At 33.5% G+C, this 287901-nt stretch overlaps 1 protein-coding gene and 1 pseudogene across 1 annotated transcript; both read left to right on the top strand.

Moving 5' to 3' along the window:
- The first annotated feature begins 67220 nt into the window (after positions 1-67220).
- On the top strand, positions 67221-240678 carry LOC148956902 (uncharacterized). The gene is made up of 5 exons (XM_089092619.1): positions 67221-67359; positions 74108-74308; positions 74357-75226; positions 237523-237540; positions 239486-240678. The coding sequence occupies exons 1-5, from the start codon at positions 67221-67223 to the stop codon at positions 240676-240678; spliced, it is 2421 nt and encodes an 806-aa protein (XP_088948745.1).
- LOC148956903 (uncharacterized) lies at positions 141183-141990 on the top strand (annotated as a pseudogene).
- Positions 240679-287901: the final 47223 nt, after the last annotated feature.

The following is a 287901-nucleotide window of genomic DNA, read 5'->3' as shown; positions in this document are numbered from 1 at the left end:
TAGAAAATCAGGAGATTGTTACCTACGCTACCCAGACCGGTTCGGTATGCGAAAAAGTTTTTAAGTAATTAAAGAGAGGTGTGAAGTGAAGGCCATGGATAAAATTGCTGAACATCTAAAAGATACTGCCAGACGGCATAATAGCAAAAAATATTGTATTACCATGTTACAAAATTGAAAGGGAATAGTCTACCTATAGAGGGCTATATGTGTGGTTATCAGCAACTAACACGTAATTATACTACAATTATCAGTAACCTGTTTTAACTACAGTCATCAATTAGCAATTATTAATTAAAAAAACTTTTTCCACAAAATAAGATCTTCAAAGAAAAGTAAAGAACTCCATTAAATAAAAAATAAGCATAAATAAATCAAATAATCTACCACGCATGAAACTACCACAAATCCGCATCGATAAATAAATAAAACTCAAAACGAACAGAAATTAAAATAAATAACCGAGTCAAACTCAAAACGAGAAGAAATTAACATGAGTAGGGCGCAAAATCCCTATGCCTTCCCATGGCCAGAACATAATTTGCACTTTACTGAAAAAAAAATTTAGATTTTTTTACTTTTATAACTTTAATAAATCAAATAATATTAACATTTTGATGGTTGTAAATTGCAAATTTTGTTCTGGGTTGTAAGTTATGTAGGGCACTACATTAAAAAGGGCACTAGCCCTTTGAATTTCCAATCGTATGATCCCTTTTTCAAGTTTCTACGACAAATATTTCAATAAAAACCTTATGTGCTCCTTGGGCATAACCCACGCCCTGAAGACTGTGGGGGGAGGGAGTTTCCTGCTCAAAGATTTGATTTCCTGAACTTTAAGCTGCGTGGAACAAAATGGCTATTTCAAAATTTTCAGGATGTGTTTGGGGAAATGGTGGGCGGGGAAGGGGTGTTAGTTGCCTTCCAATCACTTTTGACTATTAAAAATGGCACTAGCCATTTAAATTCCCAATCGAATGAGCCCTTTTTGAAGTTTCTACGACACCGCGTTCTTTAAAAACCTTATATGCTCCCAGGGCATAACTTAAAACCCTTGTACTGAGGGCTTTTTTTTGGGGGGGGTTTTCATCCTCAAAGACCCTATTTCCAGAACTTAAAACTACGTTGAATAAAATGGCTATCTCAAAATTTTGATTGGATGTGTTTGGGGAAAAAGTGGGCGTGAGAGGGGGGTTAGTTGCCCTCCAATCACTTTCGACTATTAAAAAAGGCCCTAGCCCTTTTAATTTCCAATCGAATGACCCCTTTTTGAAGTTTCTATGACAACGCCTTCTATAAAAACCTTATATGCCCCCAGGGCATAACTTACAACCTTTTGCCCTGGGGGTTCTGGGGGAGTGTCCTCTTCAAAAACATATTTTCTATCTGGAAATCAACTACGCTGAACAAAATGCCTATATCAAAATTTTGATTGGATGTGTTTGGGGGAATGATGGGCGTGGGGGGGAGCTAGTTGCCCTCCGATCACTTTTGACTATTAAAAAGGGCACTAGCCACTTCAATTTCCAATCGAATGATCCCTTTTCGAAGTTTCTGCGGCAACTCCTTCGATACGAAGTGCCCTGGTATGGAAAAAACAAAAAAATAAATAATACATTGTGCCAACATCGTTCTTTACTTAGGCAGCGCGATTGCGCTGCCTATGATACTGAGAACTATAATATATTCTAATTATACATATGAATCACACTAACTATAATTATACTAACTATAGAGTATGTCTAATTGGTTTTTAAACAATTTTTCGCCAAAATAGCTAGAGTTACTTTGGTTATTTAAGTTTATCAAGCCTTATTTATATAAAATTTTCTAGAATTTACATAAGATTTAGAAGGTGCCCTTTAGAAGCCCAGTAGGATCGATTTCTACTCGGAAGGGACCCTGAGTTGTTAGACAAAACTACTGTCGTCGACAATTCTGACGAAACAGTCGAATTTTGTCCAAACTTGCGATTACCTGGTCTGTTGTCTACTACAAATTGATACTCTCGAGAGTAAAGACTTACAGACTACGTAGGTAATTTACTCCATAACCTAAATTAAGATTATAATCTGTGGGACTCGGCTGAAGCAATCTACTCCAGGACCGGGAATTAGATTCCGATGATCAAATTCTGCTAAAGAATCATTATAATAATTTAAATAAGAAGAACAAGAATAATATTCGGAAGGTACTATACTGAAATAGGACAGTTCATTGAAGTAAAAAAGTAAAATAAAAGTAAAAACTCGCTTTCAGTGCTAATCTTGCCTTTTTGGCAGCTAACCTCGAAGGTCTTTTTGTAACTGCTTCTGTGCAAGTGTCTACTGTTTTTTTATTATATATTTTGTTGAATTCCTAAACTCTGGTAAAGATAAAATCCCAGTTACTCGCCAAAAAGAGGTTTATCAAATACCATGCGACTGTGGCAAATGCTATGTAGGTAGAACCCATGATAATTTAGAAAAACGCGTACATCACTATAAAGATGATATTACAAAAGCTTTGAATTTTAATAGTGTAATTAAAATACTTCTTTTGATTCTGCTTTAAGCAGCCATGTTTTTGATAACATAACTACCTCCCGGGAAGTTATGATGTTGGTAGTCTCCAGGATGAGAATTTGAGAGAAAATTTCCAGGAACAGTTGGATACTAAACATGGAGTTTAAAAGTTGATAATGTGGAAGATGGTTGGAATAATTTTAGAAAAATAATTTGTGAAGTGGCTGAAGGTGTATTAGGGAAGAAAGCTAGAACTGCAGCTAAGATTATTAGTGAAAAAGTTTTATGTTTAATAAAAAGGAGAAAGGACTTGTACAAGAATTATCTGAGTGATGGATCGTATGAAAACAAAAAAATGTAAAGAAAGTGGAGAAAGCATTAAAATATGAACTAAGGAGGTGTGAAGTGGAGCCATGGATAAAATTGCCGAGGATCTGGAAGATGCAGCTAGACGGCATAATAGTTAAATATTGTACTGGCACGTTAACAAATTGAGAGGGAGTAGTCAATCCGGACTTGTCCCAGTTAAAGATAGGAATGGGGTCGCGATTAGCGATAAGGAAAAAACTAAAGCGAGATGGGCTGAACATTTTGAGAACTTGCTTAACCAAGATAGAGTCGCAGGAAAAAATATAGAGGAAAATGAAAAAGTTTGTGATACCTTGGATGTGAAGGAAGATTTGTTTTGTGAGGAGGAATTAGCAACAGTACTAAAAGGATTAAAGAATAATAAGGCTCCGGGTGCTGATATGGTGGTAAATGAATTTCTTAAATATGGTGGCTCTGGGGTTAAAAATAAGTTATTGAAGATTATGAATATGATTTTTGAAAAAGAAGAAGTACCTAACGATTTTAGGAAAACCTTAACTAAGCCACTTTATAAGAAAGGTGATAAGAATGAGCGTGGCAATTATCGAGGCATTAGTCTGGTCTCTGTAGGTAGCAAATTACTTAGTAATATGATAGTTTTCAGACTAAGAGATGCCGTAGACAAAGTTTTAAGAGGAGAACAGTGTGGTTTTAGAGAGGGCAGAGGATGTGTCGACCAAATTTTCACTCTTAGGTTAATAATTGAAAAGTGCCTGAGTTGTCAAACACCTTTTGTCCTCAGTTTTATTGATTATGTGCAAGCGTTCCATTCTGTTGATAGAAGAGCTTTAGTAAAGGTTTTATCCTTGTATGGTATACCAGACAAATACATCAAACTGATTAGTGCTATGTACGCGAATAACACTGCTGCGGTTAAGGTAAAAAATGAGGTTAGCAGCTGGTTTTGTATTAAATCAGGAGTTAAGCAGGGTTGTGTTCTATCCCCCTTTATATGGATTATTTTGATGGACTTTGTTTTAAGGAGCACAGGAAAGGCAATGGGAGACCACGGAATCAAATGGGGGAGGAAAAAGTCTCCTGGACTTGAATTATGCTGATGATTTAAGCATCCTAGATGAAAGTGTGAGCAAAATGAATGAAGTTTTAGAGGTTTTGCGAGTTCGGGGTGAACTTGATTGATTGAACTTGAACAGGGTGCTAGAATTGGTTTTAAAATTCATGTTAGGACGACTAAGTCACTAAGGCTAGGAATAAGTAAAGATGAAAAGGTGACGTTGGGTAATGAAAAGACGGATCAGGTGGGCAGCTTAACTTACCTTTGTAGTATTATTAGTAAAGATGGTGGGAGCAGTGAAGATGTTAAAAATAGTATAGCCAAGGCTCAGGGTGTTTTTTCACAGATAAAAAAAGTCTGGAAGAATAGGAAGGTAAGTCTGCAAACCAAGATTGGAATATTAAAAGCTAGAGTGAAGGCAGTGGTCAAATATGGATCTGAAACATAGGAGCTCCAAAAAGTGGATGAAGATTTTCTAGATGTTTTCCAGAGAAATTCCTTACGGATTGTTCTGGGTACCCGGCTGAATGACCATATTTCAAACAATAAGCTATACGAAAAAAGTGGTTCAATACCACTCTCTATAGCTATAATGAAAGAAAGGTTGAGATGGTTAGGGCACCTTGTGCGGATGAAGGATGACAGATTGCCGAGGATTGTTCTTTTCGGCCAACAATCTAGGGCTAAATGGAAAGCAGGTCGTCCCCGTCTGGGGTGGGAGGACGTCATAAAGAAAGATTTAAAGGAAATGGGAACTTCGTGGCGGGTGTAAAAAGGGAGGCTTTGAATAGAGTGGGATAGAGGTGGGGCGTTCGTAGCTCTGTTGGCCTCGGGCGGCTTAGTGCTGTGGTGAGTTGTTAGTTGTTAGTTGCAGTAGTAGTAGTAGTAGTAGTTTTTCATAACCCTAGAACCCCCAATACTTTGTGAAGAAGCCCCCTTATTAGCAATGACCTAGGCATAAAACAGGTTGTTCGAGAAGCAAATGAAATCAGTCTCAAAATAAAAATAATATTTCCTTAAATAGGGATTTGGGGGAATACTCACTAAATGCTTTATACACAAATGTAATTAAAAACGATTTAAACTGAAAGCGTGTGTTTAACCTATTTTTCTTTTACTTCAATGAATTGCATTATTTCACCTCACTTTATTTATCAGTCCTGGTTGAAGTTCGCCGAAGGATGCTGTGACTGTTTAAAAAAAAATTCAGTTTAGTTCTAAGGGTCATATTTTAATATAAGTTTCTTTTCTTTTATATATTGATGTTTTGCTGAGGAAGGCCCATGGGCTTAGGGTGGAAATATTAATTCAAATATAGAATTCCATTGTCTTGTGAAAATATTTCCCTGTGATTCTTCTTGTTGTTGATGTTTATGATGGAAAGCCAGTGTGGTCTTCGTCTATACTTTTGACATCGTCAAATTCCAAGATCTTTACTGGGTTACCGGTTTTTGATGATTCTCGGTGTCAATATAAAACCCGCAAAACAGACGTGAAGTGTCCTTGAAGCTAATCTGAGCTCCTTGTGATCTTAAAGACGATTTCCGTTTCTCCATATCGTTCCCGAAGCCAGTGAAGGCCAGTGAAATTCAAGCCAGTGAAAACACGTTCTTGCTCATCAACGATTTGAAAAAAAATCTAACTGGACGAAGCTCAGGTATAACTGTGTAAAAACGAGGTTGTAAACTTCTTTAAGTGCCGAGGACAGTGAAAATCATTCCATATCGTTTGAATTGTTTAAGTGGAACGTACAAAACTGTGTGTGTCTTAAAAAAATGACAAAAAATCGGGAATTCACTTTTTGAAAAAACAAAGAGCTCCAAACGGAGTTATACAGCTTTGGTAGTAGATAGGCCCCAGTCCTACCGGCCCCAAATTGAGATTTAGAGGACAATATGCTTATTTCTATCATGCCAGATCGATCACCGACTTTATTTAAAAAGTGCCAGCACACAGTTCCGACAATAGAACAACACTTTTGGTATTCTTATCAAAACTACCCTTTTTCGGTATCTTTACTCAGGAACTCGAAAAAAATTGCCCTCCCTTCCTAGATTAAAAAAAATATATTCTCCCCCCCCCCCTCTAAATTTTTGTGAATTGGCAATAGTACCAGTAGCGATTGGTCTCTACATGTGGCAGTTTTAAGAGATTTCATGTAAAATTTTCTTTTTTTTTCACAGCTTGTTGTTTTAGCTTTAGTTTTGTTTTACTTTCCTCCTGTTTTACCTATTGCTCAGTTTTTTCACTTATATGATAATTATCACATTTTCAACCCCTCCATCATTAAAATATACACACGATATACATCTTGGCAACAGGAAAGAAAAGTAGTATTGTTTAACTTGTGAAACTGATACTTCACAGTCTAGAATTATTAATTAAAATAATCTGGCAACAAAACTTTATTAAATATAGAACATGGGAGGGGGTATTCACTTTTTACCTAAATGCTTTATCAAAATCAGTTAAATCCAACAAACCTCTTGGTCATGACATTCGGTGTAACTGAACTAGCTGAACCAGACATCTTCATAATGGCAGCTGTAAGGTTTTCAGAATGACCAGCAGCAAATTGGGCAAGGATGGCTGACCCTAGCAATACCGATTCACTTTCTTCAGGCAATAGAACAGGAACCTAAAAAGGGAAATGAAGTCATGCTAAAAGTGCCCAGGACATGGTAATAAACCCCTGATTCAAACCCCTGAACCCCTGAAACCCTGACTTATTTTAGTAAGGAAAATTGCCATTTCAAACGGATTCAGGAATGGTAACTATACATCTCGATTAGTCTTAATAGTAAAATGTTATTTTGAAGAGTGATTCATGGGAATTTTGAAAAATAGGTTAAAAACCCTAAGAAATAGTGGCTTGTACATCGTGCAAAGGACATAAAAATACCCCCACCCTAGACTCGTCTTAGGTCTATTCATACCCGAAAACAGTAGATATTTTTCTTTTGGTAGTTTCAAAATTACGAAGTAATTAGGGGCCCATTTTCACGAGGATGAGAGTTGAACCCTTGTTTCCCATCCTCGTGAAAACAACAATTTGTTCAATAAAAAGGTGGATTTCTCCATCCTCTTCTACTCTGGTCGAAAGCACAGCATAGGTACTCTACAATAGAGAATTTTTTTTTAGAAATGGGACACTTCACAGCCCGCAAAGGTACAAAACTATTGATTAATTCGTCATTGCGCACACGCGAAGGCTGAGTAATGAAGAAATTAGTGAGATTGAAGTGTCCAAAAACCTTTAATGGAGAAGGTTGAAATTTTCGTAGACCAGGGTTGCCATCCCTAGCGATTTATCCTTATTTCTAGTGATTTTTTATGTTGCATTAACAAAAAATAACTAAATTAGCACACAAATCGCTAGATTCTTGCTTAATGTTTCGTAAAATCTAGTGATTTTTTCACCAGGCGGCAACCCTGCTGTAGAGTTTCTATGAATATGTTGTGGTCAAAAGCCAAAGTTGAACTAAAGCTCTTTATCAAGTTCAACAAGAGATGAGATAGAGGAGGATGAAAGCAAAAAAAAAAAAAAAACATTACGAAAACACAAATTCACGTTGATACAGGATTTTCATCTAGCTCGTATCCTCGTGAAAATGGCCTTTAGGGCAGAATAATATTTTCGTTAGTGTTGCCAAGTTGAATTGTGAGAATTAGACAAGCAAAACTAATTAGATAAATTTGATGAAGCTTTACGCCCGTAGAAATTCTAAAAATCTATTGGTTCCCAAAGACAGCAACATCTTAAAGGAAAAGCCACACTACTGTAGCAAAAAGCTACACTTTTTGTCACATATAATTTTAGCTTGTGGTTTGCTTATTTTTCATCCAAGTCTTTTTCTTCTTTAGCACTCAGCTACCAAAGACTGCGTAAGCATAATCTAATCCATACATCTACTCTAGTCTCTTCAATAGAGCAATGATTGTATATTTTTTTTCTCGAAAAAGGCAGGATATTTTTTTCTGGAAAAGGCAAACTAAAATTTTTGCACCCCCCCCCCCAAAAAAAAATCTGATAGGTCATGGGGCGTCACAGGGGCGACCATATCTAACATATGGTCCTATAAGATAATAGAGGGCTCATTCAGGACACCATGCGAAATTCCCATTAAAAATAAATTGCAAAAATTAGTAATACTTTGGAAAAACTGCAAAAGAATTTGTTCAGTCCATCCTTCTGAATAAACGTATATGGCGTTAATCGATCAAAACGAAAAGAAAGAAAAATTGTCTTCTTTGCAATCAGTTTTGAATTAATAGGTTGAATTCGTGAAGGAAAAAGCGCTAACAGAAAAGAAGGACATAACAAGAAAACAAATTTGCATAAATTCATAAAGAGCCATAATTTTGGAAAAGCATTTGCACATTCATATGTATTTCATCATTCTGTGTGCTTTAATAGTAAATTAATTTTAAAACACTTTTTCCACAAAATAAGCTTTTCAAAAAATAGTAAAGTCCCTCTTGAAACTTCCCTCCCCATGGAAAATTCTTCCCATGAAATATACCCCAGAATAAAATTCAGCCTCCCTTCCTTCCCAAAAATTGCATGTGTATTTCCCAAAAACAAATATTATACATAAACAATAAGCAAACTTCATAACTTACAAACCTTTCCACTGGGGCTGCGATGCGTCATGTTATCCCAGAATGTATAGTTAATTGACCTTTTGACTATGCTGAACAAAATGGCAATCTCAAAATTTTGATTGGACGATCTTGGGAGGCAATGGGACGTGGAAGAGGTGCGATCAGCCCTCCAATCTTTTTGTTCGAAAAAACGGCACTCGAACTTATAAGCTTTGTTCGAATGACCATCTCCGGATATTCTAGAGCCATTTGTATAATAAAATCACCCCTGGGATATAAACAACAACAAACAAATAAACACACATCCCTGAGCATTCCTTAAAAAAAAAAATTTGTGGATAGGAGCTTGAAAGCTCTAAACTATAGGGTTCTTTGATATGCTGAATCTGACGATGCGATTTTCATTGGAATTTCTTGACTTTTTGGGAGTGTTTCCCCTTTTTCAAAGATCTGGGCAAATTTTCTTAGGCTCGTAGCTTTTTTTGGGTGACACTAAACGTAATTAATCTTAAATATTTGGAATCAACATAATAAGCCGATTATTTCAATATACATATACTGCTAACTACTACTAACAACTCACCTCAGCACCAAGACACCTGAGGCCAACACAGCTAGGGAGGCTCCTGCTCTATCCTAATCTATTCCAAGCCTCTCTCTTTGAACTCTCACAGGAAGTTCCCATTTCCCTTTAATCTTTTTCTACCAAATCCTGCCACCCCTACCGCGGACGTACTTCTTTCCGTCTAGCCCTAGACGGTTGGCCGAAAAGGACAGTCTTTGGTAATCTGTCATCCTTCATCCGTAGAACATGCCATAGACATTTCAATTTTTCTCTTATTATAACCCAAGAAAGCGAGATTGAACCGCACTTTTCGTACAGCCTACTGTTTGAAATATGGTCAGTCAGCTGAGTACCCAAAACAATCCGTAATAGGGGTCGGCACTGTTTCTGTTTCTGTTTTTTTTTCACCGTTTTCTGTTCTGTTTTTTTTTTTTTTTAGAAAACGGAAAAAATATAAAACAGGTAGCCGTTTTTTCATTACCGTTTTTGTTTCTGTTCCATTTTTTTTCTAATCGTTTTTGCCGTTTCTGTTTTTCTTACACCCGTTTTTCTTCATTTTCAACAGGGGCGTAATTTCATCAAAATCCTGGGAGGGAGGAGGAGGAGAAGTTGGATCCAATTTTCCCAAATCAAGGGAAAATGACAGTAAAAACTAAAAAATAAGATGTTTGGTACAATAAAGGTACTATTTAGTACTGTAAAAGTACTATAAAGGTATTTTATAGCACTATAAAGATAAATATTAACTAAAAAAATTGATGTTTCTGTTGATGCTTGAATTATGCAGATTTATCTTAGTTTTGACAAGATTTTGGAAGAAACTCAATTTGAGCTGGGGGGGGGGGGAGGGCAAACTGGGGTCTGTTTGGTGTTTTTTTGGGAAATGTTTGGTCTTTTTTATATTTGATCTTTTTTTTAGAATCAATGTTTGTTAATGTGCATTTTACTCTAAAAAAAATGGAACTATCTGTTAAAACGACCGTTAAAAAAACAAAAAAAAAAACAAAACAAAAAAAAACCGGCCGTTTCTGTTTTTTTGTAAAGAAAAAAAAACGGTAAAAAGAAACGGAATTCCATTTTTCTTTCTCCGTTTCTTCTAGAATCTGTTTCTGTTCCGTTTTTAATTGCCTATTTTTAAAGTTTCAGTTTTAGCCAAAAGACTATTCTACTTTTAATATCTTCAATGCTCCCACCGTCTTTATTAATAATACTACCAAGGTACGTCAAGCTGTCCACTTGATCGATCTTTTCGTTACCCAACGTCACCCATTAATCTTCACTTATTCCTGGGATTTAATACGAAAACAGGTATTAACATCATTTCCCACCTGAACCGCAGCAATGTTATTCTCGTACAAAGCACTCGTACTATAAGCACCTGTTGCCTTGTTATTTTTTAATCTTCTCAGTAGGGTTGCTAATTCTTCTTCACAAAATAAATCTTCCTTCGCATCCAAGATGTCATAAACTTTTTCTTTTTCCTCTATAATTTTTTTTAACTCTATCGCGGGTTAAAAAATTCTCAAATTGCTCTGCCAATCTCTCGTTAACTCTTTCATTATTACTAATTGTCGTCCTATTCCTATATTTACCTAAGACAAGTCCAGATTGACTCTTCCCTCTCAATTTATTAACATGTTTTACTTATACAATATTTTACTATTATGCTGTCTAGCTGCTTCTTCCAGATCCTCGGCAATTTCATCCATGGCTTCCACCTCACACCTTTTTAGTTCATATTTTAGTGCTTTGTCGACTTTCTTTACATTCCTCTTATTTTCATATGATCTATCACTCAGATAATTCTTGTACAATCCTCTTCTCCTCTGTATTAAACATAAAGCCTTTTCCCTAATATCCCCTGCAGCTTTCATAAATTTCTTTGTCAAGGCCACATCTACGACTTCACAGATTGCTTTCCTAAAACTGTTCCACTCATCTTCTACATCTCCCAGATTTTTTCCACAAAGTTTAATACTTAACTGTTCCTGGAAAGTTTCTCTTAAATTTTCATCCTGGAGTCTACCAACGTCATAGCTTGCCGGAAGGTAGTCACCCTTCCGAAATTTCAGCTTTGAATTATCCCTAGACACTGCTAGACTATACTAGACATACTAGATATTCAATTTCAACATCAATATCAGCACTCTTACATACCCTAGTATCTTGTATTGATCGTGCCCGTCATCCGTTTACAATAACAAAATCAATAAGGTTAGCTGTCTTAACATCATTTGATTACCATGCTAACTTATGGAACATTTTATGACCAAATGCTAGTAGAAAAGGGGGTACCAGCCCGGAACGACACCCCTGCTGCCATCTACAATTTAGTCTAACTCTGTACGAACACCATATATGGGCATGGAATCCCCAAGGAGAACACGTTTCTGAGAAATATCTCCGGGCGAAGTTTATTAATAACTTTGGTGTTCGTCCAGGAGAATTGTTTCCGGGTGAAGTTTATTAATATCTTTGGTGTTCGTCCAGGAGAATTGTTTCCGGGCGAATGATTTGATCTTAGAGATGAAGAGATTAACGCGGGAAAGGGTTTCCTGGGAATTTCAAATGTGACAGCGCAGGGATGTCAAAACAAAGGGAACACGCTGAAATTACGTTTAGAGATTATTTGGGTGAAACAGTTTTAGACGTTTTAGGGATTATTTGGTTGAAACCGTTTTAGGCATTTTAGGGAATTATTTGGGCGAAACAGTTTGAGGTATTTTAGAAGATGATTTGAGACACAAAAGGATCCTATCCCCCCAGATTTTGGCTCCCCTTCGAATATATTTTTATGTAATTTCCTTCCTAAACCCACTTTACAAGTTGAAGTACCCATCCTTTTCAACCACAACTTTACTTTACAGTTTTTGGGCCCCAAGTCCTACCCCTATCCCTCAACCCTATCCCTCCATCCTCCCTCCAACCCCTCCACCTCCTCCCTCCCACCAAACCCCCCCCTCCAAACTTTTTTGAGTTTTTTTTCTTTTTTGAGTTTTTTTTAGTTTTTTTTTAGATTTTTTAACTTTTTTTACATCTCATAGAATGTCTTAAACACACTTAAAACACAAAAAATTCATATTTAATATTTTCCAACTTCACAATGGGAATGATATAAATATGTGTGTCGCATCTTTTACTATTGGAAAAATAATGTTTGTAGTGACCAATTTTTTTTAACTTTCTTTTTACCTCTACTCATACACACACAAATACTTACACACACACACACAAAACATAACACAGCAAAACACATGTACGAACACAAAAAACCAAAAACACACACAAAAAAGTACCCACCCAAAAAAACTTACACACACACACAAACTTACACATACACACAAAAAACTTAAACACAAAAAAAACTACATACACACACACACACACACACAATCTAAAACGCACACAAAAACTTACACACACATGAAAACTTACACACACAAAAAACTTACACACACACACACAGACAAAAACTCACACACACAAAAAAAAATTAAACACACAAAAAACTTACACACACACACAAACAAAAACTTACACACACACAAACATACAAACAAAAAAAAATACTTACACACACAAAAAAAACTTACAAACGTAAACAAAAATAAACAAACAAAAAAAAACTAGTGGTAGTAGTAGTAGTAGTAATAACACTTAATCACAGGATACAGTACTAGTATAAATTTAGTAGCAGTAGTAGTAGTAATAAAACCAGTAGTAGTAGTAATAGTAGCACTAATAGTAAAAGTAGTAGTAGTATTTATAGCAGTAGTGTTAGTACTAGTATTACTGCAGCTATTAGAAGTAGCAGTATTAGTATTAGCTGTATTAGTAGGAGCAGAGTAAGTAATAGAAGTTTTAATACTAGTGGTAGAAGTAGTAGTAGTAATAACACCTAATCACAGGATATAGTAGTAGCAGTAGCCGTTACCATACCCAGGCTTGAAATCATATCCTTTATGATTTAGGGATCGTCTCGTTACCATTTCGCTACGGCAACTCTTAGTAAACAAGATATTATCAGGCATAACATGATTTTGCAAACAAATGATGGGCGGCGTCATAATCAAAAGTTACAACCATCACGGTTGAAGAGGTAGCTGCAACCTAATCAAAGACGAACCAGAGCCACTAGTAACAATAAAAATTGCTAGTTACATTATTTCTCATGATGATAACATTGGACGTGATCGTCTCTTACTAGGTTGCTAGCTACCGCTGCAACCCTGATTAACATGGATGCTGTCCCAACTGACATTATCTCATTTATGTCACACTGGTTTCTTGCCTTTGACGTTTCAGCGTTTATTTTTCCTTCATGCAAGTCTTCTACTAATTGAGCTCAGCATCGTATTTTTGAATATCTAAAATTGACAAGATAAATTGGTTCATTTTAGTGTTGCATTTTGTGGGTCTGATTAAAGCAAGGGAAAGATTAAAAACCTTACACCTAGAAAATATGCAAAAATGTGGTTCAAAATTTGTTTTTGCAAAGAAAATTTGTTGTTGTTCAATACAAAATGACAATATGCAAAATCCTTTTTAAAATTTTGGTGGTACCCAGAAAACAATATAAATATAGAAATATAAGTTTCCAAATTTTTTGAGTATCTAAAGACAGTTAAAGTAAGCAAACTTGTGGTTCAAAATGTATTGTTGCTAAAAATACGATTAAAATATACAAATATTTGGCGTGTAAATATTTGTGTGTGTAAGTATTTGTGTGTGTGTAAGTTTTTTTGTGTGTGTGTGTGTTTGTTTGTGTGTAATTTTGTGTGCGTGTGTGTGTGTGTGTGTGTGTGTGTGTGTATGTTTTTTTTTGTGTGTGAGTTTTTGTGTGTGTGTGTGTGTGTAAGTATTTTTTTGTGTGTGTAAGTTTTTGTGTGAGTGTAAGATTTTGTGTGTGTGTGTGTGTGTAAGTTTTTTTTGTGTGTGTAAGTTTTTGTTTTTGTGTTTTTAATTTTTTGTTTTTTTGTTAGTTTTTGTGTGTGTTTAAGTTTTTGTTTGTGTGTAAGTTGTTTTGTGTGTGTTAGTATTTTTGTGTGTGTGTAAGTTTTTGTGTGTGTGTGTGTGTAAGTAATTGTGTGTGTGTGTAAGATTTTGTGTGTGTGTGTTTGTTTTTTAGATTTTTTGTTTTTTTTAGTTTTTTGGTTTTTATGTTTTTGTGTTTTTGTGTGTGTTATTTTTTGTGTGTTTGTTAGTTTTTGTTTGTGTGTAAGTTTTTGTGTGTGTGTAAGTTTTTTTTTTTTTTTTATTTTTTTTTTTGTTGTAAGTTTTTTTTTGTTTGTGTTAGTTTTTGTGTGTGTTTAAGTTTTTGTGTGCGTGTAATATTTTGTGTGTGTGTTTGTATGTTTTTGTTTGGGTTTGTGTTTTTTAGTTTTTTTAAGTTTTTGTGTGTGTGTGTAAGTTTTTTTTTGTTCTTGTTATTATTATTTTGTTCGTGTAAGTTTTTGTGTGTTTGTGTGTGTGTGTAAGTTTTTTTGTTCGTTTAAGTGAATTTTTTTTTGTGTAAGTTTTTGTGTATTAGTGATATAGGGTGTGCGCTTAAGTTTTTGTTTGTGTGTGTTTAAGTTTTTTTTGTGTTTGTAAGTTTTTGTGTGTGTGTGTGATATTGTAAGTTTTTGTGTTTGTTTAAGTATTTTTGTGTGTGTGTAAGTTTGTTTGTGTGTGTGTTTGTGTGTGTGTGTGTAATTTTTTGTGTGTGTGTATGATTTTGTGTGTGTGTGTGTGTGTGTGTGTGAAAGTTTTTGTGTGAGTGTAAGATTTTGTGTGTGTGTGTGTGTGTGTGTAAGTTTTTTTGTGTGTGTTAGTTTTTTTGTGTGTGTTTAAGTTTGTGTGTGTGTGTGTGTTTAAGTTTTTTTTGTGTAAGTTTTTGTGTGTGTGTGTGTGTGTAAGTTTTTTGTGTGTGTAAGTTTTTTGTGTGTATGTGTAAGTTTTTGTGTGTGTGAGTTTTTGTGTGCGTGTTTGTTTTTGTGTGTGTGTGTAAGTTTTTTTTTTGTGTGTAAGTATTTTTGTGTGTGTATAAGTTTTTGTGTGTGTGTGTGTGTGTGTGTGTGCGTGCGTAAGTTTTTGTGTGTGTGAGTGTTTGATTTTGTGTATGTGTTTGTATTTGTGTGTGTGTGTAAGTTTTTGTGTGCGTGTAAGATCTTGTGTGTGTGTGTGTGTGTGTAAGTTTTTTTGTGTGTGTAAGTTTTTGTATGTGTGTAAGTTTATTTGTGTGTTTAAGTTGTTTTTTTTGTGTGTGTTTTTGTTTGTGTTTGTAAGTTTGTGTGTGTGTGTGTGTGTAGTTGTTTTTTTTTGAGTTTAATATTTTGTGTGTGTGTGTGTGTGTGTAAGTTTTTTTTGTGTGTGTGATTTTTTTTGTTTTTTTAAGTTTTTTTGTGTTTGTGAGTTTTTTTGTGTGTGTGTAAGTATTTTTTTGTGTGTGTTTGTATTTATGTGTGTGTGTAAGTTTTTGTGTGTGTGTGTGTGTGTAATTTTTTTTGTGTGTGTGAGTTTTTGTGTGTGTGTGTAAGTTTTTTTGTGTGTGTAAGTTTTTGTGTGTGTGTGTAAGTTTTTTTAGTGTGTGTAATTATTTTTGTGTGTGTGTGTGTGTGTAAGTTTGTTTGTGTGTATGTGTAAGTTTTTGTGTGTGTGTAAGTTTTTATGTGTGTGTAAGTATTTTTGTGTGTGTGTCAGTTTTTGTGTGTGTAAGATTTTTTGTCTGTGTGTGTGTGTAAGTTTTTTTGTGTTTGTGTGTTTTTGTGTGTATGTTAGTTTTTTTGTGTGTGTAAGTTTTTTTTGTGTGTGTAAGTATTTGTGTGTGTGTGTAAGTTTTCTTGTGTGTGTGTGTAAGTTTTTTTGTGTGTGTAAGTTTTTATGTGTATGTGTAATTTTTTATGTATGTGTAAGTTTTTTTGTTTGTGTGTGTAAGTTTTTGTGTGTGTCTAAGTTTTTTTTTGTGTGTGTGTGTAAGTTTTTTTGTGTGTGTGTGTGTTGGTTTGGTTAAAAATATGATCTTGGTTCAAATAAGATGAAGTTATGCAAATCTATGGTTCAAAATATGTTGTTATTTGAAATATCATTGCTTTAGCATTAATAGTATTAACGGCGGAATTAAGTAAAGTAGTAATAAAGTACTAGAATAAATTTAGTACCAGTAGTAGGTTACACTCTTCAGTTGTTGGCATTACCAATATAAGTATGATTCCAAGTCTTGTTGTTCTTTATAGCAGTAGTGTTATAAATATCATAACTTAATCTCCGATACTCAGTCTTATGCTTCGCAGCAGTATTAGTAGCTGACGAGGGCTTGGATTCAATTTTACTAGTAGTGGTAGTAGTAATAGGAGTAATAACACCTAATCACAGGATATAGTAGTAGTAGTAGCCGTTACCATACCCAGGCTTGAAATCATATCCTTTATGATTTAGGGATCGTCTCGTTACCATTTCGCTACGGCAACTTTTAGAGAACAAGATATTATCAGGCATAACATGGTTTTGCAAACAAATGAAGGGCGGTGTCATAATCAAAGGTTACAACTATCATGGTTGAAGAGGTAGCTGCAACCTAATAAAAGACAAACCAATGCCACTACTAACAATAAAAATTGCTAGTTACATTATCTCTCATGATGATTAACACGGATGCTGTCCCAAATGACATTTTCTCATGTATGCCACACTGTTTTCGTGCCTGTGATGTTTTAGCGTTTATTTTTCCTTCATGCAATTATTCTGCTGATTTAGCTCAGCATTGTATTTTTGAATATCTAAAATTGACAAGATAAATTGGTTTATTTTAGTGTTTCATTTTGTTGGTTTGATTAAAGCAAGGGACAGATTAAAAACCATACACCTAGAAAATATGCAAAAATGTTGTTCAAAATTTCTTCTTGCTATGAAAATTTATCGCTGTTCAAAAAAAAATGACAAAATTCATCTTCATTGTTCAAATTGGCGTGTTAACAAGAGTATAACAAAAATAAAAATATTTTAGGCTAAATATTTTTTGTGTCTCAAAATAAAGTTATAGTAATCAAACGTTAGTTTCAATATTTTCTATTGCTAAAAATACGATTAAAATATGCAATTATTTGGCGTGTAAATATGTGTGTTTGTAAGTATCTTTGTGTGTGTTAGATTTTTTGTGTGTGTGAGTTTTTGTGTGCGTGTAAGTTTTTGTGTGTGTGTGTAATTTTTTTTTGTGTGTGTAAGTATTTTTTTTTGTGTATTAGTTTTTGTGTGTGTGTGTGTGTGTAAGTTTTTTTGTGTGTGTGTATACGTTTGTGTGTGTGTATTTTTATTTGTGTGTGTAAGTTTTTCTGTGTGTGTATGTTTGTGCTTGTGTGCGTGTTATTTTGTGTTTGGTATAAGTTTTTGTGTGTGTGTGTAAGGATTTTTATTTTTTAAATTTTTTTTTTTTGCGTTAGTTTTTGTGTGTGTGTGTGTGTAAGTTTTTTGTGTTTGCAAGTTTTTTGTGTGTGTGTGTAAGTTTTTGTGTGTGTTTTAGTTTTTGTGTGTGTTTGTATTTTTTTGTGTGCGTGTATGTTTTTGTGTGTTTGTGTGTGTGTGTAAGTTTTTTGTGTGTGTAAGTTTTTTTGTGTGTATGTGTCAGTTTTTTGTGTGTGTTAGTTTTTTTGTGTGTGTGTGTGTAAGTTTTTTTGTGTGTGTAAGTGTTTGGGTGTGTGTGTAAGTTTTTGTGTCTGTGTAATTTTTTGTTTGAGAGTAATATTTTGTGTGTGTGTGTGTGTAAGTTTTTGTGTGCGTGTAAGTTTTTTTGTGTGTGTGTTTAAGTTTTTGTGTGTGTGTGTAAGTTTGTGTGTGTGTGTAAGTTTTTGTGTGACTGTAAGATTTTGTGTGCCTGTAAGATTTGTGTGTGTGTGTGTGTGTGTAAGTTTTTTTTGTGTGTAAGTTTTTGTGTGTGTGTGTAAGTTTTTGTGTGTGTGTAAGATTTTGTGTGCGTGTAATATTTTGTGTGTGTGTGTGTGTGTGTAAGTTTTTTTGTGTGTGTTCGTGTGTTTGTGTGTATTTTTTAGTTTTTTGGTTTTTTTTAATTTTTTTTGTGTGTTTTTGTAAGTTTTTGTGTGTGTGCATGTTTTTGTGTGTGTTTGTATTTGTTTGTTTGTGTTTATTTTTTTGTTTGCGCTTTAGTTTTTTTGTGTTTGTGTAAGTTTTTGTGTGTGTGTGTGTAAGTTTTTTTGTGTGTGTAAGTTTTTTTGTGCATATTAGTTTTTTTGTTTGTGTGTGTGTGTAAATTTTTTTGTGTGTGTAAGTTTTTTTTGTGTGTGTGTGTAATTTTTTGTGTGTGTGTAAGTTTTTATGTGTGTGTGTAAGTTTTTTTGTGTGTATATGTAAGTTTTTGTGTGTGTAAGTTTTTGTGTGTGTGTGTGTGTGTAAGTTTTTTTTTGTGTGTAAGTTTGTGTTTGTGTGTGTAATTTTTTGTGTGTGTGTTAGTTTTTGTGTGTGTGTGTGTGTAAGTTTTTTTGTGTGTGTTAGTGTTTGTGTGTGTGTAAGTTTTTGTGTGTGTGTGTGTAAGTTTTTTGTGTGTGTTAGTTTTTGTATGTATGTGTGTAAGTTTTTGTGTGTGTGTGTGTAAGTGTTAGTATGTGTGTTAGTTTTTTTATGCGTGTTAGATTTTGTGTGTGTGTGTGTGTGTGCGTGTGTTAGTTTTTTTGTGTGTGAAAGTTTTTGTGTGTATGTGTAAGTTTGTGTGTGTGTGTGTAAGATTTTGTTAGTGTTTGTGTTTGTTCGTGTAAGTTTTTGTTTGTGTTTATGTATTTGTTTTTTCATTTAAGTTTTTGTGTGTGTGTGTGTGTGTTAAAGTTTTTTTTTTTTTTTATTTGTTTGTGTGTGTATGTGTGTGTAAGTTTTTTTGTGTGCGTTTTAGTTTTTGTGTGTGTGTGTAAGTTTTTGTGTTCGTTTGAGATTTTTAGTGCGTGTAAGATTTGTGTGTTTGTTTGTTTTTTTAAGTTTTTTTGTGTTTTTTAGTTTTTTTGTGTGTATGTTTAAGTTTTTGTGTTTGTGTCAGTTTTTGTGTTTGTGTGTTAGTTTTTTTGTGTGTGCATGTTTTTGTGTGTGTGTGTAAGTTTTTGTGTGTGTGTTAGTTTTTGTGTGCGTGTAAGATTTTGTGTGTGTGTGTAAGTTTTTTTGTTTGTTTAAGTTTTTGTGTGTATGTGTAAGTTTTTGTGTGTGTGTGTGTGTAAGTTTTCGTGTGTGTGTAAGTTTTTGTGTGTGTGTTAGTTTTTTTGTGTGTGTGTGTGTGTGTGTGTGTAAGTTTTTGTTTGTGTTTTTTTGTTTTTGTTTTTGTAAGTTTTTGTTTTTGTGTTTTATTTTGTTTGTGTGTGTGTGTGTTTGTGTAAGTTTTTGTATGTGTTTAAATTTCTGTGTGTGTGTAATTTTGTGTGTGTGTGTGTGTTTAAGTTTTTTTGTGTGTGTAAGTTTTTGTGTGTGTGTGTGTGTGTTAATTTGTTTATGTGTGCAATTGTGTTATGGTGTGTTTAATTGTGTATTTTTGTTAATGTTTTTGTTTGCGTTGTTTTTATTATGTGTTTTTTTTTGTTTTTTAGTGTGTGTGTTTTTTAAATTGTTTGTTTGGTTTTGTGAAAGTTTTTGTGTGTGTGTAAGTTTTTTTGTGTGTTTGTGTAATTTTTTTTGTGTGTGTAAGTTTTTTTTTGTGTGTGTATGTTTTTTTGTGCGTGCGTAATTTTTTGTGTGAGCTTAAGATTTTGTGTGTGTGTGTGTGTGTAAGTTTGTTTTTGTGTCTTAGTTTTTTTTTGTGTTTTTTTCTTTTTGTGTGTGTGTGTAAGTTTTTTTGTGTGTGTAATTATTTTTGTGTGTGTTTAAGTTTGTGTGTGTGTGTGTGTGTGTGTGTGTAAGTTTTTTTGTGTGTGTAAGTTTTTATGTGTGAGTAAGTTTTTATGTGTGTGTAAGTTTTTGTGTGTGTTTGTGTAAGTTTTTGTGTGTGTCTAAGTTCTTTTGTGTGTGTGTGTTGTAAGTTTTTGTGTGTGTGTGTGTTGGTGTGTTTAAAAATATAATTATGGTTAAAATAATATGAAGTTTTTCAAACATATGTTTCATTATTTGTATTTATTTGAACTATCATTTCTTTAGCATGAATTTTATTAACGGTGTAATTAATAAAAGTAGTAGTACAGAACTAGTATATATTTAGGAGATGTACTAGTAGTAATAAAATAATTAGTAGTAGTAATAATAGAACTAATAGTAAAAGTAGTGGTAGTACTTTTAGAAGTAGTGTTAGTACTAGTATTACTGCTGTTATTAGAAGTAGTAGTATTAGTAGCAGCAGTTTTAGTAGGAGCACAGTAAGTAGAAGCAGTTTTACTGCTAGTGGTAGTAGTACTAGTAGTAATAACACCTAATCACAGGATAGAGTAGTAGCAGTAGCCGTTACCAGACCCAGGCTTGAAATCATATCCTTTATGAGTTAGGGATCGTCTCGTTACCATTTCGCTACGGCAACTTTTAATGAACAAGATATTATCAGGCATAACATGATTTTGCAAACAAATGATGGGCGGCATCATAATCAAAGGTTACAACCATCATGGTTGAAGAGGTAGCTGCAACTTGATAAAAGACAAACCAAAGCCACTAGTAACAACATAAATTGCTAGTTACATTATCTCTGAAGATTATTAACACGTATTCTGCCCCAAATGACATTATCTCATTTATGTCACACTGGTTCCTTGCCTTTGAGGTTTTAGCGTTTATTTTTCCTTCATGCAAGTCTTCTGCTGATTGAGCTCAGCAGTGTATATTTTCATATTTAACATTAAAAAGCTAAATTGGTTCACTTTAGTGTTGCATTTTGTGGGTTTGATTAAAGCAAGGGAAAGATTAAAAACCTTACATCTAGAAAATATGCAAAAATGTGGTTCAAAACTTGTTGTTGCTATGAAAATGTGTTGCTGTTCAAAACAAAATGACAATATGCAACTTCCTTGTTCAAATTGCGGTGTTACCTAGAATACAATAAAAATATACAAATTTAAGGTTCAAAATTTGTTGTGTCTCAAAAGACAATGAAAGTAAGCAAACTTGTGGTTCAAAATGTACTGTTGATAAAAATAAGATTAAAAATTGCAAATATTTGGCGTGTAAATATTTGTCTGTGTCAGTATTTGTGTGTGTGTAAGTTTTTGTGTGTGTTTGTGTTTTTGTGTGTGTAATTTTTTGTGTGTGTGTGTAAGTTTTTTTTGTGTGTGTGAGGATTTTTGTGTGTGTGTAAGTTTTTATGTGTGTGCGTGCGTGTGTAAGTTTTTTTGTGTGTGTAATCTTTTATGTGTTATTGATTTCTCATGTGTCTTTAAGTTTTTGTGTGTGTGTGTGTATTTGATTTTTTTTTTGCGTGTAATTGTGTTCTTGCGTGTATAATTTTTTGTGTGCGTGTAAGTTTTTGTGTGCGTGTAAGATTTTGTGTGTGTGTGTGTGTTAGTTTTTTTGTGTGTTTTAGTTTTTGTGTGTGTGTGTGTGTGTTTGTAATTTTTTTTGTGTGTGTTAGTTTTTTTGTGTGTATGTGTTAGTTTTTTTTGTGCGTTTAAGTTTTTGTGTGTGTGTATGTTTGTTTGTGTGTGTAAGATTTTGTGTGTGTTTGTGTTAGTGTTTAAGTTTTTTTGTGCGTGTAAGTTTTTTGTTTTTATGTGTAAGTTGGTTTGTACGTGTAAGTTTTTGTGTGTGTGTGTGTGTGTAATATTGTTTTTGTTTGTAATATTTTATGTGCGTTTATTATTTTGTGTTTTTGTATTATTTTTTGTGTGCGTAAGATATTGTGTGTGTGTGTGTGTGTGTAAGTTTTTTTTTTTGTTTAAGTTTTTTTGTGTGTATGTGTAAGTTTTTGAGTGTTTGTGTAATTTTTTGTGTGTGTTTAATTTTTTGTGTGCGTGTTATTTTGTGTGTATGTGTGTGTGTGTAAGTTTTTTTTGTGTGTAAGTTTTTGTTTGTGTATGTGTAAGTTTTTGTGTGTGTGTGTAAGTTTTTGTGTGCGTGTAAGATTTTGTGTGTGTGTGTGTGGGGTAACTTTTGATTATGACGCCGCCCATCATTTGTTTTTTTGTGTGTGTTTGATTTTGTGTGCGTGTGTGTGTGTAATTTTTTGTGTGTGTGTAAGTTTTTTTGTGTGTGTGTGTGAAGTTTTTGTGTGTGTGTGTGTGTGTAAGTTTTTGTGTGTGTGTGTGTGTGTGTGTGTGTGTGTAAGTATTTTTGTGTGTGTGTAAGTTTTTTCATTTTTGTGTGTGTGTAAGTTTTTTGTGTGTGTGTAAGTTTTTGTAAGTTTTTGAGTGTGTGTAAGTTTTTCTGTTTGTGTGAGTTTTTTTGTGTGTGTAAGTTTTTGTGTGTGTGTGTAAGTTTTTTTGTGTGTATATGTAAGTTTTTGTGTGTGTGTGTAAGTTTTTGTGTGTGTGTGTGTTTTTGTGTGAGTGTAAGATTTTGTGTGTGTGTGTGTCTGTTTTATTTTTTTTGTGTGTGTGTGTTTTTTTGTGTGTGTAAGTTTTTGTGTTCGTTTGTGTTTGTGTAAGTTTTTTTGTGTGTGTAAGTTTTTTTGTGTGTGTGTGTAAGATTTTCTGTGCGTGTTAGATTTTGTGTGTGTGTATTTTAGTTTGTGTTTCTATGTTTTTGTGTTTGTTTATGTTTGTTTGTTTTCTTTTAAGTTTTTTTGTGTGCATGTGATTATTTGTTTTCGCTTTAAAGTTTTTTTTGGTTTGTGTGTGTGTAAGTTTTTTTGTGTTTGTAAGTTTTTGTGTGTGTGTGTAAGTTTTTTTTTCTTCTGGTGAGTTTTTTTGAGCTAATTATTTTGTGTGTGTGTGTGTGTGTATTTTATTTTGTGTTTGAGATATTTTGTGAGTGTGTGAGTTTTTGTGTGTGTGTGTAAGTTTTTTTGTGTGTATGTGTAAGTTTTTTTGTGTGTGTAAGTATTTGTTTGCTTTTAAGTTTTTGTGTGCGTGTAAGTTTTTTTGTGTTTGTGAGTTTTTGTGTTTTTGTTTTTTTTTGTGTGCGTTTGTTAGTTTTTTTTGTGTGTGTAAGTTTTTTTTTCTGTGTGTATTTTTTTTTGTGTGTGTGTGTGTGTCAGTTTTTGTGTGTGTGTAATTTTTTGTTTGTGTGTAAGTGTTTTTGTGTGTGTGTATGTTTTTGTGTGTGTGTGTATTTTTTTGTGTGTTTGTAATTTTTTGTGTGTGTGTTTTAGTTTTTGTGTTGTTGTTAGTTTGTTTGTGCTTTTATTTTTGTTTGTTTGTGTGTGTGTGTATTTTTTTGTTTTTGAGATATATTTTTTGTGTTTTTAAGTGTGTGTGTACCTGTTTAAGTTTTTTTTTGTGTGTGTAAGTATTTTTGTGTGTGTATAAGTTTTTTTTTGTGTGTGTGTGTGTGTTAAGATTTTGTGTGTGTGTGTGTAAGTTTTTTTTGTGTGTTTTAGTTTTTGTTTGTGTTTTTTATTTTTTGTGTGTGTGTGTGTCTGTAAGTATTTTTTTTTGTTTTAGTTTTTCTGTGTGTGTTATATTTTGTGTGCGTTTTAGATTTTGTGTGTGTGTGTGTATTTTTTTATGTGTGTGTGTGTAAGTTTTTGTGTGTGTGTAGTTTTTGTGTGTGTGTAAGTTTTTGTGTGCGTGTTAGATTTTGTGTGTGTGTGTTAGTTTTTGTGTGTGTGTAAGTTTTTGTGTGTGTGTTTGATTTTGAGTATGTGTAAGTTTTTCTGTGAGAATACTTAATATATCTGTGAAAATAGCACACACAAAAACTTACACACACAAAAAAACTTACACATACGCACACAAAAACTCATACAAACAAAAAATATTACACACACACAAAAACTCACACACACAAAAAAACTTACACACACACACACACACACACAAAATCAAAAAAGAAAACAAAAACATATAGACACACAAAAACATACACACACACAAAAACATACACACACAAAAAAACATACACACACACACACACAACATAATGCAATTACACACAAAAAACTCACACACACAAAAAAACTTACACACACACACACACACAATCAAATAAATGACAACACAAAATTACACACACATAATAACATACACACACACACAAACACAAAAAACCACACACAAAAAAACTTTAACGCACAAACAAAAATACACACACACACACAAAAACTTACACACACACAAAAATTAACACACACACACACACACACACACACACACAAAACTGACACACACACAAAAACTTACACACACACACAAAAACTTACAAACACACACACAAAAACTAAGACCCACAGAAAAAAAATAATACACACACACACACAAAAACTTACACGCACATAAAAACTTACACACAAATAAATAATTACACACACAAAAAAAAACATACACACACACACACACACACACACAAAATAATATAAGAACAAACAAATACTTACACACAAAAAAAAAAAAACACAAACAAAAAAAAACTTAAAAACACAAACTAATTTACACAACCATAAAATAATACACACACACAAAAAATTACGCATACACACAAAAAAAAATACACACACAAAAAAACTAAAACACACAAGTAAGTTTTTGTGTGCGTGTGTGTGTGTGTGTGTGTGTGTTAAGATTTTGTGTGTGTGTGTGTGTGTAAGTTTTTGTGTGTGTGAGTTTTTGTGTGCGTTTGTTTTGTGTGTGTGTGTGTAAGTTTTTGTGTGTGTAAGTTTTTTTGAGTGTTTAAGTTTTTGTGTGCGTGTAAGATTTTGTGTGTGTGTGTAAGTATTTTTGTGTGTGTGTGTGTTTGTGTGTGTGTAGTTTTTGTGTGTGTGTAAGTTTGTGTGCGTGTAAGATTTTGTGTGTGTGTGTTGTTTGTGTGTGTGTAGTTTTGTGTGTGTGTATGTTTTTGAGTATGTGTAAGTTTTTCTGTGAGAATACTTAATATATCTGTGAAAATAGCACACACAAAAACATAAACCAACAAACAAAAATACACAAACACACAAAAAAACTTACACACACACAAAAACTTACACACATACAACCAAACACACACACAAAAAAACTTACACAGACACACACAAACAAATTCAAGTTACATACAAATAAAACATACACACACAAAAACTTACACACACACACACAAAAACATACAAATACAAAAAAACATAAACACAAACACATGTTATGTCTGATAATATCTTGTTCACTAAAAGTTGCCGTAGCGCAATGGTAACGAGAGGATCCCTAAATCATAAAGGATTTCATTTCAAGCCTGGGTAGGGTAACGGCTAGTACTACTACTATATCCTGTGATTAGGTGTTATTACTACTATTCCCACTAACACTAGCAGTAAAACTGCATCCAATTACTCTGCTTCTACTAATACAGCTGCTGCTAATACTACTACTTCTAATAGCAGCAGTAATACTAGTACTAACACTACTGCTATTAATACCTCTACTACTTTTACTAATAGTGATACTGTTACTACCTATAATTATTTTGTTACTACTACTACTGCTTCTAAATTTCTACTAGTACTGTACTACTAATTCAATTACTTACGCCGTAAATACGATTAATGCTAAGGCTATAATATTTCGAATAACAACATATTTTAAACCATAGATTTGCATAACTTCATATTATTTGGACAAAGAACATATTTTTAACCAAACCAACACACATACACACAAAAACACACACACACAAAAAAAACTTAGACACACACAAAAACTTACACACACACACACAAAAACTCACACACACATAAAAACTTACACACACATAAAAACTTACACACACAAAAAAACTTACAAACACACACAAACACAAAAACTTACACACACACAAAAATACTTACATACACAAAACAAACTTAAACACACACACAAAAACTTGAACACACACAAAAACTCACACACAAAAAAAAACTTACACACACATAAAAACTTACAAACACAAAAATTTACACGAAAAATATTTTAATATTTTAATCTTATTTTTAGAAACAATACATATTGAACCACAAAAACTTACACACACAAAAAATTACACACGCACACAAAACTTACACACACAAAAAAACTTACACACACACACACAAAAAATTACACACACACAAAAACATACAAATACACACAAAAAAACTTACACACACAAAAAAACATAAACACACACACACACACACAAATCAATCAATCACACAAAAACATACACACACACAAAAACATAAACACCAACACACATACTTAAACATACAAAAAACCTACACACACACACACACAAAATATTAAACACACAAAAAAACAAACACATACAAAAAAACATACACACACACACACACAAAAACTTACACACACATAAAAAATTAAACACACATAAAAAATTACACACACATAAAAACTTACACACACAAAAAAACCTACACACACACAAAAAACTCACACACACACAAAAACTTACACAAACAAAGAAACATACACAGAAAAATAATAACAATAAAAAAATATTCAATTTTTAATAGAATTTAAATAATCAGTCCATTTTGAACCACAAGTTTGCTTACTTTCATTTTCTTTTGAGACACAACAAATTTTGAACCTTACATTTGTTTATTTTTATTGTATTCTAGGTAACACCACAATTTGAACAAGGAATTTGCATATTGTCATTTTGTTTTGAACAGCAACACATTTTCATAGCAACAACAAATTTTGAGCATTTTGTTTTGAACAGCAACACATTTTCATAGCAACAACAAGTTTTGAACCACATTTTTGCATATTTTCTAGGTGTAAGGGTTTTAATCTGCCCCTTGCTTTAATCAAACCCACAAAATGCAACACTAAAGTGAACCAATTTAGCTTTTTAATGTTAAATATGAAAATTTACACTGCTGAGCTCAATCAGCAGAAGACTTGCATGAAGGAAAAATAAACGCTAAAACCTCAAAGGCAAGAAACCAGTGTGACATAAATGAGATAATGTCATTTGGGACAGAATCCGTGTTAATCATCATGAGAGATCATGTAACTAGCAACTTTTATTGTTAGTAGTGGCCTTGGTTCGTCTTTTATTAGGCTGCAGCTACCACTTCAACCATGATTATTTTAACCTTTGATTATGACGCAAGTCTTCGTTTGTTTACAAAATCATGTTGTGCCTAGTAATAACTTGTTCTCTAAGTGTTACAGGAGTGCAATGATAATTAAAAGATCGCTAAATCTAAAAGGAGTTGATTTAAAGCCTGGGTAGGGTAACAGCTAGTGATATTACTTTAGAAAGTGAGGATGTATTATTACTACTACTACTACTACCACTACTAATAAAACTGCATCCACTTACTGTGCTCCTACTAATACAGATGCTTCTAATCCTAAAGCTTCTAAGAGTAGCAGTAATATTAGCAATAATACTACTGATATATATAATACTACTACTTTTACTACTATTTCTATTATTACAACTACTACTGGTTTTATTACTACTACTACTGCTACTAAATTTATACTAGTACTGTACTACTACTTTTATTACTACCGCTGTAAATGAAAAATAATGCTAAAAATATGGTATTTCAAATAAAAAAAATTTTTTAAAATGATGTTTTAAAAAATTAATATTATTTTAAACAAGATCATATTTTTAACCAAACCAACACACAAACACACAAAAACTTACACACACACACAAAAAAACTTCGACACACAAAATCAATTACACACACAAAAAAACTAAAACACTAAGGCATATATAAGAATACATCCAACCTTACACACACAAAAAAACATACACACACACACACACACACACAAAATTACCCACACACAAAATAATTAAACAAACCAAAAAAAATTACACACACACACAAAAACATACACACATACAATAAATCACACACACAAGAAAACATACACGCCAAAACAAGAAAACTAACACGCAAAAACAAAATAACAAACACACAAAAAATAACACACACTATACAAAACTTACACAAAAAAAAAAACTTACACACACACACACACACAAACAAAAAATCTTACACGCACACACAAAAAGACAAATACACAAAAAAAAACAACCACACACACAAAAAAAAAAACACACACACACACAAAAACTAACACGCACACAAAAACTTACACACACACAAAAACTTACACACACACACAAAAACTTACACAAACAAAAACTTACACACACACACAAACACACAAAAACTGACACACAAAAAAAAACTTACACACACACACACACACACAAAAACTTACACACACATTAAAACTTACACACATACAAAAACTTACACACACACAAACACACAAAAACTTGCATAAAGATTTGCATAACTTCATCTTATTTGGACCAAGAACATATTTTTAACCAAACCAACACACACACACACAAAAACTTACACACACACACACAAAACTCACACACACACACACAAAAAAAAACTTAAACACACATAAAAACTTACACATACACACATAAAAACTACACACACAAAAAAACTTACACACACACACACACACACACAAACTAACCCACACACAAAATACTTACACACACAAAAAAAACTTACACACACACACAAAAAATTAAACACACACAAAAACTCACACACACAAAAAAACTTACACACACACACACAAAATCTTACACGCACACAAAAACTTATACACTCACAAAAACTTACACACACACACAAATAATTACACACAAAAAAAAATTACACACACACACACACACACAAAAACTTACACACACACACAAAAACTTACACATACACACAAAAAATCCTACACTAAAAAAATTACTTACACACACACACACACAAAATCTTTAGTGCACAAAAAAACATACACACACACAAACCCTTACACACACACACAAAAACTTACACACACAAAAAAACATACACACACACACACACACACAAAAACTTACCAATACACACAAATTTACATATACACACACAAACACAAAAACTTACACACATATAAAAACTTACACATACAAAAAAAATTACACACACACACACACAAAATCTTACACGCAAACAAAAACTAACACTAAACAAAAAAAATACAAACACACAAAAACATAAAAACACACACACACACAAAAACTGACACACACAAAATAACTTACAGACACACAAAGACTTACACACACACACACACACACACACAAAAACTAAACCACAAACAAAAAAAAACACACACACAAACAAAATAACACACAGTAAAAAAATAACACACACACACACAAACGTACTAAAACAAACAAAAAAAAACATAAAAAAACAAAAAAAAAAACACACACACACACAAAAAAAAAACTAACACACACAAAAAAACTAACAAACACACATAAAAACTCACAAACACACAAAAACTTACACACACACACAGACACAAAAACCTACACACAAACAAACTTACATAAAAAAAAACAAAAACATACACACACACACACACACACACAAAACTTACACACACACAAAAACATAAAATTACACACAAAAAAACTTACACACACAAAAAAACATACACACACACACACACACAAAAACATAAACGCACACAAAAACATACTCACACACAAAAACTTACACACACACACAAAAACAAATAAGCACAAAAACAAATACACACACACAAAAACTTACACACACACACAAAACTTACACACACAAAAAAACTTACACACACACACACACACACAAAAACTTACACACACACAAAAACTTACACATACACACAAAAAAAATTAAACACACAAAAAAACTTACACGAACACAAAAAAACAAAATATAAAACTCAAACAAAAACTTACAAACGCACAAAAAAACTTACACACACACACAAAAACTAACACAAACACAAAAACTTACACACACACACACACACACACAAAATCTTACACGTAAACAAAAACTTAGAAACACAAAAACTTACACACACACACAAAAACTTACATATGCACACAAAAAAACTGACACAAACAAAAAAACTTACGAACACACACACACAAAATCTTACACGCACACAAAAAATAAAAATCACAAACACAAAAAATAACACAAACAAAACTTAAAAAAAAACAAAAAATTGCACACACACACAAACACAGGATAACACGCACAAACACACAAACTTACATATACACACAAAAAAAATTACACACACAAAAAAACTTACACACACACACACACACAAAATCTTACACGCACACAAAAACTCACACACACACAAAAACTTATACACACATAAAAACTTAAACACACACACACACAAAAACTGACACACACACAAAAACTCACACACACATAAAAACTTACACACACACGCACACAAAAACATACACACACACACAAAAACTTACACACACACACACAAACACACACACACAAAAAAACTTACACACACACACACACAAAATCTTACACTAACACAAAAACTTACACACACACAAAAAATTTAAAACAAAAAAAAAAACTTACAAACACACAAAAAATTACACACACACAAAAACTTACACACACAAAACAACATACACACAAACAAAAACTCACACACACACAAAAACTTACACACACAAATATTTACACGACAAACATCTTCATTAATTTATCGTATTTTTTATTCTTTGTACAATGCGAACCACACGTATGATTTAGTACACATTAGAGAGATTAGGCTATACTTTTAAGAATTCTGTTTGTTCATGTAGGGTGGTTTCTTTTTCCATACGATCTATTAAAAAGTTTGCTTCTGAGATTAATAACGTAATGTAAAAAGCCACAAAATATTTTCATGAGGAAAATTATCAAACCTGTTCAGCATATTTTCTAGGTGTATGGTTTTTAATCGGTGCCTTGCTTTAATCAAACCCACAAAATGCAACACTAAAGTGAACCACACAAAAATACTTACACACACAAATATTTACACGCCAAATATTTGCATATTTTAATCGTAAATTTAGCAACAATACATTTTGAACCACAAAAACTTACACACAAAAAAAAAATGAAACATACACAAACAAAAAATTACACACACAAAAAACAAACACACACAAACACACACACAAAAACTTACACACACACAAAAACTTACAAATACACACACAAAACCTTACAAACACACAAAATCTAAAACACACAGACAAAAAAAAAAAATAAAAAGCACACAAAAAATTAATCAAAAACAAAAAATAAAACACACACACAAAAACTCACACACACAAAAAACTTAAACACACACACAAACAAAAAATAACACACACAAAAAAACTAACACACAAAAAAAAACATACACACACACACACACAAAAACTTACACACACAAAAAAACTTACACACACAAAAAAACTTACACACACATAAAAACTTGCACACACAAAAAAACTTACACACACACACACACAAACAAAAACTTACACACACACAAAAATACTTACACAAACAAAAAAAAAACTTACACACACACACAAAAAATAAAACACACACAAAAACTAACACACACACACAAAAAAATTACACAAACAAAAATACTTACACACACAAATATTTACACGCCAAATATTTGCATATTTACACACAAAATCTTACACGCACACAAAAACTTACACACAGACAAAAATTTACACACACATACAAAAACTTACACACAAAAAAAAACTTACACACACACACACACAAAACTTAAACACACTCAAAAACTTACACATACACACAAAAAAACTATCACACAAAAAAAAAATTACAAACACACACAAACAAAATCTTACACGCACAAAAAAACTTACACACACACGAAAAATTACAAAAACATAAAAAAAATTACACACAAACAAAAACTTAAACAAACACACAAAAACACAAAAAAACAAACACACAAAAAAACAACATCTCACACAAACACAAACAAAAAAACAAATAAAAAAATTAAACAAACAAACACAAAAAAACTTACACACACACAAAAACTTACACACACACACACACACAAACTTACACACACACACAAAAACAAAAAAAAATAAACAAAAAAAAACAAAAAAACAAAAAAACTAACACAAAAAAAAAAAAAAAAAAAAAAAAAAAAAAAGATAACAAAAAAAAAAAAATGAAAAACACACACACAAAAATACACACACACAAAAAATAACACACATACTAAAACTTACACACACAAACACACACACAAAAACTTAGAAACACACACAAAAAATAACACACACAAAAAAAATTACACACACACACACACACACACAAACTTACACACACAAAAAAACCAACACACACACAAAAACTTACACACACACACACACACACACAAAAACTTAGACAGACACAAAAACTTACACACACACACAAAAAATTACACACAAAAAAAAAATAACAAACGCACACACAAAAAAAAACAAAAAACCAAAAAAAAACTTACAAAAACAAACAAAAAAATACACACACACACACACACACAAAAACTAACACACAAACAAAAACATAAACATACAAACAAAAAAACAAACACACACAAAAATAATAACACACACGCACACACACAAAAAATCTAACATTCACACAAAAACTTACACACACACAATAACTTACACACACACACAAAAACTTAAACAGACACAAAAAAAAAATAACACACACAAAAAACTTACACACACACTCACACAAAAAATCTTACACTCACACACAAAAAATTAAACACACATAAATAATTACACACACACAAAATCTTAAACACACACACAAACTTACACACACACACAAAAACTTACACACACACAAACTAACACATACACACACAAAAACTTACAAACACAAAAAACTTACACACACAAAAAAAAAATCTTACACGCAAAAAAAAACTTACACACACACAAAAACATACACACACACACACACAAAACTAGAAAATACACACAAAAAAACTCTAACACAAACAAATTCATTAACACAAACACACACACAATCTAACGCGCAAACACAATAATACAAACACACAAAAACATACATACACACACAAAATCTTACACACACAAAAAAACATACACACACACACACACAAAAACTTAAAAAAACACAAAAACTTACAAATACACACACAAAAACCCGCACACACAAAAAAACTCAAACAAACACACACAAAAAATCATACACGAACAAAAAAAATTACACACACACGAAAACTTACACACAAACACAAAAAATTACACACAAAAAAAAACTTACACACACACACACACAAAAAAAAAACATACAAAAACACAAAAAATAACAAACAAAAAAAAACTTAAACACACAAAAACACACAAAAAAATACACTCACACAAAAAATTACTCATACAAAAAAAATAACACACACACACACACAAAAACTTACACACAAAAAAACATACACACACACACAAACACAAAATCTTACACTCACACAAAAACAAACACACACACAAAAACTTACACACACAAACAAAAACTTACACATACACACAAAAAAACTAACACACACAAAAAATTAAACACACACACACACAAAATCTTACACGCACACAAAAACTTACACACACACAAAAACTTACACACACACACAAAAAATTCCCCACACAAAAAAAATTACACACAAACAAAACAAATTAAAAAAAAACAAACTAAAAAACATAAAAAAAAAAAAAAAATCAAAAACAATAAAAAATACACACACACACACACACAAAATCTTACACGCACACAAAAACTAACACAAAAACAAAAACTTACACACACAAAAAAAATTACACTCACAAACAAAACAGTTTTTGGTTGTGTGTGTGTGTAATTTTTTTTGTGTGTTTAAGTTTTTGTGTGTGTTTAAGTTTTTTTGTGTGTGTAAGTGTTTTTGTGTGTGTGAGTTTTTGTGTGTGTGTTATTTTTTTTTTTTCAAAATTTATTTTTTATAAAAATAATATTAAAATATTAAAATATTTGGCGTGTAAATATTTTTTTGTGTAAGTATTTTTTTGTGTGTAATTTTTTTTGTTTGTTTAAGTGTTTGTGTGTTCGTTTAAGTTTTTTTTGTGTGTGTGTAAGTTTTTTTTGTTTGTGTAAGTTTTGTGTGTGTGTGTTTAAGTTTTTGTGTGTGTGTTTGTGTGTAAGTTTTTTTGTGTGTTTAAGTTTTTGTGTGTTTGTCTGTTTTTGTGTGTGTGTAAGTTTTTTTGTGTGTGTTAGTTTTTGTGTGTGTTTTATTTTTTGTTTTTTTGTTTTTTTTTGTTTGTGTGTGTGTGTAAGTTTTGTGTGTTTGTGTAAGTTTTTGTGTGTGTAACTTTTTTTTTTTGTGTGTGTGTGTGTAAGTTTTTTTGTGTTTTTAAGTTTTTTTTTGTGTGTGTGCCAGTTTTTGTGTGTGTGAGTAACTTTTTGTGTATAAAAGTTTTTTTGTGCTAAAAGTTCTATTATAAATTGAATATATTTTTATTTTTAATATTTTTGTTTGTAAGTTTTTTCGTGTGTGTAAGTTTTTTTTTGTTTATGTGTAAGTTTTGTGTGTATGTGTAATTTTTTTTGTTCGTGTCAGTTTTTGTGTATGTTTGCGTGTAAGTATTTTTGTGTGTGTAAGTTTTTGTGTGTGTTTATGTTTTTGAGTATGTGTAAGTTTTTGTTTGTGTTCTATTTTTTTTTTGTTTTTTAGTTTTTTTGTGTTTCTAAGTTTTTTTGTGTGTGTGTGTGTAAGTTTTGTGTGTATGTTTAAGTTTTTGTGTGTGTGTAAGTTTTTGTGTGTGTGTGTGTGTGTAAGTTTTTTTGTGTGTGTGATTTTTTGTGTGCGTATAAGTTTTTGTGTATGTGTAAGTTTTTTTGTGTGTTTAAGTTTTTTTGTGTGTATGTGTAAGTTTTTGTGTATGTGTAAGTTTTTGTGTGTGTGTAAGTTTTTGTTTGTGTTTAAGTTTTTGTGTGTGTTTAAGTTTTTTTGTGTGTGTAAGTTTTTTTGTGTGTGTAAGTTTTTTTGTGTGTGTGTAAGTGTTTTTGTTTGTTTTTGTGTTTTTGTGTGTGTGTAAGTTTTTGTGTGTGTGTAAGTTTTTTTGTGCTTTTAATTTTTTGTGTATGTTTTATTTTTTGTTTGTGTTTAAGTTTTTTGTGTGTGTAAGTTTTTGTGTGTGTTTGTAAGTTTTGTGTGTTTGTGTAAGTGTTTGTGTGTGTTTAAGTTTTTGTGTGTGTGTGTGTGTGTAAGTTTTTATATGTGTGTAAGTTTGATTGTGTGTGTGGTTTTTGTGTGTGTGTGTGTGTTTTTTGTGTGTGTAAGTTTTTTTGTGTGTATGTGTAAGTTTTTGTTTGTGTGTGTATGTGCGTAAGTTTTTATGTGTGTGTAAGTTTTTTGTGTGTGTTAGTTTTTTTGTGTGTATAAGTTTTTGTGTGTGTGTAAGTTTTTGTAGTTCGAAATGTATTGTTGCTAAAAATACGATTAAATATTAAAATATTTGGTGTGACACAAACAAACAATTAAAAAAAATAACTCTAATACACACACACAAAAAATCATCACCAAAATCACAATAAAAAACAAAATCTATAAAATACACACACAAAAAATAATACACACAAACACAATCTTACACACACACAAACAAAAATACATAAACAAACAAAATAACATACACACAAAAAAACAAAAACAAACACAAAATTATACACACACAAAAAATCTTACACACAAAAAAAAACTTACACACAAACAAAAACTTACACACACACACACACAAAAAAAAAGTTACACACACAAAAACTTACAAATACACACAAAACTTACACACACACACACAAAAAAACTTACACACACAAAAAAACTTACACACACAAAAAAACTTACACACAAAAAAAAAATTACACACACACATAAAAACTTAAACACACAAAAAAATATACACACACACACACACAAAAACTTACACACACACAAAAACTTACACATACACACAAAAATTACACACAAACACAAAAAAAACTTAGACACACAAAAAAACTTACACACACAAAAAAACTTACACACACACACACACACTTACACACACACAAAAACTTACACACACAAAAATACTTACACAAAAAAATATTTACAAGAAATATATTTTAATATTTTAATCTTATTTTTAGAAACAATAAATTTTGAAATAAAAAAACTTACACACACAAAAAAACTTACACACACATAAAAACTTACACACACAAAAAAACTTACACACACACAAAAACAAAAACTTTTGTGTTTGTGCGTGTAAGTTTTGTGTGGGTGTAAGTTTTTGTGTGTGTATAAGTTTTTGTTTATGTGTAAGATATTGTGTTTATGTGTGTGTGTTTGTTATTTTGTTTGTGTTTGTAAGTATTTTTGTTTGTGTTTTCAATTTTGTTTTTTTGTATTAGTTTTTGTGTGTGTGTGTCAGTTTTTTTGTTTGTGTAAGTTTTTGTGTGTGTGTGTGTAAGTTTTTGTGTGTGTGTAATAATGATCTTTAGTGTATGATTTTGTGTGTGTGTGTGTGTAATTTTTTGTGTTTTTGTATTGTTTTGTTTTTGTATTTTTTATATTGTTTTTGTTAGTTAGTGTGTTTTTTTGTGTGTGTGTGTAAGTTTTTTTGTTTTTTTATTTTTTTTTTTGTTTGTAAGTTTTTTTTTTTGTGTCATATTGTGTTTTAGTTTATGTTTTTGTTTGTGTGGGTGTTAGTAATTTTTTTTGTGTGTTTTATTTTTTTTTTGTGTTTTTTTAATTTTTTGAGTTTTTGTATTTTTTGTGTGTGTGTGTGTAATTTTTTTTTTGTGTTTATGTTTTTTTGTTTGTTTTTTAATTTTTTTCTTTGTTTAATTTTTTTTATGCGTTTTAGTTTTTGTGTGTTTGTGTGTAAGTTTTATTGTGTGTTTTATTTTTTGTTTGTGTATGTGTAAGTTTTTTTGTGTGTGTGTAAGTTTTTGTGTGTGTGTAATTTTTTTTGTGAGTTTAAGTTTTTTTTTGTATGTTTGTGTAAGTTTTTTTTGTGTGTTTATGTTTTTTTTTGTGTATTTGTAAGTTTTTGTGTGTGTTAGTTTTTGTGTGTGTGTGTGTGTAAGTTTTTGTGTGTGTGTAAGTTTTTTTGTGTGTGTGTAAGGTTTTGTGTGTGTGTAAGTTTTTGTGTGCGTGTAAGATTTTGTGTGTGCACACACACACACAAACCCAAAATCTCACAAGACATTTTACACACACACAAAACTTACACACACACACAAAAACTAAAAAGAACACAAACACATACACACACACACACACAAAAAAATACACACACACAAAAACTTTCAAATACACAAAACATCTTACACACACAAAAACTTACACACACACACACACACAAAATCGGACGCGCACACAAAAACATACACACACACAAAAACATACACATACACAAAAACATACCCACATAAACAAACCAGTTTTTGTGTTTTTGTGTGTTTAAGTTTTTTTGTTTTTGCATGTGTTTAGGTGGTTTTAAGTGGGTTTTTGTTTGTAAGTTTTTTTGTACGTATGTGGAAGTTTTTGTGTGTGTGTAACTTGATTTTTTTATATGTTGTTATGTGATAAATGATCGTATAATTATTTACTATGTATTTATATTTAATATTTTAGTGTTGCATTTTTTGTGTGTGTGTGAGTAAGTTTTTGAGTGTTTGTGTAAGTTTTTTTGTGTGTTTTAGTTTTTGTGTGCGTGTAAGATTTTGTGTGTGTGTGTAAGTTTTTTGTGTATGTGTATTTTTGTGTGTGTGTGTTTTGTGTGTGTGTGTGTGTGTGTAAGTTTTTGTGTGTGTTAGTTTTTGTGTGTGTGTAGGTTTTTGTGTGTGTGTAAGTTTTTGTGTGTGTGTAAGTTTTTTTGTGTGTTTAAGTTTTTTTGTGTGTGTAAGTTTGTGTGTGTGTGTGTGTAAGTTTTGTGTGTATGTAAGTTTTGTGTGTGTAACTTTTTTTTGTGTGTGTGTAAGTTTTTTTGTGTGTAAGTTTTTGTGTGCGTGTAAGATTTTGTGTTTGTGTAAGTTTTTGTGTGTGTGTAGTTTTTGTGTGTATGTGTAAGTTTTTTTGTGTGTGTAAGTTTTTGTGGGTGTGTGTAAGTTTTTTTTTGTGTGTGTAATTTTTTGTGTGTGTGTAAGTGTGTAAACTTACACACACACACAAAAAAACTTAGACACACACAAAAACTTACTCACACACACACAAAAACATAAACACAAAAAAAAACTTACACACACAAAAAAACTTACACACACACAAAAACTTACACACACAAACACGCACACAAAAACTACAAAAACAAAAATAAAATTACACACACAAAAAAAACTAAAACAAAAAAAAAAAAAATAACACACACAAAAACAATAAAACACACAAAAAAACTTACACACACACACACACAAAATCTTAATCGCACAAGAAAAATTACTCACAAACAAACACTGACAAATACACACAAAAACTAACACACATAAAAAAACTTACACATACACACAGAAAAACTTACACACACAAAAAAACTAACACATACACACAACAAAAACATACACACACATATACACAAAAACTAACACGCACAAAAAAACTTACACACACACACAAAAAAAAACTTACACACACACAAAAAAATACAAAAAAAAAATACATACACTCACACACACACAAAAAATTACACTCAAAAAAAAACTTACACACATACACACAAAAAAACATACACACACACAAAAACTTACACACATACAAAAACATATACACACACACAAAAAAACTTACACACACACAAAACACTACACACACACAAAAACTTACACACACAAAAAACTTACACACACACAAAACTTACACACACACAACACTTACACACATACAAAACTTACACAGACACACACACAAAACTTACACACACACAAAAACTTACACACACAAAAAACACACACACATACACACACACACAAAAACTTACACACACAAAAACTATACACACACACAAACAAACACACACACACGGACACACAAGGCTTACACATGCACAGAAACTTGCACACACAAAAGAACTTGCACACACACAGACTACAAATACTTACACATGCACACACACAAAACTTACACACACACAAAAACTTACACACACACAAAAACTTACACATACACACAAAAAGCTCACACACACAAAAAAACTTACACACACACACACACAAAATCTTAAACGCACACAAAAACTTACACACAAACACACACACAAAAAATCTTACACACAAAAAACAACTTACACACACACAAAAACTTACACACACACAAGATCTTGCAAATACACACAAAAAAACTCAGACGCAAACAATAACTTGCACACACACACACACAAAAACTTACACGCACACAAAAACTTACACACACAAAAACTTAGACACACACACAAAAACTTACACACACAAAAACTTACACACACACACACACGAAAACTTACACACACACAAAAACTTACACATACACACAAAAAAACTTGCACACACAAAAAACTTACACACACACACAAACAAAATCTTACACGCACACAAAAACTTACACACACACAAAAACTTAAACACAAATACAAAAACTTACAAAAAAAAAAAACTTACACACACACACACAAAAACTTACACACACACAAAAACATAAACATACACACACAAAAACTCAAACAAACAAAAAAACTGACACACACACACACACACAAAATATTAAACGTACACAAAAACTTACACACAAACAAAAAAATACACACACACACACAAAAACTCACAATAAAACTAAATCATAAAGAATAAACAACACACAAAAAAATTAACGCACACAAAAACATACACACACACAAAAACTTACACACACACACAAAAACTTAAACACACAAAAAAACTTAAAAAAAAAAAAAATTAAACACACACACACACAAAATCTTACACTCACAAAAAAAAATACACACACACAAAAACTTACACACAAAAAGAGAAACATACAAACAAACAAAAAATTACACACACACACAAAAACTTAAACACGCACACAAAAAAAAACACATACACAAAAAAAAAATTACACAAACAAAAAAAATAAAACACACACACACACACACAAAATCTTACACGCACACAAAAACATACACTCACACAAAAACTTACACACACACAAAACTTACACACACAAACACAAAAGTTTTGTGTGTGTGTGTTTGTGTTAGTTTTTTTGTGTGTTTAAGTTTGTTGGTGTGCGTAAGCTTTTATGTGTTTGGAAGTTTGTATTCACGTATGTGTAAGTTTTTTTGTGTGTGTAACACATGTAGTGTAAATGAGATTATTTGATTTATAATAGAAAAAAAATTGATATATTAATTCTATTAAATGTTTGTGTGTTTAATAATTTTTGTGTGTGTGTGTAAGTTTTTTTGTGTGTTTGAGTTTTTGAGTGTGTGTGTAAGTTTTTTGTGTTTGTTAGTTTTTTTGTACGTCTAAGTTTTTGTGTGTGTGTGTGTAAGTTTTGTTGTGTATTTATTTTTTTTTTTGTTTAAGTTTTTGTGTGTGTGTGTGTGTGTATGTTTTTTTATGTGTATGTGTAAGTGTGTGAGTGCGGTCAAGTTTGTCTTTTCTTTTGAATGTTTTTTGTGTTTGGAAGTTTTTTTGTGTGTCTAAGTTTTTTTTTGTGTGTGTGTAATTTTTGTTTTTAGGTTGTAGTTTTTGTGTGTGTGTAAGTTTTTGTGTGTGGTGGTTATTAAGTTTTTTTGTGTTTGTATTTTAGTTTTTGTTTATGTGTAAGTTTTTGTGTGTGTGTAACTTTTTGTGTTTAAAAGTGTTTTGTTGATAAAAGTACGATTTATAATTGATAATATATTTATTGTTTTTATTTGTGTGTGTAAGTATTTTTGTGTGTGTATGTTTGTGTTTGTGTGTGTGTAATTTTTGTGTGTATGTGTATGTTTTTGTGTGTGTGTAAGTTTTTGTGTGTGTGTGTGTGTGTGTAAGTTTTTTTGTGTGTGTAAGTTTTTGTGTGTAAGTTTTTGTGTGTGTGTAAGTTTTTTTGTGTGTGTAAGGTTTTGTTTGTGTGTAAGTTTTTTTTTGTGTCTAAGTTTTTTTGTGTGTGTGTGTGTGAGTTTTGTGTGTATTAGTTATTTTTTTTTTGTGTGTAACTTTTTTTTTGTGTGTGTGTGTGTGTAAGTTTTTGTGTATGTGTGATTTTTATTTTGTGTGTAAGATTGTGTGTGTTTGTTAGTTTTTTTGTATGTGTAAGTTTTTGTTTGTGTGTATGTAAGTTTTTGTGTATGTGTTAGTTTTTGTGTGTGTGTAATTTTTTGTTTGTGTTTATGATGTTTTGTGCGTTTAAGATTTTGTGTGTTTGTAAGTTTTTTTGTGTGTGTTAGATTTTTTTTTTGTGTGTATGTTTTTTTTTTTTTTTTTTTTTGTTTTTGCTTGTTTAATTTTGAGTGGGTGTAATTTTTGTGTATGTGTAAGAGGGCGTTCTTTTTCAAGTTTTTTTGGAGTTCTTAGTTTTTTGTGTGTCTAAGTTTTTTTTTGTGTGTGTGTATTTTTTGTGTGTGTTCGGACTGGTTTGTTTTGTTTGAAGTTTTTGTGTGTGTGTGTGTGTGTATGTTTCTTGTGTGTTTGTTAGTTTGATTGTGTGTGTGGTTTGTGTGTGTGTGTGTGTGTGTGTGTAAGTTTTTTGTGTGTGTAAGTTTTTTTGTGTGTATGTGTAAGTTTTTGTGTGTGTGTGTATGTGTGTAAGTTTTTATGTGTGTGTAAGTTTTTATGTGTGTGTAAGTTTTTATGTGTGTGTAAGTTTTTGTGTGTGTGTAAGTTTTTGTAGTTCGAAATGTATTGTTGCTAAAAATACGATTAAATATGAAAATATTTGGTGTGACTCACAAAAAAAATAAAACAAACAAAAAAACTAAAAAACACACACAAAAACTAACACACACAAAAAAAATTAAAAAAACACAAAAAATTACACAAACACTAAAAATTACAAACACACAAAAACATACAAACACACAAAAAAATACACACACACAAAAAATAACATATACACACAAATAACTTAAAAGTACACAAAAACTTACAAACAAACAAAAACTTACACACACACAAAAAAATGATCGCACAAAAATACTTACACACACACACACACACACACAAAATCATTAACGAACACAAAAAAATAAACACACACACAAAAATAACACACACACAAACAAACACAAACAAACACAAAAAAACTAAAACCCACACAAAAACTTACACACATAAAAACTTACACACACATAAAAACTTACACACACAAAAAAACTTACACACACACACACACAAAAAACTCACACACACACAAAAAACTTAAACATAAACAAAAAACATAAAAACACACAAACAAAAAACTTAAACACAAAAAAAAAAATAAACACACAAAAAAAATTACACACACACACACAAAAACTTACACACACACAAAAACTTACACACACAAAAAAACTTACAAAAACAAATAGATAAAATAAAATTTTTTTCATTATTTAATATTTTTATTATCTACAAACATTATTTAAACAAAAAGACTTACACACACACAAAAACTTACACATACACACAAAAAAAAATACAAACACAAAAAAACTAACACACACACAAACACACAATCTTTTGTGTTTGTGCGTGTAAGTTTTGTGTGTGTGTAAGTTTGTGTGTGTGTAAGTTTTTGTGTGCGTGTAAGATTTGTGTGTGTGTGTGTGTGTTTGTGTAAGTTTTTTTTTTTTTTTTATTTTTTGTGTTTGTGTGTGTATGTTATTTAGTGTGTGCGTAAGTATGTGTTTTTGTGTGTAAGTTTTTTTTTGAGTGTGTAAGTTTTTGTGTGTGTCTAAGTTTTTGTGTGTGTGTAAGTTTTTGTGTTTGTGTTTGTTTTTGTTTGTGTTTTTATGTGTGTAAGTGTTAGTTTGTTTTTAAGTTTTTTGTGTGTATATGTTAGTTTTTGTGTGTGTTTAAGTTTTTGTGTGTGTGTGTGTTGTAAGTTTTTTTTGTTTGTATTTGTTTGTTTGTTTGTAAGTGTTTGTGTGTGTGTCATATTTTGTGTGCGTTTCAGAGTTTTTTTGTATGTGTGTGAGTAAGTTTTTTTGTGCGTGTAAGTTTTTTTGTGTGTATGTGTAATTTTTTGAGTGTGTGTAAGTTTTGTGTGTGTGTGTGTAAGTTTTTTTGTGTGTGTAAGTTTTTGTATGTGTGTGTAAATTTTTGTCTGTGTGTAAGTTTTTGTATGTGTTCGTGTAAGATTTTGTGTGTGTGTGTGTAAGTTTTTTTGTGTTTGTAAGTTTTTTTGTTTGTATGTGTAAGTTTTTGTGTGGGTGTTTTAGTTTTTGTGTGTGTGTGTAAGTTTTTTTGTGGGTGTAATATTTTGTGTGTGTGTGTGTAAGTTTTTTTTTGTTTGTAAGTTTTTTTGTGTGTATGTGTAAGTTTTTGTGTGTGTAAGTTTTGTGTGTGTGTGTGTGTTTTGTGTGTGTTTTGTGTGTGTGGTGTTTTGTGTGTGTGTGGTTTTGTGTGTGCGTGTAAGATTTTGTGTGTGCACACACACACACAAAATCTTACACTCACAAAAAAATATACACACACAAAATAAATTACACACACACACAAAAACTTAAACACACACAAAAAATTACACACACACACACACAAAAACTTACACACACACAAAAACTAACACATACACACAAAAAAACATACACACAAAAAAAAAACTTACACACACACACACACACACACAAAAAATTACACGCACACAAAAACTGACACACACACAAAAACTTACACACACACAAAAACATACACGCACACACAAAAAAGTTTTTGTTTGTGTGTGTGTGTAAGTTTTTGTGTGTGTTTAAGTTTTTATGTGTGTGTGTAACTTTTTATGTGTGTGTAAGTTTTTATGTGTGTGTGATTGTTTGATGTATTACCTTTGTTTTTTTAAACTTGATGTTTTTATAAATATTAGTTGTAAAAATGATATTATTTTTATATTAAATTTTTATGTTTGGTTAATGATTTTTGTGTGTGTGTGTAAGTTTTTGTGTGTGTGTAAGTTTTTGTGTGTGTGTAAGTGTTTTTGTGTGTAAGTTTTTGTTGTATATGTATTTGTGTGGGTGTGTGTGTTTTGTGTGTATGTGTATCTTTGTGTGTGTAAGTTTTTGTGTGTGTGTGTGTTTTTGTGTGTGTGTAAGTTTTTGTGTGTGTAGTTTTTGTGTGTGTGTAAGTTTTTGTGTGTGTGTAAGTTTTTTTGTGTGTGTAAGTTTGTGTGTGTGTTGTGTGTGTGTGTGTTTTGTGTGTATGTGTAAGTTTTTGTGTGTGTAACTTTTTTTTGTGTGTGTGTGTGTTTTTGTGTGTAAGTTTTTGTGTGCGTGTAAGATTTGTGTATGTGTAAGTTTTTTGTGTGTGTAAGTTTTGTGTGTGTATGTGTGTTTTTTTGTGTGTGTGTTTGTGTGTGTGTGTGTTTTTTGTGTGTGTAATTTTTTGTATGTGTGTAAGTGTGTAAACTTACACACACACACAAAAAAACTTAGACACACACAAAAACTTACTCAAACACACACAAAATCTTAAACAAACATAAAAAATTACACACACAAAAAAACTAACACACACAATAAAACTTACACACACACACACACACACACACAAACACACACAAACACAAATAATTACACACACAAAAAAAAACTTACACACACACACAAAAAAATAAAAAAAAACAAAATATAAAAAAAAAGAAAACTATCACACACACACAAACACACAAAAACAAACAAGAACACAAAAACAAACACAAACACAAAAACTTACACAAACACACAAAAACTTACACACACAAAAAAACTAACACACACACACAGAAAAACTTACACACTCAAAAAAAATGACACATACACACAACAAAAACTTACACACACACATACACACAAAATCTTACACGCACACAAAAACATACACACACACACAAAAAAAAACTAACACACACACAAAAAAATACACACAAAAAAAAATAACAAACACACACAAACAAAAAAATAAACAAAAAAAAAAACTAACACACACACAAAAACACAAAAATACACAAACACAAAAACTAACACACACACAAAAACACACACACACACAAAAAAAAACTTACACACACACAAAACTTAAAAACACACACACACAAAAACTTACACACACACAAAAACTTACACACACACACACAAACTTACACACACACAAAAACTTACACACATACGAAAACTTACACACAAACACACACACACAAAAACTTACAAACACATACAAAAACTTACACACACAAAAAAACTTACACACACACACACACACACACAAACTTACACACACAAAAAAACTTACACACATAAAAAAACTTACACACACACACACACACAAAAACTTACACAGACACAAAAACTAACACACACACACAAAAACTAACACACACAAAAAAACTTACACACACACACACAAAAAAAAACTTACACACACACACACACAAAAACACACACACATACACGAAAAAACAAAATTACGCACACAAAAAAACTTACACATACACACAAAAAATATTACACACACACAAAAATACATTATCTAACGCACACACACACAAAATCATAATTTCACACAAAAACATAATCACACGAAAAAACTTACACACACAATAAAAAACTGAATAGCACACACAAAATTTAATACACACACAAAAAAACATACACACACACACACACAAAATCTTTAGCGCACACAAAAACTTAGGAGCAAAAGCATACATACACACACACAAACAATTACACACACAAAAAAACTTACACACACACACACACAAAAACATACACACACAAAAACACAACCATAAAAACAGACAAACTAATCACAATAACAAATATACACACACACACACACAAACAAATAATAACACACAAAAACATACACACACACAAAAACATACAAACACACACACAAAATAAGGAAAATACACACAAAATAAAATACACGAAAAAAAAAAACTTACCAACATACACAAAAAAAATCTTACACGCACACAAAAACAAATACTAACAAACCACCTAAAACAAAAACACAAATAAATACACACACAAAAAAAAATACACACACACACACACAAAACAAACACGCACACAAAAACATACACATACACACACAAAAACTTACACAAAAAAAAAAAAATACAACACACACACACACAAAATCTTAAACGAACACAAAAACTTACACAAACACAAAAACTTACACACATAAAAAAACTTACACACAAAAAAAACTTACACACACAAAAACACACAAAAAAAAAAACTTACACACACACAAAAACTTACACATACACACAAAAAAACTTACACACATACAAAACTTACACACACACACACACAAAAACTTAAACACACAAAAAAACTTACACACACACACACACACAAACTTACACACACACAAAAAACAAACACACATACAAAAACAAACACACACACACACAAAAACTTACACACAAAAAAAAATTACACACACACACACAAAAGATTACAAAAAAAAAAAACTTACACACACAAAAAAAAACAAACACAAACACAAAAAATTAAACACATACTAAAACTTACACACACAAACACGCACACAAAAAATTAGACATACACAAAAATAATTACACACACAAAAAAACTTACACACACACACACACACACACAAACTTACAAACAAACAAATAATTACACACATACAAAAACTAACACACACACACACACACAAAATCTTACACACACACAAAAACTTACACACACACAAAAAAACTTACACACACACAAAAAAACTTACAAACGCACACACAAAAAAAAACATACACACACACAAAAACTTACACACACACAAAAAAACTTACACACACACACACACACACAAACTAATACACACACACAAAAACATGGCCATACACACAAAAAAACTTACACACACAAAAAAACTTAAAAGAACACACACACACACAAAAAAATAAATGCACAAACATACTTACACACACACAAAAACTTACACACACACACAAAAACTAACAAATACACAAAAAAAACCTTACACACACAAAAAAACTTAAACACACACACACACAAAATCTTACACGCACACACAAAAACTAACACACAGAAAAAAAATTAAACACACACACAAAAACTTACACACAAACACAAAATTACACACACACACAAAAACTTACACAAAAAAAAACTAACACAAAAAAAAAAAAAATCTTACACACACACAAAAACTTACACACACACACACACACAAAAAATAACACACACACAAAAACAAACACACACACACAAAAACTTACACACACACAAAAAAACTTACACATACACACACAAAAACTAACACACACAAAAAAACTTACACACACACACACAAAATATAACACTCACACAAAAAAATACACACACAAAAAATCTACAAAAACACAAAAACTTACAAACACAAAAAAACTTACACACACACACACACACAAAAACTAAAAAACACACAAAAACAAACACAAAAACACAAAACAACTTTCACAAACAAAAAAAATAACACAAACACACACACAAAATCTTACACGCACACAAAAACTTACACACACACAAAAACTTACACACACATACAAAAACTTACACACAAAAAAAACTTACACACACACACACACAAAAAAAAACTACACACACACAAAAACATACACATACACACAAAAAAACTTACACACACAAAAAAACTTACACACACACACACACAAAATATTACAAGCACAAAAAAAATTAAAAAAACAAAAAAAATTACACACACACACACACAAAATATTACACACACAAAAAAACTTACACAAACACACAAAAACAAAAAAAATAACGAACACAAACTAATACACACACACAAAATCATACACACACACACAAAAACTTAAAAATACACACAAAAAAACTCACACACACAAAAAAACTTAAACACACACAGACACAAAAACATAAACGCACAAACAAAATTACACACACACAAAACTACAAAACCAAACAAAATCAAAAACACAAAGAAACACTTATACACACACACAAAAACTCACACACACAAAAATACTTACACATACAAAAACAAAAAATTACACACACAAAAAAACTTACACACACACACACACACACAAAATCTTACACGCACACAAAAACTTACACACACACAAAAACTCAAACACACAAACAAAATTATACACACACACACAAAAGTTTTTTTTTGTGTGTGTGTGTAAGTTTTTTTGTGTGTTTAAGTTTTTATGTGTGTGGAAGTTTTTTTGTGTGTGTAAGTTTTTTTGTGTGTATGTGTAAGTTTTTGTGTGTGTGAGTAAGTTTTGTGGTTCAAAATGTATTGTTGCTAAAAATACGATTAAAATATGCAAATATTTGGCGTGTAAATATTTGTGTGTGTAAGTATTTTTGTGTGTGTAAGTTTTTGTGTGTGTAAGTTTTTGAGTGTGTGTGTTATTTTTTGTGTGTTTTTTATTTTTTTCTTGTGTGTAAGTTTTTGTTTTTTTGTTTTTTATTTTTTTTTTTATTTGTAATTTTTGTTGTTTTTTTAGTTTTTGTGTGTGTGTGTGTGTGTGTGTAATCTTCTTTGTGTTTTTTAGTTTTTGTGTGTGTGTAATTGCGTGTTTGTTATTATTTTCGTTTGTTTTTTTTAGTTTTTTTGTTTTTTTTATTTTGTGTTGTTTGTTTAGTTTTTTTGTGTGTGTGTGTGTATTATTTTTGTTTAGTTGTATTTTTTTTTTTGTGTTTAACTTTTTTTTTGTGTTTTTGTTTTTTTAATTTTTTTTTTTTTTGTTATTTTTTTTTTTCGTATAATTTTGTTTTTTTGTGTAATTTTTTGTGTGTGTGTAAGTTTTTGTAGTTCAAAATGTATTGTTGCTAAAAATACGATTAAAATATGCAAATTTTTGGCGTGTAAATATTTGTGTGTGTAAGTTTTTTTGTGTGTGTAAGTTTTTTTGCGTGTGTGTGTAAGTTTTGTGTGTATTTGTTTGTTTTTTTGTGTGTGTAAGTTTGTGTGTATATTTGTGTGTGTTAGTTTTTTTGTGTTTGTAATTTTTTAAGTGTGTATAATTTCTTGTGTGTGTGTAATTTTTTTTGTGTGTTTTAGTTTTTTTGTGTGTGTCAGTTTTTTTGTGTGTGTAAGTTTTTTTGTGTGTGTGTGTTTCAGTTTTGTGTGTATGTGTAAGTTTTTTTGTGTGTGTAAGTTTTTTTGTGTGTGTGTGTGTGTAATTACTTGTGTGTGTATGTGTAATTTTTTGTTTGCGTATAAGATTTTTTTTGTGTGTAAGTTTTTTTGTGTGTGTAATTATTTTTTTTTGTATTTTTAATTTTTTGTGTATGTGTAAGTTTTTGTGTGTGTGTAAGTTTTTGTTTGTGTGTATGTTTTTGTGTGTGTGTAAGTTTTTGTGTGTGTGTAAGTTTTTTCGTGTTTGTAAGTTTTTGTGTGTGTGTGTAAGTTTTTGTGTTTGTGTTATTTTTTGTGTGTGTGTTTTATTTTTTTTTTGTGTGTGATTTTTTTTTTTTGTGTAATTTTTTGTGTGTGTGTAAGTTTTTTTGTGTGTGTAAGTTTTTTGTGTGTGTAAGTTTTTTTGTGTGTGTGTAAGTTTTTTGTGTATGTGTAAGTTTTTTTTTTTGTTTAAGTTTTTTTGTGTGTTTGTGTGTGTAAGTTTTTGTATGTGTGTTTGTTTGATTGTGTGTGTGGTTTTTGTGTGTGTGTGTGTGTGTGTGTGTAAGTTTTTTGTGTGTGTAAGTTTTTTTGTGTGTATGTTTAATTTTTTGTGTGTGTGTGTTTGTGTGTAAGTTTTTTTGTGTGAGTAAGTTTTTATGTGTGTGTAAGTTTTTATTTGTGTGTAAGTTTTTGTGTGTGTGTAAGTTTTTGTAGGTCGAAATGTATTGTTGCTAAAAATACGATTAAATATGCAAATATTTTGCGTGTAAATATTTGTGTGTGTAAGTATTTTTGTGTGTGTATGTTTTTTTGTGTGTGTGAGTTTTTGTGTGTGTGTAAGTTTTTGTGTGTGTGTGTGTGTAAGTTTTTTTGTGTGTGTAAGTATTTTTGTATGTGTGTTAGTTTTTGTGTGTGTGTGTGTGTGTGTAAGTTTTTTGTGTGTGTGTGTTTTTTTTTTTTTGTTTGTGTAAATTTTTTTTTGTGCTTGATTTTTTTTGTGTGTGCGTGTAAGATTTTTTGTGTGTGTGCGTGTGTGTAAGTATTTTTGTGTGTGTGTAAGTATTTTTGTGTGAAGTGTAAGTTTTTGTGTGTGTGTGTGTGTTTAAGTTTTTTTGTGTGTGTAAGTTTTTGTGTGTGTGTGTAAGTTTTTTTTGTGTTTTTATTTTTTTTTGTGTGTGTGTAAGTTTTTGTGTGTGTTTGTGTGTGTGTAAGTATTTGTGTGTGTGTAAGTTTTTGTGTGTGTGTGAGTTTTTGTGTGTGTGTGTAAGTTTTTGTGTGTGTTTGTAAGTTTTTTTGTTTTTTCTCAAAAACTTACACACACACAAAAATTAACACACAAAAACTTACACACACAAAAAAACATACACACATACACACACAAAAACTTATACACACAAAAAAACTTACACACATACAAAAACTCACACACACAAAAACTTACACATACACACAAAAAAACTAACAAACACACAAAAACTTACACACACACAAAAAAACTTACACACACAAAAAAACTTACACAAACACACAAAAAAAAAATCTTAAACACACACACAAAAACTTACACACACAAAAAAACATAACTTCTTATTATTTGGACCAAAAACATTTAGAGAACAATATATTACTAGGCACAACATGATTTTGTAAACAAAAGATGGGTGGCTTCATAATCAAAGTTTAAAATCATCATGGTTGAAGAGGTAGCTGCAGCTTAATAAAACACGAACCAAAGCCACTACTAACAATAAAAGTTGCTAGTTACATGATCTCTCATGATGATTAACACGGATGCTGTCCCAAATCACATTATCTCATTTATGTCACACTGGTTTCTTGCCTTTGCACACATACAAACACACACACACACAAAAAATTACACACACACAAAAACATAAACACATACCAAAAACTCACACACACAAAAAAACATACACACACACACACACACACAAAAACTAACACACAAACAAAACCTTACACACACACACAAAAACTTACACACACAAAAAAACTTACACACACAAAAACTCACACACACAAAAAAACTTACCCACACACACACACACACAAAATCTTACACACACACAAAAACTTACACACACACAAAAATTTACACACAAAAACTTACACACACATAAAAACTTACACACACACAAACTCTTACACACACACAAAAACTTACACACACAAAAAAAACATAACTTCATCTTATTTGGACCAAAAACTTTTAGTGAACAAGATATTATCAGACATAACATGATTTTGCAAACAAATGATGGGCGGCGTCATAATCAAAGTTTATAACCATCACGGTTGAAGAGGTAGCTGCAACCTAATAAAAGATGAACCAAAGCCACTAGTAACAACAAAAATTGCTAGTTACATTATTTCTCATGATGATTAACACGGATGCTGTCCCAAATCACATTATCTCATTTATGTCACACTGGTTTCTTGCCTTTGCACACATACAAACACATACACACACAAAAAATTACACACACACAAAAACTTACACACACACAAAAACTCAGACAAAAAATAAAAAATACACACACACACACACAAAATCTTAAACTCACAAAAACACTTACACACACACAAAAACATACACACACAAAAAAACATACACACACACACACACACACACACAAAAACTTAAACAAACAAACAAAAAATAAAACACAAACAAAAAAATACACACACACACACAAAAACTTACACACACACAAAAACTCACACACACAAACAAAAATACACACAAAAACTGACACACACATAAAAACTTACACACACACACACACGCACACAAAAACTTACACACACACAAAAAAATACTTACACACATACAAAAACTCACACACACAAAAAATCTTACACACACACAAAAACTCACACACACATAAAAACTTACACACACATAAAAACTTACACACACAAAAAAACTTACACACACACACACACACAAAAAAAACTTACACACACACACAAATACTTACACACACAAAAAACTTACTCACACAAAAAAACTTACAAACACACACACACAAAAACTTACACACACACAAAATAAATTACACACACACACAAACACAAAAACTTACACACACACAAAAAAACTCAAAATCTTACAAGCACACAAAAATTTACACACACACACACACAAAACCTTACACTCACACAAAAACTTACACACACACAAAAACTTACACACACACACAAAAACATACACACACACAAAAACTTACACACACACACACACAAAAACTTACACAAACACAAAAACATAAACATACAAAAAAAAAATAAAACACAAACAAAAACTTACAAACACACACATACACAAAAACTTAAACAAACACAAAAAAAATTGCACACACAAAAAAACTTACACACACACAAAAATTTACACACAAAAACTTACACACACATAAAAACTTACACACACACACACACACAAAAAATCTTACACACACACAAAAACTTACACACAAAAAAAACATAACTTCTTCTTATTTGGACCAAAAACTTTTAGTGAACAAGATATTATCAGACATAACATGATTTTGCAAACAAATGATGGGTGGCGTCATAATCAAAAGTTACAACCATCACGAATGAAGAGGTAGCTGCAACCTAATAAAAGACGAACCAAAGCCACTAGTAACAATAAAAATTGCTAGTTACATTATCTCTCATGATGATTAACACGAATGCTGTCCCAAATCATATTATCTCATTTATGTCACACTGGTTTCTTGCCTTTGAGGTTTTAGCTTTTATTTTTCCTTTATGCAAGTCTTCTGCTGATTGAGCTCAGCAGTGTAAATTTTCATATTTAACATTAAAAAGCTAAATTGGTTCACTTTAGTGTTGCCTTTTGTGGGTTTGATTAAAGCAAGGGACCGATTAAAAACCATACACCTAGAAAATATGCAAAAATGTGGTGCAAAATTTCTTTTTGCTATGAAAATTTATAGCTGTTCAAAACAAAATGAAAACATGCAACTTCATTGTTTAAATTTTGGTTTTAACTATAGTACAACAAAAATAAAAAAATGTAATGTTCAAAATTTGTTTTGTCTCAAAAGACAATGAAAGTAAGCTAACGTGTGGTTCAAAATGTATTGTTGCTAAAAATACGATTAAAATATGCAAATATATGGCGTGTAAATTTTTGTGTGTATGTGTATGTTTTTTTTGATGGTGGAGTTTTTGTTTGTGAGTAAGTTGTTGTGTGTGTGTAAGGGGGTTTGTGTTTTTAAGTTTTTGTGGTCGTTAAAGTTTGTGTGTGTGTGTGTGTGTAAGTTTTTTTTTTTGTGTAAGTTTTGATTTCTTTATTTATTTTGTGTGTGTGTGTGTGTAAGTTTTTTTGTTTTTGGAAGTTTTTGTGTGTGTGTAAGTTTTTGTGGGTTGGTAAGTTTTTATGTGTGTGTAATTTTGTTTGTGTGTGTGTAAGTTTTTATGTGTGTGTAAGTTTTTTTGTGTGTGTGAGTTTTTGTTTGTTTGTGTTAGTTTTTTTGTGTGTGTGTAAGTTTTTGTGTGTGTGTGTGTGTGTAAGTTTTTATGTGTGTGTAAGTTTTTTTGTGTGTATGTAAGTTTTTGTGTGTGTGTGTGTGTGTGTAAGTTTTTTTGTGTGTGTAAGCTTTTGTGTGTGTGTGTGTTAGTTTTTTTGTGTGTGTGTTTTTGTGTGTGTGTAAGTTTTTGTGTGTGTGAAAGTTTTTGTGTGCGTGTTAGATTTTGTGTGTGTGTGTGTGTAAGTTTTTTTGTGTGTGTAGTTTTTGTGTGTGTGTGTAAGTTTTTGTGTGTGTGTGTGTAAGTTTTTTTGTGTTTTTAAGTTTTTGTGTGTGTGTGTATGTTTTTTTGTGTGTGTAGGTTTTTTGTGAGTGTAAGATTTTGTGTGTGTGTGTGTGTGTGTAAGTTTTTTGTTCGTGTGAGTTTTTTGTGTGTTTGTGTAAGTTTTTATGTGTGTGTAAGTTTTTGTGTTCGTGTAGTTTTTGTGTGCGTGTAAGATTTGTGTGTGTGTGTTTGTAAGTTTTTTTTGTGTGTAAGTTTTTGTGTGTGTGTGTAAGATTTTTTGTTTGTGTGAGTTTTTTTGTGAGTGTTATTTATTTTGTTTTATTTTTGGTAATATTTAGATTTTGTTTTAGTTTTTTTGTGTGTGTTTGTGATTTTTTTTGTGTGTGTGTTTTTTTGTGTGTGTGTGTAAGTTTTTTTGTGTGTGTAAGTTTTTGTGTGTGTTTGTAAGTTTTGTGTGTGTGTAAGTTTTTGTGTGCGTGTAAGATCTGTGTGTGTGTGTGTGTGTCTTTATGTGTGTGTAGTTTTGTGTGTGTGTGTAAGTCTTTGTGTGTGTGCGCGTAAGTTTTTGTGTGTGTGTAAGTTTTTGTGTGTGTGTGTGTGTAAGTTTTTGTATGTGTGTAAGTTCTGTGTGTTTGTGTGTAAGCTTTTGTGTGTGTGTGTGTGTGCAAGTTCTTTTGTGTGTGTAAGCTTTTTTGTGTGTATGTGTAAGTTTTTGTGTGTGTGTAAGTTTTTGTGTGTGTGAAAGTTTTTGTGTGCGTGTTAGATTTGTATGTGTGTGTGCGTGTAAGTTTTTTTTTGTGTGTAAGTTTTTTTGTGTGTGTGTGTAAGTTTTTGTGTGTGTGTGTGTGTAAGTTTTTTTGTGTGTGTAAGTTTTTGTGTGTGTGTATGTTTGCGTTTGTGTGTAAGTTTTTTGTTCGTGTAATTGATTTTATTTTTTTTTGTGTAAGTTTTTGTGTGCGTGTGAGATATTGTTTTTGTATGTGTATGTTTTTTATATTTTTTTTATTTTTGTGTGTGTTGGTAAGTTTTTGTTTTATTGTAAGATTTTTTGTTTGTTTGTTTGTAAGTTTTTTTTTTGTGTAAGTTTTGTTTGTGTGTTTAAGTTTTTGGGTTTGTGTTAGTTTTTGTGTGAGTGTAAGATTTTTTGTTTTTTTGTTTGTAGGTTTTTGTTTGTTTTTATTTTTTTTTGTGTGTATTTTTAAGTTTTTGTTTCTTTTTGAGTTTTTGTGTGTGTGTGTGTGTATTTTTTTGTTTGTGTTTAAGTTTTTGTGTGTGTGTGTTATTGTTTATGTGTGTGTAAGTTTTTGTGTGCGTGTAAGATCTTGTGTGTGTGTGTGTGTGTGTAAGTTTTTGTGTGTGTGTAATTTTTTGTGTGCGTTTAAGATTTTGTGTGTGTGTGTGTGTGTAAGTTTTTTTGTGTGTGTGAGTTTTTGTGTGTGTGTGTTAGTTTTTTTGTGTGTGTATGTTTTTTTGTGTGTGTGTGTAAGTTTTTTTGTGTGTGTGTTTGTTTTTGTGTGTGTGTTTTTTTGTGTGTGTTTGTGTGTGTGTTAGTTTTTGTGTGTGTGTAAGTCTTTGTGTGTGTGTGTTAGTTTTTGTGTGTGTGTAAGTTTCTGTGTGTTTGCGTGTGTGTGTAAGCTTTTGCAAGTGTGTAAGTGTTTGTGTGTGTGTCAGTTTTTGTGTGTGTGTGTGTGTGTAAGTTTTTTTGTGTGTGTTAGTTTTTGTGTGTGTGTTTTAGTTTTTTTGTGTGTGTGTGTGTGTTTTTGTATGTGTTTATGTTTTTTTTTGTGATTAAGTTTTTGTGTGTGTGTGTGTGTGTGTGTGTAAGTTTTTTTGTTCGTGTAAGTTTTTGTGTGTGTGTAATTTTTTGTCTGTGTGTGTCAAGTCTTTTGTGTGTGTGTGTGTGTGTGTAAGTTTTTGTGTGTGTGTGAGTTTTTGTGTATGTTTAAGTATTTGTTTTTTCGTTTATGATTGTGTGTGTTTGTGTGTCCATAAGTTTTTTTGTGTGTGTAAGTTTTTGTGTGTGTGTGTAAGTTTTTGTGTGTGTAAGTTTTTGTTTTCATTTAATATTTTGTGTGTGTGTGTGTGTAAGTTTTTTTGTGCTTTCGATAGTTTGTGTGTGTGTAAGTTTTGGTTTGTCTGTAAGTTTTTGTATGCGTGTAAGTTTTTTTGTGTGTGTAAGTTTTTGTGTGTGTGTTTAAGTTTTTGTGTGTGTGTTAGTTTTTGTGTGCGCGTTAGATTTTGTGTGTGTATTTTTTTTTTTTTGTGTTAGTTTTTATGTGTGTGTGAGTTTTTGTGTGTGTGTGTGTAAGTTTTCGTATGTGTGTAAGTTTTTGTGTGTGTGTAAGTTTGTGTGAGTGTGTGTGTGTGTTTGTGTGTTAGTTTTTGTGTGTGTGTTTTTTTTTGTGTGTGTGTGTATTTTTTTTTGTGTGTGTGTGTGTAAGTTTTTGTGTGTGTGTGTGTGTGTGTGTGTAAGTTTTTGTTTGTGTGTAAGTTTTTGTGTGCGTTTAAGATTTTGTGTGTGTGTGTGTAAGTTTTTTTATGTGTGTAAGTTTTTGTATGTGTATGTTTGTGAGTGTGCGTTTAATTGTGTGCGTGCGTGTGTTTTTTTGTTCGTTCATGTATGATTTTGTGTGTGTGTGTGTGTGTATAATTTTGTGTTTTTTTAAGTTTTTTTGTGTGTATGATTATGGGAGATTTTTTTTTAAAGTTTTTGTGTGTGTGTGTGTAAGTTTTTTTGTGTGTGTAAGTTTTTGTGTGTGTGTGTAAGTTTTTATGTGTGTGTATTTTTTTTATTGAGTGAATTATTTTGTGTGTGTGTGTGTAAGTTTTTGTGTTTTTGTGTGTTTTTTTTTTTTTTTTTTTTTTTTGGTTTGTTTTAATGTTTTTTTTGGTTTTATTTATTTTTTTGTTTGTTTAAGTTTGTGTGTGTGTGTGTGTGTGTGTGTGTGTGTCAGTTTTTTTGTGTGTGTAAGTTTTTATGTGTTTGTAAGTTTTTATGTGTAAGTTTTTGTTTATGTTTTTTTGTGTGTATGTGTAAGTTTGTGTGTGTGTGTAAGTTTTTGTGTGTGTGTGTGTGTAATTTTTTTTGTGTGTGTGTTGGTTTGGTTAAAAATATATTCTTGGTCCAAATAAGATGAAGTTATTAAAATACTTTTCTTGATACTCGTTGTTACTTGATAGACCGTATCTAGAGATCTAATCTTTTTAGCCGCTTAATCAATTATGTCATCCTGTCGTAAATGGTAATATATGGTTGAGCAGTAGTAGTAGTAACAAATCAATAATTGTCATTAACGTACTATCTCGGACTAAAAGTGTGACCGTCAGTTTTAGCAGTAGTATTATTGATCGCATTAATACAACTAGTAGAAGCTGTAGTATTAGTAGTAGCAGTATTAGTAGGAGCAGAGTAAGTAGAATCAGTTTTACTAATGGTAGTGGAAGTATTATCACACGATAAAATAGTAGCACGAGCCTTTAACCTACCCTCGCTGGAAATCAAAACCTTTTAAATTTAGCAATCTTTTCGTTACCAATGCGGTACAACTACATTTAGTAGATAATATATTGCTAGGTACAAAATGATTTTGCAAACAAACGATAGGTGGCGTCATAATCAAAGGTTAAAGCCATCATGGTTGAATAGGTGTCAGCGAATGGAGACCCCACGCACAAAATCCAATAGGATATCCAACCATAGCGATTTACTGGATCTTGCTTTAGTATCAACATTTATTCTGCAACAAATGCCCGTACATACGTTATGCTCCACTATTTCATTGACTGTGCGATCTCTTAGTTTATTTTTCCTTTATGCAAGTCTTCTGCTGATTGAGCTCAGCAGTGTATATTTTCATATCCGGGTTGCAGCGGTAGCTAGCAACCTAGTAAGAGACGATCACATCCAATGTTAAGAAATATAAAAACCCATAGTTCCTAACAGAGGAGTCAGATCAAATTAAAAAGTACACCATTAGAACCGCCTTGTCCGAAACCCCTGTATAAGAGACTTTCTGTCCCTTGGCTTGAACAGCAAGGGAAATATATTGGCATGAAAATCAAGAAAATTGACTTTAACCACGTTATTCTCCCCAAACGGGATATTTTTTTCTTTTTTCTTTTTTCTTTTTCTTTTCCAAAGATAGCTTGGCACTGGAACATCGTAGAGGGTTGTTCAATAGCTCATTTTAAAGGAAATTAATTCGGTTAAAAATCTATAGTAACTAAAATAAATTATTTCTAAAAGAGAATAAGTTTTTCCACCAAAAACTGTATTTTCGATGTCTTTTCACCCTGCAGTCTTTCAAACATAATCGTATACCAGCGGTAAGATCTGATCCCACTTCTCCGAAGAGACTGGTGGCTAACACCAGTGTCTTGGACCGCTCGGCCAGGCTGCCTCTCATAAATAAATATATATGTGAATTTGGGTTGCAGCAGTAGCTAGCAACCTAGTAAGAGACGATCAGTCCCATGCTAAGAAATATAACAAAACTCCTAAAAATAGAGTAAGATCAAAACAAAAGTACATCATTAGAACTACCTTGTCTGAAACCCTACTAGATAAATAATGAATGTCGTAGCTTTATATTAGAGCTATGAAGTGAATAGAAAAACACGAAATTATATTGTTGTTTCTGATGACGTCATGAAATAATATCATTGCGCCTTGACGTCAATAAAATCATTACGCCTTGACGTCATAATTACTACTTAAGAATGGCACAGATGTAAATTCTCTCATTCTTGATTAGAATAATGGTTAGATCGAAGCAAGCTATACGCAATTTGAAAAAACAGTACTACACAAACAACAGAGATAGTATCTTGAAAAGAGAAAAGCAAAGGTATTCAACCAATCAGGCGCATCGAGAAGTAAAAATTGAGAGAGCAAAACAAAGGTATTCAACCGACCAGGCGTATCTAGAAGTAATAATTGAGAGAGCAAAACAAAGGTATTCAACCGACCAGGCGCATCGAGAATTAAAAATTGAGAGAGCAAAACAAAGGTATTCAACCGACCAGGCGTATCGAGAAGTAATAATTGAGAGAGAAAAACAAAACAGCAAGATTTGTTATCACAATGATGAAGATTATAGACATGCAAAAATTGAGACAGCCAAACAAAAGATCAAGGAGAGTTATCACAATGATGAAGATTACCGCATCAAATATAAGAAAAACCAAAAGCAAAGGTATTCAACCGTCCAGGTGTATCGAGAAGTAAAAATTGAGACAGCAAAACAAAAGATCAAGGAGCGTTACTGGGGTGACAAAATCTATAATGAAAAAATTAAATTCTCTGCGAGGTTGTACCGAAGAACGCATAAGGACAAAGGGAAAAATTACATTCAGAAATACAAGAAGATGGCAAAAATGCAGGCTGATCTTCGTAAATTGAGAAACATTTTACGCATGTTTTACCAGGATCACGAAAAGTATTCAAAATTACAGATTAAAATTCTCTTTGAAAGAGCGGATGCTGTTGAAAAGTCGGCTAGAAATGCTTTGGCAAAGCTTCATAGTAATATACAAAAGAAATGTTGTCAGTTTAATGAAAAGCTTCCAAGGTATGGATTGGCAACTGCGGAACAGTTTACAGATGCAATGGAAAATTTTCGACAACACAGTGAATATACGGAGGCGTACTTCTTTGAAAATTCGTATATTAATTTTGGAAGGAGCAATTGCAGTTTATGTAGCAGCAATAAAAAAATACATACAAGCATACCTATCAACAGCGAAGGAAGAGCAATGTTTTTCAATTATGGCGAAAACGAGCCTTTTAGGGTTATTAGTAAATGTGTTTGTAAGACTAATGATTTAGAACAAATTCCTGGAACACCGACTCAAGAAAAAAGCATTTATAACTGTGTTTTAAACAGTTCTTTTAGTTCTACTGAATATTTGGCAAAAAATTATCTGTGTAGTAGAACAAACTGTCCTGAAAAGTACGAGACAACTTTTGAAAAATGCTCTAAAACTAGATCTGACAAGGAAATTATGATGGCTGAAGTCACCTATAACAATCTGAGTAATCATTCAAAACCAAAAATTGGGCAGCAGGTTACTTGGTAATGTCACCCTGATATCTGCAAGCTCTATCCGACGGATATCGAATTATGTCAAATTCTTTTTGATATCCTTGAAAATAATATAGCATTAAAATTTTCAACTGACAAAGTGGTTAATTTCTACCTTGGCGGCTTGGATTATTGTGAAATCAATTACAGGGACACAAGAAAGCATGGGCATTCGTTATACTGTAGCCCAAATGAGGGATGTCAGAGCTATTTGCGTTCTCTAAGGGCACTAGCTCCACATTTTCCTGTCTTGAACTGTTTCATTAATAGCGTATATAAGGCAGTATCAAAATCTAAGATTATACAACATATTAATCTACTAAAAGTCGAGGGCTCATACAAGGAACTAAGTCATCACATAGAAGAAGTGTCAAGTAGACTCTGTCGTAATAATAGTCAAGACTTCATTTACGGTGATAGCAATATTAGAGTTTCTGTGGATGAAAATACAATAATAAAATTATTTGGTGAGAGCCTTGATAAGGTAGCTAACATTAGGGATGTATACCCCACAATGCATTGTGACAGTTGTGAGCAGATAAAGACAAAACACCAATTGAAGAGTCTAAGATCCCTTTCAAATAAGAAAGGTTTTGATGTAATGATGGCCACGATTTTAGAACACCTACAACAGGACATACCCAAAGATGACAGAGAACAACTAATTCAATGTACAGGTTGGAAAGAGGATGTCATAGATTCATTCTCTGTCTGTGATTACTGTGCTGGGAAAATGTTGAAAAGTCAGGAGAATGTCCGATCAGTATTAAATAACCTTCATATAGACTGTACACCGGAATGTATAAAGTGTTTAAATAATTTTTTACAATAAGGAACGAACTGTAACCCATAGTAACTTAAGTATGAAATCAAACGGTTCGTGGTCATAATAAAGAGCTGTGTAATGGCTCATTTTAAAGGAAACTGCTGTATATTGAAACCTTTTGTAATTAACAAAATTAATTATTATTATAAAACAAATTCTTACGATATGGTAAAGAACTAACTCTAGGCGATAGTAACTACTTTAATTTTCAAAAGGAAGAATTACGGCAGAACCCTAAATGGTAGTATAAGTAAGCTACATTGCATAAGAACCATCCACCGGGATTTGAACTTGGATTGCAGGATTCAAAGGCATAACTCCTAACCACTACACTAAGAAACGTTATCTAAGAACGAATTTTAACAGTATATGATAACTTAAAGACTGAACTCTAACCATCAGTATTGTCTATCAGTTCGTGTTAACGACCTTTATAGCAATTTTAAACAGTTCTTGGGATTACAGTAAAGAACCAACTTCCAGCCCATAGTAACTAAAATAACACTATAATTAATATTAAAGATTGATCAATTATGTCATAATCGTAGGATGTAGCCATGTCACCTCTTACTATTCCAATTAAGAAAAAGCCATAGGCTTTTACCTGTTTGTAATGCAGTAAGGTGCAATAAAGAACGAACAGCAGAATTAGATGCTTTACTAACTGAGCCACCGATGCTTGTATATTATTTGGGTTGCATTTACATTAAAAAACGAACTGTACCCCATAGTAATTACATTAAGGAACAAACTGTAACCCATAGTAACTGAAATATTAAACCAAACAGTTTGTGGTCATAATAAAGAGCTGCGTAAAGGCTCATTTTAAACGAAATTACTGTATATAGAAACCTTTTGCAAATAACAAAACTAATTATCAATATAAAATAAATTTTTACGATATATGGTAAAGAACTAATTCTAGGCCATAGTAACTAATATGATTTTGAAACGAAGGAATTATGGCAGAAACCTAAATGGTTGTATAAGTAAATTACAAGATATAAAAAAGTTCCACCAAGATTCGAACTCAAATTGCAGGATTCAAATTACAGTAAAGAACTATCTCTATCCCATAGTAACTGATATGTTACATTAAAAGACGATAATTGGAATAAAAAGTTATTGCATGCAATGGACTTAGTTAGCTACTTGTCCGGGTTGCAGCGGTAGCTAGCAACCCAGTAAGAGACGATCACGTCCAATGTTAAGAAATATAAAAACCCATAGTTCCTAAAAAAAGGAGTCAGATCAAAACAAAAAGTACAACATTAGAACCGCCTTGTCCGAAACCCCTGTATAGGAAACTTTCTGTCCCTTGGCTTGAACAGAAAGGGAAAAATATTGGCTTGAAAATCAAGAAAAGTGGCAGCTATTACAACATTCCGCCTAAACGGGATATTTTTTTCTCTTTTCTTTTGTATCCAGAGATAGCTTGGCACTGGAACATCGTAGAGGGTTGTTCAATAGCTCATTTTAAAGGAAATTAATTGGGTTAAAAATCTATAGTAACTAAAATAAATTATTTCTAAAAGAGAATAAATTTTTCCACCAAAAACTGCATTTTCGATGTCTTTTCACACTGCAGTCTTTCAAACATAATCGTATACCAGCGGTAAGATTTGAACCCACGCCTCCAAAGAGACTGGTGGCTAACACTAGTGCCTTGGACCACTCGGCCAGGCTGCCTCTCATAAATAAATATATATGTGAATTTGGGTTGCAGCAGTAGCTAGCAACCTAGTAAGAGACGATCAGTCCAATGCTAATAAATATAAAAACCCAAAACTCCTAAAAATAGAGTCAGATCAAAACAAAAGTATATCATTAGAACTACCTTGTCTGAAACCTTACTAGATAAATAATGAATGTCATCATAGTTTTATATTAGAGCTATGACGTGAATAAAAAAACACGAAAATATATTGTTGTTTCTGAAGACGTCATGAAATAATATCATTGCGCCATGACGTCAATAAAATCATTACGCTGTGACGTCATAATTACTACTTAAGAATTACATTAAAGGACGAACTATTGTTATTTCTGGGTTGCAGCGGTAGCTAGCAACCTAGTAAGATCACGTTATAGTAAAGAACGACCTCTTGTCTGTGCTAAATTTTATAGGCCACTTAACTATAGTATAGGCTAGTACAGTTATATTTAAAGTCAATATTTTAAAAATTATAATAAAGATTACATAAAGTATCGATGTATAATAAAGAACGACTTCTTGCCTATACTAAATTTTATACACCACTTAATTATAGTATAAGTTCAACAGTTAGCTTTGCATTGGAACATCGTAGAGAGTTGTTTAATGGCTCATTTTAAAGAAAATTAATGGGGTTAAAAACCTTTTGTAATTAAAAAAAATTATTTTTATTACATGAAGAAATTCTAATTATATTCCTTAAGAATTTACAGTAAAGAACGATGTCTCTCCCATACTAACTGATATATGGTGGTTCCAGGTGTAATTACATAAAGGACGAATATAGCAAATCATAAATGGTGCTTGTCAATTATCCGGGTTGCAGCGGTAGCTAGCAATCCGGGTTGCCGTGGTATCCGGGTTGCAGCGGTAGCTAGCAACCTAGTAAGAGACGATCACGTCCAATGTTAAGAAATATAAAAACCCATAGTTCCTAACAAAGGAGTCAGATCAAATTCAAAAGTACACCATTAGAACCGCCTTGTCCGAAACCCCTGTATAGGAAACTTTCTGTTCCTTGGCTTGAAACAGCAAAGAAAATATATTGGCTTGAAAATCAAGAAGAGTGGCAGGTATTACAACATTCTGCCTAAACGGGATATTTTTTTTTTCTTTTTTTCTCTTTTCTTTTTTTTCCACAGATAGCTTGGCGCTGGAACATTATAGAGCGTTTTTCAATGGCTCATTTTAAAAAAAACTCATTGGGTTAAAAATCTATAGTAACTAAAATAAATTATTTCTAAAAGAGAATAAATTTTTCCACCAAAAACTGCATTTTCGATGTCTTTTCACACTTTAGTATTTCAAACATCCGGGTTGCAGCGGTAGCTAGCAACCTAGTAAGAGACGATCACGTCCAATGTTAAGAAATATAAAAACCCATAGTTCCTAAAAAAGGAGTCAGATCAAAACAAAAGTACACCATTAGAACCGCCTTGTACGAAACCCCTGTATAGGAAACTTTCTTTCCCTTGGCTTGAACAGCAAGGGAAATATATTGGCTTGAAAATCAAGAAAAGTGGCAGCTATTACAACATTCTGCCTAAACGGGGTATTTTTTTCTCTTTTCTTTTGTATTCAGAGATAGCTTGACACTGGTACATCGTAGAGGGTTGTTCAATAGCTCATTTTAAAGGAAATTAATTGGGTTAAAAATCAATAGTAACTAAAATAAATTATTTCTAAAAGAGAATAAATTTTTCCACCAAAAACTGCATTTTCGATGTCTTTTCACACTGCAGTCTTTCAAACATCATCGCATACCAGCGGTAAGATTTGAACCCACGCCTCCGAAGAGACTGGTGGCTATTATCCGGGTTGCAGCGGTAGCTAGCAACCTAGTAAGAGACGATCACCTCCAATGTTAAGAAATATAAAAACCCGTAGCTCCTAAAAAAAGTCAGATCAAAACAAAAAGTACACCATTAGAACCGCCTTGTCCAAATCCTCCATAAAGGAAACTTACCGCCCTTTGGCTTGAATAACAAAGAAAATATATTGGCTTGAAAATCAAGAAAATAGACTTTTACCACGTTATTCTCCCCAAACGGAATATTTTTTTCTTTTTTCTTTTCCACAGATAGCTTGGCACTGGAACATCGTACAGGGTTGTTCAATAACTCATTTTAAAAGGAAATTAATTGGGTTAAAAATCTATAGTAGCTAAAATAAATTATTTCTAAAAGAGAATAAATTTTTCCAATAAAAACTGTATTTTTGATGCAGTGACGTCATAATTACTATATAAGAAACGTCAAAACTGCAAATGGTCTCATTCATGAATACATAATACTAGTTGATTATTTGAGGTTCGTCTCTTACTATTTCAAAGAAAAAAAGCCGTAGGTTTTTTCCTGTTTGTAACCAGGTGTATTTATAGTAAATCCTATAAAGGGTTTTTGGACTAGGGTTTTCTAATAGTGGTTATAATAAAGAACGACCCCTTGCCTATACCAAATTTTATACGCCACTTAATTATAGTATAGGATAGTAATTCAACAGATAACTTGGCACTGGAACATCGTAGAGAGTTGTTCAATGGCTCATTTTAAAGTAAATTAATGGGGTTAAAATTTACAATAAAGAACGACACATTGCCCATGTTAACTGAAACATAAATAAGGATTATGTAATTTCTATCAGTATCATGGCTGTAGAGATGGCTGAAACCTAGTCCGGGATGCAGTGGTAGCTAGCAACCTAGTAAGAGACGATCACGTCCAATGTTAAGAAACATAAAAACCCTTAGCTCCTAAATAGTTATTACCACATTAATAGTTATCACAGCACAAAGACGAAGGGACTCTCATTTGGTGTGAAGGATCCGAGTTCAACGCTCTCTCTGGTAACGATCTTTATTCGGAATCGGCTCACAGAAAGTCTTAAGGCCCCACTACTTATGGGGAGAATACTCTTTAATTTCCATAATTCGTTGGAAGAAAAAGAAGTTTTTTCCCCCCACGAACTGAACAACTAAAAAACCCAAAACCTGAGCCGTCATTTAAAACTAGACAAATACGGGCAGCTAAACCCAAGGGCTTTGGCAAATTGTCTTAAGTAATAAAAAACAAAATAAAGAATATAGAAAATTGGGGCTATAAGATACGTGATAGTAGAGTCAAAACTTACCCAAATTGAATTGTTAAAATATATACAAATATTTTTGCAATTAACTATTTCCTGCTCTTTCCGCTATTCAATGTTTTCTCATAGGGAATCCATTCAAAGATATTTTATTATTACAGCAAGTCCGATTTCTTACACCGATTTCTTCTAAGCTTCAATCTTTTGGTTTTATTTTTTTGGGGTTTAGGAATTGCTGAAATACTCTTGTTAAAATATAAATAAATATTTTTGCAATTACCAGTTTTTTGTTCTTTAGGCAATTTAGTGTCTTTTCATACAGAATCTATTCAAAAATATTTGATTAATACAGCAAGTCCGATTACTAACAAAGGTTTTTGCTGAATTTCAAAATTTTGTTTTCTATTTTAAGGTTTTACATTAAAGGACAAAGTATAGCCCATAGTATCTGGTAAGCGAGTTGCAGCAGTAGCTTTCAACATATCCGGGTGGCGGCGGTATCATGTTAAATATTGATCAATGATTTCATAATCTTAGGTTATAGCCAGGTCGTCTCTTACAATTCCAATTAAGAAAAAGCCATAGGCTTTTTCCTGTTTCCGGGTTGCAGCGGTAGCTAGCAACCTAGTAAGAGACGATCACGTCCAATATTAAGAAATATAAAAACCCATAGCTTCTAAAAAGGAGTCAGATCAAAACAAAAAGTACACCATTGGAACCGTCTTATCCGAAACCCCTGTATAGTAAACTTTCTGTCCCTTGGCTTGAACAGCAAGGGAAATATATTGGCTTGAAAATCAAGAAAAGTGGCAATTACAACAACATTCTGCCTAAACGGGATATTTTTTTTCTTTTTTCTTTTATTTCCAGAGATAGCTTGGCACTGGAACATCGTAGAGAGTTGTTCAATAGCTGATTTTAAAGGAAATTAATTGGGTTACAAATCTATAGTAACTAAAATATTATATAAAGGATCGATACTGTAAATGGGAATTCTCTAAGTAACATCGATATCATAATTTTATTGATAACTTAATTACAAACTAAAATTGAAATCAGGGCCAGTAGTAGTGAAGCTAAACTCGGTCGAAATCAGAGACTACATCTTAAGAAATAGTTCCTTATTGAGAAAGGCAGATCTATCAGTGGCCCCAGATTACACAGCTAAGCAAAGAGAAGCCCGTAAACACTTAAAGGAAATTATGAATCTTGCACATAACGACGGCCGTGATGCAATGCTACGAGGTGACAAGCTGTTTATCCAAGGCCGACTATTCAGGTACGATGGAAAGGCTGTGATTGAGGTTAAATGTAACTTGGTGTCAGTTAAAAATATTGGTTCACCTCCTAGTGCTAGACTCCCAAATTACCCTGCTGTTATCCCGATGGGGCTAGATAGTGATGCCAGTAATATCGATGCCGAGACAGTGATACCATCAACAGCCTATTCTCAGGCAGTATCGGCAACTAAAACACCTGCTAGTGCTGTTATTAGCCATAATGACCTACATCAACTAGGCACTCGTAACGTGGCACCCAGAGGAAACCATTCTCCAAGAAAAGGACTTAACAGAAGACCTCGCAGTGGTTTTTATCGTAATTTTGTTGATAATAGTCAGCGAGTGCTAACAGATATTAATAGTCGCAGTCGTGAATATTACCATTTTGCCTTTTCTTCGACAGAGACCAGGAACGAGAAACTCCAAGAAATGGCTAGTGATATTAATGCACTGATAGAAAGTATTGACGCATAGGAAATAAGGATCAATATTCTGAGTTTAGTGTCATGGAACATACAAGGACTACGTGATAAGCTGCCTTATTTATATGATGAATTACTTTCGTTTGATGTGATTTCGTTTATTAAAACATGGAACGATCATTCTCCTATATCACCTCTCCAAGGGTATTCGGTTGAACAGGTTGTGCGTAAACCAGCAAAAAATAATAGACATTATGGTGGTATTTTGGTTTTAATTAAATCATCAGCTATTGATTGTTAAGAAAGAGTTAATAGTAGATCTGAAAATTTACTTTGGCTGCGTATTTGTTTTAAATGTGGGAAAAGATTATCCGGGTTGCAGCGGTAGCTAGCAACCTAGTAAGACACGATCACGTCTATTGTTAAGAAATATAAAAACCCATAGCTCCTAACAGAAGAGTCAGATCAAAACAAAAAGTACACCCTTAGAACCGCCTTGTCCGAAACCCCTGTATGGGAAACTTTCTGTCCCTTGGATTGAACAGCAAGGGAAATATATTGGCTTGAAAATCAAGAAAAGTGGCTGCTACTACAACCTTCTGCCTAAACGGGATATTTTTTTCTTTTTTTTTTCTTTTTTCTTTCTTTTCCACAGATAGCTTGGCACTGGAACATTGTAGAGAGTTGTTCAATAGCTCATTTTAAAGAAAATTAATTGGGTTAAAAATATATAGTAATTAAAATAAATTATTTCTGAAAGAGAATAAATTTTTCCACCAAAAACTGCATTTTTGATGTCTTTTCACACTGCAGTATTTCAAACATAATCGTATACCAGCGGTAAGATTTGAACCCCCGCCTCCGAAGAGACTGGTGGCTAACACCAGTGTCTTGGACCAATCGGCCAGGCTGCCTCTTATAATTTGGGTTGCAGCAGTAGCTCGCAACCTAGTAAGAGACGATCAGTCCCATGCTAAAAAATATAAAAACCCAAAACTCCTAAAAATAGAGTGAGATCAAAACAAAAGTACATCATTAGAATTACCTTGTCTGAAACCCTACTAGATAAATAATGAATGTCGTCATAGCTTTATATTAGAGCTATGACGTGAATAGAAAAACACGAAATTATGTTGTGGTTTCTGAAGACGTCATGAAATAATATCATTGCGCCATGACGTCATCATGAATTTACAGTAAAGAACGATCTCTCATCCATAGTAACTGATAAATGGTGGTTCCAGGGGTAATTACTTGAGGTTCGTCTCTTACTATTTCAAAGAAGAAAAAGCCGTAGGCCTTTTCCTGTTTGTAATTGCAGTAAAGATCCGGGTTGCAGCGGTAGCTAGCAACCTAGTAAGAAACGATCACGTCCAATGTTAAGAAATATAAAAACCCCTAACTCCTAAAAAAAGAGTCAGGTAATAACAAAAAGTACACCATTAGAACCGCCTTGTCCGAAACCCCTGTATAGTTAACTTTCTGTCCCTTGGCTTGAAAAGCAAGGGAAATATATTGGCTTGAAAATCAAGAAAAGTGGCAGCTACTACATCATTCTGCCCAAACGGGATATTTTTTTTCTTCTCTTTTCTTTCTTATCCACAGATAGCTTGGCACTGGAACATCGTAGAGAGTTTTTCAATAGCTCATTTTAAAGGAAATTAATTCGGTTAAAAATCTTTAGTAACGAAAATAAATTAATTCTAAAAGAGAATAAATTTTTCCACCAAAAACTACATTTTTGATGTCTTTTCATGCTGCAGTCTTTTCAAAGATATTTGATTTTTGTACATAAATCATAATCGTATACCAGCGGTAAGATTTGAACCCACGCCTCCGAAGAGACTGGTGTTCCTAAACATAGTTACATAAAGAACCGATATAGTTCATCATAATTTATACAGAGGTTATTTTAAAAAAAAGTTCATAGGTATGATTATTATTAACAAATGTTCCTTCCTAATAACGGCTACACTATAGCGTCCTAGAATAAATCTAAGGAAAAGTATAAAACAAAATGGAGAATTTTCGTGTAAAGAGTTATATAATTTCAAAGAGTACACATTGAATTCAAAGACCAAGAACTACTTCCTTTATTGATACCACAATGAATATGGAATTAAAAGAGAGTTTAACCTTACCCAGTAGTATATAAGAATTATTAGCCTCTTCGAAAACCAACTCTCATCAAGAAGGTTACTGACAACTTTCCAGCTCTCATCAAACTACCCTCGTCTCGTCTACTATCATGAAAGAATACTGAGCCGTATGACCCCTAGGCTTTTCGGGAGCCTGAAGTCATCACCATCCTCATCAATTTCATTGCTGTTTATAATAAAGAACGAACTCTTCCCAATACTAACTGGTAAAGTAGTTAAGATTACAGTATTTATATTATGACAATGCAAAAGGTATGAGAAAAAAGTGCAAAACTCTGTAAACTGCAAAAATATTCAGAATGTTTGAGTAATAATTTCACTTTATGAAAAGAAACTATATACATTCCTAAAAATCTTTAAATGAGTCTTATTTTATCTTAATGTTTAAACAACTTGATACAATATTATCATTATTAAATATTCATAATAAGGAACGACCTCTTGCCTATACTAAATTTTATAGCCCACTTAACTATAGTATAGGTTAGTAAAGTTTTCATAAAGGACAGATATAGTTGATTATGGTAATTACAATAAGGAATGAAGTGTAACCCATATTAATTGAATTTTTAAATCAAACATTTCTTGGTCATAATAAAGAGCTGTCTAATGGCTCATTTTAATGGAAATTGCTGTATATACAAACCTTTTGTAATTAACAAAACTAATTATTATCATAAAATAAATTGTTACGATATTGTAAACAACTAACTCTAGGCAATAGTAAGCAATTTAATTTTGATCCGGGTTGCAGCGGTAGCTAGCAATCCGGGTTGCAGCAGTAGCTAGCAATCCGGGTTGCAGCGGTAGCTAGCAACCTAGTAAGAGACGATCACCTCCAATGTCAAGAAATATAAAACCCCCAACTCCTAAAAAAAGAGTCAGATCAAAACAAAAAGTACACCATTAGAACCGCCTTGTCCGAATCTTCTATAAAAGAAACTTACCGCCCTTTGGCTTGAATAAAAAAGAAAATATATTGGCTTGAAAATCAAGAAAATTGACTTTTACCACGTTATTCTCCACAAACGAGATATTTTTTTCTTTCCGCTTTTTTTTCTGCTCAGCTAGCTGGGCACTGGAAAATCATAGAGAGCTGTATAATAGCTCATTTTAAAGGAAATTGCAACATCTAGTCACTTTTGTATTTAAAAATAAAATACTTTTTAAAGTAGAATCAATTTTGTCAAAAAAATTGCATTTTTGATGTATTTTCATACTGCAGTCTTTTCAAAGATATTTGAATTTTGAAGCAATAAAACAGTCCATGTAATGAACTCTATAGTAATAATAGCTACTTGTCTCAATAGTAACCGAAACTCCTGGAACCAAAATTTTCTTTTTTGGCTTAATCGCTAAAATTATTATGTAAACTGCAAAAATATTTATGATACCTAATCAGTAATAGTAATTTTTTAATTTAAACAACAAAAATACATGAAAATTCTAAAATTAGTTTTGCTTTTTGTCTCCTGGAAGAAATTTTTTTTTCATCTCAGTTCAAATTTATTATTGTATCCTGGAACCAAGCTTTTTTTGGTTTGTAACCCGTAAAGTACATATCTCCATATTATTGTCTCATAATTGCAATTATTTTAGTTTTCAGTCCAGAATCACTAAACTTATTATGTAAACTGCAAAAATATTTATGGTGTCTAACCAATAATACTAATTTTGTAATTCAAACAAGATAAATACCTGAAAATTTTAAAATTAGTTTTGTTTTATGCTAGGTTTTAGATACTCGACACGGGATTTTGTGTGCTTAATAATTTTAAACCTTGAAAAAATATGATCTCACGCGAGTGGAAAAAAGAAAGAATAACCAAAAACAATATCAAAATAGAACAATCCAAATTTCTACTAATAGAAAACTTTACTACACAAAAAATAAAGCTAACATCCTGAAATATCAGAAAAGTTTATTTAAAAGAGATAAAAATGCCACCAAACGCAATAAAGCTCGAGCACGCGTAAGGATTGCTACTAAGATGTCTTGTGATCCAGGATTTAAGAAAATGAAATATGACAGAGCAAAACAGAGGTATCTTACGGATCAGGGGTATCGAGAAGGGAAAATTGAGACAGCGAAACAAAAGAGCAAGGAAAGGTATGATAACGATATAGATTACCGAAACAAACATAAGAAAAAAGTTGCTACCAGAATAATGGGTAGATACTGGGGTGACAAAAGCTATAATGAAAAAATTAAATTCTCTGCGAGGTTGTACCGAAGAACGCATAAGGACAAAGGGAAAAATTACATTCAGAAATACAAGAAGATGGCAAAAATGCAGGCTGATCTTTGTAAATTGAGAAACATTTTACGCATGTTTTATCGGGATCACGAAAAGTATTCGAAATTACAGATTAAAATTCTCTTTGAAAGAGCGGATGCTGTTGAAAAGTCGGCTAGAAATGCTTTGGCAAAGCTTCATAGCAATATCCAAAAGAAATGTTGTCAGTTTAACGAAAAGCTTCCAAGGTATGGATTGGCAACTGCGGAACAGTTTATAGATGCAATGGAAAATGTTCGACAACACAGTGAATATACGGAGGCGTACTTCTTAGAAAATTCGTATATTAATTTTGGAAGGAGCAATTGCAGTTTATGTAGCAGCAATAAAAATATATATACAAGCATACCTATCAACAGCGAAGGAAAAGCAATGTTTTTCAATTATGGCGAAAACGAGCCTGTTAGGGTTATTAGTAAATGTGTTTGTAAGACTAATGATTCAGAACAAATTCCTGGAACACCGACTCAAGAAAAAAGCATTTCTAACTGTGTTTTAAACAGTTCGTTTAGTTCTACTGAATATTTGGCAAAAAATTCTCTGTGTAGTAGAACAAACTGTCCTGAAAAGTACGAGACAACTATTGAAAAATGCTCTAAAACTAGATCTGACAAGGAAATTATGATGGCTGAAGTCACCTATAACAATCTGAGTAAACATTCAAAACCAAAAATTGGGCAGCAGGTTACTTGGCAATGTCACCCTGATATCCGCAAGCTCTATCCGACGGATATTGAATTATGTCAAATTCTTTTTGATATCCTTGAAAACAATATAGCATTAAAATTTTCAACTGACAAAGTGGTTAATTTCTACCTTGGCAGCATGGATTATTGTGAAATCAATTACAGGGACACAAGAAAGCATGGGCATTCGTTATACTGTAGCCCAAATGAGGGATGTCAGAGCTATTTGCGTTCTCTAAGGGCACTAGCTCCACATTTTCCTGTCTTGAACTGTTTCAATAATAGCGTATATAAGGCAGTATCAAAATGTAAGATTATACAACATATTAATCCGGGTTGCAGCGGTAGCTAGCAACCTAGTAAGAGACGATCACCTCCAATGTTAAGAAATATAAAACCCCCCAACTCCTAAAAAAAGAGTCAGATCAAAACGAAAAGTACACCATTAGAACCGCCTTGTCCGAAACCTCTATAAAGGAAACTTACCGCCCTTTGGCTTGAATAACAAAGAAAATATATTGGCTTGAAAATCAAGAAAATAGACTTTTACCAAGTTATTCTCCACAAACGGGATATTTTTTTCTTTCCGCTTTTTTTTCTGCTCAGCTAGCTGGGCACTGGAAAATCATAGACAACTGTATAATAGCTCATTTTAAAGGAAATTGCAACATCTAGTCACTTTTGTAATTAAAAATAAAATAGTTTTTAAAATAGAATCAATTTTGTCAAAAAAATTGCATTTCTGATGTATTTTCATACTGCAGTCTTTTCAAAGATATTTGAATTTTGAAGCAATCAAACAGTTCATGGTAATGAACTCCAAAATTTTCTGTTTTGGCCTAATCGCTAAAACTATTATGTAAACTGCAAAAATATTTATGATGTCTAATCAGTAATAGTAAGTTCTTAATTTAAACAACAAAAATACATGAAAATTTTATAATTAGTTTTACTTTTTGTCTCCTGGAAGAAAAATTTTTTTCATCTCAGTTCAAAGTTATTATTTTATCCTGGAACCAAACTTTTTTTGGTTTGTAACCCGTAAGCCATATTATTGTCTTATAATTGCAATTATTTTAGTTTTCAGTCCAGAATCGCTAAACTTATTATGTAAACTGCAAAAATATTTATGGTGTCTAACCAATAATATTAATTTTGTAATTCAAACAAGATAAATACCTGAAAATTTAAAAATTAGTTTTTTTTTATGCTAGGTTTTAGATACTCGACACGGGGTATTGTGTACTTAATAATTTTAAACCTTGAAAAAAATGGTCTCCCGCGAGTGGAAAAAAAGAAAGAATAACCAAAAACAATATCAAAATAGAGCAATCCAAATTTCTACTAATAAAAAACTTTACTACACAAAAAATAAAGCTAACATCCTGAAATATCAGAAAAGTTTATTTAAAAGTTTTGTAATAAAAGGCAAACTGTCCAGTTGTCAACTGCTGCTGAGCTTTGGAGCCGACCCAAATGTGACAGATTGGCTTCACAAAACACCTTTACATTATTCTGCAAAAGAAGGAAAACTGGCTATTTATCAACTTCTGCTCAGCTATGGAGCCGACCCAAATCTGAAGAGTAAATTACAAGAAACACCTTTGCGTTGTGCTGCACAAAAAGTAAGTGAATTCTGGTCCAAACCGGCGGAACTTATCTCCATTGCAGAAAAAGACAAACTGGCTATTTGTCAACTACTGCTGAGCTACGGAGCCGACCCAAATGCATCGGCTTTCAGAAAAATAACACCTCTGCATTTTTCTGTTGAAAATGGTTATTTCAATATATGTAAACTGCTGCTAACTAAAGGAGCCAGACCAAATGTGAAAGGTGGCCCGTACAACGAAACACCTTTGGCTTATGCTATTGAAAACGGCAAATTCGATATTTGTCAACTGCTGCTAACTAAAGGAGCCAGACCAAATGTGAAAGGTGGATGGTACAACGAAACACCTTTGGCTTATGCTATTGAAAATGGCAAATTCGATATTTGTCAACTGCTGCTAACTAAAGGAGCCAGACCAAATGTGAAATGTGGCCCGGACAACAAAACACCTTTGGCTTATGCTATTGAAAAAGGCAAATTCGATATTTGTCAACTGCTGCTTAGCAATGGAGCCAACCCAAACGTGAAAGGCGGTAGGTACAACAAAACAGCTCTACATTTTGCTGCTGAAGAAGGTACAGTCGATATTTTTCAAATGCTTTTGAAGAATGGAGCTAACCCAAATGTGAAAAGCTCCTTATTCAACAGAACACCTTTGCATGATGCTACTCTTAGAGGCGCACTGGATATTTGTCAACTGCTTCTGAGCTATGGAGCCAACCCAAATGCAAAATGTGGCCCATACAACAAAACATCTCTACATTTTGCTGCTGATTTAGGCGCAGAGAACATTTGTCAACTGCTTTTGAGGAAAGGAGCTGACCCAAATGTGAAAAGCACCTTGTTCAACGAAACGGCTTTGCATTTTGCTGCTGAAAAAGGTAATCTGGATATTTGCCAACTGCTGCTGAACAATGGAGCCGACCTAAATGCAATAAGTGACATTGAATATACACAAAATCAAAAGAAAATTTTCAAAAGAAGAACAGCCTTAATCATTGCGTTAAAAAATCGTTCATTCAAAGAATATTTTGCCATAGCCCAATGTTTTTTTGAAAATGAGACAGTTTATCATTCAAAGTTGCCTATAGATGTTAAAGAGGAATACCAGAAAATAATCAAGCATTTAGTAGGAAATAGTAATACTCCAGGACTACCACCAAAGAAGAAATGGTTTTGGAAACTATGGAAACTTGCCTTCAATGACGCTGACTGGTCACTTCAGTCAATGTGCCGGTATTTAGTCATGGAGCATTTATATTGTACTGATACAGTGGACGAAGTTAAAAGAATGAACATACCAGAGACCTTAAAACAATATTTAATTTACCTCTATTTACCTTAACCACCTGCGCATCAGGGTTGCCGTGGCAGCTAGCAGCCTATTAAGAGATGATCATCCGGGTTGCAGCGGTAGCTAGCAACCTAGTAAGAGACGATCACGTCCAATGTTAAGAAATATAAAAACCCCTAACTCCTAAGAACAGAGTCAGATCAAAACAAAAAGTACACCATTAGAACCGCCTTGTCCGAAACCCCTATAAAGGAAACTTACCGCCCTGCGACTTGAATAACAAAGAAAATATATTGGCTTGATAATCAAGAAAATTGACTTTAACCACGTTATTCTCCACAAACGGGATATTTTTTTCTTTATTTTCCACAGATAGCTTGGCACTGGAACATCGTAGAGAGTTGTTCAATGGCTCATTTTAAAGGAAATCTCTAGATCTAGCGCTATTTGTACTTAATTTTTTTTTAATTAATTTTTTTTACGAAAAACTTAATTTTTTATATACAATATTAAACAATGACGTCATCGTCTTTGGATGTAGTTAGTACATAAAGTCTGGATCATCGAATTAAAGCTGAAACTAAGTAAAGAACAATTATGCCTCCATATATTCACAGTGATCTATAAAATTTCCCATTACATCTATAAACTGTTCCACAGTTGCCGGTTCATACCTTGGAAGCTTTTCACTAAACATGCAACATTTCTTTTGGATATTACTATGAAGTTTTGCGAAAGCATCTCTAGCTGACTTTTCAACAAAATCCATTCTTTCAGAGATAATTTTAATCTTTAATTTTGAATATTTTTCGTAATCCCGGTAAAAAATTCGTATCTAATAAAGAACAAACTCTTGCCTATACTAAATTTTATACGCCACTTAATTATAGTTTAGGTAAGTAATTAAACAGATAGCATGGCATTGGAACATCGTAGAGAGTTGTTCAATGGCTCATTTAAAGGAAATTAATGGGGTTAATTAACTTTAAAATGGAACATGTATTGCAAATCATTCTAGGTAATAACAATGTTTCTATTTTGTGAAACTGATAAAAATATGAATACAAAAAAGTTGATATTTTAAATGCAAGTAAAAGGAAATGTAATACAACAAATCTTTTAAGCTGATAACAATTTTTCTAGCTTTCTATAGCAAAATTCTTTAAATAGCAAAAATATTTGTGTGGAATTGTAAAAGGGATTATATGTAACACATAGTTCTAACTATGTTAATAATTTTTTTTTTAATAAATTCTATCTCAGGTGAGATTGGGAGCACTGGCTTGTTTAATTATTCAGATTAATTTAAACAGATGAAATTAAAACAAATAAAAGGCATCCTAAAGAAAGATCCTAAAAAAGCAACAGCAGTTGCTGCCACAATTATCGGAGGAGCTGGTGCAGTAGCTGGCACGGTGTCATCAACAGCAGCGTTCGTTTCTTCTGGCTTTACCAGCACCATAGACTTTTTCTCAAATATTTCAGAAGTTAAACCTAAATTTACTTGGGCAAAAATTGTGATAAAAACACTGTCAATCTTAGTGTTGTTGGCAGTAATATGCATCTTGATTATCTTTCGGTGGAACAAATTGCGACACCTTATTCCAATTCAAAGAGAAGTTGAACCATCTATAGAATTTAAAAAACACTTTCAAGGAGCGTTTGATGCACTGATTGTATTATGTGCAGTTTGTCTCATTTTGGGAGCGATCTTTGAAGTTGTAACATTCTTATATTTCTTCATGACACTATTAGGCTGTATTTATCTTATAGTTATTGGTTCTGGAATCATCATATGGATCCTAAGCGTACAATATGTTCCAACAATGACAGCAAAGCTAATTGTGTCCCTTCTGATGAATCAGTATAATCCATACCCTGAACAAAAACAATATTTTAGCATGTACTTAGATCTCCTGCAATACAACACTGAATGCTGTGGAGTTAGTGAGCCAAAAGGAGCTATTGAAAGCTACCAGATTCACTCTCTTTTTTATAGAGATCAGCTGAAAAATTCAAATAGTTTGGACTTAAAGGTACCAATATCCTGTTGCAGAAAAGGAGATAATGACGTAATTATGGCTTGCATAAGGACTGGAGATAACAATAGTACATACACTACTCCATGTGATTCTAAGTTGGTTGACATAACTAAAACCCTTCCTACAGTCTATGTTGTTTTGATAATTCCAGTATTATTTATTTTTTTAGCTCAGGGAGCACAGCCCGAGTACTGGATGTACCTATTCCGCCTTTTAGTAAAGCATATAGTTTCGTTGATTAGATTTATAATAAGTGTGCTTTTTTGCTGTTTCTGCTGTAGTAAGGTTGACAATAAAAATTTGTGGCAGAACATTAAATTTGAAAATCCAATTAAAAACCCTTTCATATTTATAAAAGACAAGTATGATAAACCTGTTTTGCCAATTTCACTGCAGGACTACAAAGAACTTACGAAAAAAGAAGAATGGGATTAGCTATTTGAAGGCGATTGGAGACCCCAAATGAAAGGTTTTGAAAACTCTATGACTGACTTTATGTCCACAAGACTTTGAAGACAATTAGACAACTAGGATTCTTCTCACTATACCAGTGTAGGATAGACCCAACAATTGGGTCTCACAATAGACCCAAAATAAAACAGACCAAATTTACACTTCATGTTGAGATACAAGTATACCTGCCAGATAGACCTCACTGAAACAAAAAATTATTTTGCATTCTTGCTTTGTCAGGTTACTCACTTGAAAGTGGGTTAACGAATTTTTTTTGTCTCAGATTAGAAGGGTGTGTTAGCAGAAAATAGGGAACCGATAACTGCAAACAAAAACCACATCGAACCGCAACGATAACCGTAAACTCTAAATCCACAACGAATCCATACACAAAGATATAGCTTCAGTAAATAGCACGGAAGGATATAGGAAAAGGTATAACTTCACCAAAGTTCATAGAAAGCTATACGAAGAAGCACATTCTCAAAACAAACCAGAAAGCTTTACAAGCGATTTGATTACTGGCCACTACAATAGCGACGTAATTTTTCCAAGAAAAATCCCTTGTCTCTGCTTATCTATCAACAAACGTATATATAAGAAATCTTTATTAAACCATAAGTTAATGGCTCTCGATTAGACAATAAGTTGACATTTTTACAGAGGCAACAGTTTTGGCACGTTGACAAGATATGATTTATAATGTTGGTGCAGCAATAGGCCATTCTTTTCCTTACTGATTTCATTCGAATGCTAACACCGGAAATATGACAATAAGATCTATCAACGGCTAACATGTTACCAGAGCCATTAGCTAGAAGTTGCCCATCTTCATCAACTATTATTTTTAAGTTGGCATTCTCTTTGAGCACTAACTTTTCTGGAAATGATACTTTCACATATCCACCTTTTGAACGATGAAAATTCTTGACTACTCCAAAGGAAGTTAACTCCTCACTGTCATGACAACATAGGCACACATTCCCAATTATATCTCCACTACTAATTGTCCCATAGTTCCAATATAACTCTTTGACAGCATTCAAGACAACAATGACTTTATCATGTGAGTAAAATTTCGGCGAATAATTAATTTTTATCTATTCTTTATAAAATATATTGTACATTTTTATCCTTCCAATGGTAAAAAATTACTGATTTAATACACACAATAATCTAGATAGTCTCGATAACCTACCATGGAGTACCACTGGGAAAGCCGCTTCCAATGTAAGAGCAACCATTGAGTACGTTTGCTACACCCGCAAGCATACATAGTGAGAGAGAAATACAAAGTCGACCTGGGGGGATTTTCCGGCAAGTATGGTTAGGTTAGGTTAGACTAGATTAAGTTAGGTTAGATTAGGCTAGGTTAGGTTAGGTTAGGTAAGTTAGGTTAGCTAAGTTAGGTTAGGTTAGCTAGTAAACATCTCTCCATGTTTAAGTTATGTTAGGTTAGGCTAGATTAAGTTATGTTTGGTTAGGTTAAGTTAGGTTAGCCCAAATACGCGCACGTACGTAGGCTAACCTAACCTAACTTAACTTAACCTAACATAACTTAATCTAACCTAACCTAACCTAACTTAAACATGGAGAGATGTTTAGTAGCTAACCTATCCTAACTTAGCTAGCCTAACATACCTAACCTGACTTAACCTAACCTAATCTAACCTAACTTAATCTAGTCTAACCTAACCTAACCATACTCGCCGGAAAATCCCCCCTGGTCGACTTTGTATTTCTCTATCACTATGAACTATTACTAAACATCTGAACTGAAGTGGAACCTTTTTATACTTCTATGGAAAAATTTAGAATAGAACTTTAAATTTCTTGGTGTCTTTGTAAAAATAAATAATTGAAGTGGAAGATTTTTATTTTCTCTGGAGAAATTAGAATTGAAGTGTGCAACCTAGTAATTGATGCAACCTAGTAAGAGACGATCACGTCCAATGTTAAGACATATAAAAACCCATAGTTCCTAAAAAAGGAGTCAGATCAAAACAAAAAGTACACCATTAGAACCGCCATGTCCGAAACCCCTTCATAGGAAACTTTCTGTCCAATGGCTTGAACAGCAAGGGAAATATATTGGCTTGAAAATCAAGAAAATTGACTTTAACCACGTTATTCTCCCCAAACGGGATATTTTTTTTCTTTTTTTTCTCTTTTCTTTGTATCCAGAGATAGCTTGGCACTGGAACATCGTAGAGGGTTGTTCAATAGCTCATTTTAAAGGAAATTAATTGGGTTAAAAATCTATAGTAACTAAAATAAATTATTTCTAAAAGAAAATAAATTTTTCCACCAAAAACTGTATTTTTGATGCAGTGACGTCATAATTACTATATAAGAAACGTCAAAACGGTAAATGGTCTCATTCATGAATACATAATGGTTAGATCAAAGCAAGCTACACGCAAGTTAAAAAATCAGTACTAAAAAATCAAGAAAAGTGGCAACTACTACAACATTCTGCCTAAACGGGATATTTTTTTCTCTTTTCTTTGTTTCCAGAGATAGCTTGGCACTGGAACATCGTAGATAGTTGTTCAATAGCTCATTTTAAAGGAAATTACAGTAAATCCGGGTTGCAGTGGTAGCTAGCAACCTAGTAAGAGACGATCACGTCCAATGTTAAGAAATATAAAAACCCATAGTTCCTAAAAAAGGAGTCAGATAAAAACAAAAATTACACCATTAGAACCGCCTTGTCCGAAACCCCTGTATAGGAAACTTTCTGTCTACTAAAAGTCGAGGGCTCGTACAAGGAACTAAGTCATTACATAGTTTATAATAAAGAACGACCTCTTGCCTATACTAAATTATATAGGCCACTTAACTATAGTATAGGTTAGTAAATCACTGAAATAACAAACCATTCCATACATTGGACTTAGTTAGCTACTTGATTGTTTGAGTTTCGTCTCTTACTTCTTAAAAGAAGAAAAAGCCGTAGGCTTTTTCCTGTTTTTACAATAAAAGACGATCATTGGAATAACAAACAATTGTATACATTGGAATTAGCTAGCTACTTGATTGCTTGAGACGCGTCTCTTACTATTTCAAAGAAGAAAAAGCCGTAGGCTTTTTCCTGTGTGTAATCAGTTTATTATCATAGACAGCGCTCTAGCACTGCCTGAGTAAAGAAAGTTCATCCGGGTTGCAGCGGTAGCTAGCAACCTAGTAAGAGACGATCACCTCCAATGTTAAGAAATATAAAACCCCCCAACTCCTTAAAAAAGAGTCAGATTAAAACAAAAAGTACACCATTAGAACCGCCTTCTCCGAATCCTCTATAAAGGAAACTTACCGCCCTTTGGCTTGAATAACAAAGAAAATATATTGGCTTGAAAATCAAGAAAATTGACTTTTACCACGTTATTCTCCACAAACGGGATATTTTTTTCTTTCCGCTTTTTATATCCGGGTTGCAGCGGTAGCTAGCAACCTAGTAAGAGACGATCACGTCCAATGTTAAGAAATATAAAAACCCATAGTTCTTAAAAAATTACATTAAAAGACGATCACTGAAGTAACAAACCATTCCATACATTGGACTTAGTTAGCTACTTGATTGTTTGAGTTTCGTCTCTTACTATTTAAAAGAAGAAAAAGCCATAGGCTTTTTCCTGTTTGTATTTATAGTTAAAAAACGAACTCAAGTCCAAAGAAACTGAACACTGTGGTTCATTAATATTATCTTCATTATTTTAGCTAGAATGTAAATAAACAAGTTTCTTTTTTAAATTTTTCCGGGTTGCAGCGGTAGCTAGCAACCTAGTAAGAGACGATCACGTCCAATGTTAAGAAATATAAAAACCCATAGCTCCTAAAGCAGGAGTCAGATCAAAACAAAAAGTACACCATTAGAACCGCCTTGTCCGAAACCCCTGTATAGGAAACTTTCTGTCCCTTGGCTTGAACAGCAAGGGAAATATATTGGCTTGAAAATCGAGAAAATTGACTTTAACCACGTTATTCTCCCCAAACGAGATATTTTTTTCTTTTTTTTTTCTTTTTTGTATCCAGAGATAGCTTGGCACTGGAACATCGTAGAGGGTTGTTCAATAGCTCATTTTAAAGGAAATTAATTGGGTTAAAAATCTATAGTAACTAAAATAAATTATTTCTAAAAGAGAATAAATTTTTCCAATAAAAACTGTATTTTTAATGCAGTGACGTCATAATTACTATATAAGAAACGTCAAAACTGTAAATGGTCTCATTCATGAATACATAATGGTTAGATCAAAGCAAGCTACACACAAGTTAAAAAATCAGTACTAAAAAATCAAGAAAAGTGGCAGCTACTACAACATTCTGCCTAAACGGGGTATTTTTTTCTCTTTTCTTTGTTTCCAGTATAATAAAGATCAAACTCTTCCCTATACTAACTTGCATACGCAACTTTACTATAGTTAAGATTACAGTATTTATATTTTTTTTATTACATTAAAAGACGATCACTGAAGTAACAAACCATTCCATACATTGGACTTAGTTAGCTACTTGATTGTTTGAGTTTCGTCTCTTACTATTTCAAAGAAAAAAAAGCCGTAGGTTTTTTCCTGTTTGTATTTCCGGGTTGCAGCGGTAGCTAGCAACCTAGTAAGAGACGATCACGTCCAATGTTAAGAAATATAAAAACCAAAGCTCCTAAAAAAGCAGTCAGATCAAAACAAAAAGTACACCATTAGAACCGTCTTGTCCGAGACCCCTTTTTAGGAAACTTTCTGTCCCTTGGCTTGAACAGCAAGGGAAATATATTGGCTTGAAAATCAAGAAAATTGACTTTAACCGCGTTATTCTCCCCAAACGGGATATTTTTTTCTTTTTTTTTCTTTTCCACAGATAGCTTGGCACTGGAACATCGTAGAGGGTTGTTCAATAGCTCATTTTAAAGGAAATTAGTTGGTTTAAAAATCTATAGTAACTAAAATAAATTATTTCTATAAGAGAATAGATTTTTCTACCAAAAACTGCATTTTTGATGTCTTTTCACACTGCAGTCTCTCAAACATAATCGTATACCAGTTATCCGGGTTGCAGCGGTAGCTAGCAACCTAGTAAGAGATCACGTCCAATGTTAAGAAATATAAAAACCCATAGTTCTTAAAAAAAAGAGTCAGATCAAAACAAAAAGTACACCATTAGAACCGCCTTGTCCGAAACCCCTGCATAGTAAAATTTCTGTCCCTTGGCTTGAACAGCAAGGGAAATATATTGGCTTGAAAATCAAGAAAAGTGGCAGCTACTACAACATTCTGCCTAAACGGGATATTTTTTTCTTTTTTTTTTTTTTTTTCTTTTTTTCTTTTTTTGTATCCAGAGATAGCTTGGCACTGGAACATCGTAGAGGGTTGTTCAATAGCTCATTTTAAAGGAAATTAATTGGGTTAAAAATCTATAGTAACTAAAATAAATTATTTCTAAAAGAGAATAAAATTTTCCACCAAAAACTGCATTTTGATGTCTTTTCACACTGCAGTCTTTCAAATATAATCGTATACCAGCGGTAAGAATTGAACCCACGCCTCTGAAGAGACTGGTGGCTAACACCAGTGCCTTGGACCACTCGGCCAGGCTGCCTCTCATAAATAAATATATATGTGAATTTGGGTTGCAGCAGTAGCTAGCAACCTAGTAAGAGACGATCAGTCCAATGCTAAGAAATATAAAAACCCAAAACTCCTAAAAATAGAGTCAGATCAAAACAAAAGTACATCATTAGAAATACCTTGTCTGAAACCCTACTAGATAAATAATGAACGTCATCATAGTTTTATATTAGAGCTATGACGTGAATAGAGTGACGTCATAATTAGTATATAAGGAAAGTCAAAACTGAAAATTCTCTCATTCTTGATTAGAATAATGGTTAGATCAAAGCAGGCTATACGCAAGTTGAAGAAAGAGTACTACACAAACAAAAGAGATAGTAACTTGAAAAGAAAAAAGCAAAGGTATTCAACCGACCAGGTGTATCGTGAAGTAATAATTGAGAGAGCAAAACAAAGGTATTCAACCGACCAGGCGTATCGAGAAGTAATAATTGAGAGAGCAAAAGAAAACAGCAAGATGTGTTATCACAATGATGAAGATTATAGACATGCAAAAATTGAGACAGCCAAACAAAAGATCAAGGAACGGTATGGTAATGATGAACATTACAGAGAAGCAAGAATTGAGCAGGCTAAACAAAAGATCAAGGAGCGTTATCACAATGATAAACTTTATAGAGAAGCAACAATTGAGCAGGCTAGACAAAAGAGCAGGGAACGTTATCACAATGATGAAGATTATAGACACGCACAAATTGAGACAGCCAAACAAAAGATCAAGGAACGGTATGGTAATGATGAACATTACAGAGAAGCAAGAATTGAGCAGGCTAGACAAAAGAGCAGGGAACGGTATGATAATGATGAAGATTACCGAAACAAACATAAGAAAAAAGTTGCTACCAGAATAATGGGTAGATACTGGGGTGACAAAAGCTATAATGAAAAAATTAAATTCTCTGCGAGGTTGCACCGAAGAACGCATAAGGACAAAGGGAAAAATTACATTCAGAAATACAAGAAAATGGCAAAAATGCAGGCTGATCTTCATAAATTGAGAAACATTTTACGCATGTTTTACCAGGATCACGAAAAGTATTCAAAATTACAGATTAAAATTCTCTTTGAAAGAGCGGATGCTGTTGAAAAGTCGGCTAGAAATTCCTTGGCAAAGCTTCATAGTAATATCCAAAAGAAATGTTGTCAGTTTAATGAAAAGCTTCCAAGGTATGGATTGGCAACTGCGGAACAGTTTACAGATGCAATGGAAAATGTTCGACAACACAGTGAATATACGGAGGCGTACTTCTTTGAAAATTCGTATATTAATTTTGGAAGGAGCAATTGCAGTTTATGTAGCAGCAATAAAAACATATATACAAGCATACCTATCAACAGCGAAGGAAAAGCAATGTTTTTTAATTATGGCGAAAACGAGCCTGTTAGGGTTATTAGTAAATGTGCTTGTAAGACTAATGATTTAGAACAAATTCCAGGAACACCGACTCAAGAAAAAAACATTTCTAACTGTGTTTTAAACAGTTCTTTTAGTTCTACTGAATATAGTTAAAAAACGAACTCAAGTCCAAAGAAACTGAATACTGTGGTTCATTAATATTATCTTCATTATTTTAGCTAGAATGTAAATAAACAAGTTTCTTTTTTAAATTTTTTACAGTAAAGAACGATCTCTCTCCCATAGTAACTGATATGTTACATTAAAATTACAATAATCCGGGTTGCAGCGGTAGCTAGCAACCTAGTAAGAGACGATCACGTCCAATGTTAAGAAATATATTATAATAAAGAACGAATATTTTACCGATTGTCTACTAATAACCATATATGACGTAATAAGTGAAATGACGTAATATCTAAAACCTATTGTCTACTAATAACCATATATGACTTAATTAGCGACGTGACGTAAAAATTGAATTTACATTAAAAGACGATCACTGAAATAACAAACCATTCCATACATTGGACTTAGTTAGCTACTTGATTGTTTGAGTTTCGTCTCTTACTATTTAAAAGAAGAAAAAGCCGTAGGCTTTTTCCTGTTTGTATTTATAGTTAAAAAACGAGCTCAAGTCCAAAGAAACTGAACACTGTGGTTCAGTCATATTATCTTCATTATTTTAGCTAGAATATAAATAAACAAGTTTCTTTTTTAAATTTTAAATTGAAAAGATAGTGCTTTTAATTCAACATATTAAAAGTTCTCCCCGACGGGGAATCAAACCCCCTTCTCCCAGGTAACAAGTGGGCATACTTACCAAAAGACTTCAAAAAGACTTCATAGAAGATTTTAAGCAGATGAAAGATCTTGGTACTGACCAATTTCAAATCAAGAAACTAAAAGGTGAGACCGAAGACTTATTTCTGGAAGAACTTGATCTAAAAGTGTTTCCAAATCTTTTCCCGAAAGGCAAATATGGCTTGCGTGACAAGGCAAGACCTTTTCGGATTAGGAATGCAGAATATTTTAAATCAAGGCTTCTTAGCAGACATACTAAGTTTCGTCTTGACAAACAGTTTCTTTTTCAAAGCTTCCAATTGCAAGAATTCTCTTACATGTGTAATAGCGTCGGTCATATGTTGCGGACTGTGAAACCAAATGAAAATGCTCGTCAATTTATAGACAGGCTTCCCGTGATGGAGAGATGGAAGTGACTTTGTTTTCCGTTCAATCAAAAAGCAGAGGATCTCAGCAGTATTTTCAATCTCTTTCCTATAATTTACAGTAAAGAACGATCTCTTTCCCATACTAACTGATATATGGTGGTTCCAGGTGTAGTTACATTACATAAAGGATCGATGTGGTTCATTATAAATTATAAAAGGTTTAGAGCTTCTAATGTTCGAAGATTATAGAGTTAAAAATTTTCCAATACCGGGAATCGAACCCGGGCCTTCTAGACGAAATCCAGCTATCCTATCCACTACACCATATGGGACTATAAAACAGCATGATTTAAGAACCATATGCATATTATTATTTCATCGTATTTTCCGGGTTGCAGCGGTAGCTAGCAATCCAGGTTGCAGCGGTAGCTAGTAACCTAGTAAGAGACGATCAAGTCCAATGTTAAGAAATATAAAAACCCCTAACTCCTGAGAAAAGAGTCAGATCAAAACAAAAATTACACTATTACAACCACCTTGTCCAAAACCCCTATTAAGGCAACTTATCACTCTTTGGCTTGAATAACAAAGAAAATATATTGGCTTGAAAATCAAGAAAATTGACTTTAACCAAGTTATTCTCCACAAACGGGATATTTTTTTCATTCCGCTTGATTTTCCTCCTCAACTAGCTGGGCACTGGAAATTCATACAGATCTGTATAATAGCTCATTTTAAATGAAATTTCAACATCTAGTCACTTTTTTAATTAAAAATTTTTAAAGTAGACTCAATTTTGTCAAAAAAATTGCATTTTTGATGTATTTTCATCCTGCAGTCTATTCAAAGATATTTGAGTTTTATAATAAAGATCGAACTCTTCCCTATACTAACTTGCATACGCAACTTCACTATAGTTAAGATTACAGAATTTATATTTTTACATTAAAAGACGATCACTGAAATAACAAACCATTCCATACATTGGACTTAGTTAGCTACTTGTTTGTTTGAGTTTCGTCTCTTACTATTTAAAAGAAGAAAAAGCCGTAGGCTTTTTCCTGTTTGTATTTATAGTTAAAAAACGAACTCAAGTCCAAATAAACTGAACACTGTGGTTCATTTATATTATCTTCATTATTTTAGCTAGAATGTAAATAAACAAGTTTCTTTTTTAAATTTTAAATTGAAAAGATATTGCTTTTAATTCAACATATTAAAAGTTCTCCCCGACGGGGAATCGAATCCCCTTCTCCCAGGTAACAAGTGGGCATACTTACCATTAGACTATCAAAGACTTATAAAATAAAAGTTACATATAAGATATGATAATAATTTTTACATAAAGGACCGATATAGCTCATCATAATCCGATACTGGGGTGACAAAAGCTAAAAAATTAAATTCTCTGCGAGGTTGTACCGAAGAATCCGGGTTGCAGATGTAGCTAGCAACCTAGTAAGAGACGATCACGTCCAATGTTAAGAAATATAAAAACCCATAGCTCCTAAAAAAGGAGTCAGATCAAAAGAAAAAGTACACCATTAGAACCGCCTTGTCCCAAACCCGTTCATAGGAAACTTTCTGTGCCTTGGCTTGAACAGCAAGGGAAATATAGTGGCTTGAAAATCAAGAAACTTGACTTTAACTACACTATTCTTCCCACACGTGATATTTTGTTCTCTTTTTTTTGTATCCATAGATAGCTTGGCACAGGAACATCGTAGAAGGTTCTTCAATAGCTCATCCCAAAGGAAATTAGTTAGGTTAAAAACCTATAGTAATTAAAAAGAATTATTTATAAAAGAGAATAAATTTTTCCAATAAAAACTGTATTTTTGATGCAGTGACTTCATAATTACTATATAAGAAACGTCAAAACTGTATCCGAGTTGCAGCGGTAGCTAGCAACCTAGTAAGAGACGATCACGTCCAATGTTAAGAAATATAAAAACCCATAGTTCCTAACAAAGGAGTCAGATCAAAACAAAAAGTACACCATTAGAACCGCATTGTCCAAAACCCCTGTATAGGAAACTTTCTGTCCCTTGGCTTGAACAGCAAGGGAAATATAATGGCTTGAAAATCAAGAAAATTGACTTTAACCACGTTATTCTCCCCAAACGGGATATTTTTTTCTTTTTTTTTCTTTTCCACAGATAGCTTGGCACTGGAACATCGTAGAGGGTTGTTCAATAGCTCATTTTAAAGGAAATTATTTGGGTTAAAAATCTATAGTAACTAAAATAAATTATTTGTAAAAGAGAATAAATTTTTCCACCAAAAACTGCATTTTTGATGTCTTTTCACACTGCAGTCTTTCAAACACAATCGTATACCAGCGGTAAGATTTGAACCCACGCCTCCGAATCTAGTAAGAGACGATCAGTCCAATGCTAAGAAATATAACAAAACTCCTAAAAATAGAGTCAAATCAAAACAAAAGTACATCATTAGAATTACCTTGTCTGAAACCCTACTAGATAAATATTGAATGTCGTCATTGTTTTATATTAGAGCTATGACGTGAATAGAAAAACACGAAAATATATTGTTGTTTCTGAAGACGTCATGAAATAATATCAAATTGCGCTATGACGTCAATAAAATCCTTACGCCGTGACGTCATAATTACTATATAAGAAGCGTCAGAACTGTAAATGTTCTCATTCATAATTACATAATGGTTTCAATCAAGCAAGCTATACGCAAGTTGAAAAAACAGTACTACACAAACAACAGAGATGAAAAAAGCAAAGGCACAAACAACAGATTGAAAAGAAAAAAGCAAAGGTATTCAACCGACCAGGCGTATCGAGAAGTAATAATTGAGAGAGCAAAACAAAACAGCAAGATGTGCTATCTCAATGATGAAGATTATAGACATGCAAAAATTGAGACAGCCAAACAAAAGTTCAAGGATAGTTATCACAATGATGAAGATTACCGCATTAAATATAAGAAAAACCAAAAGCAAAGGTATTCAACCGTCCAGGTGTATCGAGAATTATAATAAAGAACGAATATTTTACCGATTATCTACTAATAACCATATATGACGTAATAAGTGACATGACGTAATATCTAAAACCTATTGTGTACTAATAACCATATATGACTTAATGAGCGACGTGACGTAAAACTTGAAAAAATTAATTTTTATTTTATTTTCGTTTTTAGTTCAGAATTGCTAAAGTTATAAACTGCAAAAATATTTATGGTGTCTGAACAATAGTTTTAATCTTTTAATTTAGTCTAGAAAAATACCTGAAAATTTAAAAATTAGTTTAATTTTTTGTTAGGTTGTTGATACTTGATACGGGACATAAAAATTCAACTAATGGTTGCGTAATGGTTTCAATCAAACAAGCTACACGCAAGTTAAAAAAAGAGTACTACCAAAAAAACAGAGATAGCATCTTGAAAAGAGAAAAGCAAAGGTATTCAACCGACCAGGCGTATCGAAATGCGAAAATTGATAGTGACAAACAACGTTATTGTAATGATGTAGTTTATATACATGCGAAAATTGAGACAGCCAAACAAAAGAGCAAGGAACGGTATGATAACGATATAGATTACCGAAACAAACATAAGAAAAAAGTTGCTACCAGAATAATGTTTAGATACTGGGGTGACAAAAGCTATAATGTAAAAATTAAATTCTCTGCGAGGTTGTACCGAAGAACGCATAAGGACAAAGGTAAAAATTTACAATAAGGAACGAACTGAACCCATAGTAACTTAAGTGTTATTATAATAAAGAAGGAACGCTTGCTCATAGTATCTGAAATATTAATTAAAAGTAGTAGCTCTAGCTTTAGTGGCAGTATTATCATCGGTAAACTTTTCTAGAGTATGGTGCAATAATTGACTTACATGCTTTATTCTCTGAAATTCGTCTCTTACTACTCAAACTAAGAAAAAACCGTAGGCTTTTTCCTGTTTGTAATCCGGGTTGCTGCGGTAGCTAGCAACCTAGTAAGAGACGATACAATAAAGAACGAACTGTTGCGTATACCAACTTGTATAGGCAACCGGGTTGCAGTGGTAACTAGCAACCTAATAAGAGACGATCACGTCTGATGTTAAGAAATATAAAATTACATTAAAGAATATAGTAAAGATCGACCTCTAGCTTATTTGAATTTTAAATTAAACGATTTTAATTCATTGTTAAATAAAGGATCGATATATGTTGTATAATTACATAAAGGATCGATACTATAAATGGGAATTCTGTAATTATCATCGGTATCACAGTTTTATAGATAGCTGAATTACAAACTAAAAGAAATTGACCTGCAAAAATATTTATGATGCCTAATCAGTAATAGTAATTTTTTAATTTAAACAAACAAAATACATGAAAATTCTAAAATTAGTTTTGCTTTTTGTCTCCTGGAAGAAATTTTTTTTTCATCTCAGTTCAAATTTATTATTGTATCCTGTAACCCGTAAAGTACATATCTCCATATTATTGTCTCACAATTGCAATTATTTTAGTTTTCAGTCCAGAATCACTAAACTTATTATTTAAACTGCAAAAATATTTATGGTGTCTAACCAATAATACTAATTTTGTAATTCAAACAAGATAAATACCTGAAAATTTTAAAATTAGTTTTGTTTTATGCTAGGTTTTAGATACTCGACACGGGATTTTGTGTGCTTAATAATTTTAAATCTTGAAAAAATATGGTCTCACGCGAGTGGAAAAAAAGAAAGAATAACCAAAAACAATATCAAAATAGAACAATCCAAATTTCTACTAATAGAAAACTTTACTACACAAAAAATAAAGCTAACATCCTGAAATATAAGAAAAGTTTATTTAAAAGAGATAAAAATGCCACCAAACGCAATAAAGCTCGAGCACGCGTAAGGATTGCTACTAAGATGTCTTGTGATCCAGGATTTAAGAAAATGAAATATGACAGAGCAAAACAGAGGTATCTTACGGATCAGGGGTATCGAGAAGGAAAATTGAGACAGCGAAACAAAAGAGCAAGGAACGGTATGATAACGATATAGATTACCGAAACAAACATAAGAAAAAAGTTGCTACCAGAATAATGGGTAGATACTGGGGTGACAAAAGCTATAATGAAAAAATTAAATTCTCTGCGAGGTTGTACCGAAGAACGCATAAGGACAAAGGGAAAAATTACATTCAGAAATACAAGAAGATGGCAAAAATGCAGGCTGATCTTTGTAAATTGAGAAACATTTTACGCATGTTTTATCGGGATCACGAAAAGTATTCGAAATTACAGATTAAAATTCTCTTTGAAAGGGCGGATGCTGTTGAAAAGTCGGCTAGAAATGCTTTGGCAAAGCTTCATGGCAATATCCAAAAGAAATGTTGTCAGTTTAACGAAAAGCTTCCAAGGTATGGATTGGCAACTGCGGAACAGTTTATAGATGCAATGGAAAATGTTCGACAACACAGTGAATATACGGAGGCGTACTTCTTAGAAAATTCGTATATTAATTTTGGAAGGAGCAATTGCAGTTTATGTAGCAGCAATAAAAATATATATACAAGCATACCTATCAACAGCGAAGGAAAAGCAATGTTTTTCAATTATGGCGAAAACGAGCCTGTTAGGGTTATTAGTAAATGTGTTTGTAAGACTAATGATTTAGAACAAATTCCTGGAACACCGACTCAAGAAAAAAGCATTTCTAACTGTGTTTTAAACAGTTCGTTTAGTTCTACTGAATATTTGGCAAAAAATTCTCTGTGTAGTAGAACACACTGTCCTGAAAAGTACGAGACAACTATTGAAAAATGCTCTAAAACTAGATCTGACAAGGAAATTATGATGGCTGAAGTCACCTATAACAATCTGAGTAAAAATTCAAAACCAAAAATTGGGCAGCAGGTTACTTGGCAATGTCACCCTGATATCTGCAAGCTCTATCCGACGGATATTGAATTATGTCAAATTCTTTTTGATATCCTTGAAAACAATATAGCATTAAAATTGATTGTTTGAGTTTCGTCTCTTACTATTTAAAAGACCATATATCAGTTGTATTTGTAGTTAAATAATCCGGGTTGCAGCGGTAGCTAGCAACCTAGTAAGAGACGATCACCTCCAATGTTAAGAAATATAAAACCCCCCAACTCCTAAGAAAAGAGTCAGATCAAAACAAAAAGTACACCATTAGAACTGCCTTGTCCGAATCCTCTATATAGGAAACTTACCGCCCTTTGGCTTGAATAACAAAGAAAATATATTGGCTTGAAAATCAAGATAATAGACTTTTACCACGTTATTCTCCACAAACGGGATATTTTTTTCTTTCCGCTTGTTACATAAAGGATCGATACTATAAATGGGAATTCTGTAATTATCATCGGTATCACAGTTTTATAGATAGCTGAATTACAAACTAAAAGAAATTGACCCAGGGTGGGCTTGAACCACCAACCTTTCGACTATTAGCCGAACCTGCTAGCCTGTTGCGCCACGGCGTCATTTATCAGAGATGTAAAATTAACAATATGATGTGTTCAAATAGAATATAAAAGAGGATAAAACCGAAACTAAAATGACCAAGCAAAATAAACAAAATACTTTGCTTTGTCAAACAGTTCGTGGTAACGAACTGTAAGTAAGGAGCGACCCGGCTCAATGGTAACCGAAACTCTAAAAAACGGGATTTCGATACCAATAGATACATCAAAAGAATCAGATTTTAAGTGGTTGCTGTTACCTAGTGTCAGACTAGGTTGCTGCTACCGTTGCAACCACGATTTGTAATGTTCTTCGATATTTTTTTTTTATTTACTATGGGCGACAGTTGGTTCTTTCATATACTATTGAATAATTGACACTATTGAATACCTGACACTATTGAACTAAATTATCGAAAATATTACATATTTTCTTTCTTTTTTTTCTTTTTTTCTTTTTTTTTCTTTTTTTGTATCCAGAGATAGCTTGGCACTGGAACATCATAGAGGGTTGTTCGATAGCTCATTTTAAAGGAAATTAATTGGGTTAAAAATCTATAGTAACTAAAATAAATTATTTCTAAAAGAGAATAAATTTTTCCACCAAAAACTGCATTTTGATGTCTTTTCACACTGCAGTCTTTCAAATATAATAGTATACCAGCGGTAAGAATCGAACCCACGCCTCTGAAGAGACTGGTGGCTAACACCAGTGCCTTGGACCACTCGGCCAGGCTGCCTCTCATAAATAAATATATATGTGAATTTGGGTTGCAGCAGTAGCTAGCAACCTAGTAAGAGACGATCAGTCCAATGCTAAGAAATATAAAAACCCAAAACTCCTAAAAATAGAGTCAGATCAAAACAAAAGTACATCATTAGAAATACCTTGTCTGAAACCCTACTAGATAAATAATGAACGTCATCATAGTTTTATATTAGAGCTATGACGTGAATAGAGTGACGTCATAATTAGTATATAAGGAAAGTCAAAACTGAAAATTCTCTCATTCTTGATTAGAATAATGGTTAGATCAAAGCAGGCTATACGCAAGTTGAAGAAAGAGTACTACACAAACAACAGAGATAGTAACTTGAAAAGAAAAAAGCAAAGGTATTCAACCGACCAGGTGTATCGAGAAGTAATAATTGAGAGAGCAAAACAAAGGTATTCAACCGACCAGGCGTATCGAGAAGTAATAATTGAGAGAGCAAAAGAAAACAGCAAGATGTGTTATCACAATGATGAAGATTATAGACATGCAAAAATTGAGACAGCCAAACAAAAGATCAAGGAACGGTATGGTAATGATGAACATTACAGAGAAGCAAGAATTGAGCAGGCTAAACAAAAGATCAAGGAGCGTTATCACAATGATAAACTTTATAGAGAAGCAACAATTGAGCAGGCTAGACAAAAGAGCAGGGAACGTTATCACAATGATGAAGATTATAGACACTCAAAAATTGAGACAGCCAAACAAAAGATCAAGGAACGGTATGGTAATGATGAACATTACAGAGAAGCAAGAATTGAGCAGGCTAGACAAAAGAGCAGGGAACGGTATGATAATGATGAAGATTACCGAAACAAACATAAGAAAAAAGTTGCTACCAGAATAATGGGTAGATACTGGGGTGACAAAAGCTATAATGAAAAAATTAAATTCTCTGCGAGGTTGTACCGAAGAAGGCATGAGGACAAAGGGAAAAATTACATTTAGAAATACAAGAAAATGGCAAAAATGCAGGCTGATCTTCGTAAATTCAGAAACATTTTACGCATGTTTTACCAGGATCACGAAAAGTATTCAAAATTACAGATTAAAATTCTCTTTGAAAGAGCGGATGCTGTTGAAAAGTCGGCTAGAAATTCCTTGGCAAAGCTTCATAGTAATATCCAAAAGAAATGTTGTCAGTTTAATGAAAAGCTTCCAAGGTATGGATTGGCAACTGCGGAACAGTTTACAGATGCAATGGAAAATGTTCGACAACACAGTGAATATACGGAGGCGTACTTCTTTGAAAATTCGTATATTAATTTTGGAAGGAGCAATTGCAGTTTATGTAGCAGCAATAAAAACATATATACAAGCATACCTATCAACAGCGAAGGAAAAGCAATGTTTTTTAATTATGGCGAAAACGAGCCTGTTAGGGTTATTAGTAAATGTGTTTGTAAGACTAATGATTTAGAACAAATTCCAGGAACACCGACTCAAGAAAAAAGCATTTCTAACTGTGTTTTAAACAGTTCTTTTAGTTCTACTGAATATAGTTAAAAAACGAGCTCAAGTCCAAAGAAACTGAATACTGTGGTTCATTAATATTATCTTCATTATTTTAGCTAGAATGTAAATAAACAAGTTTCTTTTTTAAATTTTTTACAGTAAAGAACGAGCTCTCTCCCATAGTAACTGATATGTTACATTAAAATTACAATAATCCGGGTTGCAGCGGTAGCTAGCAACCTAGTAAGAGACGATCACGTCCAATGTTAAGAAATATATTATAATAAAGAACGAATATTTTACCGATTGTCTACTAATAACCATATATGATGTAATAAGTGAAATGACGTAATATCTAAAACCTATTGTCTACTAATAACCATATATGACTTAATTAGCGACGTGACGTAAAAATTGAATTTACATTAAAAGACGATCACTGAAATAACAAACCATTCCATACATTGGACTTAGTTAGCTACTTGATTGTTTGAGTTTCGTCTCTTACTATTTAAAAGAAGAAAAAGCCGTAGGCTTTTTCCTGTTTGTATTTATAGTTAAAAAACGAGCTCAAGTCCAAAGAAACTGAACACTGTGGTTCATTCATATTATCTTCATTATTTTAGCTAGAATATAAATAAACAAGTTTCTTTTTTAAATTTTAAATTGAAAACATAGTGCTTTTAATTCAACATATTAAAAGTTCTCCCCGACGGGGACTCAAACCCCCTTCTCCCAGGTAACAAGTGGGCATACTTACCAAAAGACTTCAAAAAGACTTCATAGAAGATTTTAAGCAGATGAAAGATCTTGGTACTGACCAATTTCAAATCAAGAAACTAAAAGGTGAGAGCGAAGACTTATTTCAGGAAGAACTTGATCTAAAAGTGTTTCCAAATCTTTTCCCGAAAGGCAAATATGGCTTGCGTGACAAGGCAAGACCTTTTCGGATTAGGAATGCAGAATATTTTAAATCAAGGCTTCTTAGCAGACATACTAAGTTTCGTCTTGACAAACAGTTTCTTTTTCAAAGCTTCCAATTGCAAGAATTCTCTTACATGTGTAATAGCGTCGGTCATATGTTGCGGACTGTGAAACCAAATCAAAATGCTCGTCAATTTATAGACAGGCTTCCCGTGATGGAGAGATGGAAGTGACTTTGTTTTCCGTTCAATCAAAAAGCAGAGGATCTCAGCAGTATTTTCAATCTCTTTCCTATAATCCGGGTTGCAGCGGTAGCTAGCAATCCGGGTTGCAGCGGTAGCTAGCAACCTAGTAAGAGACGATCACCTCCAATGTCAAGAAATATAAAAACCCCCAACTCCTAAAAAAAGAGTCAGATCAAAACAAAAAGTACACCATTAGAACCGCCTTGTCCGAATTCTCTATAAAGGAAACTTACCGCCCTTTGGCTTGAATAAAAAAGAAAATATATTGGCTTGAAAATCAAGAAAATTGACTTTTACCACGTTATTCTCCACAAACGGGATATTTTTTTCTTTCCGCTTTTTTTTCTGCTCAGCTAGCTGGGCACTGGAAAATCATAGAGAGCTGTATAATAGCTCATTTTAAAGGAAATTGCAACATCTAGTCACTTTTGTATTTAAAAATAAAATACTTTTTAAAGTAGAATCAATTTTGTCAAAAAAATTGCATTTTTGATGTATTTTCATACTGCAGTCTTTTCAAAGATATTTGAATTTTGAAGCAATAAAACAGTCCATGTAATGAACTCTATAGTAATAATAGCTACTTGTCTCAATAGTAACCGAAACTCCTGGAACCAAAATTTTCTTTTTTGGCTTAATCGCTAAAATTATTATGTAAACTGCAAAAATATTTATGATACCTAATCAGTAATAGTAATTTTTTAATTTAAACAACAAAAATACATGAAAATTCTAAAATTAGTTTTGCTTTTTGTCTCCTGGAAGAAATTTTTTTTTCATCTCAGTTCAAATTTATTATTGTATCCTGGAACCAAGCTTTTTTTGGTTTGTAACCCGTAAAGTACATATCTCCATATTATTGTCTCATAATTGCAATTATTTTAGTTTTCAGTCCAGAATCACTAAACTTATTATTTAAACTGAAAAAATATTTATTGTGTATAACCAATAATAATAATTTTGTAATTCAAAAAAGATAATTACCTGAAAATTTTAAAATTAGTTTTGTTTTATGCTAGGTTTTAGATACTCGACACGGTATTTTGTGTGCTTAATAATTTTAAACCTTGAAAAAATATGGTCTCACGCGAGTGGAAAAAAAGAAAGAATAACCAAAAACAATATCAAAATAGAACAATCCAAATTTCTACTAATAGAAAACTTTACTACACAAAAAATAAAGCTAACATCCTGAAATATCAGAAAAGTTTATTTAAAAGAGATAAAAATGCCACCAAACGCAATAAAGCTCGAGCACGCGTAAGGATTGCTACTAAGATGTCTTGTGATCCAGGTTTTAAGAAAATGAAATATGACAGAGCAAAACAGAGGTATCTTACGGATCAGGGGTATCGAGAAGGGAAAATTGAGACAGCGAAACAAAAGAGCAAGGAAAGGTATGATAACGATATAGATTACCGAAACAAACATAAGAAAAAAGTTGCTACCAGAATAATGGGTAGATACTGGGGTGACAAAAGCTATAATGAAAAAATTAAATTCTCTGCGAGGTTGTACCGAAGAACGCATAAGGACAAAGGGAAAAATTACATTCAGAAATACAAGAAGATGGCAAAAATGCAGGCTGATCTTTGTAAATTGAGAAACATTTTACTCATGTTTTATCGTTATCACGAAAAGTATTCGAATTTACAGATTAAAATTCTCTTTGAAAGAGCGGATGATGTTGAAAAGTCGGCTAGAAATGCTTTGGCAAAGATTCATAGCAATATCCAAAAGAAATGTTGTCAGTTTAACGAAAAGCTTCCAAGGTATGGATTGGCAACCGCGGAACAGTTTATAGATGCAATTGAAAATGTTCGACAACACAGTGAATATACGGAGGCGTACTTCTTAGAAAATTCGTATATTAATTTTGGAAGGAGCAATTGCAGTTTATGTAGCAGCAATAAAAATATATATACAAGCATACCTATCAACAGCGAAGGAAAAACAATGTTTTTCAATTATGGCGAAAACGAGCCTGTTAGGGTTATTAGTAAATGTGTTTGTAAGACTAATGATTTAGAACAAATTCCTGGAACACCGACTCAAGAAAAAAGCATTTCTAACTGTGTTTTAAACAGTTCGTTTAGTTCTACTGAATATTTGGCAAAAAATTCTCTGTGTAGTAGAACAAACTGTCCTGAAAAGTACGAGACAACTATTGAAAAATGCTCTAAAACTAGATCTGACAAGGAAATTATGATGGCTGAAGTCACCTATAACAATCTGAGTAAACATTCAAAACCAAAAATTGGGCAGCAGAATACTTGGCAATGTCACCCTGATATCCGCAAGCTCTATCCGACAGATATTGAATTATGTCAAATTCTTTTTGATATCCTTGAAAACAATATAGCATTAAAATTTTCAACTGACAAAGTGGTTAATTTCTACCTTGGCGGCTTGGATTATTGTGAAATCAATTACAGGGACACAAGAAAGCATGGGCATTCGTTATACTGTAGCCCAAATGAGGGATGTCAGAGCTATTTGCGTTCTCTAAGGGCACTAGCTCCACATTTTCCTGTCTTGAACTGTTTCATTAATAGCGTATATAAGGCAGTATCAAAATGTAAGATTATACAACATATTAATCTACTAAAAGTCGAGGGCTCGTACAAGGAACTAAGTCATTACATAGAAGAAGTGTCAAGTAGACTCTGTCGTAATAATAGTCAAGACTTCATTTACGGTGATAGCAATATTAGAGTTTCTGTGGATGAAAATACAATAATAAAATTATTTGGTGAGAGCCTTGATAAGGTAGCTAACATTAGGGATGTATACCCCACAATGCATTGTGACAGTTGTGAGCAGATAAAGACAAAATACCAATTGAAGAGTCTAAGATCCCTTTCAAATAAGAAAGGTTTTGATGTAATGATGGCCACGATTTTAGAACACCTACAACAGGACATACCCAAAGATGACAGAGAAGAACTAATTCAATGTACAGGTTGGAAAGAGGATGTCATAGATTCATTCTTTGTCTGTGATTACTGTGCTGGGAAAATGTTGAAAAGTCAGGAGAATGTCCGATCAGTATTAAATAACCTTCATATAGACTGTACACCGGAATGTATAAAGTGTTTAAATAATTTTGAAATGGCAATGATTACATTAAAGAACGAACTTTAATCCATAGTAACTGAAGTTATATTAAAAGACAATCATTAGGAGATCACACATAAGGGATTAAATAAATGACCGATATAGCTCATCATAAATGGTGTTTGTCAATTAGGTTTATCTTATCCTGGTTGCAGCGGTAACTAGCTACCTGGCAAGAGACAATCACGTCCAATGTTAAGAAATGTAAAAACCCATAACTCCTAATCACTCCAAATCATAGAGAGCTTTATAACGGCTAATTTTAAAGGGAAATGCTACATCTAGTGCCTTTTTTACATTAAAAGACGATCACTGGAATAACAAACCATTCCATACATTGGACTTAGTTAGCTACTTGATTGTTTGAGTTTCATCTCTTACTATTTAAAAGAAGAAAAAACCGTAGGCTTTTTTCTGTTTGTATTTATAGTTAAAAAACGAACTCAAGTCCAAAGAAACTGAACACTGTGGTTCATTCATATCATCTTCATTATTTTAGCTAGAATGTAAATAAACAAGTTTCTTTTTAAATTTTAAATTGAAAAGATAGTGCTTTTAATTCAACATATTAAAAGTTCTCCCCGACGGGGAATCGAACCCCCTTCTCCCAGGTAACAAGTGGGCATACCTACCATTAGACTATCGAAGACTTATGAAATAAAAGTTACATATAAGATATGATAATAATTTTTTAATCCGGGTTACATAAAGGCTCGATCATCGAATTTTTACATTAAAGAACGAACTTTAGTCCATGGTTTATATTAAGGGACGATCATTAGAAAAGCTCACCATTGCATATATTGGACTGAGTTAGTTTTTTACAGTAAAGAACGAACCTTAGCCCATATTAGCAGAAATAAGAATATCTAGGTTGCAGCGGTAGCTTGCAACCTATTAATTACATAATCCGGGTTGCAGTGGTAGCTAGCAACCTAGTAAGAAACGCCAAATTAAAAGATGATCATTAGAAGAACAAACCATTGCTTCTATTGAACTTAGTTAGCTGCCTGATTCTTTGAGGTTCGTCTCTTACTATTCCAAAGAAGAAAAAGCCGTAGGCTTTTTCCTGTTTGTAATAATATCCGGGTTGCAGCGGTAGCTAGCTACCGCTGTTCAATAGTTCATTTTAAAGGAAATTAATTGGGTTAAAAATCTATAGTAACTAATCCGGGTTGCAGCGGTAGCTAGCAACCTAGTAAGAGACGATCACGTCCAATGTTAAGAAATATAAAAACCCATAATTCCTAACAGAGGAGTCAGATCAAAACAAAAAGTACACCATTAGAACCGCCTTGTCCGAAACCCCTGTATAGGAAACTTTCTGTCCCTTGGCTTGAACAGCAAGGGAAATATATTGGCTTGAAAATCAAGAAAAGTGGCAGCTACTACAACATTCTGCCTAAACGGGATATTTTTCTTTTTTTCTCTTTTCTTTCTTTTCTACAGATAGCTTGGCACTGGAACATCGTAGAGGGTTGTTCAATAGCTCATTTTAAAGGATTAGAATAAGGACCGAAGTCTATCTCATAGTAACTGTTGCAGCAGGGAAAAGAAAAAGAGGTCTGTGGTGTATGTGACGTCATACGAGGTTAAATTTGATTTGAAATAAACCCGAACAGCTAAAGCAAAAAGCCTGAAAAATTTCTGAGGAAATGAAATTTTCCAAAAAATCCGTTTTACAGTACAAATTATTTTACAGTAAAGAACAAACTCTAGCAAATAGTAATTAAAATATATAGGAATAGCTAAGCCAATAGCTCTAGGTACAATACAGCAAACAGTTGTAGACAATTGAGCCAACAGCTGGAAACAACTAAGCCAACATCTGAAGGTACAATATAGCAAATTTATATAAGGGATCGATATTGTTCAATATAATCCGGGTTGCAGCGGTAGCTAGCAACCTAGTAAGAGACGATCAAGTCCAATATTAAGAAATATAAAAACCCATAGTTCCTAACAAAGCAGTCAGATCAAAACAAAAATTACACCATTAGAACCGCCTTGTCCGAAACCCCTGTATAGTAAACTTTCTGTCCCTTGCCTTGAACAGCAAGGAGAATATATTGGCTTGAAAATCAAGAGAAGGGGCAGCTACTACAACATTCTACCTAAACGGGATATTTTTTTTTCTTTGTTTCCAGAGATAGCTTGGCACTGGAACATCGTAGATAGTTGTTCAATAGCTCATTTTAAAGTAAATTAATTGGGTTAAAAGCCTTTTGTAACTATAATAAATTATATAATAAAGATCGAACTCTTCCCTATACTAACTTGCATAGGCAACTTCACTATAGTGAAGATTACAGTATTTATATTATACATCATTATAAATTATAAAAGGTTCAAATGTTCGAAGATTATAGAGATAAAAATTTTCCCACACCGGGAATCGAGCCCGGGCCTGTTAAGTGAAAGTTAACTATCCTAGGCACTAAACCATATGGGACAATAAAGAAGTATGATTTAAGAGCCATATGCATATTATTATTTCACCATACCAATTATAATAAGGCCAAAACAAAATCGTCGACTTGCAACCTTACTTTTGACACATTAGTTAAATCTTCATCAGACTTAAAAAATGTTTTGCTAGTTTTACATGAAAGAACGAACCTTAGCCCATAGTAGCAGAAATAAGAATATCTAGGTTGCAGCGGTAGTTAGCAACCTATTACACAATCCGGGTTTAAGTGGTAGCTAGCAACCTAATAAGAAACTTCAAATTAAAAGCTGATCATTAGAAGAACAAACAATTGCTTATATTGGACTTAGTTAGCTGCCTGATTCTTTGAGTTTTTATAATAAACAACGACCTCTTGCCTCTACTAAATTTTATAGACCACTTAACTATAGTGTAGGCTAGTACAGTTATTTTTAAGGCCAATATATTAAAATTTTCCATTAAAAGACGACCATTGGAATAAAAACCCATTACATATATTTGATTTAGTTATTATAATAAAGAACGACCTCTTTCGTATATTAAATTTTATAGGCCACTTAACTAGAGTATAGGCTAGTACAGTTACAATATTTAAGGTCAATATATTAAAATTTTCCACTAAAAACGTTCATTGGAATAAAAATTATAATAAAGATCGAACTCTTCCCTATACTAACTTGCATACGCAACTTCACTATAGTTAAGATTACAGTATTTATATTTCCGGGTTGCAGCGGTAGCTAGCAACCTAGTAAGAGACGATCACGTCCAATGTTAAGAAATATAAAAACCCATAGTTCCTAAAAAAGGAGTCAGATCAAAACAAAAATTACACCGTTAGAACCGTCTTGTCCGAAACCCCTGTATAGGAAACTTTCTGTCCCTTGGCTTCAACAGCAAGGGAAATATATTGGCTTGAAACTCAAGAAAATTGACTTTAACCACGTTATTCTCCCCAAACGGGATATTTTTTTCTCTTTACAATAAAAAACGATCATTGGAATAACAAACAATTGCATACATTGGAATTAGCTAGCTACTTGATTGCTTGAAACTCGTCTCTTACTATTTCAAAGAAGAAAAAGCCGTAGGCTTTTTCCTGTGTGTAATGATCACGTCCAATGTTAAGAAATATAAAAACCCCTAACTCCTAAAAACAGAGTCAGATCAAAACAAAAAGTACACCATTAGAACCGCCTTGTCCGAAACCCCTATAAAGGAAACTTACCGCCCTGCGGCTTGAATAACAAAGAAAATATATTGGCTTGATAATCAAGAAAATTGACTTTAACCACGTTATTCTCCACAAACGGGATATTTTTTTCTTTCTTTCTTTTCCACAGATAGCTTGGCACTGGAACATCGTAGAGAGTTGTTCAATGACTCATTTTAAAGGAAATCTCTAGATCTAGAGCTATTTGTACTTAATTTTTTTTTTTTTATTTTATAATAAAGAACGACCTCTTGCCTATACTAAATTTTATACGCCACTTAATTATAGTATAGGTTAAAAATTCCACAGATAGCTTGGCACTGGAACATCGTAGAGAGTTTTTTAATGACTCATTTTAAAGCAAATTAATGGGGTTAAAAACTTTTTGTAGTTATAAAACAAATTATTTTTAAATAGAATCATTTTTCTTACGAAATTACATTAAAAGAAGATCATTACAATAACAAACCATTGCATACATTGGACTTAGTTAGCTACTTGATTGTTTTCCTGTTTGTAATTCGGGTTGCAGTGGTAGCTAGCAACCTAGTCCAGGTTGCAGCGTTACATTAAAGAACGATCTCTCACCAATAGTATTCGAGTTGCAGAGGATCATTACAAACCATTGCATACATTGGACTTAGTTAGCTACTTAGGTGACTTAGGTGAGAGAACGATCTCTCACCAATAGTATTACAAATTATTTTTAAATAGAATCATTTTTCTTACGAAATTACATTAAAAGAAGATCATTAAAATAACAAACCATTGAATACATTGGACTTAGTTAGCTACTTGATTGTTTGAGGTTCGTCTCTTATTTACAGTAAAGAACGATCTCTTTCCCATACTAACTGATATATGGTGGTTCCAGGTGTAGTTACATTACATAAAGGATCGACGTGGGTCATTATAAATTATAAAAGGTTTAGAGCTTCTAATGTTCGAAGATTATAGAGTTAAAAATTTTCCAATACCGGGAATCGAACCCGGGCCTTCTAGATGAAAGCCAGCTATCCTATCCACTACACCATATGGGACTATAAAACAGCATGATTTAAGAACCATATGCATATTATTATTTCATCGTATATTCCGGGTTCTAGCGGTAGCTAGCAATCCGGGTTGCAGCGGTAGCTAGCAACCTAGTAAGAGACGATCCCGCCCAATGTTAAGAAATATAAAAACTCCTAACTCCTGAGAAAAGAGTCAGATCTAAACAATAATTACACTATTAGAACCACCTTGTCCAAAACCCCTATATGGTAACTTATCACTCTTTGGGTTGAATAACAAAGAAAATATATTGGCTTGAAAATCAAGAAAATTGACTTTAACCAAGTTATTCTTCACAAACGTTATATTTTTTTCATTCCGCTTGATTTTCCTCCTCAACTAGCTGAGCACTGGAAAATCATAGAGAGCTGTATAATAGCTCATTTTAAAGGAAATTGCAACATCTAGTCACTTTTGTAATTAAAAATAAAATACTTTTTAAAGTAGAATCAATTTTGTCAAAAAAATTGCATTTTTGATGTATTTTCATACTGCAGTCTTTTCAAAGACATTTGAATTTTATAATAAAGATCGAACTCTTCTCTATACTAACTTGCATACGCAACTTCACTATAGTTAAGATTACAGAATTTATATTTTTACATTAAAAGACGATCACTGAAATAACAAACCATTCCATACATTGGACTTAGTTAGCTACTTGATTGTTTGAGTTTCGTCTCTTACTATTTAAAAGAAGAAAAAGCCGTAGGCTTTTTCCTGTTTGTATTTATAGTTAAAAAACGAACTCAAGTCCAAATAAACTGAACACTGTGGTTCATTCATATTATCTTCATTATTTTAGCTAGAATGTAAATAAACAAGTTTCTTTTTTAAATTTTAAATTGAAAAGATAGTGCTTTTAATTCAACATATTAAAAGTTCTCCCCGACGGGGAATTGAATCCCCTTCTCCCAGGTAACAAGTGGGCATACTTACCATTAGACTATCAAAGACTTATAAAATAAAAGTTACATATAAGATATGATAATAATTTTTACATAAAGGACCGATATAGCTCATCATAATCCGATACTGGTGTGACAAAAGCTAAAAAATTAAATTCTCTGCGAGGTTGTACCGAAGAATCCGGGTTGCAGCGGTAGCTAGCAACCTAGTAAGAGACGATCACGTTCAATGTTAAGAAATATAAAAACCCATAGTTCCTAAAAAAGGAGTCAGATCAAAACAAAAAGTACACCATTAGAACCGCCTTGTCCCAAACCCGTTCATAGGAAACTTTCTGTGCCTTGGCTTGAACAGCAAGGGAAATATAATGGCTTGAAAATCAAGAAAATTGACTTTAACCACGTTATTCTCCCCAAACGGGATATTTTTTTCTCTTTTCTTTGTATCCATAGATAGCTTGGCACTGGAACATCGTAGAGGGTTGTTCAATAGCTCATCCTAAAGGAAATTAATTGGGTTAAAAATCTATAGTAACTAAAATAAATTATTTCTAAAAGAGAATAAATTTGTCCAATAAAAACTGTATTTTTGATGCAGTGACGTCATAATTACTATATAAGAAACGTCAAAACTGTATCCGGGTTGCAGCGGTAGCTAGCAACCTAGTAAGAGACCATCACGTCCAATGTTAAGAAATATGAAAAACCCATAGTTCCTAACAAAGGAGTCAGATCAAAACAAAAAGTACACCATTAGAACCGCATTGTCCAAAACCCCTGTATAGGAAACTTTCTGTCCCTTGGCTTGAACAGCAAGGGAAATATAATGGCTTGAAAATCAAGAAAATTGACTTTAACCACGTTATTCTCCCCAAACGGGATATTTTTTTCTTTTTTTTTCTTTTCCACAGATAGCTTGGCACTGGAACATCGTAGAGGGTTGTTCAATAGCTCATTTTAAAGGAAATTAATTGGGTTAGAAATCTATAGTAACTAAAATAAATTATTTGTAAAAGAGAATAAATTTTTCCACCAACAACTGCATTTTGATGTCTTTTCACACTGCAGTCTTTCAAACACAATCGTATACCAGCGGTAAGATTTGAACCCACGCCTCCGAATCTAGTAAGAGACGATCAGTCCAATGCTAAGAAATATAACAAAACTCCTAAAAATAGAGTCAAATCAAAACAAAAGTACATCATTAGAATTACCTTGTCTGAAACCCTACTAGATAAATATTGAATGTCGTCATTGTTTTATATTAGAGCTATGACGTGAATAGAGAAACACGAAAATATATTGTTGTTTCTGAAGACGTCATGAAATAATATCATTGCGCTATGACGTCAATAAAATCATTACGCCGTGACGTCATAATTACTATATAAGAAGCGTCAGAAGTGTAAATGTTCTCATTCATAATTACATAATGGTTTCAATCAAGCAAGCTATACGCAAGTTGAAAAAACAGTACTACACAAACAACAGAGATAGTATCTTGAAAAGAAAAAAGCAAAGGTATTCAACCGACCAGGCGTATCGAGAAGTAATAATTGAGAGAGCAAAACAAAACAGCAAGATGTGCTATCTCAATGATGAAGATTATAGACATGCAAAAATTGAGACAGCCAAACAAAAGTTCAAGGATAGTTATCACAATGATGAAGATTACCGCATTAAATATAAGAAAAACCAAAAGCAAAGGTATTCAACCGTCCAGGTGTATCGAGAATTATAATAAAGAACGAATATTTTACCGATTATCTACTAATAACCATATATGACGTAATAAGTGACATGACGTAATATCTAAAACCTATTGTGTACTAATAACCATATATGACTTAATGAGCGACGTGACGTAAAACTTGAAAAAATTAATTTTTATTTTATTTTCGTTTTTAGTTCAGAATCGCTAAAGTTATAAACTGCAAAAATATTTATGGTGTCTGAACAATAGTTTTAATCTTTTAATTTAGTCTAGAAAAATACCTGAAAATTTAAAAATTAGTTTAATTTTTTGTAAGGTTCTTGATACTTGATACGGGACATAAAAATTCAACTAATGGTTGCGTAATGGCTTCAATCAAACAAGCTACACGCAAGTTAAAAAAAGAGTACTACCAAAAAAACAGAGATAGCATCTTGAAAAGAGAAAAGCAAAGGTATTAAACCGACCAGGCGTATCGAAATGCGAAAATTGATAGTGACAAACAACGTTATTGTAATGATGTAGTTTATATACATGCGAAAATTGAGACAGCCAAACAAAAGAGCAAGGAACGGTATGATAACGATATAGATTACCGAAACAAACATAAGAAAAAAGTTGCTACCAGAATAATGTTTAGATACTGGGGTGACAAAAGCTATAATGTAAAAATTAAATTCTCTGCGAGGTTGTACCGAAGAACGCATAAGGACAAAGGTAAAAATTTACAATAAGGAACGCTTGCTCATAGTATCTGAAAGGTAAACTTACTACTCAAACTAATAAAAAGCCGTAGGCTTTTTCCTGTTTGTAATCCGGGTTGCTGCGGTAGCTAGCAACCTAGTAAGAGACGATACAATAAAGAACGAACTGTTGCGTATACCAACTTGTATAGGCAACCGGGTTGCAGTGGTAACTAGCAACCTAATAAGAGACGATCACGTCTGATGTTAAGAAATATAAAATTACATTAAAGAATATAGTAAAGATCGACCTCTAGCTTATTTGAATTTTAAATTAAACGATTTTAATTCATTGTTAAATAAAGGATCGATATATGTTGTATAATTACATAAAGGATCGATACTATAAATGGGAATTCTGTAATTATCATCGGTATCACAGTTTTATAGATAGCTGAATTACAAACTAAAAGAAATTGACCCAGGGTGGGCTTGAACCACCAACCTTTCGACTATTAGCCGAACCTGCTAGCCTGTTGCGCCACGGCGTCATTTATCAGAGATGTAAAATTAACAATATGATGTGTTCAAATAGAATATAAAAGAGGGATAAAACCGAAACTAAAATGACCAAGCAAAATAAACAAAATACTTTGCTTTGTCAAACAGTTCGTGGTAACGAACTGTAAGTAAGGAGCGACCCGGCTCAATGGTAACCGAAACTCTAAAAAACGGGATTTCGATACCAATAGATACATCAAAAGAATCAGATTTTAATTCTGATTTCAAATATATTACAATAAAGAACGACACCTTGCCCATGTTAACTAAAACATAAATAGGGATTATGTAATTTCCAATAGTATCATGGCTGTAGAGATGGCTGAAACCTAGTTACAATAAAAAAAGATCATTGGAATAACAAAAATTGAATACCTTTGGAATTAGCTAGCTACTTGATTATTTGAGACTCGTCTTTTACTATTTAAAAGAAGAAAAAGCCGTAGGCTTTTTCCTGTGTGTAATCAGTTTATTATCATAGGCAGCGCGCTAGCACTGCCTAAGTAAAGATCGATGTGGGCACAATGTGTTTTTTTCCGGGTTGCAGCGATAGCTAGCAACCTAGTAAGAGACGATCACGTCCAATGTTAAGAAATATAAAAATCCATAGCTCCTAACAAAGGAGTCAGATCAAAACAAAAAGTACACCATTAGAACCGCCTTGTCCGAAACCCCTGTATAGGAAACTTTCTGTCCCTTGGCTTGAACAGCAAGGGAAATATATTGGCTTGAAAATCAAGAAAATTGACTTTAACCACGTTATTCTCCCCAAACGGGATATTTTTTTCTCTTTTCTTTTTTTTTCTTTTCCACAGATAGCTTGGGACTGGAACATCGTTACATAAAGGCTCGATCATCGAATTTAAGCTGAAACTAAGTAAAGGACAATTATGCCTTCATATATTCACAGTGATGTATAAGATTTCCCATTACATATGTAAACTGTTCCACAGTTGCCGGTCCATACCTTGGAAGCTTTTCACTAAACATGCAACATTCTTTTGGATATTACTATGAAGTTTTGCGAAAGCATCTCTAGCTGACTTTTCAACAAAATCTATTCTTTCAGAGATAATTTCAATCTTTAATTTTGAATATTTTTCGTAATCCCGGTGAATCCGGGTTGCAGCGGTAGCTAGTAAATTAGTAAGAGACGATCACGTCCATTGTTAAGAAATATAAAAGCCCATAGCTCCTAACAAAGGAGTCAGATCAAAACAAAAAGTACACCATTGGAACCGCCTTGTCCGAAACCCCTATATAGTAAACTTTCTGTCCCTTGGCTTGAACAGCGAGGGAAATATATTGGCTTGAAAATCAAGAAAAGTAGCAGCTACTACAACATTCTTGCCTAAACAAGATATTTTTTTTTCTTTGTTTCCAGAGATAGCTTGGCACTGGAACATCGTAGATAGTTGTTCAATGGCTCATTTTAAAGGAAATTAATTGGGTTACAAATTTATAGTAACTAAAATAAATTATTTCTAAAAGAGAATAACTTTTTCCACCAAAACCGCATTTTTGATGTCTTTTCACACTGCAGTCTTTCAAACATAATCGTATACCAGCGGTAAGATTTGAACCCACGCCTCCAAAGAGACTGGTGGCTAACACCAGTGCCTTGGACCACTCGGCCAGGCTGCCTCTCATAAATAAATATATATGTGAATTACTACTTAAGAACGAAAAAGATGTAAATTCTCTCAGTCTTGATTAGAATAATGGTTAGATCGAAGCAAGCTATACGCAATTTGAAAAAACAGTACCACACAAACAACAGAGATAGTATCTTGAAAAGAGAAAAGCAAAGGTATTCAACCGACCAGGCGCATCGAGAAGTAAAAATTGAGAGAGCAAAACAAAGGTATTCAACCGACCAGGCGTATCGAGAAGTAATAATTGAGAGAGCAAAACAAAGGTATTCAACCGACCAGGCGTATCGAGAAGTAATAATTGAGAGAGCAAAACAAAACAGCAAGATGTGTTATCACAATGTTAGTATATAAGAAGCGTCAGAACTGTAAATTCTCATTCATAATTACATAATGGTTTCAATCAAGCAAGCTGCACGCAAGTTGAAAAAACAGTACTACACAAACAACAGAGATAGTAACTTGAAAAGAAAAAAGCAAAGGCATTCAACCGACCAGGCGTATCGAGAAGTAATAATTGAGAGAGCAAAACAAAACAGCAAGATGTGTTATCATAATGATGAAGATTATAGACATGCAAAAATTGAGACAGCCAAACAAAAGATCAAGGAACGGTATGGTAATGATGAAGATTACAGAGAAGCAACAATTGAGCAGGCTAGACAAAAGAGCAAGGAACGGTATGATAATGATGAAGATTACAGAGAAGCAAGAATTGAGCAGGCTAGACAATCCGGGTTGCAGCGGTAGCTAGCAACCTAGTAAGAGACGATCACGTCCAATGTTAAGAAATATAAAAACCCATAGTTCCTAACAGAGGAGTCAGATCAAAACAAAAAGTACACCATTAGAACCGCCTTGTCCGAAACCCCTGTATAGGAAACTTTCTGTCCCTTGGCTTGAACAGCAAGGGAAATATATTGGCTTGAAAATCAAGAAAATTGACTTTAACCACGTTATTCTCCCCAAACGGGATATTTTTTTCTTTTTTTTTTCTTTTCCACAGATAGCTTGGCACTGGAACATCGTAGAGGGTTGTTCAATAGCTCATTTTAAAGGAAATTAATTGGGTTAAAAATCTATAGTAACTAAAATAAATTATTTCTAATATAATAAAGATCGACCTTTTGCCTATAATAAGTTATATTAAAGTTTTTATATTTAGATAGGAGGGAGCTAAACTGAGTTTCTTTTAAACTTTAATAGATGTAAGAGACGAGAAAAAAGCATCAAAACTGAACCTTTTTTTCTTTTCTTGAAGCAAACAAAGAAGAAGAAAAAAAACGAAAACAAGACAAGAATTAATGAATGAAGGGAAAATAAGATAAGCATTTCCTCATTTACTTTTAGCTATTGTGGAACAAAATAAAACTCAAATAACAAAGTACTATTGTGATCTCTCGTCCAGGGCAAAGAATCAGCATTTTTCACTTCAAGCCATACTTCTGTACCATGATGCTTAACTTGTGATTTTACTATTTGACCAAGATCCTTCATGCGCCTTGCTTTTGCCAAAAGTTCGTTTTGTATGGAATTCAGTGTGGGGAGCAAATCTGTGCAAATCTGAATGGTTGAACCCTTTAGTTTACTGACAGACTGCATGACAAGCTGAGAATTAGCTTCACCACTAATTTGACTAAAACAGGACCTAGCATGATACGGTTGTTACGACTTTGACGATCTGTAATAAATGAATTGGGCTTTGGTGCCAGGAGTCAGAAACACTTAAGGATAGGAACTGCAGTTTTAATTCCGAGAGAATTCATTAGCAATTTCTTAACTGTCTCTTCAGTAGGCTCATTTGCCTTTGTAGGAAGATTATCAATAATCCCATTCATGTTGTGCTCCTTAACATCAAGAAAGAGCAATTGCTTTTCAAGCTTCTCAGTTCTTTCAGTCTGTAGTAATTTAACCGAGCCTATTCAGCTCCACTTGCGGACAACGAATTGTCTCAAACGCTGGGGCAAAGGTAAAATTGGCCAAAATCAACTTCCATTGACTTCCATTGGCCAAGGACCATTGAAAGTCGACATATTCAACGAAAAAAAATTTAAAGGAAGTATCTCCTGTTCAATCGAAGAAGTGAATATCATTTATGATCGATCGTTACCACAGGGTGATTGGAACTCAAATCCTCCTTAGCTGAAAGACAAGTTCATATCCACAAGACCGTGATAACTTATAATATAAATATATCATTCAGTTTATGGTGTCTAAGATTTCTAACAACGATTTCTACTAAGCTTCATACTTTTTGTTTTCTATTTTAAGGTTTTGAAATTGTTGTAATCTCTTGTCAAAATATATAAGAATATTTTTGCAATTTCCAGCTTTTTGCTCTTTAAGCAATTTACTGTACTTCTCCATATTTGAAAATTTTCAATTTTTCCTCATAAGTGTGACAAGTTTGACAACGTCATTACAATGCTGAGCTATATAAAAATGGCGTCACTCACATGATTATTTCTATCCTGAAAAAAAGGCTCTTGCTGAATTTTCTCAAAGTTCTGACCTATCTAAATAGAAATGGCAAAAACCTTAAAAAGTTTGGGTTTCTCTATTTTTTGTCAACGTACAGTAAAGAACGACCTCTTGCCTATACTAAATTTTTATAGGCCACTTACGTATAGTATAGTCTAGTACAGTTATATTTAAGGTCAATATATTAAAATTTTCCATTAAAAGAAGATCATTGGAATTAAAAACAATTACATATATTGGATTTAGTTCGCTACTTGATTATTTGAGGCTAGTCTCTTATTATTTCAAAGAAGAAAAAGCCGTAGGCTTTTTCCTGTTTGTAATTATAATAAGGACCAAAGTCTATCTCATAGTAATTGATGCAACAGAGAAAAGAAAAACATGTTTTTGGTAGGTTTATAATAAAGAACGACCTCTTGCCTATACTAAATTTTATAGGCCATTTAATTATAGTATAGGTTAGTAATTCAACAGATAGTTTATAATAAAGAACGACCTCTTGCCTATACTAAATTTTATACGCCACTTAATTATAGTATAGGTTAGTAATTCCACAGATAGCTTGGCACTGGAACATCGTAGAGAGTTGTTCAATGGCTCATTTTAAAGGAAATTAATTGGGTTGAAAATCTTTTGTAACTAAAATAAATTATTTTTAAAACAGAATAAATTTTTCCACTAAAAACTGTATTTTTGATTTCTTTTCATACAGCTGTCTTTTCAAAGATATTTGATTTTTGAAGCAATCAAACTGTTCGTGGTAAAGTTGTATTTAAACTTTATATTCCGTAGATAGCTTGGCACTGGATTTTATCCGGGTTGCAGCGGTAGCTAGCAACCTAGTAAGAGACGATCACGTCCAATGTTAAGAAATATAAAAACCCATAGTTCCTAACAGAGGAGTCAGATCAAAACAAAAAGTACACCATTAGAAGCGCCTTGTCCGAAAACTCTATAAAGGAAACTTACCGCCCTTTGGCTTGAATAACAAAGAAAATATATTGGCTTGAAAATCAAGCAAATTGACTTTTACCACGTTATTCTCCACAAACGGGATATTTTTTTTCTCTTTTCTTTTGTATCCAGAGATAGCTTGGCACTGGAACATCGTAGAGGGTTGTTCAATAGCTCATTTTAAAGGAAATTAATTGGGTTAAAAATCTTTTGTAACTAAAATAAATTATTTCTAAAAGAGAATAAATTTTTCCACCAAAAACTGCATTTTCGATGTCTTTTCACACTGCAGTCTTTCAAACATAATCGTATACCAGCGGTAAGATTTGAACCCACGCCTCCGAAGAGACTGGTGGCTAACACCAGTGCCTTGGACCACTCGGTCAGGTTTTACTATATAAGAAGCGTCAGAACTGTAAATGTTCTCATTCATAATTACATAATGGTTTCAATCAAGCAAGCTGCACGCAAGTTGAATTTTTCCGGGTTATAATAAGGAACGAACTCTTGCCTATACTATCTTGCATATGCAACTTAACTACAGCATAGGCTTGTACATTTATTACATTAAAAGACGATCATTGGAATAACAAACAATTGCAAACATTGAAATTAGTTAGCTACTTGATTGTTTGAGGTTCGTCTCTTACTATTTCAAAGAAGAATCCGGGTTGCAGCGGTAGCTAGCAACCTAGTAAGAGACGATCACGTCCAATGTTAAGAAATATAAAAACCCATAGTTCCTAGCAAAGGAGTCAGATCAAAACAAAAAGTACACCATTAGAACCGCCTTGTCCGAAACCCCTGTATAGGAAACTTTCTGTCCCTTGGTTTGAACAGCAAGGGAAATATATTGGCTTGAAAATCAAGAAAATTGACTTTAACCACGTTATTCTCCCCAAACGGGATATTTTTTTCTTTTTTTTTTCTTTTCCACAGATAGCTTGGCACTGGAACATCGTAGAGGGTGGTTCAATAGCTCATTTTAAAGGAAATTAATTGGGTTAAAAATCTATAGTAACTAAAATAAATTATTTCTAAAATTAGAGTAAAGAACGACCCTTAGCTCTTAGTTATACGGGTAGCTAGCAACCTAGTCCGGGTTGCAGGGGTAGCTAGCAACCTAGTAAGAGATGATTACGTCCAATATAAAGAAATTTAAAAAAACATAACTTCAAAAAAGAGTCAGAACAAATCAAAAAGTACACCATTAGAACCACCTTGTCCAAAAACCATTTATAGGAAACTTTCTTTCCCTTGGCTTGAACAGCGAGGGAAATATATTGACTTGAAAATCATTAATATTAAAGAAAGAACTGTTGCCTATAGTAAATGATAAATTTTCTAGTGAAGATCCGGATTGCAGTGGTAGCTATTGTAAAGAACGCTATTGTAAAGGCTATTGTAAAGAACAAACTCTAACCCATAGTAATTAATTTAATTTTGAAAAGAAGAAATTACGGCAGAAACCGTTATGGTGGTATAGTAAACTACAATCTGGGTTGCAGCGGTGGCTAGCAACCTAGTAAGAGACGATCACCTCTAATGTTAAGAAATATAAAAACCCAAAACTCCTAAAAAAAAGAGTCAGATCAAAAGTAAAAGTACGCCATTAGAATCGCCTTGTCCGAAACCCTTATAAAGGAATCTTTCTGCCCCTTGGCTTGAGCAGCATGCTAAATATATTGGCTTGGAAATCTTGAAAAATGGTAGCTACCTTAGCCTTCTGCCTAAATGGTATGTTTTTTTTCCTCAGATACCTTGGCACTGGAACATCGTAGAGACTTGTTCAATGGCTCATTTTAAAGGAGATTACTGTGGTTGAAAATCTTTTGTAATTAAAACAAATCATTTATAAAATAGAATCAATTTTTAAGAAAATTACAATGAAAGACGATCATTGGAATAACAAACAATTGCGTACATTGGAATTAGCTAGCTACTTGATTGTTTGAGACTCGTCTCTTACTATTTCAAAGAAGAATCCGGGTTGCAGCGGTAGCTAGCAACCTAGTAAGAGACGATCACGTCCAATGTTAAGAAATATAAAAACCCATAACTCCTAAAAAAAGAGTCAGATCAAAACAAAAAGTACACCATTAGAACCACCTTGTTCGAAACCCCTGTAAAGGAAACTTACCGCCCTGCGGCTTGAATAACAAAGAAAATATATTGGCTTGATAATCAAGAAAATTGACTTTAACCACGTTATTCTCCACAAACGGGATATTTTTTTCTTTCTTTTCCACAGATAGCTTGGCACTGGAACATCGTAAAGAGTTGTTCAATGGCTCATTTTAAAGGAAATCTCTAGATCTAACGCTATTTGTACTTAATTTTTTTTTTAATTAATTTTTTTTACGAAAAACTTAATTTTTTATATACAATATTAAACAATGACGTCATAGTCTTTGGATGTAGTTAGTACATAAAGTCTGGATCATCGAATTAAAGCTGAAACTAAGTAAAGAACAATTATGCCTCCATATATTCACAGTGATCTATAAAATTTCCCATTACATCTATAAACTGTTCCACAGTTGCCGGTTCATACCTTGGAAGCTTTTCACTAAACATGCAACATTTCTTTTGGATATTACTATGAAGTTTTGCGAAAGCATCTCTAGCTGACTTTTCAACAAAATCCATTCTTTCAGAGATAATTTTAATCTTTAATTTTGAATATTTTTCGTAATCCCGGTAAAAAATTCGTAAAATTTTTCTAAATTTACTAAGATCAGCCAGCATTGTTGCCATGTTTTTGGACTTCTGAATATAATTTTTAATTTTGCCCTTATGCGTTCTTTGCAGCTTGTGTAAACTGCAAAATATCCATGGTATCCGAGCAATAGTTTGAATATTTTAATTCAAGCTAGAAAAATACCTGAAAATGTAAAAATAGTTTTATTTTTAGTTAAGTTCTAACTACCCGATGTGGAATTTACTATGTATTTTCAGACCAAAAAATTCAATTTTTTAATATATTTCATTTTTCAGTTTAGAATCGCTAAAGTTATTATGTAAACTGCAAAAATATTTATGATATATGAGCAATAATTTTAATCTTTTAATTCAAACTAACAAAATACCTGAAAATTTAAAAATTAGTTTAATTTTTTGTTAGGTTATGGGTACATGATACGAGTCTTAAAAAGTTTCAATTAGATAAGAATATTATTTCTTGTTTTGTAATAAGATGCGTTCTAATAGAGTTATACGTAATTTAAAAAAACATTACTATACAAAAAACAGAGACAACATCTTGAAAAGAGAAAAGCAAAGGTATTCAACCGACAAGGCGTATCGAGATGCGAAAATTGAGAGAGCCAAACAAAAGATTAAGGAACGGTATGATAACGATAAAGATTACCGAAACAAACATAAGAAAAAAGTTGCTACCAGAATAATGGGTAGATACTGGGGTGACAAAAGCTATAATGAAAAAATTAAATTCTCTGCGAGGTTGTACCGAAGAACGCATAAGGACAAAGGGAAAAATTACATTCAGAAATACAAGAAGATGGCAAAAATGAAGGCTGATCTTTGTAAATTGAGAAACATTTTACGCATGTTTTATCGGGATCATGAAAAGTATTCAAAATTACAGATTAAAATTCTCTTTGAAAGAGCGGATGCTGTTGAAAAGTCGGCTAGAAATTCTTTGGCAAAGCTTCATAGTAATATCCAAAAGAAATGTTGTCAGTTTAACGAAAAGCTTCCAAGGTATGGATTGGCAACTGCGGAACAGTTTATAGATGCAATGGAAAATGTTCGACAACACAGTGAATATACGGAGGCGTACTTCTTAGAAAATTCGTATATTAATTTTGGAAGGAGCAATTGCAGTTTATGTAGCAGCAATAAAAATATATATACAAGCATACCTATCAACAGCGAAGGAAAAGCAATGTTTTTCAATTATGGCGAAAACGAGCCTGTTAGGGTTATTAGTAAATGTGTTTGTAAGACTAATGATTTAGAACAAATTCCTGGAACACCGACTCAAGAAAAAAACATTTCTAACTGTGTTTTAAACAGTTCGTTTAGTTCTACTGAATATTTGTCAAAAAATTCTCTGTGTAGTAGAACAAACTGTCCTGAAAAGTACGAGACAACTATTGAAAAATGCTCTAGAACTAGATCTGACAAGGAAATTATGATGGCTGAAGTCGCCTATAACAATCTGAGTAAACATTCAAAACCAAAAATTGGGCAGCAGGTTACTTGGCAATGTCACCCTGATATCTGCAAGCTGTATCCGACGGATATTGAATTATGCCAAATTCTTTTTGATATCCTTGAAAATAATATAGCATTAAAATTTTCAACTGACAAAGCGGTTAATTTCTACCTTGGCGGCTTGGATTATTGTGAAATCAATTACAGGGACACAAGAAAGCATGGGCATTCGTTATACTGTAGCCCAAATGAGGGATGTCAGAGCTATTTGCGTTCTCTAAGGGCACTAGCTCCACATTTTCCTGTCTTGAACTGTTTCATTAATAGCGTATATAAGGCAGTATCAAAATGTAAGATTATACAACATATTAATCTACTAAAAGTCGAGGGTTCGTACAAGGAACTAAGTCATTACATAGAAGAAGTGTCAAGTAGACTCTGTCGTAATAATAGTCAAGACTTCATTTACGGTGATAGCAATATTAGAGTTTCTGTGGATGAAAATACAATAATAAAACTATTTGGTGAGAGCCTTGATAAGGTAGCTAACATCAGGGATGTATACCCCACAATGCATTGTGACAGTTGTGAGCAGATAAAGACAAAATACCAATTGAAGAGTCTAAGATCCCTTTCAAATAGGAAAGGTTTTGATGTAATGATGGCCACCATTTTAGAACACCTACAACAGGACATACCCAAAGATGACAGAGAACAACTAATTCAATGTACAGGTTGGAAAGAGGACGTCATAGATTCATTCTTTGTCTGTGATTACTGTGCTGAGAAAATGTTGAAAAGTCAGGAGAATGTCCGATCAGTATTAAATAACCTTCATATCGACTGTACACCGGAATGTATAAAGTGTTTAAATAATTTTGAAATGGCAATGATTCGATTGGTAATGCCTTGTCTTACGATCGTCAGATTAGGGCAGGTAACGGCGTTGAAGAGACCTAGAACAGAAATTGTTGACGCTCTTAAGGGTAGAATAGTATATCTACTTGTTGATGTGCAAGCAAATGCAGATATTCAGCCTAAAAAACTTCTTAACATTGATAGTTTTGTAGTCATTGTCAATGGTCAGCCTACTTACAACAAGAATGTTTGGACTGCACTAATAGATCTGAGAAAAGTCCATGAAGCACTGTTGTGGTTAAGAGAGAACAACAGTCTCTATGAAACAATAAATGCATACACCCTAGAAGATTTAAATAAAATACTTGAAGCACGTCTTGCTGAAAAAGCGGTTGGTGTTGATAATTTACCTGAAATACCGGAAGCTGCAATCCTTCAGAAACTGACAGAAAGCGCTAAATCTACATTGGTTGAACATTTTTCTGTCCAGCCTCTCAATTCAGCGGTTCCAAAAGACTTCATTGAAGATTTTAAGCAGATGAAAGATCTTGGTACTGACCAATTTCAAATCAAGAAACTAAAAGGTGAGAGCGAAGACTTATTTCAGGAAGAACTTGATCTAAAAGTGTTTCCAAATCTTTTCCCGAAAGGCAAATATGGCTTGCGTGACAAGGCAAGACCATTTCGGATTAGGAATGCAGAATATTTTAAATCAAGGCTTCTTAGCAGACATACTAAGTTTCGTCTTGAAAAACACTTTCTTTTTCACAGCTTCCAATTGCAAGAATTCTCTTACATGTGTAATAGCGTCGGTCATATGGTGCGGATTGTGAAACCAAATCAAAATGCTCGCCAATTTATAGACAGGCTTCAATCCCGTGATGGAGAGATGGAAGCGACTTTGTTTTCTGTTCAATCAAAAATCAGAGGATCTCAGCAGTATTTTCAATCTCTTTCCTATAAAGTAAAGTCAATGATTGAGCAATTGGGTCCACCGACTTTGTTTCTGACAGTTTCATGTGCTGAGTGGTACTCTCCTGAATTTATTGACTATTTACGGACTGTCCATAAGGACTTACCTGGTGTGGCAAAAATCACCCCAGCAGAGTTGACGTGTCTAGATCCAATTGCAGTTTCCATGCACTTTGACAAAAAATGGACACCTATATTTAATGAGCTAATTTGTTCAAAGACAAATCCTTTGTTTGGTAAAATTAAGGATCATTTCTGGCGTATCGAGTATCAGAAACGAGGTGCGCCTCATGTTTACAATAAAAAACGATCATTGGAATAACAAAAATTGAATACCTTTGGAATTAGCTAGCTACTTGATTATTTGAGACTCGTCTCTTACTATTTAAAAGAAGAAAAAGCCGTAGGCTTTTTCCTGTGTGTAATCAGTTTATTATCATCCGGGTTGTAGCGGTAGATAGCAACCTAGTAAGAGACGATCACGTCCAATGTTAAGAAATATAAAAACCCCTAACTCCTAAAAACAGAGTCAGATCAAAACAAAAAGTACACCATTAGAACCGCCTTGTCCGAAACCCCTATAAAGGAAACTTACCGCCCTGCGGCTTGAATAACAAAGAAAATATATTGGCTTGATAATCAAGAAAATTGACTTTAACCACGTTATTCTCCACAAACGGGATATTTTTTCTTTCTTTTCCACAGATAGCTTGGCACTAGAACATCGTAGAGAGTTGTTCAATGGCTCATTTGAAAGGAAATCTCTAGATCTAGCGCTATTTGTACTTAATTTTTTTTTTTTAATTAATTTTTTTTACGAAAAACTTAATTTTTATATACAATATTAAACAATGACGTCATAGTCTTTGGATGTAATTCGATAAAGCTGAAACTAAGTAAAGAACAATTATGCCTCCATATATTCACAGTGATCTATAAAATTTCCCATTACATCTATAAACTGTTCCACAGTTGCCGGTTCATACCTTGGAAGCTTTTCACTAAACATGCAACATTTCTTTTGGATATTACTATGAAGTTTTGCGAAAGCATCTCTAGCTGACTTTTCAACAAAATCCATTCTTTCAGAGATAATTTTAATCTTTAATTTTGAATATTTTTCGTAATCCCGGTAAAAAATTCGTAAAATTTTTCTAAATTTACTAAGATCAGTCAGCATTGTTGCCATGTTTTTGGACTTCTGAATATAATTTTTAATTTTGCCCTTATACGTTCTTTGCAGCTTGTGTAAACTGCAAAATATCCATGGTATCCGAGCAATAGTTTGAATATTTCAATTCAAGCTAGAAAAATACCTGAAAATGTTAAAATTAGTTTTATTTTTAGTTAGGTTCTAACTACCCGATGTGGAATTTACTATGTATTTTCAGACCAAAAAATTCAATTTTTTAATATATTTCATTTTTCAGTTTAGAATCGCTAAAGTTATTATGTAAACTGCAAAAATATTTATGATATATGAGCAATAATTTTAATCTTTTAATTCAAACTAACAAAATACCTGTAAATTTAAAAATTAGTTTAATTTTTTGTTAGGTTATGGGTACATGATACGAGTCTTAAAAAGTTTCAATTAGATGAGGATATTATTTCTTGTTTTGTAATAAGATGCGTTCTAATAGAGTTATACGTAATTTAAAAAAACATTACTATACAAAAAACAGAGACAACATCTTGAAAAGAGAAAAGCAAAGGTATTCAACCGACAAGGCGTATCGAGATGCGAAAATTGAGAGAGCCAAACAAAAGATTAAGGAACGGTATGATAACGATAAAGATTACCGAAACAAACATAAGAAAAAAGTTGCTACCAGAATAATAGGTAGATACTGGGGTGACAAAAGCTATAATGAAAAAAATAAATTCTCTGCGAGGTTGTACCGAAGAACGCATAAGGACAAAGGGAAAAATTACATTCAGAAATACAAGAAGATGGCAAAAATGAAGGCTGATCTTTGTAAATTGAGAAATATTTTACGCATGTTTTATCGGGATCATGAAAAGTATTCAAAATTACAGATTAAAATTCTCTTTGAAAGAGCGGATGCTGTTGAAAAGTTGGCTAAAAATTCTTTGGCAAAGCTTCATAGTAATATCCAAAAGAAATGTTGTCAGTTTAACGAAAAGCTTCCAAGGTATGGATTGGCAACTGCGGAACAGTTTATAGATGCAATGGAAAATGTTCGACAACACAGTGAATATACGGAGGCGTACTTCTTAGAAAATTCGTATATTAATTTTGGAAGGAGCAATTGCAGTTTATGTAGCAGCAATAAAAATATATATACAAGCATACCTATCAACAGCGAAGGAAAAGCAATGTTTTTCAGTTATGGCGAAAACGAGCCTCTTAGGGTTATTAGTAAATGTGTTTGTAAGACTAATGATTTAGAACAAATTCCTGGAACACCGACTCAAGAAAAAAGCATTTCTAACTGTGTTTTAAACAGTTCGTTTAGTTCTACTGAATATTTGGCAAAAAATTCTCTGTGTAGTAGAACAAACTGTCCTGAAAAGTACGAGACAACTATTGAAAAATGCTCTAGAACTAGATCTGACAAGGAAATTATGATGGCTGAAATCACCTATAGCAATCTGAGTAAACATTCAAAACCAAAAATTGGGCAGCAGGTTACTTGGCAGTTTCACCCTGATATCTGCAAGCTGTATCCGACGGATATTGAATTATGTCAAATTCTTTTTGATATCCTTGAAAATAATATAGCATTAAAATTTTCAACTGACAAAGCGGTTAATTTCTACCTTGGTGGCTTGGATTATTGTGAAATCAATTGCAGGGACACAAGAAAGCATGGGCATTCGTTATACTGTAGCCCAAATGAGGGATGTCAGAGCTATTTGCGTTCTCTAAGGGCACTAGCTCCACATTTTCCTGTCTTGAACTGTTTCATTAATAGCGTATATAAGGCAGTATCAAAATGTAAGATTATACAACATATTAATCTACTAAAAGTCGAGGGTTCGTACAAGGAACTAAGTCATTACATAGAAGAAGTGTCAAGTAGAATCTGTCGTAATAATAGTCAAGACTTCATTTACGGTGATAGCAATATTAGAGTTTCCGTGGATGAAAATACAATAATAAAATTATTTGGTGAGAGCCTTGATAAGGTAGCTAACATCAGGGATGTATACCCCACAATGCATTGTGACAGTTGTGAGCAGATAAAGACAAAATACCAATTGAAGAGTCTAAGATCCCTTTCAAATAGGAAAGGTTTTGATGTAATGATGGCCACGATTTTAGAACACCTACAACAGGACATACCCAAAGATGACAGAGAACAACTAATTCAATGTACAGGTTGGAAAGAGGACGTCATAGATTCATTTTTTGTCTGTGATTACTGTGCTGGGAAAATGTTGAAAAGTCAGGAGAATGTCCGATCAGTATTAAATAACCTTCATATAGACTGTACACCGGAATGTATAAAGTGTTTAAATAATTTTGAAATGGCAATGATTCGATTTGTAATGCCTTGTCTTACGATCGTCAGATTAGGGCAAGTAATCCGGGTTGCAGCGGTAGTTAGCAACCTAGTAAGAGACGATCACGTCCAATGTTAAGAAATATAAAAACCCATAGTTCTTAAAAAAAGAGTCAGATCAAAACAAAAAGTACACCATTAGTAAAACCCTGCATAGTAAAACTTCTGTCCCTTGGCTTGAACAGCAAGGGAAATATATTGGCTTGAAAATCAAGAAAAGTGGCAGCTACTACAACATTCTGCCTAAACGGGATATTTTTTTCTTTTTTTCTTTTTTTTTTCTTTTTTTGTATCCAGAGATAGATTGGCACTGGAATATCGTAGAGGGTTGTTCAATAGCTCATTTTAAAGGAAATTAACTGGGTTAAAAATCTATAGTAACTAAAACAAATTATTTCTAAAAGAGAATAAATTTTTCCACCAAAAACTGCATTTTGATGTCTTTTCACACTGCAGTCTTTCCAACATAATCGTATACCAGCGGTAAGAATTGAACCCACGCCTCTGAAGAGACTGGTGGCTAACACCAGTGCCTTGGACCACTCGGCCAGGCTGCCTCTCATAAATAAATATATATGTGAATTTGGGTTGCAGCAGTAGCTAGCAACCTAGTAATAGACGATCAGTCCAATGCTAAGAAATATAAAAACCCAAAACTCCTAAAAATAGAGTCAGATCAAAACAAAAGTACATCATTAGAAATACCTTGTCTGAAACCCTACTAGATAAATAATGAACGTCATCATAGTTTTATATTAGAGCTATGACGTGAATAGAGTGACGTCATAATTAGTATATAAGGAAAGTCAAAACTGAAAATTCTTTCATTCTTGATTAGAATAATGGTTAGATCAAAGCAGGCTATACGCAAGTTGAAGAAAGAGTACTACACAAACAACAGAGATAGTAACTTAAAAAGAAAAAAGCAAAGGTATTCAACCGACCAGGTGTATCGAGAAGTAATAATTGAGAGAGCAAAACAAAGGTATTCAACCGACCAGGCGTATTGAGAAGTAATAATTGAGAGAGCAAAAGAAAACAGCAAGATGTGTTATCACAATGATGAAGATTATAGACATGCAAAAATTGAGACAGCCAAACAAAAGATCAAGGAACGGTATGGTAATGATGAACATTACAGAGAAGCAAGAATTGAGCAGGCTAAACAAAAGATCAAGGAGCGTTATCACAATGATAAACTTTATAGAGAAGCAACAATTGAGCAGGCTAGACAAAAGAGCAGGGAACGTTATCACAATGATGAAGATTATAGACATGCAAAAATTGAGACAGCCAAACAAAAGATCAAGGAATGGTATGGTAATGATGAACATTACAGAGAAGCAATAATTGAGCAGGCTAGACAAAAGAGCAGGGAACGGTTTGATAATGATGAAGATTACCGAAACAAACATAAGAAAATTTATAATAAAGAACGACCTTTTGCCTATACTAAATTTAATACGCCACTTAATTATAGTATAGGTCAGTAATTCTACAGATAGACTGGCACTGGAACATCGTAGAGAGCTGTTTGATGGCTCATTTTCAAGGAAATTAAAGGGGTTAAAAACCTTTTGTAATTTTATAATATTATATTAAAAGACGATCATTACAAAAACAAACCATTGCACACATTGGACTTAGTTTTCTGTCTGATTCTTTGAGAGTCGTCTCTTACTACTTCAGTGAAGAAAAAGCCGTAGGCTTTTTCCTGTTTGTAATCAGGGTTTACAGTTGCAGCGGTAGCTAGCAACCTAGTAAGAGACGATCACGTCCAATGTTAAGAAATATAAAAACCCATAGTTCTTAAAAAAAGAGTCAGATCAAAACAAAAAGTACACCATTAGAACCGCCTTGTCCGAAACCCCTGCATAGTAAAATTTCTGTCCCTTGGCTTGAAAAGCCAGGGAAATATATTGGCTTGAAAAGCAAGAAAAGTGGCAGCTACTACAACATTCTGCCCAAACGGGATATTTTTTTCTTTTTTTTTTCTTTTTTTTTCTTTTTTTTTGTACATTTATATCTTTGCAATTGAAAATAGTATTGGGTTTTTCAATATCTAATTTTAAATGAAATTAATTTGGTTAAAAATAAATAGTAAATAAAATAAATTATTTCTAAAAGAGAATAAATTTTTCCACCAAAAACTGCATTTTGATGTCTTTTCACACTGCAGTCTTTCAAACATAATCGTATACCAGCGGTAAGAATTGAACCCACGCCTCTGAAGAGACTGGTGGCTAACACCAGTGCCTTGGACCACTCGGCCAGGCTGCCTCTCATAAAGAAATATATATGTGAATTTGGGTTGCAGCAGTAGCAAGCAACCTAGTAAGAGACGATCAGTCCAATGCTAAGAAATATAAAAACCCAAAACTCCTAAAAATAGAGTCAGATCAAAACAAAAGTACATCATTAGAAATACCTTGTCTGAAACCCTACTAGATAAATAATGAACGTCATCATAGTTTTATATTAGAGCTATGACGTGAATAGAAAATTATATCCGGGTTGCAGCGGTAGCTAGCAACCTAGTAAGAGACGATCACCTCCAATGTCAAGAAATATAAAACCCCGTAACTCCTAAAAAAAGAGTCAGATCAAAACAAAAAGTACACCATTAGAACCGCCTTGTCCAAATCCTCCATAAAGGAAACTTACCGCCCTTTGGCTTGAATAACAAAGAAAATATATTGGCTTGAAAATCAAGAAAATAGACTTTTACCACGTTATTCTCCCCAAACGGAGGTATTTTTTTCTTTTTTCTTTTCCACAGATAGCTTGGCACTGGAACATCGTAGAGGGTTGTTCAATAGCTCATTTTAAAGGAAATTAATTGGGTTAAAAATCTATAGTAACTAAAATAAATTATTTCTAAAAGAGAATAAATTTTTCCAATAAAAACTGTATTTTTGATGCAGTGACGTCATAATTACTATATAAGAAACGTCAAAACTGCAAATGGTCTCATTCATGAATACATAATGGTTAGATCAAAGCAAGCTGCACGCAAGTTAAAAAATCAGTACTAAAAAATCAAGAAAAGTGGCAGCTGCTACAACATTCTGCCTAAACGGGATATTTTTTTCTCTTTTCTTTGTTTCCAGTATAATAAAGATCAAACTCTTCCCTATACTAACTTGCATACGCAACTTTACTATAGTTAAGATTACAGTATTTATATTTTTTTTTACATTAAAAGACGATCACTGAAAATAAAAGGAAAATTTAAAGGAAATAAAGAACGACATCTTGCCTATACTAAATTTTATACGCCACCTAATTATAGTATAGGTTAGTAATTCAACAGATAGCATGGCACTGGAACATTGTAGAGAATTGTTCAATGGCTCATTTTAAAGGAAATTAATGGGGTTAAAAACCTTTTGTAATTAAAACAAATTATTTTTATTACATTAAGAAATTTTAATTATGTTCCTAAGGAAATTACAGTAAAGAACAAACTTCCAGCCCATATCCGGGTTGCAGCGGTCGCTAGCAACCTAGTAAGAGACAATCACGTCCAATGTTAAGAAATATAAAAACCCTTAGTTCCTAACAAAGGAGTCAGATCAAAACAAAAAGTACACCATTAGAACCGCCTTGTCCGAAACCCCTGTATAGGAAACTTTCTGTCCCTTGGCTCGAACAGCAAGGGAAATATATTGGCTTGAAAATCAAGAAAATTGACTTTAACCACGTTTTTCTCCCCAAACGGGATATTTTTTTCTTTTTTTTTCTTTTCCACAGATAGTTTGGCACTGGAACATCGTAGAGGGTTGTTCAATAGCTCATTTTAAAGGAAATTAATTGGGTTAAAAATCTATAGTAACTAAAATAAATTATATAATAAAGAACGAACTCTTGCCTATATTAACATGTATAGACAACTTAACTATACTAAATAATTAGACTTATTTAGTCCGGGTCGCAGCGGTAGCTAGCAACCTAGTAAGAGACGATCACGTCCAATGTTAAGAAATATAAAAACCCCTAACTCCTAAAAAAAGAGTCAGGTCATTACAGTAAAGAACGAACTCTAGCCAACAGTAACTGAAACATAAAATAAATGACAACGTGGACAAGTGATGCAACACACATATGTTTTGACAAGATAATATAACACATGTATCTTTTGAATAGTTGCTTCTCTGGGGTATGGTGCCATATTTGACTGATTTCACAGCCTTATTTACTGGGATTTGTCTTTTATCATCCCAACCAAGGAAAAGTGTTAAGATTTTTTTCGGTTTTAATTACATGTGAGAAGATTACTAAAAATCATGGTTGCACCTAAAATAAAACTTCCGTAAAAAATAGACACTGGTACACTTAAGCATAGATTTGAATATATAATAAAGAACGACCTTTTGCCTATATTAAGTTATATTAAAGTTTTTATATTTAGATAGGAGGGAGCTGAACTGAGTTTCTTTTAAAATTTAATAGATGTAAGAGACAAGAAAAACGCATCAAAACTGAACCTTTTTTTCTTTTCTTGAAGCAAACAAATAAGAAGAAAAAAAAACGAAAACAAGACAAGAATAAATGAATGAAGGGAAAATAAGATAAACATTTCCTCATTTACTTTTAGCTATTGTGGATTATAATAAAGATCGAACTCTTCCCTATACTAACTTGCATACGCAACTTCACTATAGTTAAGATTACAGTATTTATATTATGCATCATTATAAATCATAAAAGGTTCAAATGTTCGAAGATTATAGAGTTAAAAATTTTCCCACCCCTGGAATCGAACCCGAGCCTGTTAAGTGAAAGTTAACTATCCTAGCCACTAGACCATATTGAACCATAAAGAAGTATGATTTAAGAGCCATATGCGTATTATTATTTCACCATACCAATTATAATAAGGCCAAAACAAAATCGTCGACTTGCAACCTTACTTTTGACACATTAGTTAAATCTTCATCAGGCTTAAAAAATGTTTTGCTAGTTTTACATGAAAGAACGAACCTTAGTCCATATATCCGGTACAATAAAGAACGACACCTTGCCCATGTTAACTAAAATATAAATAGGAATTATGTAATTTCCAATAGTATCATGGCTGTAGAGATGGCTGAAACCTAGTTACAATAAAAAACGATCATTGGAATAACAAAAATTGCATACCTTTGGAATTAGCTAGCTACTTGATTATTTGAGACTCCTCTCTTACTATTTAAAAGAAGAAAAAGCCGTAGGCTTTTTCCTGTGTGTAATCAGTTTATTATCATAGGCAGCGCGCTAGCACTGCCTGAGTAAATTTACAATAAAGAACGAACTCTAGCCTATAGTAACTGAAAGGTGTGTATGGGGCTATGTCAATTGAAACTAGAATAATTCCTGAAAATATTAAATAAAATAATTTTATTTAACTGCAAACTGCAAACATATTTATGGTTTCTTATTTATAATTTTAAATTTTTAATTCGAACCGGAAAAACACCTCAAATTTTTTAATTCGTTTGGTTTTCCTTTTGCTTCAAGTAACTCGTTACGTCATTTTATGGGTGTAATAAGGATCAACCTATTGTCTATACAAACTTGCATAGGAAAAATAACTGTAGTATGGGCTTGAACAGTTATATTTAAATTCAATATATTAAAAATTTCCTCCAAAGGATAATAGAACATATATCCTGGTTGCAGCGGTAGCTAGCAACCTAGTAAGAGACAATCACGACCATTTTACAATAAAGAACGAACTCTTGCCTATACAAACTTGTATAGTGGGACATAAGGATCGATCATAAATGGTGTCAGTCAAGAGGATCTCTTGTAGTATCCGGGTTGCAGCGGTAGCTAGCAACCTAGTAAGAGACGATCACGTCCAATGTTAAGAAATATAAAAACCCATAGTTCCTAACAGATTATAATAAAGATCGAACTCTTCCCTATACTAACTTGCATCCGCAACTTCACTATAGTTAAGATTACAGTATTTATATTATGCATCATTATAAATTATAAAAGGTTCAAATGTTCGAAGATTATAAAGTTAATTACATTAAAAGACGATCATTTGAATTAAAACCATTGAAAACATTGAACATAGTTAGGTACTTGATTGTTTGAGGTTCGTCTCTTACTATTTCAAAGAAGAAAAAGCCGTAGGCTTTTTCTTGTTTGTAATCATGCATATCCGGGATGCAGCGGTAGTCTTACGTAAAATACATAAGGGACCGATATAGCTCATCATAAATGGCATTTGTCAATTAGGTTTATCTATATAGTTCGGGTTGCAGCAGTAGCTAGCAACCTAGTAAGAGACGATCACGTCCAATGTTAAGAAATATGAAAACCCCTACCTCCTAACAAAAGAGTCAAGATAATGATGAAGATTACAGAAATATATTAAAAGAAAATCATTAGAATACCAAAGTATTACATATAACGGAATTAGTTAGTCCAGGTTGCAGCGGTAGCTAGCAATTTGTTCGAAACCCCTATATAGTTGCAGCGGTAAAAAGCAACTTGTTCGAAACCCCTATATAGCAAACCCCTATTGCTCCTGAATGAGCAATAAATGATTTTTTTTCTTAATAGACAGTTTTTAAAACACTTCAATTTTTATTTACTATAAACCATGGTTCGTTCCAGACTGGATCGTAGCTATCACCACAACCCAGGCTACCCGACGCAGCTTTTTGTCACAAGAGAGCACTCAAAAAGTTAAAGCAAAAGTTAAAAAAAGTTAATCGATAAGTTAAAAAGTGAAAAAACATCATTTTTATACCATCCTAAAAAGTGTTTATGCCAGACTTGCCTCTCAATCACCCGGACTATCTGTCTTGGCTTTTTCTATAATTAAACCATGCTTTGATTAGTCTTCACTGCACTTTTCCGGCCCAGTTTTCAAGAAAATGCCGAAAGTAGACGTGGCCATATGAGTTTGAACTTTAGGTACTATTTTCTGTAGGTCATCAAATTTGTCCTTCTAAATATCAATTACTGAGAAACTCTCTTCATTTGACCATTTGGGAGAGTTTTTAAAAGCCTCTTTGTCTTTTTTTGGTGAATCCCATTGCTTCTTTTTCAAATTTGGCGCTTACTAGAGTTGCCAGAATACGGAGCAATCTATCGTAACTATCCATTTTGTGGCATACCAGCACATTTATTGGCGTCTTTTTGTGCCATAACCAGAAACGGAAAACTGGGACGGCAGCAGTGGTCTACATTACCCATTTTTCCAGTTTTCTGGCCCAGTTTTTCAGAAAATGTCCGATGTAGATGCGGCTTAACCTTTTTTCGCTTTAGCCCTAAAAAAATTGTATAGTTTTGCCAGGGTGGGCAAAATATTAACTGGACAAACATGATACTAGAATACAAAACGTATCTTATGACGTACAAAAGCAGGGCAGTTATGTATTTTAAAAAACTTTCAGGAATTAATGTTTTCATGGAAAAATCACAAAGTTTAAAAAGTGAGAAAATTTTCTTGTTTTACAAATAATTTATACAAAAAATTTCTTTACTTTAGTTTTATTAGGAAATAAATAGGGATAGTTTGAAAATGAGTTTTGGTTTTAAAACTTTAAAAGAGATAGAGTCTCTTAACACTAAATATTGCAAACAATGAGTGATGAAAATGGAAATGGTCTTCCAAATTATGATAGCATATTCGGTCCTCCAAGTTATGAGGAAGCAACAAAGCATATAACCATTGATACCAACGAAGTCGTACGGAGTCGCAATATTCATACAAAGAAATTATTTCGAAACTATTTGATTTGCCTACTAATTCTCCTCACAATTGGTATAATCGTTTATATATATTTTGCTGCTGTGGATTTATACACATCCATAGTCAATAATTATAGCCTTGAAGATCTTCGAATCTGGTCATATAACCTTTGGTCCTCAGGTTTATAGATTATTATGAGCAAGCGTTCGATTCTGTTGATAGAAGAGCTTTAGCAAAAGTTTTATCATTATATGGTATACTAATGCTATGTACGAGAATAAAACTGCTGAAGTTAAGGTACGAAATAAGGGTAGCAGCAGGTTTTGTATTATTACAGTAAAGAACGATCTCTCTCCCATACTAACTTATATATGGTGGTTCCAGGTGTAGTTACATCCGGGTTGCAGCGGTAGCTAGCAACCTAGTAAGAGACGATCACGTCCAATGTTAAGAAATATAAAAACCCCTAACTCCTAAAAAAAGAGTCAGATCAAACAAAAAGTACACCATTAGAACCGCCTTGTCCGAAACCCCTATAAAGGAAACTTACCGCCCTGCGGCTTGAATAACAAAGAAAATATATTGGCTTGATAATCAAGAAAATTGACTTTAACCACGTTATTCTCCACAAACGGGATATTTTTTTCTTTCTTTTCCACAGATAGCTTGGCACTGGAACATCGTAGAGAGTTGTTCAAGGGCTCATTTTAAAGGAAATCTCTAGATCTAGCGCTATTTGTACTTAATTTTTTTTTTAATTAATTTTTTTTACGAAAAACTTAATTTTTTATATACAATATTAATCAATGACGTCATAGTCTTTGGATGTAGTTAGTACATAAAGTCTGGATCATCGAATTAAAGCTGAAACTAAGTAAAGAACAATTATGCCTCCATATATTCACAGTGATCTATAAAATTTCCCATTACATCTATAAACTGTTCCACAGTTGCCGGTTCATACCTTGGAAGCTTTTCACTAAACATGCAACATTTCTTTTGGATATTACTATGAAGTTTTGCGAAAGCATCTCTAGCTGACTTTTCAACAAAATCCATTCTTTCAGAGATAATTTTAATCTTTAATTTTGAATATTTTTCGTAATCCCGGTAAAAAATTCGTAAAATTTTATAATAAAGAACGACCTCTTGCCTATACTAAATTTTATACGACACTTAATTATGGTATAGGTTAGTAATTCAATTACAGTAAAGAACGATGTCTCTCCCATAGTAACTGATATGTTACATTAAAAGACGATCATTGGAATAAAAAGTTATTGCATGCATTGGACTTAGTTAGCTACTTGATCGTTTGAGGTTCGTCTCTTACTATTTCAAAGAAGAAAAAGCCGTAGGCTTTTTCCTGTTTGTAATATTTTACAGCCCATAATTCGTAAAAATAGAGTCAGATCGAAACACAATCCGGGTTGCAGCGGTAGTTAGCATCCGGGTTGCAGTGGTAGCTAGCAACGTAGTAAGAGACGCTCACGTCCAATGTTAAGAAATATAAAAACCCGTAGTTCCTAACAAAGGAGTCAGATCAAAACAATATAAATAAGAACCAACTACCGCCGTTTCACGGTCTTGAGTGTATATATTTTTCGTAGTCTGTGTGTTTTTTTTTATCTTTCGTTTTGTGTGTTGAGTGTATATATTTTTTCGTGTCTTGAGTAAATATTTTTTTTAGTAGCTTGTATCTTTTTTTCTCTTATACATTGCTCCGCTATTTACCTTGTTGTCATTAGTGGGTAAAAAATATGAATACAAAATTGCCTGGAGCAGTAATTGAACCTTCGGAGTTAATTCCAACACGCTATCCACTGTATAACCCTATACTAACTTGCATAGGCAACTTCACTATAGGGAAGATTACAGTATTTATATTATACATCATTATAAATTATAAAAGGTTCGAATGTTCGAAGATTATAGAGTTAAAAATTTTCCCACACCGGGAATCGAACCCGGTCCTCTTCAGTGAAAGTTAACTATCCTAGCCACTAGACCAAATGGGACCATAAAGAAGTATGATTTAAGAACCATATGCATATTACTATTTCACCATACCAATTATAATAAGGCCAAAACAAAATCGTCGAATTGCAACCTTACTTTAGACACATCAGTTAAATCTTCATCAGACTTAAAAACTGTTTTGCTAGTTTTGCAGTAAAGAACAAACCTTAGCCCATAGTAGCAGAAATAATCCGGGTTGCAGCGGTAGCTAGCAACCTAGTAAGAGACGATCACGTCCAATGTTAATAAATATAAAAACCCATAGTTCCTAACAAAGGAGTCAGATCAAAACAAAAAGTAAACCATTAGAACCGCATTGTCCGAAACCCCTGTATAGTAAACTTTCTTTCCCTTGGCTTGAACAGCAAGGGAAATATATTGGCTTGAAAATCAAGAAAATTTACTTTAACCACGTTATTCTCCCCAAACGGGATATTTTTTTTTTCTTTTCCACAGATAGCTTGGCACTGGAACATCGTAGAGAGTTGTTCAATAGCTCATTCTAAAGGAAATTAATTGGGTTAAAAATTTATGGTAACTAAAATAAATTATTTGTAAAAGAGAATAAATTTTTCCACCAAAAACTCTATTTTTGATGTCTTTTCACACTGCAGTCTTTCAAACATAATCGTATACCAGCGGTAAGATTTGAACCCACGCTTCCGAATCTAGTAAGAGACGATCAGTCCAATGCTAAGTATAATAAAGAACGACCTCTTGCCTATACTAAATTTTATACGACACTTAATTATAGTATAGGTTAGTAATTCAATCCGGGTTGCAGCGGTAGCTAGCAACCTAGTAAGAGACGATCACGTCCAATGTTAAGAAATATAAAAACCCATAGCTCCTAAAAAAGGAGTCAGATCAAAACAAAAAGTACACCATTAGAACCGCCTTGTCCGAAACCCCTGTATAGGAAACTTTCTGTCCCTTGGCTTGAACAGCAAGGGAAATATATTGGCTTGAAAATCAAGAAAATTGACTTTAACCACGTTAGTCTCCCCAAACGGGATATATTTTTTTTTTCTTTTTTTGTATCCAGAGATAGCTTGGCACTGGAACTTCGTAGAGGGTTGTTCAATAGCTCATTTTAAAGGAAATTATTACAGTAAAGAACGATTTCTCTCGCATAGTAACTGATATGTTACATTAAAAGACGATCATTGGAATAAAAAGTTATTGCATGCATTGGACTTAGTTAGCTACTTGATCATTTGAGGTTCGTCTCTTACTATTTCAAAGAAGAAAATTACAGTAAAGAACGATACCTTGTCCATAGTAACTGATATACGGTGGTTCCAGGGGTAGCTATCCGGGTTGCAGCGGTAGCTAGCGACCTAGTAAGGGACGATCACGTCCAATGATAGGAAATAAAATAACTCCTAAAAAAAGAGTCAGATCAAAATAAAAAGTATAATAATAGAACCACCTTGTCCAAAATCCAGCATAGGAAATTATCTGTCTCTTGGCTTGAACAGCAAGGGAAAAATATTGGCTTGAAAATCCAGATCAGTGGTTGATTTAGTTATCTGCTTGATTTTACAGTATTCCCGGATGCAGCGGTAGCTAGCAACCTAGTAAGAGATTTTCCGGGTTGCAGCGGTAGCTAGCAACCCAGTAAGAGATGATCACGCCCCATAGTAAAAACTAATGTTTATAATAAAGAACGACCTCTTCTATAACTAAATTTTATGCGCCACCTAATTATAATATAGGTTAGTAATTCAACAGATAGCTTGGGACTGGAACATCGTAGAGAGTTATTCAATGGCTCATTTTAATGGAAATTAATAGGGTTAAAAATCTTTTGTAATTAAAACAAATCATTTTTATTACATTAAGAAATTTTAATTATATTTCTTAAGAAATCATCATAAGTAAACATTTTCCATACGGAAATTGAACTCAAGCCTACTGGGTGAGAGCTATCCCAACCTCTAGACCATATAGGATATATTAAAATCCGGGTTGCAGCGGTAGCTAGTAACCTAGTAAGAGACGATCACGTCCAATGTTAAGAAATATAAAAACCCATATAGTCCTAAAAAAGGAGTCAGATCAAAACAAAAAGTACAACATTAGAACCGCCTTGTCCGAAACCCCTTGAAAGGAAACTTACCGCCCTTTGGCTTGAACAGCAAGGGAAATATATTGGCTTGAAAATCAAGAAAAGTGGCAGCTACCACAACATTCTGCCTAAACGGGATATTTTTTTCTTTTTTTCTTTCTTTTCCAGAGATAGCTTTGCAGTGGAACATCGTAGATAGTTGTTCAATGGCTCATTTTAAAAGAAATTAATTGGGTTAAAAATCTATAGTAACTAAAATAAATTTTTACAATAAGGAACGAACTGTAACCCATAGTAACTGAAGTATTATCCAGGCTGCAGCGGTAGCTAGCAACCTAGTAAGAGACGATCACGTCCAATGTTAAGAAATATAAAATCCCATAGCTCCTAAAAAAGGAGTCAGATCAAAACAAAAAGTACACCATTAGAACTGCCTTGTCCGAAACCCCTGTATAGGAAACTCTCTTTCATTTGGCTTGAACAGAAAGGGAAATATATTGGCTTGAAAAATAAGAAAATTCAATTTAACCACGTTATTCTCCACAAACGGGATATTTTTTTCTTTCCGTTGTTTTTTCCTCCTCAGCTAGCTTGGCACTGGAAAATCTTAGAGAGCTGTACAATAGATCATTTTATAGGAAATTACTACATCTAGTCACTTTTGTAATTAAAAATAAAATACTTTTTAAATTAGAATCAATTTTGTCCAAAAAATTGCATTTTTGATGCTTTTTCATGCTGCAGTATTTTCAAAGATATTTGAATTTTGAAGCAATCAAACAGTTCATGGTAATGAACTCTATAGTAATAATAGCTACTTGTCTCAATAGTAACCAAAACTCTAAAGAACGAAATTTTGATACCAATAGATACATAAAAGCAAACAGTTCATGATAACGAACTGTATGTTGTTTGTATAGTAAGAGCGACTCGTCTCAATAGTAAAACTTGCTACATCTAGTTCCTTCTGTAATTAAAGATAAAATAATTTTTTAATAGTTTCGGTTTGCAGCGGTAGCTAGGTACCTAATTAAAAGAGATCATTCGAAGAATATACCATTCTATATATTGGACTTAGTTAGCTGCTCGATTCCTTGAAAAAAAAATCTTATTTTTCAACTGAATCTGGGTTGCAGCGGTAGCTAGCAACCTAGTAAGAGACGATCACGTCCAATGTTAAGAAATAAAAAACCCTTAGCTCCTAAAAAAGGAGTCAGATCAAAACAAAAAGTACACCATAAGAACCACCTTTTCCGAAACCCCTGTATAGGAAACTTTCTGTCATTTGGCTTGAACAGCAAGGGAAATATATTAGCTTGAAAATCAAGAAAATTGACTTTAACCACGTTATTCCCCACAAACGGCATATTTTTTTTTCTTTCTTTTCCACAGATAGCTTGGCACTGGAACATCGTAGAGAGTTGTTCAATAACTCATTTTAAAGGAAATTAATTGGGTTAACAATCTTTAGTAACTAAAATAAATTATTTCTAAAAAAGAATAAATTTTTCCATCAAAAACTGCATTTTGATGTATTTTCAAAGATATTTGATTTTTGTACATAAATCATAATGCCGGTTGCAGCGGTAGCTAGCAACCTAGTAAGAGACGATCATGTCCAATGTTAAGAAATATAAAAACCCATAGTTCCTAACAAAGGAGTCAGATCAAAACAAAAAGTACACCATTAGAACCGCCTTGTCCGAAACCCCTGTATAGGAAACTTTCTGTCCCTTGGCTTGAACAGCAAGGGAAATATATTGGCTTGAAAATCAAGAAAATTGACTTTAACCACGTTATTCTCCCCAAACAGTATATTTTTTTCTTTTTTTTTCTTTTCCACAGATAGCTTGGCACTGGAACATCGTAGAGGGTTGTTCAATAGCTCATTTTAAAGGAAATTAATTGGGTTAAAAATCTATAGTAACTAAAATAAATTATTTCTAAAAGAGAATAAAGTTTTCCACCAAAAACTGCATTTTTGATGTCTTTTACATTAAAGGACGATCATTGCAATAACAAACCATTGCATACATTGGCCTTAGTTAGCTACTTTATTGTTTGAGGTTCATCTCTTACTATTTCAAAGAAGAAAAATCCGGGTTGCAGCGGTAGCTAGCAGCCTAGTAAGAGACGATCACGTCCAATGTTAAGAAATATAAAAACCCATAGTTCCTAAAAAAGGAGTCAGATCAAAACAAAAAGTACACCATTAGAACCGCCTTGTTCGAAACCCCTGTATAGGAAACTTTCTGTCCCTTGGCTTGAACAGCAAGGGAAATATATTGGCTTGAAAATAAAGAAAAGTGACTTTAACCACGTTATTCTCCCCAAACGGGATATTTTTTTCTTTTTTCTTTTTTTGTATCCAGAGATAGCTTGGCAATGGAACAACGTAGAGGGTTGTTCAATAGCTCATTTTAAAGGAAATTAATTGGGTTAAAAACCTTTTGTAACTGAAATAAATTATTTCTAAAAGAGAATAAATTTTTCCACCAAAAACTGCATTTTCGATGTCTTTTCACACTGCAGTCTTTCAAACATAATCGTATACCAGCGGTAAGATTTGAACCCACGCCTCCGAAGAGACTGATGGCTAACACCAGTGCCTTGGACCACTTGGCCAGGCTGCCTCTCATAAATAAATATATATGTGAATTTGGGTTGCAGCAGTAGCTAGCAACGTAGTAAGAGACGATCAGTCCAATGCTAAGAAATATAACAAAACTCCTAAAAATAGAGTCAGATCAAAACAAAAGTACATCATTAGAATTACCTTGTCTGAAACCCTACTAGATAAATAATGAATGTTATCATAGTTTTATATTAGAGCTATGACGTGAATAGAAAAACACGAAATTATATTGTTGTTTCTGATGACGTCATGAAATAATATCATTGCGCTATGCTACATAAAGGACCGATACAGTTCAGCATAAATGGGGAGTATTTAAGTTTAATCGGATATAGCTGAAATCTGGGTTGCAGCGGTAGCTAGCAACCTAGTAAGAGACGATCACGTCCAATGTTAAGAAATATAAAAACCCATAGTTCCTAAAAAAGGAGTCAGATCAAAACAAAAAGTACACCATTAGAACCGCCTTGTCAGAAACCTCTGTAAAGGAAACTTTCTGTCCCTTGGCTTGAACAGCAAGGGAAATATATTGGCTTGAAAATCAAGAAAAGTGGCAGCTATTACAATATTCTGCCTAAACGGGATATTTTTTTCTTTTTTTCTCTTTTCTTGGTTTCCAGAGATAGCTTGGCACTGAAACATCGTAGAGAGTTGTTCAATAGCTCATTTTAAAGGAAATTAATTGGGTTAAAAATCTATAGTAACTAAAATAAATTATTTCTAAAAGAGACTAAATTTTTCCACCAAAAACTGCATTTTCGATGTCTTTTCACGCTGCAGTCTTTCAAACATAATCGTATACCAGCGGTAAGATTTGAACCCACGCCTCCGAAGAGACTGGTGGCTAACACCAGTACCTTGGACCACTCGGCCAGGCTGCCTCTTATAATTTGGGTTGCAGCAGTAGCTAGCAACCTAGCAAGAGACGATCAGTCCCATGCTAAGAAATATAAAAACCCAAAACTCCTAAAAATAGAGTCAGATCAAACAACAGTACATCATTAGAACTACCTTGTCTGAAACCCTACTAGATAAATAATGAATGTCATCATAGTTTTTTATATTAGAGCTATGACGTGAATACAAAAACACGAAAATATATTGTTTTTTCTGAAGACGTCATGAAATAATGTCATTGCGCCATGACGTCAATAAAATCATTACGCCGTGACGTCGTAATTACTACTTAAGAACGACAAAGATGTAAATGTTCTCATTCTTGATTAGATAATGGTTAGATGGAAGCAAGCTATACGCAAGTTGAAAAAACAGTACTACACAAACAATAGAGATAGTATCTTGAAAAGAAAAAAGCAAAGGTATTCAACCGACCAGGTGTATCGAGAAGTAATCAAACAAAACAGCAAGATGTGTTTCTATAATAATTACAGTAAAGAACGAACTTCAGCCCATACTAAATAAAATAAGAATACAATTTATGACTCAAACAGGTAATTTGTTTGCTTTGGTCTAAAATATTGTCAGCGGTGGGGTTCGAACCCATACCTCCGAAATGACGGGTAGCTAACACCAGCGCCTTAAATCACTCGGCCACGCTGCCTCACATAACTATGTGAATATCTTATAATAAAGAACAAACTCTAGCCAATAGTAACTTAAACACTTTATATAAGGATTTTATAGTAAAGAATGAACTCAAGTCCAAAGGAACTGAACCCTGTGGTTCATTCATATAATCCTCAGTATTTTAGCTAGGGGGTAACTAAACGAGTTCCTTATTAAAATTTAAAATTTAAAAGACATTGCTTTAATTTCAACAATTTAAAAGTTCTCCGCGACGGGGAATCGAACCCCGTTATTTCACCTGACAATTGTGTATTCTTACATTGTACCATCAGAGACTTGTAAGCAAGTTATATATAAAACATGATAATAAATTCGTTAATAAACTAAAAAATATACTATTACTGCAAATATTGGCACATAATGGGCTTAGTTTGAAGCCTCATTCTCTGAAGATCATCTCTTACTATTCCAAATAAGAAAAATCCATAGGCTTTTTCCTGTTTGTAACTACATTAAAAAACGATCATTTGAAGAACATACCAATGCATATATTGGACTTAGTTAGCTGCTCAATTTCTTGAAAAAAAAATCTTATTTGTCAACAAAAACTAGAATAATTCCTGAAAATTTTAAATAAAATAATTTTGTTTATCTGCAAAGTGCAAAAATATTTATGGTGTCTGATCGATAATTTTCATTTTTTAATTAAAACCAGAAATAAACCTGAAAACTTTAAAGTTCGTTTGGTTTCCCTTTTGTTTCAATTGACTCAACACGTTCCATAAAGGATCGATATAGTTCATTATATATCTTGATTATGTAAGTTTCATCTTTATCAGGGTTATATAGGTAGTTAAAATTTTAATACAGAGGATCGGCACAGTTCATTATATCTATCAAACGGCTCGTGGTAATAAACTGTATAGTAAGAGCGGCCCGTCTCGCTAGTAACCGAAACCCTAAGGAACGGAATTTTGATACCGATACATACATTAAAAGAAATGGATTTTTACATTTTAAGCGGATGTTTTAGAGACAAAGCTTATGCATCTACATCAATTTTCTTGCGACACATGGGTTTGAACCTGCCAACCTTCGATCAAAAGGTGCAGCTTAAGCCACAACGTTATCGCAAGGTATTATTGACAATAATTCTTAAATGAGTTTAGTGATTTACTTTAATTAGTAATAATTTATCAAACAGTTCATGGTAACGAACTGTATAGTAAGAGCAACTCGTCTCAATAGTAACTGAAACTCTAAAAAAAGTAACTTTAATATTAATAGATACAGCAGAAGAATTGGATTCCTATGCTGATTTTAAATATATAAGCTTCATCAAGTTTACTCATATCCATCAAAAAATACAAGTCTGAGAAAATTTGCCTTATTTTCTAAAAAAGGGGAAAACACCCCCTAAAAGTCATAGAATCCTAATGAAAATCACACGGTCAGATTCAGCATATCAGCGAACTTTACTGTAGAGGTTTCAAGCTCCTATATGCAAAAATGTGGTATTTTGTATTTTTTGCCAGAAGAAAGATCACAGATGCATGTTTATTTGTTTGCCTTTTTTCCCGGGTTTTCATTAAGGATTACATAAAGGACTGATATAGCATAAATGGTGTTTGTCGAAACGATTTTTTTTATATTTACATAAAATATTTTAATCTGAATTGTAGCAGTAGCTAGCAACCTAGTAAGAGACGATGATGTACAATGTTAAGAAATATAATAACCCATAACTCCTAAAATACAAAACCCCTGTATAGGAAACTTTCTGTCATTTGGCTTTAACAGTAAGGGAAATATATTGGATTGAAAATCAAGAAAAGTGGCAGCTACTGCAGCATTCTGCCCAAACGGCATCTTTTTTTCTCTTTTTTTTCAAATAGTTCATGGTAACGAACTGTATAGTAAGAGCGACCCGTCTCAATAATAACCGAAACTGTAAAAAACGGAATTTTGATACGAATAGATGCATCAAAAGAATTGGGTTTTATGTTGATTTTAAATATGTAAGTTTCATCCAGTTTAGTTATACCCATCAAAAGTTACGAGCCAGAGAAAATTTGTCCCATTTTTGAAAAAAGGGAAAAACCCCTAAAAGTCATAGAATCTTAATGAAAATCACACCGTCAGGTTCAGCGTATCAGAGATCCTTACTGCAGAGGTTTCAAGCTTCTTTCTGCAAAAACGTGGAATTTTATATTTTTTGTCAGAAGAAAGATCACGGATAGGTATTTATTGTCCCTTTCTTTTAATAAAGAACAAATATTCTATCGATTGTCTACTAATAACCATTTATGACGTATTAAGTGACATGACGTAACATCTAACACCAATTATGTACTATTAACCATATATGACGTAACGAGTGACGTAACGTAAAAACTGAGAAAAATATTTTTTTTTAGATTTAAGTTCAGAATTGCTAAAGCTATAAACTGCAAAAACATTTATGGTATCTGAGCAATATTTTTAATCTTTTAATTTAAAACTAGAAAAATTCCTGAAAATTCTAAACTAATTTGATTTTTTGTTGGAATTTTGTTACTTGATACGAGAACTAAACATCCTTTATCTAAGGTGAGGTTTCAATTTAATATGACTATATCATTATTGAACGCTCTACGAAAATTCTCCGATTTAAGTAATAAAAAATTAAAAGGAAAGAAAGAAATAAATAAAGAAAGAAAAGAAAAGAAAGTCTTCAAACATAAAGAAACACAACCACAAGACAAAGAGAATAAGACAAATTCGGTTTCAGAAATGAGTCGAGTTTCTGGCCTTACACAAATTTTGACCAATTTCAGTATGGAAGAAAAGCCCTGTGATTACTATTCAATGTGATAATGGTGACATTGAAGTCCAGAAATCACTTTTAACAGCTGTTAGTGATGTCTTGAAGGCTATGCTAGAAACGGACATGCTTGAAAAACGAACCAATCTTGTGCTGGCCCATGATTTGAACTTTGAAACTATGAAAAGTATTATGGATTACTATAAAGAAGGTTTCAAAACAGGTTTCTGGAACAAGGCTTCTTTTTTCGAAACAACAAACAGAGATGCATTTACATACATTGTAGAAAAGTACAACTTTCTTGCTATTAAAGAGGAAATTGCTCAATATTTGCTCCAAAGTTATCGTGTGAAGCAAGATTTAACAATTCTTGAAAGTGTTTTTTTCACTTATGGAAACCAAATTGAAAAAATGTTTGTTATACGAGAGATGACTCTTATGATTGCGGAAGGAAAAGACGTTCCTCAATTTGTTACCAATTTTAATGCTCATGATTTTTTAGAATTAGCTAAATGTTGCTGTGCTGCGTTGAAAAACAGTCAATTTTCTAGATATCAATGTTTTTTAAAGACACTTTACAGTTGACTATCCAAAGACTCTGAAAAAAGATCAGTTGCGGCTTTGGAAATTGTAGGAATGATAGATATGAAAACGTTTCAAGTACATGAGGTTGAATCCGTTCTACAAAGTCTCACTATTTCTCCAAAGTTCCAGGGGCTTAAGCTACTATGTCTCGAATTCTTTCTACCTTTAATAAACAGGCGTATTCATCCATGAAATATGGATGCGATATATTTAAAATATAAAAATAAAGCTCCTTCTTTCTAAAGATAATTCCGACTTCCTCTAATTAAGTTTAGATCTAGTCACAAAAAGAAAGAAAAAATCCTTTATCAGCAAAGAGAAAAATTGCAGTTAGCCTCAGACAAAGAACGGCGCTATCCAGATTTGGATTTCGCTAAGATAGTGGGCAATAAAAAAGATGCTACACACAATATTTTTAAGAAAGTTAAAATTATAAGAGCCATGTGAACGTTTGAATCATCAGAAATAATTAAGACAGATTATTGGACAGAGGGTTTGGCCTGCCTGAGGACTTAGGCCAATCGTGGGGTAGCTCCCACGGCACATGATCAGGATTTAGAATGTATAGTGAAGAAAAGTGTTTTTTGTTATCATTGTTGTTATCTCAGTCACCGTTGTTGTCATTTGAAGTGATCAACTGCTATTCACCTAAATATGTAAGTCTCAATAAATCTATTGCTTTTTACCTGTGTTGATTTCATTTTATATGTCTGTATCTAGTCTAACGACAGGTAATTAGTTCGCATATCTCCAAGGTACGTTCCCAGGGAATCTGATCTCCAGATAGCTCGTGGAAAAGAGGTTACATTTATATGGATACACATTTTATTTTCTCTCAATGATTGAAGGTGGCGCGGTCATAAATTTGCTTCACTCCCCATTGCTGTGGCGCAGGCCTTGATAACACAATCTTTAGCGCTATAAGCGGCGCTATCAGAGAACTTATAAGGTGTAAGTTCACAGCTTTCAAGTCAAACAGTTCGTGGTAACGAACTGTAAGTAAGGAGCGACCCGGCTCAATGGTAACCGAAACTCTAGAAAACGGGTTTTTGATACCAATAGATATATCAAAAGAATCAAATTTCAATTCTGATTTCAAATATATAAGTTTCATCAAGTTTGCTACCTATCAAAAGTTACGCGCCTGAGAATATTTGGCTGGTTTTGATAAAAAGTAGGAGCGGTCCCCTGAAAGCCCTTAAGGCCTACTGCACTTCAACCCGCCATATTCCGTGTATAAGAGAGCTCTACTGTAGAGGTTTCAAACTTCTATGTGCAAAAATGTGTAATTTTATATTTTTTGCCAGAAGAAATATCACGGATGCATGTTTATTTGTTGTTTTTTTTTTTGGTTTTTTTTTTACAGGGGTGATCGTATCGACCCAGTGGTCCTATAATATCGTGGGAGGGCTCATTGGAATGGAAATTAAAAGTTCTAGTGCCCTTTTTTAGTGACAAAAAAAATGGAGGGCAACTAGGCCCCCTCCCACGCTTATTTTTTTCCCAAAGTCACCCGATCAAAATTTTGAGATAGCCATTTTGTTCAGCATGGTCGAAAATATGATAAATATGTCTTTTAGGATGACTTAATCCCCCGAAGTTCCCAGAGGGAGGGCTAAAAGTTATGAACTTTACCCAATGTTAACATATCGTTTTGGTTATTGGGAAGTATACAGAAGTTTTCAGGAGGTTTTTTTTCTGGTAGTGGGAGGGAAGGGTGGGTCGGTGGTTATGTTGGAGGATCTGTTCATGAAGGAATTTTTCATGGAGGAAGGCAATTTGCCATGGGGGGGGGGGGCGCTGTACTTGCCAGCATTATTTATTGGTTATTGGGAAGTATACAACCATTTTCAGGAAGGATTTTTTCTGGAGGGGGGGGCTAGAGGAGGGGTTACTCTGGAGAATATTTCCGTGGAGGATGTTTCTTTGGGGTAAGAGACATTTCTATGAAGGGGGCGCCGGATTTCCAAGCATTATTTAAAAACGATCAGAAATTAAATAAAAAAAAACAAGTTTTTTCAACTGAAATGTAAGAAGGAATATTAGAACTTAAAACGAACAGAAATTATAACGAATGTGAGGGGGTTCTCCCCCAAGTCAATACCTCGCTCCTTACGCTACAGTTTTTTTTTAGTGCTTTCAAAAGAGCTATCTATTCTAATTAAACGGCCTTTGTGATTCAGGGGTTTGTGAATAAAAATTTTTTTAACTTTTAACGTAAAGAGCGTGGTTTTGACTAAGGGGAGAACCCCCTCATATACGTAATAACATGTACGTAATAAAAAAAACAATAAAAAAACAAGCGATACGGCTCAATAGTGATCGAAACTTTTAAAAACGGAATTTTGATGTCCATAAATTTATCAAAAGAATGTGTTTATAATGCTGATTCTAAATATATAAATTTTATTAAGTTTAGTATTAATCATCAAAGGCTACGAGCCTGAGAAAATTTACTCGATTTTTTAAATAGGGGTTAAACATCCCCTACAATTGAAAGAATTTTAATGAAAATCAAAACTTCAGATTCAGCGTATTAGAAAACCCTATTACATAGATTTCACGCTCATATCTGCAAAAATCTGCAACTTTTTATTTTTTGCCAGAAGAAAAATATACGAATATAGTTAGTTACGTAAGTTAATTTGTAAAGACATCCATTTAGCAAAAGGAAAGTAAAATTTTTATGCAAATAAAAGCTGCATTAACTAAAAAACGATCAGAAATTAAGTAAAAAAAACAAGTTTTTTAAACTGAAAGTAAGGAGCGACATTAAAACTCAAAACGAACAGAAATTATTCCATATATGAAAGGGGCTGTCCCCTCGTCGACACCTCGCTCTTTACACTAAAGTTTGACTCTGTTTCACAACTTTATTTTTAAAACAATAAAAAACTTTAGCGTAAAGAGCGAGGCGTTGAGGAGGGGACAGCCCCTTTCATATACGGAATAATTACATATCAACTGAAATGTAAGAAGGAATATTAGAACTTAAAACGAACAGAAATTACAACGTATGTGAGGGGGTTCTCCCCCAAGTCAATACCTCGCTCTTTACGCTACAGTTTTTTTTAGTGCTTTCAAAAGAGCTATCTATTCTAATTAAACGGCCTGTGTGATTCAGGGGTTTGGGGCTGTCCCCTCCTCAACGCCTCGCTCTTTACGCTAAAGTTTGACTCTGTCTCACAACTTTATTTTTTAAAACAATAAAAAACTATAGCGTAAAGAGCGAGGCGTTGAGGAGGGGGCAGGCCCTTTCATATATGGAATAATTATATTTCAACTGAATTGTAAGAAGGAATATTAGAACTTAAAACGAACAGAAATTATAACATATGTGAGGGGGTTCTCCCCCAAGTCAATACCTCGCTCTTTACACTACAGTTTTTTTTTTTATTGCTTTAAAAAGATCTATCTATTCTAATTAACAGTCCTTTTTTATTCAGGGTTTTTTGAATCAATTTTTTTTTTAACTTTTAACGTAATGTGCGTGGTTTTGACTAAGGGGAGAACCCCCTCATATACGTAATAACATATACGTAATAAAAAAAAACAATAAAAAAACAAGCGATACGGCTCAATAGTAATCGAAACTTTTAAAAACGGAATTTTGATGTCAATAAATGTATCAAAAGAATGGGTTTATAATGCTGATTCCAAATATATAAATTTTATTGAGTTTAGTATTACTCATCAAAGGCTACGAGCCTGAGAAAATTTACCCGATTTTTTAAAGAGGGGGGAAACATCCCCTACAAGTGAAAGAATTTTAATGACAATCACACCGTCAGATTCAGCGTATCAGAAAACCCTATTACATAGGTTTTAAGCTCATATGTGCAAAAATCTGCAACTTTGTATATTTCGCCAGAAGAAAAATATACGAATATAGAAGTTAGTTACGTAAGTTAATTTGTAAAGACATCCATTTAGCAAAAGAAAAGTAAAATTTTTATGCAAATAAAAGCTGCATTAACTAAAAAACGATCAGAAATTAAATAAAAAAAACAAGTTTTTTAAACTGAAAGTAAGGAGCGACATTAAAACTTAAAACGAACAGAAATTATTCCGTATATGAAAGGGGCTGTCCCCTCCTCAACGCCTCGCTCTTTACGCTAAAGTTTGACTCTGTCTCACAACTTTATTTTTTAAAACAATAAAAAAACTTTAGCGTAAAGAGCGAGGCGTTGAGGAGGGGACAGCCCCTTTCATATACGGAATAATTTCTGTTCGTTTTAAGTTTTAATGTCGCTCCTTACTTTCAGTTTAAAAAACTTGTTTTTTTTATTTTTACATTAAAGAACGAACGTTAGTCCATAGTAACTGATTATATTAAAGAACAAATAAGGGTAAGAGACCTAGTAAGAGAAGAACACGTCCCATAGTGACTAAACAATAACCCAAAACTCCTAAAAAATGGAATTTTTATTTTTATATTTAGTTACAATGGGGCCGGAATTCTTTCCTTACTATAATTATAAAAATTTATTTGATGTGAAATTACAAACAGGAAAAAGTCTATGGCTTTTTCTTAATTGGAATAGTAAGAGACGACCTGGCTACAATCTTTTAATGATTATTTTTTAATTTTGCGTTTCTTACTAGGTTGCTAGCTGCCACTGCAACCCGGATTATGTAATTAAAAGGTTGCTAGCTACCGCTGCAACCTAGATATTCTTATTTCTGTTACTATGGGCTAAGTTTCGTTCTTAACTGTAAATTACTAATTATTTTTAACCCAATTAATTTCCTTTGAAATGAGCTATTGAACAACTCTCTACGATGTTCCAGTGCCAAGCTATCTCTGGATACAAAAGAAAAAAAAATATCCCGTTTAGGCAGAATGTTGTAGTAGCTGCAACTTTGCTTGATTTTCAAGCCAATATATTTCCCTTGCTGTTCAAGCCAAGGGACAGAAAGTTTACTATACAGTGGTTTTGAATTAGACGGTTCTAATGGTGTACTTTTTTTTTAGCTGATTCCTTTTTTACGAGGTATGGGTTTTTATATTTCTTAACATTGGACGTGATCGTCTCTTACTAGGTTGCTAGCTACCGCTGCAACCCGGATCGTATCGAGTATCCATAACCTAACAAAAAGTAAAACTAATTTTTAAATTTTCAGGTATTTTGTTAGTTTGAATGAAAAGATTAAAATTATTGCTCAGATATCATAAATATTTTTGCAGTTTACATAATAACTTTTTAATAGCTATTTTGTTAGTAAATTGAGAAAAATTTTACGAATGTTTTACCGGGATTACGAAAAATATTCAAAATTAAAGATTTAAATTATCTCTGAAAGAATAGATTTTGTTGAAAAGTCAGCTAGAGATGCTTTCGCAAAACTTCATAGTAATATCCAAAAGAAATGTTGCATATTTAGTGAAAAGCTTCCAAGGTATGGACCGGCAACTGTGGAACAGTTTACAGATGTAATGGGAAATCTTATACACCACTGTGAATATATGGAGGCATAATTGTCCTTTACTTAGTTTCAGCTTAAATTCGATGATCGAGCCTTTATGTAATTCTAGCTGACTTTTCAACAGCATCCGCTCTTTCAAAGAGAATTATAATTTGTAATTTTGAATACTTTTCGTGATCCTGGTAAAACATGCGTAAAATAATTCTGAATTTACGGAGATCAGCCTGCATTTTTGCCATCTTCTTGTATTTCTGAATGTAATTTTCCCCTTTGTCCTTATGCGTTCTTCGGTACAACCTTGCAGGGAATTTAATTTTTTCACTATAGCTTTTGTCACCCCAGTATCTACCCATTATACTGGTAGCAACTTTTTTCTTATATATTTTTCGGTAATCTTCATCATTGTGATAACGCTCCTTGATCTTTTGTCTAGCCTCCTCAATTGTTGCTTCTCTATAAATTTTATCATGGTGATAACACTCCTTGATGTTTTGTTTGGCTGTCTCAATTTTTGCATTTCTATAATCTTCATCATTGTGATAACGCTCCTTGATCTTTTGTTTGGCTTTATCAATTTTCACATGTCTATAATCTTCATCATTGTGATAACACATCTTGCTGTTTTGTTTTGCTCTCTCAATTATTACTTCTCGATACGCTTCGTCGGTTGAATACCTTTGCTTTTCTCTTTTCAAGTTACTTTCTCTGTTTTTTTTTGTAGTACTGTTTTTTTAACTTGAGTGTAGCTTGCTTTGATCTAACCATTATATATTCATGAATGAGACCATTTACAGTTTTGACGTTTCTTATATAGTAATTATAACGTCACGGCGTAATGATTTTATTTCATGACGTCATGGCGCAATGGTATTATTTCATGATGTCTTCAGAAACAACAATATAATTTCGTATTTTTCTATTCACGTCATAGCTCTAATATAAAACTATGATGACATTCATTATTTATCTAGTAGGGTTTCAGACAAGGTAGTTCTTAATGATGTACTTTTGTTTTGATCTGACTCTATTTTTAGGAGTTTTGGGTTTTTATATTTCTTAGCATTGGACTGATCGTCTCTTACTAGGTTGCTAGCTACTGCTGCAACCCAAATTATGAGAAGCAGCCTGGCCGAGTGGTCCAGGGCACTGGTGTCAGCCACCAGTCTCTTCGGAGGCGTGGGTTCAAATCTTACCGCTGGTATACGATTATGTTTGAAAGACTGCAGTGTGAAAAGACATCAAAAATGCAGTTTTTGGTGGAAAAATTTATTCTCTTTTAGAAATAATTTATTTTAAAGTTACTATAGATTTTTAACCCAATTAATTTCCTTTAAAATGAGCCATTGTACAACTATCTATCAGCTCTAAATGGGTACCCAGCTCTAAATGGGTACCTGGAGAAATCTGGGGAAGGTAAACAGGAAGGGTTCGTGAAAGCATAGGTTGGCTTGCCCCCAGCCCCCTATTGCACTTCCTGGCTGAAGGGCCACGAAACGGAGATCAGCACCGCCGGTTTGGACCTTAAGGGTCTAGTGCCGCATCCTTTACCTTTTTTCCTTACCTTTTTATCTATGATGTTCCAGTGCCAAGCTATCTCTGGATACAAAGAAAAAAAAATATCCCTTTTAGGCAGAATGTTGTAGTAGCTGCCACTTTTCTTGATTTTCAAGCCAATATATTTCCCTTGCTGTTCAAGCCAAGGGACAGTAAGTTTACTATACAGGGGTTTTGGATTACTGTAAAGAACGATCTCTCTCCCATACTAACTGATATATGGTGGTTTTTTACAGTAAATCCGGGTTGCAGCGGTAGCTAGAAACCTAGTAAGAGACGATCACGTCCAATGTTAAGAAATATAAAAACCCCTAACTCCTAAAAAAAGAGTCAGATCAAAACAAAAAAAACCGTTGGAACCGCCTTGTCCAAAACAACTATATAGGAAACTTACCGTCCTTTGGCTTGAATTAAATAAAAAAAAACAAGTTTTTTAAACTGAAAGTAAGTAGCGACATTTAAACTTAAAACGAGCAGAAAGTATTCTGTATATGAAAGGGGCTGTCCCTTCCTCAACGCCTCGCTATTTACGCTAAAGTTTTTTATTGTTTTAAAAAACAAAGTTGTGAGACAGAGTCAAACTTTAGCGTAAAGAGCGAGGCGTTGAGGAGGGGACAGCCCCTTTCATATACGGAATAATTTCTGTTCGTTTTAAGTTTTAATGTTGCTCCTTACTTTCAGTTTAAAAAACTTGTTTTTTTTATTTAATTTCTGATCGTTTTTTAGTTAATGCAGCTTTTATTTTTGCTAACCGTCATTGAATAAGTAAACAAAATTTGCATAAAAAATGTACTTTTCTTTTGCTAAATGGACGTCTTTACAAATTAATTTACATAACTAACTTCTATATTCGTATATTTTTCTTCTGGCAAAAAATACAAAGTTGTAGATTTTTGCAGATACGAGCTTTAAACCTATGTAATAGAGTTTGCTGATACGGTGATTCCGACGGTTTGATTTTCATTAAAATTGTTTTACTCGTAGGGGATGTTTCCCCCCTCTTTCCAAAATCCGCTAAATTTTTTCAGGCTCGTAGCTATTGATGAGTACTACTAGACTTAATAAAAGATATATATTTAGAATCAGCATTATACACACATTCTTTTGATACATTTATTTACATCAAAATTTTTAAAAGTGTTTAAAAGTTTCGATTACTATTTAGCCGTATCGCTTGTTTTTTTATTGTTTTTTTTATTACGTATATGTTATTACGTATATGAGTGGGTTGTCCCCCTAGTAAATAACAAGCTCCTTAAGATAAAATTTAAAAAAAAATTTATTAAAAAAACCCAGAATCACAAAGGCCGTTTAATTAGAATAGATAGCTCTTTTGAAAGCACTAATAAAAACTCTAGCGTAAAGAGTGAGGCATTGACTTGGGGGAGAACCCCCTCACATACGTTATAATTTCTGTTCGTTTTAAGTTCTAATGTTGCGTCTTACTTTCAGTTGAAAAAACTAGTTTTTTTTTTAAATTTAATTTCTGATCGTTTTTTAAATAATGCTTGGAAATCCGGCGCCCCCTTCATAGAAATGTCCCTTACCCCAAAGAAACATCCTCCACTGAAATATTCTCCCGAGTAATCCCCCCCCCCCGAGTAATGTCTGTATACTTCCCAATAACCAATAAATAATGCTGGCAAGTCCAGCACCCCCTTCATGGCAATTTCCCTTCCCCCATGAAAAATTCCTTCATGGACAGATCCTCCAACATAACCCCCGACCCACCCTTCCCTCCCACTACCAGAAAAAAACCCTCCTGAAAACTTCTGTATACTTCCCAATAACCAATACTATTTGTTAACATTGGTTAAAGTTCATAACTTTTAGCCCTCCCCCTGGGGACTTTGGGGGATTAAGTCATCATAAAAGACATATTTATCATATTTTCGACCATGCTGAACAAAATGGCTATCTCAAAATTTTGATCGGGTGACTTTGGGAAAAAAATAAGCGTGAGAGGGGGCCTAGTTGCCCTCCATTTTTTTTGGTCACTTAAAAAGGGCACTAGAACTTTTAATTTCCGTTCCAATGAGCCCTCCCACGATATTCTAGGACCACTGGGTCGATACGATCACCCCTGGAAAAAAAAAACAAACAAACAAATAAACACGCATCCGTGATCTTTCTTCTGGCAATAAAAGCAAAATTCCACATTTTTGTAGATAGGAGCTTGAAACCTCTAAAGGGCGGTTTGCCGATACGCGGAATATGATAGTGTTAGTTTTATCAAGGTTTTATAACTCTTAGAGGGTCTTATTTCCTTTTTTTGAAAATCAGCCAAATTTACTGAGGCGCTTTGCTGTTTATGTGTAGCATAAACCTTGATGAAAGTTATATATTTGAATTCAGCATTAAAATCTAATTCTTTTGATGTATCAATTTGTATCAAAAATCTGTTTTCTAGAGTTTCGGTTACCATTGAGCCGGGTTGCTCCTTACTTACAGTTCGTTACCACGAACTGTTTGATAACAATGAAAATATTTTGGCTTGAAAATCAAGAAAATTGACTTTAACCACGTTATTTACCACAAACGGCTTCTTTTTTTCTTTTTTTCTTTCTTTTCCACAGATAGGTTGGCACTGGAACATCGTAGAGAATTGTTTAACGGCTCATTTTAAAGGAAATAATTGGGTTAAAAATCTTTTATAACTAAAATAATTTTTTTCTAAAAGAGAATAAATTTTTCCACTAAAAACTGCATTTTTTATGTCTTTTCATAATGCAGTCTTTTCAGAGATATTTGGTTTTTGTAATTAATATTAAAGACTGATCAATGATGTTATAATCTTAGGTTGTAGCCAGGTCGTCTCTTACTATTCCAATAATTAATTTTAAAAATCATGTTAAAGAACGAATTGTTGCCTATAGTAAATGATAAATTTACTAGATCCGGGTTGTAGTATAATAAAAAACGACCTCTTGCCTATACTAAATTTTACACGCCACTTAATAATAGTATAGGTTAGTAATTCGTCAGATAGCTTGGCACTGGAACATCGTAGAGAGTTGTTCAATGAGTGATTTTAAAGGAAACTATTGGGATTATAAACCTTTTGTAATTAAAACAAAATATTTTTAAACTAGAATCAGTTTATTACGAAAAACTGCATATTTCATATTAAAGATTGTTACATTAAAGGACGATCATTGGAACAATAAATATTTCTACAAATTTTACAGTAAGGAACAAACTTAGAGCCCGTAGTAACTAAAATAAGATTATAATTACATGCTAAAGATTGATTAATGATGTCATATTCATAGGTTTTATCCAGGTCGTCTCTTACTATACCAATTAAGAAAAAGCCATATGCTTTTTCCTGTATGTAATACATTAAGGACTTCAGTAATTTATCTTTAAAGTTGGGATTTTTACAGTAAATCAGAGGCAACGCTGTAGCGTTGCCTATAGTAAAGGCCATACGGCTCCAATGTTTTATTATTATTATTATTATTATTATTATTTTTTCCCAGAGGCACTTCATAGGGAAGGGGTCGTCGTAGAAACTTCAAAGAGGGCCCATTCGATTGGAAATTGAGAGTTCTAGTGCCCTTTTTAATAGTCAAAAATGATTAAAGTGCAACTAGCCCCCCCCCCACGCTCATCCTTCCCCCAAACACATCCAATCAAAATTTTGAGATAGCCATTTCTATAATAAAGAACTATAGTAAATCCGGGTTGCAGCGGTAGCTAGCAACCTAGTAAGAGACAATCACGTCCAATGTTAAGAAATATAAAAACCCCTAACTCCTAAAAACAGAGTCAGATCAAAACAAAAAGTACACCCTTAGAACCGCCTTGTCCGAAACCCCTATAAAGGAAACTTACCGCCCTGCGGCTTGAATAACAAAGAAAATATATTGGCTTGATAATCAAGAAAATTTACTTTAACCACGTTATTCTCCACAAACGGGATATTTTTTTCTTTCTTTTCCACAGATAGCTCGGCACTGGAACATCGTAGAGAGTTGTTCAATGGCTCATTTTAAAGGAAATCTCTAGATCTAGCGCTATTTGTACTTTTTTTTTTTCATTTTTTTTACGAAAAACTTAATTTTTTATATAAAATATTAAACAATGACGTCATAGTCTTTGGATGTAGTTAGTACATAAAGTCTGGATCATCGAATTAAAGCTGAAACTAAGTAAAGAACAATTATGCCTCCATATATTCACAGTGATCTATAAAATTTCCCATTACATCTATAAACTGTTCCACAGTTGCCGGTTCATACCTTGGAAGCTTTTCACTAAACATGCAACATTTCTTTTGGATATTACTATGAAGTTTTGCGAAAGCATCTTTAGCTGACTTTTCAACAAATTCCATCCTTTCAGAGATAATTTTAATCTTTAATTTTGAACATTTTTCGTAATCCCGGTAAAAAATTCGTAAAATTTTTCTAAATTTACTAAGATCCGCCAGCATTGTTGCCATGTTTGTGGACTTCTGAATATAATTTTTAATTTTGCCCTTATGCGTTCTTTGCAGCTTGTGTAAACTACAAAATATCCATGGTATCCGAGCAATAGTTTGAATATTTCAATTCAAGCTAGAAAAATACCTGAAAATGTTAAAATTAGTTTTATTTTTAGTTAGGTTCTAACTACCCGATGTGGAATTTACTATGTATTTTCAGACCAAAAAATTCAATTTTTTAATATATTTCATTTTTCAGTTTAGAATCGCTAAAGTTATTATGTAAACTGCAAAAATATTTATGATATATGAGCAATAATTTTAATCTTTTAATTCAAACTAACAAAATACCTGAAAATTTAAAAATTAGTTTAATTTTTTGTTAGGTTATGGGTACATGATACGAGTCTTAAAAAGTTTCAATTAGATAAGAATATTATTTCTTGTTTTGTAATAAGATGCGTTCTAATAGAGTTATACGTAATTTAAAAAAACATTACTATACAAAAAACAGAGACAACATCTTGAAAAGAGAAAAGCAAAGGTATTCAACTGACAAGGCGTATCGAGATACGAAAATTGAGAGAGCCAAACAAAAGAGTAAGGAACGGTATGATAACGATAAAGATTACCGAAACAAACATAAGAAAAAAGTTGCTACCAGAATAATGGGTAGATACTGGGGTGACAAAAGCTATAATGAAAAAATTAAATTCTCTGCGAGGTTGTACCGAAGAACGCATAAGGACAAAGGGAAAAATTACATTCAGAAATACAAGAAGATGGCAAAAATGAAGGCTGATCTTTGTAAATTGAGAAAGATTTTACGCATGTTTTATCGGGATCATGAAAAGTATTCAAAATTACAGATTAAAATTCTCTTTGAAAGAGCGGATGCTGTTGAAAAGTCGGCTAGAAATTCTTTGGCAAAGCTTCATAGTAATATCCAAAAGAAATGTTGTCAGTTTAACGAAAAGCTTCCAAGGTATGGATTGGCAACTGCGGAACAGTTTATAGATGCAATGGAAAATGTTCGACAACACAGTGAATATACGGAGGCGTACTTCTTAGAAAATTCGTATATTAATTTTGGAAGGAGCAATTGCAGTTTATGTAGCAGCAATAAAAATATATATACAAGCATACCTATCAACAGCGAAGGAAAAGCAATGTTTTTCAATTATGGCGAAAACGAGCCTGTTAGGGTTATTAGTAAATGTGTTTGTAAGACTAATGATTTAGAACAAATTCCTGGAACACCGACTCAAGAAAAAAGCATTTCTAACTGTGTTTTAAACAGTTCGTTTAGTTCTACTGAATATTTGGCAAAAAATTCTCTGTGTAGTAGAACAAACTGTCCTGAAAAGTACGAGACAACTATTGAAAAATGCTCTAGAACTAGATCTGACAAGGAAATTATGATGGCTGAAGTCACCTATAACAATCTGAGTAAACATTCAAAACCAAAAATTGGGCAGCAGGTTACTTGGCAATGTCACTCTGATATCTGCAAGCTGTATCCGACGGATATTGAATTATGTCAAATTCTTTTTGATATCCTTGAAAATAATATAGCATTAAAATTTTCAACTGACAAAGCGGTTAATTTCTACCTTGGCGGCTTGGATTATTGTGAAATCAATTACAGGGACACAAGAAAGCATGGGCATTCGTTATACTGTAGCCCAAATGAGGGATGTCAGAGCTATTTGCGTTCTCTAAGGGCACTATACAATTACATAGAAGAAGTGTCAAGTAGACTCTGTCGTAATAATAGTCAAGACTTCATTTACGGTGATAGCAATATTAGAGTTTCTGTGGATGAAAATACAATAATAAAACTATTTGGTGAGAGCCTTGATAAGGTAACTAACATCAGGGATGTATACCCCACAATGCATTGTGACAGTTGTGAGCAGATAAAGACAAAATACCAATTGAAGAGTCTAAGATCCCTTTCAAATAGGAAAGGTTTTGATGTAATGATGGCCACGATTTTAGAACACCTACAACAGGACATACCCAAAGATGACAGAGAACAACTAATTCAATGTACAGGTTGGAAAGAGGATTATAATAAAGATCGAACTCTTCCCTATACTAACTTGCATACGTAACTTCACTATAGTTAAGATTACAGTATTTATATTATGCATCATTATAAATTATAAAAGGTTCAAATGTTCGAAGATTATAGAGTTAAAAATTTTCCCACCCCGGGAATCGAACCCGAGCCTGTTAAGTGAAAGTTAACTATCCTAGCCACTAGACCATATTGAAACATAAAGAAGTATGATTTAAGAGCCATATGCGTATTATTATTTCACCATACCAATCCGGGTTGCAGCGGTAGCTAGCAACCTAGTAAGAGACGATCACGTCCAATGTTAAGAAATATAAAAACCCATAGTTCCTAACAGAGGAGTCAGATCAAATTAAAAAGTACACCATTAGAACCGCCTTGTCCGAAACCCCTGTATAGGAAACTTTCTGTCCCTTGGCTTGAACAGCAGAGGAAATATATTGGCATGAAAATCAAGAAAATTGACTTTAACCACGTTATTCTCCCCAAACGGGATATTTTTTTCTTTTTTCTTTTTTCTTTTTCTTTTCCACAGATAGCTTTGCACTGGAACATCGTAGAGGGTTGTTCAATAGCTCATTTTAAAGGAAATTAATTGGGTTAAAAACCTTTTGTAACTAAAATAAATTATTTCTAAAAGAGAAAAAATTTTTCCACCAAAAACTGTATTTTTGATGTCTTTTCACACTGCAGTCTTTCAAACATAATCGTATACCAGCGGTAAGATTTGAATCCACTCCTCCGAAGAGACTGGTGGCTAACACCAATGTCTTGGACCACTCGGCCAGGCTGCCTCTCATAAATAAATATATATGTGAATTTGGGTTGCAGCAGTAGCTAGCAACCTAGTAAGAGACGATCAGTCCCATGCTAAGAAATATAACAAAACTCCTAAAAATAGAGTAAGATCAAAACAAAAGTACATCATTAGAACTACCTTGTCTGAAACCCTACTAGATAAATAATGAATGTCGTAGCTTTATATTAGAGCTATGAAGTGAATAGAAAAACACGAAATTATATTGTTGTTTCTGATGACGTCATGAAATAATATCATTGCGCCTTGACGTCAATAAAATCATTACGCTGTGACGTCATAATTACTATATAGGAAGCGTCAGAACTGTAAATGTTCACATTCATAATTACATAATGGTTTCAGTCAAGCAAGCTGCACGCAAATTGAAAAAACAGTACTACACAAACAACAGAGATAGTATCTTGAAAAGAGAAAAGCAAAGGTATTCAACCGACCAGGCGCATCGAGAAGTAAAAATTGAGAGAGCAAAACAAAGGTATTCAACCGACCAGGCGTATCGAGAAGTAATAATTGAGAGAGCAAAACAAAGGTATTCAACCGACCAGGTGCATCGAGAAGTAAAAATTGAGAGATTACATTAAAGATCGAACTTTTGTCCATAGTAACTTAAGTATTATAAGTTATCCGAGTTGCAGCGGTAACTATCCGGGTTGCAGCGGTAGTTAACAACCTAGTAAGAGACGATCACGTCCAATGTTAAGAAATATAAAAACCCCTAACTCCGAAAAAAAGAGTCAGATCAAAACAAAAAGTACACCATTAGAACCGCCTTTTCTGAAACCCCTGTATAGTAAACTTTCTGTTATTTGGTTTGAGGATGACGCTCCCTCCACAGTCAATTCAAGGGTTGTAAGTGATTGTAGTTTTTATTATGGGGACGCGATCGTCCCTCACTATATTACTACCACCAAAACCCAGGTTTCTCATTTAAAATCCTTACAACTTCCATTTCAAACAGTTTCATGCTGTTACATTTTCCTTTCAGATTTCTATGCTTAAATTGCTTTTTCAATACCTACTTTTAGATAAATAATTACCATAATTTTCCACTGTAATTGCAGCTTCAGGTGGTGGGCAGTTTATCACATCATACAGAGCTATAATATACAATTGTTTCAGCTTCATTGCATGAAAGCCATTTTTTCCCTTTTTTGCCCGTACAACACCATGATCCCTTGAAAGGTAGAAATACTTTATTCCTCCCATCATAATACCGTTCTCAGAAAACTCATCTGAATCATATTTTGATACAAACACTTTCAATTCAGCTGCTGTGGCAGAAAATTCCCTAGACTTTGCCCAAACTGACCCATCAACACCAATAATAGCGGCTTCCAAAATACCTTTTGATAGCAACTGACTTTTAATATGATCAATCCAAGAATTCATCTTAATAATTATTCAATTCAATAACATATTTTCACCCCATAAACTGACGTAACGAGTCACTTGAAGCAATACGAAAAGTATACTAATTTAAAAATTTTTAGGTATTTTTCTGGTTTGAATTAGAAAATTAAAATTATTCCTCAGACACCATAAAAATTTTTGCAGTTTGCAGTTAAATAAAATCATTTTGTTTAAAATTTTTATATATTATTTTAGTTTCAAATGGCGAATTAGATTCTGTTTATGTTAAGTAGTTAGAAACTAACAAAAAACAAAGCTAATTTTAATTTTTTCTTTTTTTGTTTGAATTAAAAAATAAAAACTATTTCTCAGACATCATGAATAATTTTGCAGTTAACAGCTAAATAAAATTATTTTATTTAAAATTTTCAGGAATTAATCTAATTTCAGTTGGCGAATCGGATTTTTCATTAAAATCCTAAAACAAGCAGGTTTTTTAAACCCTAAAAGAATTGTATTTTTTGTTACAACCCTAAAAGAAATACTGCATTTTACATAAAAATATCTACATACGTTTTATAATGTTAAAAATAATATTTTTATTTTTGCATGCAATAGGATGTTAATAACAATAGCTACTATAGCTATATCTGATGACTCGATTAATCCGATGATTCCTGATGTTATTTTAATTACAAAAGGCACTAATATAGTAATGTCGTTTAAAATTAACCATTATACAGCTCTGTATAATTTTCCAGTGACCAGCTTCAGCGGTAGCTGCAGCGGTGGGCTTCAGCGGTAGCTGCAAACAAAATTCAAAGAAAATATGTCGGCTTCTTATTAATTAAAAATCATCCCTGGTAATTACAAAAGCTGGACCTATCCAGCACTTGAAGCTGTGACCTCTTTCACCCAAAGTTTACATTAAATTACATAAAATATCGATATAGTTCATCATAAATGGAATTATCCAGGTAGTTACTAATAAAAATTTTGTTTAGACTTTAACTTGACAATTTTGTAAACATAGTCTGTGGCATAAATTGAACCTGCGACCTTTGGAGTTGAACCCAGACCTCCCATGTTGCACGCAGGTATTCTTACCATTGTACCACCAGAAAATTACAAGATATAAATATTATACAAAATTATAAGAAGGGACGTATGTTTCCGACGCAAGATTTAATCTGTATTTCCATACAAAACAAATTGAATTTTGCCGGACTTGCCAGCATTATTTATTGGTTATTGGTAAGTATACAGACATTTTCAGGAAGGATTTTTTTTTCTGGAGGGGAGGGGGGCTAGAGGAGGGGGTTACTCTGGAGAATCTTTCCGTGTAGGATGTTTCTTTGGGGTAAAGGACATGTCTATGAAGGGGGCGCCGGATTTCCAAGCATTATTTAAAAAATGATCAGAAATTAAATAAAAAAAACAAGTTTTTTCAACTGAAAGTAAGAAGCAACATTAGAACTTAAAACGAACAGAAATTATAACGTATGTGAGGGGGTTCTCCCCCCAAGTCAATACCTCGCTCGTTACGTTACAGTTTTTTTAGTGCTTTCAAAAGAGCTACCTATTCTAATTAAACGGCCTTTGTGATTCAGGGGTTTGTGGATCAAAATTTTTTTTAACTTTTAACGTAAAGAGCGTGGTATTGACTAAGGGAGAACCCCTCATATACGTAATAACATATACGTAATAAAAAAAAAATAAAAAAACAAGCGATACGGCTCAATAGTAATCGAAACTTTTAAAAACTTTTAAAAATTTTGATGTCAATAAATGTATCAAAAGAATGGGTTTATAATGCTGATTCTAAATATATAAATTTTATTAAGTTTAGTATTACTCATCAAAGACTACGAGCCTGAGAAAATTTAACCGATCTTTTAAAGAGGGGGGAAACATCCCCTACAAGTGAAAGAATTTTAATGAAAATCACACCGTCAGATTCAGCACATCAGAAAATACATAGGTTTCAAGCTCATATCTGCAAAAATCTGCAACTTTGTATTTTTTGCCAGAAGAAAAATATACGAATATAGAAGTTAGTTATGTAAGTTAATTTGTAAAGACATCCATTTAGCAAAAGAAAAGTAAAATTTTTATACAAATTTTGTTTACTTATTCAATGACGGTTAGCCAAAATAAAAGCTGCATTAACTAAAAAACGATCAGAAATTAAATAAAAAAAAACAAGTTTTTTAAACTGAAAGTATCCGGGTTGCAGCGGTAGCTAGCAACCTAGTAAGAGACGATCACGTCCAATGTTAAGAAATATAAAAACCCATAGTTCCTAACAGAGGAGTCAGATCAAAACAAAAAGTACACCATTAGAACCGCCTTGTCTGAAACCCCTGTATAAGAAACTTTCTGTCCCTTGGCTTGAACAGCAAGGGAAATATATTGGCATGAAAATCAAGAAAATTGACTTTAACCACGTTATTCTTCCCAAACGGGATATTTTTTTTCTTTTTTCTTTTTCTTTTCCACAGATAGCTTGGCACTGGAACATCGTAGAGGGTTGTTCAATAGCTCATTTTAAAGGAAATTAATTGGGTTAAAAATCTATAGTAATTAAAATAAATTATTTCTAAAAGAGAATAAATTTTTCCACCAAAAACTGCATTTTTGATGTCTTTTCACACTGCAGTCTTTCAAACATAATCGTATACCAGCGGTAAGATTTGAACCCACTCCTCCGAAGAGACTGGTGGCTAGCACCAGTGTCTTGGACCACTCGGCCAGGCTGCCTCTCATAAATAAATATATATGTGAATTTGGGTTGCAGCAGTAGCTAGCAACCTAGTAAGAGACGATCAGTCCCATGCTAAGAAATATAGCAAAACTCCTAAAAATAGAGTAAGATCAAAACAAAAGTACATCATTAGAACTACCTTGTCTGAAACCCTACTAGATAAATAATGAATGTCGTAGCTTTATATTAGAGCTATGAAGTGAATAGAAAAACACGAAATTATATTGTTGTTTCTGATGACGTCATGAAATAATATCATTGCGCCTTGACGTCAATAAAATCATTACGCCTTGACGTCATAATTACTACTTAAGAACGGCACAGATGCAAATTCTCTCATTCTTGATTAGAATAATGGTTAGATCGAAGCAAGCTATACGCAATTTGAAAAAACAGTACTACACAAACAACAGAGATAGTATCTTGAAAAGAGAAAAGCAAAGGTATCCAACCGACCAGGCGCATCGAGAAGTAAAAATTGAGAGAGCAAATCAAAGGTATTCAACCGACCAGGCGTATCGAGAAGTAATAATTGAGAGAGCAAAACAAATGTATTCAACCGACCAGACGCATCGAGAAGTAAAAATTGAGAGAGCAAACCAAAGGTATTCAACCGACCAGGCGTATCGAGAAGTAATAATTGAGAGAGCAAAACAAAACAGCAAGATGTGTTATCACAATGATGAAGATTATAGACATGCAAAAATTGAGACAGCCAAACAAAAGATCAAGGAGCGTTACTGGGGTGACAAAATCTATAATGAAAAAATTAAATTCTCTGCGAGGTTGTACCGAAGAACGTATAAGGACAAAGGGAAAAATTACATTCAAAAATACAAGAAGATGGCAAAAATGCAGGCTGATCTTCGTAAATTGAGAAACATTTTACGCATGTTTTACCAGGATCACGAAAAGTATTCAAAATTACAGATTAAAATTCTCTTTGAAAGAGCGGATGCTGTTGAAATGTCGGCTCGAAATTCCTTGGCAAAGCTTCATAGTAATATCCAAAAGAAATGTTGTCAGTTTAATGAAAAGCTTCCAAGGTATGGATTGGCAACTGCGGAACAGTTTACAGATGCAATGGAAAATGTTCGACAACACAGTGAATATACGGAGGCTTACTTCTTTGAAAATTCGTATATTAATTTTGGAAGGAGCAATTGCAGTTTATGTAGCAGCAATAAAAACATATATACAAGCATACCTATCAACACCGAAGGAAAAGCAATGTTTTTCAATTATGGCGAAAACGAGCCTGTTAGGGTTATTAGTATATGTGTTTGTAAGACTAATGATTTAGAACAAATTCCTGGAACACCGACTCAAGGAAAAAGCATTTCTAACTGTGTTTTAAACAGTTCTTTTAGTTCTACTGAATATTTGGCAAAAAATTCTCTGTGTAGTAGAACAAACTGTCCTGAAAAGTACGAGACAACTATTGAAAAATGCTCTAAAACTAGATCTGACAAGGAAATCATGATGGCTGAAGTCACCTATAACAATCTGAGTAATCATTCAAAACCAAAAATTGGGCAGCAGGTTACTTGGCAATGTCACCCTGATATCTGTAAGCTCTATCCGACGGATATCGAATTATGTCAAATTCTTTTTGATATCCTTGAAAATAATATAGCATTAAAATTTTCAACTGACAAAGTGGTTAATTTCTACCTTGGCGGCTTGGATTATTGTGAAATCAATTACAGGGACACAAGAAAGCATGGGCATTCGTTATACTGTAGCCCAAATGAGGGATGTCAGAGCTATTTGCGTTCTCTAAGGGCACTAGCTCCACATTTTCCTGTCTTGAACTGTTTCATTAATAGCGTATATAAGGCAGTATCAAAATGTAAGATTATACAACATATTAATCTACTAAAAGTCGAGGGCTCGTACAAGGAACTAAGTCATTACATAGAAGAAGTGTCAAGTAGACTCTGTCGTAATAATAGTCAAGACTTCATTTACGGTGATAGCAATATTAGAGTTTCTGTGGATGAAAATACAATAATAAAATTATTTGGTGAGATTATAATAAAGATCGAACTCTTCCCTATACTAACTTGCATACGCAACTTTACTATAGTTAAGATTACAGTATTTATATTATGCATCATTATAAATTATAAAAGGTTCAAATGTTCGAAGATTATAGTGTTAAAAATTTTCCCACCCCGGGAATCGAACCCGAGCCTGTTAATTGAAAGTTAACTATCCTAACCACTAGACCATATTGAACCATAAAGAAGTATGATTTAAGAGCCATATGCGTATTATTATTTCACCATACCAATTATAATAAGGCCAAAACAAAATCGTCGACTTGCAACCTTACTTTTGACACATTAGTTAAATCTTCATCAGGCTTAAAAAATGTTTTGCTAGTTTTACATGAAAGAACGAACCTTAGTCCATATACAATAAAGAACGACACCTTGCCCATGTTAACTAAAACATAAATAGGAATTATGTAATTTCCAATAGTATCATGGCTGTAGAGATGGCTGAAACCTAGTTACAATAAAAAACGATCATTGGAATAACAAAAATTGCATACCTTTGGAATTAGCTAGCTACTTGATTATTTGAGACTCGTCTCTTACTATTTAAAAGAAGAAAAAGCCGTAGGCTTTTTCCTGTGTGTAATCAGTTTATTATCATAGGCAGTGCGCTAGCACTGCCTGAGTAAAGAACGATGTGGGCACAATGTGTTTTTTTCCGGGTTGCAGCGATAGCTAGCAACCTAGTAAGAGACGATCACGTCCAATGTTAAGAAATATAAAAACCCATAGTTCCTAACAAAGGAGTCAGATCAAAACAAAAAGTACACCATTAGAACCGCCTTGTCCAAAACCCCTGTATAGGAAACTTTCTGTCCCTTGGCTTGAACAGCCAGGGAAATATTTTGTCTTGAAAATCAAGAAAACTGACTTTAACCACGTTATTCTCCCCAAACGGGATATTTTTTTTCTCTTTTCTTTTTTTTTCTTTTCCACAGATAGCTTGGCACTGGAACATCGTAGAGGGTTGTTCAATAGCTCATTTTAAAGGAAATTATTTTACAGTAAAGAACGATCTCCTTGCCCATAGTAAATGATATATGGTGGTTCCAGGGATAGCTGTGAGCTATCCAGATTGCAGCAAAAACCGGGTTGCAGCGGCAGCTGTAACCCGGAGTCTCTTTCCTAGTTTAAGACTCAAACAAGTTTACATCCAAAGAGTTTACATCCAAAGAGTTACCAAACAAGTTTACATTCATTGCAATAACAAACAATTCCATACATTCGAATTAGTTAGCTTCTTGATTGTTTACGGTTCGTCTCTTACTATTTTACAATAAAGAACGAACTCTTGCCTATATTAACTTGCATAGGCAACCGGGTTGCAGCGGTAGCTAGTTATAATAAGGCCAAAACAAAATCGTCGACTTGCAACCTTACTTTTGACACATTAGTTAAATCTTCATCAGGCTTAAAAAATGTTTTGCTAGTTTTACATGAAAGAACGAACCTTAGTCCATATACAATAAAGAACGACACCTTGTCCATGTTAACTAAAACATAAATAGGGATTATGTAATTTGCAATAGTATCATGGCTGTAGAGACGGCTGAAACCTAGTCCGGGTTGCAGCGGTAGCTAGCAACCTAGTAAGAGACGATCACCTCCAATGTTAAGAAATATAAAACCCCCCAACTCCTAAAAAAAGAGTCAGATCAAAACAAAATCAAAACAAAAAGTACACCATTAGAACTGCCTTGTCCGAATCCTCTATAAAGGAAACTTACCGCCCTTTGGCTTGAATAACAAAGAAAATATATTGGCTTGAAAATCAAGAAAATAGACTTTTACCACGTTATTTTCCACAAACGGGATATTTTTTTCTTTCTTTTCCACAGATAGCTTGGCACTGGAACATCGTAGAGAGTTGTTCAATGGCTCATTTTAAAGGAAATCTCTAGATCTAGCGCTATTTGTACTTAATTTTTTTTTAAATTAATTTCTTTTACGAAAAACTTAATTTTTTATATACAATATTAAACAATGACGTCAAAGTCTTTGGATGTAGTTAGTACATAAAGTCTGGATCATCGAATTAAAGCTGAAACTAAGTAAAGAACAATTATGCCTCCATATATTCACAGTGATCTATAAAATTTCCCATTACATCTATAAACTGTTCCACAGTTGCCGGTTCATACCTTGGAAGCTTTTCACTAAACATGCAACATTTCTTTTGGATATTACTATGAAGTTTTGCGAAAGCATCTCTAGCTGACTTTTCAAAAAAATACATTCTTTCAGAGATAATTTTAATCTTTAATTTTGAATATTTTTCGTAATCCTGGTATAAAATTCGTAAACTTTTTCTAAATTTACTAAGATCAGTCAGCATTGTTGCCATGTTTTTGGACTTCTGAATATAATTTTTAATTTTGCCCTTATGCGTTCTTTGTAGCTTGTGTAAACTGCAAAATATCCATGGTATCCGAGCAATAGTTTGAATATTTCAATTCAAGCTAGAAAAATACCTGAAAATGTTAAAATTAGTTTTATTTTTAGTTAGGTTCTAACTACCCGATGTGGAATTTACTATGTATTTTCAGACCAAAAAATTCAATTTTTTAATATATTTCATTTTTCAGTTTAGAATCGCTAAAGTTATTATGTAAACTGCAAAAATATTTATGATATATGAGCAATAATTTTAATCTTTTAATTCAAACTAACAAAATACCTGAAAATTTAAAAATTAGTTTAATTTTTTGTTAGGTTATGGGTACATGATGCGAGTCTTAAAAAGTTTCAATTAGATGAGAATATTATTTCTTGTTTTGTAATAAGATGCGTTCTAATAGAGTTATACGTAATTTAAAAAAACATTACTATACAAAAAACAGAGACAACATCTTGAAAAGAGAAAAGCAAAGGTATTCAACCGACAAGGCGTATCGAGATGCGAAAACTGAGAGAGCCAAACAAAAGATTAAGGAACGGTATGATAACGATAAAGATTACCGAAACAAACATAAGAAAAAAGTTGCTACCAGAATAATGGGTAGATACTGGGGTGACAAAAGCTATAATGAAAAAATTAAATTCTCTGCGAGGTTGTACCGAAGAACGCATAAGGACAAAGGGAAAAATTACAATCAGAAATACAAGAAGATGGCAAAAATGAAGGCTGATCTTTGTAAATTGAGAAACATTTTACGCATGTTTTATCGGGATCATGAAAAGTATTCAAAATTACAGATTAAAATTCTCTTTGAAAGAGCGGATGCTGTTGAAAAGTCGGCTAGAAATTCTTTGGCAAAGCTTCATAGTAATATCCAAAAGAAATGTTGTCAGTTTAACGAAAAGCTTCCAAGGTATGGATTGGCAACTGCGGAACAGTTTATAGATGCAATGGAAAATGTTCGACAACACAGTGAATATACGGAGGCGTACTTCTTAGAAAATTCGTATATTAATTTTGGAAGGAGCAATTGCAGTTTATATAGCAGTAATAAAAATATATATATACAAGCATACCTATGAACAGCGAAAGAAAAGCAATGTTTTTCAAATATGGCGAAAACAAGCCTGTTAGGGTTATTAGTAAATGTGTTTGTAAGACTAATGATTTAGAACAAATTCCTGGAACACCGACTCAAGAAAAAAGCATTTCTAACTGTGTTTTAAACAGTTCGTTTAGTTCTACTGAATATTTGGCAAAAAATTCTCTGTGTAGTAGAACAAACTGTCCTGAAAAGTACGAGACAACTATTGAAAAATGCTCTAGAACTAGATCTGACAAGGAAATTATGATGGCTGAAGTCACCTATAACAATCTGAGTAAACATTCAAAACCAAAAATTGGGCAGCAGGTTACTTGGCAAAGTCACCCTGATATCTGCAAGCTGTATCCGACGGATATTGAATTATGTCAAATTCTTTTTGATATACTTGAAAATAATATAGCATTAAAATTTTCAACTGACAAATCGGTTAATTTCTACCTTGGCGGCTTGGATTATTGTGAAATCAATTACAGGGACACAAGAAAGCATGGGCATTCATTATACTGTAGCCCAAATGAGGGATGTCAGAGCTATTTGCGTTCTCTAAGGGCACTAGACAATTACATAGAAGAAGTGTCAAGTAGACTCTGTCGTAATAATAGTCAAGACTTCATTTACGGTGATAGCAATATTAGAGTTTCTGTGGATGAAAATACAATAATAAAACTATTTGGTGAGAGCCTTGATAAGGTAGCTAACATCAGGGATGTATACCCCACAATGCATTGTGACAGTTGTGAGCAGATAAAGACAAAATACCAATTGAAGAGTCTAAGATCGCTTTCAAATAGGAAAGGTTTTGATGTAATGATGGCCACGATTTTAGAACACCTACAACAGGACATACCCAAAGATGACAGAGAACAACTAATTCAATGTACAGGTTGGAAAGAGGATTATAATAAAGATCGAACTCTTCCCTATACTAACTTGCATACGCAACTTCACTATAGTTAAGATTACAGTATTTATATTATGCATCATTATAAATTATAAAAGGTTCAAATGTTCGAAGATTATAGAGTTAAAAATTTTCCCACCCCGGGAATCGAACCCGAGCCTGTTAAGTGAAAGTTAACTATCCTAGCCACTAGACCATATTGAAACATAAAGAAGTATGATTTAAGAGCCATATGCGTATTATTATTTCACTATACCAATTATAATAAGGCCAAAACAAAATCGTCGACTTGCAACCTTACTTTTGACACATTAGTTAAATCTTCATCAGGCTTAAAAAATGTTTTGCTAGTTTTACATGAAAGAACGAACCTTAGTCCATATACAATAAAGAACGACACCTTGCCCATGTTAACTAAAACATAAATAGGGATTATGTAATTTCCAATAGTATCATGGCTGTAGAGACGGCTGAAACCTAGTCCGGGTTGCAGCGGTAGCTAGCAACCTAGTAAGAGACGATCACCTCCAATGTTAAGAAATATAAAACCCCCCAACTCCTAAAAAAAGAGTCAGATCAAAACAAAATCAAAACAAAAAGTACACCATTAGAACCGCCTTGTCCGAATCCTCTATAAAGGAAACTTACCGCCCTTTGGCTTGAATAACAAAGAAAATATATTGGCTTGAAAATCAAGAAAATAGACTTCTACCACGTTATTCTCCACAAACGGGATATTTTTTTCTTTCTTTTCCACAGATAGCTTGGCACTGGAACATCGTAGAGAGTTTTTCAATGGCTCATTTTAAAGGAAATCTCTAGATCTAGCGCTATTTGTACTTAATTTTTTTTTTTAATAAATTTTTTTTAAGAAAAACTTAATTTTTTATATACAATATTAAACAATGACGTCAAAGTCTTTGGATGTAGTTAGTACATAAAGTCTGGATCATCGAATTAAAGCTGAAACTAAGTAAAGAACAATTATGCCTCCATATATTCACAGTGATCTATGTAATTTCCCATTACATCTATAAACTGTTCCACAGTTGCCGGTTCATACCTTGGAAGCTTTTCACTAAACATGCAACATTTCTTTTGGATATTACTATGAAGTTTTGCGAAAGCATCTCTAGCTGACTTTTCAACAAAATCCATTCTTTCAGAGATAATTTTAATCTTTAATTTTGAATATTTTTCGTAATCCCGGTAAAAAATTCGTAAAATTTTTCTAAATTTACTAAGATCAGTCAGCATTGTTGCCATGTTTTTGGACTTCTGAATATAATTTTTAATTTTGCCCTTATGCGTTCTTTGCAGCTTGTGTAAACTGCAAAATATCCATGGTATCCGAGCAATAGTTTGAATATTTCAATTCAAGCTAGAAAAATACCTGAAAATGTTAAAATTAGTTTTATTTTTAGTTAGGTTCTAACTACCCGATGTGGAATTTACTATGTATTTTCAGACCAAAAAATTCAATTTTTTAATATATTTCATTTTTCAGTTTAGAATCGCTAAAGTTATTATGTAAACTGCAAAAATATTTATGATATATGAGCAATAATTTTAATCTTTTAATTCAAACTAACAAAATACCTGAAAATTTAAATATTAGTTTAATTTTTTGTTAGGTTATGGGTACATGATACAAGTCTTAAAAAGTTTCAATTAGATGAGAATATTATTTCTTGTTTTGTAATAAGATGCGTTCTAATAGAGTTATACGTAATTTAAAAAAACATTACTATACAAAAAGCAGAGACAACATCTTGAAAAGAGAAAAGCAAAGATATTCAACCGACAAGGCGTATCGAGATGCGAAAATTGAGAGAGCCAAACAAAAGAGTAAGGAACGGTATGATAACGATAAAGATTACCGAAACAAACATAAGAAAAAATTTGCTACCAGAATAATGGGTAGATACTGGGGTGACAAAAGCTATAATGAAAAAATTAAATTCTCTGCGAGGTTGTACCGAAGAACGCATAAGGACAAAGGGAAAAATTACATTCAGAAATACAAGAAGATGGCTAAAATGAAGGCTGATCTTTGTAAATTGAGAAACATTTTACGCATGTTTTATCGGGATCATGAAAAGTATTCAAAATTACAGATTAAAATTCTCTTTGAAAGAGCGGATGCTGTTGAAAAGTCGGCTAGAAATTCTTTGGCAAAGCTTCATAGTAATATCCAAAAGAAATGTTGTCAGTTTAACGAAAAGCTTCCAAGGTATGGATTGGCAACTGCGGAACAGTTTATAGATGCAATGGAACATGTTCGACAACACAGTGAATATACGGAGGCGTACTTCTTAGAAAATTCGTATATTAATTTTGGAAGGAGCAATTGCAGTTTATGTAGCAGCAATAAAAATATATATACAAGCATACCTATCAACAGCGAAGGAAAAGCAATGTTTTTCAATTATGGCGAAAACGAGCCTATTAGGGTTATTAGTAAATGTGTTTGTAAGACTAATGATTTAGAACAAATTCCTGGAACACCGACTCAAGAAAAAAGCATTTCTAACTGTGTTTTAAACAGTTCGTTTAGTTCTACTGAATATTTGGCAAAAAATTCTCTGTGTAGTAGAACAAACTGTCCTGAAAAGTACGAGACAACTATTGAAAAATGCTCTAGAACTAGATCTGACAAGGAAATTATGATGGCTGAAGTCACCTATAACAATCTGAGTAAACATTCAAAACCAAAAATTGGGCAGCAGGTTACTTGGCAATGTCACCCTGTTATCTGCAAACTGTATCCGACGGATATTGAATTATGTCAAATTCTTTTTGATATCCTTGAAAATAATATAGCATTAAAATTTTCAACTGACAAAGCGGTTAATTTCTACCTTGGCGGCTTGGATTATTGTGAAATCAATTACAGGGACACAAGAAAGCATGGGCATTCGTTATACTGTAGCCCAAATGAGGGATGTCAGAGCTATTTGCGTTCTCTAAGGGCACTAGCTCCACATTTCCCTGTCTTGAACTGTTTCATTAATAGCGTATATAAGGCAGTATCAAAATGTAAGATTATACAACATATTAATCTACTAAAAGTCGAGGGTTCGTACAAGGAACTAAGTCATTACATAGAAGAAGTGTCAAGTAGACTCTGTCGTAATAATAGTCAAGACTTCATTTACGGTGATAGAAATATTAGAGTTTCTGTGGATGAAAATACAATAATAAAACTATTTGGTGAGAGCCTTGATAAGGTAGCTAACATCAGGGATGTATACCCCACAATGCATTGTGACAGTTGTGAGCAGATAAAGACAAAATACCAATTGAAGAGTCTAAGATCCCTTTCAAATAGGAAAGGTTTTGATGTAATGATGGCCACGATTTTAGAACACCTACAACAGGACATACCCAAAGATGACAGAGAACAACTAATTCAATGTACAGGTTGGAAAGAGGACGTCATAGATTCATTCTTTGTCTGTAATTACTGTGCTGGGAAAATGTTGAAAAGTCAGGAGAATGTCCGATCAGTATTAAATAACCTTCATATAGACTGTACACCGGAATGTATAAAGTGTTTAAATAATTTTGAAATGGCAATGATTCGATTTGTAATGCCTTGTCTTACGATCGTCAGATTAGGGCAAGTAACTGCATTGAAGAGACCTAGAACAGAACTTGTTGACGCTCTTAAGGGGAGAATAGTATATCTACCTGTTGATGTGCAAGCAAATGCAGATATTCAGCCTGAAAAACTTCTTAACATTGATAGTTTTGTAGTCATTGTCAATGGTCAGCCTACTTACAACAAGAATGTTTGGACTGCACTAATAGATCTGAGAAAAGTCCATGAAGCACTGTTGTGGTTAAGAGAGAACAACAGTCTCTATAAAATAATACGTGCATACACCCTAGAAGATTTAAATAAAATACTTGAAGCACGTCTTGCTGAAAAAGCGGTTGGTGTTGATAATTTACCTGAAATACCGGAAATTGCAATCCTTCAGAAACTGACAGAAAGCGCAAAATCTACATTGGTTGAACATTTTTCTGTCCAGCCTCTCAATTCAGCGATTCCAAAAGACTTCATTGAAGATTTTAAGCAGATGAAAGATCTTGGTACTGACCAATTTCAAATAAAGAAACTAAAAGGTGAGAGCGAAGACTTATTTCAAGAAGAACTTGATCTAAAAGTGTTTCCAAATCTTTTCCCGAAAGGCAAATATGGCTTGCGTGACAAGGCAAGACCATTTCGGATTAGGAATACAGAATATATTAAACCAAGGATTCTTATCAGACATACAAAGTTTCGTCTTGACAAACAATTTCTTTTTCACAGTTTCCAATTGCAAGAACTTTCTTACATGGGTAATAGCGTCAGTCATATGTTGCGTACTGAGAAACCAAATCAAAATGCTCGCCAATTTATAGACAGGCTTTATTCCCGTGATGGAGAGATGGAAGCGACTTTGTTTTCTGTTCAATCAAAAATCAGAGGATCTCAGCAATATTTTCAATCTCTTTCCTATAAAGCAAAGTCAATGATTGAACAACTGCGTTCACTGACTTTATTTCTGACAGTTTCATGTGCTGAGTGGTACTCTCCTGAATTTATTGACTATTTACGGACTGTCCATAAGAACTTACCTGGTGTGGCAAAAATGACCCCAGCAGAGTTGACGTGTCTAGATCCAATAGCAGTTTCCATGCACTTTGACAAAAAATGGACACCTATATTTAATGAGCTAATTTGTTCAAAGACAAATCCTTTGTTTGGTAAAATTAAGGATCATTTCTGGCGTATCAAGTATCAGAAACGAGGTGCGCCTCATGTACACTGTGTGTTGTGGATTGAAGATGCTCCTATTATTGGGAAATCAACAGCGTCTGAAGTGATTAAGTATATCAATAGTATTATAACTTGTGAAATACCAAATAGATAGACTAGTCCAACTCTTCACAAACTGGTCAAAGACCATCAAGTGCACCGCTGTAATAAATACTGTCAAAGAAAGTATAAGAGAAAAAGAGGAAGGTGGGTTACGTATTGTAAGTTTGGCTTTCCTCGTCCTACAAAGGAACGAACAGAATTATATGACATCCTTGACTGCTTGGCTCATGGTACAAACCGTAAAAAGCCAAGAAAAAGAATATATCATCTGCTTCGAAGAGATGACGAGCGTTATATAAATGACTATTCTCCTGCGTTACTTATTGCTAATCAAGCAAACATTGATGTTCAACATATTGGCCATTTGGGCTCTAAATTACCGTATTACATTACCGATTACATGACTAAAGCAGAGAGTGTCGAAATAGAAGCAATGTGGGAGGAAGTAAATAATGTATGCAAAAGTCTTGGTCAACGAACTATGTCCTACTTGTTGAAGTCCATAAAAACCCGTCAAGTTGGAGCAGTTGAAGCTGCTGATAGGCTTCTTGGTACTAAATTGTATGGTATTTCTAGGCAATTTAGATATATTGACCTTGCGAAAAAGAGCGAGGTGAAGAGGACACTGAGAAGGTATGAGGAGCTTGAAAAGCTTGCTAAACACGATCCACAGAGTAGTGATTTGTACATTGCCCACTGGGTTATTGATATCTACCCTAAAAGACCGGAACATATGGAAAATATTAGTCTTTTTCAGTTATTGTCTTGGTATGAACGGGAGCGTAATGGTACTGATGATAATATGATGTTAACTGACGGGTCCTTCTACCTCAGAAAAAGGCTTTTTAAACCGTATATCATACAGCACAGAAAGGTAAACCCATTTGAAACTGACGAGAAGAAAAATGCTCACTATGGAGATCTTTTAAAATTGTTTAAACCTTGGAGAAATGAAAATGAACTAGTAGTAAGTGGAAATAGCAACTACGAAACCTACTGTGTTGAAAGTGTAAACTATCCCGACATGGTAGCTTACCATGAAAAATTTGTTGTTAAGAGGAAAAGCGATATAGAATTTGAAGAAAGGGTCCGAGAACGTGCAAAAGAAATTCTGAAGGCAGAAAATATTGATGAAAATATTGAAGATGACCCAGAAAATGCAATTCAGGGAGGAGTCATTGACAGAGCAGCAGATGCTATGGAGGATTTGTTAGACGCAAACAAACAGTTTTTAAATAATTACACCGAAGACAGGTTGAAAAATGATTATGAGTCGCTCAATATTGATCAAAAGAGAGTTGTTGAAAAAATTTATGACTCAAGTTACCAAGCGCAATGGTGCAACATCTTTGAAGTTGATTGTATCTGGATGTGGGGGTACAGGAAAATCTAAAGTTATCAGTGTCGTGAGAAGACTACTTTGCAACAAGTTCAAGAATGAAGATTGTCCCGTTGTAGTTATGTCACCTACTGGTATTGCTGCACATAGCATAAATGGTTTAACAATACATAGTTGTTTAAGTTTAGCTATTGATCAGGAAAACACCACAAAATATTACAATAAAAAACGATCATTGGAATAACAAAAATTGCATACCTTTGGAATTAGCTAGCTACTTGATTATTTGAGACTCGTCTCTTACTATTTAAAAGAGGAAAAAGCCGTAGGCTTTTTCCTGTGTGTAATCAGTTTATTATCATAGGCAGCGTGCTAGCACTGCCTGAGTTAAGAACGATGTGGGCACAATGTGTTTTTTTTCCGGGTTGCAGCGGTAGCTAGCAACCTAGTAAGAGACGATCATGTCCAATGTTAATAAATATAAAAACCCATAGCTCCTAAAAAAGGAGTCAGATCAAAACAAAAAGTACACCTTTAGAACCGCCTTGTCCGAAACCCCTGTATAGGAAACTTTCTGTCCCTTGGCTTGAACAGCAAGGGAAATATATTGGCTTGAAAATCAAGAAAATTGACTTAAAATTGACTTTAACCAAGTTATTCTCCCCAAACGGGATATTTTTTCTTTTTTTTTTCTTTTCCACAGATAGCTTGGCACTGGAACCTCGTAGAGGGTTGTTCAATAGCTCATTTTAAAGGAAATTAATTGGGTTAAAAATCTATAGTAACTAAAATAAATTATTTCTAAAAGAGAATAAATTTTTCCACCAAAAACTGCATTTTTGATGTCTTTTCACACTGCAGTCTTTCAAACATTATCGTATACCAGTTATCCGGGTTGCAGCGGTAGCTAGCAACCTAGTAAGAGACGATCACCTCCAATGTTAAGAAATATAAAAACCCGTAGCTCCTAAAAAAAGAGTCAGATCAAAACAAACAGTACACCATTAGAACCGCCTTGTCCAAATCCTCCATAAAGGAAACTTACCGCCCTTTGGCTTGAATAACAAAGCAAATATATTGGCTTGAAAATCAAGAAAATAGACTTTTACCACGTTATTCTCCCCAAACGGAGGTATTTTTTTCTTTTTTCTTTTCCACAGATAGCTTGGCACTGGAACATCGTAGAGGGTTGTTCAATAGCTCATTTTAAAGGAAATTAATTGGGTTAAAAATCTATAGTAACTAAAATAAATTATTTCTAAAAGAGAATAAATTTTTCCAATAAAAACTGTATTTTTGATGCAGTGACGTCATAATTACTTTAAAGAAACGTCAAAACTGCAAATGGTCTCATTCATGAATACATAATGGTTAGATCAAAGCAAGCTGCACGCAAGTTAAAAAATCAGTACTAAAAAATCAAGAAAAGTGGCAGCTGCTACAAATTCTGCCTAAACGGGATATTTTTTTTCTCTTTTCTTTGTTTCCAGTATAATAAAGATCAAACTCTTCCCTATACTAACTTGCATACGCAACTTTACTATAGTTAAGATTACAGTATTTATATTTTTTTTTACATTAAAAGACGATCACTGAAATCCGGGTTGCAGCGGTAGCTAGCATCCGGGTTGCAGCGGTAGCTAGCAACCTAGTAAGAGACGATCACGTCCAATGTTAAGAAATATAAAAACCCATAGTTCCTAACAGAGGAGTCAGATCAAAACAAAAAGTACACCATTAGAACCGCCTTGTCCGAAACCCCTGTATAAGAAACTTTCTGTCCCTTGGCTTGAACAGCAAGGGAAATATATTGGCATGAAAATCAAGAAAATTGACTTTAACCACGTTATTCTCCCCAAACGGGATATTTTTTTCTTTCTTCTTTTTCTTTTCCACAGATAGCTTGGCACTGGAACATCGTAGAGGGTTGTTCAATAGCTCATTTTAAAGGAAATTAATTGGGTTAAAAATCTATAGTAACTAAAATAAATTATTTCTAAAAGAGAATAAATTTTTCCACCAAAAACTGCATTTTTGATGTCTTTTCACACTGCAGTCTTTCAAACATAATCGTATACCAGCGGTAAGATTTGAACCCACTCCTCCGAAGAGACTGGTGGCTAACACCAGTGTCTTGGACCACTCGGCCAGGCTGCCTCTCATAAATAAATATATATGTGAATTTGGGTTGCAGCAGTAGCTAGCAACCTAGTAAGAGACGATCAGTCCCATGCTAAGAAATATAACAAAACTCCTAAAATAGAGTAAGATCAAAACAAAAGTACATCATTAGAACTACCTTGTCTGAAACCCTACTAGATAAATAATGAATGTCGTAGCTTTATATTAGAGCTATGAAGTGAATAGAAAAACACGAAATTATATTGTTGTTTCTGATGACGTCATGAAATAATATCATTGCGCCTTGACGTCAATAAAATCATTACGCCTTGACGTCATAATTACTACTTAAGAACGGCACAGATGTAAATTCTCTCATTCTTGATTAGAATAATGTTTAGATCGAAGCAAGCTATACGCAATTTGAAAAAACGTTACTACACAAACAACAGAGATAGTATCTTGAAAAGAGAAATGCAAAGGTATTCAACCGACCAGGCGCATCGAGAAGTAAACAAAAAGTACACCATTAGAACCGCCTTGTCCGAAACCCCTGTATAGGAAACTTTCTGTCCCTTGGCGTGAACAGCAAGGGAAATATATTGGCTTGAAAATCGAGAAAATTGACTTTAACCACGTTATTCTCCCCAAACGAGATATTTTTTTCTTTTTTTTTTCTTTTTTGTATCCAGAGATAGCTTGGCACTGGAACATCGTAGAGGGTTGTTCAATAGCTCATTTTAAAGGAAATTAATTGGGTTAAAAATCTATAGTAACTAAAATAAATTATTTCTAAAAGAGAATAAATTTTTCCAATAAAAACTGTATTTTTAATGCAGTGACGTCATAATTACTATATAAGAAACGTCAAAACTGTAAATGGTCTCATTCATGAATACATAATGGTTAGATCAAAGCAAGCTACACACAAGTTAAAAAATCAGTACTAAAAAATCAAGAAAAGTGGCAGCTACTACAACATTCTGCCTAAACGGGGTATTTTTTTTCTCTTTTCTTTGTTTCCAGTATATAATAAAGATCAAACTCTTCCCTATACTAACTTGCATACGCAACTTTACTATAGTTAAGATTACAGTATTTATATTTTTATAGTAAAGAACGACCTCTTGTCTATACTAAATTTATAGGCCACTTAACTATAGTATAGGCTAGTACAGTTATATTTAAAGTCAATATATTATCCGGGTTGCAGCGGTAGCTAGCAACCTAGTAAGAGACGATCACCTCCAATGTCATCCGGGTTGCAGCGGTAGCTAGCAACCTAGTAAGAGACGATCACCTCCAATGTCAAGAAATATAAAACCCCCCAACTCCTAAAAAAAGAGTCAGATCAAAACAAAAAGTACACCATTAGAACCGCCTTGTCCGAATCCTCTATAAAGGAAACTTACCGCCCTTTGGCTTGAATAACAAAGAAAATATATTGGCTTGAAAATCAAGAAAATTGACTTTTACCACGTTATTCTCCACAAACGAGATATTTTTTTCTTTCCGCTTTTTTTTTCTGCTCAGCTAGCTGGGCACTGGAAAATCATAGAGAGCTGTATAATAGCTCATTTTAAAGGAAATTGCAACATCTAGTCACTTTTGTATTTAAAAATAAAATACTTTTTAAAGTAGAATCAATTTTGTCAAAAAAATTGCATTTTTGATGTATTTTCATACTGCAGTCTTTTCAAAGATATTTGAATTTTGAAGCAATAAAACAGTCCATGTAATGAACTCTATAGTAATAATAGCTACTTGTCTCAATAGTAACCGAAACTCCTGGAACCAAAATTTTCTTTTTTGGCTTAATCGCTAAAATTATTATGTAAACTGCAAAAATATTTATGATACCTAATCAGTAATAGTAATTTTTTAATTTAAACAACAAAAATACATGAAAATTCTAAAATTAGTTTTGCTTTTTGTCTCCTGGAAGAAATTTTTTTTTCATCTCAGTTCAAATTTATTATTGTATCCTGGAACCAAGCTTTTTTTGGTTTGTAACCCGTAAAGTACATATCTCCATATTATTGTCTCATAATTGCAATTATTTTAGTTTTCAGTCCAGAATCACTAAACTTATTATGTAAACTGCAAAAATATTTATGGTGTCTAACCAATAATACTAATTTTGTAATTCAAACAAGATAAATACCTGAAAATTTTAAAATTAGTTTTGTTTTATGCTAGGTTTTAGATACTCGACACGGGATTTTGTGTGCTTAATAATTTTAAAACTTGAAAAAATATGGTCTCACGCGAGTGTAAAAAAATAAATAAAAACAAAAAACAATATAAAAATAGAACAATACAAATTTCTAATAATATAAAACTTTACTACACAAAAAATAAAGCTAACATCCTGAAATATCAGAAAAGTTTATTTAAAAGAGATAAAAATGCCACCAAACGCAATAAAGCTCGAGCACGCGTAAGGATTGCTACTAAGATGTCTTGTGATCCAGGATTTAAGAAAATGAAATATGACAGAGCAAAACAGAGGTATCTTACGGATCAGGGGTATCGAGAAGGGAAAATTGAGACAGCGAAACAAAAGAGCAAGGAAAGGTATGATAACGATATAGATTACCGAAACAAACATAAGAAAAAAGTTGCTACCAGAATAATGGGTAGATACTGGGGTGACAAAAGCTATAATGAAAAAATTAAATTCTCTGCGAGGTTGTACCGAAGAACGCATAAGGACAAAGGGAAAAATTACATTCAGAAATACAAGAAGATGGCAAAAATGCAGGCTGATCTTTGTAAATTGAGAAACATTTTACGCATGTTTTATCGGGATCACGAAAAGTATTCGAAATTACAGATTAAAATTCTCTTTGAAAGAGCGGATGCTGTTGAAAAGTCGGCTAGAAATGCTTTGGCAAAGCTTCATAGCAATATCCAAAAGAAATGTTGTCAGTTTAACGAAAAGCTTCCAAGGTATGGATTGGCAACTGCGGAACAGTTTATAGATGCAATGGAAAATGTTCGACAACACAGTGAATATACGGAGGCGTACTTCTTAGAAAATTCGTATATTAATTTTGGAAGGAGCAATTGCAGTTTATGTAGCAGCAATAAAAATATATATACAAGCATACCTATCAACAGCGAAGGAAAAGCAATGTTTTTCAATTATGGCGAAAACGAGCCTGTTAGGGTTATTAGTAAATGTGATTGTAAGACTAATGATTCAGAACAAATTCCTGGAACACCGACTCAAGAAAAAAGCATTTCTAACTGTGTTTTAAACAGTTCGTTTAGTTCTACTGAATATTTGGCAAAAAATTCTCTGTGTAGTAGAACAAACTGTCCTGAAAAGTACGAGACAACTATTGAAAAATGCTCTAAAACTAGATCTGACAAGGAAATTATGATGGCTGAAGTCACCTATAACAATCTGAGTAAACATTCAAAACCAAAAATTGGGCAGCAGGTTACTTGGCAATGTCACCCTGATATCCGCAAGCTCTATCCGACGGATATTGAATTATGTCAAATTCTTTTTGATATCCTTGAAAACAATATAGCATTAAAATTTTCAACTGACAAAGTGGTTAATTTCTACCTTGGCGGCTTGGATTATTGTGAAATCAATTACAGGGACACAAGAAAGCATGGGCATTCGTTATACTGTAGCCCAAATGAGGGATGTCAGAGCTATTTGCGTTCTCTAAGGGCACTAGCTCCACATTTTCCTGTCTTGAACTGTTTCAATAATAGCGTATATAAGGCAGTATCAAAATGTAAGATTATACAACATATTAATCTACTAAAAGTCGAGGGCTCGTACAAGGAACTATTATAATAAAGAACGACCTCTTGCCTATAATAAATTATATAGGCCACTTAACTATAGTATAGGTTAGTAAATCACTGAAATAACAAACCATTCCATACATTGGACTTAGTTAGCTACTTGATTGTTTGAGTTTCGTCTCTTACTTCTTAAAAGAAGAAAAAGCCGTAGGCTTTTTCCTGTTTTTACAATAAAAGACGATCATTGGAATAACAAACAATTGCATACATTGGAATTATTATAATAAAGATTACATAAAGTATCGATGTGGTTCATTATAAATTATATACCGGGAATCGAACCCGGACCTGCTACATGAAAGCCACCTATCCTACCCGCTAGACCATATGGGACTATAAAACAGTATGATTTAAGAACCATATGCATATTATTATTTTATCATACCAATTATAATAAGGCCAAAACAAAATCGTCGACTTGCAACCATACTTTTGATACATCAGTTAAATCTTCATCATCCGGGTTGCAGCGGTAGCTAGTTACATAAAGGATCGTTACTATAAATAGGATTTATTGAAGGCTGAATATTTATAGTAAAGAACGAACTCTTGCCCTTAGTTACCTAATATGTCATGTCAAATTTGCTAATTAATTTCATCTAATTTTGTTTAAAAATAATTCCCAGACCGGAATTCGAAACCAATACAATTAATTGAAAGCCAACTACCCTAAACCACTAAACCATATGAGATATATATAGAAAGTTAATTAATTGTTTTATGATCTCTAATAGCATAATCCGGGTTGCAGCGGTAGCTAGCAACCTAGTAAGAGACGATCACGTCCAATGTTAAGAAATATAAAAACCCCTAACTCCTAAAAAAAAGAGTCAGATAAAAACAAAAAAGTGCACCATTAGAACCGCCTTGTCCGAAAGCTCTATAAAGGAAACTTACCGCCCTTTGGCTTGAATAACAAAGAAAATATATTGGCTTGAAAATCAATTTACATTCCAGGGGTTGCTACTTGTGGTTCGTCTCTTACTATTTCAAAAAAGAAAAAGCCGTAGGCTTTTTCCTGTTTGTAATGATATAGCATAAAACGAATTCTAAGTTGTAACTGACGTCATCCTGGTTGTTTATAGTAAAGAACGAACTCTTGCCCTTAGTTACCTACTATGTCATGTCAAATTAGCTAATTAACTTCATCTAATTTTGTTTAAAAATAATTCCCACACCGGGATTTGAACCCAAGACAATTAATTGAAATCCGGGTTGCAGCGGTAGCTAGCAACCTAGTAAGAGACGATCACGTCCAGTGTTAAGAAATATAAAAACCCATAGTTCTTAAAAAAAGAGTCAGATCAAAACAAAAAGTACACCATTAGAACCGCCTTGTCCGAAACCCCTGCATAGTAAAATTTCTGTCCCTTGGCTTGAACAGCAAGGGAAATATATTGGCTTGAAAATCAAGAAAAGTGGTAGCTACTACAACATTCTGCCTAAACGGGATATTTTTTTCTTTTTTTTTCTTTTTTTTTCTTTTTTCTTTTCCACAGATAGCTTGGCACTGGAACATCGTAAAGGGTTGTTCAATAGCGCATTTTAAAGGAAATTAATTGGGTTAAAAATCTATAGTAACTAAAATAAATTATTTCTAAAAGAGAATAAATTTTTCCACCAAAAACTGCATTTTTGATGTCTTTTCACACTGCAGTCTTTCAAACATAATCGTATACCAGCGGTAAGAATTGAACCCACGCCTCTGAAGAGACTGGTGGCTAACACCAGTGCCTTGGACCACTCGGCCAGGCTGCCTCTCATAAATAAATATATATGTGAATTTGGGTTGCAGCAGTAGCTAGCAACCTAGTAATAGACGATCAGTCCAATGCTAAGAAATATAAAAACCCAAAACTCCTAAAAATAGAGTCAGATCAAAACAAAAGTACATCATTAGAAATACCTTGTCTGAAACCCTACTAGATAAATAATGAACGTCATCATAGTTTTATATTAGAGCTATGACGTGAATAGAGTGACGTCATAATTAGTATATAAGGAATCCGGGTTGCAGCGGTAGCTAGCAACCTAGTAAGAGACGATCACGTCCAATGTTAAGAAATATAAAAACCCATAGTTCCTAACAGAGGAGTCAGATCAAAACAAAAAGTATACCATTAGAACCGCCTTGTCCGAATCCCCTGTATAGGAAACTTTCTGTCCCTTGGCTTGAACAGCAAGGGAAATATATTGGCTTGAAAATCAAGAAAAGTGGCAACTACTACAGCATTCTGCCTAAACGGGATATTTTTTTCTTTTTTTCTTTTTTCTTTTGTATCCAGAGATAGCTTGGCACTGGAACATCGTAGAGAGTTGTTCAATGGCTCATTTTAAAGGAAATTAATTGGGTTAAAAATCTATAGTAACTAAAATAAATTATTAATAAAAGAGAATAAATTTTTCCACCAAAAACTGCATTTTTGATGTCTTTTCACACTGCACTCTTTCAACCATAATCCTATACCAGAGGTAAGATTTGAACCCACGCCTCCGAAGAGACTGGTGGCTAACATTACATAAAGGACCGATATAGTTCATCATACATGGTATTTGTCAATTAGTTTTTTTTTATAAAATTATCCATTATTATGTAAAATGCAGTAATTTTTGGGGGGTTTTAACAATTTACAATAAAGAACGAACTCTTGCCTATACAAACTTGTATAGTGGGACATAAGGATTGATCATAAATGGTGTTAGTCCGGGTTGCAGCGGTAGCTAGCAACCTAGTAAGAGACGATCACGTCCAATGTTAAGAAATATAATTATAATAAAGATCGAACTCTTCCCTATACTAACTTGCATACGCAACTTCACTATAGTTAAGATTACAGTATTTATATTATGCATCATTATAAATTATAAAAGGTTCAAATGTTCGAAGATTATAGAGTTAAAAATTTTCCCACCCCGGGAATCGAACCCAAGCCTGTCAAGTGAAAGTTAACTATCCTAGCCACTAGACCATATTGAACGACAAAGAAGTATGATTTAAGAGCCATATGCGTATTATTATTTCACCATACCAATTATAATAAGGCCAAAACAAAATCGTCGACTTGCAACCTTACTTTTGACACATTAGTTAAATCTTCATCAGGCTTAAAAAATGTTTTGCTAGTTTTACATGAAAGAACGAACCTTAGTTATCCGGGTTGCAGCGGTAGCTGGCAACCTAGTAAGAGACGATCACGTCCAATGTTAAGAAATATAAAAACCCCTAACTCCTAAAAACAGAGTCAGATCAAAACAAAAAGTACACCATTAGAACCGCCTTGTCCGAAACCCCTATAAAGGAAACTTACCGCCCTGCGGCTTGAATAACAAAGAAAATATATTGGCTCGATAATCAAGAAAATTGACTTTAACCACGTTATTCTCCACAAACGGGATATTTTTTTCTTTCTTTTCCACAGATAGCTTGGCACTGGAACATCGTAGAGAGTTGTTCAATGGCTCATTTTAAAGGAAATCTCTAGATCTAGCGCTATTTGTACTTATTTTTTTTTTTATTAATTTTTTTTACGAAAAACTTAATTTTTTATATACAATATTAAACAATGACGTCATAGTCTTTGGATGTATTAGTACATAAAGTCTGGATCATCGAATTAAAGCTGAAACTAAGTAAAGAACAATTATGCCTCCATATATTCACAGTGATCTATAAAATTTCCCATTACATCTATAAACTGTTCCACAGTTGCCGGTTCATACCTTGGAAGCTTTTCACTAAACATGCAACATTTCTTTTGGATATTACTATGAAGTTTTGCGAAAGCATCTCTAGCTGACTTTTCAACAAAATCCATTCTTTCAGAGATAATTTTAATCTTTAATTTTGAATATTTTTCGTAATCCCGGTAAAAAATTCGTAAAATTTTTCTAAATTTACTACGATCAGTCAGCATTGTTGCCATGTTTTTGGACTTCTGAATATAATTTTTAATTTTGCCCTTATGCGTTCTTTGCAGCTTGTGTAAACTGCAAAATATCCATGGTATCCGAGCAATAGTTTGAATATTTCAATTCAAGCTAGAAAAATACCTGAAAATGTTAAAATTAGTTTTATTTTTAGTTAGGTTCTAACTACCCGATGTGGAATTTACTATGTATTTTCAGACCAAAAAATTCAATTTTTTAATATATTTCATTTTTAGTTTAGAATCGCTAAAGTTATTATGTAAACTGCAAAAATATTTATGGTATCTGAGCAATAATTTTAATCTTTTAATTCAAACTAGCAAAATACCTGAAAATTAGAAAATTAGTTTAATTTTTTGATGGGTTTTTTGTTATCCGGGTTGCAGCGGTAGCTAGCAACCTAGTAAGAGACGATCAGCACGTCCAATGTCAAGAAATATAAAACCCCCCAACTCCTAAAAAAAGAGTCAGATCAAAACAAAAAGTACACCATTAGAACCGCCTTGTCCGAATCCTCTATAAAGGAAACTTACCGCCCTTTGGCTTGAATAACAAAGAAAATATATTGGCTTGAAAATCAAGAAAATAGACTTTTACCACGTTATTTTCCACAAACGGGATATTTTTTTCTTTCTTTTCCACAGATAGCTTGGCACTGGAACATCGTAGAGAGTTGTTCAATGGCTCATTTTAAAGGAAATCTCTAGATCTAGCGCTATTTGTACTTAATTTTTTTTTTAATTAATTTTTTTTACGAAAAACTTAATTTTTTATTTACAATATTAAACAATGACGTCATAGTCTTTGGATGTAGTTAGTACATAAAGTCTGGATCATCGAATTAAAGCTGAAACTAAGTAAAGAACAATTATGCCTCCATATATTCACAGTGATCTATAAAATTTCCCATTACATCTATAAACTGTTCCACAGTTGCCGGTTCATACCTTGGAAGCTTTTCACTAAACATGCAACATTTCTTTTGGATATTACTATGAAGTTTTGCGAAAGCATCTCTAGCTGACTTTTCAACAAAATCCATTCTTTCAGAGATAATTTTAATTTACAGTAAAGAACGATCTTTCATCCATAGTAACTGATAAATGGTGGTTCCAGGGGTAGTTTTTTGAGGTTTGTCTCTTACTATTTCAAAGAAGAAAAGGCCGTAGGCTTTTTCCTGTTTGTCCGGGTTGCAGCGGTAGCTAGCAACCTAGTAAGAGACGATCACGTCCAATGTTAAGAAATATAAAAACCCATAGTTCCTAACAAAGGAGTCAGATCAAAACAAAAAGTACACCATTAGAACCGCCTTGTCCGAAACCCCTGTATCGGAAACTTTCTGTCCCTTGGCTTGGACAGCAAGGGAAATATATTGGCTTCAAAATCAAGAAAATTGACTTTAACCACGTTATTCTCCCCAAACGGGATATTTTTTTCTCTTTTCTTTTTTTTTCTTTTCCACAGATAGCTTGGCACTGGAACATCGTAGAGGGTTGTTCAATAGCTCATTTTAAAGGAAATTAATTGGGTTAAAAATCTATAGTAACTAAAATAAATTATTTCTAAAAGAGAATAAATTTTTCCACCAAAAACTGCATTTTTGATGTCTTTTCACACTGCAGTCTTTCAAACATAATCGTATACTGGCGGTAAGATTTGAACCCACGCCTCCGAAGAGACTGGTGGCTAACACCAGTGTCTTGGACCACTCGGCCAGGCTGCCTCTCATAAATAAATATATATGTGAATTTGGGTTGCAGCAGTAGCTAGCAACCTAGTAAGAGACGATCAGTCCCATGCTAAGAAATATAACAAAACTCCTAAAAATAGAGTAAGATCAAAACAAAAGTACATCATTATAACTACCTTGTCTGAAACCCTACTAGATAAATAATGAATGTCGTAGCTTTATATTAGAGCTATGACGTGAATAGAAAAACACGAAATTATATTGTTGTTTCTGATGACGTCATGAAATAATATCATTGCGCCTTGACGTCAATAAAATCATTACGCCGTGACGTCATAATTACTACTTAAGAACGACACAGATGTAAATTCTCTCATTCTTGATTAGAATAATGGTTAGATTGAAGCAAGCTATACGCAATTTGAAAAAACAGTACTACACAAACAACAGAGATAGTATCTTGAAAAGAGAAAACCAAAGGTATTCAACCGACCAGGCGCATCGAGAAGTAAAAATTGAGAGAGCAAAACAAAGGTATTCAACCGACCAGGCGTATCGAGAAGTAATAATTGAGAGAGCAAAACAAAGGTATTCAACCGACCAGGCGTATCGAGAAGTAACAATTGAGAGAGCAAAACAAAACAGCAAGATGTATTATCACAATGATGAAGATTATAGACATGCAAAAATTGAGACAGCGAAACAAAAGTTCAAGGAGAGTTATCACAATGATGAAGATTACCGCATCAAATATAAGAAAAACCAAAAGCAAAGGTATTCAACCGTCCAGGTGTATCGAGAAGTAAAAATTGAGACAGCAAAACAAAAGATCAAGGAGCGTTACTGGGGTGACAAAATCTATAATGAAAAAATTAAATTCTCTGCGAGGTTGTACCGAAGAACGCATAAGGACAAAGGGAAATTAAGAAAAGAACTTGTTCTGAAATGCCTTTGAAATGTATTGCTTGATGTTGGGGTGTGCAAAAAGTCGTAAAGTAAAGTTATGGGAAAAAGAATGGGTACTTCAACTTTTAAAATCGGTTTAGGAGGGAAATTAAGAAAAGATCTTGTTCTGAAATGCCTTTTCAAAAGTATTGCTTGGTGTTGGGGCATTCAAAAAGCTGTAAAGTAAAGTTGAGGATGAAAAGGATGGGAACTTCAACTTGTAAAATGGGTTTAGGAATGACATTAAGAAAGGAACTTGTTCTGAAAAGATATAATAAAGCCTTTTGAAATGTGGGGGCCCTTCTGTGTCTCAAGTGCACAAAAAAAAGTATTAAAAAACGGGGAGGAGGCTTTTTGGGGGGCCAGGGGGGCCTTTGGGGGTCCGGGAGGCCCTTGGCTGGCCGGGTGGTCCTTTGGGAGTTACAATAAAGAACGACACTTAGCCCATGTTAACCTAGTAAGAGACGATCACGTCCAATGTTAAGAAATATAAAAACCCATAGTTCCTAACAAAGGAGTCAAATCAAAACAAAAATTACACCATTAGAACCGCCTTGTCCGAAACCCCTGTATAGGAAACTTTCTGTCCCTTGGCTTGAACAGCAAGGGAAATATATTGGCTTGAAAATCAAGAAAATTGACTTTAACCACGTTATTCTCCCCAAACGGGATATTTTTTTCTTTTTTTTTCTTTTCCACAGATAGCTTGGCACTGGAACATCGTAGAGGGTTGTTCAATAGCTCATTTTAAAGGAAATTAATTGGGTTATAAATCTATAGTAACTAAAATAAATTATTTCTAAAAGAGAATAAATTTTTCCACCAAAAACTGCATTTTTGATGTCTTTTCACACTACAGTCTTTCAAAAATAATCGTATACCAGTTATCCGGGTTGCAGCGGTAGCTAGCAACCTAGTAAGAGACGATCACGTCCAATGTTAAGAAATATAAAAACCCATAGTTCCTAAAAAAGGAGGCTGATCAAATTCAAAAGTACACCATTAGAACCGCCTTGTCTGAAACCCTTGTATAGGAAACTTTCTGTCCCTTGGCTTGAACAGCAAGGGAAATATATTGGCTTGAAAATCAAGAAAATTGACTTTAACCACGTTATTCTCCCCAAACGGGATATTTTTTTCTTTTTTTTCTTTTCCACAGATAGCTTGGCACTGGAACATCGTAGAGGGTTGTTCAATAGCTCATTTTAAAGGAAATTAATTGGGTTATAAATCTATAGTAACTAAAATAAATTATTTCTAAAAGAGAATAAATTTTTCCACCAAAAACTGCATTTTTGATGTCTTTTCACACTGCAGTCTTTCAAACATAATCGTATACCAGTTATCCGGGTTGCAGCGGTAGCTAGCAACCTAGTAAGAGACGATCACGTCCAATGTTAAGAAATATAAAAACCCATAGTTCCTAACAGAGGAGTCAGATCAAAACAAAAAGTACACCATTAGAACCGCCTTGTCCGAAACCCCTGTATAAGAAACTTTCTGTCCCTTGGCTTGAACAGCAAGGGAAATATATTGGCTTGAAAATCAAGAAAAGTGGCAGCTACTACAACATTCTGCCTAAACGGGATATTTTTTTCTTTTAAATTAAATCCGGGTTGCAGAGGTAGCTAGCAACCTAGTAAGAGATTTAAATTAAAGAACGAACTTTAGTCCATAGTTTATATTAAAGGACGATCATTAGAAAAGCACACCATTGCATATATTGGACTGATTTAGTTTTTCAGTTTAGAATCGCTAAAGTTATTATGTAAACTGCAAAAATATTTATGATATCTGAGCAATAATTTTAATCTTTTCATTCAAACTAACAAAATACCTGAAAATTTAAAAATTAGTTTTAATTTTTGTTAGGTTATGGATACTCGATACGAGTCGTAAGAAGTGTTAATTAGATGAAAATTTTATTTCTTGTTTTGTAATCAGATGCCTTCTAAGCGATTTATTGTACGTAATTTAAAAAAACAGTATTATACAAAAAAAGAGACAACATCTTGAAAAGAAAAAAAGCAAAGGTATTCAACCAACCAGGCGTATCGAGAAGTAATCAAACAAAACAGCAAGATGTGTTATCACAATGATCCGGGTTGCAGCGGTAGCTAAAAACCTTGTAAGAGACGATCGAGTCCAATGTTAAGAAATATAAAAACCCATAGTTCCTAAAAAGGAGTCAGATCAAAACAAAAAGTACACCATTAGAACTGCCTTGTCCGAAACCTCTGTATAGTTAACTTTCTGTCCCTTGGCTTGAACAACAAGGGAAATATATTGGCTTGATCCGGGTTGCAGCGGTAGCTAGCATAACATTCAAGAACGTATCCAAAGGGTTTAGTGGGTTTGAACCCCCCTCCCCCAAAATGTTTTTCAGATTCATGACAACAAATATAAAATGAATAAAACAAAATTGAATATAAAAAAATATACGAAAATGATACAATAAAGAACAAACCCTAGCCCATAGAAACAGAATTAAGAATATCCAGGTTGCATCCGGGTTGCAGCGGTAGCTAGCAACCTAGTAAGAGACGATCACGTCCAATGTTAAGAAATATAAAAACCCCTAACTCCTAAAAGAGAGTCAGATCAAAACAAAAGTACACCATTAGAACCAGCTTGTCCAAAACCCCTATAAAGGAAACTTACCGCCCTTTAGCTTGAATAACAAACACAGTAAAGAACGGCCTCTTGCCCATACTAAATTTTTATAGGCCACTTGCGTATAGTATAGTCTAGTACAGTTATATTTAAGGTCAATATATTAAAATTTTCCATTAAAAGACGATCATTGGAATAAAAACCAATTACATACATTGGATTTAGTTCGCTACTTGATAGTTTTAGGCTAGTCTCTTACTATTTCAAATACAATAAAGAACGACACCTTGCCCATGTTAACTAAAACATAAATAGGGATTATGTAATTTCCAATAGTATCATGGCTGTAGAGATGGCTGAAACCTAGTTACAATAAAAAACGATCATTGGAATAACAGAAATTGAATACCTTTGGAATTAGCTAGCTACTTGATTATTTGAGACTCGTCTTTTACTATTTAAAAGAAGAAAAAGCCGTAGGCTTTTTCCTGTGTGTAATCAGTTTATTATCATAGGCAGCGCGCTAGCACTGCCTGAGTAAAGATCGATGTGGGCACAATGTGCTTTTTTTCCGGGTTGCAGCGATAGCTAGCAACCTAGTAAGAGACGATCACGTCCAATGTTAAGAAATATAAAAACCCATAGTTCCTAACAAAGGAGTCAGATCAAAACAAAAAGTACACCATTAGAACCGCCTTGTCCGAAACCCCTGTATAGGAAACTTTCTGTCCCTTGGCTTGAACAGCAAGGGAAATATATTGGCTTGAAGATCAAGAAAATTGACTTTAACCACGTTATTCTCCCCAAACGGGATATTTTTTTCTCTTTTCTTTTTTTTTCTTTTCCACAGATAGCTTGGTACTGGAACATCGTTACATAAAGGCTCGATCATCGAATTTAAGCTGAAACTAAGTAAAGGACAATTATGCCTTCAAATATTCACAGTGATGTATAAGATTTCCCATTACATATGTAAACTGTTCCACAGTTGCCGGTCCATACCTTGGAAGCTTTTCACTAAACATGCAACATTCTTTTGGATATTACTATGAAGTTTTGCGAAAGCATCTCTAGCTGACTTTTCAACAAAATCTATTCTTTCAGAGATAATTTCAATCTTTAATTTTGAATATTTTTCGTAATCCCGGTGAATCCAGGTTGCAGCGGTAGCTAGCAAATTAGTAAGAGACGATCACGTCCATTGTTAAGAAATATAAAACCCATAGCTCCTAAAAAACTAGTCAGATCAAAACAAAAAGTACACCATTAGAACCGCCTTGTCCGAAACCCCTGTATAGGAAACTTTCTGTCCCTTGGCTTGAACAGCAAGGGAAATATATTGGCTTGAAAATCAAGAAAATTGACTTTAACCACGTTATTCTCCCCAAACGGGATATTTTTTTCTTTTTTTCTTTTCCACAGATAGCTTGGCACTGGAACATCGTAGAGGGTTGTTCAATAGCTCATTTTAAAGGAAATTAATTGGGTTATAAATCTATAGTAACTAAAATAAATTATTTCTAAAAGAGAATAAATTTTTTTCACCAAAAACTGCATTTTTGATGTCTTTTCACACTGCAGTCTTTCAAACATAATCGTATACCAGTTATCCGGGTTGCAGCGGTAGCTAGCAACCTAGTAAGAGACGATCACGTCCAATGTTAAGAAATATAAAAACCCATAGTTCCGAAAAAAAGAGGCTGATCAAATTCAAAAATACACCATTAGAACCGCCTTGTCTGAAACCCCTGTATAGTAAACTTTCTGTCCCTTGGCTTGAACAGCAAGGAAAATATATTGGCTTGAAAATCAAGAAAAGTGGCAGCTACGACAACATTCTGCCTACACGAGATATTTTTTTCTTTTTTCCGGGTTGCAGCGGTAGCTAGCAACCTAGTAAGAGAAGATCAGGTCCAATGTTAAGAAATATAAAAACCCATAGTTCCTAACAGAGGAGTCAGATCAAAACAAAAAGTACACCATTAGAACCGCCTTGTCCGAAACCCCTGTATAAGAAACTTTCTGTCCCTTGGCTTGAACAGCAAGGGAAATATATTGGCATGAAAATCAAGAAAATTGACTTTAACCACGTTATTCTCCCCAAACGGGATATTTTTTTCTTTTTTCTTTTTTCTTTTTCTTTTCCACATATAGCTTGGCACTGGAACATCGTAGAGGGTTGTTCAATAGCTCATTTTAAAGGAAATTAATTCGGTTAAAAATCTATAGTAACTAAAATAAATGATTTCTAAAAGAGAATAAGTTTTTCCACCAAAAACTGCATTTTTGATGTCTTTTCACACTGCAGTCTTTCAAACATAATCGTATACCAGCGGTAAGATTTGAACCCACTCCTCCGAAGAGACTGGTGGCTAACACCAGTGTCTTGGACCACTCGGCCAGGCTGCCTCTCATAAATAAATATATATGTGAATTTGGGCTGCAGCAGTAGCTAGCAACCTAGTAAGAGACGATCAGTCCCATGCTAAGAAATATAACAAAACTCCTAAAAATAGAGTAATATCAAAACAAAAGTACATCATTAGAACTACCTTGTCTGAAACAATACTAGATAAATAATGAATGTCGTAGCTTTATATTATAGATATGAAGTGAATAGAAAAACACGAAATTATATTGTTGTTTCTGATGACGTCATGAAATAATATCATTGCGCCTTGACGTCAATAAAATCATTACGCCTTGACGTCATAATTACTACTTAAGAATGGCACAGATGTAAATTCTCTCATTCTTGATTAGAATAATGGTTAGATCGAAGCAAGCTATACGCAATTTGAAAAAACAGTACTACACAAACAACAGAGATAGTACTTGAAAAGAGAAAAGCAAAGGTATTCAACCAACCAGGCTCATCGAGAAGTAAAAATTGAGAGAGCAAAACAAAGGTATTCAACCGACCAGGCGTATCGAGAAGTAATAATTGAGAAAGCAAAACAAAGGTATTCAACCGACCAGGCGCATCGAGAAGTAAAAATTGAGAGAGCAAAACAAAGGTATTCAACCGACCAGGCGTATCGAGAAGTAATAATTGAGAGAGCAAAACAAAACAGCAAGATGTGTTATCACAATGATGAAGATTATAGACAAGCAAAAATTGAGACAGCCAAACAAAAGATCAAGGAGAGTTATCACAATGATGAAGATTACCGCATCAAATATAAGAAAAACCAAAAGCAAAGGTATTCAACCGTCCAGGTGTATCTAGAAGTAAAAATTGAGACAGCAAAACAAAAGATCAAGGAGCGTTACTGGGGTGACAAAATCTATAATGAAAACATTAAATTCTCTGCGAGGTTGTACCGAAGAACGCATAAGGACAAAGGGAAAAATTACATTCAGAAATACAAGAAGATGGCAAAAATGCAGGCTGATCTTCGTAAATTGAGAAACATTTTACGCATGTTTTACCAGGATCACGAAAAGTATTCAAAATTACAGATTAAAATTCTCTTTGAAAGAGCGGATGCTGTTGAAAAGTCGGCTAGAAATTCCTTGGCAAAGCTTCATAGTAATATCCAAAAGAAATGTTGTCAGTTTAATGAAAAGCTTCCAAGGTATGGATTGGCAACTGCGGAACAGTTTACAGATGCAATGGAAAATGTTCGACAACATTATAATAAAGAACGAACATTTTACCGATTATCTACTAATAACCATCCGGGTTGCAGCGGTAGCTAGCAACCTAGTAAGAGACGATCACGTCCAATGTTAAGAAATATAAAAACCCATAGTTCCTAACAGAGGAGTCAGATCAAATTAAAAAGTACACCATTAGAACCGCCTTGTCCGAAACCCCTGTATAAGAAACTTTCTGTCCCTTGGCTTGAACAGCAAGGGAAATATATTGGCATGAAAATCAAGAAAATTGACTTTAACCACGTTATTCTCCCCAAACGGGATATTTTTTTTCTTTTTTCTTTTTCTTTTCCAAAGATAGCTTGGCACTGGAACATCGTAGAGGGTTGTTCAATAGCTCATTTTAAAGGAAATTAATTGGGTTAAAAATCTATAGTAACTAAAATAAATTATTTCTAAAAGAGAATAAGTTTTTCCACCAAAAACTGCATTTTTGATGTCTTTTCACACTGCAGTCTTTCAAACATAATCGTATACCAGCGGTAAGATCTGAACCCACTTCTCCGAAGAGACTGGTGGCTATCACCAGTGTCTTGGACCGCTCGGCCAGGCTGCCTCTCATAAATAAGTATATATGTGAATTTGGGTTGCAGCAGTAGCTAGCAACCTAGTAAGAGACGATCAGTCCCATGCTAAGAAATATAACAAAACTCCTAAAAATAGAGTAAGATCAAAACAAAAGTACATCATTAGAACTACCTTGTCTGAAACCCTACTAGATAAATAATGAATGTCGTAGCTTTATATTAGAGCTATGAAGTGAATAGAAAAACACGAAATTATATTGTTGTTTCTGATGACGTCATGAAATAATATCATTGCGCCTTGACGTCAATAAAATCATTACGCCTTGACGTCATAATTACTACTTAAGAACGGCACAGATGTAAATTCTCTCATTCTTGATTAGAATAATGGTTAGATCGAAGCAAGCTATACGCAATTTGAAAAAACAGTACTACACAAACAACAGAGAAAGTATCTTGAAAAGAGAAAAGCAAAGGTATTCAACCGACCAGGCGCATCGAGAAGTAAAAATTGAGAGAGCAAAACAAAGGTATTCAACCGACCAGGCGTATCTAGAAGTAATAATTGAGAGAGAAAATCAAAGGTATTCAACCGACCAGGCGCATCGAGAAGTAAAAATTGAGAGAGCAAAACAAAGGTATTCAACCGACCAGGCGTATCGAGAAGTAATAATTGAGAGAGCAAAACAAAACAGCAAGATGTGTTATCACAATGATGAAGATTATAGACATGCAAAAATTGAGACAGCCAAACAAAAGATCAAGGAGAGTTATCACAATGATGAAGATTACCGCATCAAATATAAGAAAAACCAAAAGCAAAGGTATTCAACCGTCCAGGTGTATCGAGAAGTAAAAATTGAGACAGCAAAACAAAAGATCAAGGAGCGTTACTGGGGTGACAAAATCTATAATGAAAAAATTAAATTCTCTGCGAGGTTGTACCGAAGAACGCATAAGGACAAAGGGAAAAATTACATTCAGAAATACAAGAAGATGGCAAAAATGCAGGCTGATCTTCGTAAATTGAGAAACATTTTACGCATGTTTTACCAGGATCACGAAAAGTATTCAAAATTACAGATTAAAATTCTCTTTGAAAGAGCGGATGCTGTTGAAAAGTCGGCTAGAAATGCTTTGGCAAAGCTTCATAATAATATACAAAAGAAATGTTGTCAGTTTAATGAAAAGCTTCCAAGGTATGGATGGGCAACTGCGGAACAGTTTATAGATGCAATGGAAAATGTTCGACAACACAGTGAATATACGGAGGCGTACTTCTTTGAAAATTCGTATATTAATTTTGGAAGGAGCAATTGCAGTTTATGTAGCAGCAATAAAAAAATACATACAAGCATACCTATCAACAGCGAAGGAAAAGCAATGTTTTTCAATTATGGCGAAAACGAGCCTGTTAGGGTTATTAGTATATGTGTTTGTAAGACTAATGATTTAGAACAAATTCCTGGAACACCGACTCAAGAAAAAAGCATTTCTAACTGTGTTTTAAACAGTTCTTTTAGTTCTACTGAATATTTGGCAAAAAATTCTCTGTGTAGTAGAACAAACTGTCCTGAAAAGTACGAGACAACTTTTGAAAAATGCTCTAAAACTAGATCTGACAAGGAAATTATGATGGCTGAAGTCACCTATAACAATCTGAGTAATCATTCAAAACCAAAAATTGGGCAGCAGGTTACTTGGCAATGTCACCCTGATATCTGCAAGCTCTATCCGACGGATATCGAATTATGTCAAATTCTTTTTGATATCCTTGAAAATAATATAGCATTAAAATTTTCAACTGACAAAGTGGTTAATTTCTACCTTGGCGGCTTGGATTATTGTGAAATCAATTACAGGGACACAAGAAAGCATGGGCATTCGTTATACTGTAGCCCAAATGAGGGATGTCAGAGCTATTTGCGTTCTCTAAGGGCACTAGCTCCACATTTTCCTGTCTTGAACTGTTTCATTAATAGCGTATATAAGGCAGTATCAAAATGTAAGATTATACAACATATTAATCTACTAAAAGTCGAGGGCTCGTACAAGGAACTAAGTCATTACATAGAAGAAGTGTCAAGTAGACTCTGTCGTAATAATAGTCAAGACTTCATTTACGGTGATAGCAATATTAGAGTTTCTGTGGATGAAAATACAATAATAAAATTATTTGGTGAGAGCCTTGATAAGGTAGCTAACATTAGGGATGTATACCCCACAATGCATTGTGACAGTTGTGAGCAGATAAAGACAAAATACCAATTGAAGAGTCTAAGATCCCTTTCAAATAGGAAAGGTTTTGATGTAATGATGGCCACGATTTTAGAACACCTACAACAGGACATACCCAAAGATGACAGAGAACAACTAATTCAATGTACAGGTTGGAAAGAGGATGTCATATATTCATTCTTTGTCTGTGACTACTGTGCTGGTAAAATGTTGAAAAGTCAGGAGAATGTCCGATCAGTATTAAATAACCTTCATATAGACTGTACACCGGAATGTATAAAGTGTTTAAATAATTTTTTACAATAAGGAACGAACTGTAACCCATAGTAACTTAAGTATGAAATCAAACGGTTCGTGGTCATAATAAAGAGCTGTGTAATGGCTCATTTTAAAGGAAACTGCTGTATATTGAAACCTTTTGTAATTAACAAAATTAATTATTATTATAAAACAAATTCTGACGATATGGTAAAGAACTAACTCTAGGCGATAGTAACTACTTTAATTTTCAAAAGGAAGAATTACGGCAAAAGGAAGAACCCTAAATGCTAGTATAAGTAAGCTACATTCCATAAGAACCATCTACCGGGATTTGAACTTGGATTGCAGGATTCAAAGGCATAACTGCTAACCACTACACTAAAAAACGTTTATCTAAGAACGAATTTTAACAGTATATGATAACTTAAAGACTGAACTCTAACCATCAGTATTGTCAAGCAGTTCGTGTTAACGACCTTTATAGCAATTTTAAACAGTTCTTGGGATTACAGTAAAGAACCAACTTCCAGCCCATAGTAACTAAAATAACACTATAATTAATATTAAAGATTGATCAATTATGTCATAATCGTAGGATGTAGCCATGTCACCTCTTACTATTCCAATTAAGAAAAAGCCATAGGCTTTTACCTGTTTGTAATACAGTAAGGTGCAATAAAGAACGAACAGCAGAATTAGATGCTTTACTAACTGAGCCACCGATGCTTGTATATTATTTGGGTTGCATTTACATTAAAAAACGAACTGTACCCCATAGTAATTACATTAAGGAACAAGCTGTAACCCATAGTAACTGAAATATTAAACCAAACAGTTTGTGGTCATAATAAAGAGCTGCGTAAAGGCTCATTTTAAACGAAATTACTGTATATAGAAACCTTTTGCAAATAACAAAACTAATTATCAATATAAAATAAATTTTTACGATATATGGTAAAGAACTAATTCTAGGCCATAGTAACTAATATGATTTTGAAACGAAGGAATTATGGCAGAAACCTAAATGGTTGTATAAGTAAATTACAAGATATAAAAAAGTTCCACCAAGATTCGAACTCAAATTGCATTAAATTAAAGAACGAACTTTAGTCCATAGTTTATATTAAAGGACGATCATTAGAAAAGCACACCATTGCATATATTGGACTGATTTAGTTTTTCAGTTTAGAATCGCTAAAGTTATTATGTAAACTGCAAAAATATTTATGATATCTGAGCAATAATTTTAATCTTTTCATTCAAACTAACAAAATACCTGAAAATTTAAAAATTAGTTTTAATTTTTGTTAGGTTATGGATACTCGATACGAGTCGTAAGAAGTGTTAATTAGATGAAAATTTTATTTCTTGTTTTGTAATCAGATGCCTTCTAAGCGATTTATTGTACGTAATTTAAAAAAACAGTACTATACAAAAAAAGAGACAACATCTTGAAAAGAAAAAAAGCAAAGGTATTCAACCGACCAGGCGTATCGAGAAGTAATAAAACAAAACAGCAAGATGTGTTATCACAATGATCCGGGTTGCAGCGGTAGCTAAAAACCTTGTAAGAGACGATCGAGTCCAATGTTAAGAAATATAAAAACCCATAGTTCCTAAAAAGGAGTCAGATCAAAACAAAAAGTACACCATTAGAACTGCCTTGTCCGAAACCTCTGTATAGTTAACTTTCTGTCCCTTGGCTTGAACAACAAGGGAAATATATTGGCTTGATCCGGGTTGCAGCGGTAGCTAGCATAACATTCAAGAACGTATCCAAAGGGTTTAGTGGGTTTGAACCCCCCTCCCCAAAAATGTTTTTCAGATTCATAATAACGAATATAAAATGAATAAAATTATATTTGAATATAAAAAAATATACGAAAATGATACAATAAAGAACAAACCCTAGCCCATAGAAACAGAATTAAGAATATCCAGGTTGCATCCGGGTTGCAGCGGTAGCTAGCAACCTAGTAAGAGACGATCACGTCCAATGTTAAGAAATATAAAAACCCCTAACTCCTAAAAGAGAGTCAGATCAAAACAAAAGTACACCATTAGAACCAGCTTGTCCAAAACCCCTATAAAGGAAACTTACCGCCCTTTGGCTTGAATAACAAACACAGTAAAGAACGGCCTCTTGCCCATACTAAATTTTTATAGGCCACTTGCGTATAGTATAGTCTAGTACAGTTATATTTAAGGTCAATATATTAAAATTTTCCATTAAAAGACGATCATTGGAATAAAAACCAATTACACACATTGGATTTAGTTCGCTACTTGATAATTTGAGGCTAGTCTCTTACTATTTCAAATACAATAAAGAACGACACCTTGCCCATGTTAACTAAAACATAAATAGGGATTATGTAATTTCCAATAGTATCATGGCTGTAGAGATGGCTGAAACCTAGTTACAATATAAAAAGATCATTGGAATAACAAAAATTGAATACCTTTGGAATTAGCTAGCTACTTGATTATTTGAGACTCGTCTTTTACTATTTAAAAGAAGAAAAAGCCGTAGGCTTTTTCCTGTGTGTAATCAGTTTATTATCATAGGCAGCGCGCTAGCACTGCCTGAGTAAAGATCGATGTGGGCACAATGTGTTTTTTTTCCGGGTTGCAGCGATAGCTAGCAACCTAGTAAGAGACGATCACGTCCAATGTTAAGAAATATAAAAACCCATAGTTCCTAACAAAGGAGTCAGATCAAAACAAAAAGTACACCATTAGAACCGCCTTGTCCGAAACCCCTGTATAGGAAACTTTCTGTCCCTTGGCTTGAACAGCAAGGGAAATATATTGGCTTGAAAATCAAGAAAATTGACTTTAACCACGTTATTCTCCCCAAACGGGATATTTTTTTCTCTTTTCTTTTTTTTTCTTTTCCACAGATAGCTTGGCACTGGAACATCGTTACATAAAGGCTCGATCATCGAATTTAAGCTGAAACTAAGTAAAGGACAATTATGCCTTCATATATTCACAGTGATGTATAAGATTTCCCATTACATATGTAAACTGTTCCACAGTTGCCGGTCCATACCTTGGAAGCTTTTCACTAAACATGCAACATTCTTTTGGATATTACTATGAAGTTTTGCGAAAGCATCTCTAGCTGACTTTTCAACAAAATCTATTCTTTCAGAGATAATTTCAATCTTTAATTTTGAATATTTTTCGTAATCCCGGTGAATCCAGGTTGCAGCGGTAGCTAGCAAATTAGTAAGAGACGATCACGTCCATTGTTAAGAAATATAAAAACCCATAGCTCCTAACAAAGGAGTCAGATCAAAACAAAAAGTACACCATTAGAACCGCCTTGTCCGAAACCCCTGTATAGTAAACTTTCTGTCCCTTGGCTTGAACAGCAAGGGAAATATATTGGCTTGAAAATCAAGAAAAGTGGCAGCTACTACAACATTCTGCCTAAACGGGATATTTTTTTTCTTTGTTTCCAGAGATAGCTTGGCACTGGAACATCGTAGATAGTTGTTCAATGGCTCATTTTAAAGGAAATTAATTGGGTTACAAATTTATAGTAACTAAAATAAATTATTTCTAAAAGAGAATAACTTTTTCCACCAAAACCGCATTTTTGATGTCTTTTCACACTGCAGTCTTTCAAACATAATCGTATACCAGCGGTAAGATTTGAACCCACGCCTCCAAAGAGACTGGTGGCTAACACCAGTGCCTTGGACCACTCGGCCAGGCTGCCTCTCATAAATAAATATATATGTGAATTACTACTTAAGAACGAAAAAGATGTAAATTCTCTCAGTCTTGATTAGAATAATGGTTAGATCGAAGCAAGATATACGCAATTTGAAAAAACAGTACTACACAAACAACAGAGATAGTATCTTGAAAAGAGAAAAGCAAAGGTATTCAACCGACCAGGCGCATCGAGAAGTAAAAATTGAGAGAGCAAAACAAAGGTATTCAACCGACCAGGCGTATCGAGAAGTAATAATTGAGAGAGCAAAACAAAGGTATTCAACCGACCAGGCGTATCGAGAAGTAATAATTGAGAGAGCAAAACAAAACAGCAAGATGTGTTATCACAATTTTAGTATATAAGAAGCGTCAGAACTGTAAATTCTCATTCATAATTACATAATGGTTTCAATCAAGCAAGCTGCATGCAAGTTGAAAAAACAGTACTACACAAACAACAGAGATAGTAACTTGAAAAGAAAAAAGCAAAGGTATTCAACCGACCAGGCGTATCGAGAAGTAATAATTGAGAGAGCAAAACAAAACAGCAAGATGTGTTATCATAATGATGAAGATTATAGACATGCAAAAATTGAGACAGCCAAACAAAAGATCAAGGAACGGTATGGTAATGATGAAGATTACAGAGAAGCAACAATTGAGCAGGCTAGACAAAAGAGCAAGGAACGGTATGATAATGATGAATATTACAGAGAAGCAACAATTGAGCAGGCTAGACAATCCGGGTTGCAGCGGTAGCTAGCAACCTAGTAAGAGACGATCACGTCCAATGTTAAGAAATATAAAAACCCATAGTTCCTAACAGAGGAGTCAGATCAAAACAAAAAGTACACCATTAGAACCGCCTTGTCCGAAACCCCTGTATAGGAAACTTTCTGTCCCTTGGCTTGAACAGCAAGGGAGATATATTGGCTTGAAAATCAAGAAAATTGACTTTAACCACGTTATTCTCCCCAAACGGGATATTTTTTTCTTTTTTTTTCCTTTCCACAGATAGCTTGGCACTGGAACATCGTAGAGGGTTGTTCAATAGCTCATTTTAAAGGAAATTAATTGGGTTAAAAATATATAGTAACTAAAATAAATTATTTCTAATATAATAAAGAACGACCTTTTGCCTATAATAAGTTATATTAAAGTTTTTATATTTAGATAGGAGGGAGCTAAACTGAGTTTCTTTTAAACTTTAATAACTGTAAGAGACAAGAAAAACGCATCAAAACTGAACCTTTTTTTCTTTTCTTGAAGCAAACAAAGAAGAAGAAAAAAAACGAAAACAAGACAAGAATAAATGAATGAAGGGAAAATAAGAGAAGCATTTCCTCATTTACTTTTAGCTATTGTGGAACAAAATAAAACTCAAATAACAAAGTACTATTGTGATCTCTCGTCCAGGGCAAAGAATCAGCACTTTTCACTTCAAGCCATACTTATGTACCATGATGCTTAACTTGTGATTTTACTATTTGACCAAGATCCTTCATGCGCCTAGCTTTTGCCAAAAGTTCGTTTTGTATGGAATTCAGTGTGGGGAGCAAATCTGTGCAAATCTGAATGGTTGAACCCTTTAGTTTACTGACAGACTGCATGACAAGCTGAGAATTAGCTTCACCACTAATTTGACTAAAACAGGACCTAGCATGATACGGTTGTTACGACTTTGACGATCTGTAATAAATGAATTGGGCTTTGGTGCCAGGAGTCAGAAACACTTAAGGATAGGAACTGCAGTTTTAATTCCGAGAGAATTCATTAGCAATTTCTTAACTGTCTCTTCAGTAGGCTGATTTGCCTTTGTAGGAAGATTATCAATAATCCCTATCATGTTGTGCTCCTTAACATCAAGAAAGAGCAATTGCTTTTCAAGCTTCTCAGTTCTTTCAGTCTGTAGTAATTTATCCGAGCCTATTCAGCTCCACTTGCGGACAACAAATTGTCTCAAACGCTGGGGCAAAGGTAAAATTGGCCAAAATCAACTTCCATTGACTTCCATTGGCCAAGGACCATTGGAAGGCGACATATTCAACGAAAAAAAATTTAAAGGAAGTATCTCCTGTTCAATCGAAGAAGTGAATATCATTTATGATCGATCGTTACCACAGGGTGATTGGAACTCAAATCCTCCTTAGCTGAAAGACAAGTTCATATCCACAAGACCGTGATAACTTATAATATAAATATATCATTCAGTTTATGGTGTCTAAGATTTCTAACAACGATTTATACTAAGCTTCATACTTTTTGTTTTCTATTTTAAGGTTTTGAAATTGTTGTAATCTCTTGTCAAAATATATAAGATTATTTTTGCAATTTCCAGCTTTTTGCTCTTTAAGCAATTTAATGTACTTCTCCATATTTGAAAATTTTCAATTTTTCCTCATAAGTGTGACAAGTTTGACAACGTCATTACAATGCTGAGCTATATAAAAATGGCGTCACTCACATGATTATTTCTATCCTGAAAAAAAGGCTCTTGCTGAATTTTCTCAAAGTTCTGACCTATCTAAATAGAAATGGCAAAAACCTTAAAAAGTTTGGGTTTCTCTATTTTTTGTCAACGTACAGTAAAGAACGACCTCTTGCCTATACTAAATTTTTATAGGCCACTTACGTATAGTATAGTCTAGTACAGTTATATTTAAGGTCAATATATTAAAATTTTCCATTAAAAGACGATCATTGGAATAAAAACCAATTACATACATTGGATTTAGTTCGCTACATGATTATTTGAGGCTAGTTTCTTACTAGTTCAAAGAAGAAAAAGCCGTAGGCTTTTTCCTGTTTGTAATTATAATAAGTACCAAAGTCTATCTCATAGTAATTGATGCAACAGAGAAAAGAAAAACATGTTTTTGGTAGGTTTATAATAAAGAACGACCTCTTGCCTATACTAAATTTTATAGGCCATTTAATTATAGTATAGGTTAGTAATTCAACAGATAGTTTATAATAAAGAACGACCTCTTGCCTATACTAAATTTTATACACCACTTAATTATAGTATAGGTTAGTAATTCCACAGATAGCTTGGCACTGGAACATCGTAGAGAGTTGTTCAATGGCTCATTTTAAAGGAAATTAATTGGGTTGAAAATCTTTTGTAACTAAAATAAATCATTTTTAAAACAGAATAAATTTTTCCACTAAAAACTGTATTTTTGATTTCTTTTCATACAGTATAATAAAGAAGAACCTCTTGCCTATTTTATATGCCACTTAATTGTAGTATAGGTTAGTAAATCAACAGATAGCTTGGCACTGTATAATCGTAGAGAGTTGTTCAATGGCTTATTTTAAAGGAAATTAATGGGGTTAAAAAACCTTTTGTAATTAAAGCAAATTATTATTATCACATTAAGAAATTTCAATTATGTTTCTTAAGAAATCATCATAATTACATAAAGGCTCGATCATCAAATTTAAGCTGAAACTAAGTAAAGGACAATTATGCCTCCATATATTCACAGTGATATATAAGATTTCCCATCCGGGTTGCAGCGGTAGCTAGCAACCTAGTAAGAGACGATCACGTCCAATGTTAAGATTAATAAGGAACGAACTCTAGCCTATAGTAATCCGGGTTGCAGCGGTAGCTAGCAACCTAGTAAGAGACGATCACGTCCATTGTTAAGAAATATAAAAACCCATAGCTCCTAAAAAGGGAGTCAGATCAAAACACAAAATTACACCATTAGAACCGCCTTGTTCGAAACCCCTGTATAGTAAACTTTCTGTCCCTTGGCTTGAACAGTAAGGGAAATATATTGCCTTGAAAATCAAGAAAAGTGGCAGCTACTACAACATTCTGCCTAAACGGGATATTTTTTTTCTTTGTTTCCAGAGATAGCTTGGCACTGGAACATCGTAGATAGTTGTTCAATGGCTCATTTTAAAGTAAATTAATTGGGTTAAAAATCAATAGTAACTAAAATAAATTATTTCTAAAAGAGAATAAATTTTTCCACCAAAAACTGCATTTTTGATGTCTTTTCACACTGCAGTCCTTCAAACATAATACCAGTGGTAAGATTTGAACCCACGCCTCCAAACAGACTGGTGGCTAACACCAGTGCCTTGGACCACTCGGCCAGGCTGCCTCTCATAAATAGATATATATGTGAATTTGGGTTGCAGCAGTAGCTAGCAACCTAGTAAGAGACGATCAGTCCAATGCTAAGAAATAAAAAAACCCAAAACTCCTAAAAATAGAGTCAGATCAAAACAAAAGTACATCATTAGAACTACCTTGTCTGAAACTCTGCTAGATAAATAATGAATGTCATCATAGTTTTATATTAGACTTATGACGTGAATAACAAACACGAAATTATATTGTTTATTCTGAAGACGTCATGAAATAATACCATTGCGCCATGACGTCATGAAATAAAATCGTTACGCCGTGACGTCATAATTACTATATAAGAAACGTCAAAACTGTAAATAGTCTCATTCATGAATACATAATGGTTAGATCAAAGCAAGCTTCATGCAAGTTAAAAAAACAGTACTACAAAAAAACAGAGATAGTATCTCGAAAAGAAAAAGCAAAGGTATTCAACCGACCAGGCGTATCGAGAAGTAATCAAACAAAACAGCAAGATGTGTTATCACAATGATGAAGATTATAGATATGCGAAAATTGAGACAGCCAAACAAAAGATCAAGGAGCGTTATCACAATGATGAAGATTATAGACATGCGAAAATTAAGACAGCCAAACAAAACATCAAGGAGCGTTATCAAAATGATAAACTTTATAGAGAAGCAACAATTGAACAGGCTAGACAATTATAATAAAGAACGAACTCTTGCCTATATTTACATAAAGCATCGTTCATCATAAAATGTACAAATGTAAAAAAAAGACAAATGTATAAAAATTGTCTTCGGCAGGAATTGAACCTGTGACCTTTGGAGCAAAATTCAAACACACTATCCCACTGCGCCAATTAGGCTTTCAAAGACACAATTTTAAAATAGTTTTTGTTATCCGGGTTGCAGCGGTAGCTAGCATCCTTGTAAGAGACGATCACGTCCAATGTTAAGAAATTAAAAACCCATAACTCCTAAAAGAAGAGTCAAATCAAAACAAAAAGTGCACCATCAGAACCGTCTCTTCCGAAACCCCTGTAAAGAAAACTTTCTGTCCCTTGGCTTGAACAGCAAGGGAAATATATTGGCTTGAAAATCAAGAAAAGTATATTAAAGAACGAACTGTTGCCCATAGTAAATAATATTTACGAGTTGCAGCGGTAGCTAGCAACCATGTAATAGATCCGGGTTGCAGCGGTGGCTAGCAACCTAGTAAGAGACGATCACGTCCAATGCTAAGAAATATAAAAACCCCTAACTCCTACAAAACAAGTCAGATCAAAACAAAAAGCACACCATTAAAACCGCCTTATCCGAAACCCCTGTATAGTAAAATTTCTGTCCCTTGGCTTGAACAGCAAGGGAAATATTTTGGCTTGAAAATCAAGAAAAGTGGCAGCTACTACAACATTCTGCCTAAATGGGATATTTTTTTTCTTTGTTTCCAGAGATAGCTTGGCACTGGAACATCGTAGAGAGTTTTTCAATGGCTCATTTTAAAGGAAATTAATTGGGTTAAAAATCTATAGTAACTAAAAAAATTATTTCTGAAGGAGAATAAATTTTTCCACCAAAAACTGCATTTTTGATGTCTTTTCACACTGTTTCAAACATAATACCAGCGGTAAGATTTGAACCCACGCCTCCGAAGAGACTGGTGGGTAACACCAGTGCCTTGGACCACTCGGTCAGGTTGCCTCTCATAAATAAATATATATGCGAATCTGGGTTGCGGCAGTAGCTAGCAATCTAGTAAGAGACGATCAGTCCAATGCTAAGAAATATAACAAAACTCCTAAAAATAGAGTCAAATCAAAACAAAAGTACATCATTAGAATTACCTTATCTGAAACCCTACTAGATAAATATTGAATGTCGTCATAGTTTTATATTAGAGCTATGACATGAATAGAAAAACACGAAAATATATTGTTGTTTCTGAAGACGTCATGAAATAATATCATTGCGCTATGACGTCAATAAAATCATTACGCCGTGACGTCATAATTACTATATAAGAAGCGTCAGAACTGTAAATGTTCTCATTCATAATTACATAATGGTTTCAATCAAGCAAGCTATACGCAAGTTGAAAAAACAGTACAACACGAACAACAGAGATAGTAACTTGAAAAGAAAAAAGCAAAGGTATTCAACCGACCAGGCGTATCGAGAAGTAATAATTGAGAGAGCAAAACAAAACAGCAAGATGTGTTATCTCAATGATGAAGATTATAGACATGCAAAAATTGAGACAGCCAAACAAACGTTCAAGGATAGTTATCACAATGATGAAGATTACCGCATCAAATATAAGAAAAACCAGAAGCAAAGGTATTCAACCGTCCAGGTGTATCGAGAAGTAAAAATTGAGACAGCCAAACAAAAGATTAAGGAGCGTTACTGGGGTGACAAAATCTATAATGAAAAAATTAAATTCTCTGCGAGGTTGTACCGAAGAATTACAATAAGGAACGAACTGTAGAACTGAATAGTAACTGAAGTATTAAATCAAACAGTTCGTGGTCATAATAAAGAGCTGTTGAATGAATCATTTTAAAGGAAATCGCTGCATATAGATACCTTTTGTAATTAACAAAAATAATTATTCTTATAAAATAAATTGTTACGATTCGGTAAAGAACTAACTCTAGGCCATAGCAACTAATTTAATTTTGGAAAGAAAGAATTACCGCAGAAACCTAATTGGTAGTATAAGTAAGCTACGTTTCGTAAAAACTGTCCACCGAGATTTGAACTCAGATCGCAGGATTCAAAGTCCTAATCCGGGTTGCAGCGGTAGCTAGCAACCTAGTAAGAGACGATCACATCCAATGTTAAGAAAAAAAACCCATAGCTCCTAAAAAAGCAGTCAGATCAAAACAAAAAGTACACCATTAGAACCGCCTTGTCCAAAACCCCTTTATAGGAGAATTTCTGTCATGTGGCTTGAACAGCAAGGGAAATATATTGGCTTGAAAATCAAGAAAAGTGGCAGATACTACAACATTCTGCCTAAACGGGATATTTTTTTTCTTTCTTTTGTGTCCAGAGATAGCTTAGCACTGGAACATCGTAGAAAAATGTTCAATGGCTCATTTTAAAGGAAATTAATTGGGTTAAAAACCTTTTGTAACTAAAACAAATTATTTTAAAACAGGATAAATTTTTTCACTAAAAACTGTATTTTATATGTCTTTCCATACTGCTGTCTTTTCAAAGACATTTGATTTTTGAAGCAATCAAACAGTTCGTGGTAAGGTTGTATTTTAAACTTTATATTCCATAGATAGCTTAGCACTGGAACATCGTAGAGAGTTGTTCAATGGATCATTTTAAATTAAATTAATAACATTCAAGGATGTATCCAAAGGATTTAGTGGGTTTGAAACCCCCTCCCCCAAAATGTTTTTCAGATTTATAATAACGAATATAAAATGAATAAAACAAAATTGAATATAAAAAATATATAAAAATGAATATGAACAACTTTTTTATGCGTTTTTGAAGTTTTTATTATAATAAAGAACGAATATCTTACCGATTATCTACTAATAACCATATATGACGTAATAAGTGACATGACGTAATATCTAAAACTTATTGTGTACTAATAACCATATATGACTTGATGAGCGACGTGACGTAAAAATTGAAAAAAATTAATTTTTATTTTATTTTCGTTTTTAGTTCAGAATCGCTAAAGTTATAAACTGCAAAAATATTTATGGTGTCTGAACCATAGTTTTAATCTTTTAATTTACACTAGAAAAAAATGAAAATTTAAAAATTAGTTTAATTTTTTGTTAGGTTCTTGATACTTGATACGTGACTTAAAAATTCAACTAATGGTTACATAATGGTTTCAATCAATTAAGCTACACGTATGTTAAAAAAACAGTACTATACAAAAAACAGAGACAACATCTCGGAAAGAAAAAAGCAAAGGTATTCAACTGACAAGGTGTATCGAGAAGTAATAATTGAGATGGCAAAACAAAACAGCAAGATGTGTTATCACAATGATGAAGATTATAGACATGCGAAAATTGAGACAGCCAAACAAAAGATCAAGGAGCGTTATCAAAATGATAAACTTTATAGAGAAGAGACAATTGAGCAGACTAGACAAAAGATCAAGGAGCGTTATCACAATGATGAAGATTACCGAAAAATATATAAGAAAAAAGTTGTTACCAGAATAATGGGTAGATACTGGGGTGACAAAAGCTATAATGAAAAAATTAAATTCTCTGCGAGGTTGTACCGAAGAACGCATAAGGACAAAGGGAATAATTACATTCAGAAATACAAGAAGATGGCAAAAATGCAGGCTGATCTTCGTAAATAGAGAAACATTTTAAACATGTTTTACCAGGATCACGAAAAGTATTCAAAATTACAGATTAAAATTCTCTTTGAAAGAGCGGATGCTGTTGAAAAGTCGGCTAGAAATGCTTTAGCAAAGCTTCATAGTAATATCCAAAAGAAATGTTGTCAGTTTAATGAAAAGCTTCGAAGGTATGGATTGGCAACTGCGGAACAGTTTATAGATGCAATGGAAAATGTTCGACAACAGAGTGAATATACGGAGGCGTACTTCTTAGAAAATTCGTATATTAATTTTGGAAGGAGCAATTGCAGTTTATGTAGCAGCAATAAAAATATATATACAAGCATACCTATCAATAGTGAAGGAAAAGCAATGTTTTTCAATTATGGCGAAAACGAGCCTGTTAGGGTTATTAGTATATGTGTTTGTAATTCTCCACAAACGGGATATATTTTCTCTTTTCTTTTGTATCCAGAGATAGCTTGGCACTGGAACATCGTAGAGGGTTGTTCAATAGCTCATTTTAAAGGAAATTAATTGGGTTAAAAACCTTTTGTAAGTAAAATAAATTATTTCTAAAAGAGAATAAATTTTTCCACCAAAAACTGCATTTTCGATGTCTGTTCACACTGCAGTCTTTCAAACATAATCGTATACCAGCGGTAAGATTTGAACCCACGCCTCCGAAGAGACTGGTGGCTAATACCAGTGCCTTGGACCACCCGGTCAGGTTGCCTCTCATAAATAAATATATATGTGAATCTGGGTTGCGGCAGTAGCTAGCAATCTAGTAAGAGACGATCAGTCCAATGCTAAGAAATATAACAAAACTCCTAAAAATAGAGTCAAATCAAAACAAAAGTACATCATTAGAATTACCTTATCTGAAACCCTACTAGATAAATATTGAATGTCGTCATAGTTTTATATTAGAGCTATGACGTGAATAGAAAACCACGAAAATATATTGTTGTTTCTGATCCGGGTTGCAGCGGTAGCTAGCAACCTAGTAAGAGACGATCACGTCCAATGTTAAGAAATATAAAAACCCATAGCTCCTAACAGAGGAGTCGGATCAAAACAAAAAGTACACCATTAGAACCGCCTTGTCCGAAACCCCTGTATAGGAAACTTTCTATCCCTTGGCTTGAGCAGCAAGGGAAATATATTGGCTTGAAAATCAAGAAAAGTGGCAGCTATTACAACATTCTACCTAGACGGGATAGTTTTTTTTTCTGTTTTTCTTATTTTCCACAGATAGCTTGGCACTGGAACATCGTAGAGAGTTGTTCAATAGCTCATTTTAAAGGAAATTAATTGGGCTAAAAACCTTTTGTAACTAAAATAAATTATTTCTAAAAGAAATAAATTTTTCCACCAAAAACTGCATTTTTGATGTCTTTTCACACTGCAGTCTTTCAAACATAATCGTATACCAGCGGTAAGATTTGAACCCACGCCTCCGAAGAGACTGGTGGTTAACACCAGTGCCTTGGACCACTCGGCCAGGCTGCCTCTCATAAATATCTATATATGTGAATCTGGGTTGCAGCAGTAGCTAGCAATCTAGTAAGAGACGATCAGTCCAATGATAAGAAATATAATAAAACTCCTAAGAATACAGTCAAATCAAAACAAAAGTACATCATTAGAATTACCTTGTCTGAAACCCTACTAGATAAATAATGAATGTCGTCATAGTTTTACATTAGAGCTATGACGTGAATAGAAAAACACGAAATTATATTGTTGTTTTTGAAGACGTCATGAAATAATATCATTGCGATATGACGTCATCATGAAATAAAATCATTACGCCGTGACGTCATAATTACTATAGAGGAAGCTTCAGAACTGTAAATGCTCTCATTCATAATTACATAATGGTTTCAATCAAGCAAGCTGCACGCAAGTTAAAAAAACAGTACTACACAAACAACAGAGATAGTATCTTGAAAAGAGAAAAGCAAAGGTATTCAACCGACCAGGCGTATCGAGAAGTAAAAATTGAGACAACCAAACGAAAGATCAAGGAGCGTTATGAAAATGATAAACTTTATAGAGAAGCAACAATTGAGCAGGCTAGACAAAAGAGCAAGGAACGGTATGATAATGATAAAGATTACAGAGAAGGAAGAATTGAGCAGGCTAGACAAAAGAGCAAGGAACGGTATGATATTGATGAAGATTACCGAAACAAACATAAGAAAAAAGTTGCTACCAGAATAATGGGTAGATACTGGGGTGACAAAAGCTATAATGAAAAAATTAAATTCTCTGCGAGGTTGTACCGAAGAACGCATAAGGACAAAGGGAAAAATTACATTCAGAAATACAAGAAGATGGCAAAAATGCAGGCTGATCTTCGTAAATTGGGAAACATTTTACGCATGTTTTATCAAGATCACGAAAAGTATTCAAAATTACAGATTAAAATTCTCTTTGAAAGATCGGATGCTGTTGAAAAGTCGGCTATAAATGCTTTGGTAAAGCTTCATAGTAATATCCAAAAGAAATGTTGTCAGTTTAATGAAAAGCTTCCAAGGTATGGATTGGCAACTGCGGAACAGTTTATAGATGCGATGGAAAATGTTCGACAACACAGTGAATATACGGAGGCGTACTTCTTTGAAAATTCGTATATTAATTTTGGAAGGAGCAGTTGCAGTTTATGTAGCAGCAATAAAAATATATATATAAGCATACCTATCAACAGCGAAGGAAAATCAATGTTTTTCAATTATGGCGAAAACGAGCCTGTTAGGGTTATTAGTATATGTGTTTGTAAGACTAATGATTTAGAACAAATTCCTGGAACACCGACTCAAGAAAAAAGCATTTCTAACTGTGTTTTAAACAGTTCTTTTAGTTCTACTGAATATTTGGCAAAAAATTCTCTGTGTAGTAGAACAAACCGTCCTGAAAAGTACGAGACAACTATTGAAAAATGCTCTGAATCTAGATCTGACAAGGAAATTATGATGGCTGAAGTCAAGTATAACAATCTGAGTAAACATTCAAAACCAAAAATTGGGCAGCAGGTTACTTGGCAATGTCACCCTGATATCTGCAAGCTCTATCCGACGGATATTGAATTATGTCTAATTTACAGTAAAGAACGATCTCTCTCCCATACTAACTGATATATGGTGCTTCCAGGTGTAGTCAAACAGTTCGTGGTAGCGAACTGTAATCCGGGTCGCAGCGGTAGCTAGCAACCTAGTAAGAGACGATCACCTCCAATGTTAAGAAATATAAAACCCCCCAACTCCTAAAAAAAAGAGTCAGATCAAAACAAAAAGTACACCATTAGAACCGCCTTGTCCGAAACCCCTATGAAGGAAACTTACCACCCTTTGGCTTGAATAACAAAGAAAACATATTGGCTTGAAAATCAAGAAAATTGACTTTAACCACGTTATTCTCCACAAACGGGATATTTTTTTCTTTCCGCTTGATTTTTCTCCTCAGCTAGCTGGGCACTGGAAAATCATAGAGAGCTGTATAATAGCTTATTTTAAAGGAAATTGCAACATCTAGTCACTTTTGTAATTAAAAAAAATACTTTTTAAAGTAGAATCAATTTTGTCAAAAAAATTGCATTTTTGGTGTGTTTTCATACTGCAGTCTTTTCAAAGATATTTGAATTTTGAAGCAATCAAGCATTTCATGGTAATGAAATATATAGTAATACTAGCTACTTGTCTCAATAGTAACCGACACTCCTGGAACCAAAATTTTCTTTTTTGGCTTAATCGCTAAAGTTATTATGTAAACTGCAAAAATAATTAAGATGTCTAACCAGTAATAGTAATTTCTTAATTTAAACTACAAAAATACATGAAAATTTTATAATTAGTTTTACTTTTTGTCTCCTGGAACCAAAATTTTTTTCATCTAAGTTCAAAGTTATCTTTGTATCCTGGAACCAAATTTTTTTTGGTTTGTAACCCGTAAAGTACGTATCTCCATATTATTGTCTTATAATTGCAATTGTTTTAGTTTTCAGTCCAGAATTGCTAAACTTATTATGTAAAATGCAAAAATATTTATGGTGTCTAACCAATAATACTAATTTTTTAATTCAAACAAGAGAAATACCTGAAAATAGGATCCGGGTTGCAGCGGTAGCTAGCAACCTAGTAAGAGACGATCACGTCCAATGTTAAGAAATATTAAATCCCATAGTTCCTAACAAAGGAGTCAGATCAAAACAAAAATAACACCATTAGAACCGCCTTGTTCGAAACCCCTGTATAGGAAACTTTCTGTCCCTTGGCTTGAACAGCAAGGGAAATATATTGGCTTGAAAATCAATAAAATTGACTTTAACCACGTTATTCTCCCCAAACGGGATATTTTTTTCTCTTTTCTTTTTTTCTTTTCCACAGATAGCTTGGCACTGGAACATCGTAGAGGGTTGTTCAATAGCTCATTTTAAAGGAAATTAATTGGGTTAAAAATCTTTTGTAACTAAAATAAATTATTTCTAAAAGAGAATAAATTTTTCCACCAAAAACTGCATTTTCGATGTCTGTTCACACTGCAGTGTTTCAAACATAATCGTATACCAGCGGTAAGATTTGAACCCACGCCTCCGAAGAGACTGGTGGCTAACACCAGTGCCTTGGACCACCCGTTCAGGTTGCCTCTCATAAATAAATATATATGTGAATCTGGGTTGCGGCAGTAGCTAGCAATCTAGTAAGAGACGATCAGTCCAATGCTAAGAAATATAGCAAAACTCCTAAAAATAGAGTCAAATCAAAACAAAAGTACATCATTAGAATTACCTTATCTGAAACCCTACTAGATAAATATTGAATGTCGTCATAGTTTTATATTAGAGCTATGACGTGAATAGAAAACCACGAAAATATATTGTTGTTTCTGATCCGGGTTGCAGCGGTAGCTAGCAACCTAGTAAGAGACGATCACGTCCAATGTTAAGAAATATAAAAACCCATAGCTCCTAACAGAGGAGTCAGATCAAAACAAAAAGTACACCATTGGAACCGCCTTGTTCGAAACCCCTGTATAGGAAACTTTCTGTCCCTTGGCTTGAACAGCAAGGGAAATATATTGGCTTGAAAATCAAGAAAAGTGGCAGCTACTACAACATTCTACCTAAACGGGATATTTTTTTCTTTTTTTTTTCTTTTCCACAGATAGCTTGGCACTGGAACATCGTAGAGGGTTGTTCAATAGCTCATTTTAAAGGAAATTAATTGGGCTAAAAACCTTTTGTAACTAAAATAAATTATTTCTAAAAGAAATAAATTTTTCCACCAAAAACTGCATTTTTGATGTCTTTTCACACTGCAGTCTTTCAAACATAATCGTATACCAGCGGTAAGATTTGAACCCACGCCTCCGAAGAGACTGGTGGTTAACACCAGTGCCTTGGACCACTCGGCCAGGCTGCCTCTCATAAATATCTATATATGTGAATCTGGGTTGCAGCAGTAGCTAGCAATCTAGTAAGAGACGATCAGTCCAATGATATGTAATATAACAAAACTCCTAAAAATACAGTCAGATCAAAACAAAAGTACATCATTAGAATTACCTTGTCTGAAACCCTACTAGATAAATAATGAATGTCGTCATAGTTTTATATTAGAGCTATGACGTGAATAGAAAAACACGAAATTATATTGTTGTTTCTGAAGACGTCATGAAATAATATCATTGCGCTATGACGTCATCATGAAATAAAATCATTACGCCGTGACGTCATAATTACTATAGAGGAAGCTTCAGAACTGTAAATGCTCTCATTCATAATTACATAATGGTTTCAATCAAGCAAGCTGCACGCAAGTTAAAAAAAACAGTACTACACAAACAACAGAGATAGTATCTTGAAAAGAGAAAAGCAAAGGTATTCAACCGACCAGGCGTATCGGAAAGTAAAATTTGAGACAACCAAACGAAAGATCAAGGAGCGTTATGAAAATGATAAACTTTATAGAGAAGCAACAATTGAGCAGGCTACACAAAAGAGCAAGGAACGGTATGATAATGATAAAGATTACAGAGAAGCAAGAATTGAGCAGGCTAGACAAAAGAGCAAGGAATGGTATGATAATGATGAAGATTACCGAAACAAACATAAGAAAAAAGTTTCTACCAGAATAATGGGTAGATACTGGGGTGACAAAAGCTATAATGAAAAAATTAAATTCTCTGCGAGTTTGTACCGAAGAACGCATAAGGACAAAGGGAAAAATTACATTCAGAATTACAAGAAGATGGCAAATATGCAGGCTGATCTTCGTAAATTGAGAAACATTTTACGCATGTTTTATCAAGATCACGAAAAGTATTCAAAATTACAGATTAAAATTCTCTTTGAAAGAGCGGATGCTGTTGAAAAGTCGGCTATAAATGCTTTGGCAAAGCTTCATAGTAATATCCAAAAGAAATGTTGTCAGTTTAATGAAAAGCTTCCAAGGTATGGATTGGCAACTGCGGAACAGTTTATAGAAGCAATGGAAAATGTTCGACAACACAGTGAATATACGGAGGCGTACTTCTTTGAAAATTCGTATATTAATTTTGGAAGGAGCAATTGCAGTTTATGTAGCAGCAATAAAAATATATATACAAGCATACCTATCAACAGCGAAGGAAAAGCAATGTTTTTCAATTATGGCGAAAACGAGCCTGTTAGGGTTATTAGTATATGTGTTTGTAAGACTAATGATTTAGAACAAATTCCTGGAACACCGACTCAAGAAAAAAGCATTTCTAACTGTGTTTTAAACAGTTCTTTTAGTTCTAGTGAATATTTGGCAAAAAATTCTCTGTGTAGTAGAACAAACCGTCCTGAAAAGTAAGAGACAACTATTGAAAAATGCTCTGAATCTAGATCTGACAAGGAAATTATGATGGCTGAAGTCAAGTATAACAATCTGAGTAAACATTCAAAACCAAAAATTGGGCAGCAGGTTACTTGGCAATGTCACCCTGATATCTGCAAGCTCTATCCGACGGATATTGAATTATGTCTAATTTACAGTAAAGAACGATCTCTCTCCCATACTAACTGATATATGGTGCTTCCAGGTATAGTCAAACAGTTCGTGGTAACGAACTGTAATCCGGGTCGCAGCGGTAGCTAGCAACCTAGTAAGAGACGATCACCTCCAATGTTAAGAAATATAAAACCCCCCAACTCCTAAAAAAAGAGTCAGATCAAAACAAAAAGTACACCATTAGAACCGCCTTGTCCGAAACCCCTACGAAGGAAACTTACCACCCTTTGGCTTGAATAACAAAGAAAACATATTGGCTTGAAAATCAAGAAAATTGACTTTAACCACGTTATTCTCCACAAACGGGATATTTTTTTCTTTCCGCTTGATTTTTCTCCTCAGCTAGCTGGGCACTGGAAAATCATAGAGAGCTGTATAATAGCTTATTTTAAAGGAAATTGCTACATCTAGTCACTTTTTTAATTAAAAATAAAATACTTTTTAAAGTAGAATCAATTTTGTCAAAAAAATTGCATTTTTGATGTGTTTTCATACTGCAGCCTTTTCAAAGATATTTGAATTTTGAAGCAATAAAACAGTTCATGGTAATGAACTCTATAGTAATAATAGCTACTTGTCTCAATAGTAACCGACACTCCTGGAACCAAAATTTTCTTTTTTGGCTTAATCGCTAAAGTTATTATGTAAACTGCAAAAATAATTATGATGTCTAACCAGTAATAGTAATTTCTTAATTTAAACTACAAAAATACATGAAAATTTTATAATTAGTTTTACTTTTTGTCTCCTGGAACTAAAATTTTTTTCATCTAAGTTCAAAGTTATTTTTGTATCCTGGAACCAATTTTTTTTTGGTTTGTAACCCGTAATGTACGTATCTCCATATTATTGTCTTATAATTGCAATTATTTTAGTTTTCAGTCCAGAATTGCTAAACTTATTATGTAAAATGCAAAAATATTTATGGTGTCTAACCAATAATACTAATTTTGTAATTCAAACAAGAGAAATACCTGAAAATAGGATCCGGGTTGCAGCGGTAGCTAGCAACCTAGTAAGAGACGATCATGTCCAATGTTAAGAAATATAAAAACCCATAGTTCCTAACAAAGGAGTCAGATCAAAACAAAAATTAAACCATTAGAACCGCCTTGTCCGAAACCCCTGTATAGGAAACTTTCTGTCCCTTGGCTTGAACAGCAAGGGAAATATATTGGCTTGAAAATCAAGAAAATTGACTTTAACCACGTTATTCTCCCCAAACGGGATATTTTTTTCTCTTTTCTTTTTTTCTTTTCCACAGATAGCGTGGCACTGGAACATTGTAGAGGGTTGTTCAATAGCTCATTTTAAAGGAAATTAATTGGGTTAAAAACCTTTTATAACTAAAATAAATTATTTCTAAAAGAGAATAAATTTTTCCACCAAAAACAGCATTTTCGATGTCTTTTCACACTGCAGTCTTTCAAACATAATCGTATACCAGGGGTAAGATTTGAACCCACGCCTCCGAAGAGACTGGTGGCTAACACCAGTGCCTTGGACCACTCTCATAAATAAATATATATGTGAATTTGGGTTGCAGCAGTAGCTAGCAACTTAGTAAGAGACGATCAGTCCAATGCTAAGAAATATAACAAAACTCCTAAAAATAGAGTCAGATCAAAACAAAAGTACATCATTAGAATTACCTTGTCTGAAACCCTACTAGATAAATAATGAATGTCATCATAGTTTTATATTAGAGCTATGACGTGAATAGAAAAACACGAAATTATATTGTTGTTTCTGAAGACGTCATGAAATAATATCATTGCGCTATGAAGTCATCATGAAATAAAATCATTACGCCGTGACGTCATAATTACTATATAAGAAGCGTCAGAACTGTAAATGTTCTCATTCATAATCACATAATGGTTTCAATCAAGCAAGCTGCACGCAAGTTAAAAAAACAGTACTACACAAACAACAGAGATAGTATCTTGAAAAGAGAAAAGCAAAGGTATTCAACCGACCAGGCGTATCGAGAAGTAAAAATTGAGCAGGCTAAACAAAAGATCAAGGAGCGTTATCACAATGATTAAGATTACAGAGAAGCAAGAATTGAGCAGGCTAGACAAAAGAGCAAGATGTGTTATCACAATGATGAAGATTATAGACATGCAAAAATTGAGACAGCCAAACAAAAGTTCAAGGAGAGTTATCACAATGATGAAGATTACTGCATCAAATATAAGAAAAACCAGAAGCAAAGTTATTCAACCGTCCAGGTGTATCGAGAAGTAAAAATTGAGACAGCAAAACAAAAGATCAAGGAGCGTTACTGGGGTGACAAAATCTATAATGAAAAAATTAAATTCTCTGCGAGGTTGTACCAAAGAACGCATAAGGACAAAGGGAAAAATTACATTCAGAAATACAAGAAGATGGCAAAAATGCAGGCTGATCTTTGTAAATTGAGAAACATTTTACGCATGTTTTATCGGGATCACGAAAAGTATTCAAAATTACAGATTAAAATTCTCTTTCAAAGAGCGGATGCTGTTGAAAAGTCGGCTAGAAATTATTTGGCAAAGCTTCATAGTAATATCCAAAAGAAATGTTGTCAGTTTAACGAAAAGCTTCCAAGGTATGGATTGGCAACTGCGGAACAGTTTATAGATGCAATGGAAAATATTAGACAACACAGTGAATATACGAAGGCATACTTCTTAGACAATTTGTATATTAATTTTGGAAGGAGCAATTGCAGTTTATGTAGCAGTAATAAAAATATATATACAAGCATACCTATGAACAGCAAAGGAAAAACAATGTTTTTCAATTATGGCAAAAACGAGCCTGTTAGGGTTATTAGTAAATGTGTTTGTAAGACTAATGATTTAGAACAAATTCCTGGAATACCGACTCAAGAAAAAAGCATTTCTAACTGTGTTTTAAACAGTTCTTTTAGTTCTACTGAATATTTGGAAAAAAATTCTCTGTGTAGTAGAACAAACTGTCCTGAAAAGTACGAGACAACTATTGAAAAATTCTCTAAAACTAGATCTGACAAGGAAATTATGATGGCTGAAGTCACCTATAACAATCTGAGTAAACATTCAAAACCAAAAATTGGGCAGCAGGTTACTTGGAAATGTCATCCTGATATCTACAAGCTCTATTCGACGGATATTGAATTATGTCAAATTCTTTTTGAAATCCTTGAAAATAATATATCATTAAAATTTTCAACTGACAAAATGGTTAATTTCTAACTTGGCGGCTTGGATTATTGTGAAATCAATTACAGGGACACAAGAAAGCATGGGCATTCGGTATTCTGTAGCCCAAATGAGGGATGTCAGAGCTATTTGCGTTCTCTAAGGGCACTAGCTCCACATTTTCCTGTCTTGAACTGTTTTATTAATAGCGTATATAAGGCAGTATCAAAATGTAAGATTATACAACATATTAATCTACTAAAAGTCGAGGGCTCGTACAAGGAACTAAGTTCATTACATAGAAGAAGTGTCAAGTAGAATCTGTCGTAATAATAGTCAAGACTTTTATAATAAAGAACGAACTCTTGCCTATAATAACTTATATAGGTATCCGGGTTGCAGCGGTAGCTAGCAACCTAGTAAGAGACGATCACGTCCAATGTTAAGAAATATAAAAACCCATAGTTCCTAACAAAGGAGTCAGAAAAAAACAAAAAGTACACAATTAGAACCGCCTTGTCCAAAACCTTTGTATAGTAAGCTTTCTGTCCCTTGGCTTGAACAGCAAGAGAAATATATTGGCTTGAAAATCTAGTAAGAGACGATCACGTCTAATGATAAGAAATATAATAACCCATAACTCCTAAAAGTAGAGTCAGATTAAAACAATTATAAAGAACGACCTCTTGCCTATACTGAATTTTATGCGCCACTTAAGTATAGTATAGATTAGTAATTCTACAAATAGCTTGGCACTGAAACATTGTGGAAATTTGTTCAATGGCTCATTTTAATTTATAGTAAAAAACGATCTCTCATCCTTAGTAACTGATATATGGTGGTTCCAGGGGTAGTTACTTGAGGTTCGTCTCTTACTATTTCAAAGAAGAAAAAACCGTAGGCTTTTTCCTTTTTGTAATGATATAGCATAAAACGAGACCCAAGTTGTAACTGACGTCATCCTGGTTGTTATAGTCAAGAACGAACTCTTGCCCTTAGTTACCTACTATGTCTAGTCAAATTAGCTAATTAATTTCATCTAATTTTGTTTCAAAAATAATTCCCACACCCGGATTCGAACCCAAGCCAAATATCCCCTGTATAGTAAAATTTCTGTCCCTTGGCTTGAACAGCAAGGGAAATATATTGGCTTGAAAATCAAGAAAAGTGGCAGCTACTACAACATTCTGCCTAAACGGGATATTTTTTCTTATTTCTTTTGTTCCAGAGATAGCTTGGCACTGGGGTTACGAAGAGTATTTTAGTTTCTCTAGCTAGGCGACAGCAATTGCATAAAAAGTCCGCATTAAGTTATAGTATTAGCGATGTAAATATTTATAAAGCGTATAGTAATAAGTTGAATAGTATACTTCGTAAAGCTAAGTTAGATTACCTGAGTGATAGATTTAAAAATGCGGAGGGTAACCCGAGAAAGACTTGAAATGGTATAAATTCTGCTATTAAACCAAATAAGCCTGAAATTGTTAGTAGTCTTGTTGATGGTGAAAATATTCGCCAAACAACTGAACGTATGTGTGAGCACTTTTCTAGTGTAGGGGGCCGGTTAGCGTTGTCTGTTCAGGAGCATGCAAGTGATGGTGATTTTACTCAGTTTTTGCCCGAAAGTAGTGACGTTTCTATGCACTTGCGACCGGTTACTGAAAAAGAATTGTGTGATGTGGTAAAAGGTATGCGAAACAGTGCATCCGGGTCAGACTTTATTACAACAAAGGTTTTTAAGTCAATTTTTCCTATGATATCGTAACAAATTTTTTACCTGGTTAATGCTAGTTCTAAATGTGGTATATATCCGGAGTGTCTTAAAAGTGCCAGAATAATACCTTTATTTAAAGGGGGTGATAGGAAAAATGTGAATCATTATCGACCGATATCCCTCCTTTCTGTTATTTCTAGGCTAGTAGAAAAACTTATTAATTCTAGAGTATTTACAATAAAAAACGATCATTGGAATAACAAACAATTGCATAGATTGGAATTAGCTAGCTACTTGATTGCTTGAGACTCGTCTCTTACTATTTCAAAAAAGAAAAAGCCGTAGGATTTTTCTGTGTGTAATCAGTTTATTATCATAGACAGCGCGCTAGCACTGCCTGAGTAAAGAACGATGTGGGCACAATGTGTTTTTTTCTTATTCAGTCAGGCACTTCGTATCGAAGGAGTCGTCGTATCCGGTTTGCAGTGATTTTACAGTGAAGAACGAACCTTAGCTCATAGTAACAGAAATACGAATATCTAGGTTGCAGCGGTAGCTAGCAACCTATTAATTACATAATACGGGTTGCAGCGGTAGAAATATTATAATAAAGAACGAATATTTTACCGATTATCTACTAATAACCATATATGACGTAATAAGTGACATGACATAATATCTAAAACCTATTGTGTACTAATAAGCATATATGACTTAATTAGCGACGTGACGTAGTCCGGGTTGCAGCCGTAGCTAGCAACCTAGTAAGAGACGATCACGTCCAATGTTAAGAAATATAAAAACCCATAGCTCATAACAGAGGAGTCAGATCAAAACAAAAAGTACACCATTAGAACCGCCTTGTCCGAAACCCCTGTATAGAAAACTTTCTGTCCCTTGGCTTGAACAGCAAGGGAAATATATTGGCTTGAAAATCAAGAAAAGTGGCAGCTACTACAACATTCTGCCTCAACGGGATATTTTTTTCTTTTTTTTTTCTTTTTTCTTTCTTTTCCACAGATAGCTTGGCACTGGAACATCATAGAGAGTTGTTCAATAGCTCATTTTAAATGAAATTAATTGGGTTAAAAATATAAAGTAACTAAAATAAATTATTTCTAAAAGAGAATAAATATTTCCACCAAAAACTACATTTTTGATGTCTTTTCACACTGCAGTATTTCAAACATAATCGTATACCAGCGCTAAGATTTGAACCCACGCCTCCGAAGAGACTGGTGGCTAGCACCAGTGTCTTGGACCACTCGGCCAGGCTGCCTCTTATAATTTGGGTTGCAGCAGTAGCTAGCAACCTAGTAAGAAACGATCAGTCCCATGCTAAGAAATATAAAAACCCAAAACTCCTAAAAATAGAGTCAGATCAAAACAAAAGTACATCATTAGAATTACCTTGTCTCAAACCCTACTAGATAAATAATGAATGCCGTCATAGCTTTTTATTAGAGCTATGACGTGAATAGAAAAACACGAAATTATGTTGTGGTTTCTGAAGACGTCATGAAATAATATCATTGCGCCATGACGTCATCATGAAATAAAATCATTACGTCGTGACGTCATAATTACTATATAAGAAGCGTCAGAACTGTAAATGTTCTCATTCATAATTAGATAATGGTTAGGTCAAAGCAAGCTGCACGCAAGTTAAAAAAAACAGTACTACACAAACAACAGAGATAGTATCTTGAAAAGAGAAAAGCAAAGGTATTCAACCGACCAGGCGTATCGAGAAGTAAAAATTGAGAGAGTAAAACAAAACAGCAAGTTGTGTTATCAAAATGATCCGGGTTGCAGCGGTAGCTAGCAATGTAGTAAGAGACGATCACGTCCAATGTTAAGAAATATAAAAACCCATAGTTCCTAACAAAGGAGTCAGATCAAAACAAAAAGTACACCATTAGAACCGCCTTGTCCGAAACCCCTGTATAGGAAACTTTCTGTCCCTTGGCGTGAACAGCAAGGGAAATATATTGACTTGAAAATCAAGAAAATTTACTTTAACCACGTTATTCTCCCCAAACGGGATATTTTTTTCTCTTTTCTTTTTTTTGTATCCAGAGATAGCTTGGCACTGGAACATCGTAGATAGTTGTTCAATAGCTCATTTTAAAGGAAATTAATTGGGTTAAAAACCTTTTGTAACTAAAATAAATTATTTCTAAAAGAGAATAAATTTTTCCACCAAAAACTACATTTTCGATGTCTTTTCACACTGCAGTCTTTCAAACATAATCGTATACCAGCGGTAAGATTTGAACCCACGCCTCCGAAGACACTGGTGGCTGACACCAGTGCCTTGGACCACTCGGCCAGGCTGCCTCTCATAAATAAATATATATGTGAATTTGGGTTGCAGCAGTAGCTAGCAACCTAGTAAGAGACGATCAGTCCAATGCTAAGAAATATAACAAAACTCCTAAAAATAGAGTCAGATCAAAACAAAAGTACATCATTAGAATTACCTTGTCTGAAACCCTACTAGATAAATAATGAATGTCATCATAGTTTTATATTAGAGCTATGACGTGAATAGAAAAACACGAAATTACATTGCTGTTTCTGAAGACGTCATGAAATAATATCATTGCGCTATGACGTCAATAAAATCATTACGCCGTGACGTCATAATTACTATATAAGAAGCGTCAGAACTGTAAATGTTCACATTCATAATTACATAATGGCTTCAATCAAGCAAGCTGCACGCAAGTTGAAAAAACAGTACTACACAAACAACAGAGATAGTATCTTGAAAAGAAAAAAGCAAAGGTATTCAACCGACCAGGCGTATCGAGAAGTAATAGTTGAGAGAGCAAAACAAAGGTATTCAACCGACCAGGCGTATTGAGAATTAATAATTGAGAGAGCAAAACAAAACAGCAAGATGTGTTATCACAATGATGAAGATTATAGACATGCAAAAATTGAGACAGCCAAACAAAAGTTCAAGGAGAGTTATCACAATGATGAAAATTACAGTATCAAATATAAGAAAAACCAAAAGCAAAGGTATTCAACCGTCCAGGTGTATCGAGAAGTAAAAATTGAGACAGCCAAACAAAAGATCAAGGAGCGTTACTGGGGTGACAGAATCTATAATGAAAAAATTAAATTCTCTGCGAGGTTGTACCGAAGAACGCATAAGGAAAAAGGGAAAAATTACATTCAGAAATACAAGAAGATGGCAAAAATGCAGGCTGATCTTTGTAAATTGAGAAACATTTTACGCATGTTTTATCGGGATCACGAAAAGTATTCAAAATTACAGATTAAAATTCTCTTTGAAAGAGCGGATGCTGTTGAAAAGTCGGCTAGAAATTCTTTGGCAAAGCTTCATAGTAATATCCAAAAGAAATGTTGTCAGTTTAACGAAAAGCTTCCAAGGTATGAATTGGCAACTGCGGAACAGTTTATAGATGCAATGGAAAATGTTCGACAACACAGTGAATATACGGAGGTTTACTTCTTAGAAAATTTGTATATTAATTTTGGAAGGAGCAATTGCAGTTTATGTAGCAGCAATAAAAATATATATATACAAGCATACCTATCAACAGCGAAGGAAAAACAATGTTTTTCAATTATGTCGAAAACGAGCCTGTTAGGGTTATTAGTAAATGTGTTTGTAAGACTAATGATTTAGAACAAATTCCTGGAACACCGACTCAAGAAAAAAGCATTTCTAACTGTGTTTTAAACAGTTCTTTTAGTTCTACTGAATATTTGGCAAAAAATTCTCTGTGTAGTAGAAAAAACTGTCCTGAAAAGTACGAGACAGCTATTGAAAAATGCTCTAAAACTAGATCTGACAAGGAAATTATGATGGCTGATGTCACCTATAACAATCTGAGTAAACATTCAAAACCAAAAATTGGGCAGCAGGTTACTTGGCAATGTCACCCTGATATCTGCAAGCTCTATCCGACGGATATTGAATTATGTCAAATTCTTTTTGATATCCTTGAAAATAATATAGCGTTAAAATTTTCAACTGACAAAGTGGTTAATTTCTACCTTGGCGGCTTGGATTATTATGAAATCAATTACAGGGACACAAGAAAGCATGGGCATTCGTTATACTGTAGCCCAAATGAGGGATGTCAGAGCTATTTGCGTTCTCTAAGGGCACTAGCTCCACATTTTCCTGTCTTGAACTGTTTCATTAATAGCGTATATAAGGCAGTATCAAAATGTAAGATTTTACAACATATTAATCTACTAAAAGTCGAGGGCTCGTACAAGGAACTAAGTCATTACATAAAAGAAGTGTCAAGTAGACTCTGTCGTAATAATTGTCAAGACTTCATTTACGGTGATAGCAATTTTAGAGTTTCTGTGGATGAAAATACAATAATAAAATTATTTGGTGAGAGCCTTGATAAGGTAGCTAACATCAGGGATGTATACCCCACAATGCATTGTGACAGTTGTGAGCAGATAAAGACAAAATACCAATTGAAGAGTCTAAGATCCCTTTCAAATAAGAAAGGTTTTGATGTAATGATGGCCATGATTTTAGAACACCTACAACAGGACATACCCAAAGATGACAGAGAACAACTAATTCAATGTACAGGTTGGAAAGAGGATGTCATAGATTTATTCTCTGTCTGTGATTACTGTGCTGGGAAAATGTTGAAAAGTCAGGAGAATGTCCGATCAGTATTAAATAACCTTCATATAGACTGTACACCGGAATGTATAGTGTTTAAATAATTTTGAAATGGCAATGATTCGATTTGTAATGCCTTGTCTTACGATCATCATATTAGGGCAGGTAACTGCATTGAAGAGACCTAGAACAGAACTTGTTGACGCTTTTAAGGGGAGAATAGTATATCTACCTGTTGATAAGCAAGCAAATGCAGATATTCAGCCTGAAAAACTTCTTAACATTGATAGTTTTGTAGTCATTGTCAATGGTCAGCCTACTTACAACAAGAATGTTTGGACTGCACTAATAGATCTGAGAAAAGTCCATGAAGCACTGTTGTGGTTAAGAGAGAACAACAGTCTCTATAAAACAATACATGCATACACCCTAAAAGATTTAAATAAAATACTTGAAGCGCGTCTTGCTGAAAAAGCGGTTGGTGTTGATAATTTACCTGAAATACCGCAAGCTGCAATCCTTCAGAAGCTGACAGAAAGCGCAAAATCTACATTGGTTGAACATTTTTCTGTCCAGCCTCTCAATTCAGCGGTTCCAAAAGACTTCATTGAAGATTTTAAGCAGATGAAAGATCTTGGTACTGACCAATTTCAAATCAAGAAACTAAAAGGTGAGAGCGAAGACTTATTTCAGAAAGAACTTGATCTAAAAGTGTTTCCAAATCTTTTCCCGAAAGGCAAATATGGCTTGCGTGATAAGGCAAGACCATTTCGGATTAGGAATGAAGAATATTTTAAATCAAGGCTTCTTAGCAGACATACTAAGTTTCGTCTTGACAAACAGTTTCTTTTTCACAGCTTCCAATTGCAAGAATTCTCTTACATGTGTAATAGCGTCGGTCATATGTTGCAGACTGTGAAACCAAATCAAAATGCTCGTCAATTTATAGACAGGCTTCATTCCCGTGATGGAAAGATGGAAGCGACTTTGTTTTCTGTTCAATCAAAAATCAGAGGATCTCAGCAGTATTTTCAATCTCTTTCCTATAAAGTAAAGTCAATGATTGAGCAATTGGGTCCACCAACTTTGTTTCTGACAGTTTCATGTGGTGAGTGGTACTCTCCTGAATTTATTGACTATTTACGGACTGTCCATAAGAACTTACCTGGTGTGGCAAAAATGACCCCATCAGAGTTGACGTGTCTAGATCCAATTGCAGTTTCCATGCACTTTGACAAAAAATGGACACCTATATTTAATGAGCTAATTTGTTCAAAGACACATCCTTTGTTTGGTAAAATTAAGGATCATTTCTGGTATATCGAGTATCAGAAACGAGGTGCGCCTCATGTATACTGTGTGTTGTGGATTGAAGATGCTCCTATTATTGGGAAATCAACAGCGTTTGAAGTGATTCAGTATATCAATAGTATTATGACCTGTGAAATACGGAATAGATTGACTAGTCCAACTCTTCACAAACTGTTCAAAGACCATCAAGTGCACCGCTGTAATAAATACTGTCAAAGAAAATATAAGAGAAAAAGAGGAAGATGGGTTACGTATTGTAAGTTTGGCTTTCATCGTCCTACAAAGGAACGAACAGAATTATATGACATCCTTGACTGCTTGGCTCATGGTACAAACCATAAAAAGCCAAGAAAAAGAATATATCATCTGCTTCGAAGAGATGACGAGCGTTATATAAATGACTATTCTCCTGCGTTACTTATTGCTAATCAAGCAAACATTGATGTTCAATATATTGGCCATTTGGGCTCTAAATTAGCGTATTACATTACCGATTACATGACAAAAGCAGAGAGTGTTGAAATAGAAGCAATGTGGGAGGAAATAAATAATGCATGCAAAAGTCTTGGTCAACGAACTATGTACTACTTGTTGAAGTCCATAAAAACCCGTCAAGTTGGAGCAGTTGAAGCTGCTGATAGGCTTCTTGGTACTAAATTGTATAGTATTTCTAGGCAATTTAGATATATTGACCATGCGAAAAAGAGCGAGGTGAAGAGGACACTGAGAAGGTATGAGGAGCTTGAAGAGCTTGCTAAAAACGATCCACAGAGTAGTGATTTGTACATTGCCCACTGGGTTATTGATATCTACCCTAAAAGACCGGAACATATGGAAAATATCAATCTTTTTCAGTTATTGTCTTGGTATGAACAGGAGCGTAATGGTACTGATGATAATATGATGTTAACTGACGGGTCCTTCTACCTCAGAAAAAGGCTTTTTAAACCGTATATCATACAACACAGAAAGGTAAACCCATTTGAAACTGACGAGAAGAAAAATGCTTACTATGGAGATCTTTTAAAATTGTTTAAACCTTGGAAAAATGAAAATGAACTAGTAGTCAGTGGAAATAGCAACTACGAAACCTACTGTATTGAAAGTGTAAACTATCCCGACATGGTAGCTTACCATGAAAAATTTGTTGTTAAGAGGAAAAGCGATATAGAATTTGAAGAAAGGGTCCGAGAACGTGCAAAAGAAATTCTGAAGACAGAAAATATTGATGAAAACATTGAAGATGACTCAGAAAATGCAATTCAGGGAGGAGTCATTGACAGAGCAGCAGATGCTATGGAGGATTTGTTAGACGCAAACAAACAGATTTTAAATGGTGACACCGAAGACAGGTTGAAAAATTATTATGAGTCGCTCAATATTGATCAAAAGAGAGTTGTTGACAAAATTTTAGACTCAGTTACCAAGCGGAATGGTGCAACATCTTTGAAGTTGATTGTATCTGGATGTGGGGGCACAGGAAAATCTAGGGTTATCAGTGTCATGTGAAGACTACTTTGCAACAAGTTCAAGAATGAAGATTGTCTCGTTGTAGTTATGGCACCTACTGGTATTGCTGCACATAGCATAAATGGTTTAACAATACATAGTTGTTTAAGTGTAGCTATTGATCAGGAAAACACCACAAAATACACACCTCTCTCCACTGAAAAACTTCTCACTTTGAGAAAGACACTTAAGGAGACAAGAGTTTTTATTATTGATGAAATTTGTATGGTTTTGTCTCTTCTTTTAACCTACATTCATTTAAGACTATCAGAAATATTGGCAGTTGATTTGCCAATGGGTAATGCTAATTACATAAAGGCTCGATCATCGAATTTAAGCTGAAACTAAGTAAAGGACATTTATGCCTCCATATATTCACAGTGATGTATAAGATTTCCCAATACATCTGTAAACTGTTCCACAGTTGCCGGTCCATACCTTGGAAGCTTTTCACTAAACATGCAACATTTCTTTTGGATATTACTATGAAGTTTTGCGAAAGCATCTCTAGCTGACTTTTCAACAAAATTTATTCTTTCAGAGATAATTTTAATCTTTAATTTTGAATATTTTTTGAAATCCCGGTAAAACAGTCGTAAAATTTTTCTCAGTTTACAAAGATCAGCCTGTGCGTTCTTTGCAGCTTGTGTAAACTGCAAAAATATCCATGGTATCCTAGCAATAGTTCGAATATTTCAATTCAAGCTAGAAAAATACCTTAAAATATTAAAATTAGTTTTATTTTTGGTTAGGTTCTAACTACCCGATGTGGGATTGACTATGTAGTTTCAGACCAAAAAATTCCATTTTTTAAAATATATTTTATTTTACAGTTTAGAATCGCTAAAGTTATTATGTAAACTGCAAAATTTACAAAAAGGATCGATCTAGTCCCTAACATATGTTAGAGTAAAGGGTGAGCTCAATCCCAAAGGACATTAACCCTGAGGATTATCCAGGTTAATTTCATCATTTTAGCCAGGATTTAACTAAATCGAGTTTATTTTTTAAATTTTAAAGGATCGATACTATAAATGGGAATTTATCGGAGTTTCATGTTTTATAGTAAAAGAAGATAATTGAAATTCTAAACCATTACATATATTGGACTTAGTTAGCTGCCTGATTCCTTGAGGTTCGTCTCTTACTATTCCCAGTAAGAAAAAGGCATAGGCTTTTTCCTGTTTGTAATCAGGGTTATTAGTAATTTATGTTTTATAAAAAATCAGTCAAGTTAATCATAGGCAGTGCTTTTTCCTTTTCTCTTCAGACTGCTTTGCACTAGAACATCAAAGAGAGCTGTTTATTGACTGATTTTAAAGGAAATTGATATAGTCAAAAACCTTTCATAATTGAAAAAATTATTTTGAAAATATAATTAATTTTTTAAGAAACACTGCATATTTCATATTAAAGATTGATCAATGACGTTATAATCGTAGGTTTTAGCCAGGTTTATCCGGGTTGCAGCGGTAGCTAGCAACCTAGTAAGAGACGATCACGTCCAATGTTAAGAAATATAAAAACCCCTAACTCCTAGAAAAATAGTCAGATCAAAACAAAAAGTACACCATTAGAACCGCCTTGTCCGAAACCCCTTTAAAGGAAACTTACCACCCTTTGGCTTGAATAACAAAGAAAATATATTGGCTTGACGAATATATATAATTGGAAAATATATAACCAAGAAAATTGACTTTAACCACGTTATTCTGCACAAACGGGATATTTTTTTCTTTCTTTTGTTTCCAGAGATAGCTTGGCACTGGAACATCGTAGAGAGTTGTTCAATGGCTCATTTTAAAGGAAATCTCTAGATCTAGCGCCTTTTGCACTTAATTTTTTTTATTAATTATTTTTCACGAAAAAATTAATTTTGTATATACAATATTGATCAATGACGTCATAGTCGTTGGATGTAGTACATAAAGGCTCGATCATCGAATTTAAGCTGAAACTAGGTAAAGGACAATTATGCCTCCATATATTCACAGTGATGTATAAGATTTCCCATTACATCTGTAAACTGTTCCACAGTTGCCGGTCCATACCTTGGAAGCTTTTCACTAAACATGCAACATTTCTTTTGGATATTGCTATGAAGTTTTGCGAAAGCACCTCTAGCTGACTTTTCAACAAAATCTATTCTTTCAGAGATAATTTTAATCTTTAATTTTGAATATTTTTCGTAATCCCGGTAAAATATTCGTAAAATGTTTCTCAGTTTACAAAGATCAGCCTGTGCATTCTTTGCAGCTTGTGTAAACTGCAAAAATATCCATGGTATCCGAGCAATAGTTTGAATATTTCAATAAAAGCTGGAAAAATACCTTAAAATGTTAAAATTAGTTTTATTTTTGGTTAGGTTCTAACTACCCGATGTGGGATTGACTATGTATTTTCAGACCGAAAAATTACATTTTTTAATATATATTTTATTTTTCAGTTTAGAATCGCTAAAGTTATTATGTAAACTGCAAAAATATTTATGATATCTGAGCAATAATTTTAATCTTTTCATTTAAACTAACAAAATACCTGAAAATTTAAAAATTAGTTTTATTTTTTGTTAGGTTATGGATACCTGATACGAGTTATAAGAAGTGTTAATTAGATGAAAATATTATTTCTTGTTTTGTAATAAGATGCCTTTTAAGCGAGTTATTATACGTAATTTAAAAAAAAACAGTACTATACAAAAAACAAAGACAACATCTTGGAAAGAAAAAAGCAAAGGTATTCAACTGACAAGGCGTATCGAGAAGTAATAATTGAGAGAGCAAAACAAAACAGCAAGATGTGTTATCACAATGATGAAGATTATAGACATGCGAAAATTGAGACAGTCAAACAAAAGAGTAAGGAACGGTATGATAATGATGAAGATTACCGAAACAAATATAAGAAAAAAGTTGCTACCAGAATAATGGGTAGATACTGGGGTGACAAAAGCTATAATGAAAAAATTAAATTCTCTGCGAGGTTGTACTGAAGAACGCGTAAGAACAAAGGGAAAAATTACATTCAGAAATACAAGAAGATGGCAAAAATGCAGGCTGATCTTTTTAAATTGAGAAACATTTTAAGCATGTTTTATCGGGATCACGAAAAGTATTCAAAATTACAGATTAAAATTCTCTTTGAAAGAGCGGATGCTGTTGAAAAGTCGGCTAGAAATTCTTTGGCAAAGCTTCATAGTAATATCCAAAAGAAATGTTGTCAGTTTAACGAAAAGCTTCCAAGGTATGGATTGGCAACTGCGGAACTGTTTATAGATGCAATGGAAAATGTTCGACAACACAGTGAATATACGGAGGCGTACTTCTTAGAAAATTCGTATATTAATTTTGGAAGGAGTAATTGCAGTTTATGTAGCAGCAATAAAAATATATATACAAGCATACCTATAAACAGCGAAGGAAAAGCAATGTTTTTCAATTATGGCGAAAACGAGCCTGTTAGGGTTATTAGTAAATGTGTTTGTAAGACTAATGATTTAGAACAAATTCCTGGAACACCGACTCAAGAAAAAAGCATTTCTAACTGTGTTTTAAACAGTTCTTTTAGTTCTACTGAATATTTGGCAAAAAATTCTCTGTGTAGTAGAACAAACTGTCCTGAAAAGTGCGAGACAACTATTAAAAAATGCTCTGAAACTAGATCTGACAAGGAAATTATGATGGCTGAAGTCACCTATAACAATCTGAGTAAATATTCAAAACCAAAAATTGGGCAGCAGGTTACTTGGCAATGTCGGCCTGATATCTGCAAGCTCTATCCGACGGATATTGAATTATGTCAAATTCTTTTTGATATCCTTGAAAATAATATAGCATTATAATTTTCAACTGACAAATTGGTTAATTTCTACCTTGGCGGCTTGGATTATTGTGAAATCAATTACAGGGACACAAGAACGCATGGGCATTCGTTATACTGTAGCCCAAATGAGGGATGTCAGAGCTATTTGTGTTCTCTAAGGGCACTAGCTCCACATTTTCCTGTCTTGAACTGTTTCATTAATAGCGTATATAAGGCAGTATCAAAATGTAAGATTATACAACATATTAATCTACTAAAAGTCGAGGGCTCGTACAAGGAACTAAGTCATTACATAGAAGAAGTGTCAAGTAGACTCCGTCGTAATAATAGTCAAGACTTTATTTACGGTGATAGCAATATTAGAGTTTCTGTGGATGGAAATACAATAATAAAATTATTTGGTAAGAGCCTTGATAAGGTAGCTAACATCAGGGATGTATACCCCACAATGCACTGTGACAGTTGTGAGCAGATAAAGACAAAATACCAATTGAAGAGTCTAAGATCCCTTTCAAATATCCGGGTTGCAGCGGTAGCTAGCAACCTAGTAAGAGACGATCACCTCCAATGTTAAGAAATATAAAACCCCTAACTCCTAAAAAAAGAATCAGATCAAAACAAAAAGTACATCATTAGAACCGCCTTGTCCGAATCCTCTATAAAGGAAACTTACCGCCCTTTGGCTTGAATAATAAAGAAAATATATTGGCTTGAATAATAAAGAAAATATATTGGCTTGAAAATCAAGAAAATAGACTTTTACCACGTTATTCTCCACAAACGGGATATTTTTTTCTTTCCGCTTGATTTTCCTCCTCAGCTAGCTGGGCACTGGAAAATCAAAGAGAGCTGTATAATAGCTCATTTTAAAGGAAATTGCAACATCTAATGCCTTTTGTAATTAAAAATATAATACTCTTTAAAGTAGAATCAATTTTGTCAAAAAAATTGCATTTTTGATGTATTTTCATACTGCAGTCTTTTCAAAGATATTTGAATTTTGAAGCAATCAAACAGTTCATGGTAATGAACTCTATAGTAATAATAGCTACTTGTCTCAATAGTAACCGAAACTCCTGGAACCAAAATTTTCTTTTTTGGCTTAATCGCTAAAATTATTATGTAAACTGCAAAAATATTTATGATGCCTAATCAGTAATAGTAAGTTCTTAATTTAAAGAACAAAAATACATGAAAATTTTATAATTAGTTTTTCTGTTTGTCTCCTGGAAGAAAATTTTTTTTCATCTCAGTTCAAAGTTATTATTGTATCCTGGAACCAAACTTTTTTTGGTTTGTAACCCGTAAAGTACGTATCTCCATATTATTGTCTTATAATTGTAATTATTTTAGTTTTCAGTCCAGAATCGCTAAACTTATTATGTAAACTGCAAAAATATTTATGGTGTCTAACCAATAATACTAGTTTTGTAATTCAAACAAGATAAATACCTTAAAATTTAAAAATTAGTTTTTTTTATGCTAGGTTTTAGATACTCGACACGGGGTATTGTGTACTTAATAATTTTAAACCTTGAAAAAATATGGTCTCACTTGAAAGTAAAAGAAGAAAGAATAACCAAAAAAAATATCAAAATAGATTAATCCAAATTTCTATTAATAAAAAACTTTACTACACAAAAAATAAAGCTAACATCCTGAAATATAAGAAAAGTTTATTTAAAAGAGATAAAAATGCCACCGAACGCAATAAAGCTCGGGAACGCGTAAGGATTGCTACTAAAATGTCTTGTGATCCAGAATTTAAGAAAATGAAATATGACAGAGGAAAACAGAGGTATGTTACGGATCAGGGGTATCGAGAAGGGAAAATTGAGACAGCCAAACAAAAGAGCAAGGAACGGTATGATAACGATATAGATTACCGAAACAAACATGAGAAAAAATTTGCTACCAGAATAATGGGTAGATACTGGGGTGACAAAAGCTATAATGAAAAAATTAAATTCTCTGCGAGGTTGTACCGAAGAACGCATAAGGACAAAGGGAAAAATTACATTCAGAAATACAAGAAGATGGCAAAAATGCAGGCTGATCTTTGTAAATTGAGAAATATTTTACGCATGTTTTATCGGGATCACAAAAAGTATTCAAAATTACAGATTAAAATTCTCTTTGAAAGAGCGGATGCTGTTGAAAAGTCGGCTAGAAATGCTTTGGCAAAGCTTCATAGCAATATCCAAAAGAAATGTTGTCAGTTTAACGAAAAGCTTCCAAGGTATGGATTGGCAACTGCGGAACAGTTTATAGATGCAATGGAAAATGTTCGGCAACACAGTGAATATACGGAGGCGTACTTCTTAGAAAATTCGTATATTAATTTTGGAAGGAGCAATTGCAGTTTATGTAGCAGCAATAAAAATATATATACAAGCATACCTATCAATAGCGAAGGAAAAGCAATGTTTTTCATTTATGGCGAAAACGAGCCTGTTAGGGTTATTAGTAAATGTGTTTGTAAGACTAATGATTTAGAACAAATTCCTGGAACACCGACTCAAGAAAAAAGCATTTCTAACTGTGTTTTAAACAGTTCTTTTAGTTCTACCGAATATTTGGCAAAAAATTCTCTGTGTAGTAGAACAAACTGTCCTTAAAAGTACGAGACAACTATTGAACAATGCTCTAAAACTATTTCTGACAAGGAAATTATGATGGCTGAAGTCACCTATAACAATCTGAGTAAACATTCAAAACCAAAAATTGGGCAGCAGGTTACTTGGCAATGTCACCCTGATATCTGCAAGCTCTATCCGACGGATATTGAATTATGTCAAATTCTTTTTGATATCATTGAAAATAATATAGCATTAAAATTTTCAACTGACAAAGTGGTTAATTTCTACCTTGGCGGCTTGGATTATTGTGAAATCAATTACAGGGACACAAGAAAGCATGGGCATTCGTTATACTGCAGCCCAAATGAGGGATGTAAGAGCTATTTTCGTTCTCTAAGGGCACTAGCTCCACATTTTCCTGTCTTGAACTGTTTCATTAATAGCTTATATAAGGTAGTATCAAAATGTAAGATTATACAACATATTAATCTACTAAAAGTCAAGGGCTCGTACAAGGTACTAAGTCATTATATAGAAGAAGTGTCAAGTAGACTCTGTCTTAATAATAGTCAAGACTTCATTTACGGTGATAGCAATATTAGAGTTTCTGTGGATGAAAATACAATAATAAAATTATTTGGTGAGAGCCTTGATAAGGTAGGTAACATCAGGGATGTATACCCCACAATGCATTGTGACAGTTGTGAGCAGATAAAGACAAAATACCAATTGAAGAGTCTAAGATCCCTTTCAAATAAGAAAGGTTTTGATGTAATGATGGCCACGATTTTAGAACACCTACAACAGGACATACCCAAAGATGACAGAGAACAACTAATTCAATGTACAGGTTGGAAAGAGGATGTCATAGATTCATTCTCTGTCTGTGATTACTGTGCTGAGAAAATGTTGAAAAGTCAGGAGAATGTCCGATCAGTATTAAATAACCTTCATATCGACTGTACACCGGAATGCATAAAGTGTTTAAATAATTTTGAAATGGCAGTGATTCGATTTGTAATGCCTTGTCTTACGCTCGTCAGATTAGGGCAAGTAACTGCATTGAAGAGACCTAGAACAGAACTTGTTGACGCTCTTAAGGGGAGAATAGTATCCCATACTAGCTGATATAAGGTGGTTCCAGGTGTAGTTACATAATCCGGGTTGCAGCGGTAGCTAGCATCCTAGTAAGAGCTTGCCCAAAGCAATAGTTTGAATATTTCAATACAAGTTATAGTAAAAAACGAATTTTAGTCCATACTAACTAAAATTTAGAAATAAAACAACTTGCCAAAAGCAATATCAATTAGTTGAAAAAAAGTTTCCGTAATGAAATGGCTAAAAGTTATTGGCATTGGTGCCGCAGTCGCATCCATTGGAGTACCAATTTGGTGGGCTGTTAGAAAATATCTCGAACCAGTTTATGAGAACCAAACCATAACTACTCCAACAATTAAGAAGTGCGCCGAAACAAAACAAGAACGGCGAAGCGAAGCCTTTAAGGCGTATCCATAAACAAAAGTTTTAGAATCCACGGACCCAAAGGATGGATACACGAGACCAGGAGATTCCATACAAAGACGTGATCCTCTTGTGATTTCCACCGCAATGTTTGGGGCTCTTGTGTCATTGCTACCAACTCCACTATTAACTTTTAATAGTGTAAACATTCCACTCATCATCAGCACAAATATATCCTAATGAGTAAAGTCAAACTGTTCTCACTCCTTGAACTTTCTTCAAACACTAATAAAAACTATAGCAAAAATCCTTTCATTATATTCTCTGCAATCCTCTCCCGCTAATATTTCCGGCTCCCTGATTGGCTTAGAAGGAGACATGTGATCCTGTTTCCCTTTATCGGATCAAAACATTCTCCCCACCGATTATATAAATCAATTTCTCAGAAATTTAGTTCCCCTTCGATTACACAATCAATTTCTTGGAAATCCTCTCCCCTTCGATTAGGCAATCAATTTGCCTAATTGGTGCTGATTCAACAGCACCAACCCATGGTAATAAAATATCCGTCCCAATGTTCATTGTAGTAATCTCACCAGCTCAGACTTTGTATTTACAAATACCCCACCCCCAAAATTTGAAACCAAAAAACACATCGATTTTTTGAGAATGAATACTCTTAAGAAATTGAGAAAGAAATCTAACCTATTCATCAATAGAAACGTAGAAGCTGAGGTATTTACAAATGATGCAGCTCGTCTGACCCCTTTGCTGGATCTGAAACAGATTGGTAACATGGCAGTAACCTGCAAACCAAAGGAACAAATTATTCAAAAAGAAACTAGGCTCCTTTGGTTAGCAGCAGTTTACATATATTGAAATCACCATTTTCAACAGAAAAATGCAGACGTGTTATTTTGTTGAAAGCCAACGCATTTTGGTCGGCTCCGTAGCTTAGCAGTAGTTGACAAATAGCCAGTTTGTCTTTTTCTGCAATGGAGATAAGTTCCGCCGGTTTGGACCAGAATTCACTTACTTTTTGTGCAGCACAACGCAAAGGTGTTACTTGTAATTTACTCTTCAGATTTGGGTCGGCTCCATAGCTGAGCAGAAGTTGATAAATAGCCAGTTTTCCTTCTTTTGCAGAATAATGTAAAGGTGTTTTGTGAAGCCAATCTGTCACATTTGGGTCGGCTCCAAAGCTCAGCAGCAGTTGACAACTGGACAGTTTGCCTTTTCTTACAAGATAATGTAGCAGTTTTTTTCCATTCCAATAGTATTTCATAGTTGCATTTATGTCACCTCTTATATAATATCTTAAGACTCGTATCATGTACCAGAAACTTTACAAAAAATAAAACTAATTTTAAATTTTCCAGGTATTTTTTAGTTTGAGTTAAAAGATTAAAATCACTGCTCAGATATCATAAATATTTTCTGCAGTTTATATAATAACTTTAGCGATTCTAAACTGAAAAATAAAATATACAAAAAAAATTATTTTTATGGTCTGGAAATACACATTAAGTACCACAAACCTAAGAAAAAATAAAACTAATTTTAGAATTCTTATGTATTTTTTTTAGTTTGAATTAAGAGATTACAATTATTGCTCAGATATCATAAATATTTTTGCAGTTTACATAATAACTTTAGCGATTCTAAACTGAAAAATAAAATATATAAGAAAATGAATTTTTTGTTCTGGAAATTCATATCAAATCCTACTTCGAGTAGTTAGAACCCAACCAAAAATAAAACTAATTTAAAAATTTTAAGGTATTTTTCTAACTTGAACTGAAAGATTCAAATTATTGCTCGGATACCATAGATATTTTTGCAGTTTACACAAGCTGCAAAGAACACATACGGAAAAAGTTAATAATTACATTCAAAAGTCCAAAAAGATGGCAACAATACAGGCTGATCTTTGTAAATTGAGAAACATTTTACGAATTTTTACCGGGATTACGAAAAATGTTTAAAATTACAGATTAAAATAAGATTTGTATCAAGTACCAGTAACCAAACAAAATTTAAAACTAATTTTGAAATTTTCAGGTATTTTGTTAAATAGAATGAAAAGATTAAAATTACTGCTCAGATATCATAAATATGTTTGCAGTTTACATAATAACTTCAGTGATTCTAGACTGAAAAATAAAATATACAAAAAAAAATTAATTTTTTGGTCTGGAAATACACATCAAATCGGGTAGTTAGAACCGAACCAAAAATAAAACTAATTTTTAAATTTTAAGGTATTTTTCTTGTTGTAATTGAAAGATTCAAACTATTGGTCGGATTTTTTTTACGTAAATATTTTTACAGTTTACACAAGCTGCAAAGAACGCATAAAGACAAAGTTAAAAATTATATTCAGAAATCCAAGAAGAAGACAGAAATATGTTTTACCGGGATTACGAAAAATATTCAAAATTACACATTAGATTTCTCTCTGAAAGAGCGGATGTAGTTCAAAAGTCGACTAGAAATGCTTTGGAAAAAGTTCATAGTAATAGCCAAAAGAAATATTGTATTTTTAATGAAAATTTTCCAAGGTATGGACTGGCAACTGTGGAACAGTTTACAGTAGTAATGGAAAATATTAGATACCACTGTGAATAAACGGAGGCATAACCATCCTTTACTTAGTTTCAGCTTTATTCGATGATCGAGCCTTTATGTACTACAACTTACGATTATGACGGCATTGATCAATGTTGTGCATGAGAAAATGAAGTTTTTTGTAAAAAATAGATTCTGTTTAAAAAAAATTAATTACAGATGGCCCTAGATCCAGAGATTTTCTTTAAAATGAGCCATTGAACAACTCTCTATGATGTTCCAGTGCCAAGTTATATGTGTAAAAAGTGATTCTATTTTTTTATTTATTTTTTCACCCCTGTTCACCCCGGTAATTTTGTTCACCCCTGAGGAAAAGAAACAAACAAACAAGCAAATAAACATGCATCCCTGATCTTTCTTCTGGCAAAAATACCAAATTCTACATTTTTCAGATAGGAGCTTTAAAACTCTACAGTATGGTTTACTGATACGTTGAATCTGATGGTGTGTATTTCGTTAAGATTCTGTGACTTTTCATGGTTGTTTCTCCCTTTTTTCGAAATTAAGGCACATTTTCACACGCTCGTAACGTTTGATGGGTAACGTTAAACTTGATAAAACTTATATATTTTAAATTAGCATAAAAATTCAATTCTTTTGATGTATATGTTAGTATCAAAATTCTGTTTTTTAGAGTTTCGGTTACTATTGATACGAGTCACTCTTACTATACAGTTGTTTACCACAAACTAGTAATATGTAATAGTAATAGTAATAGTAATATGTACTTTACGGGTTAGGCCAAAACAATTTCGGTGCCGAGAGACAAAAAACAAAACTAATTTTAAAATTTTCAGGTATTTTTCCTGTTTGAATTTTTAAAAATACTGTTATTGGATAGACATCATAAATATTTTTTCACTTTATATAATAACTTTAGCGATTCTGAATTGAAATCTAAAATAAATAAATTGAATATCTTTCTTTGGAAATATTTAGACAGCACTATAGATGGTCATACGTACATCATGGGTTAAGCCAAAAACTTTGGTTCCAGGAGACAAAAAACATAACTAAATTAAAATTTTGAGGTGTTTTCTAGTTTGAATTAAAATATTAGTATTATTGAATTGAAATAGATATTTTTGAAGTTTACATAATAAATTTAACGACTTTACATAATAATGACAGCTAAAATAAATAAAATTTGAATATTTTTCTTTGGAAATGTAGGACAACAATATAGAGATACGTACTATACGGGTTAAGCCAAAAAAAGGTTGGTTTCAGGATACAATCATAACTTTGAACTGAGATGAAATAAAATTATTTAATCTAAATTAATTGGATAATTATTATTTTGTCAACAGATAATTGTGTATAAACATTGCATTCCCTTATTACGTCATATATGGTTATAGTCTATACGATTATGACGTCATTCATCAAGCTTGTACACGAAAATGTAGTTTTTTGTCAAAATTGATTCTATTTTAAAAACTATTTTTTATTTTTAATTAAAAAAGGCAATTGTAGCAATTGTCTTAAAGGAAATTAATTACAGGATGTAGCAATTTACTTTAAAATGAGCCATTATAAAGCTCTCTATGATTTTCCAGCTCCTAGCTAGCTGAGGGTAAAGAAAAACAAAAAACAAAAAAGATGCCTTTTAGGCAGAATGCTGTAGTAGTTGCCATTTTTCTTGATTTTTAAGGCAATATATTTCCCTTACTGTTGAAGCCATGGGAAAGAAAGTTTTCTCTATAGGGGTTTCGGGCAAAGCAGTTTTAATTGAGTACTTTTTGTTCTGACTCTTTTTTTTAGGAATTATGATTTAATAATTATTTTAGGAATAATAATTAATTTTTTTTTGTATATTTTATTTTTCAGTCTAGAATCACTAAAGCTATTATGTAAACTGCAAATATATTTATGATATCTGAGCAATAATTTTAATCTTTTCATTCAATTTAACAAAATACCTGAAAATTTCAAAATTAGTTTTAAATTTTGTTTGGTTACTGGTACTGGATACAAATCTTATTTTAATCTGTAATTTTAAACATTTTTCGTAATCCCGGTAAAAATTCGTAAAATGTTTCTCAATTTACAAAGATCAGCCTGCATTGTTGCCATCTTTTTGAACTTTTGAATGTAATTATTAACTTTTTCCGTATGTGTTCTTTGCAGCTTGTGTAAACTGCAAAAATATCTATGGTATCCGAGCAATAATTTGAATCTTTAAGTTCAAGTTAGAAAAATACCTTAAAATTTTTAAATTAGTTTTATTTTTGGTTGGGTTCTAACTACTCGAAGTAGGATTTGATATGTATTTCCAGAAAAAAAAATCCAATTTTCTTATATATTTTATTTTTCAGTTTAGAATCGCTAAAGTTATTATGTAAACTGCAAAAATATTTATGATATCTGAGCAATAATTGTAATCTCTTAATTCAAACTAAAAAAAATACATAAGAATTCTAAAATTAGTTTTATTTTTTCTTAGGTTTGTGGTACTTAATGTGTATTTCCAGACCATAAAAATAATTTTTTTTGTACATTTTATTTTTCAGTTTAGAACTGCTAAAGTTATTATGTAAACTGCAAAAATATTTATGATATCTGAGCAGTGATTTTAATCTTTTAACTCAAACTAAAAAATACCTGAAAAATTTAAAATTAGTTTTATTTTTTGTAAAGTTTCTGGTACATGATACGAGTCTTAAGATATTATATAAGAGGTGACATAAATGCAACTATGAAATACTATTGGAATGGAAAAAAACTGCTACATTATCTTGTAAGAAAAGGCAAACTGTTCAGTTGTCAACTGCTGCTGAGCTTTGGAGCCGACCCGAATGTGACAGATTGGCTCCTCAAAACACCTTTACATTATTCTGCAAAAGAAGGAAAACTGGCTATTTGTCAACTTCTGCTCAGCTATGGAGCCGACCCAAATCTGAAGAGTAAATTACAAGAAACACCTTTACATTGTGCTGCACAAAAAGTAAGTGAATTCTGGTCCAAACCGGCGGAACTTATCTCCATTGCAGAAAAAGACACACTGGCTATTTGTCAACTACTGCTGAGCTACGGAGCCGACCCAAATGCGTCGGCTTTCAGAGAAATAACACCTCTGCATTTTTCTGTTGAAAATGGTTATTTCAATATATGCAAACTGCTGCTAACTAAAGGAGCCAGACCAAATGTGAAAGGTGGCCCGTACAACGAAACACCTTTGGCTTATGCTATTGAAAATGGTAAATTCGATATTTGTCAACTGCTGCTAACTAAAGGAGCCAGACCAAATGTGAAAGGTGGCCCGTACAACAAAACACCTTTGGCTTATGCTATTGTAAATGGCAAATTCGATATTTGTCAACTGCTGCTTAGCAATGGAGCCAACCCAAACGTGAAAGGCGGTAGGTACAACAAAACAGCTCTACATTTTGCTGCTGAAGAAGGTACAGTCGATATTTTTCAACTGCTTTTGAAGAATGGAGCTAACCCAAATGTGAAAACCTCCTTATTCAACAGAACCCCTTTGCATTATGCTACTCTTAGAGGCGCACTGGATATTTGTAAACTGCTTCTGAGCTATGGAGCCAACCCAAATGCAAAATGTGGCCCATACAACAAAACATCTCTACATTTTGCTGCTGAAGAAGGCGCAGAGAACATTTGTCAACTGCTTTTGAGGAAAGGAGCTGACCCAAATGTGAAAAGCACCTTGTTCAACAAAACGGCTTTGCATTTTGCTGCTGAAAAAGGTTATCTGGATATTTGCCAACTGCTGCTGAACAATGGAGCCGACCTAAATGCAATAAGTGACATTGAATATACACAAAATCAAAAGAAAATTTTCAAAAGAAGAACAGCCTTAATCATTGCGTTAAAAAATCGTTCATTCAAAGAATATTTTGCCATAGCCCAATGTTTTTTGAAAATGAGACAGTTTATCATTCAAAGTTGCCTATAGATGTTAAAGAGGAATACCAGAAAATAATCAAGCATTTAGTAGGAAATAGTAATACTCCAGGACTACCACCAAAGAAGAAATGGTTTTGGAAACTATGGAAACTTGCCTTCAATGACGCTGACTGGTCACTTCAGTCAATGTGCCGGTATTTAGTCATGGAGCATTTATATTGTTCTGATACAGTGGACGAAGTTAAAAGAATGAACATACCAGAGACCTTAAAACAATATTTAATTTACCTCTATTTACCTTAACCACCTGCGCATCAGGGTTACCGTGGCAGCTAGCAGCCTATTAAGAGATGATCATTATAATAAAGAACGACCTGTAGCCTATACTAAACTTTACAGGTCACTTAATCCGGGTTGCTAAGCGGGTCCAATGCTAAGAAATATAAAACCCGGAACTCCTAAAAATAGAGTCAGATCAAAACAAAACTACAACATTAGAACCACCTTGTCTGAAACCCTACTAGATAAATAATGAATGAAGTTATAGTTTTATTAGAGCTATGATCCGGGTTGCAGCGGTATTTCCGGGTTGCAGCGGTAGCTAGCAACCTAGTAAGAGACGATCACGTCCAATGTTAAGAAATATAAAAACCCATAGTTCCTAACAGAGGAGTCAGATCAAAACAAAAAGTACACCATTAGAACCGCCTTGTCCGAAACCCCTGTATAAGAAACTTTCTGTCCCTTGGCTTGAACAGCAAGGGAAATATATTGGCATGAAAATCAAGTAAATTGACTTTAACCACGTTATTCTCCCCAAACGGGATATTTTTTTCTCTTTTCTTTTTTTTTCTTTTCCACAGATAGCTTGGCACTGGAACATCGTAGAGGGTTGTTCAATAGCTCATTTTAAAGGAAATTAATTGGGTTAAAAATCTATAGTAACTAAAATAAATTATTTCTAAAAGAGAATAAATTTTTCCACCAAAAACTGCATTTTTGATGTCTTTTCACACTGCAGTCTTTCAAACATAATCGTATACCAGCGGTAAGATTTGAACCCACTCCTCCGAAGAGACTGGTGGCTAACACCAGTGTCTTGGACCACTCGGCCAGGCTGCCTCTCATAAATAAATATATATGTGAATTTGGGTTGCAGCAGTAGCTAGCAACCTAGTAAGAGACGATCAGTCCCATGCTAAGAAATATAACAAAACTCCTAAAAATAGAGTAAGATCAAAACAAAAGTACATCATTAGAACTACCTTGTCTGAAACCCTACTAGATAAATAATGAATGTCGTAGCTTTATATTAGAGCTATGACGTGAATAGAAAAACACGAAATTATATTGTTGTTTCTGATGACGTCATGAAATAATATCATTGCGCCTTGACGTCAATAAAATCATTACGCCGTGACGTCATAATCCGGGTTGCAGCGGTAGCTAGCAACCTGGTAAGAGACGATCACGTCCAATGTTAAGAAATATAAATTACTACTTAAGAACGACACAGATGTAAATTCTCTCATTCTTGATTAGAATAATGGTTAGATCGAAGCAAGCTATACGCAATTTGAAAAAACAGTACTACACAAACAACAGAGATAGTATCTTGAAAAGAGAAAAGCAAAGGTTTTCAACCGACCAGGCGCATCGAGAAGTAAAAATTGAGAGAGCAAAACAAAGGTATTCAACCGACCAGGCGTATCGAGAAGTAATAATTGAGAGAGCAAAACAAAGGTATTCAACCGACCAGGCGCATCGAGAAGTAAAAATTGAGAGAGCAAAACAAAGGTATTCAACCGACCAGGCGTATCGAGAAGTAATAATTGAGAGAGCAAAACAAAGGTATTCAACCGACCAGGCATATCGAGAAGTAATAATTGAGAGAGCAAAATTCTAGTAAGAGACGATTATGTCAAATGTTAAGAAATATAAAAACCCCTAACTCCTAAAAAGGAGTCAGGTAAAACAAAAAGTAACCATTAGAACCACCTTGTCCGAAACCCTTGCATAGGAAACTTTCTGTACCTTAGCATGAACAGCAAGGGAAATATATTGGCTTGAAAATCAAGAAAAGTGGCAGCTACTACAATATTCTGCCTAAATGGGATTTTTTTTTCTTTCCCGCAGGATAGCTTGGCACTGAAAAGACATCAAAATTGCAGTTTTTGTATGAAGTGATTCTATTTTTTATTAAAAAGGCACTAGAAATTTAAATTTTTTCTCAAATAAGCCATCTTGCAAAATTCTAGGACCTCTGTGTCGATACCATCACCCCTGGGAAAAAAGGCAAATAAACACGCATCTGTGATCTTTCTTCCAGCAAAAAATATAAAACTCCACGTTTTTGCAGTTAGGAGCTTGAAACCTCTACAGTACGGTTCTCTGATATTCTGAAACAGATGGTGTGATTTTCATTAAGATTCAATGACTTTTAGGGGATGGTTTTCTCTTTTTTTGAAAATTAGGCAAATTTTCTCTAGCTCATAACTATTAATGGATATGAGTAAAGTGCCTTAAAGCGTTTCTCCTGAGAAATTTTATTTCTCAGTAGAGTGGTTTTACTGAGAAATTTTGGCTACTTAAAAAAGTACCTTTTTCTTAAGTAGCCAAAAAGTTTATTTGACCGCAAGATGGTTGTTTCTGCCATTGTTGTAATGGTGATTTCTATAATTTTATCCCAGAGACGGCAAAATTGTTATCGACTAAAATTCTGAGATAGCCGATCAATATACCACTCTAAAAAAATGGCTACTGAGACTTCCTATTTTTAGAAGCACTAATGATGGGTGGTCACTCATTCGGTCTAAAGAGTCATGTAGTTCATACAAAATTAGCAGCTAAAATAGACATTTATTTTTAACCTTCATTTAGCTAAATTGATTCATTTCATGATTAATAAAAATTAGGCACAGTCATTTATAATAGTATATCAGCTATTATGAAGGAGGGCCGTTGGGTTATTGTCTAGGTGGGGGATAGTTGAGACTGATTCCTCAAATAGTGTATTTTTACACTCGAGTTTGAAGTTTTACTTTCGAACTTGCTTTTGACATCAAAAATTTAATTTTTGAATCTAAATTAAAATGTATACCGATCCAAAAACCGGATCTAAACTTAATATTAGCCTGCAAAACTATTAATCTTTATACTATAAAGTAAAATGTACTTTTAACATTTTGGGAGTGCAAAATTCTTGGTATCTGTCTTTTTACCTTCATACCAAGAATAGTTTATGTTATAAAACATAAAATATTTTTAACATGGGCCATTGAAAACCTGCGTTTTGCTGTGGATAGTGTGTTGGAATTCTATTCCCAAAGTTGCAGGGTCAGTTCTTGCCGCAGGCTAATATTTTTACATATTTTTCAATTTAAAGTCTAAACAAAACTTCTAATAACAACTACAGCATTAGATCCTCTTGACTGACATCGATCCTTTATGTAATTTCTTGTGTCCCTGTAATTGATTTCACAATAATCCAAGCCACCAAGGTAGAAATTAACCACTTTGTCAGTTGAAAATTTTAATGCTATATTATTTTGAAGGATATCAAAAAGAATTTGACATAATTCAATATCCGTCGGATAGAGCTTGCAGATATCAGGGTGACATTGCCAAGTAACCTGCTGCCCAATTTTTGGTCTTGAATGTTTACTCAGATTGTTATAGGTGACTTCAGCCATCATAATTTCCTTGTCAGATCTAGATTCAGAGCATTTTTCAATAGTTGTCTCGTACTTTTCAGGACAGTTTGTTCTACTACACAGGGAATTTTCTGCCAAATATTCAGAAGAACTAAAAGAACTGTTTAAAACACAGTTAGAAATGCTTTTTTCTTGAGTCGGTGTTCCAGGAATTTGTTCTAAATCATTAGTCTTACAAACACATTTACTAATAACCCTAACAGGCTCGTTTTCGCCATAATTGAAAAACATTGCTTTTCCTTCGCTGTTGATAGGTATGCTTGTATATATATTTTTATTGCTGCTAAATAAACTGCAATTGCTCCTTCCAAAATTAATATACGAATTTTCAAAGAAGTACGCCTCCGTGTATTCACTGTGTTGTCGAACATTTTCCATTGCATCTATAAACTGTTCCGCAGTTGCCAATCCATACCTTGGATGCTTTTCGTTAAACTGACAACATTTCTTTTGGATATTACTATGAAGCTTTGCCAAAGAATTTCTAGCCGACTTTTCAACAGCATCCGCTCTTTCAAAGAGAATTTTAATCTGTAATTTTGAATACTTTTCGTGATTCCGATAAAACATGCGTAAAAACTTTCTCAATTTACAAAGATCAGCCTGCATTTTTGCCATCTTCTTGTATTTCTGAATGTAATTTTCCCTTTGTCTCTATGCGTTCTTCGGTACAACCTCGCAGAGAATTTAATTTTTTCATTATAGATTTTGTCACCCCAGTAACGCTCCTTGATCTTTTGTTTGGCTGTCTCAATTTTTACTTCTCGATACACCTGGACGGTTGAATACCTTTGCTTTTGGTTTTTCTTATATTTGATGCGGTAATCTTCATCATTGTGATAACTATCGTTGAACTTTTGTTTGGCTGTCTCTATTTTTGCATGTCTATAATCTTCATCATTGAGATAACACATCTTGCTGTTTTGTTTTGCTCTCTCAATTATTACTTCTCGATACGCCTGGTCGGTTGAATACCTTTGCTTTTTTCTTTTCAAGTTGCTATCTCTGTTGTTTGTGTAGTACTGTTTTTTCAACTTGCGTATAGCTTGCTTGATTGAAACCATTATGTAATTATGAATGAGAACATTTACAGTTCTGATGCTTCTTATATAGTAATTATGACGTCACGGCGTAATGATTTTATTGACGTCATAGCGCAATGATATTATTTCATGACGTCTTCAGAAACAACAATATATTTTCGTGTTTTTCTATTCACGTCATAGCTCTAGTATAAAACTATGACGACATTCAATATTTATCTAGTAGGGTTTCAGACAAGGTAATTCTAATGATGTACTTTTGTTTTGATTTGACTCTATTTTTAGGAGTTTTGTTATATTTCTTAGCATTGGACTGATCGTCTCTTACTAGATTGCTAGCTACTGCCGCAACCCAGATTCAAATATATATTTATTTATGAGAAGCAACCTGACCGAGTGGTCCAAGGCACTGGTGTTAGCCACCAGTCTCTTCGGAGGCGTGGGTTCAAATCTTACAGATGGTATACGATTATGTTTGAAAGACTGCAGTTTGAAAAGACATCTGAAATGCGGTTTTTGGTTGAAAAATTTATTCTCTTTTAGAAATCATTTATTTTAGTTACAAAAGGTTTTTAACCCAATTAATTTTCTTTAAAATGAGCTATTGAACAACCCTCTACGATGTTCCAGTGCCAAGCTATCTCTGGATACAAAAGAAAAGAGAAAAAAATATCCCGTTTGTGGAGAATAACGTGGTAAAAGTCAATTTGCTTGATTTTCAAGCCAATATATTTTCTTTGTTATTCAAGCCAAAGGGCGGTAAGTTTCCTTTATAGAGGTTTCGGACAAGGCGGTTCTAATGGTGTACTTTTTGTTTTGATCTGACTCCTTTGTTAGGAAATATGGGTTTTTATATTTCTTAACATTGGACGTGATCGTCTCTTACTAGGTTGCTAGCTACCGCTGCAACCCGGATGAATACCTTTGCTTTTTTCTTTTCAAGTTACTATCTCTGTTGTTTGTGTAGTACTGTTTTTTCAACTTGCGTATAGCTTGCTTTATTGAAACCATTATGTAATTATGAATGAGAACATTTACAGTTCTGACGCTTCTTATATAGTAATTATGACGTCACGGCGCAATAATTTTATTGACGTCATAGCGCAATGATATTATTTCATTACGTCTTCAGAAACAACAATATATTTTCGTGTTTTTCTAATCACGTCATAGCTCTAATATAAAACTATGACGACATTCAATATTTATCTAGTAGGGTTTCAGACAAGGTAATTCTAATGATGTACTTTTGTTTTGATTTGACTCTATTTTTAGGAGTTTTGTTATATTTCTTAGCATTGGACTGATCGTCTCTTACTAGATTCCTTTATAGAGGATTCGGACAAGGCGGTTCTAATGGTGTACTTTTTGTTTTGATCTGACTCTTTTTTTAGGAGTTGGGGGGTTTTATATTTCTTGACATTGGAGGTGATCGTCTCTTACTAGGTTGCTAGCTACCGCTGCAACCCGGATCAAAATTAAATTGCTTAATATTGCCTAGAGTTAGTTGTTTACAATATCGTAACAATTTATTTTATGATAATAATTAGTTTTGTTAATTACAAAAGGTTTCTATATACAGCAATTTCCATTAAAATGAGCCATTAGACAGCTCTTTATTATGACCAAGAAATGTTTGATTTAAAAATTCAATTAATATGGGTTACACTTCATTCCTTATTGTAATTACCATAATCAACTATATCTGTCCTTTATGAAAACTTTACTAACCTATACTATAGTTAAGTGGGCTATAAAATTTAGTATAGGCAAGAGGTCGTTCCTTATTATGAATATTTAATAATGATAATATTGTATCAAGTTGTTTAAACATTAAGATAAAATAAGACTCATTTAAAGATTTTTAGGAATGTATATAGTTTCTTTTCATAAAGTGAAATTATTACTCAAACATTCTGAATATTTTTGCAGTTTACAGAGTTTTGCACTTTTTTCTCATACCTTTTGCATTGTCATAATATAAATACTGTAATCTTAACTACTTTACCAGTTAGTATTGGGAAGAGTTCGTTCTTTATTATAATAAACAGCAATGAAATTGATGAGGATGGTGATGACTTCAGGCTCCCGAAAAGCCTAGGGGTCATACGGCTCAGTATTCTTTCATGATAGTAGACGAGACGAAGGTAGTTTGATGAGAGCTGGAAAGTTGTCAGTAACCTTCTTGATGAGAGTTGGTTTTCGAAGAGGCTAATAATTCATATATACCACTGGGTAAGGTTAAACTCTCTTTTAATTCCATATTCATTGTGGTATCAATAAAGGAAGTAGTTCTTGGTCTTTGAATTCAATGTGTACTCTTTGAAATTATATAACTCTTTACACGAAAATTCTCCATTTTGTTTTATACTTTTCCTTAGATTTATTCTAGGACGCTATAGTGTAGCCGTTATTAGGAAGGAACATTTGTTAATAATAATCATACCTATGAACTTTTTTTTAAAATAACCTCTGTATAAATTATGATGAACTATATAGGTTCTTTATGTAACTATGTTTAGGAACACCAGTCTCTTCGGAGGCGTGGGTTCAAATCTTACCGCTGGTATACGATTATGATTTATGTACAAAAATCAAATATCTTTGAAAAGACTGCAGCATGAAAAGACATCAAAAATGTAGTTTTTGGTGGAAAAATTTATTCTCTTTTAGAATTAATTTATTTTCGTTACTAAAGATTTTTAACCGAATTAATTTCCTTTAAAATGAGCTATTGAAAAACTCTCTACGATGTTCCAGTGCCAAGCTATCTGTGGATAAGAAAGAAAAAGAGAAGAAAAAAAATATCCCGTTTGGGCAGAATGATGTAGTAGCTGCCACTTTTCTTGATTTTCAAGCCAATATATTTCCCTTGCTTTTCAAGCCAAGGGACAGAAAGTTAACTATACAGGGGTTTCGGACAAGGCGGTTCTAATGGTGTACTTTTTGTTATTACCTGACTCTTTTTTAGGAGTTAGGGGTTTTTATATTTCTTAACATTGGACGTGATCGTTTCTTACTAGGTTGCTAGCTACCGCTGCAACCCGGATCTTTACTGCAATTACAAACAGGAAAAGGCCTACGGCTTTTTCTTCTTTGAAATAGTAAGAGACGAACCTCAAGTAATTACCCCTGGAACCACCATTTATCAGTTACTATGGATGAGAGATCGTTCTTTACTGTAAATGCTGTTCAAGCCAAGGGACTGAAAGTTTACTATAAAGGGGTTTCAGGCAAGGCGGTTTTAATGGTGTACTTTTTGTTTTGATCTGACTCCTTTTTTAGGAACTATGAGTTTTTTAATTCGTAACATTGGAAGTGATCGTCTCTTACTAGGTTGCTAGCTACCGCTGCAACCAGGATAATTGTGACAGAAAGTTTCCTATACAGGGGTTTCAGACATGGCGGTTCTAATGGTGTACTTTTGGTTTTGATCTAACCTTTTTCTTAGGAGTTATGGGTTTTTATATATCTTAACATTGGACGTGATCGTCTCTTACTAGGTTGCTAGCTACCGCTGCAACCCGGATATACATGATATAATTTTTAGTCAAATAATAGTTTAAGCCTTCGGTAGCTCAGTTGGTAGAGTCGTCGGACGGCAAATGGACGTATGTCACTGGTTCAAATCCAGGCCGATGCAATTTTTTACCACCTTTGTTTTCAACTATACTCTGTCTCGTGTTTTAAATTAATCCTTTATGTATTTGTTTTGATCTGACTCCTTTGTTAGGAACTATGGGTTTTTATATTTCTTAAAATTGGACGTGATTGTCTCTTACTAGGTTGCTAGCTACCGCTGCAACCCGGATTGCTAGCTACCGCTGCAACCCGGATAACATTGGACGTGATCGTCTCTTACTAGGTTGCTAGCTACCACTGCAACCCGGAAAAACCCGGATTCAGAAACCACAACATAATTTCGTGTTTTTCTATTCACGTCATAGCTCTAATATAAAGCTATGACGACATTCATTATTTATCTAGTAGGGTTTCAGACAAGGTAGTTCTAGTGATGTACTTTTGTTTTGATCTTACTCTATTTTTAGGAATTTTGGGTTTTTATATTTCTTAGCATGGGACTGATCGTCTCTTACTAGGTTGCTAGCTACTGCTTCAACCCAAATTATAAGAGGCAGCCTGGCCGAGTGGTCCAAGACACTGGTGTTAGCCACCAGTCTCTTCAGAGGCGTGGGTTCAAATCTTGCCGCTGGTATACGATTATGTTTGAAAGACTGCAGTGTGAAAAGACATCAAAAATGCAGTTTTTGGTGGAAAAATTTATTCTCTTTTAGAAATAATTTATTTTAGTTACTATAGATTTTTAACCCAATTAATTTACTTTAAAATGAGCTATTGAACAACCCTCTACGATGTTCCAGTGCCAAGCTATCTGTGGAAAAGAAAAAAAGAAAAAAAAAGAAAAAATATCCCGTTTAGGCAGAATGTTGTAGTAGTTGCCAATTTTCTTGATTTTCAAGCCAATATATTTCCCTTGCTGTTCAAGCCAAGAGACAGAAAGTTTCCTATACAGGGGTTTCGGACAAGGCGGTTCTATTGATGTACTTTTTGTTTTGATCTGACTCCTCTGTTAGGAACAATGGGTTTTTATATTTCTTAACATTGGACGTGATCGTCTCTTATTAGGTTGCTAGCTACCGCTGCAACCCGGATAATCATATATATTATTATCGATCCTTATTACAAAATCATTATCATCAAATTTATTAATCAAAATCAATTTTATGCTGCATCATTACAAACAGGAAAAAGCCTACGGCTTGTTTGTAATTTCTTTGAAATTACAAACAGGAAAAAGCCTACGGCTTTTTCTTCTTTGAAATAGTAAGAGACGAACCTCAAACAATCAAGTAGCTAATTAAGTCCAATGTATGCAAGGGTTTGTTATTTCAATGATCGTTCTTTAATGTAATTTGTCCTTATGCGTTCTTCGGTACAACCTCGCAGAGAATTTAATTTTTTCATTATAGCTTTTGTCACCCCAGTATCTACCCATTATTCTGGTAGCAACTTTTTTCTTATGTTTTTTTCGGTAATCTATATCGTTTTCATACCTTTCCTTGCTCTTTTGTTTCGCTGTCTCAATTTTCCCTTCTCGATACCCCTGATCCGTAAGATACCTCTGTTTTGCTCTGTCATATTTCATTTTCTTAAATCCTGGATCACAAGACATCTTAGTAGCAATCCTTACGCGTGCTCGAGCTTTATTGCGTTTGGTGGCATTTTTATCTCATTTAAATAAACTTTTCTGATATTTCAGGATGTTAGCTTTATTTTTTGTGTAGTAAAGTTTTCTCTTAGTAGAAATTTGGATTGTTCTATTTTGATATTGTTTTTGGTTATTCTTTCTTTTTTTCCACTCGCGTGAGATCATATTTTTTCAAGGTTTAAAATTATTAAGCACACAAAATCCCGTGTCGAGTATCTGAAACCTAGCATAAAACAAAACTAATTTTAAAATTTTCAGGTATTTATCTTGTTTGAATTACAAAATTAGTATTATTGGTTAGACACCATAAATATTTTTGCAGTTTACATAATAAGTTTAGTGATTCTGGACTGAAAACTAAAATAATTGCAATTATGAGACAATAATATGGAGATATGTACTTTACGGGTTACAAACCAAAAAAAGCTTGGTTCCAGGATACAATAATAAATTTGAACTGAGATGAAAAAAAAATTTCTTCCAGGAGACAAAAAGCAAAACTAATTTTAGAATTTTCATGTATTTTTGTTGTTTAAATTAAAAAATTACTATTACTGATTAGGTATCATAAATATTTTTGCAGTTTACATAATAATTTTAGCGATTAAGCCAAAAAAGAAAATTTTGGTTCCAGGAGTTTCGGTTACTATTGAGACAAGTAGCTATTATTACTATAGAGTTCATTACATGGACTGTTTTATTGCTTCAAAATTCAAATATCTTTGAAAAGACTGCAGTATGAAAATACATCAAAAATGCAATTTTTTTGACAAAATTGATTCTACTTTAAAAAGTATTTTATTTTTAAATACAAAAGTGACTAGATGTTGCAATTTCCTTTAAAATGAGCTATTATACAGCTCTCTATGATTTTCCAGTGCCCAGCTAGCTGAGCAGAAAAAAAAAGCGGAAAGAAAAAAATATCTCGTTTGTGGAGAATAACGTGGTAAAAGTCAATTTTCTTGATTTTCAAGCCAATATATTTTCTTTGTTATTCAAGCCAAAGGGCGGTAAGTTTCCTTTATAGAGGATTCGGACAAGGCGGTTCTAATGGTGTACTTTTTGTTTTGATCTGACTCTTTTTTTTAGGAGTTGGGGGGTTTTATATTTCTTGACATTGGAGGTGATCGTCTCTTACTAGATTGCTAGCTACTGCCGCAACCCCGATTCACATATATATTTATTTATGAGAGGCAACCTGACCGAGTGGTCCAAGGCACTGGTGGTAGCCACCAGTCTCTTCGGAGGCGTGGGTTCAAATCTTACCGCTGGTATACGATTATGTTTGAAAGACTGCAGTGTGAAAAGACATCGAAAATGCAGTTTTTGGTGGAAAAATTTATTCTCTTTTAGAAATAATTTATTTTAGTTACAAAAGTTTTTTTAACCCAATTAATTTCCTTTAAAATGAGCTATTGAACAACCCTCTACGATGTTCCAGTGCCAAGCTATCTCTGGATACAAAAAAAAGAGAAAAAAATATCCCTTTTGTGGAGAATAACGTGGTAAAAGTCAATTTGCTTGATTTTCAAGCCAATATATTTTCTTTGTTATTCAAGCCAAAGGGCGGTAAGTTTCCTTTATAGAGGTTTCGGACAAGACGGTTCTAATGGTGTACTTTTTGTTTTGATCTGACTCCTTTGTTAGGAACTATGGGTTTTTATATTTCTTAACATTGGACGTGATCGTCTCTTACTAGGTTGCTAGCTACCACTGCAACCCGGAGGTTGCTAGCTACCGCTGCAACCCGGATTGCTAGCTACCGCTGCAACCCGGATTTTGTAAAAAGTGATACTAGTTGCCCTCCAATTTTTTGGATCATTTAAAAAGGGCACTAGAACTTTTAATTTTTGCTCGAATGAGCCCTATTGTGACATTCTAGGACCACTTGGTCAATACGATCACCCCTGGGAAAAACAAAAATGAACACGTATCCGTGATCTTTCTTCTGGCAAAAATACAAAATTCCACATTTTTGCAGATATGAGCTTGAAACCTCTACAGTAAAGTTCTCTAATATTCTGCACCTGCTGGTGTGATTTTCATTAAAATCCGGGTTGCAGCGGTAGCTAGCAACCTAGTAAGAGACGATCACGTCCAATGTTAAGAAATATAAAAACCCATAGTTCCTAACAAAGGAGTCAGATCAAAACAAAAAGTACACCATTAGAACCGCCTTGTCCGAAACCCCTGTATAGAAAAACTTTCTGTCCCTTGGCTTGAACAGCAAGGGAAATATATTGGCTTGAAAATCAAGAAAATTGACTTTAACCACGTTATTCTCCCCAAACGGGATATTTTTTTCTTTTCTTTTCTTTTCCACAGATTGCTTAGCGCTGGAACATCGTAGAGAGTTGTTCAATAGCTCATTTTAAAGGAAATTAATTGGGTTAAAAATCTATAGTAACTAAAATAAATTATTTCTAAAAGAGAATAAATTTTTCCACCAAAAACTGCATTTTTGATGTCTTAATAAAGATCGAACTCTTCCCTATACTAACTTGCATACGCAACTTCACTATAGTTAAGATTATAGTATTTATATTATGCATCATTTCCGGGTTGCAGCGGTAGCTAGCAACCTAGTAAGAGACGATCACGTCCAATGTTAAGAAATATAAAAACCCGTAGCTCCTAAAAACAGAGTCAGATCAAAACAAAAAGTACACCATTAGAACCGCCTTGTCCGAAACCCCTATAAAGGAAACTTACCGTCCTGCGGCTTGAATAACAAAGAAAATATATTGGCTTGATAATCAAGAAAATTGACTCTAACCACGTTATTCTCCACAAAGGGGATATTTTTTTCTTTCTTTTCCACAGATAGCTTGGCACTGGAACATCGTAGAGAGTTGTTCAAGGGCTCATTTTAAAGGAAATCTCTAGATCTAGCGCTATTTGTACTTAATTTTTTTTTTTAATTAATTTTTTTTACGAAAAACTTAATTTTTTATATACAATATTAAACAATGACGTCATAGTCTTTGGATGTAGTTAGTACATAAAGTCTGGATCATCGAATTAAAGCTGAAACTAAGTAAAGAACAATTATGCCTCCATATATTCACAGTGATCTATAAAATTTCCCATTACATCTATAAACTGTTCCACAGTTGCCGGTTCATACCTTGGAAGCTTTTCACTAAACATGCAACATTTCTTTTGGATATTACTATGAAGTTTTGCGAAAGCATCTCTAGCTGACTTTTCAACAAAATCCATTCTTTCAGAGATAATTTTAATCTTTAATTTTGAATATTTTTCGTAATCCCGGTAAAAAATTCGTAAAATTTTTCTAAATTTACTAAGATCAGCCAGCATTGTTGCCATGTTTTTGGACTTCTGAATCTAATTTTTAATTTTGCCCTTATGCGTTCTTTGCAGCTTGTGTAAACTGCAAAATATCCATGGTATCCGAGCAATAGTTTGAATATTTCAATTCAAGCTAGAAAAATACCTGAAAATGTTAAAATTAGTTTTATTTTTAGTTAGGTTCTAACTACCCGATGTGGAATTTACTATGTATTTTCAGACCAAAAAATTCAATTTTTTAATATATTTCATTTTTCAGTTTAGAATCGCTAAAGTTATTATGTAAACTGCAAAAATATTTATGATATATGAGCAATAATTTTAATCTTTTAATTCAAACTAACAAAATACCTGAAAATTTAAAAATTAGTTTAATTTTTTGTTAGGTTATGGGTACATGATACGAGTCTTAAAAAGTTTCAATTAGATAATAATATTATTTCTTGTTTTGTAATAAGATGCGTTCTAATAGAGTTATACGTAATTTAAAAAAACATTACTATACAAAAAACAGAGACAACATCTTGAAAAGAGAAAAGCAAAGGTATTCAACCGACAAGGCGTATCGAGATGCGAAAATTGAGAGAGCCAAACAAAAGATTAAGGAACGGTATGATAACGATAAAGATTACCGAAACAAACATAAGAAAAAAGTTGCTACCAGAATAATGGGTAGATACTGGGGTGACAAAAGCTATAATGAAAAAATTAAATTCTCTGCGAGGTTGTACCGAAGAACGCATAAGGACAAAGGGAAAAATTACATTCAGAAATACAAGAAGATGGCAAAAATGAAGGCTGATCTTTGTAAATTGAGAAACATTTTACGCATGTTTTATCGGGATCATGAAAAGTATTCAAAATTACAGATTAAAATTCTCTTTGAAAGAGCGGATGCTGTTGAAAAGTCGGCTAGAAATTCTTTGGCAAAGCTTCATAGTAATATCCAAAAGAAATGTTGTCAGTTTAACGAAAAGCTTCCAAGGTATGGATCCGGGTTGCAGCGGTAGCTAGCAACCTAGTAAGAGACGATCACGTCCAATGTTAAGAAATATAAAACCCATAGTTCCTAACAAAGGAGTCAGATCAAAACAAAAAGTACACCATTAGAACCGTCTTGTCCGAAACCCCTGTATAGGAAACTTTCTGTCCCTTGGCTTGAACAGCAAGGGAAATATATTGGCTTGAAAATCAAGAAAATTGTCTTTAACCACGTTATTCTCCCCAAACGGGATATTTTTTTCTCTTTTCCTTTTTCTTTTCCACAGATAGCTTGGCACTGGAACATCGTAGAGGGTTGTTCAATAGCTCATTTTAAAGGAAATTAATAGGGTTAAAAATCTATAGTAACTAAAATAAATTATTTCTAAAAGAGAATAAATTTTTCCACCAAAAACTGCATTTTTGATGTCTTTTCACACTGCAGTCTTTCAAACATAATCGTATACCAGCGGTAAGATTTGAGCCCACGCCTCCGAAGAGACTGGTGGCTAACACCAGTGTCTTGGACCACTCGGCCAGGCTGCCTCTTATAATTTGGATTGCAGCAGTAGCTAGCAACCTAGTAAGAGACGATCAGTCCCATGCTAAGAAATATAAAAACCCAAAACTCCTAAAAATAGATTAAGATCAAAACAAAAGTACATCATTAGAACTACCTTGTCTGAAACCCTACTAGATAAATAATGAATGTCGTCATAGCTTTATATTAGAGCTATGACGTGAATAGAAAAACACGAAATTATATTGTTGTTTCTGATGACGTCATGAAATAATATCATTGCACCATGACGTCAATAAAATCATTACGCCGTGACGTCATAATTACTACTTAAGAACGACAAAGATGTAATTTCTCTCATTCTTGATTAGAATAATGGTTAGATCGAAGCAAGCTATACGCAATTTTAAAAAACAGTACTACACAAACAACAGAGATAGTATCTTGAAAAGAGAAAAGAAAAGGTATTCAACCGACCAGGCGTATCGAGAAGTAAAAATTGAGAGAGCAAAACAAAGTTATTCAACCGACCAGGCGTATCTAGAAGTAATAATTGAGAAAGCAAAACAAAACAGCAAGATGTGTTATCACAATGATGAAGATTATAGACATGCAAAAATTGAGACAGCCAAACAAAAGTTCAAGGAGATTTATCACAATGATGAAGATTACCGCATCAAATATAAGAAAAACTAAAAGCAAAGGTATCCAACCGTCCAGGTGTATCGAGAAGTAAAAATTGAGACAGCCAAACAAAAGATCAAGGAGCGTTACTGGGGTGACAAAATTTATAATGAAAAAATTAAATTCTCTGCGAGGTTGTACCGAAGAACCCATAAGGACAAAGGGAAAAATTACATTCAGAAATACAAGAAGATGGCAAAAATGCAGGCTGATCTTTGTAAATTGAGAAACATTTTACGCATGTTTTATCGGGATCACGAAAAGTAGTCAAAATTACAGATTAATATTCTCTTTGAAAGAGCAAATGCTGTTGAAAAGTCGGCTATAAATTCTTTGTCAAAGCTTCATAGTAATATACAAAAGAAATGTTGTCAGTTTAACGAAAAGCTTCAAAGGTATGGATTGGCAACTGCGGAACAGTTTATAGATGCAATGGAAAATGTTCGACAACACAGTGAATATACGGAGGCGTACTTCTTAGAAAATTCGTATATTAATTTTTGAAGGAGCAATTGCAGTTTATGTAGCAGCAATAAAAATATATATACAAGCATACATATCAACAGCGAAGTAAAAGAAATGTTTTTCAATTATGGCGAAAACGAGCCTGTTATGGTTATTAGTTAATGTGTTTGTAAGACTAATGATTTAGAACAAATTCCTGGAACACCGACTCAAAAAAAAGCATTTCTAACTGTGTTTTAAACAGTTCTTTTAGCTCTACTGAATATTTGGCAAAAAATTCTCTGTGTAGTAGAACAAACTGTCCTGAAAAGTACGAGACAACTATTGAAAAATGCTCTAAAACTAGATCTGACAAGGAAATTATGATGGCTGAAGTCACCTATAACAATCTGAGTAAACATTCAAAACCAAAAATTGGGCAGCAGGTTACTTGGCAATGTCACCCTGATATCTACAAGCTCTATCCGACGGATATTGAATTATGTCAAATTCTTTTTGATATCCTTGAAAATAATATAGCATTAAAATTTTCAACTGACAAAGTGGTTGATTTCTACCTTGGCGGCTTGGATTATTGTGAAATCAATTACAGGGACACAAGAAAGCATGGGCATTCATTATACTGTAGCCCAAATGAGGGATGTCAGAGCTATTTGCGTTCTCTAAGGGCACTAGCTCCACATTTTCCTGTCTTGAACTGTTTCATTAATAGCGTATATAAGGCAGTATCAAAATGTAAGATTATACAACATATTAATCTACTAAAAGTCGAGGGCTCGTACAAGGAACTAAGTCATTACATAGAAGAAGTGTCAAGTAGACTCTGTCGTAATAATAGTCAAGACTTCATTTACGGTGATAGCAATATTAGAGTTTTTGTGGATGAAAATACAATATTAAAATTATTTGGTGAGAGCCTTGATAAGGTAGCTAACAACAGGGATGTATACCCCACATTGCATTGTGACAGTTGTGAGCAGATAAAGACAAAATACCAATTGAAGAGTCTAAGATCCCTTTCAAATAAGAAAGGTTTTGATGTAATGATGGCCACGATTTTAGAACACCTACAACAGGACATACCCAAAGATGACAGAGAACAACTAATTCAATGTACAGGTTGGAAAGAGGATGTCATAGATTCATTCTTTGTCTGTGATTACTGTGCTGGGAAAATGTTGAAAAGTCAGGAGAATGTCCGATCAGTATTAAATAACCTTCATATAGACTGTACACCGGAATGTATAAAGTGTTTAAATAATTTTGAAATGGCAATGATTCGATTTGTAATGCCTTGTCTTACGATCGTCAGATTAGGGCAAGTAACTGCATTGAAGAGACCTAGAACAGAACTTGTTGACGCTCTTAAGGGGAGAATAGTATATCTACCTGTTGATGTGCAAGCAAATGCAGATATTCAGCCTGAAAAACTTCTTAACATTGATAGTTTTGTAGTCATTGTCAATGGTCAGCCTACTTACAACAAGAATGTTTGGACTGCACAAATAGATCTGAGAAAAGTCCATGAAGCACTGTTGTGGTTAAGAGAGAACAACAGTCTCTATAAAACAATACATGCATACACCCTAGAAGATTTAAATAAAATACGTGAAGAACGTCGTGCTGAAAAAGCGGTTGGTGTTGATAATTTACCTGAAATACCGGAAGCTGCAATCCTTCAGAAACTGACAGAAAGTGCAAAATCTACATTGGTTGAACATTTTTCTGTCCAGCCTCTCAGTTCAGTGGTTCCAAAAGACTTCATTGAAGATTTTAAGCAGATGAAAGATCTTGGTACTGACCAATTTCAAATCAAGAAACTAAAAGGTGAGAGCGAAGACTTATTTCAGGAAGAACTTGATCTAAAAGTGTTTTCAAATCTTTTCCCGAAAGGCAAATATGGCTTGCGTGACAAGGCAAGACCATTTCGGATTAGGAATGCGGAATATTTTAAATCAAGGCTTCTTAGCAGACATACTAAGTTTCGTCTTGACAAACAGTTTCTTTTTCACAGCTTCCAATTGCAACAATTCTCTTACATGTGTAATAGCGTCGGTCATATGTTGCGGACTGTGAAACCAAATCAAAATGCTCGTCAATTTATAGACAGGCTTCATTCCCGTGATGGAGAGATGGAAGCGACTTTGTTTTCTGTTCAATCAAAAATCAGAGGATCTCAGCAGTATTTTCAATCTCTTTCCTATAAAGTAAAGTCAATGATTGAGCACTTGGGTCCACCGACTTTGTTTCTGACAGTTTCATGTGCTGAGTGGTACTCTCCTGAATTTATTGACTATTTACGGACTGTCCATAAGAACTTACCTGGTGTGGCAAAAATGACCCCAGCAGAGTTGACGTGTCTAGATCCAATTGCAGTTTCCATGCACTTTGACAAAAAATGGACACCTATATTTAATGAGCTGATTTGTTCAAAGACAAATCCTTTCTTTGGTAAAATTAAGGATCATTTCTGGCGTATCGAGTATCAGAAACGAGGTGCGCCTCATGTACACTGTGTGTTGTGGATTGAAGATGCTCCTATTATTGGGAAATCAACAGCGTCTGAAGTGATTCAGTATATGAATAGTATTATAACTTGTGAAATACCAAATAGATTGACTAGTCCAACTCTTCACAAACTGGTCAAAGACCATCAAGTGCACCGCTGTAATAAATACTGTCAAAGAAAGTATAAGAGAAAAAGAGGAACATGGGTTACGTATTGTAAGTTTGGCTTTCCTCGTCCTACAAAGGAACGAACAGAATTATATGACATCCTCGACTGCTTGGCTCATGGTACAAACCGTAAAAAGCCAAGAAAAAGAATATATCATCTGCTTCGAAGAGATGACGAGCGTTATATAAATGACTATTCTCCTGCGTTACTTATTGCTAATCAAGCAAACATTGATGTTCAATATATTGGCCATTTGGGCTCTAAATTACCGTATTACATTACCGATTACATGACAAAAGCAGAGAGTGTCGAAATAGAAGCAATGTGGGAGGAAGTAAATAATGCATGCAAAGGTCTTGGTCAACGAACTATGTACTACTTGTTGAAGTCCATAAAAACCCGTCAAGTTGGAGCAGTTGAAGCTGCTGATAGGCTTCTTGGTACTAAATTGTATAGTATTTCTAGGCAATTTAGATATATTGGCCTTGCGAAAAAGAGCGAGGTGAAGAGGACACTGAGAAGGTATGAGGAGCTTGAAAAGCATGCTAAAAACGATCCACAGAGTAGTGATTTGTACATTGCCCACTGGGTTATTGATATCTACCCTAAAAGACCGGAACATATGGAAAATATCAGTCTTTTTCAGTTATTGTCTTGGTATGAACAGGAGCGTAATGGTACTGATGATAATATGATGTTTACTGACGGGTCCTTCTACCTCAGAAAAAGGCTTTTTAAACCGTATATCATACAGCACAGAAAGGTAAACCCATTTGAAACTGACGAGAAGAAAAATGCTTACTATGGAGATCTTTTAAAATTGTTTAAACCTTGGAGAAATGAAAATGAACTAGTAGTCAGTGGAAATAGCAACTACAAAACCTACTGTGTTGAAAGTGTAAACTATCCTGACATGGTAGCTTACCACGAAAAATTTGTTGTTAAGAGGAAAAGCGATATAGAATTTGAAGAAAGGATCCGAGAACGTGCAAAAGAAATTCTGAAGGCAGAAAATATTGATGAAAACATTGAAGATGACCCAGAAAATGCAATTCAGGGAGGAGTCATTGACAGAGCAGCAGATGCTATGGAGGGTTTGTTAGACGCAAAAAAACAGATTTTAAATGGTGACACCGAAGACAGGCTGAAAAATGATTATGAGTCGCTCAATATTGATCAAAAGAGAGTTGTTGACAAAATTTCAGACTCAGTTACCAAGCGCAATGGTGCAACATCTTTGAAGTTGATTGTATCTGGATGTGGGAGTACAGGAAAATCTAGGGTTATCAGTGTCGTGAGAAGACTACTTTGCAACAAGTTGAAGAATGAAGATTGTCCCGTTGTAGTTATGGCACCTACTGGTATTGCTGCACATAGCATAAATGGTTTAACAATACATAGTTGTTTAAGTTTAGCTACTGATCAGGAAAACACCACAAAATACACACCTCTCTCCACTAAAAAACTTCTTACTTTGAGAAAGACACTTAAGGAGACAAGACTTTTTATTATTGATGAAATTAGTATGGTTTCGTCTCTTATTTTAACATTTATTCATTTAATACTATCCGAAATAATGGCAGTTGATTTGCCAATGGGTAATGCTAACTGCGTATTTTTGGGAGATTTTCTTCAATTAAGACCAGTAATTGGTAATCCTCCTTATATACCTCTCACACGACTAGAAGTAAAAAACAGGATCGGATCAGTTGGTACTTTTAACCTCTGGCATCTATTTGAGCATGAGGAACTAAGCATAAATGTGAGACAAAAGATGGATAAGAGTTATGCTAATACACTTGCTGAAATTAGACAGGGGTTTTGCACTGGTGAAAATTTGAATAGTCTTTACAAGAGAACTACAATAAAGAACGACACCTAGCCCATGTTAACTGAAACATAAATAGGGATTATATAATTTCCATCAGTATCATGGCTGTAAAGATTGCTGAAACCTAATAAAAAACTATACATAAAATTACATTAAAAGACGATCACTGAAAAACCTAACCATTCCATACATTGGATTTAGCTACTTGATTGTTTGAGTTTCGTCTCTTACTATTTAAAGGAAGAAAAAGCCTTAGGCTTTTTCCTGTTTGCATTTACAGTTAAAAAACGAACTCAAGCCCAAAGAAACTGAACCCTGTGGTTCATTCATATTATCTCCATTATTTTAGCTAGGATGTAAATAAACAAGTTTCTTTTTTAAAAGTTCTCCCCAACGGGGAATCGAACCCCGTTCTCCCATGTAACAAGTGGGCAGTGCTTACCATTAGACTATCGAAGACTTATAAAGTAAAAGTTACATATAAGATATGATAATAATTTTTATTATTACCATAAAGACAGACACATAGCCCGTGTTAACTGAAATTTTTCCAGGTTTCAGCGGTTGCTAGCAACCTAGTCGGGCTTGTAGCGGTAGCTAGCAACCTAGTAAGAGACGATCACGTCCAATGTTAAGAAATGTAAAACCCCATTGTTTACGTCATAAAAAGGTGATTAATTACTTTCAACCCATAAAAATTACTTTCATTTTTGTCACTGGGGTGACAAAAACCACCTTTTTATTTTTTATTGGGGTGACAGTAATTATGACGTCACGGCGTAATGATTGTATTTCATGATGACGTCATAGCGCAATGATATTATTTCATGACGTCTTCAGAAACAACAATATAATTTCGTGTTTTTCTATTCACGTCATAGCTATAATATAAAACTATGACGACATTCATTATTTATCTAGTAGGGTTTCAGACAAGGTAATTCTAATGATGTACATTTGTTTTGATTTGATGATTTGACTGTATTTTTAGGAGTTTGTTATATTTCTTATCATTGGACCGATCGTCTCTTACTAGATTGCTAGCTACTGCTGCAACCCAGATTCACATATATAGTTATTTATGAGAGGCAGCCTGGCCGAGTGGTCCAAGGCACTGGTGTTAGCCACCAGTCTCTTTGGAGGCGTGGGTTCAAATCTTACCGCTGGTATACGATTATGTTTGAAAGACTGCAGTGTGAAAAGACATCCAAAATGCAGTTTTTGGTGGAAAAATTTATTCTCTTTTAGAAATAATTTATTTTAGTTACAAAAGGTTTTTAGCCCAATTAATTTCCTTTAAAAAGAGCTATTGAACAACCCTCTATGATGTTCCAGTGCCAAGCTATCTGTGGAAAAGAAAAAAAGAAAGAAAAAAATATCCCGTTTAGGCAGAATGTTGTAGTAGCTGCCACTTTTCTTGATTTTCAAGCCAATATATTTTCCTTGCTGTTCAAGCCAAGGGACAGAAAGTTTCCTATACAGGGGTTTCGGACAAGGCGGTTCTAATGGTGTACTTTTTGTTTTGATCTGACTCCTCTGGTAGGAGCTATGGGTTTTTATATTTCTTAACATTGGACGTGATCGTCTCTTACTAGGTTGCTAGCTACCGCTGCAACCCAGATCAGAAACAACAATATATTTTCGTGTTTTTCTATTCACGTCATAGCTCTAATATAAAACTATGACGACATTCAATATTTATCTAGTAGGGTTTCAGACAAGGTAATTCTAATGATGTACTTTTGTTTTGATTTGACTCTATTTTTAGGAGTTTTGTTATATTTCTTAGCATTGGACTGATCGTCTCTTACTAGATTGCTAGCTACTGCCGCAACCCAGATTCACATATATATTTATTTATGAGAGGCAACCTGACCGAGTGGTCCAAGGCACTGGTGTTAGCCACTAGTCTCTTCGGAGGCGTGGGTTCAAATCTTACCGCTGGTATACGATTATGTTTGAAAGACTGCAGTGTGAAAAGACATCGAAAATGCAGTTTTTGGTTGAAAAATTTACTCTCTTTTAGAAATAATTTATTTTAGTTACAAAAGGTTTTTAACCCAATTAATTTCCTTTAAAATGAGCTATTGAACAACCCTCTACGATGTTCCAGTGCCAAGCTATCTCTGGATACAAAAGAAAAGAGAAAAAAATATCCCGTTTGTGGAGAATTACAAACACATATACTAATAACCCTAACAGGCTCGTTTTCGCCATAATTGAAAAACATTGCTTTTCCTTCACTATTGATAGGTATGCTTGTACATATATTTTTATTGCTGCTACATAAACTGCAATTGCTCCTTCCAAAATTAATATACGAATTTTCTAAGAAGTACGCCTCCGTATATTCACTCTGTTGTCGAACATTTTCCATTGCATCTATAAACTGTTCCGCAGTTGCCAATCCATACCTTCGAAGCTTTTCATTAAACTGACAACATTTCTTTTGGATATTACTATGAAGCTTTGCTAAAGCATTTCTAGCCGACTTTTCAACAGCATCCGCTCTTTCAAAGAGAATTTTAATCTGTAATTTTGAATACTTTTCGTGATCCTGGTAAAACATGTTTAAAATGTTTCTCTATTTTCGAAGATCAGCCTGCATTTTTGCCATCTTCTTGTATTTCTGAATGTAATTTTTCCCTTTGTCCTTATGCGTTTTTCGGTACAACCTCGCAGAGAATTTAATTTTTTCATTATAGCTTTTGTGACACCAGTATCTACCCATTATTCTGGTAGCAACTTTTTTCTTATATATTTTTCGGTAATCTTCATCATTGTGATAACGCTCCTTGATCTTTTGTCTAGTCTGCTCAATTGTCTCTTCTCTATAAAGTTTATCATTTTGATAACGCTCCTTGATCTTTTGTTTGGCTGTCTCAATTTTCGTATGTCTATAATCTTCATCATTGTGATAACACATCTTGCTGTTTTGTTTTGCTCTCTCAATTATTACTTCTCGATACACCTTGTCAGTTGAATACCTTTGCTTTTTTCTTTCCAAGATGTTGTCTCTGTTTTTTGTATAGTACTGTTTTTTTAACATAAGTGTAGCCTGCTTGATTGAAACCATTATGTAACCATTAGTTGAATGTTTAAGTCACGTATCAAGTATCAAGAACCTAACAAAAAATTAAACTAATTTTTAAATTTTCATTTTTTTTCTAGTGTAAATTAAAAGATTAAAAATATTGTTCAGACACCATAAATATTTTTGCAGTTTATAACTTTAGCGATTCTGAACTAAAAACGAAAATAAAATAAAAATTAATTTTTTTCAATTTTTACGTCACGTCGCTCATTAAGTCATATATGGTTATTAGTACACAATAAGTTTTAGATATTACATCATGTCACTTATTACGTCACATATGGTTATTAGTAGATAATCGGTAAGATATTCGTTCTTTATTATAATAAAAACTTCAAAAACGCATAAAAAAGTTGTTCATATTCATTTTTATATATTTTTTATATTCAATTTTGTTTTATTCATTTTATATTCGTTATTATAAATCTGAAAAACATTTTGGGGGAGGGGGGTTCAAACCCACTAAACCCTTTGGATACATCCTTGAATGTTATTAATTTAAATTAAAATGATCCATTGAACAACTCTCTACGATGTTCCAGTGCTAAGCTATCTATGGAATAAAAAGTTTAAAATACAAACTTACCACGAACTGTTTGATTGCTTCAAAAATCAAATGTCTTTGAAAAGAAAGCAGTATGGAAAGACATCAAAAATACAGTTTTTAGTGGAAAAATTTATCCTGTTTTAAAATAATTTGTTTTAGTTACAAAAGGTTTTTAACCGAATTAATTTCCTTTAAAATGAGCCATTGAACATTTTTCTACGATGTTCCAGTGCCAAGCTATCTCTGGAAACAAAAGAAAGAAAAAAAATATCCCCGTTTAGGCAGAATGTTGTAGTATCTGCCACTTTTCTTGATTTTCAAGCCAATATATTTCCCTTGCTGTTCAAGCCAAATGACAGAAAGTCTCCTATAAAGGGGTTTTGGACAAGGTGGTTTTAATGGTGTACTTTTTGCTTTGATCTGACTGCTTTTTTAGGAGCTATGGTTTTTTTTTATTTCTTTACATTGGATGTGATCGTCTCTTACTAGGTTGCTAGCTACCGCTGCAACCCGGATACTAACTACATCCAACGACTATGACGTCATTGGTTAATATTGTATTTAAAAAATTAAGTTTTTCGTAAAAAATAATTAATTAAAAAAAAATTAAGTGCAAAAGGCGCTATGTTTCAGTGCCAAGTTATCTGTGGAAAAGAAAAAAAAGAGGAAAAACATGCCGTTTAGGCAGAATGCTGTAATAGCTGCCACTTTTCTTGATTTTCAAGGAAATATATTTCACTTGATGTTGAAGCCAAGGGGCAGAAAGTTTCCTATACAGGTATTTTGAACAAGGCGGTTCTAATGGTGTACTTTTTGTTTTGATTTTACTCTTTTCTTAGGAGTTATGGGTTTTTATATTTCTTAACATTGGACGTGATCGTTTCTTACTAGGTTGCTAGTTACAACTGCAACCCGGATTAGATTTATAAATTATATTACAGCTAAAGCTGCAACCATGATACTATAATCACTCCACATGTTAACTTTAAAAAAAACTTTACCAGCCTATAATATAGTTAAGTTACCAGCCTATGCAAGCTAGTAAAGGCAAGAGTTCGTTATTTATTGTAACTATTTTCAATTTAAAATTTAAAAAAGAAACTTGTTTATTTACATTCTAGCTAAAATAATGAAGATAATATGAAGGAACCACAGTGTTCAGTTTCTTTGGACTTGAGTTCGTTTTTTAACTATAAATACAAACAGGAAAAAGCCTACGGCTTTTTCTTCTTTTAAATAGTAAGAGACGAAACTCAAACAATCAAGTAGCTAACTAAGTCCAATGTATGGAATGGTTTGTTATTTCAGTGATCGTCTTTTAATGTAAATTCCTATAAATTCTCAAAAACGCTCAAGTACCTCCTTAATTCTTGAAAAATTCTCGATACTACAAAACCTCAGTTTACAAAATGCTATAAAATGCCAAGATAGAAAGCCAATTACTACCGTCAGAGAATCAAAACTTCTGAATACTTCAGCAAAAGCCAGCCTTTTCCTTGATTTATTTTTCCTATTATTCATATTTGCATTCTAATAATTCTTCTTCTCGGATGTCTGTGATAGAGCAGTTACAACAAAGTACCCAGCTTAATCCTACGGTCAGTTACGACAATTATTGCTTTCAGAAAAGTGAAAAACATGCACATAGGATAAAGTTGAATTGTTGATTTGCGCAGCCGGGGGCATCTTACAAAAAAAGAACAACATCGTTAGAAAGCTTGTAAAGAATAATGCTGATAGGCTTTGTATCTCACTTTTCACTTGGGGTGTAAGTTACGACATTCTTGTTTTCCCAAGGTGATTTGTCGCACCCAGTACACAGCTAAAAATATTTCAATGTAATGATCTAGTTTAAGTAGTATAGGCTATAATAAATTAGTTGAAACGTTTACAAGTTAAATGAAGGTGCGGCACAAAAGTGTAATTTGTCGATATTTGAACATTTATCCCACCTGGAAACAATGAACGTGCCAAACTAACAGGGTTTAAAATTATACCCCCCCCCCCCCTTGCAAGTAAGTTTCTGTTTTTGCTTATTTATTAGGCTACGAGATGACGGAAGTTATTTTAGTATCGATTCACGGATTATCCAAAAAGTTAAAAGTGATGGATTCAAATCTGAATAGCCTGCAAGAGGCTCAGAACCCAGCAGGCGGGGTAATATAACATATGTCAAAATGAATTAAGAGTTGAAATGACGGTAATTAAACCGGAAATACTTGCAGTAAAAACTAGAGTCCAAACACAGAGAAACTAAGTACACTCCGGGACACAAGTATACGAGTTCTCGATAAGGAAGCTCAACGGAAGAACATAGTAGTTTATGCGTTGCAGGAAAGCAAACCGATATTTCTTTCAAAGAATAGTTAGTGCATTATCTTGCCAAAATGATTCCCCAAAGTATTATCTGCCCTCACGATTTACAGGATGTTTTCAGATTACAATCAAAATTGGGACCACGTCCTATACTTATTTGGTTTTCAAATGTGTATCAAAGAGACATTGATTTCGTAATTTACAATAAAGAACGACACCTTGCCCATGTTAACTAAAACATAAATAGGGATTATGTAATTTCCAATAGTTTCATGGCTGTAGAGATGGCTGAAACCTAGTTACAATAAAAAACGATCATTGGAATAACAAAAATTGCATACCTTTGGAATTAGCTAGCTACTTGATTATTTGAGACTCGTCTCTTACTATTTAAAAGAAGAAAAAGCCGTAGGCTTTTTCCTGTGTGTAATCAGTTTATTATCATGGGCAGCGCGCTAGCACTGCCTGAGTAAAGAACGATGTGGGCACAATGTGTTTTTTTTCCGGGTTGCAGCGATAGCTAGCAACCTAGTAAGAGACGATCACGTCCAATGTTAAGAAATATAAAAACCCATAGTTCGTAACAAAGGAGTCAGATCAAAACATAAAGTACACCACTAGAACCGCCTTGTCCGAAAACCCTGCCTAGGAAACTTTCTGTCCCTTGGCTTGAACAGCAAGGGAAATATATTGGCTTGAAAATCAAGAAAATTGACTTTAACCACGTTATTCTCCACAAACGGGATATTTTTTCTCTTTTCTTTTTTTTTCTTTTCTACAGATAGCCTGGCACTGGAACATCGTAGAGGGTTGTTCAATAGCTCATTTTAAAGGAAATTATTTGGGTTAAAAATCTATAGTAACTAAAATAAATTATTTCTAAAAAAGAATAAATTTTTCCACCAAAAACTGCATTTTTGATGTCTTTTCACACTGCAGTCTCTCAAACATAATCGTATACCAGCGGTAAGATTTGAACCCACGCCTCCGAAGAGACTGGTGGCTAACACCAGTGTCTTGGACCACTCGGCCAGGCTGCCTCTCATAAATAAATATATATGTGAATTTGGGTTGCAGCAGTAGCTAGCAACCTAGTAAGAGACGATCAGTCCCATGCTAAGAAATATAACAAAACTCCAAAAAATAGAGTCAGATCAAAACAAAAGTACATCATTAGAACTACCTTGTCTGAAACCCTACTAGATAAATAATGAATGTTTTAGCTTTATATTAGAGCTATGACGTGAATAGAAAAACACGAAATTATATTGTTGTTTCTGATGACGTCATGAAATAATATCATTGCACCTTGACTTCAATAAAATCATTACGCCGTGACGTCATAATTACTACTTAAGAGCGACACAGATGTAAATTCTCTCATTCTTGATTAGAATAGTGGTTAGATCGAAGCAAGCTATACGCAATTTGAAAAAACAGTACTACACAAACAACAGAGATAGTATCTTGAAAAGAGAAAAGCGAAGGTATTCAACCGACCAGGCGCATCGAGAAGTAAAAATTGAGAGAGCAAAACAAAGGTATTCAACCGACCAGGCGTATCGAGAAGTAATAATTGAGAGAGCAAAACAAAACAGCAAGATGTGTTATCACAATGATGAAGATTATAGACATGCAAAATTGAGACAGCCAAACAAAAGATCAAGGAGCGTTACTGGGGTGACAAAATCTATAATGAAAAAATTAAATTCTCTGCGAGGTTGTACCGAAGAACGCATAAGGACAAAGGGAAAAATTACATTCAGAAATACAAGAAGATGGCAAAAATGCAGGCTGATCTTTGTAAATTGAGAAACATTTTACGCATGTTTTATCGGGATCACAAAAAGTATTCAAAATTACAGATTAAAATTCTCTTTGAAAGAGCGGATGCTGTTGAAAAGTCGGCTAGAAATTCCTTGGCAAATCTTCATAGTAACATCCAAAAGAAATGTTGTCAGTTTAACGAAAAGCTTCCAAGGTATGGATTGGCAACTGCGGAACAGTTTATAGATGCAATGGAAAATGTTTGACAACGCAGTGAATATACGGAGGGGTACTTCTTAGAAAATTCGTATATTAATTTTGGAAGGAGCAATTGCAGTTTATGTAGCAGCAATAAAAATATATATACAAGCATACCTATCAACAGCGAAGGAAAAGCAATGTTTTTCAATTATGGCGAAAACGAGCCTGTTAGGGTTATTAGTAAATGTGTTTGTAAGACTAATGATTTAGAACAAATTCCTGGAACACCGACTCAAGAAAAAAGCATTTCTAACTGTGTTTTAAACAGTTCGTTTAGTTCTACTGAATATTTGGCAAAAAATTCTCTGTGTAGTAGAACAAACTGTCCTGAAAATTACGAGACAACTATTGAAAAATGCTCTAAAACTAGATCTGACAAGGAAATTATGATGGCTGAAGTCACCTATAACAATCTGAGTAAACATTCAAAACCAAAAATTGGGCAGCAGGTTACTTGGCAATGTCACCCTGATATCTGCAAGCTCTATCCGACGGATAATGAATTATGTCAAATTCTTTTTGATATCCTTGAAAATAATATAGCATTAAAATTTTCAACTGACAAAGTGGTTAATTTCTACCTTGGCGGCTTGGATTATTGTGAAATCAATTACAGGGACACAAGAAAGCATGGGCATTCGTTATAGTGTAGCCCAAATGAGGGATGTCAGAGCTTTTTGCGTTCTCTAAGGGCACTAGCTCCACATTTTCCTGTCTTGAACTGTTTCATTAATTTACATTAAAGAACGAACTTTAGTCAATAGTTTATATTAAAGGACGATCATTAGAAAAGCACAACATTGCATATATTGGACTGAGTTAGTTTTTCAGTTTAGAATCGCTAAAGTTTTCCTTACAGTAAGGACTGAAGTCTATCTCATAGTAACTAATGCAACGGGAAAAAGAAAATAAGTCTGTGATATATATTACGTCATAAAAGGTTACATTTGATTCTACATTAAAATACGATCATTGGAATAACATTTCACTATCCGGGTTGCAGCGGTAGCTAGCAACGTAGTAAGAGACGATCACGCCCCATAGTAAACCCGGGTCGCAGCAGTAGCTAGCAACCTAGTAAGAGACGATCACGTTCAATGTTAAGAAATATAAAAATCCATAACTCCCAAAAATCCAAAAATCGTTTTTTATAATAAAAGAAGACCTCTTTCCTATACTAAATTTTATACACAACTTAATTATAGTATAAGTTAGTAATTCCACAGATAGCTTGGCCCTGAAACATCGTAGAGAGTTGTTCAATGGCTCATTTAAGGGAAATTAATGGGGTTATTATTAAAAAAATGGACTATTATTAATAAAATCAGATGTATTTTAAACGTGGATGTTCATATTTCTGAAAATCAATACCCAACTTTATTCAAAAATATAATATTATTATCAAAACGAGATGTATTTTAAAAGTGGATGTTCTTTTTTCTTAAAACTAATACCCAACTTTATTAAAAAAAATCAAATATTATTAATAGAATCAGATTTTTTTTAAACGGGGATGTTCGTTATTCTTAAAATTAAAACCCACCTTTATTAAGAAATATTAAATACTATTAGTAAAATCAAATGTCTTTTAAACATGCATGATCTTATTTCTGAAAACTAAAACCCAACTTTGTTAGAAAATCAAATATTATTAATAAAACCAGATGTATTTTAAACGTGGACGTCTCTATTTCTGCAATATAAAACCCAACTTTGTTAAAAAAAATCATAAAATTTTGATAAAATTAGATGTATTTAAACATCTATCTTTTTATTTCTGAAAACTAAAGAATAACTTTATTAAAAAATCAAATACTATCAATAAAATCACATATATTTTAAACGTGTGTGTTCTTATTAATGAAGGAACATTTTATTTTATTGTATGTGAAGGACAAACATCAATAAGGAATTGAACTCAATCCACAATTCTTAAATTCAAATAGAATTGCTAGTTATGATTACAAACATCTAAAGAACAAGACATGGAACAAGCAACAATGAGAATCATATTGAATTGCCAACTTAAGTGTTCATAACAATATATGCCGCTAGAACCTGTTAATGAAGTCTTTAGAGGATCTTGGATATCATGTTCAATTATATAAGATGATGAATGACTCGAAACAGCTAAATCAAAAGTCAGGGAAAAAATTTTTGATGCATTAATGAACAAAAATTGAAAACCAAATTTTAATTTAAAAAGACTTAAAGCAATACAAAGTAACTACTTTTGAAGAAAATATGTGTTTATAAAAGCAGCAACTACAAGAAACATAGAGGATTTATCCTTGAAGAGAACATATTATATAAAAAGTATGATTCTTTTAAGGATAAACAGGAAGAGAGAACTAGATTCACATTAGAATTTCTGGCGATTTGCCCCCTCATCACTTAAAAACAAATAAGAACAAAATAACACTACTTAAGGATCTACTTGAGACTTGCGCAACTTTATAATCTATTTTCTTTTTTTTTAAATTTATTTGATAATATTCTGTAGGGGAAAAAAACAACCGAATTAGAAAAAATTTTTGGAAATAAAGAAAAAAAGAAAAGGTTTTTTTTAAACAAATTTTGTTTGGGGGGGGGGAGTCTGTTTTAGGTTTTAATAACATAAAGGAAGTATAAAATTAAAAGAAAAACAGAAAAGAAGTAAATATTGACAACCACAAAAATAAAAAAAAAAAACTAATAAAATAATAAATATATAACACACCTCACACTGAGTGTTTTTATGTTGACTTCTGAACTTAAATAGCTTATTTGAACTTACTTAATTGATCTCTTACAATTCTTAAATCTCTTTTGTCCCATCTAAATTCATTATCTGTTATAACAACAGTCCCATTTCTTTGAGCTTGTTGTTAAATCTTCAACTAAAGTTTTGAATGCTCTATCTTACCAATATATTCAATCATATACACACCCTCTATAATTTTAAGAATTTAAAAATTTTGGGAAAATAAGTCAATAGGCTATGATGTTTTAGATTGAAATAATATCTTGTCCTCGACTTGAAACTTTACTCAAGTTCTGGGAACCATCTAGACACAGCCTAATATCCCAGAAACGTATATCTTTAGGCACTTTTTTTTTGTCAAAATTCAAATAAATTAAATATTATTCATTTTAAACCGGATATTCAACTTGACTGATTTAATTATTTGTTTATAAATGTATAAGTATTTTAAGGTTTAAAATTCATTTTTTTATAAATGATCTATGAGTTTAGAAATGATTGAATAAAAAAAACAAGTTTATTAAAATGAAAGTAAGGAGCAACATTAAAACCTAAAACGAACTAAAATTATTATGTATATGAAGGGGGTCACCCCCGAGTCAATACCTCACTCTTTACGCTAAAGTTCATACTTTGTTCACACCTGAATCCTACCTTTAAATTACTTAGGATAGATATCTATTTTTACATTTATAAAAAGTTTAGTTGACAGAACAAGGTCTTGACTCGGGGGAGCACCCCCTCATATACGTAATAATTGCTATTCAATTTAAGTTTTAATGTTGCTCCTTACTTTCAGTTGAAAAAATCGTTCTTTTTTATTTTATTTCTGATCGTTTTTTTAAAAATGTAGGGACCGCCGGCGCCCCCGGCATAGACCGGCCCCGTCCCCCGGTAAAACAACCTCCAATGAATGGTCCCCCAAGTAACCCCCTCCTCCAACCACCCTCCACCAGAAAAAACACCTGAAAACGTCTGTATAATTCCCAATAATCAAAACTATATGTTAAAAATGTGCAATTATGAATAGAGTTCATAACTTGCAGCCCTTCCCCTGGGCACTGGGGGGGGGGGAATGAAATCAGTAGAAAGGGGGGTCCGACTCCCACCCTTCACCCCTACTGCCATCTACAATTTAGTTTAATGCCGACGGGGGTCCATATATGGGCATAGAGTCCCTAGGGAGAACACCTGTGCTGTCAGTCCCAATCCCACACCATATATGGGCAAGGAATCCCCAGGGAGAACAAACTTCCGAGAAATTGATTGTGTAACCTAGCCTAACCTCATGAGCTCGTGACGGGGGGCACCATATATGGGCATAGCCTCCCTAGGGGAAATGGATTTCTGAGAATTGTTTCCGGGGCGAAGTTTATTAATGTCTTTGATATATTTCCAAGGAGAATTGTCTCCGGGCGAAGTTTATTAATGTCTTTGGAGTTCTTCCAGGAGAATTGTTTCCGGGTGAAGTTTGCACATGCGCATTGACGGTGGGGAAGAGATATTTTGATCTTAGAGATGAAGAGATTAACGCGGGAAATGGGTTTCCCAGTAATTTCAAATTTGACAGCGCAGGGATGCCAAAAACAAAAGGAACACACAGAAATTACGTTTAGAGGTTATTTGGGTGAAACCATCTCAGACCTCTTAGGGAATTATTTTGGTGAAACAGTTAGAGGCATTTTAAAAGATGATTTTTGAAGATGTTTTAGAAGAGGTTTTGAGGGTGAAACTCTGTGGTCATTATCATACACAAGTTCCATTTGAACAGGGTCGTGAGGTCCCCTACCCCATCCCCAAAGGGCTCCGATCCCCATACCCCAATCCCGAAGGAAGCCCCGGCCCTCAAAGGTTCCCCAGGCTCTCAAAGGGCCCCCAGTGCCCCAAAGGCCCCTGAGCGCCCATTTTTTAATATTTTTTAATTTGCGCCATTTGGGGCACAAAAGAGCCCCACCCCTTAATTTTTGACTCCCCCTCACAACATTAGTGTTTTGTCATGGTTTACCATATCACGGTTACATTCTCTTGATTTTTCAAAGTTCATTTTGAATTTCTTTCGTTGAAATGCAAGAGTTGGAATATTTCAGTAGTGTTTTGTCATGGTTTACCTTGTCACAGTTACATTCTCTTGATTTTCAAAGTTCATTGTGGATTTCTTTCATTGAAATGCAAGAGTTGGATTATTTCAGTAGTGTTTTGTCATGGTTTACCATTTTCTTGATTTTTCAAAGTTCATTTTGAATTTCATTCGTTGAAATGCAAGAGTTGGAATATTTCAGTAGTGTTTTGTTGTGGTTTACCTTGTCACAGTTACATTTTCTGAATTTTTCAAAGGCAACTTTCGATTTCATTCATTGAAACGCATGAGTTGGAACATTTCAGCAGTATTCTATCCTGGTTCACTCTGTCAAAGTTACATTCTCATGATTTTTCCAAGTTCATTTTGAATTTATTTCATTGAAATGCAAGAGTTGGAATATTTCAGTAGTGTTTTGTTGTGGTTTATCGTGTCACAGTTACATTCTCTTGATTTTTCAAAGTTCATTTTCGTTTTTTCATTGAAATGCAAGTGTTGGATTATTTCATTAGTGTTGTCTCATTGCTTACCATGTCACTGCTATATACTGGTGATTTTTCAAAGCTCATTTTGTATTTATTTCGTTGAAATACAAGGGTTGGAATAATTGCGTAGTATTTGGTCGTGGTTTACCATGTAACACTTAGCTTATTTTGAATTTTTAAGGTTCATTTGAATTTCTTTCATAGAAATGCAAGAGTTAGATTATTTTAGTAGTGTATTTTCATGGTTTACAATATCACAGTTACATTCTCTTAATTTTTCAAAGTTCATTGTGGATTTCTTTCATTGAAATGCAAGAGTTGGAATATTTCAGTAGTGTTTTGTCTTGATTTATCTTGTCGCAGTTATATTTTCTTGATTTTTCAAAGTTTATTTTGGATTTCTTTCGTTGAAATGCAAGAGTTGGCATATTTCAGTAGTGTTTTGTCATGATTTACCTTGTCACAGTTACATTCTCTTAATTTTTCAATGTTCATTTTTGGACTCAAATGAAACAGAGTAATCACTTTTAGAAGGATTTTGAGAAATAACTAGTGATGTATTCTTCTGTCGGTATAGTTGAGACTCGTTTGGGGAAAAATGACCTTGTAGAAACAAATGTCTTGTCATATCATCAATACCTTCTCGTAAACAAATAGGACACCTTCTTTTCTCTCCCATTTGGTGCTCCATGAAATGACACACGAATTTTTTACAATCACGAATAACTGCAGGGCAAACATCACACTATGGGGGAAAGCTCTTCACAGCCAGTGTCTATGTGAAGATCTAGCATCAAAAACGATTTTTCTGTTTTTCCACATGAGCTACAACGCCACATGCCAGCTCTTAATTCTTCTATAGACTTTTCAGTCAGCTTTTTCATCCTAACAATAAGTTTGGGGCCTAAACGTTTTCGCTGAGTCACACCATCAGAATTGGTCAATCTTGATTGCATCCGGGTTGCAGCGGTAGCTAGCAACCTAGTAAGAGACGATCACGTCCAATGTTAAGAAATATAAAAACCCATAGTTCCTAACAAAGGAGTCAGATCAAAACAAAAAGTACACCATTAGAACCGCCTTGTCCGAAACCCCTGTATAGGAAACTTTCTGTCCCTTGGCTTGAACAGCAAGGGAAATATATTGGCTTGAAAATCAATAAAATTGGATTTAACCACTTTTTTATCCCCCACCGGTTTTTTTTTTTTTTTTTTTTTTTTTTTTATTTTCCACAGATAGCTTGGCACTGGAACATCGTAGAGGGTTGTTAAATAGCTCATTTTAAAGGAAATTAATTGGGTTAAAAATCTATAGTAACTAAAATAAATTATTTCTAAAAGAGAATAAATTTTTCCACCAAAAACTGCATTTTTGATGCCTTTTCACACTGCAGTCTTTCAAACATAATCGTATACCAGCGGTAAGATTTGAACCCACGCCTCCGAAGAGACTGGTGGCTAACACCAGTGTCTTGGACCACTCGGCCAGGCTGCCTCTCATAAATAAATATATATGTGAATTTGGGTTGCAGCAGTAGCCAACAACCTAGTAAGAGACGATCAGTCCCATGCTAAGAAATATAACAAAACTCCTAAAAATAGAGTAAGATCAAAACGAAAGTACATCATTGAAACTACCTTGTCTGAAACCCTACTAGATAAATAATGAATGTCGTCATAGCTTTATATTAGATTAGAGCTATGACGTGAATAGAAAAACCCGAAATTATATTGTTGTTTCTGATGACGTTATGAAATAATATCATTGCGCCATGACGTCAATAAAATCATTTCGCCGTGACGTCATAATTACTACTTAAGAACAACAAAGATGTAAATTTTCTCAGTCTTGATTAGAATAATGGTTAGATCGAAGCAAGCTATACGCAATTTGAAAAAACAGTACTACACAAACAACAGAGATAGTATCTTGAAAAGAGAAAAGCAAAAATATTCAACCGACCAGGCGCATCGAGAAGTAAAAATTGAGAGAGCAAAACAAAGGTATTCAACCGACCAGGCGTATCGAGAAGTAATAATTGAGAGAGCAAAACAAAGGTATTCAACCGACCATGCGTATCGAGAAGTAATAATTGAGAGAGAAAAACAAAGGTATTCAACCGACCAGGCGTATCGAGAAGTAATAATTGAGAGAGCAAAACAAAACAGCAAGATGTGTTATCACAATGATGAAGATTATAGACATGCAAAAATTGAGACAGCCAAACAAAAGATCAAGGAGAGTTATCACAATGATGAAGATAACCGCATCAAATATAAGAAAAACCAAAAGCAAAGGTATTCAACCGTCCAGGTGTATCGAGAAGCAAAAATTGAGACAGCCAAACAAAAGATCAAGGAGCGTTACTGGGGTGACAAAATCTATAATGAAAAAATTAAATTCTCTGCGAGGTTGTACCGAAGAACACATAAGGACAAAGGGAAAAATTACATTCAGAAATACAAGAAGATGGCAAAAATGCAGGCTGATCTTTGTAAATTGAGAAACATTTTACGCATGTTTTATCGGGATCACGAAAAGTATTCAAAATTACAGATTAAAATTCTCTTTGAAAGAGCGGATACTGTTGAAAAGTCGGCTAGAAATTCTTTGGCAAAGCTTCATAGTAGTATCCAAAAGAAATGTTGTCAGTTTAACGAAAAGCTTCCAAGGTATGGATTGGCAACTGCGGAACAGTTTATAGATGCAATGGAAAATGTTCGACAACACAGTGAATATACGGAGGCGTACTTCTTAGAAAATTCGTATATTAATTTTGGAAGGAGCAATTGCAGTTTATGTAGCAGCAATAAAAATATATATACAAGCATACCTATCAACAGCGAAGGAAAAGCAATGTTTTTCAATTATGGCGAAAACGAGCCTGTTAGGGTTATTAGTAAATGTGTTTGTAAGACTAATGATTTAGAACAAATTCCTGGAACACCGACTCAAGAAAAAAGTATTTCTAACTGTGTTTTAAACAGTTCGTTTAGTTCTACTGAATATTTGGCAAAAAATTCTCTGTGTAGTAGAACAAACTGTCCTGAAAAGTACGAGACAACTATTGAAAAATGCTCTAGAACTAGATCTGAAAAGGAAATTATGATGGCTGAAGTCACCTATAACAATCTGAGTAATCATTCAAAACCAAAAATTGGGCAGCAGGTTACTTGGCAATGTCACCCTGATATCTGCAAGCTCTATCCGATGGATATCGAATTATGTCAAATTCTTTTTGATATCCTTGAAAATAATATTATAATAAAGAACGACCTCTTTCCTATACTAAATTTTATAGGCCACTTAACTATAGTATAGGCTAGTACAGTTATTATATTTAACGTCAATATATTAAAATTTTCCACTATAAGACGGTCATTGGAATAAAAACCCAATATATATATATTTGATTTAGCTATCTACTTGATTTTTTGAGGCTAGTCTCTTACTAATTCAAAGAAGAAAAATCCGTACGCTTTTTCCTGTTTGTAATCAATTAGAAAGAGTTCTACCTTTAAAATGAGTTACGTAGTCCGGGTTGCAGCGGTAGCTAGCAACCTAGTAGGAGACGATATCTTCCAATGTTAAGAAATATTATAATAAAGAACGATTATTTTAACGATTATCTACTAATAACCATATATGACGTAATAATATAACCAAAATAAGATTATAATCAATATTAAAGATAGATCAATGATGCCATAAGCGTAGGTTGTAGCCAGGTCGTCTCTTACTATTCCAATTTAGAAAAAGCCATAGGCTTTTTCCTGTTTGTATTACAGTAAGGTAAAATAAAGAAAGAACTCTAGCCTATATTTTATATTAAAGGACGATTACAGTAATACGGGTTGCAGCATTGCAATAAATCCGGGTTGCAGCGGTAGCTAGCAACCTAGTAAGAGACGATCACGTCCAATGTTAAGAAATATAAAAACCCATAGCTCCTAAAAAAGGAGTCAGATCAAAACAAAAAGTACACCATTAGAACCGCCTTGTCCGAAAACCCTGTATAGGAAACTTTCTGTCCCTTGGCTTGAACAGCAAGGGAAATATATTGGCTTGATAATCAAGAAAATTGACTTTAACCACGTTATTCTCCCCAAACGGGATCTTTTTTTCTTTTTTTGTATCCAGAGATAGCTTGGCACTGGAACATCGTAGAGGGTTGTTCAATAGCTCATTTTAAAGGAAATTAATTGGGTTAAAAATCTATAGTAACTAAAATAAATTATTTCTAAAAGAGAATAAATTTTTCCAATAAAAACTGTATTTTTGATGCAGTGACGTCATAATTACTATATAAGAAACGTCAAAACTGTAAATGGTCTCATTCATGAATACATAATGGTTAGATCAAAGCAAGCTACACGCAAGTTAAAAAATCAGTACTAAAAAATCAAGAAAAGTGGCAGCTACTACAACATTCTGCCTAAACGGGATATTTTTTCTCTTTTCTTTGTTTCCAGTATAATAAAGATCAAACTTTACAATAAAGAACGACACCTAGCCCATGTTAACTGTGACATAATCCGGGTTGCAGCGGTAGCTAGCAACCTAGTAAGAGACGATCACGTCCAATGTTAAGAAATATAAAAACTCATAGTTCTTAAAAAAAAGAGTCAGATCAAAACAAAAAGTACACCATTAGAACCGCCTTGTCCGAAACCCCTGCATAGTAAAATTTCTGTCCCTTGGCTTGAACAGCAAGGGAAATATATTGGCTTGAAAATCAAGAAAAGTGGCAGCTACTACAACATTCTGCCTAAACGGGATATTTTTTTCTTTTTTTTTCTTTTTTTTTCTTTTTTTGTATCCAGAGATAGCTTGGCACTGGAACATCGTAGAGGGTTGTTCAATAGCTCATTTTAAAGGAAATTAATTGGGTTAAAAATCTATAGTAACTAAAATAAATTATTTCTAAAAGAGAATAAATTTTTCCACCAAAAACTGCATTTTGATGTCTTTTCACACTGCAGTCTTTCAAACATAATCGTATACCAGCGGTAAGAATTGAACCCACGCCTCTGAAGAGACTGGTGGCTAACACCAGTGCCTTGGACCACTCGGCCAGGCTGCCTCTCATAAATAAATATATATGTGAATTTGGGTTGCAGCAGTAGCTAGCAACCTAGTAAGAGACGATCAGTCCAATGCTAAGAAATATAAAAACCCAAAACTCCTAAAAATAGAGTCAGATCAAAACAAAAGTACATCATTAGAAATACCTTGTCTGAAACCCTACTAGATAAATAATGAACGTCATCATAGTTTTATATTAGAGCTATGACGTGAATAGAGTGACGTCATAATTAGTATATAAGGAAAGTCAAAACTGAAAATTCTCTCATTCTTGATTAGAATAATGGTTAGATCAAAGCAGGCTATACGCAAGTTGAAGAAAGAGTACTACACAAACAACAGAGATAGTAACTTGAAAAGAAAAAAGCAAAGGTATTCAACCGACCAGGTGTATCGATAAGTAATAATTGAGAGAGCAACACAAAGGTATCACAATGATAAACTTTATAGAGAAGCAGCAATTGAGCAGGCTAGACAAAAGAGCAAGGAACAGTATGATAATGATGAAGATTACCGAAACAAACATAAGAAAAAAGTTGCTACCAGAATAATGGGTAGATACTGGGGTGACAAAAGCTATAATGAAAAAATTAAATTCTCTGCGAGGTTGTACCGAAGAACGCATAAGGAAAAAGGGAAAAATTACATTCAGAAATATAAGAAGATGGCAAAAATGCAGGCTGATCTTCGTAAATTGAGAAACATTTTACGCATGTTTTACAAGGATCACGAAAAGTATTCAAAATTACAGATTAAAATTCTCTTTGAAAGAGTGGATGCTGTTGAAAAGTCGGCTAGAAATTCCTTCGCAAAGCTTCATAGTAATATCCAAAAGAAATGTTGTCAGTTTAATAAAAAGCTTCCAAGGTATGGATTGGCAACTGCGGAACAGTTTACAGATGCAATGGAAAATGTTCGACAACACAGTGAATATACGGAGGCGTACTTCTTTGAAAATTCGTATATTAATTTTGGAAGGAGCAATTGCAGTTTATGTAGCAGCAATAAAAACATATATACAAGCATACCTATCAACAGCGAAGGAAAAGCAATGTTTTTCAATTATGGCGGAAACGAGCCTGTTAGGGTTATTAGTAAATGTGTTTGTAAGACTAATGATTTAGAACAAATTTCTGGAACACCGACTCAAGAAAAAAGCATTTCTAACTGTGTTTTAAACAGTTCGTTTAGTTCTACTGAATATTTGGCAAAAATTTCTCTGTGTAGTAGAACAAACTGTCCTGAAAAGTACGAGACAACTATTGAAGAATGCTCTGAATCTAGATCTGACAAGGAAATTATGATGGCTGAAGTCACCTATAACAATCTGAGTAAACATTCAAAACCAAAAATTGGGCAGCAGGTTACTTGGCAATGTCACCCTGATATCTGCAAGCTCTATCCGACGGATATTGAATTATGTCAAATTCTTTTTGATATCCTTGAAAATAATATAGCATTAAAATTTTCAACTGACAAAGTGGTTAATTTCTACCTTGGCGGCTTGGATTATTGTGAAATCAATTACAGGGACACAAGAAAGCATGGGCATTCGTTATACTGTAGCCCAAATGAGGGATGTCAGAGCTATTTGCGTTCTCTAAGGGCACTAGCTCCACATTTTCCTGTCTTGAACTGTTTCATTAATAGCGTATATAAGGCAGTATCAAAATGTAAGATTATACAACATATTAATCTACTAAAAGTCGAGGGCTCGTACAAGGAACTAAGTCATTACATAGAAGAAGTGTCAAGTAGACTCCGTCGTAATAATAGTCAAGACTTCATTTACGGTGATAGCAATATTAGAGTTTCTGTGGATGAAAATACAATAATAAAACTATTTGGTGAGAGCCTTGATAAGGTAGCTAACATTAGGGATGTATACCCCACAATGCATTGTGACAGTTGTGAGCAGATAAAGACAAAATACCAATTGAAGAGTCTAAGATCCCTTTCAAATAAGAAAGGTTTTGATGTAATGATGGCCACGATTTTAGAACACCTACAACAGGACATACCCAAAGATGACAGAGAACAACTAATTCAATGTACAGGTTGGAAAGAGGATGTCATAGATTCATTCTTTGTCTGTGATTACTGTGCTGGGAAAATGTTGAAAAGTCAGGAGAATGTCCGATCAGTATTAAATAACCTTCATATAGACTGTACACCGGAATGTATAAAGTGTTTAAATAATTTTGAAATGGCAATGATTCGATTTGTAATGCCTTGTCTTACGATCGTCAGATTAGGGCAAGTAACTGCATTGAAGAGACCTAGCACAGAACTTGTTGACGCTCTTAAGGGGAGAATAGTATATCTACCTGTTGATGTGCAAGCAAATGCAGATATTCAGCCTGAAAAACTTCTTAACATTGATAGTTTTGTAGTCATTGTCAATGGTCAGCCTACTTACAACAAGAATGTTTGGACTGCACTAATAGATCTGAGAAAAGTCCATGAAGCACTGTTGTGGTTAAGAGAGAACAACAGTCTCTATAAAACAATACATGCATACACCCTAGAAGATTTAAAAAAATACTTGAAGCCCGTCTTGCTGAAAAAGCGGTTGGTGTTGATAATTTACCTGAAATACCGGAAGCTGCAATCCTTCAGAAACTGACAGAAAGCGCAAAATCTACATTGGTTGAACATTTTTCTGTCCAGCCTCTCAATTCAGCGGTTCCAAAAGACTTCATTGAAGATTTTAAGCAAATGAAAGATCTTGGTACTGACCAATTTCAAATCAAGAAACTAAAAGGTGAGAGCGAAGACTTATTTTAGGAAGAACTTGATCTAAAAGTGTTTCCAAATCTTTTCCCGAAAGGCAAATATGGCTTGCGTGACAAGGCAACACCATTTCGGATTAGGAATGCAGAATATTTTAAATCAAGGCTTCTTAGCAGACATACTAAGTTTCGTCTTGACAAACAGTTTCTTTTTCACAGCTTACAATTGCAAGAATTCTCTTACATGTGTAATAGCGTTGGTCATATGTTGCGGACTGTGAAACCAAATAAAATGCTCGTCAATTTATAGACAGGCTTCATTCCCGTGATGGAGAGATGGAAGCGACTTTGTTTTCTGTTCAATCAAAAATCAGAGGATCTCAGCAGTATTTTCAATCTCTTTCCTATAAAGTAAAGTCAATGATTGAGCGATTGGGTCCACCGACTTTGTTTCTGACAGTTTCATGTGCTGAGTGGTACTCTCCTGAATTTATTGACTATTTACGGACTGTCCATAAGAACTTACCTGGTGTGGCAAAAATGACCCCAGCAGAGTTGACGTGTCTAGATCCAATTGCAGTTTCCATGCACTTTGACCAAAAATGGACACCTATATTTAACGAGCTAATTTGTTCAAAGACAAATCCTTTGTTTGGTAAAATTAAGGATCATTTCTGGCGTATCGAGTATCAGAAACGAGGTGCGCCTCATGTACACTGTGTGTTGTGGATTGAAGATGCTCCTATTATTGGGAAATCAACAGCGTCTGAAGTGATTCAGTATATCAATAGTATTATTACTTGTGAAATACCAAATAGATTGACGAGTCCAACTCTTCACAAACTGGTCAAAGACCATCAAGTGCACCGCTGTAATACATACTGTCAAAGAAAGTATAAGAGAAAAAGAGGAAGATGGGTTACGTATTGTAAGTTTGGATTTACTCGTCCTACAAAGGAACGAACAGAATTATATGACATCCTTGACTGCTTGGCTCATGGTACAAACCGTAAAAAGCCAAGAAAAAGAATATATCATCTGCTTCGAAGAGACGACGAGCGTTATATAAATGACTATTCTCCTGCGTTACTTATTGCTAATCAAGCAAACATTGATGTTCAATATATTGGCCATTTGGGCTCTAAATTACCGTATTACATTACCGATTACATGACTAAAGCAGAGAGTGTCGAAATAGAAGCAATGGGGGAGGAAGTAAATAATGCATGCAAAAGTCTTGGTCAACGAATTATGTCCTACTTGTTGAAGTCCATAAAAACCCGTCAAGTTGGAGCAGTTGAAGCTGCTGATAGGCTTCTTGGTACTAAATTGTATAGTATTTCTAGGCAATTTAGATATATTGACCTTGCGAAAAAGAGCGAGGTGAAGAGGACACTGAGAAGGTATGAGGAGTTTGAAAAGCTTGCTAAAAACGATCCACAGAGTAGTGATTTGTACATTGCCCACTGGGTTATTGATATCTACCCTAAAAGACCGGAACATATTCCAAAGAAGAAAAAGCCGTAGGCTTTTTCCTGTTTGTAATTATATAGTAAAGAATGATCCGGGTTGCACCGTTAGCTAGCAACCTAGTTAGAGACGATCACGTCCAATGTTAAGAAATTTAAAAACCCATAGTTCCTAAAAAAAGGAGTCAGATCATTACAATAAAGAACGAAATCTAATTACATTTTGCAATCATGAAATATAAAATATAGTAATATAAAATATTACTAAATAACCATATATGACGTAATGAGCGACGTGACGTAAACATTGAAAAAATCGATTTTTATTTTATTTTCGTTTTCAGTTCAGAATCGCTAAAGTTACAAACTGCGAAAATATTTATGGTATCTGAGCAATAGATTTAATCTTTTTATTTTGACCAGTATAATAAAGAACAACCTCTTGCCTATGCTAAATTTTATAGGCCGCTTAACAATAGTACAAGTTAGTAAAGGAGTGATATAGTTCATTATGGTAATGAACGAATTCTAGGCCATACTAACTAATTTAATTTTGAAAAGAAGAAATTTACATAAAGGACCGATATAGTTCATCATAAATTGTATTTTTTAATTAGGTTTTTTATATAATCCAGTTTGCAGCAGTAGCTAGTAACCTAGTAAGAGACGATCACATCTAATGTTAAGAAATCTAAAAACCCATAGCTCCTAAATAGTTACATTAAAGAACGACCTGAGGCCTTAGTAACTGAAGTATTAAAAGGGGTCAGGGTTGCAGTACAGTAAGGACCGAAGTCTATCTCATTGTAACTAATGCAACGGGAAAAACAAAAGAGGTCTGTGGTATATGTGACGTCATAAAAGGTTACATTTGATTCTACATTAAAATACGATCATTGGAATAACATTTCACTATCCGGGTTGCAGCATTAGCTAGCAACGTAGTAAGAGACGATCACGCCCCATAGCAAACCCGGGTTGTATCGGGGTTGCATCCGGGTTGCAGCGGTAGCTAGCAACCTAGTAAGAGACGATCACGTCCAATGTTAAGAAATATAAAAACCCATAGTTCCTAACAAAGGAGTCAGATCAAAACAAAAGGTACACCATTAGAACCGCCTTGTCCGAAACCCCTGTATAGGAAACTTTCTGTCCCTTGGATTGGACAGCAAGGGAAATATATTGGCTTGAAAATCAAGAAAATTGACTTTAACCACGTTATTCTCCCCACCCGGGATATTCTTGTCTCTTTTCTTTTTTTTTCTTTTCCACAGATAGCTTGGCACTGGAACATCGTAGAGGATTGTTCAATAGCTCGTTTTAAAGGAAATTTATTGGGTTAAAAATCCATAGTAACTAAAATAAATTATTTCTAAAAGAGAATAAATTTTTCAACCAAAAACTGCATTTTTGATGTCTTTTCACACTGCAGTCTTTCAAACATAATCGTATACTGGCGGTAAGATTTGATCCCACGCCTCCGAAGAGACTGGTGGCTAACACCAGTGTCTTGGACCACTCGGCCAGGCTGCCTCTCATAAATAAATATATATGTGAATTTGGGTTGCAGCAGTAGCTAGCAACCTAGTAAGAGACGATCAGTCCCATGCTAAGAAATATAACAAAACTCCTAAAAATAGAGTAAGATCAAAACAAAAGTACATCATTAGAACTACCTTGTCTGAAACCCTACTAGATAAATAATGAATGTCGTAGCTTTATATTAGAGCTATGACGTGAATAGAAAAACACGAAATTATATTGTTGTTTCTGATGACGTCATGAAATAATATCATTGCGCCTTGACGTCAATAAAATCATTACGCCGTGACGTCATAATTACTACTTAAGAACGACACAGATGTAAATTCTCTCATTCTTGATTAGAATAATGGTTAGATTGAAGCAAGCTATACGCAATTTGAAAAAACAGTACTACACAAACAACAGAGATAGTATCTTGAAAAGAGAAAACCAAAGGTATTCAACCGACCAGGCGCATCGAGAAGTAAAAATTGAGAGAGCAAAACAAAGGTATTCAACCGACCAGGCGTATCGAGAAGTAATATTTGAGAGAGCAAAACAAAGGTATTCAACCGACCAGGCGTATCGAGAAGTAACAATTGAGAGAGCAAAACAAAACAGCAAGATGTATTATCAAAATGATGAAGATTATAGACATGCAAAAATTGAGACAGCCAAACAAAAGTTCAAGGAGAGTTATCACAATGATGAAGATTACCGCATCAAATATAAGAAAAACCAAAAGCAAAGGTATTCAACCGTCCAGGTGTATCGAGAAGTAAAAATTGAGACAGCAAAACAAAAGATCAAGGAGCGTTACTGGGGTGACAAAATCTATAATGAAAAAATTAAATTCTCTGCGAGGTTGTACCGAAGAACGCATAAGGACAAAGGGAAATTAAGAAAAGAACTTGTTCTGAAATGCCTTTGAAATGTATTGCTTGATGTTGGGGTGTGCAAAAAGTCGTAAAGTAAAGTTATGGGAAAAAGAATGGGTACTTCAACTTTTAAAATCGGTTTAGGAGGGAAATTAAGAAAAGATCTTGTTCTGAAATGCCTTTTCAAAAGTATTGCTTGGTGTTGGGGCATTCAAAAAGCTGTAAAGTAAAGTTGAGGATGAAAAGGATGGGAACTTCAACTTGTAAAATGGGTTTAGGAATGACATTAAGAAAGGAACTTGTTCTGAAAAGATATAATAAAGCCTTTTGAAATGTGGGGGCCCTTCTGTGTCTCAAGTGCACAAAAAAAAGTATTAAAAAACGGGGAGGAGGCTTTTTGGGGGGCCAGGGAGGCCTTTGGGGTCCGGGGGCCCTTGGCTGGCCGGGTGGTCCTTTGGAAGTTACAATAAAGAACGACACTTAGCCCATGTTAACCTAGTAAGAGACGATCACGTCCAATGTTAAGAAATATAAAAACCCATAGTTCCTAACAAAGGAGTCAAATCAAAACAAAAAGTACACCATTAGAACCGCCTTGTCCGAAACCCCTGTATAGGAAACTTTCTGTCCCTTGGCTTGACTAGCAAGGGAAATATATTGGCTTGAAAATCAAGAAAATTGACTTTAACCACGTTATTCTCCCCAAACGGGATATTTTTTTCTTTTTGTTTCTTTTCCACAGATAGCTTGGCACTGGAACATCGTAGAGGGTTGTTCAATAGCTCATTTTAAAGGAAATTAATTGGGTTATAAATCTATAGTAACTAAAATAAATTATTTCTAAAAGAGAATAAATTTTTCCACCAAAAACTGCATTTTTGGTGTCTTTTCACACTGCAGTCTTTCAAACATAATCGTATACCAGTTATCCGGGTTGCAGCGGTAGCTAGCAACCTAGTAAGAGACGATCACGTCCAATGTTAAGAAATATAAAAACCCATAGTTCCGAAAAAAAGAGGCTGATCAAATTCAAAAATACACCATTAGAACCGCCTTGTCTGAAACCCCTGTATAGTAAACTTTCTGTCCCTTGGCTTGAACAGCAAGGGAAATATATTGGCTTGAAAATCAAGAAAAGTGGCAGCTACTACAACATTCTGCCTAAACGGGATATTTTTTTCTTTTAAATTAAAGAACGAACTTTAGTCCATAGTTTATATTAAAGGACGATCATTAGAAAAGCACACCATTGCATATATTGGACTGATTTAGTTTTTCAGTTTAGAATCGCTAAAGTTATTATGTAAACTGCAAAAATATTTATGATATCTGAGCAATAATTTTAATCTTTTCATTCAAACTAACAAAATACCTGAAAATTTAAAAATTAGTTTTAATTTTTGTTAGGTTATGGATACTCGATACGAGTCGTAAGAAGTGTTAATTAGATGAAAATTTTATTTCTTGTTTTGTAATCAGATGCCTTCTAAGCGATTTATTGTACGTAATTTAAAAAAACAGTACTATACAAAAAAAGAGACAACATCTTGAAAAGAAAAAAAGCAAAGGTATTCAACCGACCAGGCGTATCGAGAAGTAATCAAACAAAACAGCAAGATGTGTTATCACAATGATCCGGGTTGCAGCGGTAGCTAAAAACCTTGTAAGAGACGATCGAGTCCAATGTTAAGATATATAAAAACCCATAGTTCCTAAAAAGGAGTCAGATCAAAACAAAAAGTACACCATTAGAACTGCCTTGTCCGAAACCTCTGTATAGTTAACTTTCTGTCCCTTGGCTTGAACAACAAGGGAAATATATTGGCTTGATCCGGGTT

This window comes from Artemia sp. Qi Xiang Cuo, chromosome 1 (assembly GCF_049724085.1).
Source record: "Artemia sp. Qi Xiang Cuo chromosome 1, ASM4972408v1, whole genome shotgun sequence".
Lineage (NCBI taxonomy): Eukaryota > Metazoa > Arthropoda > Branchiopoda > Anostraca > Artemiidae > Artemia > Artemia sp. Qi Xiang Cuo.
Note: the sequence above shows the minus strand (reverse complement) of the source record. Positions and strands in the feature narration are given on the sequence as shown.

What these genes read in the sequence shown, in the direction of transcription:
- LOC148956902 (XM_089092619.1), top strand. Translation starts at nt 67,221, where the DNA reads ATGGGGCTAGATAGTGATGCCAGTAATATCGATGCCGAGACAGTGATA. An exon ending in CCTACATCAACTAGGCACTC is followed by an intron (nt 67,360 to 74,107) that starts GTAACGTGGCAC and finishes TTGTAATAAAAG; the next exon opens with GCAAACTGTCCAGTTGTCAA. An exon ending in TTGTGCTGCACAAAAAGTAA is followed by an intron (nt 74,309 to 74,356) that starts GTGAATTCTGGT and finishes TTGCAGAAAAAG; the next exon opens with ACAAACTGGCTATTTGTCAA.